The sequence below is a fragment of the Ciona robusta genome, chromosome 3, assembly GCF_009617815.1.
Source record: "Ciona robusta chromosome 3, ASM961781v2".
NCBI classification, from domain to species: Eukaryota; Metazoa; Chordata; class Ascidiacea; order Phlebobranchia; family Cionidae; genus Ciona; species Ciona robusta.
The window spans coordinates 4,902,217-5,174,987 of NC_143237.1; the positions used below are offsets into that span (position 1 = coordinate 4,902,217).

The window sequence follows — 272,771 nt, forward strand, 5'->3', positions numbered from 1 at the left end:
ATGCTAACAGTTTGATTCAGTCGTGAATCGTTGTTTGTAAACTTACACTGGTTAACGTTGTCGTCGCCTAAAAACGTTTGTTTTCATGAATTTTGACAAACCGTAATCATGCAGTAATTAGGTTATGTAAGAAGTTAATCTTAATCATATGGTGTTGAATTAGAAATAATGTTTCAATTACGATTAATGATAATACGGTCAAAGAGTAGTGATTACTTTTTTGGATTTTTTCTTTTATTTTATGTATGGCTGATAATTGTTCCAACCCATTAGTGACCACTGGGTTGGAACAATTGTCGTTAAAGACACATACGCCTACAATGGTAGCAGCGACGAGCATTGATCCCATTACCTAATGATTACAGGTAGGCGCGCTAACCGCTACGCCACGGCGCCGGTATGTATTACGATTGGATTTCAATCAAAAGAATGAAGAAAAATGCTAGAATTAAGAATTTAGATTTATAAGCGAAGACAAGATTAACTAATATAAGTTTATAAGTCAACACAGCGTACGGGAAAAATATAAAATGCATTCTACAAATTGCTCCACAGAGTCGGACTCTGCTGTTCCACAGTCACCAATGGCAACTAAAAATCGCTTTTTGGTTACTTTCGGTTTGTTTTTGATCGAGCGTATAGTCGACCGTTGCAGTAAAAGGGGTAATTAATATTATAATAATTAGTTTAATGCGTGCTCGCCCATTAGGTCTTTGATCTCTTGTTGCTTTATTGTTGAACCAACAGCTGGCTTAAGCTTTGTACTTAGAAATGGTTTGTAAAGTGTTTTAAATAGCCTAATCAAGGCTAAAAAAAGGCCGTGTACCGGTATTTTATGACTGTGGCCTCTGATCTAGCCATGGTGGAGTAAAAGGGGCATACCAACGCGCGCCTGCCTGTTACCCAGGGGTAATGGGTTTAAGGCTCGTCGCTGCTACCATTGTGGTCGTATGTGTCCTTGGGCAGGACACTTAACGGCAATTGCTCCAACCCAGTGGTCACTAATGGGTTGTCCAAATTATCAGCCATACATAAAACGAATAAAAAATCCAAAAAAATAATCACCTACAAAGTAACATAATATAGTACAATGGGGAAGATGGGACACTTAAGCACATATTGCCAAATATTTTCAAAATCAAAATAGATGACGGTTTTTGGTTAATACCACGAATTAGTACTATCATTCCTTTATTAATTGACACCAATTTAATAAAATAGAATAAAGCACACGAGGGGTTATTTAACTATCCGCACAACAAGTGAAATTTTACAAATTCGAAAACACACAGGATAAGATGGGACAGTTTGAAACCATTGTTAATTTTGATTATTAAGTGTATTTATAAATAGGAATATACGTAAATAACACAAAATAATGCTGTACGCTTTAAAAAAGTCTAAACAGTCTATTTCTTGCTCTACTGCTATAGTTTTTAACATGTTACCTACACATTATACTATTGCATCAATTGGTATGGTTTGAACAACAATGGGTAATGTTCGAACATCAATGGATAAATATTGTATCCTACAAATGTATATGAACTTGTATTAACAGAAAATTGACTATAACGCTTGATAAAGTTTTTATTTTTGCTACAAATTGGGTATTACTACTCTGTTTTTGGCACAAGCCCCATATATTTTCAAAATATTATATTTTTATTATATGAATATCTTATAGTTGAAAACCCTCTGAGGTATAAATTACTAAATTAAAAGTAAATCTTTTAAAGTTTGGCAATGAAAACATACAAAACTACGATGTGGGGGAAGATGGGACTCTAAATTGAAATATATTTACATTAGCAGTATTCTACAACTTGTAGTTAACCCACTGAGTTTAACAGGCTGTGCTAGTTTCTTTACAATATAAACTTTATATATACACTGTTAAACGGGTATTTTTTTGGTTGTTTTTATCTCAAATTAAAGTCATATTGACCCCTGCCTGTTTTCTTCATGCTTATATCTCAGTGTTTTTCTACAAAACTAAAACTAGTTTTATGAGACAAAATCAAACTGTACGAAATATTCAAGGTTGTTTTATGAAGCTATGAAACTAGTTTAATCGTTCGCACACGCAAACTAAAAAAAAATCATTGGCTTTACTATGATTTAGCGAATATTAAAAAATAGCACCTTACTTTTTCGCATGTTTTACCTGTTCAAAGTATACTGTTTCTATTTTACATATTTTATTAATATTTAAAAACAGTAATCAGCTTTGACGGGCGTTTTATAAGGTCGTGATAATACTGTCGTATTGAACACGGTATTGAACACGTTAGTGGTCATATGGATCCTTTTTCGTCGAACAGTTGTTCTTGGATTTGTTGTTGTTGTTGTTGTTGCTGATAGGGCGATTATTTTCCGCACTTAGCCTAATTCTTAATTCTAGTATTTTTCTTTAATCTCTTGATTGAATCAAATAGTAATATATATTGAATCAAATAGTAATATATATTTATAATTTTTAGACTAAATTTTCAGATTTAAAACTGCACGATGAGCGATTAATTAACGATTACTTTCCTCATGCACTTTACATAGCGGAAACACTGTTTGGAGTTTGGCGGGGAACGACGTGTTATATAAGATAAGAAATCCACACAACGATTCACGACTGAATCAAACTATTAGCATTTAAGTGGGGACGCATTAAATGCACTACTCTTATACCGTATTATCATTAATCGTAATTGAAACATTATTTTTAATTCAACATCATATGATTAATATTAACTTCTAACATTACCTAATTACTGCGTGATTACGGTTTGTCAAAATTCATGAAAACAAACGTTTTTAAGCGACGACAACGTTAACTAGTGTAAGTTTACAATAAACACATGGTACAGGAGTTGTACAAAGCGTATTTACACATATTCTTTACCAATCACTCAATCCTCATACGTCATAAGTTTCATTAGTTAATACATGTATAAATACATTCTGCCTACTGCTCCACAGTCACCAATGGCGAATAGAACCCGTGTTGTAGGTTACTTCAGATTTGTTTTTGATCGAGCCCAGTCGACCGTTGTAGTAAAAGGATTAACTAATATAGCAGGGTGGGGGTAGATGGGACACCTTTTCATTTTGTTTACTATTTTCATTTGGTAGTAAACAAAGAACATTTAATGAATTATAAAACCGTATCTTCACGACTTCCACAGACCGTTGTTAATTGTTTAAAGCACGATCAGGCTATTTGGATAATATGTGTTACAGGTGTCCCATCTTCCCCGACTCTACTATCTTATGCTAACTAGTTTAAAACGTGTTCATTCATTAGATCTGTGATCTCTTGTAATTCTATAACCTTATTTTCCTGGTTATCATTAAACGGGGGTCCGTAAAAGGAAAATTAAAAAATGTCTCGTCTGACAAAGTGTCCCATCCTCCCCCACCCTACTATACATGGTAACTCGTAAGCTGGCACGAGGTGTTAAACCCGTGTGATAACGACTGTCGTTTTTCGGCCACGCCAGGATAAAGTAAGTTACATTTATACATTCATTCCAACAAAAATGAAAATTTGTATATGCATAGATATGCTCAAATGTAACCTAAAGGTACCATCAAAGTTTGCCAAAACAATACGACTTTTAAAAAAAAAATTGTTACTTCAGCTGGCGAATTTGCTGCTTTGAAACCCATTTTTACCAGCTTTTTTGTTTAAAACTTGGATGGTAGCTTTAATACATATTTGAGCATATCTATTAATACACAAATTTTGATTTTTCGTTGGTATGCTCCTTAAAGTATACTCTGGCCATGGTCTCTGTCCGAAACGACGTTTAGACCAACAAGAGATCAAAGATCTAATGCGTGAGCACGGTATAAACTAACTGGAATAGTAATAATTATCCATTTTGAAACTTAAGACGTGTAAGGATTGAATGTTTGGTAAAGAATATGTGTAAATACGCTTTGTACTACTTCTGTATCATGTGTTCACTTGTAAACGTTTGTTTTTGTGAATTTAAATAAACCGTAATCACGCAGCATTATAGGTTATGTTAGAAGTTAATATTATTCATATTGTGGCGGCTGCATAATGATTTATTGCGAGCGGTAAACTAAAAGAGCGAAGAAAAACGTGAGACGCAGATTTTATACGGAAGATAACGATTGGAAAATGCACTCGTCTACGCTTTGGCGCACACACGCTAATTGTGCAGTTTTAAACCTGAAAATTGAGGTTAAAAAGTATAAATTTATTTTATGATTTGATTTCAATCAACAGATTAAAGAATAATGCTGGAATCAGGAATTGAGACAGTTGCGAAAAAAATGTTTTTCGAAAAGGATCTATACGACCAGAGCCATAGAAATACCGAGTAGTCCAACCCATTGTTACGTAAAACACAAATTGAACGGCAATTTGGGTCCAAAATAACACAGTAGGTATAGGGAAAATGCATGTTTTTCGGTAAATTAGAGATAAACTTGAGTCTAAAAACAAATTTAAAGGTTGAAAAGTGTAAAAAACAAGTGTTATTTGTTTTCTGTATCAAAAAAAGTCAAAAAATGGAATTAGAAGCGGTTGATTTGTGACATTTTAGTCATTTAATGGGGGTAAATTTATTTGTTTTTTCAAAAAAACGTTTGGTAATGTAAATAGAAGCTGTTTTACGCCTTTCCACTAAAGGAAATCGAAAATAAAACTCAACAAGTTTGTTTAAATTCATTGCGAAAGTTACCGCTTTTGCTCTATTTTGAACACACAAAGACGGCAGTTGGACTACTCGGTGTTTTTACGACTCTGTATACGACCACTACCGTGCTTAATGACGTGCCCAATAACATGACAAACTCACTCGTGATGACGGTAGGCACGTGACGTAATGTTTGTCTGGCGCTGTTTCGTATTTGTCTTATTTATTCGAAGAAATGTAAACGTCATTTTAAGAGGGGTATAAGATGTTGAAAACAATTTTTGAGGTGTGCGTGTGCGAAACCGATTAACGAATTATTTTAGAAAATCATATTTAATGTATAAGTCAAATTTAATATATATAAGTTGAAGAGTCTAAAAAACATGGGTAATTTTTTCTTTTCTGCATCGAAAAAAGTCATTTAGAAGCGCTGAGTTTGTGACGTCACTTAAAATGAATAATTTTGTATATTTTTTGCAAAGAATGTATGATAAGGTAAATATAAGTTTTTTTATGCCATCCCACAAAAATCTAATATCTTTCGTTTAATTCATCGACTTTTGCTTGCTTTTGGATGCACAGTGGCGGCAGTTGGACTATACTGAGAGTTTATATGACTCTGGTGTAGTAGAGGTGGAAATCCTCTTTTTTGTAGCCTCTAAGCAAAGTTTTCCTTCATCCCTTATGTTAAAACATTAACTCAGTGTTTTTTTCCTAAAGCAAACCAATAAGAAATGATCGAAATTACTTGTAACGATCGACTTGGTAAAAAAGTTCGAGTGAAGTGTAATTCTGATGATACAATTGGGGATCTTAAGAAACTTGTAGCAGCGCAAACCGGAACAAGAGCTGATAAAATTGTTCTTAAAAAGTGGTACACAATATTTAAAGATCATATCAGTCTGGGAGATTATGAAATTCATGATGGAATGAATTTAGAACTCTATTATCAGTAAATCTGTCAATTCTTTGACAGTCCTACTTTAAACTCTTGTAGACTTGAAACAGATATGGTTGTTGCTATTGATAATTTTTTTGGTTGCTATTTACTGTACAGTAGAAACTCAAAGTATAAAGGAAGGACCTATATTGGATTTACGGTGAACCCAGAACGAAGAATTTCTCAACATAATGCTGGTGCAAGTAAAGGTGGTGCTTACCGTACCAGTGGTAGAGGACCATGGGATATGACGATGATTGTGCACGGTTTCCCTTCTGATATTGCAGCATTAAGGTTTGAATGGGCTTGGCAAAATCCAAAAAGATCTCGCCGCCTGAAGCATATTACATGTAAAACTCGAAAGGAATCCATGTTTCAATATCGAATAAGAATCATGTCAAATATGTTAACACAAACACCTTGGAAGAAGCTGCCCCTCACTGTTCAATGGTTGAAACAGGAATATGCCGTTGATTTGACTCCACTCCCACCTAATCATATGCCCATCATGTATGGCCCAGTATCTGCCAAAGTAAAAAAACATAAGATAAATAAAATTAAAAACCAGCTGAAAACACCATGTCTTTCACAACAAAATGTCCCGACTACTAGCAATTGTGACTCAAATTTGATTAATACTGAAATCCTTAATAGCAGTTTAGATGAAGATTGTATGTCACTCATTGATCGTCTTTCTCATAAATCTATGGCCAAGCAATCAAAATCGTGTCTCACGAGTAGCACATGTTGCACATTGTGTAATGTTTCTTTACCTGTCAATGTGGAAAACGCACCATCTATTCTTAAGTGCCCAAATGAAAGTTGCAATATGGCATCACATTTGTTATGTCTTGCAAAGCATTTTTTATCGAATAAGTTTGACCAATTGTTGCCTGTTGATGGTTATTGTCCATCTTGCAATGATTCTTTACTGTGGGGAGCTTTAATTAGGCAATCCAATGGTTTTCATAGTTATTTAAAAATGCATTCTCAGATTTGTTAAACTAAGTTTTAAAACTGCATCATTCTTTGTTAATAATCCCCAAAACAAGATTAGTACAAATAAGATGTTTCAATTAATTTACCATAACTTGCAGAAATATTTTAAGTTTAAATTCTTTTTAGCTAATATAGCTACTTCATTGATCATTTACATTAAGCCAAGTGAATTTAAACATGGCCCACTGGTTCCACCGTAACCCATTCAAAGCAACAGCTGCTCAATCTTTTGATGTTAGAAAAATTTCAATGAAGTCCGATTTCAACAAAGTGATGGGGTGAGTGATGAACCTTTTGTTACATATCTTTTTTTATTTTAACAAACATTATTTAAAAATATTTTATATAACATTCCAAATTTTGATTTTAGAGACCTTAGAAATGCAAGGAATGCCTTATTGTCTTTGTTCAACGATCCATTAGCATCTCCTGATAAAATGGAGTCAGTCAGCAGTGATTACTTCTCCTTAATTCAAGGTTTATTTGAAGTTCCTGCTCCAACTACAGATGATGCCAGCACTTCTCAGACAGAGACCACAACTGAAATAGAGGATTCAAAAACTGAAAAAGAAAAAGACAATAAAAAAGGTTAGATCCGATTTAGTTTAGCTGTGTTATTGCAAATGTTTGGTTTGTTATTGTAATTCGATTTTGTAGTTGCAAGATTAAAATGGATTAAAGAATCCAGGCCAGCTCATACAAGTTGGTTTTAATAGAAAATATACACTTAAGTTAATAAATAGTAGTGGTCTTTTTTGTTACAATTTTGTTTGGCTAAAAGACGTTTTAAGTAAAATGTGCACCACAAATATGAGATGTACCAGCAACAGCAAGTATAAAAATATTGTTTGGAAAACAAAATTAACTAAGATATTAATTAAAAATTTGAAACTTGGAAAATCATTTCTTTACAATACAAAGCTTAATAGGCTATTTTGTGTGATTTGCCACTGATCTCTAAGAAGTAAGCTGTTATTAAAGTAATGTATTTGCATTAAATAGGGTTCTGACTAGTGATGTACCGAATCGTTAAAAAAACGATTCGGCCGAAACCGAATATTCGGCCATTTGTGCCGAATCAATTCGGCCGAATCAACCGAATCGTTTATGACGTCATCCGAATCCACGGCGACGGGCAGTCGGTAAAAACGACATAAAGGAAAATACTTTATCATGGCACCGTGTCACACACAAGTATCAACAATTTCAATATAAGTCTTTAATGTGGCAATAAAGCGTTGTGGGAAACATTAGTCTCCTAATAACGCGCGTATTTACAAACCAAAACTACAGGAAACGTAAATCGTTGGGAGAAAAGCACAACGGTGACGGACGAGCGTGGATTAGATAAATTTAATTAATTAATTTTATTGCAACACGGACGAGCAGTTAATTCGGGAACTTAAAAATTCTTTACTGTAACGGTGTAACCATTGACAAAACCTGTGTTACGCAAACAAAAAAAATTATTTACTTTTGTGACGAAAAAAACATTGTGTATGAGCGTCCCATTTTACGCTCTGCGTCGGCTTGGGAAATAAAGGAAGACGCATGCGATAGCATACTTTCAACACTTAGTAAGCGAAGCAATCGTTGTGAATTTGTTCTTGTAGAAACCGACGAAATGCTAATCTTAGTCTAATTTGCAAGCAGCCTGTTCCCTGTGGTATATAAATTGTCGGATTTATATGAAATGTTTTTTTGGATTTTGAATGTTACATAACGTAACATGTGTATATGAATTTTAAATTTAATATTTTAGGTGTAAAATTAATATCTTGCAACTGGGATTCACGAAACTCTGATTTTCGCGCGGTGCCTAAGAACGACGTTTTTGGCTTCTGTCCAAGCTCGGCCGGGACCATACTTAGCAATATTACATTACAATTTGTGTTGGTTCTAATTTCCTGATAGATTCGCTCCTCGCACTTGTATTTGCATCAATTAAAATTCACATAATCGCGATTTACCTGCATTTATACTACTCACGGTCACGGTTACTGGCTTAAAACTATACCGAGAGTAAAAAAATTATTCGAAAACTTTACTTTTACATTTTGTATTCTGCTTTGTGCTAAAAATGTGCAGGGGATCGTGCGCAGACGCGTGCCCTATTTAGAGAGAAAAAGCGAGTATTTCTTTATCGACGACCGGGAGCAGACGCGTGCACTATTTAGAGAGAAAAAGCGAGTGTTTCTTTATCGACGACCGAGAGCAGACCCGTGCACTATTTAGAGAGAAAAAGCGAGTGTTTCTTTATCGACGATCGGGAGCAGACGCGTGCACTATTAAGAGAGAAAAAGCGAGTGTTTCTTTATCGACGATCGGGAGCAGATTCGGTCGCGAATGTGACGAAGTTTATCAAAGTGCGCGTGTGCCATAGCCCATAGAACCGTATCCGAAATGATTAGCATTGCTATAAAGCATGACGATTAATTGAATTAAACTTATTTGTTGCAAATATTCTTTAATTTTTATCTCACAAATTGCGCAAGTTCTTGCTAATCGTATCTATATTGTCTGTGAAAAAGTTCGTTTTTTGCCGAATCTTTACGCACGATTCGGCCAAAACCGAATCTTTGTCAAAATCGCTGATGAGAATAAATTCGGCAAACCGAAACTTCGGTACATCACTAGTTCTGACCATCTTATTCATCAAAACAGCAACAATAAACGATAAACAACTGATGGTCCAGGTTTTTTCCATCAATGAAATATTGTATTGCAATGTCACAGTGTCCGTCGTCGCGATTGGTGTTTTTAGCAGTACAAAATTTAATTTTATAAACATTCATAACTTGTAAATTAATGCAATTTTTTAAAAACTAGCTGTTAACTTAGCATTTAAGTAGACATAAAATTTGTTTTTTATGAAAAAACTGCCGACTATAAAAACAGTGGAATGGTGTCGCGTGACTCTTGTCTTGTTCCAGATTTTTGGCACGCGATTCCCTCTGTTTGTTGCTTGGTACGAATTGCTTTGCACTGCCTATTTAAATAACATGCATTTAAAAAATATCGTTCACATTCAAAACCATTTCAATAAAAATAAACTAACTGCCATGTTTTCTGGCAGTGCGACACAACAACATACGATGTTATATCATAAGAAAGGCTAACAGTCAATTACAACATGTAAAAAAAACATCTTGTGACAGTAATAATGTATAATATTATATATGTATATTGTTTTAAATTAAGTCTGTAAAAAGTTAAAAACTACCAGATCTTTCAGTTTTTTATCTATAGATAAAAGTAAGACTGAAGATGAAAGACCTGTCGGCATGGCAATAACTCTAAAAACCTTCTTCAAGTTTAAGTGGACGCAGACATTATATGTTGGGAAACCTCCGTTGTAAGTATTTATTTACAAGTCTTATTTCAATTACGCTTTAAATAAATGCACCTTATTCTATATTGCTAATAGACACATAATTAAAAAATGGTTCTATTTTAAATTACTTTACAAATAATAAGCGGGAAACAGTAATCTCTTACAAAGATAAAACCTGGAAAATTTAAGATTGTATTAATGCTACTTTGTAGGGTTGAAGATGATGCAGAGTTTGATTTCGTCAACATGGGGATTAACGTTGCACTTTGGTACACCAAACATGCTGCTAAACTTGCTGCTCAACCAGAGTATGTTTGCAACAATATCGTGTTTTTATAGCTATGTTTAATCAAACATAATATTAATAACTTCTATAACTTATGATAGAAATAGTAATGTTTATATATATATAAGTATATTACAGTCTATATATACGTTATTTTATGGTCTAACATAGTTGTTGGCTTGTTTTATTTATATTTTACCGTGAAATTGCTAATACTTTTTTTGTCATTTTTAGATTAAAAATGGAAGATGCAAAAGAAATACACAGCTGCTTGAAGAAAGCTGCTGGTATGTTCAAAGAGTTCAAGGTGATTTATATCTTATTGTCTAAACCAGGGGTTCCCAAACCGCGGCCCGCGGGCCATCTGCGGCCCGCGGGAGCAAAATAAATGGCCCGCAGAGGACTTTAAAAAATTACCGATTTACATACGTAGATACGTTCACAAATGCACGTATTACTTTAAAAAATCTTCTAAAATCGTTTTATTAATTTATCTGATAATCTACATTGCCTTTGTTACGTCACAAGAATAGTTATGACCGTCACAGCATCAACCAACCTTTCACGCTCGTTACTCTGGTAGGAGTTTTACATGGGTTATACCGCGTTGTAAAAATGGCCGAAAAGAAGCGAAAACTAGTGAGTGAAAACAGACAGTTTTTAGAAAAGTGGCAACATTCGTACTTCTTTGTACAAAAAGACCAGGCATGCATATGCCTAGTATGCAAGCAGGCTATTCCTGTATTAAAAGAATACAACTTAAAACGACATTATGAAACAAAGCATTTGGAAAAATTTAAACATTTGGTTGGTGATGATAGGATTGCTAAATATAAATCACTCGAAACATCTTATAAAAGTCAAACAAACATGTTTAAGAAAATGTCAAGTGAAAGTGAAGCGACAGTAATGGCCAGTTATGTTGTTTCATATAATATTGCTCGAAGAAGTCGCCCTTTTATCGAGGGTGAGTTTGTACGGGACTGCATGCTTCAAGTTGTAGAGCTGCTTTGTCCGGAACAGAGAAGTAAATTTGCGAACATTAGTCTTTCCAACAACACAGTAACTCGGCGCATTGAAGATATTGGTAATGATATTGATTTACAAATGAATGAATTACTCGAAAATTTTACTCATTTTTCTATTGCATTGGATGAGAGCACCGACTTGAGCGATACGGCACAGCTACTTATATTCATTCGCGGAATTACAGACAAATTTGAAGTTCACGAAGAATTGTTGTCTTTGCAAAGCTTAAAAGGGCAAACTCGTGGTGTCGATATCTTTGATGCTATTTGCAGTGCCTTTTGTCATCATAACGTTGACTGGAATAAACTAGTGGGAGTCACTACTGATGGTGCTCCTTCTATGGTCGGGAAAAGATCAGGTTGCGTAGCACTTCTAAAATCCAAGTTTAATGAAATAACAAACAAAGAATTAATTACTTACCATTGCATCATTCACCAGGAGGCTCTAGTTTTGAAAGTTCTCCAAATGAAAAATATCATGGATGTCGTAATTAAATCAGTCAATTTTATTCGCAGTAGAGGACTTAATCATCGCCAGTTTAAATCGTTTTTGGAAAGCCTTAACTCAGAGCATGAAGATGTTGTTTATTTCACCGCGGTCCGATGGCTGAGTACAGGAGCAACACTAAGCAGATTTTTTCATTTGCGCCAAGAAATCTTTGAATTTTGCAAGGAAAAAAACTACGATATCCCCGAACTTCAAGAAAATGAATGGCTTTGCGACTTGGCGTTTTTGGTCGACATTACTGCCATAATGAATTCTTTAAACTTAAAACTCCAGGGCAAAGGCAAATTGGCTTCAAGCTTGATCGATGACGTCCAAGCAACAGAACGAAAGTTAGTTCTGGTTAGATCCCAGTTGCTTGACAAAAATATTTTGAATCTTTCAATGTGTACGAAATTTGCAGATGAGAATCCTGCCGCAAGACATTTATTTTTTAACACTAAGTATAGCGAAACAATCACGCGTCTACTGGATGAATTTTCGAGAAGATTTGATGACTTTCGAAGCCGTAGTACAGAGTTTCAATTATTTAGAAACCCATTTCAATGTGCGGTAGAAACAATGCCCACCAAATTCCAGTTTGAATTAATTGAGTTGCAGGAAAATACAACAGCAAAAGATAAATTCAAAAGCGAAGAGCTGTTGACGTTTTATCAAAACTTGAACAATGATACTTATCCCGTGCTATTGACACATGCCAAAGAAATGGCTTGTTTGTTTGGATCCACGTACCTCTGTGAGCAGACGTTTTCCGTGATGAATATCAACAAATCAAAACTTCGTACCAGATTAACAGATAGTCACCTGGGGGCTGTGCTTAGAATTAATTGTACAAAATTGAAACCTCGTTTTACAAAAATAATTTCACAGAAATCCCAACTGCACAAGTCAAAAGTAAAAAGCATGATTGATCTATAAATAGCCTACTTTTCGTTTTTCGTTCATTCATTCGTTCATTTCTTAACTATCGGTAACATGCTTTCACGACATGATTCAATAAAAAAAAAACTGTGAAACTTTGTCTTTTATTCTGCAAGTACGAAGTTTAATCTATTCCAGAATCGTTGTTTATTAACAGCATATTCGTCAAACTTCCTGACCTAACAGTATTCGTTATAACCGCATTTTCGCCAATACGCGTCGCGTCGCAAATATAGCGAGGAAAACCTTCTTCGCTTGGCGGCCCGTCGCATAATTATGATTTCACATATTGGCCCGCGATTTCATAAGTTTGGGAACCCCTGGTCTAAACTTATGCTAATTGTCTCTGTGTTTTATTTAACACTTCCCCTTGTATTGTATGTAACTTTTAACTTGCAATCAGTTTTTCCAATTGTAGCATACTGGATTATTACATCTAGTTGTTGTGTCTTACTTTACTTACTGTTCATGGCAGGCAATTCACTTCAGATAATTTGATTTAGTTTTATTATACGTGTGCTCCAGTAGTTTATAACAAATTTGTAAAATTGTGTATGCAGGATAATCAAGCTGGAAAACTAAAGAATCCACCTCAGAAATGTTCCGATTTAGATCCAAATGTGTTGGAATGTTATATCATGTGTTGTCAGGCAGAAGCTCAAGAAGGTACTATTTTAGTAAAAGGGTCGTAATTCCGGAAAGCTCAAAGCTAAACTAAGCTTTTTAAATTGCAATGACAGCTACTTTTTCACGCTGAAGAACTTTTTTAGTGATTTTATTAAGTGCTGTTGGATAAATTTGTAAAAGTTTTAGAGAGAGATCCTCTCCTTGCTCTTCCCGTAGCTTTCACAAGTGAAGTTTGTTTAGTATTTTAAGACCTACGCTGGGTTTAAAGTTTAAACACAAATCATAAGTAACAATAATAGGAAATATTTTATAGTGACAATTGCAAGAGCGGTGGAGAAGAAGCATAAAGATTCCCTGATTGCTGCACTTGCAAATGAAACTTCAAAATATTTCCAACAAGCTGACCATATGCTCAACTCAAAAGACCAAATCATTGTTGGAAAATGGAGAAAATATCTTCAACTGAAAGAAAAGTTTTATAAATCATATGTAAGTCAATTTGTATTTTTTCAAATTTTTTTTACATCTTGCCAATTGCCATTGCACACAAGGTAAAGGTAGTACTATGGGCCATGGCCTACTAAAAATACCGCCATATAAGTTGGTTTTGATAACTTTTGAATGGTCCAAGCTAACAAGCCTTGCATTGTTTTGCTATTGTTTCGTGTTTCCAACTTGCATTTTTTGTTTTGTTTGTTTGTACTGTCTGTCTGTAGTACAGAGAATGATAGGAAGATTCGAAGATTAAATCAAGTGCAAGAAAGTGTAATAAGTGTGGTCAAGTGCAAGAAAGTGTAATACAACTCAACCATGGTATGTTTGTGTTAGTTTAACCACAGAGGTCTAGAGCATGATAAATATTTTTTTAATAAAACTTTGGGAAATGTAGGAATAAATTAAATCCAGTCCCCACTGTACAGTCCGAGATAGCCCTTACATAGAAAGCATCTTGCTTAGCAACGGTAGAAACAACCAGAAAGCCTCCCCTTCATGCTGAAGATGATTGAATTCCTGTACAAGTCGTGACCAAAGTTGCTGAATTTGGTCAGTTAACTGCAAGTACTCATTGGCCAAACTGCCCGCCAAAGCATACTTTTTTTTAAAAAATGGTAATCATGTGTTGTACTACAAGCTTGAAATTTATTTTTGACCATACTTTTTGTGATAAAAGTTGAAGATCTGCATGTAAAGCTGCAGTACTGTTGCAACCAGGTACCATTGCCAACATGGTTTACTGCGGGGGTAAAAAAATTGCCAGTTTTACTCAATTGGATAATTTTCCGACATACCTTGGCAGTTTTCAGTCTGAGGAAATCATCGCTATTCCAGGAAATGGAAATGGAATAGGAACATTACAAAGCACAAGGATGTCCACCACATTTTGCAGCTATGATCAGATTCTGTCTTGCACTTGGATACACATCTGCACAGATCCTACCTTTATGGAAAAAATTCTCTTCCCCATTATTTTATTGACATCCACAAGGCGGCGGTTTTGCAGAAAAATGCTGGTGAAATATCTGAAGATGTAGTGCTCTTGGTAGATGAAATGTATCTAAAAATCTGCCCCAAGGAGAAAATCGTGGGAAAGTGGTTATCTAATAATTTATCACAATGTAGCGGTGAAGTGGCTAATGTTGGATTTAGAGTAAGAAATATTGTTGCAGTTTATCGTTCGTTTTGCTGCCTAATTTTTTGGTGAAACAGTTTCTATCCACAAACCAGTACTCAAGAATGTAACTATTACATTTTTCAGTATGATTCACTCTGTAAAAAATGAACAAAACAAAAATGAAAGTCAGTAAGTTTCTCTTGCAAGAACTTTCTCCATCAATTTCATTTCAAATTGGAGAAACAAATATTTACTGTGATGCTGATGCTGGTGTTATATCATGGGCTGACCTGCACAAAATTTATGATAAAGTTTGACTAGATTGCTCACTGCTGCTAACTTGAGGAAAACCAATAAACCAACATTCTCATCACTTTATCCACAAAACAAGAAGCAAATTGTTTTGCTCGCACTTGCATTATTCCATGAAAGCACAATTGCTTCATGCAAAAGTTACCTTACTTTAAGACAAGATGTGGCAGCTTTGTACCTGATTCATGTGTAATTTGTGAACTCTAAGACCAGATTTTATCCCAATCTGACAGAAATGCTCTTGTTCACATTCTGCTGTCCAAATCAAACTTCTGCTGCTTTAATTCAAACCATTCATTTAAAATTTTACTTAGTTCCAGATTTAATAGGTGAAAGTTATCACTATGTGATAACACTATGTGATAACCCATTAATTCTAAACTTGAAGAGATGTAGAATGATATTACCGTAGTTGTGTAATAATAATACAGAAGTAACACATGTGAAAGCGACTTATGCCGCCGTATCTTTAGTAGGCCATTGTAGTACTAACTCTATTTTTTTTTTTGTGATAAATAAATTTATTATTATTGTTTTTTTAAATGATCTTTTTGTCTACAGGCGTTATGTTATTATGGTAGTGGATTGCTAAGTGATGAGAAATGTGGAGATTCAGTTCGTTGTTTAATGGACAGTAATCAAGGTAAGATCTTTTTATAATAAAGATTCAATAATGTATTTGTAATCATTTTTTTGTCAATTTTTGTTTAAAATTGTTACACAGGAAATGCATTTTGTACAGTTCACTTATAAAATAAATCCTTGGAAGTTTGGGAATGTATTTCAAATGAAATTCCATGCATTGTGCCAATTGTTTTACTTCAGCGGTTCATTTTCACTTGTTGATACCGTTTCATCATATTTCAGCATCTCTATCGCTCCATGGTCTACTCTATACATAAACAAATTTTGATTTTTCATTGATACGCCATTGCATAAAAAATTTTTATACGCAAATGTACATATTTCAGCTTTTGAAGAAACAGACAAACTATGCAAGGAATACATCACAACCAAAGGAGCAGGATCAACCATAAGACCTCACGAACATGCGTTTTACAGAAATTTTCAAAAAGATTTACAAAGAAAGTTAAAGAAAAGTGAATCAGAGAATGGATTTATGTAAGCACAAATTAATCCTTGATGTTCACTTACCATTAGAATGGTGGATAAATTCAAATTTTATGGGTGGCGGAATTAAATAGCCCTGCTTAGTGCCCCAGATTTCCTCCCAGTTCGAAAAACAAAATTCAAAATTTTTGTTAGCATTATGATGTTGTAAGATGTAAGGGAACACAGTCACACATTCCAATTTTACAGATACCATCACAAAATCCCTCCTGTTGCCCCCAATATGTCCTTACAAGCCACCCATGGATTAGTTGAACCAACTCCATACACTGTACCATTTCTAAGTTCAAGTTGGACTAAAGCAGTTTATGCCGGTTTCAGCATCAGTAAGAACGTTGCTCAAAATAAAAAGGTAAATTCAAATTTTGCTATGAAAATCACGGTGCAGCGAGGTAGTTAGTTTTGCCTCCCAATTATATGAGCGTGTGTGTTCTGCCCTAACACAGTGTAGTGGTTAGTGTGATGTGTTGTCTAACAGTCACCCACAAAGTTGCGCTTGTGGTAACTCCAGAGATGAATAGAATGTTATAACTCCCGAAGTTTCTCTGCCTAGTGAGGATAGGTTAATTAAATTCATTCAATGTTATTTTTTTTTAATGTGTTTTTGTTTTGCAGTCCAAAGTAAAAACAGAAAAAGAAGGCGAAATCCAAAATATAAAAGAACCTGACATTAAAGTAACAAAGGACAATGGATGTATTGTTTCGTGATTATTTCTATTACATATAATTAATCACGATGTATGCAGTTCATTCAAATAACGAAGCAATATAATCGTGTATGGAATACGCGCGTGTAAAGTATTTTGCACTTGCTAGTCGTCACGTCAATACCCTCTGTTATTTACGTATTGTGAGTCGTGCGTACATTGCGTTATTACGTATACACACGTAACGTGTATCACGATAATTTATTCACAGTTGGGGATATTTTATTGATTAAAACAGTTATTATTTCTTTCCTTGTGTGATATGTATAAGCGTAAGTGATGTACCATTATTTTATTTACTTGTGTATATTTTGAACAGTTTTATCAATTGTTTATTATCCTTCTTACTGTAAATATGGTACCGTGGGCATTTGAATTACTGCAGTATAATATTAAATCAGCCCTAGCTTGCGTTGTGTTGTATTAAAATTTAATTAAACCCGCGAAAGAGAAGCGACCCAAAAGGAAATAATTGACTGAATTGTTGACAGTTCCTGGAAGTTAATACCGGGTGTTCTCACACGCAGTGGGGATAATGGCGCAATGTGCTTGTCTAGTACAATTTAACCCATGGAATGAATATTTTGAATGGGCAATCAAAAAGAGTTGACGGTATGTCAGAAACAGACGGTGATTACAAAAGCTTTAATCGATTGACTGCTGCTGAAAATCGGCCGAACTGTTTTAAGTATAGTGATATTGAGGATTATTATATGGTGTGTTTGATTAAATTGCTTTCCAGCTACTAATGGTTGCTCAAGAGAAAGCTTAATTTTCGTTACAGAATGTGAAAGTAAAATAGAAATTTGATACAAAACAAAGTTGCGCCACAATTCAGAGGTATAGGAGGGAGAAATGACGTAGGGCGTGGTGAGTTTGGAGAGTCGATACATATGGGTGTGAACTGTTTTTGTTTACATGTTGGTATCGTATCTACCCGTGTAGTTCTCTTCTATCCAGACACTGTAATGACCGCCGTATGTTTGTCAGCAATAAAATATGCTGAGTTTTCGCAATATCACTGTAAACAAAAGATGTTTATACGAAAAACGCTGAACTGGCTTATGCTAATGTTATATAAATATGTCCAGTCGCTGAATAATCCACAGTTGGGCCCAATAAAAGTTCGTTATCAAAGATGGTTTCGTTTCATGTATTGAACAAATATTGTAGGCCTATATGACTGATTAAACGATACGCTTTCGCTTTCATTAGATTGTGAGTATTAGTTCCTCCGTAGTAGAATAAAGTTAGCAACGTTGCCAAGCAAATGAATAAGATGATCGTGATACTTACACGTTGTTAATTGTAGTATGGCATAAGCAGTTACGAGCCAGCTTAAATATTTTAAATCGTTCAGTGGAGAAATTGATGAGCGCGTATAAGCAGAGATTTCAAAAAAAAATTAAATGTTCACAGCAAATTTAGCCGATGATTTCCGGGTTGTAATACAACGCTACGTCAGTACGTCAATGACGATGAGTCACGAGGTTGAAGTCTCATTGTTGTCTCAGTGCGCGTAAGTTTGATTTGTGAATAAGACCATATGCCAAATATGGTAAAGGGGGCTTGTGATACAAGGCAACCGAATCCTTGCGTTTCCGGATTAAAAACAACGGGATGGGGCGTAAGGTGTGTCTGTAAATTCAATGAGTTTCACAAATACCGTTATGCCTTTTAACTTAAGTTAAAATAGTTTTCATTTGTTATGAATGTCCTTGGGTTTCCCCACTTGTACGAATTGTTCCTTGTCGCTATACTTAACCATTCAGTTTTCTAAATTCGAATGAATCAAGGTATTTCTGTACAACCATAATAAACGCAAGTGACGTACGATTCGTGAAAATGTGATATCATCACAATATCCAATCACTCGAGGCAGGTGGTGGGTCCGCGGGCTATTCCCATGACGTCACAAGCTTACGCGTCATTGCGTAAACTTTTACAGTTTGTCGCAGTTTGTTGTTCGTCGTTTCACAGTTACGAGGGTTTCCTAGTTAGACGAAAGTACAGTGTTTATTCTTCCTTAATTTTTGTCGAAGTATTGCGATATGTGAATAAGTTTTATGTGAGTAATGTAAGTAACAAGTTGTCCTCAAAATGTATACTGTTGTTAGAATGAGTTTCGTAACGGTCAAATTTATTCTCGTAAATTTAAAATAGTGTTTCTTAAAATATTTCAGGTAGATCTTTCTCTTACAAAGGCTTTAACATTAGTTTCACTCTTGCCTAGCTCGAGCTTTTTTAGTGAGCACACACACACGAAATGTGGTGGCGTCATATTTCGGAAAAGAATTGGTTACTGGCTTCACATAGACATGTGCTGTATGTAAGCGTGGGGGGGCACGTGCCAGACGACTTCGTGTGAGAATTACATTCGTCTGGTAAACAAAGAGGAAAACGTAGTAGGTTCCACGTGGTATAGCACGAGATACGACGCGCTTTGTGCAATGAGGTCTAAAAGTGAGGCACGCTGTAGGCGTTCAAGTGGGAATTTTCGATTAGTTAGTTCAGTGTTTCTTATCTCGATATCAAGAAAACTGTCTTGTTTTGTAAGAAATGAATAATGCCGCAGGCGCGTAGATGTTTTGCTGCCAGATTTGGATTAACTACTAATGAGGATGTATATAAACAGCGCGTGTTATCGCGTGTATCGAATAAAGAAAACGACTTAACACGAGGTCACATTATTTTGCATGTTAACGATGAATCGTTAAGAACAGGCAGGTCATACAACAAATGACGTCACTAATATTAACATACGTAATTAATTAATTAATTTACTTTTTTAGATGAATTTATATCGGTAAACAATTGTATTTAGTTAGTTGTACGTACAAGCAACAATATACTACAACAATATACTACAAGTCGATATTAAAAACCAAAGAACCAAATTATCCAACGAAGAATAAAAGTAAGAATAATAATGGCTCGGTATAATGCAGTTCATCCTGGTTGGCCTTCAGTGAATCCGTGTGTGGTAATGTCTCCCGTTCTCTTTCCTTACGTACAGTCGCCTGTACGTTACCTTGAAACTGGAAAACTTATTAAAGTTACAACTGTGGTTCCTTCACCAAGAGTAAGGTATGTTCCTTGCTACCGCACAACTCAACCCCAACATTGTGTGTACTTGGACAACAGTTCTTTAAGATGCATGTTCAAGACATACGTAGAAACACCGATACGTACAAATCATGTTCGGGAAGAATCCTTACATTACGTATCAGCGCTGCAGCCACCGCAAACGCTAGTTCAGTCAAACTTAAATCCACTCAGTCGGCCTTACACCCCTAAAACAAGACCATGCGAATCGCCTGATACCTTTAACGACAATCATAAAGGTGTAAGATCAAGACGCGATTCTTGTAGCTCTGTGTCCGACCTGTGGAATGAAGGATCTTTAAGTGATGCGACAAGCAGAGCAAGTACACCGAGTGGGACTTGTGAGTTCTGTCATGGAAGTACAAGTGATTTTGATAGTGGTGTAGAGGGAGATTATGACTCGGAATCTGGTCATTCCACGCATGCAGTATCGGACAACACAACTGTTGCTGGGGAATACCCAGAGCTGAGAATACCACAGAGCGAGTATGCCAGTTTACCGAACACTCTCTCTATGTTGGTTGACTTTGTGTGTGAAAATTTACTATCTCATGAATGGCGAGCAGTCGCCCGTGAGCTTGGCGTCAGCGATGTTATAATTCAAAGTGTGGACTATGATGAATATGAGGATTGCCGAGCGCAGATGAGATTTGTGTTCACGTACTGGGCGTCTTCGGAGTTAGTGTCGAACAGAGAATGGGATGAAATTAAACATGCAATAGAAACTGCACTCACGGAAATTGGACGAACGGACTTAACGAGAAAATTAAATATCACCGCCAAGTAACGTTGGTTTTGATTTATTATAAACATCTACAATGCTGCCAAATTGCCACGAGTGTTGTTTTCATAAAAAGCATTTTGTTCAAGTTAGTGTACATATACTATTTATTTATTGTTTTGTAAATTCCTCCCGTTGTTTTGCATTTGACTGTTGTTTTCCGTAAGTTGTACATTCACTGTAAACATTTATCGCTGTGTATATAAATCACTTCTCATTTCATTCCATTGTGTCTAGCTTTGTGTGCGACACTTAGTTCCGCCTAATCAGTTTGTACTGTTTGGTTGTACATCTTTGTATTCTCGCAGCTTTATTAAACCAGTAACAGATTCTTATTGTAATGAAATTTGAATTGAACAAACCTATCATCTGAGCAGCTTTAAAACACCATGGTACAGTTTGGTTCGAGCGTTTGCTTCGTGACTGAAGGATCTGTGATTTATATATAGTAGTGTGGGGGAATATGGGACATCTTTCCATTCTATTTTTTTGACCAAGTTGGTGGTAAACAAAAACAGTCGAAGAAATATAAAGCCGTATCCTCACGACTCCCATATAGATCGTTGTTAATTGTTTAAAATGCGGTCAGTAAATTTGAATATTACGTGCTAAAGTGTCCCTTCTTACCCCACAGAACTACATCCAATGATCACCAATGAGGGCTGTCCAAATTTGCATTCCTGTATCCAACTGGCACGAGGTTTATAAAGGCACCAACTATATATTAAGGTACAGCATCAATATAATCGAAATTGACCGTGGCGCATGAATAAAAAAATGAAGATAAATTAAGAAAGTATACGAGGCCTGAGTTCATCAGAAGGGTGTAATACATTGTATTGGATAACCGTGAACTCAACAAATTCCCACACTCCAACAAAGTATGCGACAGTATTCGGGTGGTACCACGAATTAGTACTATACCTACCTTTACTAATTGGCAGCAATTCAGAAAATATATTAAAACACACGGGGAGTTATTTAACGATTCGCACAACAGGTGAAATTTTACAAATTCGAAAACATACAGGTTAAGACTTTTATTGAACACTCAATCGATTAAAGAGTAAAAAAAACAGAAAATATCAAGTTTACTATAGCCAAAAACATAAAAGAACATGTTTAAAATAAAAAATACAAACAAAAACGCACAGAATGAACTGGTGTATCTAGCTGCAGTTTTGCATGTAAATTGCCGTGATTTTACTTTTTGGCTCACAAACTTAACACGTATACCCGGCAACGAAACTTAAGCTATCTTTGTAAAATTTGTCTAATATCGAAGTGACATTGAGGAAAACAATACTGAGTTACTATTTTTGGTCCTCTGCTTGAATTAGTAAGCTACCTTTTCTGCGTTACGGGTCTTTATGAAATCGGAAAACGCGAACACCTTATCTGCTAGTACTTAAGCAGTTTGGAGCTGCATGTCCACCCATGTTGGATTATAAATGTAGTAAAGAACAAAGTTAGTATAGACTATACTAACTTTGGGTATTTCTATTGCTCTGGCTGCAAGTGACGTAATAAAACCTCCCAGACCGTGACGACTGACACACGTATGTGATAGGAAAAGTTTATTAGGTTATTTTGTTGTTAAAAAACTCAATATTTTCGAGGTTATTAAGAAGTATTTAATTAAACAACTACACATGTGTGTTGTGAAACTTATAGATATGATATGCCAGTAATATTTTCTTTTGTATTGGTGCTTTCTTAAATATAGAAATATATATAGAAATAGGTGCCAAGGTGCGTGCTGCTGCAAAAAAGAGGTAGTTTGTTCATTGCTGCATGATGGATACAACGTATATGTCAAGTATGTTTATTTATTTGATTAGAATTAAGCGTGTATCATAGTTATTTCATGTAAAAATAGCATTTGTCAAAAAGTTATGCAGTTTTTGAGTTCTGCGATTAAACTGTAAGGAAGTGTTTAAAATTTTCTCTTGCTAGGGTAAACAATCTGCGGTATTAGACCTATTTGATTGCCCTGTAACATTTCTATGGTGACGAAATAACTCATGTATATATACCGACTCTCTTCCTACAGATTCCCAGGCTCGGCAGCGTGGGCCATTGCAGGAGCCACAATTATTTGAAGATACCAGTCAACCTAACCCTTATGAGGTGTCTGGAGGTACAATGCAACCTGGGGCCTATAATTTACAACCAGGAATGTTTCCTGGTCAGCAAATACTGAATGATCCGATGGCAAATATGGCAATGCAGTATGGACAATCTTTAGCTGGACATGGAAAAGAAATGCTGGAAAAAAATGTGAATTAATGAATTGTATAATTTAATTTTCCATAGTAATGTTTTTAATGCAGTGATTTAAAGATTTATATATAGTACAATGGGAGAAGATGGGACACTTAAGCACATATTGCCAAATATTTCCAAAATCAAAATAGATGACGATATTTGGTTAATACCACGAATTAGCACTATCATTCCTTTATTAATTGACAATATTTTAATAAAATATAATAAAATAAAGAGGAGTTATTTAGCGATCCACACAACAAGTGAAATTTTTCGAAACGCAGAGGATAAGATGGGACAGTTTAAAATCATTGTTAATTTTGATTATTAAGTGTATTGGGAGTCCGTACAAAGAAAATAAAAAAGTCCTGTCTAACAAAGTGTCCCATATTTACTATACATCATAACTTTAATAATGGACAACAATTCAAAAATATATTAAAGTATGCTTTGAAAATAAAGTCTAAACATTCTTTTTCTTGCCCTACTGCTATAGCTTTTAACATGTTACCTATACATTATATTATTGCGTAACAATTGGTATTGTTTAAACGACAATAAGTAATGTTCGAACATCAATGGATAAATATTGTATCCTACAAATGTATTATGAACTTGTAATAACAGAAAATTGATTATAACTATTGTTAAAGTTTTTATTTTTGCTACAAATTGGTTATTACTATTACTACTCTGTTTTTGGCACAAGCCACTTCTCATAAATTATCACGAAGTGCAAATGACCAAATTTCGAATATATTTTTTAAATATTATCTTTTTATTATATAAGTATTTTATAGTTTAATAACTCCTGAGGTATGAATTTCCAAATTAAAAGCAAACCTTTCAAAGTTTGGCAATGAAAACATACAAAACTACAATATGGGGGAAGATGGGACTCTAAAGTAAAATATATTTACATTGGCAGTATTCTGCAACTTGTAGTTAACCTACCGAATTTAAAGAGCGTAAACACACCCCACGTTACTTTTTGTGGTAAATTCAAAAAGCGACCGTTTCATCGATTCCATAAATATTTTGCTTATTAAAATTTGGTCTAGTATAGGCGTAGATATTCATCCTCTCTAGCACTATCCTTTTTTACTACGACCTTCGTGGTTGTGACAGAGGAACGTACTAGTCACGTGACTGATTCATTTGTAAAACCGTAATCCGTGTTTTTTTCGTTCTATCGTTTTTCGCTGAAAACACTGCCTCTCGCTTTTCTGAATGAGAGCGGCCACGCTTCAACAATTATGTGACGTGTTTTGTCACATGGGTAATACACTTCTCATTTTTTTCGCCACGCAATTTTCAAATCAGTTTTATGAATTTTACGGTGTTTGAGCTGGAATATCTTTGGTTATACAGAACCGATTAAACAAGGTCAGGTGTCGTTTAAATTAGAAAAGCACACTCTATCGATTAAAGCGATGTACATTTGGTGTGTGTTTAGGCCCTTTAACAGGCTGTGCTAGTTTTTTTACCATGTAAACTCCATATATTTAACGTTAAACCAATATTTTTTTGTTGTTTTTATCTCAATTTAAAATCATATTGACCCCTGCCTATTTTCTTCATGCTTATATCTCAGTGTTTTTTTACAAAACTAAAACTAGTTTTATGAGACAAATCAAACTGTACGAAATATTCAAGGTTGTTTTATGAAGCTATGAAACTAGTTTAATCGTTCGCACACGCAAACTAAAAAAATTCATTGGCTTTACTATGATTTAGCGAGCATTAAAAGCACCTTACTATTTCGCATTTTTTTACCTGTTCAAAGTATACTGTTTCTATTTTACATATTTTTTAATATTTAAAAACAGTAATCAGCTTTGACGGGCGTTTTATAAAGTTGTGATAATACTGTGGAATAATTCTGTAACCTTATTTTCCTGATTATCATTAAATGGGGATCCGTAAAAAGAAATTAAAAAAAGTCTCGTCTCACAAAGTGTCCCATCTTCCCCCATCCTACTAAATGTATATTTATATTATTAGACTCTTAATCCTAATTAACTAATGTAAAGTTTTTTTTAAGGTGGACAAATACATTTCCATGTCAAAGTTAAAGTACTACTTTGCAGTTGACACAAGCTATGTTGCGAAGAAACTTGCTTTGCTTTCTTTTCCATTCACTCACCAGGTATATACATAGGACTATAATAAAAAAATATAAATCCTGCAAGTAAAAGGTTTTTGTTCATGTTAAAATCGGGAAAAAATGTTTAATTTATGTTAATATAGAATGATAGTCACAAATTCAAAGTAGCAGTGGTTACATTGTATAATATATTTTGTTTTATTTACATATATTGCAATTTGCAACTAGGGATGCACATTACAGAATAATTAGGTATTCTAGGATATCCTAGAATACTTCATTTCGAATCTAGAATTTCGAATCTTTTTATATTTATAGCAAAAAATAGTTTTACCCACATAAGTCAGTGTATTGACTCTTTCATAGTAGCTTTGTTGGATCATGAGCTGTAAAATGATTAAAAATTGTACTATTGGGTAGTTTTTGCGTCACGAAACGTATAGCAGGCTATGAAAAGACGTTGCGAAACGTTTACTCTCGGAAGGCCCACAAACACAACAATATTTTTTTTCAAAATTATTAAGTTTCAAAAATTGTTATTATGACGTCATTAAACAGAATACCGAATCCCGAAATTAGATTCGGATACAAAAGGATTCGAATCTCATGGATTCGAAATTCTGTAATGTGCATCCCTAATAACTCCTTCCCCTAAAGGGTGGCATATTAAATGACCTAATAAAATACATCAAACAGTCTTCAACTATTAAGTTGCGCAATATATACATTGTTTTTTCACAACTTATCTTGTTAATTTTACGAAACAAACCGGTATAATCTGTGCTGTAATGAAGTTAAAACAGTCATATGATATTTTTGTGTATGATTTCACTTTTCCACATGCTTAAACAAACTACAACTTGACTGACAATTCTGTCTGGGTAGATTCTGCTAACAAAATTATCCTTTATATAGGTATGCACTATTATGCATGTTAGTTGCAGTTAGTTATTATAGCTTAGTTGTTGTTTCTTTACTGAACTGTTTCGCAACAATGAGAAATAAAACAAAAACAATCACTCACACTTCACACACAAAGTTAAACAAGGTGTATCGGTATAAAATATAATAGATAAATATAATATCCCAAATACCTATTTATGTAGCTGTTTCACACAAAGATAATATAGTTCAATTTATTTTACCGTATACTTACAGTTACGGTAAAATACACATAATAAATGTATTTTCAGGATTGGAGTGTGAAATATCATCAAGATTCACCTGTTGCACCAAGATTCGACATCAATGCACCAGATTTGTACATACCAGGTAATAACTAAGCACCTGTGGAGTCAAAGAACCTTCAGTTTTTGTTTTCTGCATGTTTTGTTCTTATTTTGGGATTTTTAAAGAATTTTTTATGAACAATAAATTGAAAAATTCAAGCGTTTATGTATAATAACCTTTTGGGGACGAGGAGTTTAAAATTGCATTCTGAAACAGGAATCTACAAAATGTTAACAAGTTCACTTTTAGTTGGTGGAAAATGTTTTGATTTGATCTTATTATGTATTGACTATTTACCATACATTTTTTTACAGTGATGGCGTATGTCACATACATCCTAATTGCAGGAATTTCTATTGGAATGACTGGCAAGTAAGATAATAATCACTGATATTTCTCATACAACTTTAAATAAATTTAGTTTATATTTATATTATATAACATTGAAGAAAAATACTTTAAGAACAGAAAATTTTAAACCTGGTATGCTTTTTTTTAATACATGAAGCATAAAATCAGGTTAAGGGTAACTTGGCCTGCAATACTATGTTACAGATTTACTCCTGAAGTGTTGGGTATTCAGGCAAGTAGTGCCCTTGTATGGTTAGCCATTGAGGTCGGAATTGTTCTTCTTAGTCTGTACATTGTAAATGCTCGAACCGATTTATCAACATGGGATGTTATTGCATACTCTGGCTATAAATATGTTGGGTAGGTTATTTTCTTAAGTCACTAACACTTATCTGTATAATATAGCTTAAAAAGCCAAATACCTCTCTGCCAGAAACAAGTAAAAGTCCATACCAATTCATAATAAACATTCATTAAAACTTTACTGTGTGTAATATACATACAGTCATGTCCTATTTTGCATTTTCAGTTGTGCTTTGTGGCAACTCCTAACTTACATAGTATATGTGGTACTTGGTACATTTAAGTTTTTGCTTATATTTTCATACACCACTTTCAGCATGATCATAGTCATGATTTTTGGAATTATCTTTCACTCAATGGGTTACTGGTGCGCGCTTGGCTACACAAGCATTTCAATATCATTTTTTCTTGTAAGTATTTTCAGTTATAACCTAATTCATAAAACACAACTGTTACAAAAGTATTATTGTTACATATCCATTCATTAGATTATCCAAAATGAAAATTGAAAACATTAATTATACTATGCATTGTTATTAAGTTTACTGTTCAAGAGTCTATTCTACATACACTTCTTAAAGAAACCCCTGTATTAAATATATGTTTAAAACATTTGGTTTATATTTACCTAGTTTTAAGCTGTACTTACCTAATTTCCTAAAAAAATCAAATTCTATTTCAGTTGAAGACTTTAAGATTAAAGATTCTTCCCCATTCATCTTCTGATGGGTTTGGTGGTGGTGGGACACGTAGGATGTATCTTACTTTTATTATTGCTCTACTTCAACCATTATTTATGTTTTGGCTTACTCGGCATTTGGTTGGTCAATCTACTGTAACAGAAACAACAACAGCAAATTAAGTGTTTTTTCTCAATGAAGTTTACCTGTTTTAACTGCTTGCGTAGATTGCCACCTGGGATGCAGCCCTAAGCCATTACTTGAGTAACTTTTGCTGGTGGTTTCAATTATATCATTAAAGTGTGCTTCTTCAAAATCACTTGCCACATCTGCTATCAAAACTATGTTTGGGACTGAAGTAATATGATTTGGAAGATTCGTTAAATATATATAATGTATTGTAAATAATATTTGTGTTAGAAAATTGTTGATGTGAATCTGTAAAGAAATATAAGAGAACAGCAATATTGGTGTGGCGTATAGATAGCGGTTATGCGCTAAATAAAGTGAGCTGCGTTTAATCGTTTGGTTTGATGTTTAACCATAGATGATTTAACTTTTCCGAACGATGTAAGTTCGAAATTTTACTTTAAAACACAAACGTAGAAACACAAGTTTACGTTAATTTTAGGTACAAAATAAGTCGGAAAATATGCTTTTTCCCAGAGTCCGTATATAAACATGTTTATATACGGACTCTGCTTTTTCCTACAAAAATTTTACGTCCGCTGACCAAAGCAAAGCAACATCTCTTTGCGCTAACGAACAATTTAGTATGTCCTTTCTGAAATTATTGGCATGTGCTTTTTAAAATGCATCAGTGCATTCTTGAAGCTATTTACAAAATCAGTTTAAACGTAAAAGCCCAAAGCAATTAGTCCCCCACAAAATAGAAAAATAAATACGTCATCGCCATCTAACGGAAATGTTATCTTACTTCTTTCCATAGTGGCATCATAGTACACTAACAGTGTGTACTTATGGAGGCATCTTGTTTTGTTGGATTTTGTAATAAAGAACGCAGGTCCGATCAGGTTAAGAGAACAGTTTGAATGATCGTATACAAAGATAGTAATACTAATACATTTATTAAACTTCAAATTTATATTAAATGGAATAACTTGTCTTTAGGTGTGCTGTGTTACGTGTATTTGGTAACATTTATTACTCTACTTGAAGTCTGGAACTACCTATGCTAATATGCTATAGACGCTAAGACGCTGTGGCACATTCGATTAGGAGCACATGTCACATGAAAGACTTAAATGTTCTTACCGGCCTACCGGGTGTTGGGATTATGGGTTAAATCTGGCCCAAATCCCAGACACTTTGACAAGGAGTCAAGGACCTCACTCATAAAAATTGGGTTTACTAAATTATCAGTCGTGCATAACAAAAAAACCCAAACACAATCACTCACAAAGTTATATTCACTCGCAAAGAGATGTATGAAATGGAACAATCGCATTATAACGAATAACGATTGTCGTTTTTGGGCCAGTGATGATAAAGCAAGTTACATTCAATTCAATGTACAATTTTGTTTTTTTAGGAATTACATAGTTAATGTAGAAATAAGATTAAAACTGAATAATGAAATTCAACATTGCTGTGCTTTCCATCATTTTGTTTTTATGTCTTCAAGGTAAGATGTTTGTAAAAATAATAGCATTTATATGTTTTGCTTATATAATAATAAATATATAAATGTTTTTTTTTCAATTTTTAGTAACACTAATTGTATTAAATGCTACATAAATATATATTTATAATGTGCAACCTAAACATTAACTAGAATTTTTATCTCAGGTGAATTGGTCACATCAATGAGCAAACACGTTTCATATTTTGAACATTTAAAATATGATGTAAAAAACTTGGCTTATCAACATGAACGAACACGGCGTTCAGTGTCATCTTCAACAAAACCTGTCAAACTCAAGTTCCAAGCTCATGGCAGGTGTTTACTAGTTACAAAATAAATCGTGCATTTAAATAATAGCCTACTCATTGTCATTACAGTCCTGGAAACTGAAGTGCAAGTGGTCGCAACAGTTTTTATATAACGCTGACAGTTGTCAATAGTAGCCTTTTTAAATCACACACCTATTTATTATCTAGAAACGCACAATACAGAATTTTGAATCTGTGAGATTCAGTATTCTCTTTAATGACGTCAATTCTAGATTCAAACTAAAGTATTCTAGTTTTTTTTTAGAATACTCAATTATTTTTTAATGTCCATTCCCATTTCCTAATACAGTATAGGGTTGCACAGGGTTGAAAAAGTCGTTGCACCAAGGTGATTTAAATCTATCAAACCAGATTTTTTTCTTTTTAAGTGTTCGGTTTGCGTTGTAGTTTAGCCTTATATTTACCATGTTTTTCCTAGCCAGTTAGACTGTTTGTTACGAAATAGTAGGGATTCACACGTAAATTCATTGCATCGTAATAGTTATTGATTGACGTGGCAATTATTACGGCATAATAGCGATTCAAGATTATTTGATGTATATAGGTAATTGACACATAATCACTAGGCATGCGGGATATTTAAAACGGGCTTGAATGTAAAGAAGCACATGCGTTGAATTTTAGTCTTCACTTGCGTCGTATTTTAGCCATTATGTGCCAGTGCGTAGTATTATAATCTTCACTGGCGCCGTGTTTTATTTTTTTTCAAGACTTCATTGAAAGATTTACTCAAACAGTCGAAAAGATCGGTATCCAGAACGGATCCGCCAGTTTAACACCAATGATCTACTTCATACATTTCTAAAAAATAGTATGGAATTTATACATTAAATTAAAACTAGATTTTTTGGATGTTTCAGACTTGGGTACATGGGTCGTGAGTTCATAAAACTCTGATTTGGGTCGCGCTAAAAATACTGTGGGAACCACTGCCCAATGCTATCTATAAGTCAGTGCGATTATTGTGTACTTGTTACTTTGTGGGCATTTTTTTGAATGAATGATCAATGATAATTTGAGCAAATTATTAGTGTTTACTGGGTTGGAGCAATTAATTGACTATTAAGTATTTTGCGAATGACAATGTGGTGTTCTTTGCACTACAATGTCAAACAATAGGTTTTCAAAACAGTTGATCATGTAGCATTCTACCAACTAAATAAAAAGTATGTAATTTAAAATACATATATAGATATGTTTTATAAATTTAAAAATTTTAATACCATTTATAAATATAACTATCACATGGGACATGATCACACATATAAGCTTGTTATAAACTTTAAATCCTTAATGTAAGGTTTTAAATTAGTTTTATTTTAAATTCGGTGATTTGATTTATGTGACAGAACTTGAAAGATAGGTTAAAAATGAAGAATAAATACAATCATTTATCAACACTCAACAGTGTTGTTTACTCAGATTTGTCTAATTAACTTCAGCACAAAGTGTTGGCTATTATTAATCATCATGTGATAGATATTGTTGTGTACGTCACAGGATAGGAAGGAGAGTGGTGTATCGTGTATGTAGTAAGTTATGTCATCAGTTGTGATTACTCATTTTCTGTAAATGTTAATTTATACGGTTTGTTTGACATGCTTAATTACTATGACTCTATATCATGTGTATATATATTATATGAATTTATTAACTTATTAATTTAATCGCAGGAATTTTGACATTCATCTTCATCAAGACCGCACAATATTTCGACCAAACTTAATAATCGTTGATGAGAATAATGATAAAGTAGATGTGAATGTATCACATGTATACCACGGTGTCTTATACGGTACGTGTTACAAGTACAACATAATTATGAATGTATCTATTACCCTTTTTGCATAGTCAATTTTATGCGCGTAAGTACCCGCATTTTTACTCGCAAAAACAAAGTTAACACGCATAACGTCATAAGCGTGTCATCTGCTGTAGAAGGTTGGTTGTTACTCGCATTATGAGCATTAACTTTTTACCATGCAAAAAGGGTATATCTATATTTTAAATATATATATATAAATTTTAATTTTTTTATATGCTGATTGTTGTTAACCTTTAGGGCAGCGTGAGAGTTATGTGCATGGTAGTATAATAAGTGGCATATTCCGTGGGGTGATACATGAACCAAATGTTGGCAAGTTTTATGTTGAAGAAACTCATCAGTTCTTTGGTGGAAGTCAAGGACAATCTCCCGTGGCAGGATACAACGGTCACTCAGTTATCTACCATGAGAATGATGTGATCCATCCAAAAAAGTTTGTACCTTTAGCTTCATATCTAGTCAGTTAGATAGAGGCATATCCTGTGTGACTTTTATCTATCTACTGTTGCTGGAAGATTTATCATGATCTAAAAATACTGTTATGTTTCCGTCACATGGTAATATGTTGCTAAACTTGTTAACTATCAGCTACACTACTTAACTAACCATAGTGTTACGGGTGCATATGACATGTCAATAAGAGCAACTATTCAATAATATAATATATCTTAGCATTCTGTATAATATACCTCATATCATTGATTATAAAAATTTTTTTTTATGAAGACATTCCCACCACCATTGTGGTGCTTCACAACCAAAGGTGGCAGATTGGATGAAGAGTTATCAAAATTCATCTATTTCTGAGGTAAGAGATTGTTTCTTGTTGTTGGAAGTTTGAACTTCATGTAAACTTTATGCAATAAGTTTATATTCTGCCAAATAAAGGAAATGACGATGTCAGTATTGGTATTCCACACTAAGGTTGAACATCAGCACATGCACCCTGTGACAGGATTCCTGTCATAATATATTCTGTTGCAGCCTGTAGTCACACGTCATCGTAGACGAAGAGCAGTTGATCCAACGAAAACTACCTGTCTACTTTATATTCAAACTGATCATATCTTGTATGAAGAATATAATTCGCGTGATGTTATTGTGAGTAAAATAGCCGAACACGTAAAAGCTGTCAATCAGATTTATACTAGAACACTCTTCACCACGTCAACCAATGAAAGGATCCGAGATATTAATTTTATGGTTCAAAGAATTCGGGTAAGTTGGACTGATGTTTTGTCAATTGGTTTAAGTTGGTATTTTAACACTAATTAATATTTCTGAAAAATAGGTATTTTGTAACTTAATAATTACCAAGTACCAACACATAAGTGAAAACATCAGTATGATAAACATAAAACATTGTATTGCTTGTTTTATACAAACCACTTATCTTTATTGATAGATTAACAGAACATCAGCTGCTGATGATCCTTTCAAAAGTCGTAACATTGGAGTGGAAAAGTTTTTAGACATAGCGTCGCTTGCAAATCATAATGATTATTGCCTTGCTTACGTTTTCACCAACCGTGATTTTGATAATGGAGTGTTGGGATTAGCTTGGGTGGGATCTCCTACTGGTACGTATGTGGAAGCATTTATCACAAGTATTTATCACGATTTAGCTTACAGCATGCGGGTTTAAGGTTAGTTATATCCTTCAAACTGCTTTTATGGCATAGTTCTTGATTATTTTTTATGTATTTATTGAATACGACCAGCAGCTGAATTATTCAGGCTAAAGCCAAATTAAAGGCCTATCAATACTTCTACATTTAAATAATTTGTGCAATTTTGGGTTTCTTGTCAGTCATCACATGAAATAATTTTAGATTTGTCAGTCCTTGTTTAACTTCTGAAGCGAGTAATATTATTCGCTGGCCTGGAAAACAAAATCTGGTCGCAATGCTAAAAGATGAAAATTGGGAATATTTTTGTTTGAACTAACATTTATATATTGTAGGTACAAGTGGTGGAATATGTGAAAAGTATCGAACATACACGGATCGCTCAGCAAAATCACTTAACACAGGAATCGTTACTTTTAAAAACTATGGGACAGTTATGCCAGCTGTTGTTACCCACATTACATTTGCTCACGAACTTGGTCATAACTTTGGTTCACCTGTAAGTTGAATGTTTAAAAAAAATAAAAGAAATATTTTTAAAGAAATATATTTGTTATTTTTTGCAGCATGATGGAGGGGTTGAATGTACACCAGGTGAATCTCCCAGCATACAAATAAAGAAACAGGGAAACTTTATTATGTACGCTCGTGCAACATCAGGGAAGGAACCAAACAATGATGTTTTTTCTGGTTGTAGTATCAGGAATATGAGTAGAGTGCTTGAAGCAAAGATGAGCTGCTTTGTCAGTAAGTTAATATTTTATATTCATGGTTTAAGGAAAATGTTTTTTATTGGTTCAATCAATCTGTTTTATCACCAGTATTGTTTGAAATTGTGTTATATTTGTTGTTTTTTTTTGTTGTTGCTAATGTTCATTAATAATATTCTTCAGGTTCAGACACACCGAGATGTGGAAACAACTTGATAGATGAAGGGGAAGATTGTGATTGTGGGTATAGTGACACTTGTGCTGATATTGGTGATGTGTGTTGCACCCCTGCTGATGATGAAAATAATGTGGAACGAAGATGTAAACTTAAAGCTGGTAAAAGTTGCAGGTATTGTTTATTAAGCCCATTTATGCGTGCCTTTGTTTTTGGTAGCAAAGATTTAAAAACATTTCCACAATAAAAAGTTAGGATTGCAACAAAATTACAATTGTGAAAACAAGCTTGTGGGTAAATATACACACAAATAATTGGGTAACTTTTTAAAATGCAGGTCATAGTTAATCTTGGGAAACTATGAATAATTTACACTGTGTTGCATGTTATATGATTGAACAAGGTTGTTTAAATGTTCTTTTGAAGCTCTCAGTTTCTCTTTTCAAAAATGAATGGATAAATCCAAACATACATGATCAAATATTATTTTAAATAAATGTTTCCAGCATAACACAAGGACCCTGTTGTAATGGAACTACATGTGAAGCTAAGAATTCTAATTATAGATGTTCAGAAGAAACCCAATGTCAACTTGCTCAAGTTTGCAAATATCCTTTGTATAAATTCTGTTTAAATAAGAGACTAAAAATGCCAGATTTGGCAAAACTTCTCTTTGGTACACCATTAGTTGCACTTGGTTTTTGTTTGCTGGGGTTTCAGTGGCTGCTGATCTATATTTTTAATGTGCGATAACCACCACCCAATAATATTAGGTTAATGTGATGGTTCGGTTTGTTTCATTATTGCTTTCTTGAAGTAAAATCAACTTTTGTTTGATTTTCTTAACTACTTTCTGTTTACTTTGAGTAAAGCTGTTTGTCCGAATGCCACAGCAAAGAGAGAAGCTGAAATTTGCAATCATGGAACACAGATTTGTGTGCAAGGGGTTCGTTTCTAACATTACATTGATATATATAAGTCGGATAAAACTCTTTCATTTTATTATTTTTCCTCGTCCTATTAAGGTAACTTTCATCGGGGTAAAAACTTTCAGTGCAAGTACCTAACATATTGAACATAAAAATATACTTTGCAGCACCATCATATAAATTACAAGAATATCATTGGCCAATAATAAATTTGTTTGTTGCAGACATGTTCAGGTTCTATATGTGCAAAACATGGTCTGGAAAAGTGTGAATGCGAGATACCTCCAGGCTCGAAAAACCGAACCTTACTATGCCATACATGTTGCAAATTACCTGGTATGTCATCAACTAATCTTATTTCATTTATGAATTGTAGTTTTTTAATTTTAATACATGTCAGTTGCACAAAATTGCAGGGGGTTGGAAACCAAGTTTTTCATTACTTTACTGATTTGCAAAAAATTGGTAGATTTAAAAAACTATATATATTATACCTTATTTATAATCTTACAGTGTGTGATAAAATTATCAGTTTTGCCGTTTATAAGTTGCGTTAAAACTATATTTTTATTCATTACAAACCACAGGAAATAGTTCAACATGCAAGAGTACTGGTGAATATGCTCAATTCAACTACAGTGTAATTCATGTTTTACCGGGATCTGCCTGCGAAAATTACAATGGTATGGTTGATATTTGCTAGTTATTCAACTGGTGTGTTATGACACCAGTTTACTAGACCACATTAGCTTAGTGAGTGTATTCAGGTATATTGTAGAATCCAAAGTTTAATGTTTGTTATTTGTTGTAATATTTCTGTGATGAGATTTCTCAACAAACCTTATGCAGGTTACTGCGATGTGTTTTCTAAGTGTCGAAAAGTTGATGCGGATGGCCCACTCTCACGACTGAAGAAAGCTATTTTTAACCCAGCACTGTATAACACTATCAGGAACTGGATTGTGGTTTGTTAATTTCTTATCTGTATACTCTTATTATCATTATTATTACTGTTATTGTTGTATTGGTTAGTAAATAAAATATATTTACCAGGAATATTGGTGGGCAGTGATGTTGATGGGGTTGGCATTAGTATTACTGATGGCAGGATTTATTAAACTATGCAGTGTACATACCCCAAGTAACAACCCAAGGTTACCCAAGCATAAGCAACTACCAGGTATGATGTAACATTCCAATGTTGATTCATGCCACTCACACATATGCACGTAATAGGGGCTGGTACACTGCGTCGCCGACAGAACCAACGTCAGGTACAACAGAGGCGTCGCCGCCAGCAACAGCAAAGTTCTCGAGATAGTTACCCCATGACACACCATTAATCACCAACGACACATTTCTTTTATATTGTGCTGTACACATAATCTATCCAGTGTTCTCTAACATGCGAGAACACTGTGTTTTTTATTTATCCTTTACTCTTATTATCAACAGGGCTTTAATACTTTTATTCTTTGCGGTCATAATTGGGGTGAAGTTAATTTTGTTAAATAATATGTAAAAAATGAAAAGGAATTAAAATGCTTGGAAGGGTAGTTGCTAAGTTCGTTTTATTATTCATTGTGGGTCGTACAAACTGAACATTCAATGATTATTTCTTTATTTTCGCTTATTAAAATCATATTCTGTAGAAACTCCTTACGTAAGTGATCTTTTTACTGTGTACTGTTAAATTACGATACTTTTTAAAAGTGAAACCTTTATTAGCGTTTATGTAATGAAACGACAAAGAGTTATGGCCACCGACTTTAATGTTAGTTGTGGCTACAGTTTCCACGATGTTTAATACTTTAAAATCGATGTAATAAAACATTTGTAGTCGTTACATTGTTAAGCAGTGGTACAGCGTGAACAGCAGTGGTTCGGTATCGCGATACATTGATTTCAATAAAAGCACCAGGAGGACATTAATTCAAACGTATAAAACTGGTAATACCACCAATACAGATAAGAAGAACCACGTGATTATGGTAGGGCGTTTATAAGTGTAGCGCTTGCCGGCATGTTCCATTAAGAAGCGGAACCTTGCTAATAATATGATTTGGGACTGTTTTATACTGTTATATACCTTGAAACAGACGATGCGGACTGAGGACTTCTCATGTGCTAGCGTGGCTCGGCACCTCAGCCACCAACCCTCAATTGGCTTAGTTGTAGAACAGGGCTTCCATTCGGAGTCAATTTAACTCTTTTTTGCATATCACATATATTTGGTCATAACTCGGAAAATATTACGGTAAAATATTTTGAGGCACCGTTAGAATGGTATAAACCAGAGTCCGTATATAAACATGGTATTTCTATGGCTCTGGTATAAACGATACAAATTAAATAAATGCCAATATTTTTAATTTTAATCCATATTTTAGACAAATTAGCAACCACGCACAACGGGCACATTTTTTAAACTTAAAAAGGGACCCTCAAAGCATAAGCGTTGCTCAAAGTTTACCTCTTGTTTTCTAAATTGCGTTTTTATTGTGATTTGATTTTGTCAACACTTTTTCCTATAATTTGTCAAAATTACGGTTTAGTGTTGCTCTTAATTATAGTCAGATTTTGTTTCAATTCAAACATTTGAGATATGATATTGAAACATAGATAAATTAGGTGTTCTTTAAGTTAATCATCAACAATGGCGAATATGAATCTTATTGGTCAACCAAGTGGTGACTTAACCTCCACCTCAGGCATGACGAATGACGGCCCAGTGCGTGTTCCTGAGGGCGATCTAACCACATCGTCCACAAGCAGTACTCTAATTCTGGAAGAGAGAAACCGCGAGAATGCAAGTATTTCAAATCATGCTGGTCCAATTACTTCTTCAACTGATCTGCGTAATCGTAGAGCAGGACCACAAGGGACCATTGTAGAACGACCATCTATTGTTCCCGAGCGACCATTGCATGACATGCATATTAATATCGTGGCATCTCAGGCTACAAAAAGACTTATTCAGGGAATGTTACAGCATATAAATTTGGAAGAATTTGAAAAGAGGGAAGTACAGGAAATACGAGATCGAAGGCAATCTTGTATGGAGTTGTTAAAAATGTGGAAAAGAAAAGGAAGAAATCAAAGAAGTGTAAAAGATTTAATGGATTTGGTTATTTCCGCAGATGAAACAAGTGAGCAGTTTCAAACTCTTGCTCGACAAGTTTGTGAGTCACCTCCATAATAACTTGTATTAATTTTGATATTCTAATGTGCTTTTATTCAATTGATTTCGTTTGCAATTATGTCATGTTTGGTCAACTTAACAGTTTAGGCATCATATTACTTATATATGCTTCCTATCAGTCTTTTTTGTTAAACAGTTTTATTTGTTGTTTTTTTGTATTTACATTTTCTGTTAAAAATTCTAAACTATTGGTTGAATCTCCGCATTGATTTTACCTGAGCCTTAAAAATTAATCTTAGTGGCCAGAAACAACTAATTAATGTTTAAACTTTGATGTATGTTGTTGGACATTGATACATGGCATCTATATTATGCCCTTTTGAACTAATTTATCAGGGGTTTCAAAAACTCATTTATGCAAGTTCATAACTTCTTTAATTGCACAATACAATTTAAAAACATTTGTTCACTTAAAATACACTGAAAATGAAAGTTTAACTATTTCATGGTGTATTATACCGTAGGTGCCAATTAACAAATATATTCATTAACTGAAGTAACTGAAGTATAAATCTATGATGTGTTTCATAATCATTTTTTAATTCTGTAGTATTTCTCAAATATTATCCTAGAACAGTAGAACATATTGTATAAAGGATGTCTTCTAATGTAATAAGAAGTGTAAATCTAAGTAGTTTCATTTTCATTCTTCTGCCTTTCAATATTAAATATTAAAGGAATTCAATATTAATTATTACTGGTAAAATTTTTACAGAATTATGTTCAACTGAAACAATCTTTAAAATACATCCCTTCATAATTCATGTTGTATATGAAAGAAATAATAAAGACTGCTAAGCTCGCTCTCAAGTTTTAAATGCAAATTTATAAATTAAACTAAATCAATTCTTGTTTACACAAGACGTCTTTATTGTGACCAGTAGACAGTTAATTTACATTGTGTTCCATTAACAAAGTGTATTTTTTTGTTTTTTGCATAACCATAAGTTCAACATGTAGTTTATGTGATTTTTGAATAAAGGTACAGTGTTTTGAGTTTCTATAAGATCAGTTGAGGATGACCAAAGTTTAATCATGATGCGGAATAAATGTAAAGTTATATTTTTAAATCATCATCACAATATAAATTGTGTGCATACGCTTCAAACAAGATGTAAGTATACAATTCATTTACTGTTAATAAAGTCAGCAGGCAAACATTATATGTGAGATTCTTGTAGGTAAAAATACAAAATACCATCAAGCAGCTGTTGGTTCATTTACTCAAGAAGCACCAAGTGTGCTCAATCCATATCAATGTGATGGCTTGCTTAAATCATACCTACAAAGAAATATACCAAAAGAGGTAACTTAAATTCAAACATTTATTTTAAAGTCAATTAAAATATGAATCTACAAAAGCTAGTCTAGAAGGTTGTTTGTGGGAAACTCTAAACATAGCACCATTTGTTACAGATGGGTGTGATCTGACTTATTTTTCCTCATGCCGCATGGCTGTGTTAAACATAACACAGGTGCCCTATTTTACACACACCTGTAATTAAGTTTATCATGAACAGCATATTGTGAGACCATGTTGGTTATTGTTTTGTTCTTTTCCACACAAACCTAAACAAACTATTTGTGACCACTGAGTTAGTCTACTTTACACGTAGTATATTTTAATTAAACAGCATTTCCAACATATTTCTATGGACCTGCAAAATTTTGGTGAAACGATTAAAAACGAAATCACGGAGATGGGTCAAAAATGTGAAGCAAGTCCACCAACATTAAAGCAATATGATGCATGGGGAAACCGGATTAATCAGGTTGAAACCTGTAATGAATGGAACCAAATGAAAAATATCTCAGCCAGGGAAGGATTAATTGCTCATGGATACACACGACAATTTGGTAAATACAGGTAATGATGTCACATCATGTGTGGGTATTCCTATTTGCGTTAAGCACATGTGCAGTTATGGTACCAAAACCAACAACTTCAATATTTATTGTATATGTATATGTAGCATGACTAATCAGACTTCCTAAAATTTATATTTTGACAATGTTTTAACATATTTTTTGGGAATTTGTATTTTATCATGAATCAATGAAATTCAAACGCTTCATTATATCTATTCATATAACTTATATGATATAAGGTTTCTCCTTTCTGATGAAAGTGGAATTATTATGGATTTTGTATAATGTGATTTATTCTGTTTAGCCGGATTTACCAGTTTGCAAAGTTGTTTCTATTTTCTCCATGCTCTGGCATGTATGCTTGTCCTCTTGCAATGACAGATGGAGCTGCACTGGTTTTAGAAAGAGTTTTAAATTCATCTGAAGAAAAACACAGCATTTTGTTGAAAGCCTTTAAGTAAGAAACATTTTTTCAAAGTATTTCGATTTGTTTTTTATTAACAAAAAATAAATAAATAAAAAGCAAAACAAATTGTATTGGTTATGTACCTTAGTGATATTTCATGATAAAGTTTCCTGTGTTAAACATAATATACGGAATTATAGGCTATTCTTCCCAGTTATTATTGATGTTATGTTAATTGTCTTATCACAACTGCTATACTAGAACATGTGCGTTTGAGGTATATTATTACGAATTAATACTCTTAACGTTATTTTTAATTAGATGTTTAACAAGCCCAAACCCAGATACATTTTGGACATCTGGCCAATGGATGACAGAAAAAGCTGGTGGTTCAGATGTTGGTAAGCTTTGCTAGTGTAATGTGTAACTGAGTGTATGGATTTATACTTCGAATTTTGTTTGTACTGCTACCTATTAGATATCCTACTTCATGTTTTAGTGACATGCTTCAAAAAGGTAATTATGTTAAAATGAAAAATAAATAAATAAAGGTTATCATTACATTATAAACAATTTTATTTACAAATCCATTATCGGTAATATTTTTATTTTGTGTTTTCTACAGCCAACGCAACAGACACATTCGCTTATAAACAAGATGATGAAACATACAAGTTGTTTGGATATAAGTGGTTTACATCAGCTACAGATGCCGATATGGCGTTAACTCTTGCTAGAGTTGTAGATAGGGAGTAAGTACCTTGAATATTATTATTTTATGTTTTACAGCAAATGTGGCAAGACTTTTGCTATTTGCCACATTTTGTTCATTAAAATTACTATTTATCTTGGCAAATATTTTTTTGCTACATACTATTAGTAATTACTAACTAAAAGGTATGATGTATTACAATTTATCTCGTGAAATAAACTTTTGTTAAATAATATTTAAACTACCAAGGTGTAGTGTATATTCTCTCAGTGCTTTGCTTTTATTGCTCATATACTTTGCAGTGGTAACTCTCTTTCTGGTACAAAGGGTTTGTCGCTGTTTTACCTCGAAACACGGGACGAAGACAAAAAGCTTCCATCTGGCTTAAATGGATTCCAAGTTGAAAGACTGAAGGATAAACTTGGTACAAGACAACTTCCAACTGGGGAACTTTTATTGGATGGAACTGTTGCACATATGGTGAGTTGAATGAGCATTTGTTAAAATCTTTATCTATGTGTTACATTTGTTCTAATGAAGTGATTTGGATTTTTTTATGGTTTGTTCAAAATTCAAAGTTTTAATTTAACGTTATTCTGTTAAGGAAAAATGATATTATTTGATCTCTGTGTTGCTCTGGTGCCTCCCCGCCTAAGTTACCGGTTAAAAATGTTGTTTCACAACCTCAACTGTTTTTTTTGTTTGTTTTCTGAATTATTTAATTTCTTTTTGCTGCTACGTTGTTTATGCAGTTATATATGGGTATTATATTCCTAATCGTAAAAAATGGTGTTTGGCACAAGTGCACAACTTTTAACATATGACGTGTTGCTAGAGAGCAATATGTGACAGTCAGTCAAAAACAAAAACTTTGTTAAACTACATCTTGTTCCTGAAGGGTTAATTCTCTATAGTAAATAAACCTAAAGTAAGATTTACGTTATGTACAATATTTTTCCTTTTTTTTTCTATCACATCATGTCATCATCTGCATAACCCAAGGTTCCTTAAACTTTTTTTGACGCGACAATGTTATTTGTGAAGAAAATTAGTTTGTGCTTAAAACATGTCGCAGTAAGTGTTACATTAATAACTAAGATATATAGGCTAAAAAATACATTGGAATAAAAAATAGAAAGTCAAATTTCTTGTCATTAACACATGTTTATACCATATATTATCGATTTTTTATTTTCATTTAGGTTGGTGATCGCTCTAATGGCATTCGCTTGATTTCCGGTATGCTTACAGTTACAAGAATACACAACTCTGTGTGGTCAGCAGCCTCAATGAGACGCCTGCTTCTCCTATCGAAAGATTACGCAACAAAACGAAGTGCATTCGGTTCATTACTTAACGACCATCCACTTCACATGCAAACACTGGCAAGGTGACCGAATGAATAATAGATAAATGAAAAGTTTATGTATTATTTATTTACACTCGTATTGTGAGTAGCAGCATTTAGTTTTAAACTTAATATCTGCAGGTTATAAAACAAATGTTGTAACTTGTGCATGTTACATCCGCATACCTCATGCAAGATAGAACATAAGTTACCTACACACTGAATTCCCGCCAATAACTTGCCGCATGTCGTGATTTCTAACACAACAAACCCAACTAACCCCCAATCAATCCTTCTTTCCATATGTACAGAATGGAAATAGAAAGTAGAGCTGCCTTTCTTGTTACATTTGAAGTTGTTCGGTTGTTGGGTTTGATTGAAGTTAAAGAAGGAAGTGAAATAGATAATGATATGTTGAGACTATTAACACCGCTTGCAAAGCTCTATACCGCTAAACAGGTGTGATTTACATAAGTGTAGCGAGTTTTATTGCAAAGATTAGGTGTTCAAACATTTTAACCAAAGTGAAAAATATAACCTGTCAAAAATTGGGCCTTTAACAGAATTCCCTAAGTTTCTAGTTGTAGCTTTGTTCCATACTTTAATAGCTGGATTTTGTAATTATTTCACACTTTTTAATGCAAGAAGTGAGTAGACCTAGTATTTTTAAAATAGATACAGGTAATGCAAAATTATGTACATACTGCAGGCAATTGCTGTTGCATCAGAAGGATTAGAAAGTTTTGGTGGAGCAGGTTATCTTGAAGATACAGGTCTACCATCATTTCTACGTGACGCGCAAGTGCTAAGCATATGGGAGGGAACTACAAACGTACTTTCACTTGATACACTTCGAGCTATTGCTAAATCTAAAGGACAGGTTGTGAACAATTTCTGTTTGTTTGGAATGTGAAAAACATATGCAGATTAAACAAGAAAATAAGATTGTTAGCTCAGTTGTTGCAACTGATCTTCTGGCATAAAAGGTTTTGTTAAAACCAACATTGCATCTGCCATACGATCAGACTTTTAACTTAATTTTAATTTATTTTAAAATTCTAAGCTATGTAAAATTAAATCCCTTATTTTCATCTACACACTTTTTAGGTATTATTTATATAGGCTATGTATAGTTAGAGATGGATATGCAGTACTGTCATAATGAGCTTTAATACTAATACTGTCTTTGATACAGGTTCTCAATTCATTTTTTCAAAGCGTGAATATCAGGTTATCATCAGTTACAGATTCTGGAAATAAAAATTTGAAAAGCTCAGTTGCCAAAACCAGCATTGCCGCTGGTGATCTAAGGGCTTTTATAAATCAGGTAACTACAGTATCAGTTTAGTAACCTTTTAAATTATTGAGCACGTAAGTGGTTATATGGTTTTTTTTCATGAAACAGCTGTTCTTGTTGTTGTTGTTTTTTGCGATGATCGCTTCCACGTATCTTAATTTATAATTTTCATGTTTAATTTAATCTCTTGATTGAAATCAAATTATAAAATAAACTTTTAAATTTTAAAATAAACTTTCACTTTTAAAATCACATGTTATAAAGTAAACAACAATTACTTTCCCTTTTTAATGGAAAGCGCTAAATCCAAATTGTTTCTAAAACTTTAATTAAATGGTTGCAAATGAACAAATGTGCTTTATTGTACCGTCGTGCCTGCTTACAAGTTACCACATGTGTAACTGTGGACTTGTGGGTGATTGTTTTTTTTTGTCTTTATGTATGGCTGATGCGTTGGACAACCTGTTTGTGACCACCGAGTTAGAGCAAGTGCCTTTAACTGTCTTGCTCAAGGACACATATACCAACAGTGGTAGACTCTGTAAAAACTTTGGTTAGAGGCAGACAGCCTTACCATTAGGCAACCACATGAGTTTCACGTACATACGGTCACAAATAACGAAATAAACCAGTTTGTTGGTTACTTCTGATTTGTTTTTAAATGAGCTCAATTGACCGTAGTGGTAAAAGGCTTTTTTAAAATTATGCTGAAAATACTTGCTTATTCAATAGAACCGGCTTTCTTGTTCTCTTAAATTGATTTTTGTTTCAGACCTCATCTACTGGCCACGATTCTATGTTTTTAGCAGCGAGAGATTTCTCATACAGTTTATTTCGTATATATGCAGCTGTACTAATGTTGGAACATGCATCATGGTGTGATGCCTCAGCTGGTGATGTTCATGCAGCAAACATGTAAGATATATAAACTTCTTATGGAAGATTTTATAAAATTACAAAAATTTTATGATATAACTTTAAGTTCTTTTAAAGCATTTTTTTCTGGCTTAATGGATTGAGTTACAGGTGGTGTGGCCAAGATTTGTCTCCAGCAACAACTAATTTGCGGAGCGCAGCGTATACTGACAAAGCAAAAGAACTTAATAGAGAGCTAGTATATGATTCATATCCAACTTTATAGTGTTGGGTGTAACAAGAATCGAAAAAATACCATAAACACAGTGCTATAACCATTCCATAAATGGTTTTAATTAAAGGGATTATAATTAATTATAGTGAGGTGGGGGAAGATGGGACACCTTAGCACAAAAATATCCTGATCGTGTTTTAAACAATTAACAACGGTCTATGAAAGTCGCAAGGGCAAGGTTTTATAATTCTTTGAATGTTCTTTGTTTACTACCAAAATGTACGAGAAAATAGAATGAAAAGGTGTCCCATCTTCCCCAGTCCTAATATATATAAACTTTTGGATCTTCAAATTAATTTCTACATTTTTGTAGTTGTTTAAAATTTGCAACAAAATGAAATGTTTGGCCATTATAGTCTGCTTTATTGTGATTACGTTTTCTCAAGCCAAATATAAACCATAGTTTGATGAAAATAATTCATAAAAAAGATTTGCAAATATTTCATGTATTACTCTGGGATGGTGTGTTAAACTGTAAACTCACAAATGTGTTTAAGTTGCCTTTGCTTTAAAGGATTTTATAAATTTAACCAACGTTGTTTCTTTTGGAAAATTAATAATAATCATACGATGTTGGAAAAAAAATTAAAAAGCAAAATACCCAATTTTTACGGCTCCTCATTTAATTATACACAAGAACTTTGTCGACTGAGCATGTACGATAGTTAGTACAATTTAAATTAAATATCCCCTTTACTGCCACGGTCGCCCAATAACAGCAAACATGAGTGTAATTCATTCTATTACAAATAGAAGTTAAACATCACTACCAGGGAATACAACAGAATTGTCTGTTTATGCATTCGTCCATATAAGCATATTGTACAAGAACTAACTAGTAAGCACCCACAAGGTTTATGAAACTGAACACCTTTGTGAAAATGTTTTAACTTTTGGGCACGTAAGTGGCCATACAGACCATTATTACTCAACTTTTTGCCATGTTCCTTTTCGCGATTTTTTTTAGGTTTTAAAAAAATTTAAATAAAGCACGGTTAGGTGAGCTTAAAATGCGGTATCTTACATCACAGGTATATTTTCGACGCCGTGGCATAGTGGTAGTCGCGCCTGCCTCTTGAGGTTACGTGTTTATAAGGTCGTCGGTGGTACTGTAGTGGTTAACTGTGCTTCAGACACGGATTATCAATATTATAGTTAAAACGATTAATGCATTCAAGTTATATAGTAGAGTGGGGGAGATGGGAATTAAGCACATATTGACCAATATTTCAAAAATCATGATACATGGCGGTTTTTGGGTGATACCACGAATAAGTACAATAGTAGGGTGGGAGAAGATGGGACACTTTGTCAGACGAGACTTCTTTTTTTCTTCTTACGGACCCCCATTTATTGATAATCAGAAAAATAAGGTTACAGAATTATTCCACAGTATTATCACGACCTTATGAAACGCCCGTCAAAGCTAATTATTGTTTTTAAATGTTAAAAAATGTGTAAAATAAAAACAGTATACTTTGACCAGGTGAAAAAATGCGAAATAGTAAGGTGCTACTTTTTAATGCTCGCCAAATCATAGTAAAGCCGATGATTATTTTAGTTTGCGTGTGCGAACGATTAAACTAGTTTCATAGCTTCATAAAACAACCTTGAATTTTGCGTACAGTTTGATTTTCTCCCATAAAACTAGTTTTAGTTTTGTAAAAATACACTGAGACATAAGCATGAAAAAAATAGACAGGGGTCAATATGACTTTAATTTGAGATAAAAACAACAAAAAATATCGGTTTAACGTTATTTATATGAAGTTTACATGGCAAAGAAACTAGCACAGCCTGTTAAACTCGATAGGTTAACTACAAGTTGTAGAATACTGCTAATGTAAATATATTTCAATTTAGAGTCCCATCTTCCCCCACATTGTAGTTTTGTAAGTTTTCATTGCCAATTTTTGAAAGATTTCCTTTTAATTTAGTAATTTATACCTCAGGGGTTTTCAACTATAAGATACTGATATGATAAAATGATAATGTTTTAAATATATATATTTGAAATTTGGTTTAATAATACGGCATTAAACTATAATCCTACAAACGCATATGATTTTGTAATAACAGAAAATTGTTAATCACTATTAACTAAATTTACATTTTTGCAACAAATTTGCATCAAAATAAATTAAGCGCAATAAATGACTGAATTTCATTAAAAGCAAACCTTTCAAAGTTTGACAATAAGAATCTATACTAAATTACAATGTGGGGAAGATGGGACACCAAATTAAAATATTTTTATATTAACAGTATTGTGCAACTTGTAGTTAACCCATTAATGGCAAAGGCGAGTTTCCTTTATCTTAGTGTGTGGCCGTTGTAATACTAATATGTCCGTGTCTTACATTGTTTTCACATGTTCCTCCAATGCGCCTTATTTGCCCTAAACTGTTTGTGCTTCTTTCGCTCCGACCTTCTTGAACCTATCTAGTCTCCAGCATAAAGCAGCGAGGAGTATTTGGTTTGTAAGAGCTTAGTATGTTCTATTGTGTTTTAAAAAGTCGTTGGTTTAAAGCTGTTTTGATAACACAGGCAGCTTCACTTGACCACGGTGTTGCAAGAAATGATTTTAGGAAGGTAACACTTATATAGGATTACAGAAGTACAAACACTTATACACTTGAAACAATCTCGCCCTTCGGCGAAATTCTCACCTACGTTTTTATTTACGACAAGGTTCAATTGTTCGTTGGCTGCGATAAAGATGCTTTATGTATGTAGCTTTCTCGACATGCAATGTGTATAGATGTTTCTGCATTACCGAGGATAAATCAGCGAAACCACTTAGGGAGCTTACGATCACTTGATAAATATCTTTTATTGTGCAGTTGATTATTATCCTTAAAATGCTAGTCTTGTGTCTGTATATTGTGGTTATCTTCGTTGAACAAGTACCTACAGTTGTGTCGAACCAGCAGCATCACTGTTCAGGTTATACTGTAGTTCAAAATTTCGGCCCAGATGCGGTCCCAAATTTGACTCAAAATCACACAAGGGGAGCACCGGGTAAAGTTGGAAAAAAAGGACCGAAAGGAGATATTGGGGAAAAGGGAGCTAAGGTTATTGGGAAATAATATTTATTCAACTTTAAGACTTTAACTTTGTGTGTTATACAGGGTGAAGCCGGGATTACTCCACATTACAATGAAATCGGGATATTGAAGCGGCAAGTTGCGCAACTTATGAACCGAATAGGTCGTTTGGATAAATTAAGTTTTATGTTTTGCTGAGGTGGTGGGGTAAGATGAGACATGGTTATATTCTCTTTCTTGTCACTTTTGGTAATCTTCCCATAATACATACGTAATTACATATATAACCGTAGCCCCGCGGCTCTAAACAAAGCGTTGTTAATGGATAAAACACGATTAGGAAATATGAGACTGCGGGGTACTAACAGTATCCCATCTTACCCCACGGTACTACATTTAGATAAAGTCTAAGAATAAAGGTGGGATAAATTCGTAGTACATTGTTCTTCATGAATATATTCGGATTTGAGTAAGGCTTTGCCATCTATGTTGAACAATATATAAGGGTATATAAGCTACGACCATTTTTTCACATGTCATTTTTTTACAGATATGATGGGAATTCAACATAAATCCTGTGAACATGTGAATGGCACAGAGGTTGACTCTGGGTTATATCAGATTAAACCAGGGTCACGACCATTTGTAGCACATTGCAGCTTTAACGAAACGCATCGTAATTTTTGTTACTTACGATGACAAAAAAACAAAGATGTTAAAATATTGTTTCCAGGTTTCACTCGCATAGGGCATGACGCCGAAAGTGAAATTCAGGTGTCGTCATGCGAAGACCCACTCTGCTACAGTCGCAACATTGCTTATGAAGTTTCCATGGCACAGATTGTTGCTTTGATATCGGTCTCACGACACTGTAGACAATTTGTTAAGGTATTTTCAGAAAGCAAAACGTGGTAACACGTAAGCGGAACGAGGTGTGTAAAACAGAACACCTTTGTTATAATAAATACATAAATGAATGAATGAAACTTTCCTTATCCTCCCGTGGCTGGAAAATGACAGTATGTTTAAGACACCTCGTGCCAGCTTACGAGTTACCATGTATGTTACTTCGTAAGAGATTATTGTTTGTTCGATTTTATTCATTTTTTTATGTATGGCTGATAATCTAAAGCCATTAGTGGAGCATTTGAGCCTTATACTTATATAGAGCCTTATACTTATACCTTTAGATTAGAGACAGGCGATAATGGCTGTAAGTTTTATTCATTCTTATATAGTAAGGTGGGGAAAGATGGGACACTTTGTCAGACGAGACTCTTTTTTAATTTTCTTTTTACGGACCCCCATTTAATGATATTCAGGAAAATAAGGTTACAGAATTATTCGACAGTATTATCACGACCTTATTAAACGCCCGTTAAAGCTGATTACTGTTTTTAAATATTAAAAAATATGTAAAATAGAAACATTATACCTTGAACAGGTAAAAAATGCGAAATAGTAAGGTGCCCTTTTTTAATGCTCGCTAAATCATAGTAAAGCCAATGATTTTTTAGTTTGCGCGTGCAAACGATTAAACTAGTTTCATAGCTTCATAAAACAACCTTAAATATTTCATACAGTTTGATTTTGTCTCATAAAACTAATTTTAGTTTTGTAAAAAAACACTTAGATATAAGCATGAAGAAAAGAGGCAGGGGTCAATATGACTTTAATTTAAGATAAAAACAACAAAAAATATCAATTTAACGGTATATATATAAAGTGTACATGGCAAAGAAACTAGCACAACCTGTTAAACTCGGTAGGTTAACTACAAGTTGTAGAATACTGCTAATGTAAATATATTTCAATTTAGAGTTCCATCTTCCCCCACATTGTAGTTTTGCATGTTTTCATTGCCAAACTTTGAAAGATTTACCTTTAATTTAGATAATACTTTGAAAATATATTCGAAATTTGGTCATTTGCACTTGGTGTTAATTTATAAGAAGGGGCTTGTGCCAAAAACAGAGTAGTAATACCCAATTTGTAGCAAAAATAAAAACTTTATCAATAGTTATAATCAATTTTCTGTTAATACAAGTTCATATACATTTGTAGGATACAATATTTATCCATTGATGTTCGAACATTACCCATTGTTGTTGTAACAATACCAATTGTTATGCAATAATATAATGTATAGGTAACATGTTAAAAACTATAGCGGTAGGGCAAGAAAAAGAATGTTTAGACCTAATTTTCAAAGCGTACAGTGTTATTTTGTGTTATTTACGTATATTCCTATTTATAAATACACTTAATTATGGGGGCCCAACCTGGTCAAAATACAACACGAAAAAGGAATTTTATGCATTAAGTTGTATTATTTTTATATCACAAGTTGTATTACTTTTAGATCTTAATCTCAGAAAAAAATAATTTTACCCTACAACTTGAATTAATTTTATGTTAAGACTTGAATCATTTTTACGCTACGACGTGAATTATTTTTACGTTACGACTTGAATTATTTTTACGTTACGACTTAAATTAATTTTACGCTACGACTTGAATTATTTTTACGTTACGACTTGATTTATTTTTACGCTACGACTTGAATTAATTTTACGCTACGACTTGAATTATTTTTACGTTACGACTTGAATTAATTTTACGCTACGACTTGAATTATTTTTACGTTACGACTTGAGTTATTTTTACGCTACGACTTGAATTAATTTTACGTTACGACTTGAATTATTTTTACGTTACGACTTGAATTAATTTTACGTTACGACTTGAATTAATTTTATATCCGGTAAAATCGCTCATGCGTTTCAAAATTCCGGGCGTAAACTAAAAACACTACAATTGTTTTTAAATCAAGGAGAGAACAAAATATAGTGGCTAAGTATTATTTTTCTCAATTTTACTTCGATATTAGGTAAATTTTTACGAAGATATGGCCTACTCTTACCGTATAGGTTTCGTTGCCAGGTACTTGCTAAGTTAAAAAGAGTTAACAAGTAAAATCACGCAATTTGCAAGCAAAAATGCAGCTTATAGCTATATTATGTTATACCCTATATGTTTTAAGGTTATGCATTTTTGTTTATATTTTTGTAGTTTAAACATGTTCCTTTATGTTTTGGTTGGTATACTTGATAGTTTCTGTTTTTATTCTTTTATCGGTAGAATGTTTAATAAAAGTACATTATTTATGAAAGGTTTATTATTGTGCTAACATATAACGTAAGCAGAAAAACATTTATATGCGCAGAAGTGCTTAATTGGTTCCTGAAAAATTGCAATATTTTTAGACAAATAAACAGCACCCAGATACGATAAAATTGTATGCATTGTGATCCGTAATAGCGGCGACTATGACGTCATAGATACGAGACAATGGTGTTTTAAAACGCATGAATGATTTTACCGGATATAAAAATAATTCAAGTCGTAACGTAAAAATAATTCAAGTCGTAACGTAAAATTATATTTTTGTAAGACTAAGATCCAAAAATAATACAACTTGTGATATAAAAATAATACAACTTATTACATTAAATGCGATTTATTCGTGTTGTATTTTGACCAGGTTGGGCCCCCATACTTAATAATCAAAATTAACAATGATTTCAAACTGTCCCATCTTATCGTGTGTGTTTTCGAATTTGTAAAGTTTCACTTGTGCGGATAGTTAAATAACTCCTCGTATGTATAAATATATTTTATTAAATTGGTGTCAATTAATAAAGGAATAATGGTACTAATTCGTGATATTAACCAAAAACCGTCATCTATTTTGATTTTGGAAATATTTTCCAATTTGTGCTTAAGTGTCCTATCTTTCCCCATTGTACTATAGGCCTACTATCATCGCACCTAAAAACCACTTGTTTGTTATTTGAATCAGCAAATTTATTTATTTCCAGTATCGATGCAGAGGTTCAGTTCTCAACTCGGGAACTCCTTTTGGCGGTTGGAAGTCACGTGACGGATTAAATCAACACAACTGGGGAGGCACCTCAAGAACTGGATGGTGTGCCTGCGGTGAATCGGGTAGGTGTTTACGATTTCTTTTGTTGATGTACACATAGTAAGTTGGAGTAATATGGTACATATGTCCTATATTACCCCACACTATTATATAGTACTGTAGGAAAAGATGGGACACCTTGAGCACATAATATCTAAGTATCCTGATCGAGTTTTCAATAATTAACAACCGAAGCGTAGACGAGTGCCTTTTTCTTATCGTTATCTTTGGTATAAACATCGCGTCTACCGTTTCTTCGCTCTTTTAGTTTACCGCTCGCAATAAATCATTATGCAGCCGCCACAATATAAATAATATTCACTTCTAACATTACCTATAATACTGCGTGATTAGGGTTTATTCAAGTTCACAAAAACAAACGTCTTTAAGCGACGACAAGGTTAACTATAGTATAAGTTTACATGTCAACACATGGTACAGGAGTTGTACAAAGCGTATTCACACATATTCTTTACCAAACTTTCAATCCTTGCACGTCTTAAGTTATAATACACTTATATTATAATACACTTATAAATGCATTCTATCTACTGCTCCACAGTCACCAATGGCGACTGAAACCTGCTTTGTTGGTTACTTTTGATTTGTTTTTGGTCGATCTCAGTCGACCATTGTAGTGATAGGGTTAATTAATACTATGCTAATTAGTTTATACCGTGCTCATGCATTAGATCTGTGATCTCCTGTTTTGATTTAGACGCAATACTGGTTATTGTTTACAGGGACATGTCTAGATAGAACGAAGAAGTGTAATTGTGACGACAACTCGTCAAGCACAGCGGATGAGGGTTATTTGACAAACAAGGCATTATTGCCGGTTACTGCAGTCATGTTTGGGGATGCAACAGCTCCAAGCGAAGCAGGCTGGCATACTGTTGGTCCTTTGGAATGCTGGGGACGAAATTAAACATTTCATTTGCACATTGCTCACGTTTTTCATATCGAATTTAAACAGTACAGTTGTCCTGCTGCTGGTGCCTCATATCGTAGTAGTAGTAACGTTGACTCGTAAATTAATATAAGTTTTAAAGTACAACAATCATTTATTAGATGATACTTTAAACATAAGATGCAACTAACCAGCATCTGTATTCTTGTTGTGAACCAAATAATATAACTGTTTGCCACTTTTCACACATGTTTGAAATGTTTCGTTTAAGATGTTTTTGAAAGGAAACATTGGCATTTATAGCGATCCAACACAGTAGTAAACATTGCTTAATAAGATAAGCTGTTTTCAGATTTATTGTTTCCACATTGGTTTACTACAACAAGTCTTATACTGCTGGTAATAGGCGCTTGAATTAAACCTTTATCTTTCTGGCATTTCTTAGTTTATTTTGCATCAGATAAAAGTACAATACAACGTAACATAACTTAAGAATATATAGTTAGAATTTTATAACATAAAACTGTAAATAAATGCTACCAGACGCCTTTAAACAACTTACGCCAACTATTGCAATGCATTTGCTGTAAAATATACTTGCTTAGTGTAACAAACAACAAATACTTGCTTACACATTAGAGCTTTGCTGTCTTGTTGGTATAAAAATAATAGGATCACGTGGTAAAGCATTCATGCATAACCGCTTTCACGTTTTGCCGCCGTAGAATGTTTAATATTTTTGTTAAGAACGTTTGAGATACGTCGAAGGTTGTTTGTTCAATCTGCAAGGTAACAAAGTTAAAGCTACTGTATAATTTTTAAAATGGCACAGAAGAATCCGTTTCATGAAAAGTTATTGAATTTATTAAAAAATGCATGGAATATTGATTTAAATGATGATTTAATAAAAGATTTGCCTCGAAAATGGGAAAAACACGGGGATCTTGTTATGCTGCCCTCCAATTGCTTCCACTTAAAGGTTTGGGCTCAACTTCCCCAAGAGCAGCTATGGAAGTATGTTGCTGAAGCACTTAACGTAAATAGAGTGGCACAGCAGAAGAATATATTAAACAGTGACTACCGTTCACCACAAGTTGTTATGTTGCTTGGTGATGATACCTGGGTGACACATATTGACAATAGAATAATTTATAAATTTGATATTACCAAGTCGATGTTTTCATCTGGAAACATCACAGAGAAAATCAGAATGGCAAACTTAAATTGTGATGGGGAAATTGTTATAGATATGTTTGCAGGAATTGGATATTTCACTTTGCCACTTCTTGTTCATTCGAAGGCAAGATTTGTACATGCGTGTGAATGGAATCCTGATTCTGTAACAGCATTGAAAGCAAATTTACTGCTAAATAAAGTGGAATCCAAATGTAAAATATATGAAGGAGATAACAGAGTTGTGTGTCCCACTGAAGTGGGTGACCGGATAATTCTTGGCCTTATTCCCACTGCGGAACAAAGTTATATTGCTGCATGTAAAGCACTAAAAGTGAAAGGTGGGATTTTTCACATACACCATAATGTCACGTCAATAAAAAACAATGACACAGAGAAAATAAACAATTATTTTAATGGTGACATAAAATATGAAAATTTAACATGCAACCGTAAAATTAAAAAGGATTGGATGCAGTGGGCTCTAAACACATGTAAACAACTTTTAACCATTCTTAAACAGGTTAAATCATGCAACAGCATGCCGGGTTGGTGTATAACCTTGGTACACATTGAACGAGTGAAATCATATGCACCATGTATTGATCATCTAGTTTTAGACTTAGTTATTCATCACAAATCTTTAAGTACTTAATCTATGAATATTTATTTTTTTAATTTCATGCTCCCAAACATGTCTAGTTTAAGTGCACTTATTTAAGAAACTGTTGGTCCAAGTTGTAGCCTATTTCTTTTATTGTACAGGTTTTACTTAAACTGTATAGATGGTTTCTCATAAGATGCTTAGATTAGCAACTGCAGTTACTGGTGGTTGTGGTACACTGCTGTTGTACTTTAAGTTAAACTGTGACACAAGGAATACTGCTTCTGCAGCAAGTGTGGAGCCATCATGTAAATGGGATTCTGATTGGGATAAAAGGGCAAATGACAAAGCTAAAGCTACAAGAAATATAATTTTAATTCGACACGGTCAATATAACCTGGCTGGTTCTGGTGATAAGGAGCGCTATTTGACTGAACTTGGAAAAGAGCAAGCCATTCGTACTGGAATACGTTTAAAGGAGCTAGGTTTAGCTAAGCTTATAACACATTTTGTCAAGTCTACAATGACTCGTGCTCAGCAGACTGGTGATCTTATATACAAGCAGTTGGAAAATGATGAAATTCCAGTGGAAGATTCGGATTTGATTCGAGAAGGAGCTCCTGTTGAACCGGAACCACCCATTCAATCATGGAATCCAGATCCAAAAACATTTTTTCTAGACGGAGCACGTATAGAAACTGCATTTCGTCACTTTATTCACCGAGCAAATCCTGAGCAGGAATTTGATTCCACGGAAGTGATAGTTTGCCACGGGAATGTGATTCGGTATTTTGTTTGTCGGGCTTTGCAGTTGCCACCTGAAGCGTGGCTGCGTTTAAGTTTACGTCATGGAAGCATTACTTGGTTATCTGTACGTCCTAATGGAAGAGTTTCAATTAAATGTCTTGGTGATTCCGGTCATTTACCAGCAGATAAACTTACTTTTGAATAATATTGTGGTTCTCAATCTTATACCTTATTGTGATATTAAATTACACCTTTTTTAGTTCATAGGTTGTTTCTCAGTATAAATCACGTATCGAAAATCTAGGCTCAATCTACACTTGAGTTTGTACACATTTACTTCTCTAACTTAGTTTTGCCGTAAAGTTATTTTTTGTAAGACTTGGTTTTGTTTTCTATTAAGTATCAATGCAACTATAATCTGTATTGTGTATGTCTCATTTTATAATTAATACTTCTTGTGGTCATCCTGGTTAACTTAAAGCTACTTCAAACACCATTCTATATTGCATGATTCAATGTGGACTAAATTTTAAATATTTACTAAATTTAAATATAATTCCCTTTTTGCTTGTATAAAGGATTTGTAGGTTCTAGTTTCCACCAATCATGGATATTAAACCAACACATACAATATATGCCAACAATTTAAATGAAAAAATTAAGAAAGAAGGTAAATATGATACCAGGGTAGTGTTTTGTGTTCCATTGGGTTGTCATCTGGAAACAGAAATGTTAACTGTGCTAGTGCGATGTACTCTTTAAATATATTTTCGCTCTCAGGCCTTTAGTTCATGTATTCTTACTTAACTATACGTTTACATGTTAAATAAAGCATGAAGAGACAGTTGCCCTTAAATCGTTTAATCTGTTTTTTTTTATGTATACAGAACTAAAGAAGTCTCTGTATGCCATCTTTTCTCAGTTCGGTCAAATCCTTGACATCGTTGCGATGAAAACTTTGAAGATGAGAGGACAAGCTTTTGTTATCTTCAAGGAAATTAGCAGTGCAACAAATGCTTTGCGTTCCATGCAGGGATTCCCATTTTATGACAAACCGATGGTAGAAGATTCATTTATTTACTTTTAAGTCGTTTTTCCTTTTTCCTATTTTTTTACACTTTTTTTAAAAATTATTACGGTATTATGCAGAGATTAGCTTATTCGAAAAAAGATTCCGACGTTATTGCCAAAATGAAAGGCACATACCAAGAGAGAACAAAAGAAAAGAAAAAGAAGAAAAAGGAACCGAAAAAGGTACAAATTTTATATATTTGTGTATGTCTGTGATATTTTATGTAATATTTTATTTTTTATTACAGCCCAAAGCTGTTTCTGCTGCACCAAAAGGACAAGGTTAGTATTTAATATTTCTAATGACTACCAATTTGGCATAATATTTCTGCAATTGCACATACATCATAGATGATACAATCTATTGAAACTGTTTACATAAAAAAATGGGGATAACTGGTCACTGTTTTTGAATTTGCTTCATATCAAATTGGTATTACAGTTAGTTTGTCGCAGGTGCAGGTGGGCGTGCAGATGATGATGGAAGCAAAAATCCACCAAATCATATTTTGTTTCTCAATAACTTACCTCCAGAAACTCAAGAAGAAATGCTTAATATGCTGTTCAACAGGTGCTGTTTACATTATTGTAACTTTATAGTTCACAACTTACAAATATTGTGCTGTTGTATATGTTAGCTATTTTTTTTGTTAACTACTAAATAAAATTTCCGAACAATTCTGCTTGTCACAGATTCAATGGTTTCAAGGAAGTGAGACTGGTGCCTGGTCGACATGACATTGCATTTGTTGAGTTTGAAGGTGAGCAGCAAGCATCAGAGGCAAAAGGTGCTTTACAAGGATTTAAAATATCTCCAAGCAATGCAATGAAAGTTACTTTTGCCAAGAAATAAGTCGCCGGATGAATGTACAATTTAAAAATCATTTTATTAGTTTGCGATTGACAGTGAAGTGGAATTTATACATGATTATCATCATTATGTTTCTCTGGTATTTGTTTTTAAGCGACTGCACCCAAGGCATTTGCATTGCACACTTGGTGTCGCAATTTTGTTAAATAAAAGTGAAATAAATTCAATTGTAGACTTTTTTTATTTCTTTTTTGTCGGCGTGGTGGAAGGAGCACTATGCTGCAGTGCTTTCAGCCATGTCACAGAAATAATTGGGTTCACACGAAACAATATAAAATCCTGTCAACAAGGCCAACCAGTTAGTGGATAAGAACAAAGAAACATCTAAAACAAGAAATCATTATTTGGATAATTAAGAAAAAGATGTTCCGCTTACTTATATTGGGAATTGCAGAAAGAAAATCTTGTCGACATTTCGATTTGTTACGAATATATCGGTCTTCGCATATTCCGTTTAGTACGGCTAGCGGACGGTTGTTCGCAAGGGATGCAGTCGAGAGGTCAGCTCCCCTCGGATGGTGGCAGCTAATACACCAGGGATAGTGTTTAAAAGGACAACATGTCTTATGTTTTGAACAAGCAAGCTGTGTTAAGAAGCGAGATAATAGAAGAAGCAGATTTCAAAAAATAGAATAGCCGGGGTCGCAGCAATGAAAGGCAACAAAGTGTGTGTTACCAGGCAAGATGTTCTGAATCTGTTCGAAACGTTACCGTGAGTAAACTAAATTTACAGCATTCGACTGTACGAATCCGACACTGTTAACGAGTGTTTTACCGATATTTCTAGTGAAAAGCAAGATAAAGCATGAGGCAAAAGTAGCGCACGCTCCACTTTCATAAAGCGCGATGAAAGCATGACTAAAAGCGAACGTGCCTTTGGGGTGCCTTACCGCATTGGTGCGTATCGAACAATAAAACAAACAGCGCTCTATCTGGAAAGCGCTTTAAAAAATGACTAAAGGCGACTTTGCTTCATTGGTGGGAATTCGCCCTTAACATAGTAATATAGGATGGGTTCCAATACCCTTTCTACATAAAACGCTGCATAAATTGCAATGAAAAGAGAAGATCTGGAAGAAAACCCGATTTTTAAGGAAAAAAAAAAACAATAAAACACACGAGGAGTTATTTACTATCTGCACAGCAAGTAAAATTTTCCAAATTCGAAAACACACAGAATAAGATGGGACAGTTTGAAACCAGTGTTAATTTTGATTATTAAGTGTATTTATAAATAGGAATATACGTAAATAACACGAAACAGTACTGTACGCTTTGAAAATTAAGTCGAAACATTCTTTTTTTGTCCTACTGCTATAGTTTTTAAAGGGCCTAAACACACCCCACGTCACTTTTATTTTTTATGGTAAATTCATAAAGCGACCGTTTTATTGATTCCAAAAATACTTTGCTTATTAAAATTGGTCCAGTATAGGCGGAGATATTCGTCCTCAAACAGTGATCTCTAGCGCTATCTTTTTTTTACTACGAGCTCCGTGATTGTGACATAGGAACGTACTAGTCACGTGACTGATTCATTCGTAAAAGCGAAACCTGCGTTTTTTTTGTGCTTTTTTGCGTTTTTTTTGTTCTCTCGTTTTTCGCTGAAAACACTGCCTCTCGCCTTTCTGAATGAGAGCGGCCACGCTTCAACAATTTTGTCACGTGGGTAGTACACTTCTCAATTTTTTTCGCCACGCAACTTTCAAATCAGTTTTTTGAATTTCACGGTGTTTGAGCTGGAATATCTTTGGTTATACAGAACCGATTAAAACAAGTAAGGTGTCGTTGGAATTAGAAAAACACACTCTATCGATTAAAGCGAAGTACATTTGGGGTGTGTTTAGGCCCTTTAACATGTTACCTATACATTATATTATTGCATAACAATTGGTATTGTTTGAACGACAATGGGTAATGTTTGAACATCAATGGATAAATATTGTATCCTACAACTGTATATGAACTTGTATTAACAGAAAATTGATAACAACTATTGATAAAGTTTTTATCTTTGCTACAAATTGGGTATTACTACTTTGTTTTTGGCACAAGCCCCTTCTTATAAATTAACACCAAGTGCAAATGACCAAATTTCGAATATATTTTCAAAATATTATCTTTTTATTATATCAGTATCTTTATAGTTGAAAACCCCCTGAGGAATAAATTACTAAATTAAAAGCAAATCTTTCAAAGTTTGGCAATGAAAACATGCAAAACTACAATGTGGGGGAAGATTGGAGTCTAAATTGAAATATATTTACATTAGGAGTATTCTACAACTTGTAGTTAACCTACCGAGTTTAACAGGCTGTGTTAGTTTCTTTACCATGTAAACTTTTTATATATATACTGTTAAACGGATATTTTTTTGTTGTTTTTATCTCAAATTAAAGTCATATTGACCCCTGCCTGTTTTCTTTATGCTTATATCTCAGTGTTTTTTTACAAAACTAAAATTAGTTTTATGAGACAAAATCAAACTGTACGAAATATTCAAGGTTGTTTTATGAAGCTATGAAACTAGTTTAATCGTTCGCACACGGAAACTAAAAAAATTCATTCAAAGTATACTTTTCCTATTTTACATATTTTTTAATATTTAAAAACAGTAATCAGCTTTGACGGGCGTTTTATAAGGTCGTGATAATACTATCGAATAATTTCTGTAACCTTATTTTCCGGATTATCATTAAATGGGGGTCCGTAAAAAGAAAATTAAAAAAGAGTCTCGTCTGACAAAGTGTCCCATCTTCCCCCACCCTACTATACCACAATTAACAACCCTGAGCGTGAGTGGTAAAAATATAGAAGGCTTATAAGGAAAAAAATATGGAACGCGATATAGAAGGTTCACTATACAAAACAATCAGACAGCTATTTCTGCTGGAGCTGCAGCAACGAATTTTTAATATCCAAAGTTTGCTTTGCAACAACCTAATCTTGACAAGCTTCGAGAGTGAAACACCTGCATATTCACTATGCAAAGATACCATGTGACGCCGAGCTGAAGAATGGTACAGCCAGAGTGTGGAAGGTGGAGCGTACCAATGTGCGAACTGCCAAAGGTACTTCACACATTGTAAGTGCAGTCAATTAAATGTTTGTTTCTTTGGTAAACCTTTAAGTAAAGCTTGCAACAACGCTAAATAACGCATTGCTCCAGAGAGAAACAAAAACTTGTAAAGTGGCAATACTTTCTCAACACACGGCGGATCCTACCGGACGGTGGTTGATAACAACGATAAAGATTAAGATTAACAGCATGATGAATGAATGAATAAATGAATGAATAAATGAATAAATGAATAAATGAATAAATGAATGAATGAATGAATGAATGAATGAATGCATGAATGCATAAATGAATGAATGAATGCAGCTTACTTTATCCTCGCGTGGCCGGAACACGGCGGTCGTAATAACACCTTGTGCTAGCTTACGAGTTACCATGTATGTTACTTTGTGGGTGATTATTATTATTTTTTTTTTTATTTTTTTGTATGTATGGCTGATAACTTGGACAACCCATTAGTGACCACTGAGTTAAAGTTGAAGCAGTTGCGTTAAGTGTCTTGCCCAAGAACACATACGCCCACAATGGTAGCAGCGACGAGCCTTGAACCCATTACATCTGGGTTACAGGCAGGCGCGCTAACTATTAACCATGACATAGTCCGGCGCCGTGACGTAGTGGTTATAGCGCGCCTGCCTGTAACCATTAGGTAATGGGTTCAAGGCTCGTCGCTGCTACCATTGTGGGCGTAAGTGTCCTTGGCAAGACACTTAACGACAATTGCTCTAACCCAGTGGCCACTAATGGGTTGTCCAAATTATCAGCCATACATAAAAAAATAATCCAAAAAAATAATCACCCACAAAGTAACATACATGGTAACTCGTAAGCTGGCACGAGGTGTTAAACCAGTGTGATAACGACAGTCGTTTTCCGGCCACGCGAGGATAAAGTAAGTTACATTCACATTATCCATCACAAACAGGAACGTGCCTATTCATTAGATATCGGCTCTCTTGTTGTACAAATCAATACCAGAGTCTGTATATAAGCATGTTTATAATTGGATTGTTTTTAAAACCATTTCAGCGAAAGTTTATTAGAAAAATTACTGCACTTGCGTGACGTTAATGAAAAAAAACGATATTATTAAAATGGGGATGACACGGTGGTAAAACAGAAAGTGAAATCCCTTTTCTTATGACAAAACAGCTGATTTAAATACGTCAGTGATAACTCATGCGTAACGATGGCTACGCGATACCGGATACAAAATTTATAGTGACGAAGTCCAATATATCATGTGTAGTTCAACGTGGGCTTGTACAGCTGCTTAGCTTTGACTAGGTACCGATAGACATCATGAGATAATGTTAACGTACCTTATCATTTTTCGGTGCTGCTAGTAAAGATTGCTTCCTTAACATATTGGCTTATTTGTAATGATCAGATAATTAGAAAAATAATGTAATTGTTTGTGTTTAGTGAAAAAATCCTCTTTGATATATGTTCTGTTAATATAATGATATACAAGCATAGAAACTTGTTAGTTCTAAATTGATATATACTTTATATTCTGTTTAGGTACTATAATAGGTCTACTGTAAATATGTATTGAGTTGGTGGCATATGATTAGTGACTAAAATACAAAGAAGAAAAAATGAAGTATATGTGTTTCTTTTTGTTATTGGTTTGCATAAATGAGGTGACAGGATATGCCAAACTTGGTGAAACTGTCAATTGTGCAAACGAAGATTGCTCCGGTGAGTTGTGTTTAAAGATAATTTTCTGTTAATACAATAATAGCAAGCCAAAATTTCTGCAAGAATGGTCCAAGATCGAAAAATATCTTGACATGGTACCTTTTAAAATCTTGTTGTTAAACATGTTTTCGTTATTTACCTTAGCTGTGATTGTTCTAAACATATCATAATACGCAAACTCCTATTTTTTTTTTTTGCAGAAACAATATCTGAAGGAAAGGCAAAACTTGTCTATCGCCCGAAAGATGAAAAATTCTTGCAAATGAAGAAAGGAGATGTTGTTTTGGTTCAGGGGAAGAAAGCTGGTGATCAAACAGAACTCTGGGTTGGTCAGGTATGATAATATTGCTCTAAAATTTCAATGGAAGTGATTTGGTTTCTAATTTTTTGTGCATGATGCAAGTTCTAATTATTTGTTTTGCATGAGCTTTTATTTGGTATGGCCTATTTACTTTATTTAATTTACTGAAGTCTCTCATATGTAAAGTTTTTTAATTTTAAATAAATGCGGTAAGAAATTTTATAGCCTGTTTTAATTATAAAAAGAATCTGTCAAGTTAGGTTGTTGTTCCTAATTTTAGCATGATCTTAATTTTAGGTTATGGGGAGTGAAAGAATTGGCTTTTTTCCTCGTGCGTTTGTCAAAGAATTTTTGATTATCCATAAAAAACCTTCTGTTGTGGTTAAAATTCAGGTGACTGTGGAAATTTGTCATAGTAACCATGCACTAACAATCACTCACATTGATCTTAACTTTTGCATTTGCTGCATTCTTGTTGTTGGTACTTAACAGAAGATACTAATTTAACTTTTTTATGTTTTACAATCTATAATTTATTTTGTAATAATGGTAATATTCACTGGTGCAAATAGGGGGGGAAACGCTATAATGCATGAGATTTAGCATATGAAAAAGTGGCACTCAACTATGACCCTTACTATATATAAACTTTAATATGTTTAAACTAGAAACGGTCAAGGTTTAACTACTTACAGACGAGTAATGCAAATATGCATTTTGAAACAGGTGTTCACAAAAATGTTCATCATTTTTTTATAGTTGGTAAAAGTTCTTACAGTTGGTTTTATTTGAAAGAGGAAGGAATTATCTACCAATATAGCGTTTGAAAATAGCATCATAGCATTTAAAAGTTTGTACCAAACTTGATTTGAAAACCGTAAAGTATTTTTTAAGAAGATGGTTTATATTCTGGCCAAAAATCAAAGTTTCATGTCTAAGTTACCGGTTAAAAATGTGGTAAAAACGGCTATGTCAGCTGTTTTTGCAAGTTTTTTAGGTATTATGAAACAATTTTTACATAAAATATGTTTTTTGTGTGTATTATCTAATGTCATTTTGCTTCTACATGTTGTTTCTACCTTTACATTCCTAATAAAATGTTTTTGGCAAGTTTTGTTAGGATTTTAGCGAAAATGAACTTTCAAAAAATGACGTCATCAGGTTATAAGTGACGTAATTGATCCCTTTGACGTCACCAATTTAAACAATCATTTTAGTACGGTAGTAAACAAACCATGAATCAACTTTGCAATAGATACCTTATGTGTTTTTTTACCTAAAAACCCAAATTACACATAAAAACAAGATTTCTGATGACGTCATTTAAAATTTGATGACGTCATCAAAAAAATCAAAATATAATCTTGTAGCAATTTTTCCAAAGGACAAAAGTCTAATTGGTTATTTTTCGCCAGTACAAACACCTGTGTCGCTAGAGAGCAATATGTGACAGTCGGTCTAATATGGAAAATTTGTTAAAATATATCTCGTCCCCAAAGGGTTAAAGACTTTTATCTATGGGAAATCCAATGTATTGTCAGTTGGCCCATTTTTTTACTCTGCTGTTTTTTGTACAAGGCTTTAGATCACATTTGAGCATTTCTATTTGTTTACAAATTTTTAGTTTTTGTTTGTATTCCCTTCTAGGTTAATATGGGGCTATATGTTGCCGTTGCGCATTTATTAATATTGAAGTTTTAAGTACATTGTCAAAATTATTGATAGAGCAGGGAAGGTTTACAATATAAATATAACTTAGCACATTTTAATCATTACTTCTTTTTATTTGGAACCAGTTAACATATTGATTCCTAATTTTGATAAAGAATCATAATAATGATCCACCAGTTTGCATTGTCATGTGTTTGTACCTGAATTTGCTTATAAACTCTTTATGCACATTCAATAGAAACAAAAAAGTATATATATATGTAATAAAAAATGTATGTAGTATATATAATATATATACTACATTTTTACCTGTAGTTTAACCAGAACATTCATAGGTAAATTCAATTAGCTTGTTTATGAATAAAGTCTAGGAATGGAGGAATTCCTCACCTTAGTTATATTTACTAATATTACCTAAAAGTTGTTTATTGTATCCAGATTTTAGTGATAGGAATTGATACTTAAAATATTTTCAATACTAGTAACTAATACTTCTTCTTATAATCATTTAACCTAGGCTATTTTAACATCCTAGAAAATTGATGATATCACCAATAAATGAGATGTATGTTGTAAAATAACACCATACCGCATTCATTGCTGCATATTTATTCCTAATTATTTAGAACACTTTTACTTTAAGTTTAAGCTATTTTAATTATGTGTTTGCACTTACTATTTCCTGTATTTACAGAATTTATTCAAGAAGGCAAATAAACAATCAAGTGTGTTTCACCAAGACCAGGTAGTGAGTATAAACATATTGGAAAGCCTAATTGTTGAGCCAGCAGCAGACCATTCCAGTTATGTGTGTGGGGAAGGGTAGTCAAATCAAAAAATATATCAACCAGTTTTTTACATTTTGTCTTTGTAAAAAATATATCAACCAGTTTTTTTACCTTTACATTTTGTCTTGGTAAATTGATTGTTTTTGAAAGAAAATGTTTCAATGGAAAAGGAGAGTTCAATTTATTCGTTCCCCTGCATGTCGTCTACTGTTTTGCACTGTGGATATTTTGTAACAATTTATATTTGCAAATAAATCTAGTTTAAAGTCGTTTTATTTCACAGAATATTGTAATTGAGAAAAGTAATTCCGAAGTTACAAAAACCGAAAAAACAAATGTTGCTGAAGAATCTGTTGATAAGAATCCAGATATTTCTTCAAATAATGTTGATGCTGAAAAAGAGGAACATAAAAAAGATGAATCTATTTATAAAGAGAAGCTTGAAATACTGGGTGATCAAAAAGTCAATGCTGACACAGATTCAACTAAATTAAACAAGGATGGTAAGAGAGAATTGTTGCAAAAAAATATATATCTATATTTTAAAACATTTTAAAACATGATATTTGTTTTTACTAGATGCTAAAGAAATTAATAAAGAGCAAGAAAACAATATAAACGAAGATGTATCAATAAATTTTATGACTGATGAAGAAAAGAATATTGCTTTTAATTTTGATGAAAGAAAAGCAGTGCCCAGTAATAGCAATCCTGGTTCTTTAAATAATGATGGTAATGAATCTAACAGCGAAAACTTTAAAACTGAAAATAAAATAAATGAACTGTTAGAACAAGAAGAACATGAGACAAATGTTGGTGATGGTTTAACATCTGTCGCACTTGATAATGATGGTGAAGCAGTACAAGATGATTTTGTACCTGGTGTAGACGTAAAAAGTAATTTTAAGGAAGCAGAAACTGTTTTAAAATATGAAAAAGGAAAAACAATTTCTAACCTGATAAGTCCTGATAAAATAACAAACTTAGATAATAAAGAAATCAACCAGAAAAAAGAAGATTCTTCCAAAAATGAGTTGAAAAGTTTAAATGGGGATAGACCTGAAGAGGATTTTCAGAAGGAGTCTCTTGGCAAAGCATTAGAAGAATCATCTTCAAAAAGTGAAATGAGTGTTGAATTGCAATCCGTTAAAGAAAATGGCCATGATAATGATGAAATAGAAAAAGAAGAGAATGATCAAGGTAACAATAATTTGGGTGAACGTGTTGTTAATAATTTGCATGCCAGGAATGAATCGCACTTAATTTTTGGACTTGCTAAGCATGAGAATAATTTCAATGTGGTGAATAGTAAAGGCAAATCATATTGGTCTGACCATTACTTGTTAAGTTGGTACGTTCCCACAGAACACCAAACCCATGAAAACAATGATTTTGTTAATGCAAAAACACCACTTCTTCAAACTAAAGAAAGCATTGATGGGGATTATGCAGAAACTTTACGGGGTCAAACTAAAGATAACACCAACAATGATGTAGCAGAAGCACCAGAACACCAACCTGAAGATAGTGCTGGTAGTGATAATACAGAAACTCCAGAACACCAATCTGAAGATAGTGCTGGTGGTGATAATGGAGAAACACCAGAACACCAACCCGAAAATGGGGCTGGTGGTGATAATGCAGATACACCAGAACACCAACCTAAAGATGGTGCTGGTGGTGATAATGGAGAAACACCAGAACACCAACCTGAAAATAATGCTGGTGGTGATGAAGCAGAAATACCAGAACATGAACCTGAAGATAATGCTGGTGGTGATAATGCAGAAATACAAGAACACCAGCCTGAAGATGGTGCTGGTGGTGAAAATGCAGAAACACCAGAACACCAACCTGAAGATAACGCTGGTGGTGATGAAGCAGAAAAACCAGAACACCAACCTGAAAATAGTGCTCGTGGTGATAATGCAGAAACACCGGAACACCAACCTGAAGATAATACTGCTGGTGATGAAGCAGAAATACCAGAACACCAACCTGAAGATGGTGCTGGTGGCGATAATGCAGAAATACCAGAACACCAACCTGAAGATGGTGCTGGTGGCGATAATGCAGAAATACCACATCACCAACCTGAAGATGGTGCTGGTGAAGATAATGCAGAAACACCAGAACACCAACCTGAAGATAGTGCTGTTGGTGATAATGCAAATAAACCAGAACACCAACCTAAAAATGGTGCTGGTGGAGATAATGCAGAAACACCAGAACACCAACCTGAAGATAGTGCTGGTGGTGATAATGGAGAAATACAAGAACACCAACCTGAAGATGGTGCTGGTGGTGATGAAGCAGAAACACCAGAACACCAACCTGAAGATAGTGCTGGTGGTGATAATGCATATAAACCAGAACACCAACCTGAAAATGGTGCTGGTGGTGATGAAGCAGAAAAACTAGAACACCAACCTGAAGATAGTGCTGGTGTTGATAATACAGAAACACCAGAACACGAACCTGAAAATAGTGCTGGTGGTGATAATGCAGAAACACCAGAACACAAACCTGAAGATAGTGCTCGTGTTGATAATGCAGAAACACCAGAACACCAACCTGAAAATAATGCTGGTGGTGATAATGCAGAAACACCAGAACACCAACCTGAAGATAGTGCTGGTGTTGATAATACAGAAACACCAGAACACCAACCTGAAAATAATGCTGGTGGTGATGAAGCAGAAATACTAGAACACGAACCTGAAAATAGTGCTGGTAGTGATAATGCAGAAACACCAGAACACCAACCTGAAGATAGTGCTGGTGTTGATAATGCAGAAACACCAGAACACCAGCCTGAAAATAATGCTGCTGGTGATGAAGCAGAAATACTAGAACACCAACCTGAAGATAGTGCTGGTGGTGATAAAGCAGAAACACCAGAACACCAACCTGAAGATAGTGCTGGTAGTGATAATGCAGAAACACCAGAACACCAACCTGAAGATAGTGCTGGTGTTGATAATGCAGAAACACCAGAACACCAGCCTGAAAATAATGCTGCTGGTGATGAAGCAGAAATACTAGAACACCAACCTGAAGATAGTGCTGGTGGTGAAAATGCAGAAACACCAGAACACCAACCTAAAGATGGTGCTGGTGATGATAATGAAGAAACACCAGAACACCAACCTGAAGATAATGCTGGTGGTGATAAAGCAGAAACACCAGAACTCCAACCTGAAGATAGTGCTGGTGGTGATAATACAGAAACACGAGAACACCAACCTAAAGATAGTGCTGGTGGTGAAAATGCAGAAACACCAGAACACCAACCTAAAGATGGTGCTGGTGATGATAATGAAGAAACACCAGAACACCAACCTGAAGATAATGCTGGTGGTGATAAAGCAGAAACACCAGAACACCAACGTAAAGATGGTGCTAGTGGTGATAATGAAGAAACACCAGAACACCCACCTGAAGATGGTGCTGGTGGTGATAATGCAGAAACACCAGAACACCAACCTGAAGATAGTGCTGTTAGTGATGAAGCAGAAATACTAGAACACAAATCTGAAGATGGTGCTGGTGGTGATAATGCAGAAAAACCAGAACCCCAATCTGAAGATAGTGCTGGTGGCGATAATGCAGAAAAACCAGAAAACCAATCTGAAGATGATGCTGGTGGTGATAACGCAGAAAAAACAGAACACCAACCTGAAGATAGTGCTGTTAGTGATGAAGCAGAAATACTAGAACACAAATCTGAAGATGGTGCTGGTGGCGATAATGCAGAAAAACCAGAACACCAAACTGAAGATAGTGCTGGTGGTGATGAAGCAGGAACACCATTACATCAACCTGAAGATAGTGCTGTTAGTGATGAAGCAGAAATACCAGAACACCAACCTGAAGATAGTGCCGGTGACGATATTACAGAAACACCAGAACATCAACCTGAAGATATTGCTGGTGGTGATAATGCAGAAAAACCAGAACACCAATCTGAAGATGGTGCTGGTGGCGATAATGCAGAAAAACCAGAAAACCAACCTGAAGATAGTGCTGTTAGTGATGAAGCAGAAATACCAGAACACAAATCTGAAGATGGTGCTAGTGGCGATAATGCAGGAAAACCAGAACACCAATCTGAAGATGGTGCTGGTGGCGATAATGCAGAAAAAACAGAACACCAACCTGAATATAGTGCTGTTAGTGATGAAGCAGAAATACTAGAACACAAATCTGAAGATGGTGCTGGTGGCGATAATGCAGAAAAACCAGAACACCAAACTGAAGATAGTGCTGGTGGTGATGAAGCAGGAACACCAGAACATCAACCTGAGGATAGTGCTGTTGGTGATAATGCAGAAACACCAGATCACCAACCTGAAGATAGTGCCGGTGACGATATTACAGAAACACCAGAACATCAAACTGAAGATATTGCTGGTGGTGATAATGCAGAAAAACCAGAACACCAATCTGAAAATAGTGCTGGTGACAATAATACAGAAACACCAGAACACCAACCTAAACATAGTGCTGTTACTGATGAAGCAAAAATACCAGAACACCAACCTGAAGATAGTGCTGGTGGTGATATTACAGAAAAACCAGAACACCAATCTGAAGATAGTGCTGGCGGTGATATTACAGAAAAACCAGAACACCAATCTGAAGATAGTACTGGTGGTGATAATACAGAAACACCAGAACACCAACCTGAAAACAGTGGTGGTGGCTATAATACAGAAACACCAGAACACCAACCTGAAGATATTGCTGGTGGCGATAATGCAGAAATACCGGAACACCAACCTGAAGATAGTGCTGGTGGGGATATTACAGAAAAACCAGAACACCAATCTGAAGATAGTGCTGGTGACGATAATACAGAAACACCAGAACACCAACCTAAACATAGTGCTGTTACTGATGAAGCAGAAATACCAGAACACCAACCTGAAGATAGTGTTGGTGATGATAATGCAGAAATACCGGAACACCAACCTGAAGATGGTGCTGGTGGTGATATTACAGAAAAACCGGAACACCAACCTGAAGATAAGGCTGGTAGTGATAATACAGAAACACCAGAACACCAACCTGAAGATAGTGCTGGTGCTGAAAATAAAGATAGAACATTAGACCAATCAGCAGACAAGAACAATATAAATGTTAAAACATTATCGAATAATGGCGATGCTCCTGGGTTATATGAAAGTAGGAAGTTAAATTTAAATAATCTTCATGGTGAGTTTGTTGATCCGTCAGCTCCAGGATTATATTCAGATGATGCAGAAGACAGTGATGATCAAAATGATGAGGATAATTTGAATGATGCAGAAGACAGTGATGATCAAAATGATGCGGATAAAGGTATTCCAGATTCTGATATGAATAAAGACAAACTTTATTTTGGTAATGCAGAAGTGACATCAACCCACTACAGGAATAACATTGATGGAAATCCAGAATTGGGGTCGGAAAGTAAAGAAAACAAGATGATATTACGATCATTAGAACTGAAATTACAATCGAAAATGAAAGATGATGGTGTATTGGTTGATGAAGCTTATGGTAATGCAGTTGATCTGCGGGCTAGATTGCGCGATCTGGTTCTTCAAATTAAACACAAAGAGCTGGAAGAAAATATTTCAATTCTTGCTACTGATGAAGCTAAGGAGTTGAAGCAGCGCTTGTTTGAACTTGAGCAGTACCTTGAGGTTTGGAAAAAGAAAGAAGCTTTGTTTCTAACTAGTGTTGCATCTGAGGCTGAAATTGTTAATCGAATTCAAAAACTGGAACACAATCTTGTACAGCGTAAAAGTGAAGATAGGGATTTGTCACAAGCTCGGCAAGAAGCAGAAGATCTAAAATGGAGACTGGGAAAATTGGAGGATGTTTTAGAAAACAAGTCTATTTTACCCAGTTCTCATTTTAACAGATTGAAGGATTCATTGGAATCGGAAATCGAAGAACGGAAAAAAATGGACAGACGAGCTTTGCTTGCAACAGAACGTGAAATGCTGTTAATGAAAACCAAATTAACAGCTTTAGAACAGCAGTTACATGGTCACGGTGAAGGCAACAAAGAGTTTATTGATATGATAAAAAGTGATGCAGATATTCTGAAAAAACGACTTGGTCAGCTTGAGTCAAATGTTGTTACGAGAAAATCAAACAAGGAGTTATTACAAATTTCTGAGAATAAGCAAGAAGCTTTGCTTGGAAGAATATCTTTACTGGAAGTTGAACTTCAGAGAAGAAAGAAAGATGAGGTCGCACTGCAATCAGCTCAACAAGAGGCTGCTGAGTTAAAGGAGAAATTTGGTCACCTTGATGTAAGAATGAAAGAAATAATGGAAAAGCAAAATCCTTTGTTACAAGAAAAAATTTTGCATTTGGAGAATGAAGTAAAAACGAGAAAAGAAACAGAATCTGCTTCAATTTTTAAAGTACAGGAAGAAGCAGCAAATGTTATGAACAAAATTTTGGATTTGGAAAAATTACTGCATGAAAACAAGCAAGAGAATAATAGCAAACAGCATATGAATGAAGTTTCCGTTCTGAAAAACCAAATTAAACGACTGGAAGAAGAACTAAACAAAAGAACTCGATTAGATACCAATCGAAATGAAAGATCAACCAAGAGAGAAGAAGAATTACAAATGAGGGTTAATTCGCTTAAAAATGAGTTGCAAGCGATGGTGAAACATGAAGAAACAGCAGAAAAACATTTTAAACAGTCTCAAGAAATTATTAACCGTGTTATTGCCCTGGAGAAACAGTTAAATGTCAAGTTAAATGCTGATTCAAAATTGAACAATATAGAAGCAAAACAAGAGAAAAATGCTTTGAGAAAAATTAGTGATGGAATCTCATTGAATGATTTTTGGGATCTTATCCCAACTAAACAAAAATGTGATGCTGTATTAAAAGATAGTGGCACTGTTAACCTTAAAGAAGAATTGATTAAACAAAAAGATGATGCTTTTGTAAATGAAACCATTGCTGAAACAAATACTGTTGAGAGTAAGTTGCTTATTTTATATATTTATTCTTTATTGGTGACTATTTCTGTTTAAATATTGCAGTTCCTGCATGCGTTTTATGTAGTTGCTTTGGTTTATGCTTGGTATTCCTATCTTGAGTGAGATTAAAGATGTTATAACTTACTTGGTTGGGGATTTATGATTTTATTTAATATTGAAATCTATGTACTATAGTTTTAAATCAAATTTAATTTGTATAACTTTTTGGGATGCCTAAACAGAAATTATCAAACAGCTTTACAAAGTGGGGCAGCTAAAAAGGTTACTGCAGATTGATTTTGGAAAGCTTTCAGCTGTTTCAGCCACAAGCTTTCCTGAATTTAGAGATGCCTGCAAAGGAAAAACTCTGACCAAATAATATATAATGACAGAATGCACTTTCGAGATAGAAGAAAGGATCAGATGTGATATCGCACGGTCATCTTTACACTGCAAAGCTTTGAAGTGTTGTTGGGATCCACATCCAAACCCAGAGATACCTGATTGCTTTTTTTCACGTATGTTAGATCAAACGATAACCAGCACAAAAAGATAACATTATTAACTTTTATTGAGGAACTTGTACCTGCATTAATTTATGTGCTAAATTTAGTTGGCTACCCTAAGTCAGCAAGTTTATATTGCTGGCTAGGGTATTGTGCAATCAAATGAATCTGATTTTACAGTAATTTGAAAATTTGACATAATTGAAAAAATTAGGCCTACCACATAAAATTTAAGTGGTTTTATTTTACCACAAAATATTTTATGGATTTATTTGTACTGAACAATGTATTTTTTACCCATACGTAAGTTGACTGTTTGTAGACTTTTAAAATAAAATCTCTTATACTTGATTACAGGTGTTCAGCTTAGTAGAAAGTCTCAACAAATGAAAAAACTTGAAGATTCATATGAAAAGCTTCATGAAGGTAAAGAAGTTGATTGGGATGAATCAGTGAAGGAAAAAGAAGCGGATAAAACTAAAAAATCTACATGGGATGAAACTCTTGGAGTTGCTGATATAAAAACAGGTTTCAAAATTTAAGCTTCTTCTGTTACTTCTGCTACCAGGCATAGTATAAACAATATATCAATGGCTCATCTGGTATAAAAAAACGTATAGTCTTGTTACAATGTTTAACTATTCTATAAAGAAACAACAAGAAGCTTAAACAATATATCAATGGCTCATCTGGTATAAAAAAACGTATAGTGTATTTCCAACGTTTCGTCTGCCATACGGCGAGACTTCATCAGGGAATGATGAAAGTTAAACATTGTAACAAGAAATATTTTTTTAACAGAAATAATATTGAAGTCAAAAACTGAAGCAATAGAAAACGCAAATGGTGAAACAAATGGCACAATGTTAGGTGATAAAGATGGCAAACAGGAAACCAACGTAATCGAAGATAAAAAAACAGAAAATGACAAATCAGATACGACAGTTGATGATGTGAAAGATGAATTTCAATGGCAATCTGCACAGGCTTCCATCAAATTTGTACAACGAGAAACTGTTGTGCAGCAGGAAGGGGAAACTGAAACCAATGATCCATTAATTGATAATGGTAATAGAAAAAAAGAAAGTTTGAAACAAACTAATGAAATAGTGCCTAAAAAAGAACCACATCAAGAAAATTTTAAAAGCTCCCAAGGTATTAATCATTATTTTTATAAAGTTGTGGTTTCTGTGAGCGTTATAGTTTACAAGATTTTCTTAATCTTGCAGATGAGCAAACGAATAATGATAGTACAGGAAAAGATGGGATGTCCGATTACTCTGAAATACTTAAAACGGTTGGTAAAATATTATTCAAATTGACCAGTATATAAAATTTTAATATGCGTTTACATGTTTGTAGCTGTGGTTAAAAGTTGATATATCTGTATAGGAAAAAGTAAACAGAGATGGTGAACCATATGTTGAAAGTGTTGCTGTCAAAATCATGTTACTCGTATTTGAACTGCCGTTTGACGTTGTATATGTATTGACTCCTTTAGCACTGTGGGTAAGTATGCCTTAATTAAGAATCTATTCGGAAAACAATAATTTTTTTTCTAGGTAGGTATCTAACATATAATAATATATTTTTGTGTTTGTACTGTTTAAGATATTTACAGGTCATAATGTAACCATGATCAGTGGGTAGTAAACTGAAAATAGTTTCAGTTTTTAAGGTAAGGAAATACACTAACATATGACCACAGACAGCATATACTACAGATTAAAGAAGGTGAGTAGTAGAATCTGTTAGATGATCCGATTAAACAGTGAATTTCAATCAATATATTGTTACTTTCAGGTTATTAACTTCAGCAATATTTATAGTTATTTTGAAAGAGTAAATCTTCCTTTAGTAGAAGACCAAGTTAAATTATAGAATCTATACATATTGTTAGTGCTTAAAAAAATTAACAGCTGTAGTTAAATTGAAGTACTAAGCAGTAAACTAAATGGTACGTGGATGAAAGTAGAAATGTTGTGTTTCGCACAGATGCCTTTTTGGTAGTAAATTTCAAATAATTAATTATTGGACACATTAGTGGCATTAAAGATCCTTCATTTCATCATAGCCCAGTTTTCACAAAGTCTTGGATATATTTAATGTAATCAAATTATATATAGTCACAGAATACTCTCGTATAAATTAGCAAAATTACAATCGTTTAAGTAATGATGTTAGCAAAACTGACGTCTGAAGGCTGTGCATTTGGGTAGTGTTCTTGTTGGAAATTAGGTAATTACAAATTGCGTTTTTTTACACTTTTTAATTTACGTGGCTATCTGTTAAAGCTATGATATCTTTTACTAGTACGATGTTGTTTTATTTAAGAATTGAGTTTGCGTGTTGTGAATTTACTATGCTATGGCATAAAGAATACTCTTGTTATTATTTAGTTCAAGTTGAAATATTTCTACACGCAAAAGTCTAGTAGTTTAGAATGCTTGCAACCAATTTGAATAACAATTTTTTTTTAAATTGGTTGATTGTTGTCCACCTAAAACAAAAATGTCATGTTTAAATTTCCCCACTAATTTTATTGTACGAACATTTGCTTAAGTATTGAACACCCGACAAACGCATAGCAAGAAATAAAGTGTTTGCAGTCGGGTACCACGAATATTTATGTTAACCTTTGACCATTAGCCAAATATGCTGAGTCATAGTAGTGACGAAAAATGACGTTGTCTGAAGCGTCGTAAACTTCGTTGTCATTTTGTGAGTAACAGGAAAAACAGAACAATAAGAATGGCGTGTTTAATTTAATATATGGTATACTTTAACGCAGTCTCGACATTTTTTTAATAAACCGGATTGCCGACTTATGTCGTGACGATTCGTTATACGCTGTTTTCGCTTTTTGGTTTAATTTGTTACGCGAGAATTTTCTACAGTGCCAAGTCGTAGTGTTAATAGGTCTGTGTTTTAGTTATAAATATTGCTTGCTGCCTCATGTCATAAATCTCAGTGTTAAGAAGGATGGATTCAGTTCATCAACACACAGAAGGCTTAAGTATTGCACTTCAGGATACCTTAAAAAATGCTGAAGAAAAATTAGACAATGTAAGTGACAGCAGAGTTGTTTAAGTTTTTGTGTGATAGTTTGTCTGTTAAATGTAACCGAAGATAAAACAGTATAGTCAAGACAGTTAACATTGTTGCCTACTTACACAGAAACAGCTACTTACATTTAAATTTTTAAAACTACAAAACGTAAAACAACATATAGTCAAGTGGGGTAATATAAAACAATGGGGTACTTGGATTGAGAAATGACAACCCATGTAGCGTGCTAAATAGTTTTATTGCAAACAGCTTTTGTAAGTAAAAACTAAATTTAATTGGCTTAGAGTTTTTAGGCTTGTTTAATGTAAAAAAGGTTTGTGGGTATGCATATATATATTTAAAATTGTAATTATAAGAGAAAGGGAAAGCATTCTATTAAGGTTGTTAAAAAAGTATTAGGAGATTTTCTGCATACGATATATGATTATGGTTTGTATTATTACCTTGTACCTTCCTTGTTAATTTGTTTTTACTTAATTAAGTTAAGTCGACTAAGAAAACTTGTTTTTCTTGCACTAAAGTCTGAAAAATGTGCACAATTTTTATAATGAAATTCTACAAAAGCAAAAAATTCTAAAATTTTTCTTGACATTAATGTTTAATAACTATTTTTCACATAAATTTTTAGTTTATTAGTTGGAAATAAAACTGAATTTATGGGAATTTTGTATTTTTTACCCCACTTGACTATATATCATAATTATATATTTGCTTGTTGAAATTTTTGACTCTTTGTATTTTTGTTCACATGAAAATATGTCTTTTATTTGTAGTGGTTGTCGCTACTGCCACCAGAATATCAAGATGATGTTTTTGGAATCAGCTGGCCAACCATTCTACTTACTACTGCGGTTGGATTCCTATTTTTATGGATCATGCTATGGCGTACCCGAGTGTCCAGACGAAACCGAAAACAACAGCAGCTAACTTCAGCACTGGTTGAACTGAAGGCCCAACTGGAAACAATGGCAAGCGAAAATCTTGAAAAAGAAAAGGAGTTTAAGGAAACACAAACAGAGGTTTGTAATTAACCGAACCTAAGTTTATCCTAAATACTAATCGAATCATTTGTAGTTTCATCTCACACCCAAGATGGTTGTTGTATAAGTATTTTGTCTTTGCAGTTAGAAAAGAATCGAATAACGTTGAAAGAGGCATTGGAAGAAAAGTCTAAAGATAAAGATCTCCTGACAAACTTAAAGGTTGTATTGTATTATGAAATAGAAAAATGTTGCCTTATTATATTTCTTTTTAGCAAACTGTTAAGAAAATGCAACAAGAAATCAATTCAAAAGTATCCGAAATTTCTGAATTTAATTCAAATTTGGTGGCTTCGCAAAAAGAGAAAAACCAATTAGAAAAAGTGGTAAATTGTTTTCTTATCATTCACACATTGTAGTTGCTGTCAATTTAGATTCTGATACAATAAAATTACTTTTTTTAGGTAACACAAAATCAGAAATCATTGGAACAAAAGCAAAAGGAAACTCAAGATGCAGAGAAGAAAGCAGCTCAACTAAAAAGTGAAATGAAAGATTTAGTTAAGCAAAGAAAAATGGTTGAAGAGAATCTTAAAGATTCTCAAGTAAGAATGTTAAGCTCAGTTTTGTTGTTGTTTTTATTAAATTCTGGATTTTTTGAAAGGATCGTTTAAAACGGGAAGAAAAGAAAAAGCAAGAATTGGAACAAAACCTGCAAACATCTATGGACTCAGAGCAAAATTTATCAGAACAACTTAAATTACTTGAAAGCAAAGTTAAATCCACTATGGAGGAAAAACAAACCATGGAACAAGAAGTTGATGTTTTAAAAGATTGTCTTTTGCAATTTAAGGTAATGAAACAAGAAAAACAGTGCATATATACTGAATTGTTTTGTTGCTTTTGTTTTTTCATCAATATATATAATATATGTTTTATGTATAAAATATATATATTTGTTATTTTAATTTAGTAAAGCTACTTAATCCTGGGTTACATTTATTTTTAGTCCAGAAAAGCTATTTGACAAGTTATTGTTTTCTTTAGGTTTCTAAAGCTTTATTATGAATTTTGCTTAATAGTTTATTAACTCCTTAGGGACGAGTAATGCAAATGTGCATTTTGAAACACGTGTTCACAAAAATGTTCATAAGTTGACTTATAGATAGTAAAATATCTTACAGTTGGTTTTATTTGAAAGAAGAAGCAATTGTCTATCAATATAACGTTTGGAAAAAGGCATCATAGCATTTAAATTTTTTCACCAAACTTGATTTGAAAAGCATAAAGTATTTTTTTTTAAGAAGAGGGTGCGATTCTGCCCAAAAATTAAGGTTTATCGTCATTCTGGCAAATAAAAGCGATTTTGTTTGATCTCTATGTTTCTCTGGGGCCGCATAATTAACCGGTTAAAAAAGTGGTTTTGCAGAAAAATCGCTATGTCAGCTGTTTTACAAGTTTTTTTGGTATTATGAAGCAACTTTCACATAAATTATGTTTTTGTTTGTATTGTCTAACTTTGGCAATATATTTGTTGTAGGGTGTACAGGAAGGGTTAACTGAAGATGGTGATGATGAACTTGATGAGGACAACTTAACTGATAAACAGGTGGATTATTTATTTGATCTGCATATTTTATTATATTAAATATATATATTGATTATATTTCTGCAGAAAGAGAAACTAAAAGACCTGATTGATGTTTCTCGAATTCAACGACGTCTTAAACAAGCCGAGATGGAAAAAGGGAGACTTACTTTTGATCTTGAAGCAGAGAAGAAAGCAAGAGAAAAGAAAGAAGGTAAAATCACGATCTCTTACATTGGACTTTTACCATTGACTTGAATTTACCACAGAAATGGTAAGTGAATGGGAAGCAAAATGTGAGAATGAGCGTTTGATAAAAAGTAAGACAGAGAGGGAGTTACAAATGCTGCAAGCCAAGCTTAATGTCATGCAAGATTTCTATGCCAAAAGAGAAGTCGAAATGCAAGGGTAAGTTTGTTTATTGCACAATTTTTTTAAAAGATCTGTTAGTGTATATGGTTAGACTTATGCGAGTTAAAAAAGGTTCCTGTCAAATCACATATTAATGATATACAATAGGATATTTCATACCTTCCATGAATAATACATACAAATAATCAATGCGTAATATAATATATACAATGTTCAATACCTCATAACATGGTGTATGTGGCGAGCATTAATTGCCAATGATAGTTATTGATAACCTAACAATAAAACCAGTGGTTGGACTTAGACAACCCAGGTTGATCCTACAATATAGAAATTATAGTAGCCATCAACAATGCCTTTCAATGGAACCACTAACATAGAATACAGCTACTTTACTAACTAGGCCCAAGCGGTCCCGATTCTAAAATAAAATTTTTGTTAATAAAAATAGCATTACAGTAATTATAAATATTAACATTTGTCATAAAAAGAATAGGTACCGCCAGGGTCCAGTTAGTAAAGTGTCCAAATTTTATGTTTAAATAAAGTGTATCGAAAATGGCTGCTAAAATTTCAGTATTCTAGGACGACCTTGGTGTTGAACAACGCTCCTGTTTTAAAAAAAATTAAAATTTCTTGGTTTTAATTGCACAACTTGCCTCACCGGACATATGTATTTATTCTCACACCCTGCAAATTAAACTGAGAAATTGCTTAAATGCAAAGAACTCAGTGTATAGGTGGAAATGTGCAAACCACCAGAGCGTAAACAAAAGTTTTGTCAAATTTAATTGTTTAAACAACGATGTCTGCAACGTTGATAGAAAACTTGGTAAAGAGCAAAGTAATCGTGAGTCATCAGAATCTAAGTTGGCTGAGAAGGATGAACGAACGTTACTCCTTGAGCAGAAGTTGGATGATTACAAGCAGATGATTGAAGATTCAAGGAAAGAGTATGAAGAGGAGAAAAAACAAAGAAAATCTGAAATTAATCAGTATGAGAAGAAAGCTCATGCAAACTGGGTAAGTTGTTTATATGATTTTGCTTATTTTAAACACTCTGTATTAAGAATCTACAGATGAATCAGAACTTCCTGATATTAGTTCAGGAATTATCTGCTTAGTGCAGGGGTTCTTGAACTTTTTTTAACACACCCCCCAATGAAGATCCCAACAATACTCGCGCTCTCCTTTTTGTTAAATTATCACAGAGGTGTTCAATTAATTTTTAACATTACCACCACAGCCAAACCTGACAACATAGTGACTTACTACACACAGTGAAAAAGGCATTATCGCTGTCAAAATAAAATAGCGGCTCAAGTAACGTTTGTGTTGTAGTTTAGCCCTATATTGTGCATAAGAACAGGCTTAAACGTTTGCGTTTTTATTTAACTTTTAGTCTTTTACATGGGTCCTGTTTCAGCCTTCATGTGTGTCCTATATTAGCCTTTTAAAACCACTGTTATAACACGTGTAACACTTGTTTTATGGTTTTTCACCCCCCTATCTTTTTAGGCGTACACTTTTTAGGTGTACACACAGTTTAGGAACCACTTGCTTAGTGTATCTAGTTCAGAGTTTAACATCACCAGCTTTTCAGTTTTGCTTCCACACTTAATTCCACATCCAACCTACTGCTTTAACATGAAATGTATCATATGTGTAGTTTCTCTAATAAAAGTTTGGTTGTTTTTTTTGTGTTTTAGTTGGCAAGTCGGGAAGCTGAGAGGAAATTAGACGAAGCAACTCGGGAAATCAGTCAACTACGGATGGAGTAAGTTGTTATGTGATTAATTAAAACTTTAATTGTTGACATTGGTTGTAAACAGGTTATCTGAAAACCAACAATGTTTGCGCGACCTTGAAGAACGGGAACCTCCGTTTTTATTTCGACCAAGACCTCTACCCCCACCTAGTGGTAAATGTTATAATGTCTAACTTAATGTAGAAAAAATATTAAATGTCAAATTTTTTCACCAGGTCGACCTGCTGCTTTGCTTCGTAATGGACCAAACCAAAGTTATGATAGGTCGTCACCTCAACCCGTACGAGGTATGCGAAGAGATACAAGTCCTACCGGAAGTCTTCAAGAGGAGTTTCGACCACACAGACCACCAAGCAATCATAGCATGCAGGATCGAAGACCCCCATCCCGTGGATCAATGCACGATTTACATCGACCACCTTCGATGTTTGATGGAAGAATGCCACCTCCACATTTACATGAACAATTTGGTCCGCCACCGATGAGAGATGGTCCGCCACCGATGAGAGATGGTCCGCCCCCAATGAGGGATGGTCCGCCACCGATGAGAGATGGTCCGCCCCCGATGAGGGATGGTCCGCCCCCGATGAGGAATGGTCCGCCCCCGATGAGAGATGGTCCGCCCCCGATGAGAGATGGTCCGCCACCGATGAGAGATGGTCCGCCCCCGATGAGGGATGGTCCGCCACTAATGAGAGATGGTCCGCCCCCGATGAGGGATGGTCCGCCACCGATGAGGGATGGTCCGCCCCCAATGAGAGATGGTCCGCCACCGATAAGGGATGGTCCGCCCCCAATGAGAGATGGTCCGCCTCCGATGAGGGATGGTCCGCCCCCAATGAGAGATGGTCCGCCACCGATGAGGGATGGTCCTGGTTTTGGTCCTTCAAAAGGGATGGTATCTCAACTTCCATTACAAAGACGAGCAGGTAAAGATAGTGTTAAGGTTTATATACCTGTAATAAGGTTATTTACATTCATATAGGTTCAAGGAATGAAGGGCCAATCATGACCTCATCACCTTATGCCGATCATCACATGGTAAGCAGTAAATATCTTTAACTTCTCTTCTATGCAACTAATTATTCTGCACCCCTCTAGGTTCCTGCACGAGGCCCCCCTTCTGCCACCTTCCTCCATGCAAATGTACCTCCTAGCAACAGTGCACCATCTTTACCCCCACCTAGTGATAGTATAGCAACAAATGCAAATCCTTATCGTCGGTAAACCTTTAATATTATACCGCATACCTGTGTTGTTTAAACTGGACAAAATTTTGTACACTGACAGTTTGTAGCAGTAGATACCATATGCCCATGTATTACCCACATACATAGATAAGTCATGGAACTGCGGAAATATTCCTGAAGCAACTGGTGTGCTACTTGAATTGAAAAGTATTTTGTGCAATAAGAATCTAGATATAGTTTGGTGTTTTGTGCAGTAGGTTTTACGTATATATAGCCAATAGTGCTGGGTTAAGTTGGTGTCAATTGTATTTATCACCAGTCTTTGCGAACATTAGTTGAATAAACCAGTTTTTGAGTAACAGCAAATATACAATTTATTACAAATTTTATTTATCTAATATATGAAATAGTAAAAAGTTACTGCATCAAATGCAATTAGTAAAATAAGTGCAGTGTTACACAGTTTAAATTCAAATTGCTACAGTTGTTTCGTAATTGTTAGAACCAAGTGCAGATAGAGAGGTTTCGAAGTTAGTAAATTAAGTTTTTTCTTCCGGAAATCTGTTGGCTTCCTGTATCTAAAATACAGAAACTTGTAATGTTTTAAATCATTACATTGTTCAATACATACAGTTCAATGACACAAGGTCCAGGTTTTAATTCATCAAGTTCCATGAATGAGAAACACTTTGAACTTGTACTTCTCCTCTTATGTTTGTAATGAAAGAGTTCAAAAAATATGGCAGATCCTAAATAAGGTACATGTTTGTAATAAAATAGTTCAAAAAATATGGACAAAATTCGAATTATATGAGGTAGATAGAACATGGCATTTGATTTACCTTTTGACAGGATTTCTAATGGAACTTGTATATGAACATCGACACCAAACATCAAGTAGTTTTCAACTCGCTCTGATGCAACTGGTGTGTTTTGTTGCTTGCATAAATCAACAGCTGCAGCATCTGATTTTGAAATATATCCAACATATTTTAAAGAAATCCACTACAGTATTAGCAGTTTTTGTCAATTTCTTTATATAGTTACCTTTGCAAGATACTGTAAAATAGGGATCAATTAAAGTGGTTGCATCTTTTAATCCAATTTTTAGAATCCGAACCAATATTAGACTTTGACCAGAAGCAGCGTTTAGTTTCGGTAGTAATGAATTGTCTGTACATAAAAGTCATTTTGTTTTGACTTATTATTTCAAGTGGTTTTAAACCTGTTATGAAAAAAACAACACATTTTGTATTGAAGAAATCTGCCAGGCCATATCCACTTTCTGAAATTGTTTTGGCCGAGTCACTGAAATATTTAGATTGGGATATGAATTATAAATGTACAATAATTTAAAAATGTGGTTCTGTAGAAAGTCTATAACAATGTGGATGAGAAACACTGATTTAAAACTCACATGATTCCCTGTTTTGAAATATGTCGTCTTCATTATCTGATGGTGGTGTGTTTGAAGCACTTCTTGTTTGTCTGTTAAATAAATTGTAATGTTGATTTATAGATGGAAATTTTGTAAAACGATTGTTGAAGTGCTTATTATTTTGCATATTTGACAAGAACAAAAAGGTAAATGCTGTTTTAATTTCATATCCTGATTTTTAAATTAACATCTTACTTTTGTTTTTCCACTTTAGCTGTAACTGCCACTGGTACATCCTTAACTGAAACACTTGTTAAACTTTGGAGAACTGAAAACAAGATTAACACTAAGGTTGGTGGTGATGATGGTGGTTATGTAGTGGATATTTAATTAACAATTAAATGAGGAAGTATCATCAGAAAGCTTGTAACACCATTTGCATACTTAAATACTTTTTCCCCATACTAACAATAAACTGTTTGTTAAATACAACACTACAGACCTGGTATCAGCTTTTTTAAGTCTTCAAGTTTAATGTCTTCAGAAGAGTTGGCAGAATTCAAATTTATTGATCTTGTTTCAAGACAAGTGGCGATTTTTAACAAAACTCTCTGCAACAAAGTTTTATATAGAATAAAAGGATTGTTCAAAATTCAGTTATTTATTATCACTGGCTGTGCAACCTCATAGGGTATAGTGTGGGTGTACTAGATCAAACACTGTGTCTGCTTAAGAGTTACCACATTTTTTTCTGTATGGCTGACAACATTTGCGAACTGTGTTGATTGTTAACTAATAACTTCTTCAGGACCACAATGGCACCAACCTCGAAGCTCATCATATACCTTGCTTACTATTCCAACTATCTGTGTATGTGTCCTTGGGCAAGACAAATATTTCTCCAACCTAGTGCCAGTGGTCACAAAACGAGTTGCCCAAAATAACAGTCATACAGAGAAAAAACACCAAGTTGTAAATGTGGTACTTTGCTGCCCAGATGAGGATAAATTAGAATACTATGTGAAGTTGTGAACTACCTAATTACTGAGTCTATTGTAGGATGTTCAATCTTTGTTTACTTTAAATGATTTATGTAAACAAAGTCGTATGATATATTGGTAAATTACCTTTTTGTTGTCATCAGCACAATCAGTGGAAACAGCACTCATTCTGAGCAGTTTAGCCAGTCTATAAAAAATAAAATTTATACATTATTACTACTTGTTAGTTTGAATTTCTGTAAAATGTCAAAAAAATAAAGCTTGACCTCATGGGTAATACTAAAGCAGGTGATCCATAAAAATTTAGTCTCAAAATGTTCTTAAGGTCTCACTGATACCGCTGTGTAATCATTTTGAAAACAAATTTAAGCAAAACTAACTTTGAGAAAGTACTGCAACACCTTATTTTCCAAGCAGCAATCCTGAATTCAACATAGGTTAGATTATTACATCATAAGTCGCTATGAAGCGTATTACAATGCCGCCATATTTCCTTGAACCAACATTGGTTAACTAAGAACCACTGGGATATATTACCATTGTTGGATCTCAATAATTTGCATACAATTTGTTAAATCTTAATAGTTACTTTCATGAATTACCACTAGCATTGTCCCACTAAAACCATCTCTACAAAGCCAGGACGAAAACAGCTAAACCAGTTTAATGGCAATCTTTGGTACTTGTGAAGAGTTTAATGCTATCTTACAGATTGGAAATTTGATAGACGTTGGGATTCCTCACTAAACCAAGTGCAAAATACTAATAGTAACAAAGCATGTTTTCACACATTTTTGTCTGGCGCCTGCCACTTAACGACAATTGTTCCAACTTAGAGGGGGCATGCCTAAATTGTCAAACCATTTTACTGCTCACCAGCTGGTAATTAATTTAAAATAAAACAGCAAATAACCTGATATATTCTTTAGAAGCTTCAACCAGTTGACCCCATGAATCAAAATCTGTTGACTTCTTTAAAGCTGCACTCCATTTTTCCACAGATTTTTCAAACGAAGTCATTTTTGTAGTCTTGATCGAACGTATTATACGTTACCACGAAATCACGAACTAATAGACTAATAGTGTTACTTTGACCAGCTGATGTTGTGTGGTAACAAGGTTAATCCAATTTATAGTATGCTGAACCAGTTCAGCATACAAAAGATTTTGTTCTGGGAAGAAAAGTTGTTCCACGCACCAATTTTTGTTTCTAAAAAATGTTTGGAGATGTGAAATGTCCGTAACGAACATCAAGTTTCTCTATAAATTTGTCGGTGATTGATACAAATTTTATAGGGACATAAAATGTCGGCAACAATCTTCAAACGAGATAGTAGGGATCTAATAAAAGGGCCCAAAAAACATTTCAACACGGAAAGTTACTATAGTAGAATGGGGTAAGACGGGACCCGTAAGCATATTTTAAAAATCAAAATATCCAGTAGGGTGGGGGAATATGATACTCGGCGCATTCAATGATAGACGATAAAATGTTACAGCAACATTCGACAGTATTCTCACCGCTCACGGTCCAACAAAGTGCCCATTTGGCAAGGAAACTAGCACAGACGGTTAATTTTCATATGTTAACTACAAGTTGCAGAAAACTATATTCATATAAAAACATTTTAATTGTTTATCCCGTCTTTCCCCGCATTGTATTTTTGTAGGTATCCATTGCAAAACTCCGAAACGTTTGCTTTTAATTCAAGTATTTATAGCACAGCGGTAATTCAAATATAACATAGTAATATATATTTATTGTATCCTGTAACTTTTGTCTACCTACCAAATTAACCGACTGTTCTAGTTTCTTTGCCACATCAATTTAATATATGCAATTTTAAAATGGCGCCGTGGCGTAGTGGTTAGCGCGCCTGCCTGTAGCGCAGAGGTAATGGGTTCAAGGCTCGTCGCTGCTACCATTGTGAGCGTATGTGTCCTTGGGCAAGACGCTTAACGGCAATTGCTCCAACCCCGTGGTCACTAATGGGTTGTCCAAATTAACAGCAATATATAAAAAAAATAAAAAAATCCCAAAAAATTAATTACCCACAAAGTAACATACATGGTATAACTCGTAAGCTGGCACGCGGTGTTAAACCCGTGTTATAACGACTGTCGTTTTCCGGCCACGCGAGGATAAAGTAAGTAACATTCATTCATTCAAAATGATATATTTGTGCTGTTAAACCAAATTAAACCCTGGCCCTTTTCTCATGATTATGTCTCATTTTTTTCCATATATATTAAAACTAGCTTTATAAGACAAAATCAAATCAAGAAATATTTAATTTTATTTATAAATATGTAAAGCTAGTTTAATCGTTTACACTCGCAAACTACATAATTTCATCGGCGCTTTATTGATTAAGCGAGCATTCAAAATCACCTTACTATTTCGTATTTTTTACCTGCTGCAGTTTAAAAATACTATTTCTATTATACATATTTTTGAACAGAAGGTAAAAAATGCAAAAAAATAAAATAAAAAAGTGTCCCATCTTCCCCAACATACCATATCTCATATTTTACAAAACTAAAACTTATTTTTATGAGACAAAATCCAACTCTGCGGTATATTTCAGCCTGTTTTATTGAACTTCAACACGGGATTTATGATTCAAACTCGCATATACTACACAACTTCGTAAGCTTTAGTATAGTAGGGTAGGGGGTAGATGGGACACCTTTTTAATCTATTTTCTCCTCCAATGTGGTGGTAAACAAACATTCAACGATTTTTTATAAAACTGTATCTTCACGGCTCCCATCAGATCGTTGTTAATTGTTTAAAACACGATCAGGATATTTGGTTATTATTTTAAATAAAAATCTTAGTTTTGGGCCTCTTTGAATAATTTTTGTAGTCGTTTAACACTGAATTTTATTGAAAAAAAGAAGGCAGAATATCCTTTTGGTATCCCATTCTTTTAAAATGGAAACAAAGGAGCTGAAACCTGTGGTCTATTGAATTCATGTGGGACTGCGGTAAAGTTTTAGTGAAACCAGAACCTTTGAAACGTGGAACATCGTTGTGATGTTGTTTCACAAAAGACGCTGACACGACCGCATTATCCAAACACGCTACTGTGCGGTCACCGTGTGTAGCAATTCACGATATGCAACAAGAAATGGATAAAACAATCCTTACATTCATAAAAAAACACCATATGCGTTAACAACATAAAAGAAAATGTTTATATTTGTTTGCTGTTTACAACAATTTGTTTTAAAGTTTTATCCCATCTAACAGATTTATTCCAGGCAAACGAAATGTTGGTATATAGTGGAGTGGAAGAATATAAAACTGTACCCTAACGACATGGACTGTTGTCCTAATTGTTTAAAACACGCTTAGAGTTGGATATTATGTGCTAAAGGTGTCCCATCTTACCCCGCAGTTCTGCTTAATAGAATTTACATTTTTTAAAATTTCTTTACGTTAAATGTAACATATATATTGGCAAATGTTTAAATTATATCTTTAATTGATTAAATCAGGAATCGAACTGTATTTTCTAAAAGCATGACTGATGCGCATTTATAACACCATTTATTTTATTTTTAAACGTGTCGCAAGTAAGGCTTGCTTGTAAATCATGAAACGGCAAAGTGCAATTGCTTCTCGTAATTATAATCGATGATTGACAGAAGATATTAAATATGTGACCCCGCCCATATACCTTCGCCGGGTGTTAATGTGGTTTCTATGTCATATGGAATGTTTGAACAAGATCTAAGCAAGCAGACAAACAACGCGATATTGTACGAAGCATTATGACCATGTAGACCTACAGCAGTAATTGTTCGTTCGTAAATCATACTCCGGGTTATTTTAAAAGTGCGCGCTGGGTTCCGTTTCAAACAGAATCAATGACACCGTTGAGTTGGTCGTGTGGAGGGTTGGACGGGTCGGGCGCCAGCGGCGGACACGCGCGACTTTTCCCTGCATTGTTTACTAACTCCATCAATGGGCCCGGACACGAATAAACAATGTTAATTATTCCACAACAATAGGCAACGTATTTGCAAGGATGTTCGGCATCGGAGTCGTGTGCTCATTTTTACCACCAGTCAAACTTTTACATCAAAGCAATATCATATTCTGAAACGTGAGAACGCACAGTCCATTATGGGTAAATATCGATGTATTTCCTTTTGTCACATGACGTAACGTTTCAGTGTATATCCCCTTGATGTATTGTGTACTCAAGTAATCTTATACTTCCGTCCCAACAAGGTGGGCAAACCGATTAATCACTTGTTTTCACTTACAAAACACAAATACTCCGTCGTGTTATTTGTGACGTAATCACTTTTGTGTTTGGTGAACAAATTAAAATAAATGGAGGTATCCGCTTGGTAGCAGCAAAGCTGAATCAAACTTTTCCAAGTTTTCAAAGAAGATATGATGGTGAACGTTCATTGTAATGCTAAAATACAATTTCTTATGTAAATAATTTAAGGGAATTTGTTGCTCGTGGCGGCACGTATAATGTGGCTTGACACCGGAAACTTCATACATAAATAACTTGGTTTCTGTATGGGTAAGGTCCGTGAGGACCTGGGATTTAGGCCAGATTTGCGACATTACCCCAGTCCAACTTGGTTTAGGAAGCAGGAGTCTTGTACTTGCGACGTTCATTCCACTTCGGCGAACAAGCTTTATTGTAAAGCTGCCTTTTTCTTTCGCTACATGACGAGACTGCGCAGTAAAAACATAAGATCGTTCCATGTGTGAATCGAATAGAGAAGAGACCGACTGTGGAAAGCACTTTGTGTGAGGCGTAGGAAAGCTTCGTGTGGTTCCGTATACTTATGTGAGAGATAGAACACCAATACTAGTTATTGAGAGATATGATACGCAATTTGCCTTTGACTGCATCGCCATACCAATATTTTATCGATTTTATAATCTGTTAAAATTATGAATTAATTTAACAGTTATATAATTCTGTGTCCGTGTGTGGTCACTGAAATCCTTTCGCTGCTCTGCGTGGGGGTGTGATAATACTCGATATGTTTGCTTGATAATGTGTACGTACAGAGAAAATGTTTGCAGTCGCTTGGGTTCTTTCGGAAAAGAGAGGGGAGCAAAATGGAATGATTTGACGCAGGCAGTTTCAGTCTTAACCCGCAGTTATACAATTCAATGTGATTAATATGAGAGAAGGAATGGTATCATTGCTATGCGCCGATCAATGGTGCACATATACTTGTATTATGGACGAATGCATTTAAACTATAATCTTTACGAGTAACATCGATCTTAGGGTACAGGGTAGAGAGAGAGACGTAGAACATCTGAACAGATCGCCTTTGTAGCGATTTTGTTACAGCAGTGCACCGGCGAAGAGATTACGTCATAGGAGAGAGGTTTCTCAAGAGCGCAATACATTACCCTGGGTTAGTTTGTGTGATTGCTTTTATATTTTACACGAGAACGATCAAGTGGAGTCTCAACGCGATTGACAATAAATTAAGTGCGGAGACACTATTGTTTATGTGCACACTGTCAGAATATATCGTGTAACAAACGAACTCAGCCGTGAATCGGATTCTCATTTCCCGCAGAGCGATGTCACAACTACTCGATCTCATGTGGAGAAGAAAATGCGTAAGCAACAATGGAGTTTTAAAGACTAATTGCTTGATCGATGGAATTCTGATTGCTTCAATACTATTATGCGTACAGGTGAATTATACATTGGCATATATTCTAATTTTTGACATGTGAATTACAGCTGTGTGTTTTTAACACAACACGAATGTGGGGCATGGATAATATTAAGTCGTTTGAAATTGTTCCTCACACCTGTTAGAATAGTACGGAGATGGGGTTTGCTTTATAAACTGTTGTAAACGTCCGATTCACTTCGATCCACGCTAACGTAAATGTGTCCGCTACCCTGTCAATTATTGACCGGGAAACGCTGAGCTGGAAAAAGTAAACACGCGAGCTGGTCATATTTTCTGCCGTTGTAAATGACTGCTATTGTATTCATGGTTGTACAACATCGATTCCGAATGAACGACTACGAAATTACTACCTTTGAAACAGATATCTAACATCCCGTGGTCACACAATCGAGTATTGTGTATACGATCTTCACGTATCTATGCATTAAGTTAAATGAAAAACTTCAAGGTGGTTTATATGAAACCAGAAGCGTAGTATCTTGCCGGTGGCTGCTTCGGTTAGACCGCTTGTCTGATTTTACTCAAGCGTGCCATTATTACTCATGCATAACACACATGTAAGCAAGTTAGTTATTACAATCATCACATTACTTTTTAAAAGTGTTACCCATTTTTACCAGCACAATGGTGATACAAATTTACCTCGGTATTGAAACATTCAGTAGGTTGGCGTTAAACGATTTCCTTGATGCTAACATTTTAGAAAGTCAAACCTTGACGAAATATCTAAAACATAAAGTTTACATTCGACTAAAAGGGAATTCCCCGTGATCCTCGCTCTAGTTGATTCTTAAGCACACTTAAGTCACGTGATACACAATGCTAATCTTGTTTTACAAACAGCGTGTTCAAATTATAAACTCCAGTTGCCTTTATTTGGATTAGAAATCGGAATGTTATCAAATGTATTATACATTCGTAAGATTCCCACACCGCAATCGTGATGTAATCGATATTTTGGAATTCAAAGCCATAATAAATAAGTTGTTGTTCGTTTCGAAAACTGATATATTAATATACTCGTGCAACATTTAATATCAAGGCGGTGGCAATGTGTTTCACTTTGTATTTCGTTCATACTTCACCGCAGACACACTCATAGACAAGTTGCAAGTTGGTCGTATTCCCAGTCGGCATGTGGTTACCATCACCCGACGATAGTCAATCACGTTTCCTTTAATACGCCTCCACAATCGCTAAGTAATGTATCAAAGCCGCAAACCGGTAATAACTTAGTCCACAAAAACAGCCCATGGTGAAATTTTAACATGGCTGCTTTTTGGACATAGTTGTGTGATGTTTTCTAACTGCAATCTACATCAACAGGGGGCAGAAACAGCGAGAGAGATCTGGCCAGGTCATTACACCGACGCCCACCGTGAAGTACATAAAGTGCTAAGACAGACGACACACGCTTATTTGGAAGGTGAGCAGTTCCCTCTCATGAGGGTTATCTAAGTGTAAGACTCAATGTTTAAACTGCTTGTCCAACGCAGCTATAATCTAATGTTTTATTCACTAAGACGTGACGAAGTCTAGACTCCAGACATTACAGCGATCGTATGCACCAAGAATACTTGGCGACAAAAGCTATTTTTAGAATACATGACTGCGGTATTCCCAGCAAAAATTAAACACTGCGCCCTTTTTTCTTCGTTTTGTGGTAATATCCCTTAAAATAAATCTAAACCATAAATGCTTTTCTCCTTCGTTTTTTTTCCTATTTCAAATTACATTTAAAACAAGAATGTAAAGTCATGCTCTCGGGTGAAAAAAACATTAATGATCACTTCAGGTAACTGTCTTTAAAATTGAATTTATTGGTCTCATAATAATGTTATCGCATTCATTCATTATTTGGCACGGATGACTATACCAGCGCGGCCTATATCAGTCGACGCATTACTTTCCAAGAGCGCCTGGAGTTTAAATGCTCCAATTGCGTTGGTTTAGTCAAGTACTCGGGAATCGTATTGTTTGTTTGTTCGGTTCTACTATAAACTATGATCGTGCGATTTTGCATCGAAGGAGAACAGCAGCGGCTGCTCGAAATCCGTATGTACGTTAATTAATACACACGATACCTGTGTATTCCCGGACAACCATTCTTCTTCTATTATAACACCCAGGTATAGTAGTATAGTAGAATGGGGGAAGTTGGAACACATTTTAACTCTATTTTCTCGTTCCATGTGGTAGTAAACAAAGAACATTCAAAGAATAATAAAACTATATGCTCAAGACTCTAATAGACCGTTATTAATTGTTCAAAACACGATCAGGATATTCGGATATTATGCGCCAAAGGTGTCCCATCTTCCCCCATCCCACTATAATATATTTGGTATAATTTTAACAAGAGCGAATATGTGTCATGGTAGTCTTGTATACATAGGAATGCGCAATGTTGGGAGTTCTGTGTTTCGATAATAACTTAATTTTTGTTTTGGCGTTATTAGTTTTAACAAATTTTCTGACACCAGACACCAGCCATGTAAAGTTACTGGTATTATCGCACCAACATTTGTTTCTAAGACGCGTTCACGCAGGTGTTATATTGTGACGTCATGATTTCTAAGTGTGCTGTCACAATGTGACAGAGTGAAATACGATATTAAAATATGTTTGTATGGACTGTGACACACCTGTGCAAAGATTTTGTCCTCGATTTTTCCATCATGATTTAAATCGGCGTAAACTATTTTGTTTCCCATTTCATAACTTGTCTGCTGAAGTTAAATATATACGCTCAATGCATCATTACTAGCAGAATGCACACATATTCGTGTGTTTATCATGAATAATGTAATCGACGAAATGATTTAATCAAATGTCGTCGAGACTTAACTACGGAAGTGGGGAATCTAATTATTATTCTTAAAGTTCAATACGTTGTAGCTGTGCGTGTCAAACCTCAATAAGTTGTTCTGCTCTTTTTGTAAACTATACCCTTGGTTTATACATGTAATTAAATAATACACTTGGTGCGCCGATTTGACATGAAAGAATATTAAACTATATCTCCTTTCCACCAGATATTAATTTACACCTTGAGTGATGTTATTAAACTTACAAAAATACAAACGTAATAAGAATAATGAATAAACAACATGACAGACACCAGGTTTTAGTGAATGGAAATCCGACCGAATTTGTTTGCTTAACAAATCGCTCTTGTTCTTGAATAAGTTGTTTGCGGAAGTCACTTTGTGAGACAACAATACCGACAATGAGGCAACAGGAGCAGTTTGAATGATATCTTGATCTGAAAATAATTTTATTCAAACATTTTCGTTGTACCAATGGCTAAAGTAATTTCCTCTTTTAACTCTACGTTGTTTCTATTGTACCTTCCATACATAGTGCTGGTGGATATGTTTGTCCAGTGTATTTGTATAAGAACGTCTTAAGCTTGCGCATTGTGTGGGATATATTCCCGTAAATAATTGTATAATATCCGGATATATCTTGCCCACTCTCATGTGTGGAGTATGCGACGATCACCCAACGTATTTATATTTTCTTCATAGAAACGAATACCCTTCAATATTTTATATATCATTACAGATTTTCAAGTCGTCGTACCGTTCAGAACCGATTCCACGTATAACCATCTAACCAACCACCTTCCACATAAACGTATCCGACGAGATTCTGATGACGTCAGACGTGACGTTAGTAGTGCGGCAGGAGACGAATTGCATTACGTCATACCAGGGTACGGTGAACGCTTTGAGTTGCGTTTGTTACCGAACAATGCACTGCTCGCTCCTACCTTCTCCGTGAAGAGAATAAAGAGAGAAGCAGAGGAGACCGAGGAAAATATTGAACAATGGGGATGTCATTATCATGGTAGGATGACGTCACACGGGAAAAGACGGGTCGCAATGAGCACGTGTGAGGGATTGGTAAGTGGCGATCTCACGATAAAGTTAAATTGTTAACTTACGAATAAACACAATAAAGTTGTAGGCGGCACGCGTCATTCAATTCGGCATTGCGTGTGGCAGACCTACAATGACTGAACGAATCCAATTTAACCTAAGCGCTGTTTATTGTTGGCCACGTACAATTTTAAATGGTCTAATATTACAGTTCTTCAAATGATAATACCCTAATGCGCATTAGAGAATTTTTTAGTGACGTATAGAACAAAAGGCTTTCAAAAGATATGGCCAGTTATTACGACGTAGTGGTTTTGTAATTCCAGTTCATTCGATTGGTTTATCGATATTCGACATTTGGTCGATTTGTAAAGAGACGCTATGGTGCATACTATTTACATCGGCCACCATTCATTTGTGGTGTTTTTACCTTATTGTGACGCTATAGAGTGTATAGAGGATCATCGGTTTCCGAAGATCAAAGAGCGGCAGTGCTGGTCGGATTAACTTCACAATGCCCTGATTGTTGGGTTAAGTATTGAATAGCCAATAAGAAAGCAGGATTTAGCACGATTATTAAGCGAAGGTTCAGCGCAACCAGCTTTTATTATTACTCAGATCTATAGAACAAACTTATATTGAATGCTGTACCAAATATCGAACCGACGTAAATTATGAATGTATATATTATTAGGTAACAATTTATGCGTACGTATTGGATCACACCTGATGCAAAACTAACACACACTAGCTACATTCGAAGTGTCATAATTCGATGTTTCCTGTCAGATTTAACCCAATAATAGGTTGCGGTGTTATCGCTTCCGTTCGAATGTCTACTCTAGCGCAAATACTGCGTGTATCGTGTTCTGACAACCTGTCCGAAACAGCAATTTGCATAACTCTCTCTCGGATACTTGAAGGCAATTTTCCGATTTACAACACATTATATTTCAATCTACTGTGTGGCTAGTCTGAATGAAACACTGTCGGTCATAATATAACCACAAACGGTTTTCAACATTAAAATTTAAAAAATCAATTCCCAGAATTCTGTTTCACGGATCTTTACAATATGACGTAATGCCAGTCACGTCGATTACGTCATACCGGGTAGAGTTCGGTCGTTGAATGAAAGAATTGAACCGCTTGGTTGGTTGCGTTTGGTGGCCCTTTACGATGCGGAAACATTTAATTGCCGAGTTGTCAACGAGTCAAAATAGTAACAATAAAAGGTTTTGGTAGGAAGCAATGCCGAGTATTACACATTAAGTAGTGTGTGAAACGCAACAATTCACATACCATGACACATGTCGAGACTATTTCCAATTAAAGTGAACCACTGTATTAATAAAATGAAACTCTATATATCTTGTTTGTGTTGAGAAAAAATTACGGGCGTGTTTAATGACACTTTCCTCTCAAATTATGCCGAGTGTGCTTGTTCATAGATATTCCCCAAAGATGCCGAGATATTTCGCTTACATCATACATGCAGTTGTCGTACAATGTACACCTCATATAATATGCTAGTCATTTTTGTGATTCATAAATTATTCGAAAGAACTTTGAAGTAAATTGCTGCGGTGTTGGTTAGCTCGAATAAGAAGTAACGAGCATCGTCTCCTCTGCCTATTACTGAGCATATGATTGCGCTATTTGTTGATGTAAGCGTGTATGATCTTTCCGTGTGTTTTCCTTGTACGTAGTGTGGTAAGCATTCTGTGTTATATCGTCTTAAGCTGCATACTCATTATTAACCGGGGACATGTCCTAGCCGCTGGGGGTTAATCCGTGTATTTGATTTTGTTTGTGTTGATAACACGACGTATGAGACCACATACTCGGTCTGCTTTGTTTTGTATTGCGCTGTGGCTTTGGCACGGATAAAGATAAAGGGATCCCACCTACTGTGACGTCAATAACTAACTACTGTGAAGTTTCGGGTTATATTTCCTGTTATTTCAGCAACGAAAAACTGGTGTTAAATAAAAAAGAGTAACAGGAATGAAAACGGGCGTAGAATAAAAAAGTAAATGTTTTGCAGACAGGACTGCTTCGAACTTCCGAGGATGATTTTCTTGTTGAGCCTCTTCCGCATCACATCAACCACACGTTTCCTGATCGTCAACATCCGCACATCATCTATAAACGACGACATTTATACAAACACCGACTACATTACTGCGGAAAGAAAAAGCGATGTAAGTGTAGCATAATGTAGTACTGCGCGGTAAAATAGGCTGTCGTTAGCACCTAAATCTCATATTTCCTGATTGTGGTTTAAACAACTAACAATTTATTTTTAGAGGCGTGAGAATGCGGTCATTTAATTTTTGTAAATATTTTTTATCACCAAATGGAACGAGAAAAAAAAGAATAAAGAATGTCGTATCGTACCCACCCTGCTATACACATAAAACAGTATAAGAAGCGTTATATGTTTACTGGTATCGTAAGTATGGAGAATTAAAATGGATTGGGCACATTGAATAATTACGAGGAAGGATACGTCGATGGTTAATTGTAATTACGACTCTTGCTAGGTGAAATTACATCACATAAGGTGTGTCGGTATCGTTTTATTGCTGCACGTACAAGTAATACTCACGTATATAGGATTAATTAATAAGTATCTCTTTGTAATTAAAAGTATCTCTCTTAGCCGAATGACCACGATCCTATTCTCACGGCTTATCAATTAAAGCAACGTGACTGTCGTTTGAAATGGTTTCAACCCTGCGAATTACGTCACATGTACATTGTAAATTGCTAGCCACATATGACCATTATTGTGTCTGAAACGGTGTTTTTGTAAGTTATTAACTACCGCAAGTTGCATTTGGTGGCAGGTTAGCTTAAGCTTCAACAATCTGACCTAATATTGAACCAGTTTATCTCACGGTTATCTAATCACAGACACCATTGTGACGTTTCGTTTTAACATTGTTTGAGTTGCGCTTGCTGCCTACGGACATCACGATGTCTCTTCTCTTTTATCTGGATGACATTTGCAGAATTAGCGCAATAATTGTCGTGTTGATTGGCAGTAGGCCTACATATTGTATAGTTAACTGGTAAACATTAGTTGCATATTAGCTTCGTGTCTAGGTATTATGCATTATTATTTTTAAAAGCGTTTTGTTGACGGTAGGAAACAAAGCGATTTACCGTTAGGAATGAAGTGACGTTAATAAGAAAGTAAGTTTATTTTAAGAATCGTTTCATCTTTAGGCATACCAGACTATATACCGATAATGGATAAGACCTTATCCATTATGTTCTTGCAATTATTTCTAATGCTTAGACCACAGTGGATTACTATCAAAGACTGCTGTGACGTAATGTAGGAATAATTGAGGAGCGAGTCGCAGATAAACTAATATTTTGATTCATTCACGTATGGGTAACGACATATACCCCATATTTTGTAATCTACCTTACAACTGCAACATATGTATTCTACTGAATTGTTTTTGACAGTGATAGGTGCTTTGAAATGTTGTTCATAAATGTTACAACTTCCTTTCGCAAATGCCATGTAACCTGTCAGCTGGCAGACTTTTCGGTTGCGGCGCCAAGTTGTCACCGGATGTTTAAAATTCGAAGAAAACAAAGGAACCGTTTTAATTCAAGACCAACTAAGAGGTTATAAGATTTTAGAATGTGGTCTTCAATGAAAACCTCTATAGGTACTTAGCTTGGAAACTCAGTGAGCCAATTCTATAGGTTTCAAGTACACATGAGAGGCCACATTAAGGTTTTTGTAACTTTGACATCTTGATCGATTACGTCATGATTTAGTTCCTTTGAAAACGAGACAACATTTTGCGTCGCGTTCGTTTTTTGCTTTGATTATTTTGCACGTCACGTTTACAGCTATTCGAACCGAACATTATCGGTTATTGTCAATGAACATATTTTCACTCTTTCTTACTCCCGAACTAGACACATATAAGGACCAACGTGAAGTTTTATCGCAGATCGTCCTCCGAAACGTCACTAGAGTCCATTGTTACGCCGTGAAGGGTTATATAAACGTCTCCCTTGGCAACGAGCGCTGTGTGCTCTGTAAAAGAATATTGGATTATTTGAATGAGTCTGAATATTGCCCGAAATCATTATCGGCGCTATTTCGGTGCTATATAAACGTATCGGTCGGCACGATGAAGGTTCGTCCTGTATTAACGTGCTATGTCAACAGTGAACGTTGGAAGTCACCTGTCTTAGATAAACCGCGTCTTTTTCCGGTTATATTTAAACGGGTAAGTGAGAATACTATAAAGTTGGGAAGTCCACGTGATTATATTTCCCATCAACTCACCACGAACCTGGTTTACTTGAGCAAATATCGTGATAGAAAAGATTTCATTTTTTTGTGTTCAATTCTGTGTGTGTGTGTGAAAAGCCGACCAGCAAACAACTCGCATTAAATTTAATCGTGGACAATATCAGAACATTTAAATATTGCAATTGTCTTTACTAGGAAACCCGGACTAAACACAATCGTTTCAAACTCCGTTTTTATTGCAGATCCAGTGACAATACCCGATACCGAAAACCATCAAATCATCAAACTCTTATCTAATGGTGAGATTGAGCTTGAATCTGATGAGCAGACCCCCGTGACCGGTGGCCACCGCAGAAAAAGATCGTCGGGTGACTTTAATGACGTCAGTAATCGCGTTAATGCTACCCGACCAACGGCGAAGAACGTGGAAACATTGGTTGTGGCAGATGCGCAAATGATACGGAATCATGAGCGTGATCATCGGGATATCACAACTTATATACTCACGGTCATGAACATGGTGAGTAACAAATATATTGAATGTACGTTTAATATTGCATTAGGTCAAACAAGGAAACAGCGAAATTGTTTTCAACATGGTTGAAACGAGACCACCCTTGACGACATTGTTACGTTACAAATAGTCACGTCATATCTAATAATAGACTTTCACTGAAAAGATTCATTACGCTAAAGGGTGTGTTTCCGCCGTGACGATTCAAACCCACTATTCTTTGAATCAGTTTCTGAATTCAAAGACTCACTGTGTGGTTTATTACGTTACAAACCTTCTAGGTTAAAAATCTACCTTAAAATTATTGTTTATTCACAGCGATACATTTCTGTAATTACCGACACGATAAATAATATAATGTCTTACACGTACTAATCTGCTTCATGTAATCGGTGTCATTGCGTTTCATAAATAATAACATTACTAAGTGGCTACGTAAATGTATTTTTATATATATATCAGAGAAATATTGGAATATATAATATAATATTTTTCCTTGTTCGACACGTGCGGCGGATCTCGCTCGATTTGCTGCAACTCGACCATTGCCGACTTTCAACCCGCTTAACAATAGATCGCTGTCACCTCACAAAGGTCATTGTCAGTTTTGTCTCCCGTTACCAAAAGAAGTAACCGCGTTAAAAGCGTTCCGTTGTTGTGATTAGTTCTCAATAATACCTCTCCTTTCATAGCATCTGTGTTACAATAACCACATAAAATATAAAATAAAAACATAACAACACGGAGAGAGTTGATGTGTATTCAACACCGTAAACTTTAATATTGTTTTTTAGGTTTCTGGTTTATTTTCGGATAGATCAATGGATGGGACGATCAACGTAGTATTAGTCGGTATAATGTTGCTAGAAGATAACGGGGTAAGTTGCAATATTTGGTTCAGTTATGACGTTTGTGAATGACTGGCCATATAAGTATTCGAATAAAACTTGCATGTCCAAAGGCTTATCATGTATCGGATGGCGGCAAATCCCACAGGAATTCAATTCAAGTCAAAATATGTCTCCCCATTTTGTTAGTGATACTATACTTAAATGTGACATTAATTTGAACCTGCAACGTTCGCCATAATAGGTGTTCAACAATCAGCTAATAATAAATCAACATTACGTTAACCGACTCTTCTCATTACCGGTTACGCACGTTTAGATCTATATTTAATGATTGAGTGCAAATAATGTTGACAAACTATTTGAAAGCCGGCTGAGAGCACTTAACTTTGTGTTTGTTAATTATTTATGATGTTTATTCGAGGTGAATATGTATCAATACTTCACTTTATTGGCTCAAGCCAAATGCTTAATTGTGCACCAGAATTTCTTTAATCTGATATAATCGTCAGGAATTCATACAATTTCACCTTTATGCAACAGCGTTTCATTGATTTCACCTTTCGGTGCAAACAATCACTTTATTTCAGGCTCTACATCTCGATCATAAAGCAGACGAAGCATTATCGAGTTTCTGTCATTGGCAAGCAAATTTGAATAACACGAATGGAGGAAAGCCCGATCACTCAATTCTGTTAACTGGTATCGATATATGCGTGGATAAGAATAAACCATGTGAAACATTAGGTAAGTTGTGAGTACAATAAATTGTAAAAATGTTTAAATTTGCTTGATTTTATTTCTGTAGTCCTATAAGTGTTAGCATGACATGGAACAGCAGGGTGTCCCAACGAGTATGCATTCCAACATTCCATTAAGGAAATTCCAAAAACAAAGGAAACCAGTTTGGATGTATAACGATCGACCATGGCGCTTGGCAGGGGGCCTCTTGACTGTCTACTGACTCGTGGTAGAGTTATGAACATATTAAATAACATGACTCGATCAAACATTAAGACTCCTTCACTTTACTTGCTGCGTTGAGTGACTTGGTTGTGCAGTTCACAACACTGCATAGTTTAGTTATATCGGGTTGTTGTAAATCCGATGGGCAATTTTACGAAATTTCTTTTTGATAAATGTTGCATTTCGTTTGCTTAAGCTTTACTACGCTCGCAGGGTTGGCGCAAATAGGAGGAATGTGCAGTGAACGCAACAGTTGTACCATCAATGAAGATATGGGGCTTGGGTTAGCGTTCACTGTGGCACACGAATCTGGGCACAGGTAATTGTTAACTTATTTTAGTGTTCTAGGCGTAAAGAGAAATTGCCATCGCCGACTTTGTTTTTTCACGTTGCATCGTCGCTTGGGCTTAATTGCTTTAATCTATTGTCATCATATTCAGCGTAACCATAGGAAGGGGTGGGGCAAGTATGAAACCCCATTTCCCGTTCTTTCGGGATCGACCGTAACATACGGGAAGTGTAATGGGCTTGGTTTGGTACGACATCGATAGGTGAAACTGACAACTTGTTACGGGACATTAAACGGTTAGAGCCATTTCAGCGGTTCCAATGACTCGTTGATAACGTCCCAGTATTATATATTGGAATGTATGTTGTGACGCAGTTGATATACCTCTTATAAACAACAACCATATAACTGTATGAACTCCATAAAACTTGCCTTCTGTTCTTTCATTTATTTAGTATTTGTGTAACAGCTAAGTATAATTCTACAACCATTACGTCGTAGTTAGGCTCCATAAAACTGATATACTGTGATAATATTGTGTTGCTTTAACTTTTGTTCCATTCGATCGTGACCCGTGATTGGCTGACAAAGCTTTGAATTATCTGGGAATGTTAGTTTGTAACACAAATCATTGCTGAAAAGATACTGACGATTTTCATGTTTATAGTTTTGGAATGAAACATGACGGAGAGGGAAACTTGTGTAGCAAACGTGATGGTCACATAATGTCACCGACCCTGAATGGACTCAATGGCGTATTCACGTGGTCTACTTGTAGTCGAAATGCCATCGGAGACTTTCTGCAGTAAGCTTACACAGTTACTTCTACGTGTAGTTTATAATGGCTATAACTTAAAATGGCAAGAAGCAATCTTTAAACTTTCCAATAGTGTATTCATTGTGCTCGTCCAAGAGTCCAGACACACACGGAAACATCAAATGCGGATATTTCCGTTTAATGGTTTCTATTTTAAGCTTGAAAATATAAATATCTTCAATTGTTAATATTGTTCTATAATTATCTTCCAACCGGGTGCATGTTAATGTCAAGTTACTTTATACGTGTTGTAACGCACCACGCACTTGTGTATTCAACCTTTTTGGACGATTTTAAGAACAACATGTGTGGTCATCTGTAACATAAAGCTGTTTATGCGACAAGTGATAAGAACTGGATACGCTTGTCTTCTGTGTCAAATACTCCCAAATTAATTCTGTGAAAATATTTAGGAATGTCGAATCTCAATGCTTGGATGACCACCCATCTCCCATGGCCAACTTAAACTTTCCAGATCAACTTCCAGGTGAAATATACGACGCTGCATCACAGTGTAAATGGCAGTTTGGTGCAGATGCTATCACCTGTATATTCAGATATGAGCATAAGCAGGTACACACAGATTGATGGATTGTATTTTGGCAGATTTAATAAGATGGGATACGCAGTGCAATTATTTTAAGTGTCAGCTTTCAATCTAAGTTAAGTAGATCGTTATCTGGAAAGTGAATCGTAACCCTTTTGTTTTATTGTTTGTTTCGTAAACAAGTACCCCGTATTACCAACCCCGTTAAAATATTTAAAATGTTGGTATAGGTGTAATTTTTCACACCTCCCACTTTTCTTTCAGGCGAGCGTCTGTAAAGTGCTGTGGTGTCAACGCAGTGAATCAAGTCGATGTGAAACGAAATATATGCCAGCGGCAGAGGGGACGAACTGTGGGAACAACATGGTAATAAAGTTTGTTTTACATGTAGGGCGATTACTACACTCATAGTTTATCATGATACTGTTCTACATATTTATACTTGCATCAAATCGCATTTTTAAACATAAGTATCTAATTCTACGAAAAACGAATGTAAATAATACAGTCTGTAAAACAACATAGCAACGTTCGCGTGACTAGCTACATAATACAATATGTTGATAAAGTTTAAAGTTTAACTCTCCAAGCTCAGACATCGGTATGTGACTCCCAGATAACTTGTATATTGTCACCGCAAGCCAACATTCCAGCAATAACTTGTCCTAATTAATACTTTAGCGGAGCAGACCACCCGCAAGAAATAAGCAAGCAAAAATATGGTGTTCCACTCCTATCAAATTTTTATCGCAGACCTTAGCCATGTTTCTGCATCTCTCTAATAACGCATTTGGGAGGGCTTCGCGGAAGTTTTTTTTTATACTTCGGCTCCGCAGTAGAGCTGACATTGAAATTCTTGTTTGCCTTAAACAACTTTGTTGCCAAGAATGTCAATAGAAACTTGTACTATAACATTTATGATATGACGTTTATAGTGGTGCCGCAGAGGGGTCTGTGTTACGTATGGCGATCCTGGTCCTGATGCCATTGACGGTGGGTGGGGTGATTACGCGAGTTGGTCTCCATGCACACGCACTTGTGGTGGTGGAGTGCAACATCGAATGCGAGCATGTAATAACCCCACACCAAGGTACGGTGGTCGACATTGCGAAGGCGAAGAAAAGATTTACAAACTCTGCAATACCGAGGTATAGCTTAAATATGTGCATTTAGTGTATTTTTACGTTTACAATATTTAACTCGGTTTCATTTATAACAGCCATGTGCTCCGAACCAAGTGAGTTTTAGAGAACAACAGTGTGCGCAGTACAATCGACGAGCTTACCGTCGACAGTATTTTCATTGGACCCCCTTCACCAAATATTCAAGCTTCGGTAAATTTTTGAAATGTATAAATTTATGTGTAATTACGTATTCAAACGCCCTATTTAGGCAGAGATCAGTGTGAACTTCTGTGCAAAGCGGAGGGCTACGATTTTTTTGACATGTTGGCAGACAAAGTCATCGATGGCACTCCGTGTGACGCTTCGTCTACCGATGTTTGCATACAAGGAAAGTGTAAGGTATGTTGTGTTATGCTTTGTTGGCTACATTGCTACACATTTACCTCCTTTTACATTTTACAGCACGTTGGGTGTGATTTTGTTCTTGGCTCCAATGCAACATTCGATTCATGCGGCGTGTGCAATGGTGACAACTCAACATGTCAGTCGTTTAACGGATCATATGACGATAATGTTAGAGATAGCGGTGAGTGGTTACAAAAGACAGAGCCTTTTGCAGTGTCGGTAGTGTATTTATTCATTTTACGAACATCCAGGTTATTATGACGTTATTCGCATACCACGTGGTGCTCGTAGTGTTAAAATATGGGAAAATAAATGCTGCACACATAGCTATATTGCTGTACGAAGCGCCAGTAATTCGGACAGGTAAGAAAAATAATGCATGTTACTAAAAAAGTACATACTTTATACTTTAAATTTTAAATTAGGTATTATTTAAACGGGAATTGGGAAATTGACTTGTACGGAGAAACAACGTTTGCTGGAGCCAAATGGTTCTATAACAGGAAATCGTTCCAAAGTGAAACCCTTTTAACACCCGGGCCATTGGGTGAAGAATTACTGATACAGGTATAGATTACTGTTTATTTGTACAATGGGTCAAACTTTAATAAATTATAAAACGCTCCATTAGCGCAAAGAAATTGCCGCTGCTCCAGTTCTTGCCTTTTCTCTCTCTCTTGTTCTTTTTCGTTCTCTCTACCTCTCTCTCTCTCTTTCTCTTTTCCCTCTTTTTTGTTTCTCTCGCTTTCTTGCATAAGTACTAAATAGCTAACTCGACAGACCGTACGTGTCTCCCAGGTGGTCTAGTGGTTAGGATTCGTGGCTCTCACCCACGCGGCCCGGGTTCGATTCCCGGTCTGGGAACATGTTAGCATTGGTGGTTCAGTGGTAGAATCCTCGCCTGCCACGCGGGGGGCCCGGGTTCGATTCCCGGCCAATGCAAGCTTTTTAAACTTTTTTATTTTTGTAGGTTTTGGTTGTTGCCCAGAATCCAGGCATTTCCTATTCTTACACAACTCAAGTAATAGACAACCGGTTACCAGGTTTACGAACCAATTCAGCAATTCAAGTCCAACCTCCAAGCTATAACTGGAGTAGCACTTCTGAATCCTGTTCTGCAACATGCGCTGGCGGTAATTTTCATCATCTAAAATATTGCTTTGTTTTTCCTAAAAATGAAGCAATTTTAAATAGTGCATTAATTTTACGAACAATTAGGTACGCAGACCGTACATATATCGTGCGTTATGGACGGTACGACTGTGGTCGATGAAAGTCACTGTGACAGGCCAAGTCGACCTTCTCTTACGAAGGAATGCAACACCCAGGCTTGCCCGGCTAGGTTTGTATTTTATGATTGAGCAGTATTTCATGTATAAGCTAATATGTTCAACAATAGATGGCATACAACAGAGTGGGGGCAATGCAGTCGGACGTGTGGTGGTGGTCTCCAACTTCGGCAGGTGACGTGTAAGAGCAAAAGGATGAATGGGGACGTATACGTTGGAGAAAGTCACTGTAGTAACAAACGAAAACCTCCCCGAACCCAACAATGCATGCAAACCGAATGTCCCGCATACTGGCACACGGGAGAATGGTCCAAGGTAAGTTTTAAAATGCATCTTCATTTTGTAGGTGTGTCCGTGTGGGTTCGTATCTTATGATCATTTTTGCATTTTCATTTTCGCTCACATCACTGTCATTGTGTCCACGAATCATAGTGTTCTCGTGCATGCGGAAGGGGAGTAAGAAATCGACATGTGCGATGTCGTAGCGGCACCCGGTCACTCAGAAACGCTCGCTGCGATCGACGAGTGCGGCCTAAATCAAGAGAGCCATGTCTAGTAACTTACTGCCAAAGAAAATATCAATGGTTTATTACGGCTTGGGATCAGGTATTGTATGATTTGTCATGTCGTTTGCTCTTTATAAATTCAACTGATGGCTGTGCGTTGCGGTGCATTGGATCGCCTATAACGATTATTTATGATGTATGTTTCCTCAGTGTTCGGTTACATGTGGCGAGGGTATCCAACGACGTGAATTGAAATGCAGTTTCAAGGGTCGTAACGGTCGCTATCGTCCTGTGGTTGCAAGGAGATGCAGGCGAGCTCGACGACCTGAAGTATCATTGGAAAAAACATGCACTTTATCGACTTGTCCCTCCCCGCGTCGTATCAGCAGCTCGGTGGTTACACCGAGAAGCAATGCCTACAACAGCCACTTTTCTCAAACCGGCGCTGTTCCTTCATACCGACGGCGTTCAGCTCGCTGGATTGTTGGAACATGGCAGAAGGTTGGTAATAGTATAATATTGACCTTTCACATTCTTTCAATTATTAAAATAATTTAATTCGTAGTGTTCCGTAAGCTGTGGCGGCGGACTTCAGATGAGAGCAGTCAGATGCCTTCAATTCGGACGTCCATCACACAGTTGTTCCATCTCAAGTAAAGCACCAAATAAACGGGCTTGTAACACGTACAAGTGTAGAAAGAAAATCCAGAGTAAGGCATTACCCACATTAAAATTTAAAAAATATGAGACAATTTTTAAATTTAATTTTTGTTTACAGCTGCTTGCGAAGACACATTTAAATGGTGCTACCTTGTGCCACAACACGGTCAGTGTTCTCACAAATACTTCGGGGTTGCTTGTTGCAAAACATGTAAAGCGTCGTCTGGAAACCGTTAGAAACAAAGGCCATGTTCTGCTGCAGTTCTACAGCGAAAGTAAAGCGGTATACATGAATGGAAGAAGTCGATATTTATCCATCACGTGACCTAGTCTCTGCTTGTTGTTTGTTAGTCTTTGTGAGCGTGATATAGCTACACAATTCTTATACTGTGGATGTTAGTTGTGTCGTTGACGCTCAAACCAACTCTCATAACAATGTTAGCAGACGAACAAAGTGTACGCCACAATTTCAAGCCAATGAACTTGCCTTTACCGGCCCTCCACCTGCTAACGTTGTATTCATATTTATACACTGAAAATCTAGCACCCACAATTCATTACATAGTTTTAAACCTTTAATATTTACGATTTCATCATGCTACTTTTTATTTTTACCCAAAACAGCATATTTTGTATCGTTATTTTAATGTCGCTGTAAAGTGTAATCGGATTACTTTTCTTTTTGTACTGTCGCTTTCACGCTTATACCGATAATGTTGCTGCGCTTTGTTTTTTTGTATGTACTGTAGACTGTCACACACAGAATTAGAACCTAATTTAAAGGCGTCACTGTTGAAACTTGTAAAATTATTTTAATTTATTACAATAGCAAGCTATGCTGGCCACACACGCAATCCTTGTCAAGCAATTAGCATTTTTTGGAACACTTATTAAAAATGTGTCGATTCTTTATTGATAAAACGAGCAAAGCTCAACCACTAGCGTAACACGTGACCAGCATGTTTACATTGTCGTTGTTGATATTATCGATTAAATATTGTCATCGCCTTGTTTAAACTTTCACGAAGGGTGACAGTTTGATGAGAAAATAGTTATTGTTTAAACGTCTTGGGTACGATAGGTATGGATAACGTGGAGAATCTGGAATGACATGTCTTAAATATACGGTTAATTTATGGAAATCTTTCGTGTACGACTTCGAACCTCGCAATAACTAGTCAACCTATATCCACAAACAAAACGGTTAACTGATATTATATAATTTCTCTATGGTAAAATCCAAAGACATACAGTGGAGTGGAGAAAGAACAAAAAAAATAAAAAGTTGTTTCATTTTCTCCCACCTTACTATAAATCGTATCCTTACGACTCCCATAGACCGTTGTTAATATATAGATATAGTAGGGTGGGGAAAGATGATACACCTTTGGCACATAATATCCAAATATGTTGAAGCGTCGTTGGAACAGAGTCGTACTCTGGTTGGTACCATCGTGTATATAAATATATAGAGTAAAGAGAATACTAAGGTAACATAACAGAAAAAGTTGTTTGAGAATATAATTTTTTATTGATAAGGAATATGATCATGGCGCCCTCTATAACAGGCCTGGACACCGTCGGCGCCTCTCTCGAAACTGGAGGCGGATGGTTTTGCAGCGCTTGTACGAATTGTAGACAGTTTTGATGAGTTATTTGACGAATTATCGCATTAGATAGTGTTTGCTCGTGGGATTAGCAGTTAGTACAGTATGAATGTTTAATTTATTATTCAATTTACGCGTATTATTTGTATAAAGTAGACAGTTGGTTATTTATAGTTGTGTTTAAGTAACGAATGGCCGCCGGTGTAAGATTTTCCAATCGCACCCATGAGGTTAATCTCAATGCAATCATAAGGTTTTTTCATTAAGTAAGGTCTATCGCCAGGAGTTATATTATACATGCTCTGCTGCTGCACTGTGTTTCAAAACTACAAAATTAAAAAAAAAACTTAAAATGTACATACCACTCAAAAATGAACTCGAGTCATTTTATGGATGTTTTTTGCAGGTTCTTTACCTAAGTGAGGTGTAATTGACTTACACCTTCTATTTAAATAATGTTGCTGAGTATGTGACAGTGAGGATTATTTATTCTAAAACTGTAATGGTCACTTACACGTTAAAAAATATTGAAACCCGTGTGTTAACTTAGACACTGGAATCATCTTTATCAAAATCTGTGGCCCTCCAAATGTATTTCAACATTATGGCTAAAACTATTGGAGGTGTGGTAAAGAAGCAGCAAGAAATAGTCATAACAACGGTTTCGACCGTTCGTGCATTGGCGTACAGATTGCATAACTCGCACCTTGCTCAACAGAAATTGGACTCCAGCAGAAAAGTAATGACTCTATGACAAGTCCAGGTTACAACCCAGTTTATTCGACAAAACGACATCACGCTACAGATAACAGTGAGAACTGCAAAGGCATTACAAGGCCCAACTGCCAGCCCATACAGCACTGGAAGCGTGGAAGGGCTTATAAAAATGGTGGGAAATCAAAATGCAAGAAGAAGCATTACACACGAGAACAACATTATACAGCAAGGCAAAGTTTCTCCGCATTGTCACAGGAAAAAGTCTCTCAGCATTATTGATAAATGCAAGCATTGTTATACAGGGGTTACAGGAAACAATCAAGGTGCATATTGCATACACATTACGCCAGCCCGGCAGATCACATTTCTTTGCCTTGATTCCATTGTTTGCATATTTCACCTAAGAATGTCTTGTACTGGAAAGCTTTCATATGCTCTTGAAGATGAAAAATAATCCAATGAGTGAATGACCGACAAGTGCCCCACCAGAATACACAAGCTTACCAACTAAATAAGCAGTTGCATTTGAATTTCTGTAGTCTGTGAGAAGCATGTACGGCTTGCCACAACATTAACAGGATAATAAACTGTCTGTGCTATTCTTGGCCATCTGTCCAGCCAAAGAAAAAATTATAATTATAAAGGCAAAATAAAAACATTTATGATGAAAATCCTTTGAAATTTTGATGGCAAATAAAGGTACACTGGATATATCTTCCTGGACTGGATGATGACAAAATTATTAATGAAATTATGAGAGCAGGGAAGAAATATTTGTTTAAGCGGTTGGAAACAAACTTTTGTGGACACACAATATGTTGTTCCTGGGAATGGACTGCAGCCATCTTGATCTCTATTGGTCACATGTGGTAAACAGAAAATTGGTGTTTTATCACCTGCATCATACCCACTTGTACAACCTGTCGCACAACAAGCCATACACATGATTTCTCACTATAACTTGCATACAAGCATTTTGTTATACATGTAACCTGTTTTAAAACTGACATTACCTTTACCAGCATATAGAAACCACAAAAGGGATAGCATTTCTTTTTAATTTGACTTATCTTTTTATTGTACAAATGTAAATGTGTTTTTTTTAATTACAATGTAACCAAAAATAAACTCAAATGACAATTTCTAAATTTATGTGACTTGGTGCAACTCAATAGTTTAAGAAGGGAAAGTTATCTTTAACTTTGATTAGCCTTTTGCCTCGACTGTGTCAATCTGTCCTGCTATTCTACCTAATACATCATTTCTCAAGTTTTTTTTTATAGAGCAGGACAGAGGCCCCTCCTTGAGATCAATATTATAGGTCATTAGGATTATGTGACAAAAAAAACAAATGCCAAAAAGGGATTTCGAACAGCAAGCGGTCTACTTAAATTCAAAAATAAACTGAGAAGTGCTAGGTCTTGTAATTCAGAGAATATTTATAGTTAGGAAAGTTTTGCTAAAACGCTTGTGTGACTTAAACAAACATAGCTTCAGTTAAGACTTCACACTGGTGGCCAATCATACACATGCAAGCTAAATAAAAAAACAAAAACATTTATACTGTACTAACTGCTAAAACTCCGAGCAAACACTATCTAATGCGATAATTCGTCAAATAACTCATCAAAACTGTCTACAATTCGTACAAGCGCTGCAAAACCATCCGCCTCCAGTTTCGAGAGAGGCGCCGACGGTGTCCAGGCCTGTTATAGAGGGCGCCATGAATATGATACATGGTATTCTGCCCTGTGTAATGAAGTATTCGTAGTGGACAGACATAGAATGACGTCACTTATTACGAGCATCGTGACGTTGGATGGCGCAATCGTAAAATGGTTGGAGTCATCATGAGCCATCTTTTTTGTTATTGAATTCATAAAAACGATAGGAGCAGTTAAAAAAAATGTGCTAAATGTGCTAGTGTTTATTTTCGTTTTGTAATAGTAGCGCAACTTGTTTAAGAATAAAATAACGTCAAGATATTAAATACTGTCACTGGTCTGTCCAACCTGAATTGCATGAGGGATAGAGGATGCAACAGCTTCAACTTTCACGTTCATTGTTTGGTGCTAGTAAAGAATCTCCCCCCCATCTTATTTGCTAACCACTAACCCCTATAACCACTAACTACTAACCCCTATAACCACTAACCCCCTAACCATCAACACCAAACCCCAACCTAGGGGTTAGTGGTGGTAATCCTTTAGCTGGTGGCCACCTGAAATTTTGGTTTCAAAATGTTCCTTAGGTCTCACTGATACTCATTGTATAATTTTTTTTTGAAAAAACTCGGGCGTTCGTGTCGAAAATTAACTTTGAAAGTGCGCGAAATCGTGCTGCGTCACCGTATTTTCCACATCAGCCATTATGAATTAAACCAAGGTTGGATTATTACGTCATAGAATGCGTATTGTTACGTTTGATTCCTACGTTAAAACAGTGGGGAAAAACAAGGCTATACCGTCTTATAACGTATGTAATATACCACTATTGTGACGTAACAGACCGCGATTGTGACATAATAAATCGTTAACCTTACGCAAATCAGACGAATTACGGTGACACAGCATGTTTTTGCGCATTTTTAAAGTTAATTTTCGACACGAACGCCCGACTTTTTTGAAAAAAAAATTAGACAGCAGGTATCAGTGAGGGCTATAGAACATTTTGAAACCAAAATTTCAGGTGGCCACCAGCTAAAGGATTACCGTTAGTGGTTAGCAAATAAGGTGGGGGGGAGATTCTTCACTAGCACCCATTGTTTATACTTCTACGTACGATCGGCAAAGATAATATACATAAATAAACAAAACGTTCATTTTTTTAAAGAAAAAAGTATATTGTAAATTATGTCTACTATTTTACGATTACTGCGACCTTGCAACTTTCACCAATATGCTTATAAAGGTGTGCTCCAAATCCCGCAAGCTTGTACACACAGCTCACAAGTACGTTTTTGTTTCATGTATTACAGATTATGTAATATGTCTAACTTTCTACTTTTATTTATTAATGTGTATACTATATACGCCTATTGTATGTATGTAATTGTGTGTAAATGCTTTAAATATAAATGAGTGGGTTTATGTATTTAAATGGTGTAAATACAAGGTACTGTATCTGTGCATCTGTGGGACAATTGGTTACTAGGGTTGGGGTGGGTAGAAACCAGTAGTTTTACTTATGCATGTATATAGACTAAAACTCTTAAGTTGCCCTGCCCTAAATAGCTATACCATATAATGTAAATTTTGTCACCGAAAGATGAATAAGCAATCATTATCAATTAACTACAATTTTTGTTTTTGCACATACAGTGTTTGGCCAAAGGTTTTCAGATCAAAAATTTAAATTACAAGCAATTAGCTACATCGGCACACATTTATAATCAGAATGTCCCAAAAGGTAGTTTCTGTGTTAAATATTTTTGCAATTGAAGTAAATTTAATAACCTTGTTAATATTATCTTATCTTTAAATAGACTTATCGTTAAAGAAATAGAAATGAGTGGTAAAATGTTACCTTAATTTCCACTGCACTCTGTGTTCTTAAAAAAAGTTCATGGTTCTGAAAAAAAAATATATACAATTCAACCCTCAGCTTTTGATCATAAGTCAGAATTTTGGTTTGCACATGTAAATATTCCCGTATTTGATATTCGACACTGTGTTGGTGGATATCAGTTGTCAAACTGATTGAAAGTCTTATCTATAAGCTGAGCATATTATTCTTATGGTTTTATTTTCTAGTTAGATGTTTCAATTCCATTGGGTTATAGTTAAACACATTTGAGAGCCACTAGTTACCTAATATATTTTTGCCTATTTAACATAATTCTCATTCTTTTAGGTTTTGAAAAGTTCTTTAAACCAAAGAAAGCAAAAGAGAAAGATGAAAAGGGTAAATAGTTTAGTTTATTATCTCCTTATGCTTAAATAAACAACTTTAATATAGGTAAACAAAAGTCTGAACCACCAAAAATGGAGAACAAAGAAACTAAAAATACAAAGAGTCAGCCAAAACAGAAAAGTAGTGAACAAGATGACTATATGAAAGATGTTGAACAAACTCTTAAAAAGGTTTGAAGTGCTTGTGTATTACATTGATTATCAATGCCCTGTTTCTTTTTGTTGGGTACTAAAAATACAATATTTGTAGGCCCTACTGTTCGGTATCTAGACGATGCAGTTATCATGCTGTTTCTTTGTCTGTATGTTTTTTGCCTTGTGATTGTTGCGTATATAAGTGTGTTGTGATTCGTAGTAAGAGGGATTAGATAATAAATGAATGAATGGAGCTGGGAGAGAAGGAAATACAGTAGATGGAATAAATGAGATTCAAGAGTGAATAAACTGAAAAGGTTGAGTGCTGCCTAAGTTACGTGTTGTTGGAAATACAAGAAACAGGCACAACATTTTAGCTACGGTTATTTAATGGGACCAGCTTCGAAACACCTTCGATAGTTAATTCCAATTAAAAACCCATCCTTCACGAGTAAAAATCTGACAACCTTTTCAATCCATCCTTATTTTTTTCATTATTAAATTAATGTTGTTCTTTTTTTAACTAATCAATATTTCTTCCGTCTATAGTTGTTTTTGGAGGGTCACTTCATTATATTTTGTTTTTATTTTTTCTTCTTATTCAGTGAAACTGTCAAGAAAGTATTGTATATTGTTGGATAAGTTAACTGTTGTTTATCTTTATTTATATAAAAACTAAAATCTCCGTTGCTCTTTTCTCAGCTTTTCAAAGATAACCCTGCGTTCAAAGATCCTGATGCAAAAAATAATTTAATCACCATTGCGCTGCTGATAATAGGTGTTCTTGTTTTACACAATTACAATCAACGTAAAACAGAAATAACCTGGAAAGAATTCACAACGCGATTTCTTGCGAATAAAATGGTAAGAGTACATTGTGTAATTTGTAAACAGTTAGAAATATTGTTACTAAGTATATTTCTCTTATAAAAACAGGTAGAAAAAATTGTTGTAAAAGATTCCTCTAGAGCAGAAATAATCGTTTCTTCAATGCCTGGACAAACGGTATGTTATTGCGCTTAAATCTATGTAGTATTTGTTTTCTGACATTTTGTATAATAGTTGACATTTAATATTGGAAGCTTGGATTCGTTGGAGAGGAATTTGGAACATATTCAGAATGAAATGGGTGTTCCAATCTCTGAAAGAGTTTATGTTCAATATGAAAACTCTGTATCTTGGTAAGAATCCAACATTTATTCTAGTAGTAAGCAAGTATAGCCTATAATACTAATACCTCTACTCTTTTGATAGCCAGGCTTATGCCCTGTGTTACTGTCACTGTTTATAATGTTTACATTTTTAACACCATTATTATTAATAATAAACAGGGGCAGAATGTTTTCCACGTACGTCGTGCCAGCTATTAGCATTTTTATAATGTATCGATTTCTAAAACAAGGAATTAACCTTACCCCAAGGACCAAACCAGGAGCTTCAAAAAGTAAAAGTAAGTGACGGTTGTTTAACATGTAAAATGTATCTACTCTTTTGTACTGTAAACAAGATTTTATTAACAAGAGAGCAAAGCTCTAAAAAGTAAGCACATTTTAAAATACTTTCCTCTTGTTGCTGAAACTTTAAGTTTTAATTAGAGCCCGACCGATATTTTGTAAATTTCAGTTGCCGATAACCGATATTTTAATGCACCTAAAAATCTTGACTGATTAAAACAAAAAAATCTGATTTAGCTGATAAAAATCAACTAACAGGCTTAATTATTTTTAATTAGTTATTGGTGAACTTGTAATTGGTTAATTTGTAATTTTTTCAAATAAATTTTACCTTCCTTCCATTAAACAAACATTATATTTATTAGCTAATGCAGTTTATTTGTGTATCACGCTGACACGTAAAGACGCGTAAGTGACCTAAAGTAACCTCGACGTTACACGCGCCTGATAAACCTGACATGCGGTGGACGCGTGATCAGACGCTTTGACCTAGTTTAATACGTTAGATTTTTACGAACAAGTTGAATTAGGTATACGAGTGAGTTTACGTTTATGAACAAGCTATCGCTCTGCATTAATTCTTACGTAAACACGTCGTTGGCCGTCTGGTTACTTAGTGCTGATAATATCGGCCATTTTTTGCTCTTGCCGATAATCGGTGAATCACTAAAAATGCGGCCGATATATCGGCTAGCCGATAATCGGTCGTGCTCTAGTTTTAATATTTATATCTGAATTGTATAACTCTGTATTGCATTGATAGTGTTCAACCCATTCTCGGTTGGTGAAACAACAGCACAAGTGATTAAACAGGGAGATATTAAGGTTTCATTTAAAGACGTAGCAGGTTGTGAAGAAGCAAAAATTGAAATCTTGGAATTTGTAAATTTCCTAAAAAATCCAAAGAAGTATGAAGAGCTTGGTGCGAAAATACCAAAGGTAAGGTCGCTTTAAATATGTAAATTAATTAAGCAGAAACATGGTATAGTACCATAATGTTTTTATAGGGTGCAATTTTATCTGGTCCACCAGGTACGGGTAAGACTTTACTTGCAAAAGCAACCGCAGGTGAAGCAAGTGTTCCATTCATCAGTGTTAGTGGATCAGAGTTTCTCGAAATGTTTGTTGGTGTTGGTGCTTCAAGGGTAGGTTGATACATTCTGTCCAATCATAGGTTCTGTTTGATGTATGTGTATTGTTGATAGGTTCGAGACATGTTTACACTGGCAAGGGACAATGCACCTTGTATTTTGTTTATTGATGAAATTGATGCTATTGGTCGAAAACGCTCAGAGAAAGGATTTGGTGGAAATAGCGAAGCTGATCAAACCTTGAACCAGTTGCTTGTAGAAATGGATGGTATGACATTTGTAGTTGTAATAGGACATTCTTCTTGAATGCTTATGTGCCCCAATCAATGTTTTATTGATGAACAGTTGTACTTGGATTTTAAGTTGTATGTTACCACATGAGGAACGTATTTCACAATTGATAGTTGTTTAAACCTAATCATTCTAGTAAATGAATAGAGTTATATTTTATGTCAAGCACCTATCACTGTAGCTCTTGTTTAGGTTTTAACACTGTTGGCACAAATGTGGTTGTCTTGTCTGGTACAAACCGCAGTGATGTACTCGACCCTGCATTGCTACGACCCGGTAGATTTGATCGGCAGATTCATGTTGGGTTACCTGACATTAAAGGAAGATCCTCCATATTTAAAGTTCATCTTAAACCACTAAAAACCGATCTTGATAAAATTGCACTTTCAAGAAAAATGGCAGCAAGAACACCCGGATTTTCCGGTAATAATAACTGTGTGGTTTTAAGTGTTATGCCATTATTTTTGAACTCTTGTTATTGTAAAGTTTCATAATATGATTCGGCATATGGGAAAATATCTGGAGAAGTCTATGATTTAAAAAATAAGAGCCAACATTTCAGGATCCACGGCGAGCTACCCTGTTGCTGTTGCAGTGTTGCGTCTAACTTTTTACACAGAACGTTATTTGACTGAGTACTAGTAGTAATGGTGTTGTGTAATCTTTGGTTTTATGTACAGGTGCGGACATTGCAAACATTTGTAACGAAGCTGCTTTAATTGCTGCTCGTGAAGCTGCTACTTCAATTGAGGACAAACATTTTGCTTCAGCAATTGAAAGAGTTGTAGCAGGTGAATGATTAATTAGTATTAAGTAATTGTGCTTACTTATTGAAGGTAATAATGAAAAATCCTTTCTTTATTTGGAAATAGGTCTTGAGAAAAAGTCTCAGGTGTTACAACCAAATGAAAAGACGACTGTTGCTTATCATGAAGCTGGCCATGCAGTTGTAAGCTGGTTTCTTGAACATGGTGACCCGCTTCTTAAAGTTTCAATAGTTCCTCGTGGCAAAGGTCTTGGTTATGCTTTATATCAACCAAAAGAACTATACCTTTACACTGCTGAACAAGTAATACAGTAATTTGTATCATGTATGTTTGATCTAAATATTAATGTTGATCACTTTATTAGATTAGAGATCGTATGTGTACTGCTTTGGGGGGCAGGTGTGCAGAAAAGATATTTTTTGATCGTATAACAACTGGAGCGCAAGATGATCTTCAAAAAGTTACGCAGATGGCTTATGCGCAAGTAAGTTTTGCTTTTATATGATCTTGTTTTTTAAATGGTAACTCAGTAAATAATTAAGTTAAAAAATCTGACATCGCATTAAGTAAGTTTGCTTAATTATCTGAAACTGCCTCTTGTTGTGATTTTAAATAGTAGTGTGTGTGCAGGTAACCCAGTATGGAATGAGTGAAACTGTTGGCCAAGTTTCTTTCACAGACAAAGGTAACAGTTTACACAAACCATTCAGTGAAGCCACTGCTCAACTAATAGATGAAGAAGTAAGCTGTAATGTTGTAACCCTTGCAGTGGTATGAAATAATTTACCTAACTTGTTATTAACACAGGCACGTCGAATTATAAATGAGGCGTATGAAAAAACATTGGCCTTAATTTCAGAGAAAAAAGATTTAATTGAAAAGGTAAGTCTGATAGAATAAAAGCAATTATTATAAACCATTCCGGTAATCTTTGCAGTGGATTGATTAAGGAGCCTGCTTATTGAACACGTTAGTGGTCATATAGATCCTTTTTCGTCGAACAGTTGTTCTTGGCTTTGTTGTTGTTGTTGCTGATAGGGTGATTATTTTCCGCACTTATCCTAATTCTTAATTCTAGCATTTTTTTCTTTAATCTCTTGATTGAAATCAAATCGTAATATATATTTATAATTTTTTGGCTGAATTTTCAGATTTAAAACCGCACGATGAGCGATTAATTAACGATTACTTTCCTCATGCACTTTACATAGCGGAAACACTGTCTGGCAGTTTGGCGGGAAACGACGGCAAGCGTGTTGTATCTACACAACGATTCACGACTGAATCAAACTATTAGCATTTGTGGGGACGCATTAAATGCACTACTCTTATACCGTATTATCATTAATCGTAATTGAAACATTATTTTTAATTCAACATCATATGATTAATATTAACTTCTAACATTACCTATGTACTGCGTGATTACGGTTTGTCAAAATTCATGAAAACAAACGTTTTTAAGCGACGACAACGTTAACTAGTGTAAGTTTACAATAAACACATGGTACAGGAGTTGTACTAAGCGTATTTACACATATTCTTTACCAATCACTCAATCCTCACGTCATAAGTTTCATTAGTTATAATACATGTATAAATACATTCTGCCTACTGCTCTACAGTCACCAATGGCGACTAAAACCCGTTTTGTTGGTTACTTCAGATTTGTTTTTAATCGAGTCCAGTCGACAGTGTAGTAAAAGGGTTAACTAATATAGCAGGGTGGGGGTAGATGGGACACCTTTTCATATTGTTTTCTCTTTTCATTTGGTAGTAAACAAAGAACATTTAATGAATTATAAAACCGTATCTTCACGACTTCCACAGACCGTTTTTAATTGTTTAAAACACGATCAGGCTATTTGGATATTATGTGTTAAAGGTGTCCCATCTTCCCCGACTCTACTATCTTATGCTAATTAGTTTAAAACGTGTTCATCCATTAGATCTGTGATCTCTTGTTTGTATGTTTCAGCTTGCCCAGCGTTTGCTTGAACAAGAACATCTTGAGCGACAAGATTTAGTGGAAATACTTGGAGAACGACCATTTAAAGAAAAATCGACATATGAAGATTTTGTTGAAGGGACTGGAGGGGAGGAGGAGGATGTTGAACTTCCAGAAGGACTTAAAGGATGGAATGATCCTCCTCAAACTACTGAGAAGTCAACAACCTCTGCAGTATAAAACACTTTTGAATAAATCGTTTGTATTGTGCACAAAAATACAAATACATTCGTGTTAGAATGTGAGCAGGCAACTAGGTAAAAATATGCAACATGATTACAAAAACTTATAAAAATATAAAATGCATATATGTATGCTAAAATTTCATTTGATTGTTCGAATTATAGAAAACTAGCAATATCTCTTTAAATCCAAGTTTGTTGCCACCCTTCAACATCTCCAACTTCATCATATATCTCACCAGATGCCTTTCTCATTAACACTGGAGTTTCTGAAGCTGAAGAATGTAAGCAGACATCAGTGTTCTTGTCACATGCAACTAATACATGAGACTTTTTAATTTTTTGTGGCATATTATTTTCCCTTCTTTCCTTTTTCCTTGGTGGTCTTACAGGAGACACACGACCTGATTTCATACTTTTGCTTCTCGGTTTAGCTTTCGGTTTGTCTTTTAAATACTCTTCTGTAGGTTCTGCATACTCTCTTTGTGGTATTTCTGTTTGAACTGCATCAATTTCCTCACTGTGTATGATCACAGAAGTTTCATTATGTTCTTTTAAATGTGTCTCTTCTTCAACAATTACATCAACTTGGGGAACATGTGGTTTAGGTCGTGATAAATTTGATGCGGAGTTCAGTTTCATTAGGAAAGGTTGTGCTTGAGATGTTGAGACTTTCCTTAACTTTGATCGTGGAGCATAGAATATTTTACAACGATCATCTATGAAACATTCCACAGCACGGCCTTTATTCCGATCATTTCTCACAACCGTGTTATAAACCTAAAACACAATTATTAGGTTATTAGGATTTTTAAACTAATTGGTATGACACGTACTTCTTGAAATGACTTAAGTTGTTCTTTTGTAAGGAAAAATATTTCACTGGTTTCTGCTTGTTTGCATACTGTCCACTCTGGACGAACAGGAAGCCATTCTTCAACCATATCTTTATTGTCGTAACAGCAACAACACAGAATTTTAGAAGCAGCAGGGTAAGCATGTGCTGTGTATGTTCGCATTTTATGCACAGCCAGGTAGTAAGTACAACAAAAAATACAACCCATGATGTTTAAAATCAATTCCGTGGACAGCAGCACATAATACCTAATAAGTAAACATTTAAATCAAATTTACATTTTTTTTAAATTTCAACTTACTGATAAAAATTAAGGCTTTCATCCTTTTCTTGCAAATTTAACACAATTCCAGGAATTAGAAATAGAAAAACGTTCTCAGTAACATACACAAGATAGAACCTACATGTAAAAATTTTTTTTTAAAAGTGTCTGGTGCAGTGGGGAACAAATCAAATTTACCAAAACATAAAGCAGTACGGTTGGTCCAAGAATGCATGATAGTATGGCCTCACGTGTATAAATATACACATCAGACTTGCATGGAATACAGACATGAAATCATGGCTAAGAAAGATGTATGCTCGATATTTATAATCAGCTTGTTGTAATTGCCGAGATACCTGAATATAATGTGAAAGTTAACAGGCATAATGGATATGACTTTCATATAGATATGTATGTATCCCAACCTTGCTAAAATCCGGATACCATTGAAAGATATGGTAGCATAAGAAGACACACCAGTGGATGACAATTGGAATGAAAATGTACCATGAAAAGAAGATAGTAAAAAATACAAAGGCGAGGATCCTTGCTGCCAGGAAACTACCTTTATAAATCTAAATAAGACTTTCATTAAGGAAAGAAACTTTATAATTTCATTAACCATTACCGTAATGAACAAAAGTTGAGGCCATTCCAGTCTTGTATTAAAAGCTCTTGAATGTAAAAGTGTTCGATCAACCATCCATTGATCAGCTTCATTGTCTTTTCTTGTTTTGTCATAACGAACAACTCCACCACATAATGATATGTATGACAACACAGCAGATATGTATTGAATTACATGGGTTTCTTGGTAATAAGCGATCAAATACAGATTAATTAACAGCTGAAAAGGATATTTGTTAAAATTCATTATTATTATCTATAATAGTTTCTTTGTTTGGATACCTGTGGTAGAGATTCAAGCATACTCTCCGACAATTTGAGTTTGTTTAGATGGGCAAGCCACTGTTCTCGAGTAAGTCTCTTCCACCAGTTTGACTTCCCAGGTTTTTCCTGTTCAACGCTGACTGGCGCCAAAGAGCCCATACTTCTTGAAAGGTTTGTATTGGAAACTAAATGGCTTCCTTGTTCAGATATGTTCTGATGGTAACATATAAAATTGTTATTGTTAAACAAAACTACAACATACTACATAAACCTTTTATTAACTACTAATAGTATGAAGAACATACATAAACCTATCTATTTTAGTATTTTTGTATACACCTTGTCATCATTTCTGCAGTAATTATCTATATCATTCAAGCTTGATAAGGAAGCTCCTCTTGATCGCTCCAATGTCGTTGGTTCATACCATTCAGCTGCTGTTCTTCTATCATTCTTACCCACTCCTCTATAAAAAAAGTAGATAAATATTGCTTAATGTACATGGTTACTATTTTACCCAAGCAAGTATTGCAGGTTATGCTGATGTGTAAAGTGCTTGTTAAAAACATACCTGTAGCATACTGTATCATTGAGGCATTATAACTATGAATACTAAAAATGTTGTGCTTCGCTTAAAAAATGGAATAAATAATTTGTTTGCCACAAGCAGATTTAAATTTACAACATTGGTTAATGTATTAAGTAGGTCCCAATTAAAACCACAGAGTGTGAGGGACTAAAAGTAGCTTATCATTTTATTTAAACTTACATGTATGATATATACAACTAGTTTTACGCACCTGATATGATCCAACCAGTTTCGAAGGTAGTTGTACGACAGTTGACAGTGGTACCAGATAATGGTTAATTGGAATGGTATATTTAATGCAGTTCGAAGCACTATCATTTTCCATGGAACAGATTTGCCATATGCTTTCTTTAGAAAGTTGTATTCAAGTACAGCCATTAGTATTGATGGAAGGACAATAAAACAAATTGACAAACCAAACGCATAGTACCACTCTCGCATGTAATACATCCCTGCAATGGATTTTTGTTATTTCTAACTACCGATATACCGTAAACAAGTAACGCGTATAAACATATAAAGCAGATAAGCATACTTACTGAGAGTAATAATGTCGGTGACGATATCAGCGAAGTATATGACAGTTGTTCCAAACATAAAAGCAAATTCAATGAACAGAAGCCAGCGAGTTGGTATTTCCGGAAAATAGCAGCATTTCGGTTTTCTATTCGACATATTTACTTGTCGTTTCTTTGCTTTCAATACGCCCTGATACAAACATTCGTCTATTCGTCGTGTACAAGTTCGATTGTCCAGTCGTCCGGAGAAGTACGGCTGCGAACTTATTTTTTTTCGCGTTCTCTCACAATCGTAAAAAAATCGTCCGTGTGTCGTGATATATTTGTTCCGACCATCAGCGTGCGACCATCAGCATGCGGAACAAATATATCACGACACCGGCGTACTGTTCGCACTTCCTCATGGGTTGGTCCGTACAGTACATTCCATGGTTGAAAGTAAAAAAATCGTCCGTGTGTCGTGATATATTTGTTCCGACCATCAGCATGCGTGATATATTTGTTCCGACCATCAGCATACGGAACAAATATATCACGACACCATCAGCGTGCGGAACAAATATATCACGACACCGGCGTACTGTTCGCACTTCCTCATGGGTTGGTCCGTACAGTACATTCCATGGTTGAACTAAATAAGGTTAAATGTGGTTTTGGTTGGACGAAAAAAGTCAAAAAAGTCAGGGACAATACATTTCGGTGACTTGAATGTATGTAACTTAATATACACTTCTGGGTCTTGGCAACGACAGTTGTCAAATAGTTGGATGGGGAAGATGGGACACTTTTTAATTTTATTTTTTCGTTTCTTTCGTTAGTAAACTGAAAACAGTTAAAGAGTTATAAACTCGTATCGTCACGATTTTCATAAAAATGAATTATTTAAAATAAGATCGGGATATTTCGTAGTAAAGATGTCCCATCTTACCTCACACTACTATATACGGCCCTTTCTATTAGTTAGTTACTTTCTGATCGTATTTTAAACAATTAACAACGGTTTGTCGGAGTCGTGACGATATGATTATTTATTTCTTTAAATGTTCTTTGTTTACTCCCAAACAGGACGAGCAAAGATAATGAAAAGGTGTTCCATCTTTTCCACCCTACTATATATTCATAAATTGTAGACTAAATTTTCAGATTCAAAACCGCATAATTAGCGAGCAAGTAACCCACATCTTATTTTGTTTGTCAGGAACGTTTTGTTCAAATACCTTTTTCTGCAATTCAACAATGCGACACATATTTATTCAAGAGACAATTCAAATATCAGCATGGCAGTGGCAGTGGCAGTGTATTTTCCTATCACCTTTTAGGGTAAATAATTTAAAATTAGTTTTTCAACTCTAGATTTAACGGATTGTTATCTTGTTCCACACCATTCTTATCCTCAATGTCCGTTTCTTTTGCCTCTTCTTGAGCATTTTCTTTTTCCTCTAGAAAACCTTCTTTCTTCTTATCCTCCAATTCCCCTGCACGTGCCCGCCTTGTGTTCATGTTGGGCAATAGATGAGCGGGTACGGGCACACCAACCATATTGAGGAAGTGCATTCTTTCATGGTTGTTCATGTAAAGACGGGAAGAAAATGTTCCTTTCCATCCACAGAGCAGCAATTCACAGCCAACATCTGCATTTCTGTACAAAAGCAACAAGAAAGTTTATATTTCTGTGTTGTTTAAAATTTAGGTTTAAATGTGTCACAGTCACACACATTACATAGAGCGTTGTGCGGTATGCCACCTATGTCTTCATTATAGGTATGTGTGTTCTTTGTAAATGGTACTAAGCTGTAATTGTTAATACCCATTGTTTAAACAGCTGCATTGGTGATAATTCGTAAGCGGAAACAAGAGGAATGAAATAGGGTTGCCCAGCCAGGCGAATAATTGAGTAAAATATTTCTCAACTTACTCATTTTCAGGTTCATACTTGTAAATCATGCTTCCAGGGGCTGAAAGGTAAAACATTGGTTAAAAACGAAGTTTCATTTAAAAAAACATTAGCCACAACAGTATACACAGCTTTAAATATCCATCATAAATAAAGCTGCTGAGTTTTTGTGTTTAACACCCCGCATACCAAGATTTTTGAGATTGTCACGCAGTTCCTCAGATAATTCATCATACTTTGGTTGATCTTCCAAAAGAAATTTTGTGACGTCACAAATTTTAATTGGAATTACTCTTGCACTCATGAAAGGTTCAATGCATTCGCTTCCCTGTGAATAAAAAAAAATGTGAAAAATTAAATTATGTTTTACGTTTATTTTACTCATCCTGTTGCACAACTCGTTACTTATGCATATTTTGAATGCAATAATTAACAAACATAACTTTTTATAATATATATATTTGGTATTGTAGGACACTGGTCAGAGCATTTGCCTGGTAACCAGAGGGTAAAAGGTTTAAAGCTGGATACTGCCAATGTTGCAGCATGTGTGTCCTTGGTCAAGACCTATAACGGAAATTTGGTTTAACACTGTGGTCGCTGATGGGATGTCCAGACTCTCAGCCATAAAAAAGTAACAGTTTAAAATGTATTCTTACATCTTGCACCAATCTAAATTCACATTCAAGGTCATTTTGAGTATTTGCAGACCGACTAAAAACACGAACTCCTGTGTTGATCACCTGTGAAAATCAAACATTAGTGGACTTGATCAGAAGTAAGTGTTTTAATCTTGTACAGCCAGCTACACAAATTTACTAGTAGTTACATTATTTAAATACAGGATAAAGCATCATGTGTTATTTTAGATTTATAGGTAAACAAAATTTGAACAGTTTACTCACTTTTACATAATTAATGTTATTTTCAATGATGTTTTTAACAAGTTTTGACACAAAATAAAGTTGTTTTTTCTTTCCATTAGTGGTTCTGCTCAAGATTTGATTCACTGGAAAATCTTTTAAACCAAAGAACGACCTTGATAGAAGATAAATGCATAAAAAGAGCTGTAAAATTTCTGAGAAAGTGATTACTGTTTGTAATAGCCACCACCTGTCCACCAAAGCAAGACTATGTATTTACTATAGTTTAAAAGTACCTGCGTAACTCCAAATGTGTAAAACAATTCGATTCTTTACAGGGTTGAAAACCAATAAGAGAAATTTTACAGCCAACACGTTGCTAAAAAAAGCCTTGTAGCTAAAATTATTTCCTTTAACTAAAACCAACGCATTTTATAAGTACACAACAATTGAACTTACACAATCTGTGATGATGTTGCCTCATCTTCTGAAGTTAGGAAGACAAACGGATCTTCTTTGAAACCTGGCTCCCACTTCCTTTTCTTCCTCGGAGGAGCTTGTCTGTTTGAAGCAGAGGTGGTTAGAGGAGGTTGCTTATCCTTTAAACTTTAAAAAGGCAAATATACACCGCTGTTCTAGCACATAGAACACATTGTCTTGTTTTATTCGTTTGCTATGCTAAAACTACCGTGTATATTTGCAACCAATAATTCAGTATCTAGATTTACTACAGTAAATGGGAACTTAACATTATTGAGTAACTTTAAGGCTCTGGCACAATGAATTACTATATATGTAGATGAAACATTGGAGTTTAATAAAATGTAATTATCTACATAATTTTACTAAGCCAAAAGATCAGTTTCACCAGAATAAATACAAAATTTTTAAAAACACAATTAAACTAGATGAACATTTACGCTGTTGTTTCTGATCCATTCTTTTCCACAACCTCAGCTTGACATTTTAATTCATCTTTCTGCCATGGCAATGGTTTCTTCTTTCTCAGCACAGCAACAAAGAATCCACCAGTGTCTTGTTGGTGTGGAAGCAATCGCATGCTATGAGGTACAAATTGTTTAAACACAAACTATTCATAAAGAAAACAAAATGACAGTGTGTTCTATAGTGCAAGTTTAATGCATAAAAATTAACATAAATGTTATTTGGAATAAATTAAAAAAATTAATAAATCTAAATGCATATATTAATATAATGGGGATGGGTATCTACATTATATGCATGAGGTAATACACTTAGAAATGGGCAAACTCTGGTCAACATACTAGGTTCCCTGGGCGGTTGCGTCTATATGGAATGATGAAGTATAATAGCAACCCACTTACCATCTTTCTAAGTGCATTGCTTCCATCACATCTTGACCACCAGGTGGGAACATGGAGTAAGATATATTTTTCTTCTTCTCAGGAACTTGGTCATGTGTATCGTACCAGTTCATATCACTGTCCATCACTCTCCAGCTTGAAACACCAGGACTCCACTTCAAGCCTGATTTAAACAAAAGACAAATGCAACAAGAATGACAACCATATTTACTGAAAAACCAAATTTACTTTTCTTTTTAACAATGAATGTATGAAGAAATAAATAAGTAGTAAAAAATTCACCAAACTTATAACTTAAAGAGAAAAGACAAATTACAATTGGTGTACACAATATAGACATTACTAGGCTGAATCCACAACTCAAATTGAAATTGTAGATACAGCTCTGTATAGTCTATCTGTACACCATTATAAAACTTGAATTCAATTCCTTTTAAACAGTACGAGTTTAGGAAGTTATTCAAACTTAGTAACCTTACCTGGTAAACTAACTGAAACAAGATCTACGGCACCACCACAGTGATGAATGGCAGCAGCAACAACTGCTTCATCTTCAATTGGATTCAACGAACATGTTGAATATACAAGTTGACCACCACTGGCTAGAAGTTCCAACCCACGGAGAAGTATTCGATACTGGGTTCTAAATTATATTGTTTTTGCTATTACTATAGGTCACATCTGCTTATTGGTGTGCTCATAGGACTGTTAAAGTGATAGACTGCAAGATTAAATAATAATCTTGTCTCTCTGAAACAATTAAAATAACCATAAACATCTTATATACTGAATACCTAATTTGTTACTGTTTCTTGATACAATTGTTCACAAAATGACCTCCCGTCCTCCCAGTTCCAATATCCATTAAAACACAAGCTCATATAGTTCATAGTTATTACAGAGTACACCTTACCTATGTAAATAGATAGCATTAGCTTGATTCCACTTGACCCAAACATCTGTGTTTTTTCTCATTGTTCCATCACCTGAACATGGAACATCACACAGAATACGATCGTAACGAAGAAGTATATCTTTGCCATCATCCTAAAATTATTGTTCTACTTTCCAAATACTCGACACTAAAGCAGTGGTTATCCCACCTGCCTATAATCCATAAATTATAGGTTCAATGCTGTTACCATTGTAGGTGTATGTGTTTATGGGCAATAGAAGTAACAGCAATTGCTGAACGGGTACGAGATGTATGAAACATAGCATCTGTGTAATAACGACTGTTGTTTCCAGAGACATGTGGCAACACGTCACATTCCTCCATTCGTTAATATGTTTATTAAAATTAAAATTAGACATACTTTATGTAAGATTGGTATTTAATCATTTGTAAAGGTGAGTAAAATATTATAAACAAAAGTTTAACAGATTATCCTAGAAAAAAACAAGGACAATACAAAATCTTTCATTAGCATTTTAGTTACTTAACGTCCGGACCCGTTGCACATTTGGTTAGTGCTCGTCTCTAACCCACAGGCTATGGGTTCAAGGATTGTCATTGCTACAATTGTGGGTGTCCTTGGGCAAGACACTTTACAGCAATTGCTCTAACCCAGTGGTCACTAATGGGTTGTCTAAATTTTTAGCCATACATTATAAAAAAATAAATTACAAAAAACAATTACCCACAAAGTTACTTACGTGTAACTCATAGTACGAGGTGTATGAAACAGAACATTCGTATTATAAAGACTGTTGTTTTCCTGCCACGTGAGGGTAAAGCAAGTTACATTCATTCATTCATTCAACCAAAATGTGCTGATGTGCATATGACAATATTAACTGGTGATTTATTTGACATAAAAAAATAAAATACTCACATTTTTGATGAATATTTCAGGAAAATTTGAAGCATCATGATTCACAATGAGTGTGGATGGACTGTGCAGTCTTCCTATCTGATGTACAAGCATGTAACACCGCTTGTTGTCTTTGTCATTCGCCACACATATTCCCTCTGTTGGAATCAAAAATAATTCTTTTTAAAAAAATCATGAATACTGTTCGAAAGCAAATAACTTAATAATAAATAACCACCCCATAAGTAATGCAAAAATTACATACTACTTCCTCTACCAACTTTTTAACTCTAGAATGACTTATATAACCCATCGGTTACATTATGAACAAAATCTGACTGTTGAGTTAAATTGTTCTATCCTGGTCTTATTTCATAGTTGCAAGTAACCAAACTATTTTCATCTCTGCTTCAACAAACCTGGAATTGAATTATTTTCATCTCTGTGAAGTAACTCTACTATCTGAGCAGTTTTGGATCCAGGAGCAGCACACATGTCCAACACTTTATGATGTGAATGGACATCTAGCAACAACGGTGGAATCATACTCACAGCTTCTTGTCTTGTTATGTGGCCCTGCATCATAATTAGTTTTTATAAACTTTATAAACTTTGTAAACCAGTGAAGGAATAAGGACGTGAACAATTTTTCACCAAGACTAGATGCAATAATAAAATTATTACTTTTCTGTAACAATTACAATTAAAGAAATATTACAAGAAATCATATAAAAACAGAGATGACTACAGCCAGTAGCCAGCAATTAAAAAAGCTTTATGTAACTTACACTTTCAGATTCTGCGATTAGAAATGTGTGAAAATTCTGCAGTTGAGGAACTTTACGTATCTGCCCTCTGTTCAAATCAGTCTGCCATGCCAAGTCATCCGGATACCTTGTGTACAAGATTGCATCATTTACTGTCAGATTTACGTATGATGCATGTGCAAAACTTCAGTGTATACATATACAGACGCTGTATACAGGTCATACATAATGGGAACTGAAATATCACACAGCTGTGGATATATTCATTCATTATACTAAAGTATTCATTATTACCATGACAATGGAACTGGTGGTTTCACAGTGTCATCTCCTATTTTAAGCTCAGTAAGATCTTCGAAGTGATTTCGTTTCATGTTCTTGAGAAGTTGTTTTGCGTGCCTGTTATTCGATGACACAAAATAAAATAAACACACTTTTGTTTAATTAATTTATAATTAAAACATAAATAGGAAAATTTACAAACCGTTTGTATCCTGTAATTCGAAACACTGCAGGTAATGGTTGCTTCATTGCATTCAGGAATTCTTCAAATTGAGAAATGTCAAAGCACTTTTGTTCCTACAATTTAATAATAAATATTAAACAGTATTAAAAAAATAAAGAAAAAATAAGAGTGAGATAAGTAACCTGTAATAGCTACTGATATATGTATACTTAACTTACAAATGACCCATCCAACCTTAAATATTTCTTCGCAAATTGGTTTGCTTTTCATTGAACTGCAACCATAGCAAACTTAATGAATGAATGTAACCTACTTTATCCTCGCGTAGCCGGAAAACGACAGTCGTTATAACACAGGTTTAACACCTCGTGCCAGCTTACGAGTTACCGTGTATGGTATTTGTGGGTGATTTTTTTTATGTATGACTGATAATTTGGACAACCCATTAGTGACCACTGGGAGCAATTGCCGTTAAGTGTCTTGCCCAAGAACACATACGCCCACAATGATAGCAGCGACAATCCTTGAACCCATTATCTCTGGGTTACAGGCAGGCGCGCTAATCACTATGCCACGGCGCCGACTTAACTAACAATAAACAGACATTCTTACAAGATGGAATATAAACTAAAATTTGAAACAATCTCAAATAACATATATATATATATAGATATATATATATTAATATGCAGAAAGGTTCATCCATGCATCCAATTAGCTTGTACCAACACACCTTGTAATAATGTTCATATTTTTCATTTTCCTTTTTAATGTCTTTGTAATGACCCTGTAAAACAAAATAAACAAGTCTAATCTTGTCCAGACTTGCCCTATTGCAACAATTATGACCTCATTTCAATTTTTAACAAAGAAAGAAGCAGGTACAACTGTTTAATTTCCTGTCACAGTCAAGACAATCTAACCCTTTTTTTTCTGCAGTACAATTAATTAAACATAAGGCAAAAATTCCTTTAAAAGATTGTGCACCTAGCAATTACAAAATCTAAAGCTCTATTTCAGCAGTTTAACTAACCGCACTTAACTAAGGCACCAACAAAACAACTCGAATTTCACTTCTTAAATTGTAGATGTGCTTTTCAAAATTTATTTCTTACCCGTTCTTTTCGTTCTCCTTTCAATTGAAATTTTTTTCGACGGCGGCCCATCTTCAGTTCACTATTTCTTATTCAACTACAAGGTAATGTAAGGATCATTCAATGTAAGTAAAAGCACAGCAGTATTCTAAAACTTTAAAATGATGTTCAACTGCATAAAATTTTATTTCAATTATTTTTAATGACAAAATTTTAGAATCAAACAAAATAAAATGATGGCAGATTAATTGGAGAAAAAACAAATAGTGTAGTTGTTATAATCAATTGCTACCAAAATATATTCAAGGGTCCAAGGGACTGCTGTTATACTATTATAAGCACAAATTTTGAAAGCCCAAAATAGAAAAGATTAGTACATGCATAGTGGTGTGATAAATACAACAGTCTAAATCAAATGTTTCTGCCTAAAAATATAAATTGCTTTGGTTTAGTTCAACAATATTATAGCATAACTTAACACTAATGAAGGAAAATGCTTTAAAATACAACAAAAACTGTATGAGGAATGAGGGGATAATTCACAAGTAAACATTGATTCTGTGATCAACTAAGTAAATTATTTTCATATATAAAGTTGACTTGGTATGGTTAATAACATTTCGATGCAAAAGAAAGAATGACACTCAAATAGTAGTACTAAGTACTTAATCATATAAAATGGCATAAGGACAGATCTGCATAGTATAAAGGTATCGTATGAATTTAATGACCACATATTGTTTATTTTTTCATTTTCTCAAGATATTCTGACAATGTATCCCACATGTCCTTGGTCTGTTTCATGACAGTAATATCAGTGGATGTGTAGTTTAATTCATCAGCTGTCCACATTCCAATTCCCCTGAGGTTCAGTGCAAATGCTAGCTCATATTTTATTTTTAAGCTTTGCACGTTGTCGTACCAGAACTGATGGTAAACTCCATCAGTTAAAGTGGTAAAGAAAGGAGTAGAAGAACGTGTATCCCACTTTAGTCCACCTTGATTTTGGATAAATTTATGATTGATATCGGAAAATGCACGCTGAGAATTCGGGGCTCCAGCAATAAGACATAAGTTGTGTTCAGTGTGATTAAAAAATTTACTACACGTGTAGTCGTAACCATACCATGGAACCGCCATTACAAGTTGGTTCGGGTTAATGGAAAAATTGTGCAGGTACAAATTATAAGATTCTTTTAATAACCACAGTGGACTGTTGGCACTCGCAAATAAAATATCGATTGTTGCATCATAATCCATTACTATCATGTAGTCTGTTGATTTGGAAATTGCTACATAATCAAAACAATAACCAGAGAAACAACCAACGAGTATAGGAGAGTAGGGAACATCCCATGTGAGAAGATAACTTGGGTTTAAACTCTTTAGAGCTATGTTTGTTTCATTTGTCAGGGCAGATATGCCATCCACTATATCCGTAGTATAAGCTGCACCTTCTATATCAATGTTGAGACCATCCAATTTTAAACTTTGCATCTTGTTGATCCATCCAGTCAAAACTTGCTTTCTAAATAAAGGCTGCTGAAGTTTGGGAAAATCATTAACTGATAAACCGACCAGAATGGTCACACGAACACCCCTACTGTGTGCATAACAGTACATCTCCTTGTATAATTCATGAGTGCCAGTCAGAATTACATTTGTAATTTGTGTCCAGTTATATTGTGTCCAAGTGTTATCTTTTGCGGAGGAAAATACCACTAGTTCTTTTTCATATTTTTTTGTGACTGGTTTACACATATTGGGGTCTTTGCAGAAACAGTCACTATATGCATCAGCATACAGCACCAGCATAAGTAAGCCATACAAGCATGCAGCAAATCTTAACATATTAGATTCTTTTTACACTTTTTAACCTAAAAATATAAATGATTGATAAATATTAAACAAGTCAGTTTAGCTTTTTCAAATGGAGGAATTAATGTTTCATGCAATAGTAGCCTAGCTAGGCCCTAGGCGACACTAAACTTAATGTGTTCAAGTTTGAAGGAATGTTGCCTTTAATGTACAGAAATAAAGGAAACTTGTTTGGAAACAAAACACAATAGTCAAAAATCTCTACAACAGTTTTAATTCATAGCCTACTGTAGTTTACTGAATGTAACTGTATAAACATGCAATGCAAACTTAATGATTTCAAACCTTACTTAAAAATAAAAAAATCTATAAAAAGAAAATTATGTTGGCAATTAGAGAATAAATAAAAACACAAGTAAAATAAACAAACATGAATAAAAACCACTAAAACAGAAAAAGTTGATAATGGCCACACAGTGTGATATTTTTAAGTTTTTCAAAACAATTTTATAACAGATTAATAACATTGTAAAAATATTTTAAAAGGTTAGCTTTTAGAACCACTACAGCTTGGTCCATTTGTTTTATTATCATGCATTTGTGAAGTTCCTGGTTTGTCGGTCAGTTTGTGACCCAACAGTTTCTCCAGCTGTTCCAAGTCTGGTAGGTCTATGCCGCTACCACTGAACCCTTTGGCATGGTCCATAAAAACTTGCTTTAAAACTTTAAGTTCCTGGTTAAGAACTTCAACTTTATTTTCAAGCACACAGTTTTCCTCTTTCAGTTGGTCAATTCTTTCCGATGTGATTTGAGACTTCTCTCGTGATTTTTCACGACTTTTCTTCACAGCAATGTTGTTTCTTTGCCTCCTCTTTACATAATCATCTTGATCTCCTTCTAACTCTCCCTTGACAATTGCTTTGCTTGGAGGTGGAGCTTTCCCCCCAAAGTTTTGAACAACAGGCACAGTCTGTGGTCTTTGTGGGTACTTAAATTTAATTAAAGGTTCTGCAGTCTGTCCAGGATCACCAAAATTTACATTTGTGTCTTGGTTTCCAGAACCAGACGGTGTACCAGTACCGTTCTGATTATTCATCGAATTAATTAACAACACACTAAACAAAATGGACCTATGGGCTAATGCAGCTGTTGACAAAGTTTTGTTTCCATCTAGAGTAAATTTAATACATTTCAAACACGAGTTTGCCAATTGTACATTTAAATATTTACATATTCGTGTTACCAAAAACGGCTGTCTCTAAAATACGCTGAACAACGCAAAACCCAAGTTGGTTTAAATACGTATGCACATGTGTCAATCAATTAATCATATCGCGTTTTCTTTAAACAAGCATGTGACCGCGTTGCCTGTTGTCGTATTGTTGTTGCCATAACCCTAGAAGTAATAGGCATGCCTTTAAAGAAGTTCTATATTAGGAAACTAATCTAACACTCTCACATTAACCTAATTTACAGTTTGATTGCGTCACCCTGTTGAAAAGTAATTTTATGTCGAAAAGTTGTTCTTTTATCGGGAAGTCCCCTAAAACTTCAACCAGCAAGTATTGCGCAATCTGTCCATAATACCAGCACAACCTGAAGGAAACGAAATATTAAAAAAAAACGAAGTGGCGCAATAATATCACATGTTGAAAGATTCGGATATTAAAATGTTTTTCCTGTGCTATCGACATAAAAAAATACAATGTAATGGCGAGCATAGCGAGGTAATCACCGGCGGATGAATATATAATTCGTGACGTCAAGCATCGCGATGCCTTTTCTCTGTTAGAACAAACAACAAAGAGATTTTCGTTCTAGAAACAGTACGTGACGCATATGTTATATACGCTGAGCCCACGTATTTTAAGTTGACGTTATAGTCACGCGACGTTCAGCGAAGCATAGTTTTACAAATACCGTTGCAACGATACTCAGCACCTGAAATCGTGGCAAATACAGCACGTTTATAAGTTGATTAAGGTGGGTGAATTGGCCAGTATTCAGTGTGCTTGTGGAGTAAGGCAGGTATATATTATATATATATATATATATATATATATATACAATAGTCAGATAATTGTTAAATAACTATACGATCATAAATTACTTACTCCATTCTGATTCACATTTAAAGTTATTATAACATATACTTTATAGATTTCAGGGTTGTTTTATTATTAAACATGCCATCTTACAATGGCATCTAGATCCAACCCAAACTTGAACAGTGGTGCTGGTGCCCATAAAAATTATATGTCGGCTGACAACACTCTGGACTTCACTGATTTATATCAGAACGAAGAATCTTTTGATCTTTCATGTTATATGAGCACATCTCCAAACCTAGAGCTTTGTAACGACGATCTATTTGAAAATCTTTTCCCACCAACCTCACCCAGTCTGCCTGCTGATTTAAAGAAAGAAAAATTTGAGGACTTTGAAGAGGAATTAGACAACTGGTATTACACCACAACGAGTGAGCCACCGTCAAATTGCGCTTCCGCTTGTTCATCTGCTGCACCCTCACCAGTCCCGTACAACTTCTACAACACTCCGCCCGTCACCCCACAGAGACCTCAGTCACCCCATCACCTACAATTTGATGGGCTTACTACTCCTATGTCTTCTTCCAGATTTGCGGCAGTCATGGCTGAAGATCGTCAAGTACTGCAACAGCGACAAGTGCCACAACGCATAAATGAGTCTAACATGCCAATTTCTACTCCGATAATTGTAAAACCTGACCCTGAAGAGCAGATGTACTTAACTGAGCAAAGTTTTGCAAATATGAAAGATGAACCTGTGACTGCCAACCATGTTCCAACTTCCATTGCCTCCCAACCTGACATAGACACCAAAACAATGAAACGGCCAGCACCCATCGATTACAGCAGTTCAAAGAAGACCAAGATCCTCATAAAAGGATCAAAGGAATACGTCCAAAAGCGTGAGAGAAACAATGTTGCTGTGCGGCGCAGCAGAGACAAAGCTAAACGAAAAGCAGCAGAAACTCAGGTTAAAGTGGATCAACTGCAAAATGAAAACCTGAAACTGCATGAGAAAGTTGCAGAACTCACTCACGAACTTACTACTCTTAAAAACCTTTTAAAAGCATTGCCTCATGCACAAAGCTAAATTTCTAATGTAAATCTCCTTTTATCTCTTTCTTTAAGTTCCTATTTTTCCATCTTTGTTCCTTTTGAACTAAATGTAACTTTTACCAGACCAGTGATTTTATAAGGTAATTTATATGAAATGCCGAGAAGATGTAGGCAATTTACCACCGTGTTGTGTACTCCACTGAAATAAGTTAAGTTTGTAGGTATTTCTTTTCTTTTACTATGTTCCACTTCTCTATTGTATTTATTAGCCTATAAATAGTTTAACTTTTCGCTACTAATCATTGTTTAAAATATAATTTTAAAACAAATTATTTAATTTGCCATCAACTTGTAAATTTTTTTTTCGGATTTTCCTAATCTTAAAAATCGAAGTTTAGTCATGCGAGCAGATTGTATGCATGAAACAATGATCTCACCACCAGTTCTCATTTAAATATGATATAGTTCTACAGTCGACTTACTGTTCAAACTTACTGTTCAATGTTCATAAGATGCATGGCAACATTTCACCAGTTTCAAATTACAAATATTATCTGCAGTTTTCTGTTTCTTTTGCAGATCTAGTCATTAAGTAAAGAAAACACAGATATAGTCATTAAGTACTGATAAGTGTAGTGTGCAAGTATGATGCAACTACAAAAAAACACATTTTATAGGACAGGAAACCTTGACCCAGGAATTACCAGTTGGCCAGTTTACGAGCACGCAACCAGGTGAACCTTGATACCAGCAGCTAGTAAATATTGATTTCTTTTCCAATAATAAGACTAGTGGCAAACAAGGAGTTAATGATTAACATAAGGAGTATGACCCCTAAAAAATAGATTTGAAGAGAAACTTTATTACAAAATAATGAACACAGTGGAGATTATGCATTGAATAAATACTAAACCAACGGCTTCGGAAAAAACAACTTAAAAAACAAAAATGTCACAAAATTACAAACAAATATTGTAAAGAGTTTGACAAATGGGTCATTAAAGTATGGTACTATACTATCATGTCTTACTGGTTTATATCTTGCATTGAACTAGATTTGATACTTCTTCAGCATACAGAACTGTTTGCAAAGATACAGTGGTTTTGCTGTAAACAAAGCATGGGAGTGGCCCAATTCGTTTCCCATTCAAAGAGGAACTGTTGATGACCTGATAGTAAAGTGTGTATATGGCAATGGATGGTGCAATGTATGACTAATATGTTGCTGTTAAACCATGTTTGTTTTTACCTGTCCAACTGATAGTTCACAGATGTATTTGAATAATGTTTCGTTTTTAAGCTGAAAGATAAGTATAAATATATAAATGTAGCAGCAGATTTGCACATAGACAGCATTTGGCATGATACCTTGAGTCTAACTTTAAATGCAAATTGCACCATTACGTTAACCAAAGTATCATCAGGACCTGACATTTCTTGATTATCTTTCAGCTTCCTAGAAAACAATGGTCTATTTAAATGCCAATCAGAAATCTCGCTGTATCAGCTGGAAAGAGGAAGTAGATAAAAACTTACGATGTGTCACATGGTACATCACATGATGAGGTAGTTTTCCTAACGGTAGCTGATCCACATATGACTCCTTGTGACATGCAAAACAATGTGTTGCTGATGTGGCAGTATTTATACAGTTTCTTTTAGAATTTAGATAAAAGAATTGCTTTTATGTATTTATATTTTCGACGTTGGTTACTGTATACCATAGTTCAACTTACCATTAAGCAAAACAAAAGATGGAATTGGACAATTTAAACAAATGTCTGGTGAGTCCATGATATTTATAGAGGCAACACAAATAGCCTTTTCAACATTGTAATTAGCAAAGGTGCAACGATGTGAAAAATTTTCAGAGATACTCTTATTAGTATGCATGTCATTTAATGCAATCACTTGACTACATGCGTCCAATACCAACTCTACCTCTGTAAAAAGAAAAATAGAATTGTCCACCCTTTAACAGTGTGTGTTGCTTACCAGACACAAGTGCATCTTTTAAAATAACCACACTACCATCTTCAATCGCATGCGTTGCAGGCACAATATTTTTCAGACATGTGATTTGGGAAGGTTTCATTGAAGTGTCTGTGATGTAAACCAACTGACATGACGTGATGTCATTTGGATTGTTTTGTTCTTCATGCCTCGTATGCAACACTTTAACAATGAAACTAAATCTGCATATTTTGACAAAAAAAAACAAAGCTCATTAGAAATGCTTGACGAAAAGGTGTATTAAAAGCCTTTTTTTCTACAGGGTAGCCTATTTAAAAAACATAATATATTAAAAATACAAAAAAAAATCATTAAAAATGTTTAAAAGGGATAAAATACCCCCATTTTTTTTATCTCACCTTGTATTGTAGTAAACAGTCTGTTTATTTAAAATATCATTTAGACAACTCAGTTGTATTGGTCTGTACAGTACATCCGTTTTAAGAGAACCATTAGCAGCAGGTCGATTTAAATCACTACACTCTGTGGTATTAGATTCATTGCGGGGGTATACAGTTTCACTGTGGTTGAACTTGGCAACCAATTTGTAGCAAAAACTAGGTGGCAGCAACATCTTTGGAGTTCCATGTATATCCTTGAATTAATAACAAATAAACATCAAAGGTGGTGAATGGTGATGTTCATGAAGTTTACTTTTTAAACAAACTACAATTCCTACCATAGCGATGTACAATAACTAGATCATTTAAAAGGGGATTAAAGTTTAAGTTGTAAAGAAATACCACAATTCATTTCTACTCACTGCAGAGTTGGTTTGACTTTGACTGTCTTGTACTTGATACAAACCATACCCCGATTCATCCCACACAGAATCGATTAAACTCATTAACTGGGGACATCTGTAACAAAAATCAATGCATTTATCTTCTGGGGAAATGTGGGGAAGTGTCTTACATATTATTAAACCAAATAGTTGATGGGCAATAGATTTACATTCCACCTGTACCCTCATTAATCACTACTTTTAATGATATTTACAATTCATTATGTGGTTGAGGTCTAAAATTTTATGGCAAAAACATGGGTCACTACAACACTGTGTGTTTACTATAATACACAATATTTTATCATTACGTTTAAACATAGGAAACAAGGAAAACAACGTCTATATCTACTCACTGCAATCGAGTTACACGTCCAACTAGATCCAAGTTGTTGAAATAGACTCGTTGTCCTTCACCTTGTTTTACCAAACTTGACCAACTTTGTTCAAACAGGAGTCCTGCCCCAACTTCTAGCTCAAAAAACACACCAAATGCATCTTCACACAATAAGTGAAATCTGAATCACATGAAACAGCTTAACTAAATTAAACACTGTTCCACTGGGTTTGTCATAGCTGTAACTAAAAATAATATCACTTTACAAATGCTATTACATTATGCAAAGGTAACAAAAGATTATTGGCAAAGAAACTTTTGCCGAATTTAAAAATGTTTTAATGCTTTATTGCTTTATGCTGACACATTAAAAATTCAAACTAACTTTGATTTATTTGGTCTTTGATAAACTCGTTGAACAGTTGCAGCTAGTGAGATTCCACTTCTCTCCTCACTTGCTTCCAATGCTTCTAATAAGCTCTCACATGCTTGTTTATTTGAAGGTTGGATTGGAACTTGAGATCCCACTGAGTCCGCTTTCAGTGAATTCTGCTTTTATTGATATTTAAATTATGGATGTGAATATTAATTGGTATGTTATGTTATAAAATATAAATACTTTGAAATGTTTTAAGTATATGCAAAACTAACCTAACAGTAACATGTTACTACTTTTAATGTAATAACACCTCCCACATTCCCCCAACACAGCTGTATAGAATATAATGTCTTTACAGAAGTGCACAATTTTACCTGACTAACACTTGCACTTATACATGGAGACTGTGTAGAGGTGGCAGTAGGTAACTTTAGATGATAAATGCAAAGTAGAACAGGAAACTTCAGTTCTTCCACATGGATTGATTTCCTGGGAAATTATAATATTTAGGAATAATTGAAGGTACCATGCATAGAATGGTGAACTTGTACAACCGACAGTTAGTTTAGGTTTGACCTTACAGTTGGCCTACTTGTCTTATTTTAAGTGCAACATCAACCAAAAATATTAGAAACCTTTATTTATATGAAGAATCCTGCAATAGGACATGATCAAGTTAGTTTATTGATCAAGTATTAAAAAAAACTGACACGAATATTGAGCAAATGAGCAAGAATGCTCGCTGCTTACCAGGGGCTGCAGATAGTGAACACTGAGGACAAGGTAAGATTGTATTCCGTGACTACATGGTGCTGGAGTATCACCGTGTAAAAATCACTAAGGTCAGTCACATCTTTACCTTTATTTAACACCTAATGACAAATATAGATCATGTGATTATGCGATGGACAAACTAAAACGTTTAAAAAAATAAAGTATTCACCTAATATTAGAATAATAAACTAGAGGACATTCAATAAATGTTACAGCTGCTGTTTCTTACATAATTTACCCTAGTTACAATATAAAAATCAGGATATAGTTCAGCAGAGCATATATATTATATAACTCCCTTAGTCAATGTACATTAAGACATTTAATACATTATTGCTAAATTTCCAACAAACGGACCTTGCATTCCATTACATGAAGGAATCCTTCCTTATGGTCAGATAAAGCTTGTAGTTTAACACAACTGTTGTGCCTGAAACCTGGAAAACAGTGAATTTAAAAAGTTTAAAAATTTTATATTTTAAAACCTGTCTATGCATAAGTGCAGGGTTTCACTTTGTAGTAATCTACACTTCGAAAAAAAGTTTCAAATTGTAGTAATCTACACTGCAATAATAAACCTAGTGATTTGCAACCAAAATAATACTTGCTGGTATTAGATAAATAGGTGCAAGCCTAACCTGGTTCTTTAAGCTGGTGTTTGAACAAATTCAACTGACTTTTTTCATGACGCTGAATCCGTGATAGTTGCTCTGCCAATCCATTGCTAAAACATATTCATGTGAATTTTGATACTCTTTAGGTACATGAACTATCACAATTGCACGTATTTTTGTTGAGAATACAAATATTATTAATAAAAATTTGGAACCAATTATAGAAATGCTAAACTTATCAAACAAAATAACAGACTAAGAGTTTAAGTTTTATAATAAAGTTAATGAAACACTTAACTAACGGTTTAAATTTTTTCTTCTTTGCAGAGTCATAGTTGGTTAGTGTCATAAGGGAGGAGCATGGTTTTGCTGAGTCAACTTCTTCAATTTTATTGATGACTGATTCAATCCAGGATGAACCTTTCACACCAGATGTTGTTGTTTCTTTTTTTTGCATGGATGAAGAGCAGATGGGGCTTGATTTGCAGGAAATGGTAATTTGGTCTTCAGATAATATCTTTAAAAACAAAACAAAGTTTTGATGCAAAATACAACATGCAAAACAAATCTAATGCAAGTATTAAAATGCTCAAGGCTTTGTTTATTTAGGGCTGATAGTGATAACTGCAAAGTATTGAATAAAATATCAGACAAAAATAATTTGAAACATGGGTATATGACTTCTGCATTGCAAAGCATGTGAGCAGAAAATCTATACCAACAAGAAAATAACTCTTACTTACTGTGTCACTCTCAGTTTCTGTGGTTTGCGAAGTTAAGATTTCTATGCTATCTTCATCTTTGACAGGAAGACTAAACGTTTCGTTTAATTCTTCAATCATTCCATCATTTTCACTGTCATCCTTAAAATATAAAATTTTGTACTTGCATTGGTAAAAATATTTAATAAGGTTTAGAGTTGTAGTTACATATCTATTGCCAAACAAAGCTGTATTTGAAGTAGCTATTGGAGGTGTATGTTTTGGTTAAACAACTAAACATTTTGGAAAATATAAATAACTCACAAGTGGAACGGCAAGAGGAGTTTCATCCAGACCAGAATGACTTTTACTTTGTTGATGAACATGGACAGATAAGTGACTTAAATTCACAAGTGGAGAACCGCTATAACATGGATATCCTATACATAAAAAAATATATAAACAAATACTTATACAAGACAGTTTGGATAAAAACAAAAATGATAACAAACAATAACATTAACTAGTTTGAATTATCATAGGAATCATTATAAAGAACGTTTCGAATAGTATTCATGTCAAATAAAGTTAAAAGTTAATATATACTAACCAGGGGTGATTGGACTAAGTGGGAGCAATGAAGGTTGTTGCGCTCGCTTTTTCACAGTAGAAACACGATATTGTGATAATACTGGACTTCCTGTTAAAAAACATGAAAATAGTTCATAGGGCAACTTGAAGGTAAACCTCAGCTGACTTGGCATGCATTTGCGCAGGACTTTACTCATATAGAATAATAATATGTAAAACATAATAAGTTTTTGACCGTGTCCATTTATATTTATTCAATGGTCATCTTATATAACAACAATAGTATTGGAAAACTAACAAACAAACAAATATAAACTAATTTAAGATGTTACAAAGTATTTATATATTTATTAAAACACGATAAACCATTATCAACATTAAAGTTAATGAAAACACAATGCTAACCTGCACATATAAATTTTGAGAAATCTGTGTCATTGGTTGGGCTGTTGTCCATCCTTTTACATGACGGCGTACACATCACTGGACTTCCTGGATTACTCAAGGTGTTATAATTCAAATGATTATATACCTTATTTATTAGTTATTCACAAGCCTGGATTTGACCCAGAACCCACCAGAACACCAATTCGTTAAGTCAATAAACATTTAAAGTTAATCCAAGTTGTTATAGTTGCAAGAAATTTTAACTTAGTATTTATTAAGTTAATTTGTTTTCTTATCTGAATTAACTTATAAAGGCCCTACAGTAGAGGTTCTAGAAGCCCTGGTCTTAGAAATCCAGCCCTGATTCTGAATTAATAGAAATGGGCAACACATCGTACTTTCAAACACAAGCTATTCATTTTTAGATGGCGAAAATGTTAATGCCATGCAATTCATTACCTGGCATGCTGTTATTATTGATGATTTGTTGTTGTTTAGTATTCTGGTGTTCATCATCACTTGAACTCCAGTGTATACTGCCCTCTTGTGAGCGCTCGTTTGATCTTCTCTTCACACAAGACACTACAAAACGTCCACTATTATTTGTAAAGTTGACATATATTTTAATGGGAAGAACAATACAAATTACGTGAGGTGCTGGAAAGTCTTCCGGTTCTTCGTTTACGTTTGTTAGGAGTAACTGAATAGCTTGATTTCGTCATTAGATCGTAAAAATTCTCGTCCCATAATGTTGTAGGTAAGTCTGCGCTTTTTTCAGCAGCCACGCGCTTCATTTTAACTTAGACTAAAACTTTATTCCTTGAACTCCAGCGCAACAGGTTTGCTCTTATTTTCGTACCATTTTTAACTACTGTAAAAACGCCTACAATACGCCCCTCTCACACACGACGATACGCATGAACAAATATATAATATTTTTGTTTGCTATGTTTATAGCTAGTCGACCAAACACAACATTGAAAAGCAAAGTTCAAACTCATTTAATTATCAACGGCATTAGAGTTTCCACGCTTTTCGCATCATAACATCGAAATATATATCATTATCTATGGATGCACTGACGCCAACATAATAGTTATAAAACTCTTCGTATGTTACAACTCCATCAGGGTCACCAGGGGTATCAAAGCTCTCTAAAAACTTTAAAAACACTTGATCTTCTGTCCAGTCCCCGTTTTGATACTTCGGATGATGCCTTGCATCGTAAACTCCATGTAGATCTTCCACGGTTATTTGACCATCGCCTGAAGTATAGTATAAACAGTAGGGTGGGGGAAGATGGGACACCTTTTAACTCTATTTTCTCTTCCTATTTAGTAGTAAACAAAGAACATTCAAAAAATTATAAAACTATATCCCCACGACTCCCATAGACCGTTGTTAATTGTTTAAAACACAATCATGATATTTGAATATTATGTGCTAAAGGTGTCTCATCTTCCCCTACTCTACTATAGTAAGATGGGGTAATATTGTCTCGTGTGGTAACAAACAAAACAAAAGAATTATTAAACTATATTCTAACGACTGTTGTTAATTGATAAAAAAGATCGAGGTATTTGGATTTTATTTGCTAATACTGTTCCGGCCTTCCCTTCCCTATATAGTATATAATGTTTGACACACGTTTAAAAAAATAAACTTATAAAGTCTTCAAAGCCCTATACCTGTTCGATCAAGCTTCCTAAATGCCTTCTGTATTAAAGTCCGTCGAGATTTCGAAAGTGGTGGTCGCAGTTTCACCAGAAACTCATCGAAATCAATCGTTCCGCTCCCGTCACGATCGAATGTTTCAAACATCTTCCGTGCGTCATCGGGATCAAGGTCAAGACCATAGTCATAAATTCCTTTTTTAAATTCACTGTAATCGAGGCTCCTACTTTTATCGTCATCCATGATTCGAAAGCATCGTCCCAGACCTTTAATTCCGCTGCATAAATATTGCCACGTTTTTTTACGAAAAGTCTTACGAAATAAAACTTTAGAAAATACCTTGATCCACGAGACAAACATTGCAGTCGTAATTTTTCGACTGGATCTTGAGTCGTATCAAGTAACTTCCTGGCTTTCTCAGCCATTTGGTTATCGTGCCTTGCTGTTCCAGCCATTTTCACCAAATAAAAGTTACAAAGAGGAAATCAAAGCTAATTTGATCAAAAACGTATAACAATAAAATGTTACAACACAATTACATATTAGCCAAACTATTAGTAACAGTTTACAAGTTCCACACACACATAACATGACTATACCGTCTTTTCATTCCACAACACTTTCATCAAATAATGAACAAAGGCCATGAAACAAAACGATGTAACTTTAGACCAAGGTATGCTCCTATTAAATTAAAGCCTCGCAAGACGACAAGTGTTATAGATTTACTTCAATATGATCATTCTAGTTTTAAAAGCACAATACATATTGATATTTGAATTCTATGAGATCAGGAAGAACACGAATGGCGGCTTGGATATAACAAAGTAATGCCATACATACATAACACTGATGGGGTAAAACAAATTAAAATATATGTTACAGAATAACGTTGCTGGAGGCACTCATGGGTTCAAACACATTCTCCGTTAACGCATTTTTGCACAGATTCGCAACACGTATAATACTCGTTGTAATACGAACAACACGGTTGGTCTGGTGGGCAAGGGTTGTCTTGACAAGTAAGAGGGTTGGGACCTGGCACCGGGGGGTCAAAATTACAATACTCTCCGGTACATTTTACATCGACACCAATCCCAGAAACAAACAAATCCAGCACAGCTGTCTGTTGTATCGGAGCAGTGTAATTAAACGGACCACTGTATTCGATTCCGAAGACCTAAGGTTTAATTTTTAATGTCAGATGGAGATATGACTTTTTACCGTACATGTTTATATAATAAGAAAACCAGACATACACGTTAAATTTAAAGCAGCCCATTTAGCAAAACTATTTTTCGCACCGACGTTTGGAATTTTAAGTCTCGTCATCGGAGTATACGAATAATTAGAGTTTTAAATTATAATAAAATGTACAAAATGTTAGATTACCGGCCCAGATGTAGTATTATGTAGCGACACGCCATCTTTGTATAACACAGTGCAGTTATCTTTAATTGGCTCGCATCTATTGTAAGTCCACGCTGTGTCGCTGTTTAGCCGGATAAACTTGACATACGCCTCAACATTTTCTTTCCATATTTCAGGGTCGTTTTCTCTCGAGTAATCGATCAAATAGCGCAAATTGCGAAGAAAAATTCCTTTAAACATTTTGGCATCGTCATCGCAGTTAGGAAAACAATATTCAACCAAAATTCCGTCTCTGCAAAAAAGGCATATTTCTTTGAAAATACTAAACATTTACAATCAGCACCACCAGAAGTTCTACAATGTATACGTTTGCTGTTGTTAAATACTGAAATTCGGTGTTAAACGAAAACCACATTTTTAATGACTGAAAAAGAATCGAAAAAATAAATGAAAAGATGTTTTATCTCCCCTTCCCCCCCAAAAAAAATACCAAAAAAATACTATTCATTTAAAATATTTTAATTGATGTCCCACCTTACCCCACTTTGTACTGTTGCAGATTTTTAATGCCGAACTTTAAAAGGTTTGTTTCTAATTTAATAATTTAGACCTTAATTTAGGAGTAATTCAAATACAACACTGATATAATAACAAAGGTAATATAACAAAAAAGATTTTCAAAATTAAGTCACATGCATGGAAAGTGGTTTCGCTTTGCGGTGACCGTTAAAAAATAGTGTATCAGCTCTCACATTTACGGACATTGAAGAAGCGCGTTCTATTCTTTTTTCTCTCTGTGCATTCTTTATACAACAACATACTGTAGTTTACATGTAAAAATCTATAGCAGTGCGACCATGTACTATTATGGTGGGCAAGAAAAAAGAATATTCAGTGTTGGATTTCAAAACGTACAATGTAGTGATTTCGTGTTATTTACGTTTAGGAATTCCTAATAATAAATAATTTATTGAACAAAGTTAAGAAGGTTTTCGTTGTCCCGTCTTACACCGTTTAGATCGAGACGTTAAAATTACATCTTATGTGCGAACTGCTAAATAATTTAACCTGACTTGGACCCTCTGTGTGTTTTAATGTATTTTCTTAAAGTGTGGTATATTAATAAAAATATGATGGTAGGCTACTAATTTCGTGGTTTTACACATTTTAATATTAGAGATATTTGACAGTATGTACTTAAGTGCCCCGTCTTTCCGCACTTTCATATATATTACTGAAGCCTTACTTCGTGGAATGAGCAATCGTCGCTTGTGCCACTTTATGTGCGAGAGGTATAAGTTCGTTGGTGCGATTTAGTATGGGAGCGGCTTCCACCAACCCGCCTGTGGATAATAAATGAATGACGATGCCTTTTGTTCTAATTATTGCCGAAATTTCTGTTTTAAGAAGTGTCAAAATAAGGGTGGGGGAAGATGGGACACATTTAGCACATAATATTCAAATACATATCATGATTGTGTTTCAAACAATTAACAACGGTCTATGGGAGTCGTGAGGATATAGTTTTATAATTTTTTGAATGTTCTTTGTTTACTAATAAAGGGGACGAGAAGATAGAGTTAAAAGGTGTCCCATCTTCTCCCATCCTACTATATGTTATTAAACCATTGCCACTTAATTTCTATGTCATCTTAAATAAGTGTACATTTACCTATTATCAGACCCATGTTGTAAGTAGGTCCATACACCTCATTATTTGTGCAGTTATTTGTGACCCCGTCTGCTACCATGTAACTTGTTTCATTGATCAAACCGTTCACTTCAATAAACTACAAAAGAAGGTAAAGCAACTGAAATTTTTCTAAATTATTACTTACTTTCATAATTAGCTTGATTTTATCCAACAAAGTGGTGTCGTTTGTGTGTCTGAAAAGCTTCGAACTTAGCTGGAGCATTTGAGCGTTTTCAACATTTTGTTTGCTCGCCTGTGTCTGCAGGATGAATGGTAAGTTATAAATGAATAAATCAGAGAAGTATAACTTGCCTGATCAAACCAAATACCCCCGGCACATGAATGCGTTTTATCCCAACCATTTTCCCAAACCCAATCAAAAATCTTTCTAGCAGAATAAATAAATCCAGAAGTATTGTCATCACTAGAACCAAGAAGCTGGAATAAAGAATATGTAATTTGTATAATACGGCGAAGAAAGATAGGACACCTTACGTTATAGTCAAATATCCTGAACGTGTTTTAAACACAACGGTCTATGTGAGTCGTGAGAATACAGTTTAAAAATGCTTTGAATGTTCTTTGTTTACTACCAAATTAGACGAAAAAATGGGTTCCATCTTCTCCCAACCTAGGCTACTATATATTTACTTTTAAGTAATTTTAGGATAAAGCTAAAATGAAGGCATACTGCCCCGTGCAGTGCCTATATGGATGTGGTTGATGGCTTATCGCACTGAGATGCCGAAGGGGAAGAATTAAGTGGGGGCGAGTTACTCCTACTTTAATCTCTAATCCACGCGAGCATCCGAGGGGGTTCCATTCTGTTCTCAACCGAGCGCACAAGCATCGGGAGAACTGGTGTCACCTATCGAAGCAGATCAGCCTACAGCGATCGAATACCGGACAGATGAACTCACAGACGAAGCCATCGCGCACATCCGATAAGAGTTAGTATCGCGCCACGTTTAATAAGACAAAATATACTATAATCTACCGTTTGTGGGGCGCGCGCCATGACTTAAACTAAGGAAACAGTTCAATTGTAGCGTATTAATATCGATCACTTTATACAAAACTTTGTTGCACACTGGTGTACAGTACTACCTCATGTATTCTGATATAACTGAGCCCATACCAGGCCATATCATCGAAGGATGGTTGTGGATAGTACGCTTCAATCAAACTGTATACATCTCTGTTCGAACCCGTCACCACAGTTTTAAACCTGAAAGCACGTCACACTAATACTTTATGCAGAAACTATGTCGTTACTAAAACCTTTTAAATTTGATTTTTATAGGTGTATTCTGTGTGTAAACCAAGTGTGGCTTAAATATAAAGTAATGTCTTTCTTACATTGAATTGTTGGCGTAATGCATAAAGTTTGCCAAAGTTTCCAACACGGCACCATCCTGCCAGAAACCATCAAACCCGTTCCATGTTTGGTAGCTAAAGAGTCCAGCGATCGGCGACGGATACCAATTGTGTTGAAGTGCGTAGGCGGTCATGCATGACCTCACAGCGTTGACGTCACGACCGAACATTCTGGTTCCACATACGGTCGTGACATTAGCTTTAAATAAATTTCGAGCACTGAAACATTTTGACACAATCGGGGTTTAATTGCTTTGCACTCAAAACTATACGCCGTAAAAAAACAACTTATATACAACTATACGAATTGCCTACCGTTGTTGTCAATGTTTGTATTTCCAAATGTATTCAAGCAAAGAGCGGTCACAATATAGAACAGAGCAACTAAAGCCTTCATTTCAAAATAATGAACACCGCAACTGCCAGCTGAAACCATTAACTTAAACAACGAAGCCTCGTTTAATAATTAACTTGCAAAGCGAAGAAATATTAGCGACGTCATAGTGCACAGGCATTTTTCACATATTTAAAGGAGAAAAAAGTACAGCTTTATATTTCAGATATGTTATAGATTTCACACCAAATCCTTATATGCCAAAGTTGCGCTCTTATTCGTACTTTATCAATTAAACAGATAAAATATAAGCAATCAATTTTTAAACAAATATATGTTATATTAAGATATGGTCAAAACAAACAAAATAGAATAATAAATTGCAAAATAGTAAACCGTCACTCCCCCCGTAAAAAAAAGCATATTATATAAGGTTAATTTTTATCAACTTCAATTGCAGAAACAGCTTTCTATAGATTTACTAAACCTTACACCAAACGTTGTTACTGGATTCGGAATACAGTTATGGCTTGAACTTGAATATAAGGCAGTGAAAACAACCTTATTACATAAAATGAAAGGATACCGTCGTATCAATTACCCAGCAAATCTTTACCATTATAACACAGCTGGTAAACAAAACTGAGCGCTTTAAATGTAGTAGGAAGAAAACAAAGGAGCATCAAGAAATAAAGAATATAAAATCGTCATTAAAACTGAAACAGAAGTGAAAAAGCGGAAGAACTTGGAAGTTAGTGAAGAAACATTATGTCGACGTTGTGTCGTGCAGCGGCTCCTGAGACCCCGTAAGGAATTCGCCGCTTTTTTCATTTGTCGTTTTATTTTTTCGATTTACAGTTGCATAAACATCTTCGTGACTGTCTGCGCTTGGGGGCATTAACTCATCGTTGGAAAAGTTGGTATTCTGGTACACTGCCCTGTAATAATTTTGTTTGTAAATGATTAGTGAGATTTGTTTGTCGTTTTTCACATAAACCATATACACATATAACACCCAAAACAAACAAAATAAACATCAAACTTTATTAATGAATCATTTAGTCGTAAAGACAACACTCATGTTACAACCACATGCGTGATGGTTGTTCAAAATGGTTTGCATTTGTGGTCTGAGTTCAAAATGGTAAGTAAGACAATGAACTCATCATATTAATTGGTCGTATATGAATTTGTATATCTCACCCATTTTCTGCGGGCCCCAACGAGGATTTGGTTAGCACTGGATCGCTCGAACCATTCGCTAAATTTATCTGCATTACGTTATAAGCAAGTTATTTTCTGTGCAATCATATAGTATATTCGCTTGACTATTCTTTGTTTAATATCAAGTAAGATAAGACAAGGGAATAAAACCATTTCCCATCTTACCCCATCCTATCTATACGTTTAAAGACTTAAGTAAATGAACGATAATCACAACGATTTTAGACTATAGATGTATAATAAGTAGGCTACGCTGTTTGACAAGGAAGTATACTAAGAAGAGACAGCGAGCTAAAATTTAACAATAACATTCTTATGGGTATATATTTCACCAATAACTGGCACCATCAGCAGAAATGGGAGACTAGAAGACATCAGTATTCGATCTAACTTTTCTCATGTAACACGGATAGTCCAGCAATAAGAGTATCAAACCCGGGACAGATAAAAGCGAAAAATCTCGGTTATGTTGTTTGATATAAACAGTTATAATTCACTTCGTATAATTAGTTTACCTTTTCAGAACGACGTTTCATGATAAGATAGACAAAGTACATGATAACGATTGCAAGAAGGAACACGATGACACTTGCAAGAATAACCGTCAAAATAGTTATCACTGAAAATATGAGGTTTACAAATATGTAAAAACCTAATTGTAATTAAATGCAGATCACTTGAATATTTACAAAATTATGGGTATTTAAAGTTACGAAGCTAAAAGTCTAACCTACAAGTTCTGTCAACAGTTACACGGACTTTTAGAGTCACAAATTATTGTATATATGGTATAGGGCGGGGAAAGATAGTACACCTTTAGCGTCACATACACAAATATCCTTACACTGTTTTAAACAAATAAGAACGGTCTATGGAAGATACGGTTTTATAATACTTCAAATGTCCTTTGTTTACTACCAAATGAAATAAGAAAATAGAATGAACAGATGTATCATCTTCCCCCACTCTACTATATAACTTATTTATTCTCGTGTGGCTGGCCAACGATAGTCGTTACAACACGGGTGTTCTATGCTTTTTTCGTTCAGTTCGAGGCATGGCTGACACTTTGGACAACCGATACAGGATCACTGGGTCCGAGCAATCGTTAAGTTTCTTGCCCAAGGACATATACCGCTACAACGGTATAGCAGCGCCAGGCCGAGCCTCAAATCCGTGTCTTCGGGCTCTAAGCGGGTGATTTAATCACTGCTGTGTCACAATGGGTCGTCGTATTTGACTAAAGCTCTAAGATCAAGGAGCACCACATTTCCAGCTCACTGTAACGGTGTATTATAAACTATAAAAAACGAAGCTTATTACCGGGAGAGGTGTAATGTATGATTATTGGCGCTGCTGTAGTGGTGGCTGGAATCATAAATTCTCTGATAAATGGGCCTGCTGATAGAAGTTCTGCGGCTCTCGTGAATGTAGCTATTTCAGTGGGAGCAGATGCAAGACACTGAACAGAAATAAGATAGAAAAAATATAATTCAACTGTCTGATGCGACAAAAAAGTTTATTAGATTACTTCAATTTGACCCAATGAACGTTGCAAACTTACATCCGATTGAGGCCAGTGTCAGTCGATAACACAAAGTATCTAAGTTCATTCACGTTGTGCCTGTTTAAAAAGTCCCCGAGTATATATGTAACTGCTATGTGGGGGGGGGTTGTTTTTGTTTGTGCCTGTAGAACTTGACTGTCATTTTAAACCAGTTAGCGACCACTTACATGGCAGCAATAAACGTTAAATGTTTCATTGGTAATGACACATTATAACTTGTATTAAATTTAAAATATCTTACTTTATTTTCGAGACAGCGATTACATGCACCCACAGAACAATGTATGTAAAAGGATGTATCATTACGGAGTAGGAAGAACGGTGGAAATGAAATATTCACTTGGTTGCTGAAACTGTTGTCTGTAACTTGAATGGCGGTCTGGTATGGTGAAGCCGGGCACCTGGAATTATAGAAACATATGTTTTATTATAGTTAGAGCGATAAAAGATTGACTTTGCCACTTTATATTAATCTGAATCTCTGATATATAGTACAATGGGGGAAGATGGGACACTTAAGCACATATTGCCAAATATTACCAAAATCAAAATAGATGACGGTTTTGGGGTAATACCACGAATTAGTACCATCATTTCTTTATTAATTGACAACAATTTAATCAAATATAATAAAACACACGAGGTTTAGCGATCCGCACAACAAGTGAAATTTTACAAATTTTAAAACACACAGGATAAGATGGGACAGTTTAAAATCATTGTTAATTTTGATTATTAAGTGTATTTATAAATAGGAATATACGTAAATAACACGAAATAATACTGTACGCGCTTTGAAAATTAAGTCTAAACACTCTTTTTTTGCTCTACTGCTATAGTTTTTAACATGCTACCTATTGATAAAGTTTTTATTTTTGCTACAAATTGGGTATTACTACTCTGTTTTTGGCACAAACCACTTCTTATAAATTATCACCAAGTGCAAATGACCAAATTTCAAATATATTTTCAAAATATTATCTTTTTATTATATCAGTATCTTATAGTTGAAAACCCCCTGAGGTATAAATTACTAAATTAAATGCAAATCTTTCAAAGTTTGGCAATGAAAACATGCAAAACTACAATGTGGGGGAAGATGGCACTCTAAATTGAAATATATTTGCATTAGCAGTATTCTGCAACCTGTAGTTAACCTACCGAGTTTAACAGGCTGTGCTAGTTTCTTTGCCATGTAAACTTTATATATATAACGTTAAACCGATATTTTTTGTTTTTTTTTTATCTCAAATTAAAGTCATATTGACCCCTGCCTATTTTCTTCATGCTTAAATCTCAGTGTTTTTTTTAACTTTTATTAACTTTTATGAAGCTATGAAACTAGTTTAATCGTTCGCACACGCAAACTAAAATAATCATTGGCTTTACTATAATTTAGCGAGCATTAAAAAATAGCACCTTACTATTTCGCATTTTGTTACCTGTTCAAAGTATACTGTTTCTATTTTACATAAGTTTTTTAATATTTAAAAACAGTAAACAGCTTTGACGGGCGTTTTATAAAGTCGTGATAATACTGTCGAATAATTCTGTAACCTTATTTTCCTGATTATTATTAAATGGGGGTCCTGATTATTAAAAAAAAAACTAAAAAAAGTCTCGTCTGACGAAGTGTCCCATCTTCCCCCACCCTACTATATGTTACGCAATGTAGGGTTTAATAACGCGTAAATCATATTCGATCACGACCTTCTATAACAAACAAGGACACAATATTTTAAATGGATTACCAACGTTATCACAATTTAAAAGCACAAAACATGATATTTTATTTATGCATAGAAACCTACCCTGGGAAACTGAGAAAGTCGTCATCCGTGTGACCAACCACGTGATCGTTAGACCTGGTTGCCCAACATCGTTCCAGCATAAGTTTGTTAGAGGGTGCTGGCCTAGATGTAGATTGCAACGAAACCGCGATATTTAAAAAGCTTGATGTCTGAAGGCGAAGGGGAAACTGGGCAGGTATTTTGAAAAGTCGGTCCTGCAGGATGAACGTATATGTGGTTTAATTGGGGGGTAATTTAAACGCTGAATTTTGCATTATTTAACTTGATTTGGGCCATCATAATATTCAGGCGTTATACGCTTGGTATATTTCAAATTTTGTTTGTCAACTAAACGGTGGCCAACACTCGGCAACGTTTTACGCAAACACTTATAGCTGATTATGGCAGCAGGCAAACATTGTCAAATACAATTGACATCGATTAAGCAACACTGCTATTCGCTCTGTTACCATTATAGGTATTATACAAACAAATAATATTCTCATTAAGTTAAAAATCGTCGACAGTTCATGGTATTGTTGCGGTAGCTATTCCAGCAAATTGCATTAAGTGTTGCATCTGAAACATATATTTGCAATCTCATCCAGTGCCCTGAAATAGTTGATAAAGTAAATACTTGAAACGTACTTCGAACAGGGTCATTGTAGCTGTGATGTTATAATCACAAGGTCCGCTGGTAATGATAATATTCCCGTCAGCACATTCCGTCTTGCCGTAACGAAAAAAGAAAATAAAACATGGAACAACAGCTGCAAAACGACGAAAAGTGTTCAAATATTATAATTGGACAGTTTTACTTACTTTCTCACCTCTAATTATTACAGTGGTTACCTGACGACCGTTCATACCTTCTCCCTACAATTGGTTAAAGTACGTCAATAATTGTAAAAGTGAGATGACCTATTTTATTTCTGTAACAATAAAAAACATCGTTATATCACTAACAATAGACATCTTTCTTTATACGTTAGCGCTTCGTGAATATTCGTAACCTGTAAATATTGATGATACACTTTATAAATATATAGCAGTACCTCTTTTAACTAAAACGTTCTGCTAACGTTTAATATTGCCTCGATCAAAATATCTACGTTCGTCATTTGTTAAAAAGCTATTGCTTGATACTTTCCAATACAAGACTGATTTCCCCCCCTTATCCCATGAATTTATAGACGATATATTTCTGACTAAGCCCCACCCGTCACGCCACCATTCCCATGTTTTACGATACCATTCAGAGAAAACAGTACAACAAAAGGAATTTCCGCAAATTTAGAAATGTGTTCACCGTTGGCCATGTAGCGTGACCATCCTCAAATTTGAGCGCACGTGTAAATGAAGCGACAAAAGAATCAAGCGAATATTGTAGATGTTAAAAGCATATATATGTTCAGTTCTGTGTTAATTCCACACCGTATACAAAAACATTTGAAAATGTACACGGCGTAAGTGTTCTTACAGCAGTTGTTTGTCGTGGCTTAAAACCTATTGTAGCTCTGGTATTCGGGCATTCTCATAAATCATTATAACGCTTGTGGATTAGTAAAGAATACAGTATAGTCACTGCTTATTCAAAATTAAAGTCACCAGCATTGTTATGACCATATATTGAAAAAGAACGCTTAGAGTAGTCTATACAAAGAAATTGAACATTAAATCAACCGTATCGCCTATCCCGGTTTCGTCCAAATTAGCCTCATACGTCATATGGTAAGGTGGGTGGAGACGAGACAACTTTAGCACATATTATTCAAATACCCTGATCGTATTTTGAATGTTTACCAATGATATATGAAAGTCGTGAGACTGCGGTTTTATAATTTCTTGTTTGTTCTTTGTGTACTACTAACTAGAACGAATGAGAAGATGTCCCATATTCCCCCACCCCACCATATTACTAAGTTAATGCTGTTTAGAGAAAACACATTTCGTGGCGTAACATAGAGAAAAAAAAGTGTTTCAAATAAATCTCGTGTAAGACAAACAGTTCAAAGTCAAACCACAGTTGAATAAAGGTAAAAACTGAAGTACCAATTTTGTGGGTGATGTACTAATGTGTAGTATTATTCCCAGTATATGTGCGACAAAAATTAACACTAGTAGGGGCATGTACCAATATCCGATTTTGTTTTCACTACATTAAAGTATGTTTTCGTTTTTTATATTCATCATAGGGTAAAAAGAAGAAAATTTAAAAATAATTACGTTTTACTAACTGTCAATTAAAACAAACTGCAGCCATGTTGGAATACGTACGCCGCTTGAAGAAACGTGGTCGATCGAAGATATGCTTTTTGATAAGAGATTTTCTTGTGGCCGTTCAATGTGTGGTGCTATGGGTTGCTATAGGTTGTTTTAATAATCGAAAGCTGTCTTTTCTTTACCTTCGCGGAGGCGGAAGGCAGTCGTAACGATCAACGATTGGTTTTGTAGATGTTTCATTGTTGGCGCTACTTGTTTGTATTGTTTTTCTTTGTTCGGTCATAATTCGCGCGATGGATTATTAGAAGTGGTCTTTGTTTTGAAATGTTGACGTCTCGTAGCCATGACTTTGCCGGACGGGGTTTGGTTTGTGTCGTCATAATATTGAGAAATCGTAGCGCGCGGTCTTAGAAGTGGCCAAGCCCACGGATAAAGCTGAAGAGGTGGGCCATCATGGACAAATAGTGCGAGTAAGTGAAACCAATTGTCAAATTTCGACAAAAAGTCTGGTAACCGTGAAGGATATGTGTCAGTCAAGTTCGTATACACTCCGCTGTATTTACAGAGCAACGAGTTAGTTTTAATAAACCATGGAACAATCGAATTAAAAACGTTATAAAATTAGAATGCAGTTACCAAGCAACCGAAAAAATAGTGTTGATGTTAGTACAAATATATTGGCAGTAAAAATACATTCGTTTTACGACGTTTGTTCATAGTAGCTTCACGTTGCGCAAAGTTTCTATATGTTGAACCAATATTTACACAATGTTGAAATTTGTTCGTTTCTCAGCGTGGGGCAAACTTGTTAAGTTTACGGTTATACGCTGTGAGTTGCCTGTGGTTGGCCCTGCCCTGGAGCCGCCACTGTGGTTAGCAGTAGTCAAGGCAACCATAACGCAGGTGTGGATTGGCGGGAATAGGCATTCGACCACGGCAGTATAGCTTCGTTAGTTCAGCAGGCTTCAATTTCAAATGGATTTGAGTTTTTTTTTGTAGGATCCCTGTGCTTGTTGTGATGTTTGTAATTCTTCTATTTGTGTTACCCGCATAATAGAGATGTTGTTTTGGTGCGTCGACAATAAAATCGCTTCGGCGTAACTTAACGAAGCCATGTTGAAAGTAAAAGTTTGCTCGGTCCCTACCCGATAGTTATTCTACAGGAATACTATGCTTAAAGTACATCAAGCCAGAGGCATAGAGATTTGCAATATAGGTTTTAAAAGGCTTTGTATGTTTAGATAAGTTAGCGTTTGGATAATAATATTTTAACAGCATTTATTTTTGCGATGATGCTCTTAATTTACCCACTGCACTTTTGAATATGAAGCGTCAACCTACTCTTAATAGCACTCAGTATAAAAAGGCTATACGTTCGTTAAAAGACCTATACGTTAAATGCATTTGTCACGGCCGCCAAAAAGTCGTTGAGGAAAATACCGGATCGATTTTGCTTTGCCGTTATGCTTTAGAGGATAATCAGTTTTGGAATGACGAGGCCTAAACTGATTGGCTGCACCTACTTTAACAGGATCATGTTTCCCCAGCATGATGAGGCAGCAGGGCACACCTCAAACGGAGAACTAACTATGTCGCATGGGAGGGATAAAAGGTATAGCCGAATGGTTAGAGTAATAATTTTAAAAACAGGCTGGCAAAGTTTTAGAATTGTCATTTCACCTAAATATTTTATACTTTCCCTTTAGTGCAGGGTTTAAACCAATTTTGTAAAGCTGTTTCAATGCGTATACAACATTGCGTTGCAGGTTGCGGCTGTTAGTTTGTGTGCAAAATAAATTGCCTGGGAAGCGTTTCAGTTCTGAATTTTGCATGCTGTTTATGACCAGCGTAAACGACTTGCAACGGCGGCGGCTGAAGCGTAAACATAGAGTTGGCAAAGTGGTAGTGAATAAAATGCACCGATATATATTGTATTTAGGTCAATTCGTCGGTTTCAAAAGTAAGCGAGCATCCATTGTCGGCAATGTGTCTTGTTCTGAATCACCCTGCACTTAGGTGTTTTCTGGGTTTTGGCAAGACCTTCTAAGTTTTATCGTAAAGTTATAACCTCGCGTCGGAATCAATGTAAGGATCAATCGATCAAACGACAAAAGCACAGCAGCTGCGAAATTTGCCGGCACTCGTTAAATATGCATGACTCGTGGATCCATATAGCTGCCATAAACCAAACCCAAAGGCGGCCGCGTTTTTAGGCAATCTGTCGCCCCACGTTTAAAGTGGACATTTATGACTTTACGTTGGTCAGTTGGATTTTTTTTTCTAACGCCAGGTTTGTTGGTTGTCATTGATGTTCTTTGACGCAGGTACTTACCGTTTAAAATTTGGCGGAAGCTGTCGGTTTACGTATTGTATTTTATGCAAGTCTTTATGGTTTATTAAGTAGAGTGCATATTTATTATTTTTTAATTTTAGCCCAGTTTGTAATAGAGCGGTGGATTAGACGAGTGTGGAAAATGAGCGATATAGTAATTGAAGTGGTGCTTGAAACTTGTCCAAACAAATTTGAGAATCGCAAAATGAATGTGTTGAAGGCGAAGCTTTAGTGTGGATGAAATATTAGTATTTCGAGTGAGGGTTGATGGTATAGTAGAGATATGGTAGAGTGAGGGACGATGGGACTCATTTCTATTCTATTTTCTTGACCCGCATTTGGTAGTAAACGAAGAACATTAAAAAACTATAAAAACCGTTCCTCGTTGTTAATTGGTTAAAGCATGAGCAGGATACTTAGATATTATGTGCTATAGGTGTCTCGTCTCCCCCCAACCGACCATATGTATTATGCTAGGAATTAGTTTTTAAATAAATTTACCAAAGAAATGAAAGAGTAGATGGCGGGGCGTGGCTGTTTAAACAAAAAAGTAAATGTAACTGCATACCACAGAAAAAAATCGCAGTGCCTATACCTTTAACATGTATACACAGTTTTTAAAATAGGCGATTACGGCTTCAGAAATTCAGCGTTGCCATCGCAGTCGCCAACACAAATCAAAGCACGAGAATCGAAAACTAATGTGTTGTGATAAGCTGATTCATAAAACCGTGTGACGGTTGCGACTACAGATGGAAGGAACGATATTTTATCGCTTTGAAGTGACCAGGAGCATTTTGATTTTTAACAAAATGACCGAAAAAAATAGAACGACGCTACGAGGCTGCGGTTTAATTAAACTCAGCTTTATAAGAATTGAGTTTATTTTGCGAGATAACGGACGAAACGGTGGACTAATGGGGATACTTAAACCTTAGAGATGAACTATAAGTGCTTTCTGCACCTGAAAATACTTTAATAACAGATTTAAATTTCTTTGTTGCTTCCATTTCGCAGTTGTTTGATTAGTGTCATAAACCTGGTGCACGTTAAAAACTACTTTGTTACGTCATAATGGGCTGTTCCAACACAAAGCAAGTTGAAACAAAAGAGGCAACGAAGCATGAAGAGCCAGCTGCAGCCAAAACCGACCAGCAAACTGAGAATGACGTAACAGATGAGGTTCCGAACAACGGTGACGTGACAGAGGGCGGAGGCGAAGCTGCGGATGGTGATAATCAGACGGAAGACGGAGGAACACAGAAATCAGATGCCGATGTTGCGCCCGCTAAAGATGAACTTCGAGATTCCGGAGCCGACACCCAGTGATAAGTGACGTCATGCATTGGATTCACGCAAATAAGTTTCTTTCGTATTCAATTACAAAACATTTACATTTCCGATTAAAACGTCCCATCAGTATTACGTTTGTCAACTTTGTTTCGTTATGTACAAAACTATATAGAGTAATATGCTGTGTTTGTTTTATTACATTATTTTGGTCTTGCAAACAGTTTTCATTTAAAAATGGAAACTATTTTAGGAACAGATTACCGCACCAGCTCGCCTGGTGCATTCAAATCTCGACAAAGATAATTCGAAATCAATCTCGACAGATTTTTTCGCAGTTATGACGTAATAAAACGTAGAAGCCTTTTTATCTGTGTGATCACAAAAGTGGAAATTTCATTACGACGACTTTCTTTGCTCTTTTTTGCTCCCGGTCGTATTTCGTTCCAATTTATTATTCAAAAGCTAGTTTGCCCTTGCATAATGCATGCGAAAACTGGTGCGAGAAAATCTATACGAAATCTGGGTAAAACCGGATTTGACCGGTCACCAGGTGACGTAATAATCGATGGAGTGTGGAATTTCGCAATTCGGGAAAGTCCAAAAAGCGTTTATAAATAAAAGATGCTACAAATGACAAAGTTACATACAAAACTTTTAAAGCGTTAAGTACTTGTTGGGACTATTTTTCCTATTTAGTAGATTAGTTGTATAGTGCAATGCAAGCAAAAACGTGAATATAAAAAACTGGTGCAGAAATGTGGTTTGAAAACCTTCTTTTATTTTGTACCAAGTTGTTAAAAGAAACACAATAATTGCTATAACGACGTATAAATAATCTGTATAAACGAAGGCACAGGCACTTGAAATATATGAAACTATAAGCTGGCTAAATTAGGACAAGAGGAATTGCAAGTAAAACTAAAAGAAGTATTGCGCGGAACACTTATTGCAACAATTTAAAAACGACTATATCTCTTTTGTATACGAGATAGGCTTGTAGCTTAATAGTGACAGTGTGTTTGATCGGACCGAATGTAACAGGTAAAACACCACCTTTCGTAACGTAATTCTAATTATAGGTGAGCAATTTATCCAGGAATCGTACCCTGAGATCGTTGGGTGTGCCATTTTGGTAATTAGGAGATAAAATACTAAAAATCCGAGTTAAAAGCGTGTTCTATATACTTGTTATACCGACCGTTTTGTTTTGGGAGTTTTCCAAGTAATAGGTCGTGACAAATAAACAAGTGTACCAAGAAATGGCCCGATGACGTAAACAAACGTAAAAATGGCTGCTCTGGTGACGTCAACAATACAATGTCGTTGTATGGCGTATGCAAGGTACGGGTTCGCGAAAGAGCCGGTCACGTCCAAAACTAAACAAAAAGTGGGGTTAAACACAAACTGAAAAGTAGTTCGAACACTACGTTGTCAATATAATTGGTTGGTTAAAGTGCATGTACTTACAAAAATGCATGGAAAGAAGTGCCACTAAGTTCTTCAACACATTGCACATCAGGTCGGAACGTAACAGATTGCTATCGCCACCTCGCGGACCAAACATCTCGTCGATAAATCCAAACGCAACAAAGAAAATGTACGTGATACCAGTCTCAATAAGAAAAGCCTAGAAAATGTATATGTTTAAACAAAAGTAAAAAGACTGACATATACAAAAATTGTAAAGAGCAAGGAAGCCAGATAAACATCATTACCAAGAGTGTGAGTAACATAGAAAACAAAAACAATACAGGTTAAGAACACGGGCTGTACTGGCTCCTTTCCAACATTTAGCGGCAATCTCGTATTCAAGCACCCGTTTGATACAGAGTTGCAATCGTTATTATTCAAATCATGTCATCTTCAAGAGCACGTGACGTTTAACCAGCAGTGGATTATAAAAAGTATGGCACAGTTAAAGCTCAAGAAATGACAATTTGTCACAACACTACACACATACGTACTGCCTCACTAATTATTAACTTAAAGTAAAGCTTTGTACCAAACTAAAATGCTGTGTAAACGATGATGGAAATCATATAATGACAGGAGAAATAGAACGAGCTTCTTAAAACAAGGTTATAAAAGTCTTGTCTGTTAATATAATAAAACAACCGACATTTTATAAAACACATTAATTAAACTATCATGCTGCACTGCTTTACTTATATACAGAGAAAAATCGCAATTTTCATTACTTTTACTTACCAAAATAATCGCCGTGTTTTGGCAGTCACTGCATTCGTCGAGTGTTGCCAACTGATTGACGTGATGTGACGTCAACCAACCACCCCAGAAGTATTTTGACCATGAAATAGCGACAAAGAGCCCCACCGCCTATTAAAAGATTTAACATATTGAGAGAATAAATTAAGTCATAAAAAGATTGAGTCACCTGCCCGAGCAGCGAACGCCAACCGAGCTTAAAATACGTCACGGTGGATCTTATTGCTGACGTCACAAAGCCCCCGTATGACGTGGAAGGATGATGGTTGGTTCCATGGATACCTTCAAACGAAGATTCAATTAGATTTGTTTTATGAACAACACATCATGTAATAATCAATAAAGCGTTTTACTACTCAATTTAAAGTTACTGAAGTACCTAGTCGTATTGTTTGCCAGTACTTGACCAAAGGGTAGATCGGCGTGGGATCCGAGTTTGAAGAAGTGTAACAAAACACAACGCCAAGGATAAACGAGACGAGGAAGAAGCCACTTCTTAAGCCAACAGTGAGAAGCAGTCCTTTCTCAAACGTGCTGGCTACGTAGGTGAATGCGGAGATGGAAGAGTCAACAATTTCTGATAGATCCGCCAAAAAGGCTGGACTTCTAGGATCTGAAATAAAACAAGTAACTGGTAGTAAAAATTAAGACGGCAAATATGAGGCAGCGATCACCTTTACGCCATTTTTCGATTGAATAATTAACTATTACTCGTAGAATTTCGGCAATGAGGATACACACTGCGCATGCGCACGTCGAACTTACGACAATGTCCCAGATGTTAGACATTCACCCTACTGTGGCCTGTAAACACGAGATACAGATTGATTAATTAAGACAACGACGCGAAAAAAATAACTGAAATTTATACAAGGTAAACTGTACATCAACCTGAAGCAACGTTTATCAAATAAATAATTCAAATCAATATAAATGATCAGCAACAACTGTAGCGTTAAGTCAGGCACGGTTTTAAACATCAACCTAATTTAAACGAGCAGAAGGCTTTGCATATACGTAAATTTGATACTAATGGTATTTTTACAACAAGAACCATCTTGAACAAGAACATAGCTAGCATTCTCGATAGATTTAGGGACATTTGATTTACAGATTCACAACTAACAAGCACATCATGGTGGCAAAATAACATCAAGCTTTTAATAGTGGCGACAACTTCCCTAAAAAGAAACAGTTTGTTACACCCAATGAAAACGAACAATAATTTATAAACAATATTAAAGACACAATTAAAACACTTTTTTTACGAGTTCTAATTAACTGTGGCATTTGAGCTTGTATTTAACGCGGGGCAATGTTGTCTCCTCGTGTCCACCACCACTCCATTATAACAACATTGTTTGTGTGGCAGGTTGCGATGGAGCCGTCCAGCACAGCAGGATTTTCGTTCCGTGTCGTACACACGGCGACCGCAGCAAGCAATATCCCTTGCGTTTTCTGGCTTTTTCCTCACTCTTCCATCGCAGCATGTTTCGTAAGCAGAGTTGTAACCTTTGTCCACACAGCAGCGGTCTTGGTTTAACTCCATGGGACATGTGTACAGCTTGGATAATAAATGAACGTTGAAGCGTAGATCGCTTAGATCGGCGTTTTCAGTACAGTATTTATTTGTATTTAAATTGAACATTCCGCGATTATATGTTCTCCTTGCCGCTAAGAAACATTCCGATGCTATACGATCACACTCGCAAATTGCCTGTGTATACACAGTGTTTTCATTTTCGATGCATATCGGTCTGTTTTCCCTACACTCGTAGCTGTAGTCCGCAAAATAACTGCCTCCTGTACGCTCTGAAAACGTCTTCGTAATGGTCTCGGCTTCATCATAACACCTGTCGTGCAAGTAACAGCACTGATCCGTGTCGTCCAAAGGTCGCCCTTCACCCGAATAACCACAGTAGCACCCGTAGTCTCCGTAAGTCGACAGCACATTGTTTGCCCACGGTTGTGCGCATTGTATGACATTGTGAAAGTTCATCAGGCTTCTTTTTCGTCTTGAATGTACATCTTTAAACCACGGACGATTTAAACCGTGCATGGTTTCGACGTGCTGGTTCAGGGAACCGAATGAATGAATCCAATTTACGATTCCTTCGTCCAAACTAGCCGCGGCAGTAAAGATCGCGTCAAAAATAAAGAAGTTTAGCAACCAATTCATTTTTCTCACTAACAGCCAATAAACCAACCCTCAAAATCCTCACTGTAAAACACATGAATAATTAATAACCATAGGTGAACTGGAAGCAGCGATTTGACAAAAATATCTGAACATCATTTGCTACATATAACTCATAAGTCGAATACATTGAAGTATTACAGGTGACCTTTCATTTGAAAACTGTATGCGGCTATAAAACTGCCAAATGGTTTGTGTTGTGCGCGTAAAAATATCGATTGATATTGTCTGGGACGAAATGCACTGGACGACATTACTTTAATAGGATTCTAGCCTCCCAGGTTAAAAAACCTCGAAACCTCGTTGGGCCGATAAAACAACACTTAATTTTTGTTTCGTGGCAGTATGTCAACTAGAAACAAAGCACGGTTTATATTTGCTTAAGGCCTTCCACGTGACTACAATAACTGTACACTATCTACACAAGTGGTAAGATATGTAAGCTTGATAAAGTAAGATTATATTACCTAAGGTAAACGCTTATGCACTGGTACAACTAAAGATAGGACACTGGTCACTAAATGTATGCAAGAAAAAACTTGCTGCTGTTTCTATACACCGAAGTAACTTACATAAACACCGTAAAACTAGCAAGACGCAACAAGTAACAGCAACGTCATAAAACGATAACAAGTGACAAACGGATGTCTTTACATCTTGCCAAATTTAAATCGAAACTGCCTTGCATTGTAAAACAGTGCTCGTTAACAGCACCTTCCCTTGAGGCCTTCGCCAGACTACCGTCATATTAACGTGGTATTAAACCCTTCAACGCCTGACGCTTCTTACCAATCTTCTTAATGACAGATCGTACAAATAACGATTTGTTGGCGTAACCGACGGATGTACCAATAACAAAAATAAAACTGTTTACTACCCAGTAATAGAATACTGTAGAACTAAGAACGTCTAGTAATAATAAAAAGATAAAACAGCTAGTCGTATTTATTATCCCACTTCACACCTATACACTTTAACCTAATTCTACATCTTCAAAACAAGTGATACAATAACAGCTACATCCCGCAGTAAACTGGTAACACAGCTAACAAACTACTACGAATGACTGGCAAATAGTGAAACGTCACAATGCGCGTCGGCGTCTGGTAACCCGTTCGGTGAAGCGTGACCAGTACAAAAGCCGCATATAAAACGCGTGACTCTCGTTCATTGAACTTAGATTGTGTAAGCCGCTTACTTCATACACACGATGCGCTCAAACACATTTAATCAAGAGTTTGCTCTGGTACCAAACAGTTGTTTGATACAATCGAATAAATTTAAGATAAAACAGGATAGTTACTTACCTGAACCGTTCAAACATTTAAGATCGTTTATGCGCGGTTAACCTCAAATAAGGAGAAATGGAATATCACCTGATAATGGCAAATTCAGTCAAGCGTGTCTTGTATGAATCTTTTTTTTAATAAATGCAAACATTTACAAACTGTAAAAGCCTAGAACTCATACTATGGTAAAACTACGTACCTAAACATGTTTCGGTATCTCTGATAAATACGGTACTTCTATTTTGCGGTGACTGTTTATACAACCATAGTACTCTAAAACAGAGTACTATGATACAACGGTTTCCTTACCAAATCTGATCGTGAAAAACCAAATTAAACAAAAATTTTATTTTTAAACATTCCGACAAATGTGGACGGTGAGCAAATGCGGTCTGCTGCTTCCGTGATACGCCACACAAACACACACCATCTATAGAAGCGAATATACAAAGCTTAGGCGTCCCATTAGCTGTTTATTCAAAAAGACCTTCACACCAGCAGCAGTACGCAACAAACCCAGCCGCTGGGTACGGTGACTTTGTACAGGTGGCTACTTTCAGTCAAATCGAGGCGATTTCAAAACATAAAATGAATTTTAACAGTACATCCCTTTTCCCTTTAAAGAACAGCATGACCTTGAATTTTATACGAACCAAATACATAAGAACACAGAAATCTTGCAGCTTCTATATATAGTAGTAACCTCAAGCTAGAAACAATGATAAATGAAAAGTTTTGCTGAATTTGGGTGCTTTTTATGTCAATCGTTTGGCCTTTTGGTAAAGTGAGTCCACAACCAAGGACATGCTGCTGATCACTTCAAGAGCCGTTTCATAGGTTTTGTCAGCGGTGGATTCGTCAAATAAAATTAAAACCCCTTCACCCTGGGATAAGATACCTGCAGAACCATGAACATATAGTAAGTGTTTTTCATATAAATTTTTTTAATGAAAATGACTTTTGTTTTAGAATATTTCAAGTCTGGCAGCATGGAACAATGGTTGGCACACCCGCCTCCAACCTACAGGTGTTAGGTTCAAGGCTCCTTGCTATTACCAACGTGGGAGGTATGTGTCTTTGGGTAACACTTAACAACAATTGCTGACCCAGTGGGTACCAATGAGTTGTCCAATTTGTCATTTCTAATTTTCTACCTTACATAAAAAATCACCCAAACAGTTACATATGTGGTAACTGGTAGGCAGACATGAAACAGAACACCTATTAGGTTATAAGGAGTGCCTTGCCCGGTCGCATGTGGGTAAATAAGTGTCACACATTCACATATGCAAAAAGATATAAATTATGGATAAAATGAACAGCATTACATCAATATACAATAAATGGCTTAATAAACATATGAATTTATTATATACTGTGTCTGTGTGTTATGAAAAAACTAAACAATGAATAAACAGCAAATTCTTTAAAATCAAGTTTTATAACTTTAGTGCAGAACACTGTGGTCTATAACTCACCATGAAATTTCTTGTCAAGAATCATTTGGGACAACTTCTTTTCTACAGTTGCCTGCGTTAAAAGATGAATAAATATTCTGTTAAACAATGTCTTCAAATTTGATTAAATCACTTACCAAAGGAAGGTCTATCAATCGAGCAATATGAGATACCTGAAACATTTTGTCAGCATTATATAACATTTTAAACATAACACGTCAACAATCAACATGTAAACCTCTAAGACCCCACAGTTTATCTATTGATTTGTCGAGCATTGTTTACAACTTTGCAACAATAACAAGCCTCGTATGAACTGGCATAACCCTGTAATCACAAAACAAGTGAAGTGAAACCAAACTCACTTGAACTTTAGCAAAAGGTTCAATGACACGCAGAAGATTTTGTTCCAGGAGATTATCATAGAGTTTGTCAAAATGTGCTCCAATTATCACATCCGCTTTTAATTCTTCTTCGAATTTCATTAAAACCTGAACATAATAAATTAGCTCATGAAACTATTTAAGCTATTGATGAAATAACAACTTCCCATCTATACAAGCTGGTGCAATACAAAAACTGCTTGTGTTTATTAACTATATGTGTAGCACACATACTATAGTTAATTGTTGTAGAAACTATTTCCACAAACTTGTCATAGAATTACCTCTTTTAATTCCGAAATGGATCTATTGTGACTTGCTTTTGCCACACTTCGCATTGCATCAATCTATGAAAATCAGGTTTACCAAAAGAATAATAAAATATTATCTTGTGAAGTTGAGTAGAAACATCACATTAATTAACACTACTTAAGGTTAACTTACATCTCTCCCAGCGTATTTAAGCGCGAGTTTACCACTAAGTAAGGACTGCACATCATCTGATTGATTAAGCATGATCTTACACAACAGCATGTACTTCAATGATGAAACCGCTTTCTTGCTTTCAATGGAATCATATCCTGTGATAAGGCAATAATTGAGTAATCTGTTTATGTTGTGTCTTTGGGCAAAAAGCGATATTTTAATTATGTTGCAGTCTTGCAGATATGTGTCTTTGGGCAAAAAAAAAACAATTTTAATTATGTTGCAGATACCCTCAAGCCAAGAAAACGTTATAAACCGTGACAATTTAACCAAGCATATGGAATACATGCAAAAACACAACCGACAAAATGGCAAATGCACATAAAACAAACATGACTTTATATAGACTATGTAGCAGTTAGTATGTACACTGTACATTGTATAGTATACAATACGGCATATATTGTATACTTGGAGCACACAATCGCTTAAATAATTTGTTTTAATTTTCTTACAGCATTACCTTCAAACGCCTCATAGAAATATGAGTAAGCTGTCTTCCAATCCTTCTCCTCTGCAGCGTTAAGAATTCCTGATTGTCGATCGAGTGCAGCTTGCATCTTCGGAGGGCAATACATGGAGTTTGCTGTGGTCCGCGCAGAGGTAAGTGCTGCTTTTGCCTTCTGAAGGTTACCCAGTGCGTGGTAGGTACGGGACTCTAGAAATAAATCAATTGTATAAAATAGTCAGTTTACATGGCTAGCAGATCCATACATGCAGATGCAACACCTAGGCAACATTATAGGTTGTATCAAAGAATACATCAATGTTGATCAGTTAATTTCAACCTGTGACAATGTGTGTCACTAGAATGCCCTTAAATAAAGACAGCATAACACGAATACCTACCTGTTACTTGCACTTCTACCAACAGCTGCTTGTCATCTAACTTCTTCAGTTCTCGTAACAGAAGTGAACCGGACTTGAGGGCATCTTGGAAGCGACCAGTGTCAAAATATAAAGCAACAAGACGCGCTTCCAGTGCTTGCCTTAAGAAAGTACGTTTCTCCTCCTTTGCCCATTCAATACATTCAAGGCAAAGCTGAACCTAACGTTACACAAACTTATAAAACCAAACAGGCATTTTATCTTCAACAACATTAATTAGTGAACTAGTATACTAATATTTCATAATTTAAATTAAAACATTAATACATTTTACCACACTTAACATATTAGATTTGATCAAAAACGACTGTTATTGTATACACTTTTGTTGTATATAGATTGAATAAAACTTACTTCAAGCCCTGTACTGGCTTCCATATCAAGGAAAAGGTCAACCAAAGTTCGTACCAACTTTGCAGCTTTTGCTTTACTGATGGATTTAAGAAAAGGACGGACACCTTTAACGAGAGAACCAAGTTCTTCAGCATGACCCTGTAAAACATAAAAAATTAGGATCATCTTATATCCGCTTGCTTTTAGGAAAATTAGGATCATCTCATGTCTGCGAAATTAAAAGATTATATCATTAAAGGGAAAAATATTAAAATTAGATGCAACTGCGAGAAGTACGTATCTCCTTTTGTCACTTTGGAGGTAAATTTTTATATTTTAAATTTTTAGAAAGGGTAATAACAACACTGCAAAGTGCTAATAAATGTATATGAATTACTAAGAAATACTAAAAATAACTTTATAGAACTATAAATAACTTATACTAACATCTAGTATAAGCTTTCCTACTTAAGTCATATTATAAGTATACGGCGGACTAGTGGCGTCACAGTTAAAATAGTCATTTTAACCTTGTGCTTTGTCACCGCTCAATAGAAATCATTTGTAAGTAGTGTTTTTTATGTATAACAATTTTTTTGGTTTAGCAAAAAGAGAATTCAAAGAAAGTTTCAAATAAACTTATAATGTAATAAAATTAGTCCATATTAGATGTTCTTATATATATATATACTTGTTTTTACTGCTCCCTAAAATTTAAAACATGAAAAATATCTCTTCCTATCAGAAATAAACTTTCTTGGCTTATCGACATATATTAAAATTCATGTTGTTTAGGTTTTTGGTTTAATACAATATAGACTGACTTGTTGTTGTAGCAAAGTTCCAAGTTGTAAAATACTTTGTTCCTTTAATTTTAAACCTTCTTCATCTGTGCTTTTCACATCACGATTTACTAAAAAAATTAACAAATAATAATTGTAACAAGAAGTGAGTATTAATTGTGAGTATTAGTATTAATTACTCAAATATGGTTGATTGTGCTTGCGTTAAACTTAAAAACTCAGTTTACAACTTACGAATGTCTTTGTAAGCATTTATTGCTGATGCCTGATCGCTCAGGCTTAAAGATTGTGCTCGATCAAACTCCATAGCTGCAGCCATTGTCAGATCATCATAGAAAAAACTCAACGAAGAAAAATAATCGCTTTCGTCGTACTTTCAAGCAACTACAGCTTTTTCGGTAAAAAACTTTTCAAAAACTCAAATAAGAATTGAAATTTGCCGATTCACAATCGACATCTCAACACAAAAACCACACATGAAAGACAAACTAATAGAGATTTCATCGATAAAAAATTTAACGTCATTGTAAAATTACATCTTTACGCTCAAGTTTCCAAATTATACAATCACCGAAAAAAATGTCTTATTTTTTATTCATTTATATATAAGCTTGAACAAGCATGAAGTTCGCCAATTGATTCTATAACATGCGGTGCTTTCTTGGGAGATACTCGTTAAATAAACGTTAAACGAACTTACTTTGTGGTAGATTGTAAATTTCTGTTTAATTCGAATATTTCACAGCATGTTTACAATATTTCAATAAATTATTTCCTAATCACATCACTTATATACCCCCGTAGTTATACCATAGTTTAATAATACAGCATTAAACTTGTTTATTAAACTATGGTTATACGAGTATGAACACATTTGGGAGTGAATACGTAAAATTAAACGGTAACGCTCAATGAGCGGTTTGCTGTTGGGAGTATTCAAACACACTTCCCCGTTCAACAAAAGTTTGAACATCATCTTTTAATTTCCGACGTTTCCTTGGACTTTCGTCGTTGGAAGGTTCTGATCCAAATCCGCCACCTCCCGGTGTTTCCAAGCGGAAGACATCCTGTAGGAGAAACAAATCGTGTAAATAAATAAATTACGAAACCCGTTTTATTATGAATTAGATTTCAGCACGAACCCCAGCGTTCACTTCTACGGAGTTTTTCCCACCAAGACTTATTTTTGGTCCATTATGGCGATACAATAAGTTGCAACCAACCTTTCCGGGATCTCCACCTAGGTTTGATAAAGGGTTAAAAGTAATTACATCAAATAGAAAAAAATACGCCCAACGTGGGGCTCGAACCCACGACCGTTGGATTAAGAGTCCAACGCTCTACCGACTGAGCTAGCCGGGCGACATATTCCTAACGACGTAAACGCAGCGAGTTATCCACGGCGTGTTATGCCATGGGACACTATGAAAATTATTCGAAAAAAAGGCGCCCAACGTGGGGCTCGAACCCACGACCGTTGGATTAAGAGTCCAACGCTCTACCGACTGAGCTAGCCGGGCGACATGTTCCTAACGACGTAAACGCAGCGAGTTATCCACGGCGTGTTATGCCATGGGACACTATGAAAATTATTCGAAAAAAAGGCGCCCAACGTGGGGCTCGAACCCACGACCGTTGGATTAAGAGTCCAACGCTCTACCGACTGAGCTAGCCGGGCGACATACTCATGACGACGTAAACGCAGAGAATTATCCAAGGCGTGTTATCCCATGGGACATTATGGAAATCATTTGTCATATAATGTAGAATACCGTGAAATTGTTAATTGTACTACCATGAAACTTTTATTACCTGACAACACATTAAAAACATATTAAAGAATACGAGGTGCTCCTTACCCCACTTAAATTCCCTAAAAAAAAACAGAACTAATATTATTAGACAAAAACAAACTGTAAGAAGTATGTCAACCTATAAACTACGATACCTAGGCCTACTGGAATAATGATTCAAACTCTTTAAACTACAAAATTCCAGTGTTGTTTTTTTGTATGATTCAGCTTAGCATCTTATTATTGTGTTTTTCAGCCTTCAAAATTGTTGTGTCCGTAGAACACATATTTTTAATAACAACAGCGATCACCAATGGTGCGCGCTTTGTTGGGTCTTAAAAAAATACTGTCAAAACTAGTGAATATAGTAGGGTAGGGTAAGGTCGGACATTTTATTATGCCGTCCCATTTGATAGTAAACAAGTATTCTTTAACCGTAGAATTACAGAATTTTAAAACTGTAGTAAAAGAGCGTTGGTAACTTTTTAAAACAAGAACATGAAATATGGAATTTAGGTGCTAACGGTCTTCCATCTTATCCCACAGTACTATAACATTATACCAATATGGAAATGTGAAATCAAGTAAAATAGAAATTCATCTTGTCTCAGCAACATCTTTCCCAAACTTACCATACAACCATTTTGACAGCTTTGATTAATTAACTTGAATAAAATAGAAGAGTGGGGTAAGACGGGACCCTTAAGCACATGTTGCCCAATATTTCAAAACTCAAAACATATGACCGTTTTTAAATGATTCCATGAATTATACGTCCGGCGCCGTGGCGTAGTTGTTAGCGTGCCTGCCTGTAACCATTAGGTAATGGGTTCAAGGCTCGTCGCTGCTACCATTGTGGGCGTATGTGTCCTTTGGCAAGACACTTAACGACAATTGCTTCAACCCAGTGGCACTAATGGGTTGTCCAAATTATCAGCCATACAAAAAAAAATTAAAAAATCCAAAAAAATAATCACCCACAAAGTAACATACATGGCAACTCGTAAGCTGGTACGAGCTGGTAAAACCCGTGTGATAACGACGGTCGTTTTCCGGCCACGCGAGAATAAAGTAAGTTACATTCATTCATTCATATTACTATCATGCCTTTATTATTTGACAACAATTCTAAACTATATATTAGAACACGCGTGGAGTTATTTAGCAACTGTCACTTTCAAAATCCTTGTTAATTTTGATTAACAATCGAATTCATTGTTAGGAATACACATCAATACCCTGATATAAAATCGTACGCTTCGAAAAACAAATTTATACATTCCTTGTCTTGCCAAACCGCTTTAGTTTTTAACGTTACAGCTTGTTATTCTAAAAAAATTGGAATTGTTTGAACAATAATTGGTACTGTTAGGGCGTCAATTAATAAATATTGTATCCTACAATTAAATTTAAACTTGTAATGACAGAAAATTAATAATAACTGTTAGTCAAGTTCATATTTTTGCCCCAAATTGGGTACTGTACTGCTACACTATTTTTCACACAAGCTACTTCTCAAAAGCTATCACAGGTCTCTTATAAAAATTAAGCGCATGTGGCTAAATTTTAAATATCTTTACACATATGATCTTGTTATTACATTTGAATTCCCCAGGAGGTATACAATAATAAATTAAAAGGAAACCCTTCAAAGTCTGGCAAAAAAAACTACGAAGTGGGGTAGGACAGGACAAAAAATCGTAAAATTTTATAATAATAGTATTCTGCAACTTGAAGTTAACTTACAGGAATTACCAGGCTGTGCTAGTTTCTTTGTCGCGTAAACTTTTTTCCTAAAGTAATAAATAGCTCAGTTTTTTTTCCATAAAACAAAAACTAATTTTATGAATCATTAAACTGTAAGAAATATATCGGCCTTCTGGTTAAACTACGATATTGGATTGATGATTCAAACTTAAAAGCTAAAAAAATTTGGGAGTTATAAAATAATTTACCAAGCAATTAAAATGAACATCTTATTAGAATGCTGTTTACAGCCAATAAAATTATGTTATAGTCGTTGAACACCGAATTTTAAAACTTAACAACATTTTTATCTTTGCCAGGCTTTGTTGACCACACTTTTTGTGTTTGCAGATTGAGAACAATGTTGAATAATACTGTAACATTTCTTTCGTCTGTCATCCTGTTGACACTCATTAAAAAAGATTTAAAAAAAAAGTTCTGTCTTACCCTGAGTTTATACGAATATTATTAAGCAAAGCATTTCAGTACTGATTATGCGATCCATAAATGTAAACATGAAACAGTTCATTCTAAACTATCGTTGGAATTTCTTTTAAAGGGTTTTGTTTCGCCATAAAACTTCTTTAAAGCATTCCCCATTGTGTGGGTCATGTCATTACATACCCGTTTCTTACAATACCTTCTTATAGGTTTTAAACGCCACAATTTTTGACCAATACTGTTTAACTTAAATGATCCTTGTGCTGTTATTTCTTATCTCTTTGCAATGTTAGCTAAGTATCACCTTTGTTTTTTGTAATCAAAAGTAAAACTAAAAAATATGTCATGTTATGGATAATGCCATAAATAACCAGATAAAAGATTACACACGTCATTGTAAATAACCAAGATTAAGTATATTTTGGGTCAAATATAAATTACTTGTTAATAAACTTGCTTACCTTCCAAACCATAAGGTGGAAATACTCTACGCTCTGTTAATACAGAAAGGACAAGATTCTTTCGAAATAACATTTCCCTAACCACCCCATCCCCTCCCACATATTCACCCCTTCCACCCGTACCTGGGTTAAGTTTAAAATTTTGAAGAATCACAGGATATCTAAAAATGTTTATGTACAAAGTGTAAGTATATGTACTAAAATTCCATACATAATTCATAGTATTTACAGCATGATGAAACCACTTTTATAAAGTAATAAATAGGCGCTTATGGAAAGATCATGTCACTTTTTGGCGACATTGACATTGCAAATTGCCGCCAAAACATAGGGCATTGACAACATTTGTCCTTCAAGCTTGGTATCCTGCAGTTAAGAAGCTAACGCTGTAACAGTTGTGTTGTGTCACAGTGTCGTTTACAAACAATTTCTATTTAGAAAAGAACAGCAAATAGACTAATGCCACCATAATATTACTCCAAAAATAGTGTGTGCAATAAAAACTGTGAATGCGTCACGATTATCAGTTATACATGTTACCTTCTTTCTAGGATTTCAGGATCAGTTATCCTTGTGTTTGTCATGTGAGTATGAACTCCACTACGTCCATGCCAGGTGGGACCCTAATTATAAGAAAAGATGTTTTGAAACAGCATAACAACACTTAAAGCAAATGATATATTTTAACATATATAATTTTTACAAATTATAATTTCTTCGGCAGTTTAACTGGTTGAACTTAGAAAAACATATTGTGAAAGTCCAGTGTTGTGGCAAAATGGTTATCACGCCTGCTTCTAACTCGGATGTAATGAGTTCAAGACTTGTCATTGCCAAAGTTAGTATAGACCAAGTTAGGAAACGGCACTCGTGTCTGCCATTACGGAGCCCACAGAGCGTGAATCGCCTATACAAATGCATGGTCGGCATGTGTTCATTCAGTTCTTGTAAGCGATACAAAGCTAGAAAACATGTATAGCGGTTGTTTTAACATTTAAAATATATTTTCTAATATAAATCTTGTTATATAATAATAAATCTAGGAATTAATGTGGAGTAAATTAATATTTTGACTGGTTTTCGGCGTACAGTGTGGTTTAACAGGGTACTTCACGTTGGCGATTAAGAGTAGCAGCAATCAGCTTAGTTTACATAATAGTATATGATCATACCTAAGAATCTATAGAGCCATTCTTTACTACATTTATAATCCAACATGAGTGGACATGCAGCTCCAAACTGCTTAAGTACTAGTAGATAAGGTGTTCGCGTTTTCCGATTTCATAAAGACCCGGAACGCAGAAAAGGTAGCTTACTAATTCAAGCAGAGAACCAAAAATAGTAACTCAGTATTGTTTTCCTCAATGTCACTTCGATATTAGGCAAATTTTACAAAGATACCTTCAGTTTCGTTGCCGGGTATACGTGTTAAGTTTGTGAGCCAAAAAGTAAAATCACGGCAATTTACATGCAAAACTGCAGCTAGATACAACAGTTTATGGTAATGTTATGCGTTTTTGTTTGTATTTTTATATTTTAAACAAGTTCTTTTATGTTTTTGGTTAGTAAACTTGATATTTTCTGTTTATTTACTCTTTAATCGATTCAGTGTTCAATAAAAGTTGATTATTTTTGTGAGGTTTATTATTGTGATAAGATATAACATTAGTAGAGACCCATTTTTACGGGCAGAAATGCTTAGTTTTTAAAAAATCGCAATATTTAAACAAAAAACAGCACCCAGCAATGATAAAATGCTATGCCGTGGGCCCCGTAATGGTGGCGTCTATGACGTCATAGAAGCAAGACAATGGATAACAAGACTCGTTGTTTTACAATTCGTTTCCCAACTTGGTCTATACTAACTTTGGTCATTGCTACCATTGCGGTGTATGTGTCCTTGGACAAAATACTTTAATGACTACACCCCAGTGGTCACTAATAAATTGTCCAAGTTATCAACCATACACAAAAAAATCCAAAAATAATAACTAAGGTGGCACGACGTGTATGAACACCCCTGTTATAATGAATGTCGTTTTATAGCCATGCAAGGATCAAGCCACATTTATTCATTCATTCAGTTTGGATCAACATGATACTTACTGCCCCAGCACCACCAGCAACTGTTTCATAATATCCAACTTCATTATCACCGAATGTTATGTTGTTCATGCAACCCTGTGTTATAATAAGTAGTTATAGTGAAACAATTTAACAAATTCCCAACTTCTTGAATTAGTTAATGCAGTACAGTAATAGAACAGAGACAAAAACAAACACTAAACCTGAGATGCTGCACAAGTTTTAAAAGCTTTCATTATTACATCAACAATTCTCTGTGAGGTGAGAACATTTCCACCAACCACAGCTGCGTGCTCTTCTGGATCGAGGATGCTCCACTTTGGGATGCGGATGTCAACAGGAGCCAAACATCCCTGGTTGGAATTTTTTTACAATTAAAGAAAAAAGACAAATAAAAGTTTTGCACATACTGGTGTGTAAATATTAGTCAATACCTGATTTAATGGCACATCATAACCAACCATACAACGTAGACAATATATGATTGCAGATAATGTGATTGCTTTAGGTGCATTAAGATTGTTTAGAACCATCGGGAAAGTTCCTGAGAAGTCAAACACTGCCGATCCCTGAGGCAAAAAACATAATTAAGTTTGTGGTCCCATAGTATAAAGGAAATAGGCAAGTATCTCTCAATGGTCTCTTGTAAATTGAAATCCTTTGGCAGGATTGTATTATTATCCAACCAATATAACACCAGTTAAATTAAAATCTCAACTTTACCTTCTCTGAGTCAATATCAATTCTCAATTTGATTTTTGATCCATCATCCAAGAAATCTTCTGCTGACAAACTGACCATATCAGGTAATTCAAGGGGACTGACCTTAGTTGACCTTGCTACAACACGTAAAAGGTCACGTACTGCTACTTCAGCATTGGATTGTATATGACCCATGTATGCTTGCACAACAGGTAGTCCATATGCTTCTATCAGTTCATTAACTAGATGAATTCCCTAAAAATAATAAACTAAATTCAAATATTTATAGGTTAATACTACAAAATTAAAAAAAAAACTTTTTTTCTTTTTAATTTGAGAATACTCAGTATCTAAATAATACTTAAATACGAAAATACCATTGTACAAATTTCATGTTATAAGTTATAACCAACCCTTTGATTGGCTGCAACTTGTGCCCGTAAATCAGCAAGGTTGTCATGAAGATTACGAGTTCCACTACATCCTTCCTTCTTTCCTGGTTCCATCAGTGCTTCTGTTACTTCTGTCACAAAAAAAACAGTTTACAGCCATTTAATGGATTGGTATCTAATTTAATTTTTTTTTAATACGGTGAAACATACGATTAAGAAACTTCTCTTGTTTTTAAAAGTTTTAAAAAAGGAATTGAATAATTCAAGCAAAGCCAAAGGTACCAAGTTGATATAAACTCTTACAAATTCAAGCGTTATGTATATTCAAACAACTAATTAGTAATTACATTTTATTACAAAATATGACTGACCTTTTTCTTGAAACTTTCCATCTCGAACAAGTTTAAATGATTTAAACACCGCTCCTTCCTGTTTGATTGATGTTGAATGAGGAGGCATCGACCCAGGAGTTGTTCCTCCTATGTCTGCATGGTGTCCTCGATTTGCAAGAAAGAATATTGGATTTTTGTGGCCCGGAGCAAAAACCTATTCAAAATAACTTTTGAATAGGTAATAGGATCAATACAACGTAATTTCTTAACGCATATAAAACTTTTAAAATATTGGACAAAACTTGAACAAATTAAAGTGATTTAACTTAAACAGTTAGTTTCAATTAATTATTTGATTTAGTATTTGTTTTCCAATTTTACTGACCGGAGTAATAACTGTAAGATCTGGCAAGTGACTACCACCGGCTAAAGGATGATTAGAAAGAATACAATCTCCTTCTTTTATATTGTCACCCAAATGTTTCATCTGTGAAATACAACAAGGATTTATATTCATCAAAATTATAAAATATAGAAAAATTAGGAAAACACAATAACTAATTGACTTGGCTGTTTATTCCTGCTAGAAAAGTAAAGCACCTGGTATTGCACTGCTTCCTGCATCGCACCAAGATGAACTGGGATGTGAGGAGCATTTGACACCAGACCACCATCGGGCCCAAACAGTGCACACGAGAAATCCAATCTTTCCTGTAAGAACATAAGGAAAACAGTAAGATACATGCCTGAATCATAAGGTGCATGCTGGTGGGTTCATAAGGAATAGATTTCTATTCGTAAGGAATGGATTTCTAATTATTTGATTTAAATTTGGTTGACTACCTTTATATTGGTAGAAATTGCAGTTCTTTGTAATATGCGACCCATCTGCTCTGCAATACTCATGAACCTGCAGTAAATAAAAAGTTAATTGTTGTTTCCAAACATTAAATGTGTAGGTTACCTAATTTGTATAACACTCCTAATATAAAAAAATGTTAATAAATCTAAACCTGTGTGAAAATATAGAAAGTTGAATGGAGTCGAGTTCTGTCCCAACCTTATTTAATTTTCCACTTCCAACTTTGATAGTGATGTCTCCTGAAATGTACAAGGAGTTGTTTACCTTGCTAAACAAATGCACCCCATGCTCCATGAAGTTCCATAGTGTTCATAGTCACATGGTGTAGGTTTCTTAAATTTTGGACGATAAGGTAAGTCGACTCAAATGAATAACCTAACACTTTGTAAATATGCAAATAATGCAATCATATTAAATTATACACATGGAATTCAATGGGTTTATGGTATTAAACTATAAAAGAAAAAAAAAGAAAAACTTGAGTTTTTACGTTGTGGTCAATCTTTACATTTAAAGGTTTTATTATATTACCATTTTCAGTTATTTCTGCAGAGCAATCTTGTTCAACCAATATCGTGCTGTTCTTATCAATGATGATTGCTGGACCTTGAAAGTGGTGACCATGAGAGAGTTGTTCGAACAAATAAACCGAAGTTTCTTGATATCCATCTTCAAAGTAACACTGAACAACCTTAAATCAGGTAAACTACATAAAGATTGTGTTGCAACTAGTGAAGTAGCATACAAACGATCATATGATGCAATAATGGTCTGGTGCTACAAAAACACAACCAATTCCTATTTGAATAAGAGACTGACGATGCCATTAAGGTGGAACGTATTTCTCAATTACCACTAGTGGTTGGACTTGATTTTTGTTGGTTACGTTTTCGTAAAAGGTAAAAAGTTCCATTTAATGCAGACTGGGTTATCTGTACAAAGCTAATGTCAAACCTTTTAAAACATTTTAGTAGTTTTTTAAAAGATTAATAGTTAATACATTACAACCACTTTACTTACAGTTTCACATTTTGGTGCTTTCACTCTCAATTTTCTTCCATGATCCATGCCGACACTCTGTGTGACAGAGATTCCAGATTTACCGACACCTCGTACCCTGATGTCATCCACGAATATCGTGCGACCAGGAATGGTGAAACCAAACTCAGTGTGATAGCTGGAATTTAAAAAATATTTTTTCTTTTGCAGAACGAGATAACCAACCAAAAATGCAAAGGAAGGCAGTTGGTGCGCCTGTCTATAGTCCAAGGGTTATGTGTTCAAGGCCCTACCTTGCTACCATTGTCAACCGGCGTGCCCAACCTTTTTTGACCCAAGATCTACTTTTCAACTAACCAACTGCACGCGGTCTACCAGCTAGCGTCAACGTATGCCGAAATATCTCTTGTATGCGTTTATCACCTGTATAAGCAACTGCATCGGTTCAATGAACCATGCTCATGGACCATGGTTTTAACTTATCAGCAACAAAACTACTTTAATTACTACACAAATTTCAATGACTTCGTTACCAAAACTAACTGAAATGTTTTTAATATGCAACAAACGAAAAACGTCACACATCTTTAGACAGGCTTTGAATACGAATAAACAGAAAAAATAAACTACCGGTAGACCGCGGTCGACGGGTTGGGCACGCCTGATATACGTCATTGGGTAAAAAATTTAACAGCGTTGCTATCCAACCCAGTGTTCTCTTTAAGTTGTCTAAACTGTTGGTCATTGAGTAAAAAAAAAACAATCACTCACTAAGTTACATACATAGAAACTTGTAAGTAGGCACAAGGTGGTTGAAACAGAACACCTGTGTTATAATGACTATTGTCCCACCGCAGAGTATATAAAAGTAACTTCCAACTTAGACAATAAGAAAACCTATATGTGTCAAAGAACTTTATCTGTAAGGCAGTGTTTGTATTAATTGTGTGTTTAAAGTATTTTTGTGCATACACTATCTGTAAAGCAACTGTTATGGACACGGAAGGCGTGGCAACGTTATTACAAACCGACTAGTGAAAGTTTCCAAAAAGTCTCCATGTTTTGAAACATCCTTTCCAATCTTGGTTGAAGGTGAGCACATCAATGCACAGTCAGTGCGATCGTAACGCAGGTTCAAATACACCTCAGTGCAAATTTGTTGTGATGAAAATCCCTGAGATTTTAGTTGCTGGCAGCATTGATGGGAAAGACTATCAATCCGACCATCAATCCATGGAAGGTTTTCTAATAAAAGAAGATAAAAGTAATTAACAATTTTTTGTGTAAGTAAATATATGCTTCCGTGAAAAACATAACAACAACAGAAATACTTATTTCAAGACTTGGTTGCGACAATTTTAATAAAGAAAAGGAAAAGTACTTATCTTCTATTATTTCATTTGATATTAAAATAAGTTCAATTTATCATGGAATTAGATTAAATCTAACCTTTGTTAAATTGACATGCAGCAGATTCTTGTGTTTCATGTACCACATCAGCAAGTGCCATGCCATATGCTGATAATATACCAGAATATCTGTTAAAAATACATTAAGCAATGTGTTGTACAAACAAGAGCAAACTTACTTGTGGATGAAAACTTTTGACATTCCAAGTGATCTAGCAATGGCACATGCATGCTGACCACCTGCACCACCAAAACAAGACAACACGTGTCCTGAAGTATCATGGCCTTTCGCCTGGAAAATTAATGAAAGTAAATAAGAGGGTTTTTAACTTTTATCTCAAAATCAGCTAATTTGTGGTTTTGTAATTTGTCATACCTGAGTAAGGGCTCTGATTGGCCGACACATGGATTCATTAGCAACGCAGATGAAGCCCATAGCAACCTGTTCGACTGACAATGCTTCATGTAACTTGTTTGATGATGACATGAATTGATTCACCTCCTCTGAAACAAACACATTATGCTGATGTAACTGGAACATATTTTTTGTAAACACTGACTTTTTGTGCAATACCGTAATAAAAACACATTTTGTGCCTTCCTTTTTTAGTATTGTAAAAATTTGAACCCAGTCTTATCAGTTTTGGCACAAACAAACCTGTAAGTAATATAAAAGCTTCTTTCGTAGCTGAGATATCCAAGCCTAAGTTTTCAGATTTTCCAAATATTTTGGGAAAGTACCTAAATAGATATTAAAACCATTATTTATTAACCTCTTCGACCAGCAAAGATACTACTACCAACAGTTCATATTCCATTCAGTGAAACTTATGTAATGCATAACTTAATGTTTTTTTTAAATGTCGATTTTTTTAGCTGCATAAGCACTTATATATTATGTTTGATGGTAATCGCAGCAGCAAAACAAACAAACTTCACTTACTGAGGTTGTAATCTACCCAAACACAAGTTAGCGTCTGTCACGGTGAGAGGACCTCCTAAAATCAAGCGAAAACATTATATTATTTTATTTTTGTTTGTGTAAACTTTACTCACCCTTTCTATAGCAAGTGGGTCCAGGATGTGCCCCAGCTGACTGGGGACCCACAACAAAGAGACCAGATCTGAAAAACAGCATGGATCCTCCACCTGCTGCAACTGTGTTGATATCCAGCTGTTATGGGATCTCGTATTATTAGGAAGACAAAGATATTTATCAATAGTAAACACTTCTTAATATCAGTTTACAAAAATTACTAAATATAATTTACTATCTGGTTCTTAAAGTTGTGATCTGTAAATTTTTAATTTTTATTCTTATATTTAGTAAACTGTAACTGATGATAAAGTAAAAAAATTACTACCATCTGAACCTAATTTTTTACTGCTTTAAAATACATAAACGGAAGATCAAACACATGGTATAAGACTCTACCCGCAAAAGCATACCAACGAGAAATCAAACTTTGTATAAAATGATTCCTGTATATTTGTTTTAAAAAAGGTGGGTGTTTGTGCTAAAATTTATCTTTAAAAATGTGCGAAAAAGTGCTGCATAACTGTAAGCTTGTATTTGGTCAAAAAAATAATATAGAACTTTTATTGTGGCTATGTTTAGTTAAATTTATTTTTATTTATATTCATAACAACTGTTGCATGGCAGATTTCTAATATTCCAGCGGTTAATTATACGACATCGGTTGGCTGTTGGTGATACGACTGATGACATTAGATCACATTCAAGCATCTTTATAAATATACAAATTTTGATTTTTCGTCAGTATGCCACTTTAATTTATTTTAACCAACCTGTGGTGCTTGTATTGTAACACCTGCAGAAGTGCTTTCAAATATATGTTCATACTGACCATTGTATCTGCTAACATCTGTTGATGTTCCTATACACAGTGGAACACGTATAAATATTACATGATAAATAACAAGAATCAATCAACATTTAACACAACTTATAGTGTATAGATTTAAAAAAAGAGAAAAACTGTTTAAAGTACTGTATCATTGGTGTTGTTACCCATTATCTGCTGCTGGAAATCACTTATATTGACCCATACAAACTTGGAACTGCCTTTCTCACATTTGCATGTAAAATAAATGAAACTTGCCTATGAATGAATGAATGTAACTTACTTTATACCCAGGCAGGCGCGTTAACCACTATACCACGGCGCCTATTACAGTGCAGCAGGTAGTAATAAACAACCTAAATATGTTTCAGAAGTAGCACTAGGGATGCTGTATTTTTATGACGTTTTCCTCAGCTGCAAGCAGCATGTTTGTTACGTAGGGATTCACACGGATTAATTCCCCTTGAATGTTTAGCCTGCAGGTGTCTAAAATGCATTTTCACGTATGCGTAGAATTAAAGTATAGATAATTTGCAAAGAATACTGTGTACGCGCGTAAAGCAACGCCTCGCGATTGTTGGATGTGAACTTAAAGTAGCTTGCGTACCACCTGGGAGACCTTCGCATAACACAGTTTGGAAACCACTGCAGTAATGTAACCACGATCATTAATGGGATTAAACAAGAGTTTCTAAAATCTACATCCTCCATATACAAGCACCTTATTCGAATAAAATTTAGAAATTAATACAGTCAAAAGTAATCCATGCCAGCCAATAAACAAACTGCACAAATCAACATGAAAAACTAGAACATAATAAAATTAAATTTAACAGCTCCACTAAACATTGCAATTATGAGTCTCATGATCAACATTTCTGAACCTGAATATCACCAAACGATTTACAACAGCCAACTTTTGACTTACAACTATACAATAAAAAATAATTATTTAACTGGTAAACACTAAAATTTATTGAACAACCAGTAACGCAAACACTTTAAAATACGCGTCTGAGTGCGATGCGGTGTTGGGGCACTAGTCGCATAAAGGACTTAAATAGACTTTCTGAGTGTTGGGGTAATGGGCCGAATGTGGCCTAAATCCCAGTTCTTTAAAAAGGATCTCACCTATAAAGATTACAAAAAAACAAAAAACGAACATACTTTATAAAGTATTACACAATTACCAGGTGCCTAGAAATACAAAGCTATATCTACTATTTGTCAGTATATTTACCTCCCATATCAAACCCAATGACTGGTTGATCTTCATATGATGTCATTGAATACCCAACCACCCCACCTGCTGGCCCGGAAAGCAATGCTCTGCTGCCATTGAACCTAATTAGAACACCTCAATTATAAATATTCTAAGCAACTCAAGATATATAAATCTTGATGTTCCGTTGGTATGCCTTTTTGAGTTACAGTTTAGTAAAATTTAAGAAATGAAAACAATTATGAACGTTTAGATTTTTATGCTTACTCAATTTCATTCAAAACATCATTTATACTGGCTTGTTGAGGAAATAGCAAACATTATAACATAGGAGGTGTTCTAATGTATATGAGCTATCAGCTAACATTTATGTAACTTGGCAGGAGTGTCTTCACTTTCTGTATGGCCGAAAATTAGAGCATTTTTTTACCATAATAGAAACAGAATTAAAACACAATTAATGGTCTGATCATGTTCAACTGACATAAAAATATTAAATCAACATACTTATCAACAGGAGTCAAACCACCATCTGATTTCATGAACAAAAGTTGAACATTTTTCAAATTCTCATCAAAACCAGATTGAAATCCAGCCAGATATTTCTTAATGCTCGGTGTCAAGTAAGCATCAACACAAGCTGTGAACAAATAATTAAAGTTTTTAAAAGCATGTTGAATCAGAACAATGAAATAAAGTAAACTTTTAAAGATAAATTGTATAAAAAAAACAAAATTGTATGAAAAAAATAACTTAATTTTTCTATATTAGCCAAAAGGATAGTGTCAGAGCAACTAATTTATTGACTTTTTACCACTTTACACAATATATTAAACTTATTAAAAGGAAAGACCTGTAAAACCTCTTGGTACAAGCTTCACCATAGACATTACTTTAGAAGATAACGAAACTTGAGTGAAACCCAGTTCTGTTGCAATCTCACCAACCTTCAGCTCATGATCTGCACACCTTAATTGCAATGTTTATGATAACAATACAAGGCATAAGTGATCATACTAATCATAATGTGACAGCATAGATAGTTGCAAATGTAATGTAAATAAAGCAAAACTTTAGCATTGAAAGTGTCTAGAAAACATTATGATGAAAAACAAATTATGTCTTACGTATAGGAATGCATAAGAGCAACAGCAATGCTTTTTATTCCTTTGTTTAGAATAGCGGTGAGATCATTGCGAAGTTTCTCTTCGTTTAATTTCTTCCACTTGTAAAGCTAAATTTAATCCATGGTTAATATATTAAAATAAATGTAAATGAAGACCCCTTATTAATTAGATTTTCAACATATCATCTATTAATGTAGGTGTTAGTACAAGCCAATGTTTGATATAATGTGATCATGCGATTGCATTAGTTTCCTAGACAGATTATGTTTAATAGCAATAGCAGCAGAACATTAAAAGTAGTAAAACTATTTAATTAGAAATAAAACATAAAAACTGTTGTGGACACGCCTCCGGGCACACCCCCGACAAGGGCGCACTTGCATGCCGTAGCCACGTGATCTGCGCAATGTGCCGCAATCAGCGTGGTTCGCACTTGCATGCCTTAGTCACGTGATTTGCCCTGCGCAATGTGCCGCAGTCAGCGTGATTAATTATTAATTGTGTAGCTATGTAGTTATTTTGTGTAGCTATGTAGTTATTTGTGTCGCTATGTCGCAATTAAGTGCCCTATATATACTTGTGTGCTCGCCTTAGTTTTCATTCGCTATTCGAGCGTTTCATTTGCTATTCCAGCGTTTCACTCTACAATTTGGCGTCTCAATACAAACCCAGGAACACAACAAAAACAAACACAAACAGTTTATAGTAGCTGTACCCTTTCCTTAGTGCTGCCAATAACCACATCTGATGAAATATCCAAACAACATTTATCCTGATGCAAGATGATTCTTTCCTCCACCTCCACTATATCCTCATATAGAACATTTGGAACTTTTATTTGCTGCATTATATTCAAGTTTACTACAAATGTATAAAGGAATGTTATTAATATAGCCATCGTTAAAACTAAAATATGTGTGAACTGTAGTAACAACCTTTTACTTTTTATTGTTAAATCAACTGCCAGCGTAAGGATACAGTAGTTGACCACTGGTGCAATAGTTTGGCTTTGAGTAACAATGCACCAAGGTATTTATTGAATCTTATGTTTCACTTCATAATAAAAACACAAACCAAGTCAAATATCTTTGGTCTTGATTGATTTCCTATATGAAGCAAATCACGAAACCCCTGAGTTATCACAAGTGCCATGCGTTCTCCTTTTCTTTCCAACAACGCATTCGTTGCTACTGTTGTTCCCATTCTAATGTAATCAATATGAGATGTATCCACTGGCTGCGAAGAAGGCATTGGAGTTCCCAGTTCCTATAAGTCAATGTTACTAATTTTATTACATTTTAATAAACAAAGAGATATTTTTTGTTATCCTGAACCTGAACTAATTTTTACTGTATGGCTGACAATTCAAACCACACACACTGGGCATAATAAATTGCTTCAAGTGCCTTGTCTACACATGACACTTCCACACAATCCAACCTCTTCTAGTATTCTTCTAATGCCTTCTCTCGGTGCATCAGGATAGTTACCGGGATCCACGGAGAGCAGTTTCATGACTCTACTCTTGCCATCTACCAAGAGAAATAACTAAATTGACTAAAAGTTTAGAAAATTATCAAAATCCGTTTATATTAGATATGAAACTTTTTAGAGGTGAGTAAGACATATAAATGAATGAATGTAACTTGTTTTATATATTTTAACCCATTTGTGACACTTGGGACTATGCAAAGAAGTAGGTACATAATTTCCGCTAGGGGCAGTAATTATTAAGTTTAAAATTTTGAAAAATAATACATGAAAAGGGTTAGGGGTTTAAAACTTACGTGTGTAAACCGTAAAACTAACTGCTCTCCATAAAATAGAGAAACGAATTTGTCATCGCCTCCTAGCGGAAATTGTGTACCTACTTCTCCTTGTAGTGCCATGTATTTGTGACCGCTGGGTAGGAGCAATTGCGGTTAAGTGTCTTGCTAATGGACACACGCCCATAATGGTAGCAGCGACCAGCCTTGAACACATTCCCTCTGGGTTCCGGGCAGACGTGCTAACCACTTTGCTAAGTTTTACAGTTTACAGACATAAAACTTAACCCGCTAACCCCCTAATCCCTAACTCGTGCCAATCACACAAAAAACTTAAAAAAAATAAAACGTATTGCACTGTGCGGGATTCGAACCCGGTAAGAACAAAACAAAGAGAATAATCGACGGCAGGCAAACCGTTACACCACAGAGCCGACGATAGTTAACAGAACGAAAGAGCGTATATAACCTACCTAATTTGGGAAAGATGTTTTTACTAGTGTTTTATATATTTATAAAGGTATTTTCAGTATTTAAGTAATTTGTTTTACACTTATAGTACAATGGGGGAAGATGGGACTCTTAAGCACATATTGCCTAATATTTCCAAAATTAAAACAGATGACGGTTTTTGGGTAATACTGCGAATTAGTACTATCATTCCTTTATTAATTGACAACAATTTAATAAAATATAATAAAACACACAAGGAGTTATTTAGTGATCCGCACAACAAGTGAAATTTTACAAATTCAAAAACACACAGGATAAGATGGGACAGTTTAAAATCATTGTTAATTTTGATTATTAAGTGTATTTATAAATAGGAATATACGTAAATAACACGAAATAATACTGTACGCTTTAAAAAATTAAGTCTAAACATTCTTTTTCTTGCCCTACTACTATAGTTTTTAACATGTTACCTATACATTATATTATTGCATAACAATTGGTATTGTTTGAAGAACGACAATGGGTATTGTTCGAACATCAACGGTGTATCCTACAAATATATATGAACTTCTAATAACAGAAAATTGATAATAACTATTGATAAAGTTTTTATTTTTGCTACAAATTGGGTATTACTACTCTGTTTTTGGCACAAGCCACTTCTTATAAATTATCACCAAGTGCAAATGACCAAATTTGGAATAAATTTTCAAAATATTATCTTTTTATTATATCAGTATCTTATAGTTGAAAACCCCCGGAGGTGTAAATTACTAAATTAAAAGCAAATCTTTCAAAGTTTGGCTTTGAAAACATACAAAATTACAATGTGGGGGAAGATGGAACTCTAAATTGAAATATATTTACATTAGCAGTATTCTACAACTTGTAATTAACCTACCGAGTTTAACAGGCTGTGCTTGTTTCTTTGCCTAGGAAACTTTACATATATAACATTAAACCAATATTTTTTTGTTGTTTTTGTCTCAAATTAAAGTCATATTGACCCCTGCCTATTTTCTTCATGCTTATATCTCAGTGTTTTTGTACAAAACTAAAACTAGTTTTATGAGACAAAATCAAACTGTACGAAATATTCAAGGTTGTTTTATGAAGCTATGAAACTAGTTTAATTGATCGCACACGCAAACTAAAAAATTCATTGGCTTTTCTATGATTTAGCGATTATTAAAAAATGGCACCTTACTATTTCGCATTTTTTTAACTGTTCAAAGTATACTGTTTCTATTTTACATATGTTTTTAATATTTAAAAACAGTAACCAGCTTTGACGGGCGTTTTATAAAGTCGTGATAATACTGTCAAATAATTCTGTAATCTTATTTTCCTGATTATCATTAAATGGGGGTCTATAAAAAGAAAATTAAAAAAAAAAGTCTCGTTCGACAAAGTGTCCCATCTTCCCCCACCCTACTATATTACCAATTTAAAGTGTTTCTTTGTGTATTTTTTTCAAAATTTTAAATTTAATAAGAGCGCCCACTTGTGAAAAGAAGAGAGTGACATTCGAATAATAAGTCGTATGTTAAAACTATATCGTTACATATTAGACTGATGGAAAGTGTTTGGTACATTGGGATCATTAATTAGGGTCAAGGTTTTTGGGGGTTAGAGGTTAGTGATTGGTTGTTACATTTAGCGGCTAGCAGAAAACGTAGGAGGTAGGGGGAGAATTCTTCACTAGCACCAAAATTTAATAATGTACGTACTTGGACATTTAGCATAAATATCTGTGAAGGTTCCTCCTCTGTCAATGGCGAACTGAAATTTTCCATAAGCACCCATTTATGTGAATGAATGAATTTTAGTTAAGATGGACTTTACTTACATTACTTACACTACAGTAGCTTATAGAACCCTGTTTAAATGAATGATTTCAATAATTAGACATTAGCGTAATGAGCCAGTAAAAAAACAAGTATAACTCTCTGTTTTAGTATAATTGGTGGTACTAGTGAAGAATCTCCCCACCCCCACCTTATTTTCTAACCACTAAATCCTAACCCCTAACCCCCAACCCCTAAGTTAGGGGGTTAGGTGTTGATGGTTAGGGGGTTAGTGGTTATAGGGGTTAGTAGTTAGTGGTTATAGGGGTTGGGGGTTAGTGGTTAGCAAATAAGGTTGGGGGGGGGGAAGATTCTTCACTAGCACCCTATCGGCCCACATCATTGTTTACAAACAGAGTTCAATCATCCGTATCCATTAAATAAGCAAGTGTTCAAGAGAGCAAAGAAGTGTTTCTTTAATTAGTGCATGTCCGCTGTGTCCACAATGTCCGCTATGTTCCCAATATTCAGTATGTTCGCTATGTCCATGACGTTTACTATGTCCGCTATTTCCACAATATTCACTACATAGTGGACATAGCGAACATACTGGACACAGCAGACATAGTGGACATAGCGGACATATTTGACATAGCGGACATAGTAGACATAGCGGACATAGCGGACATAGTGAACTGCATTTTATGGATATAGTGGACATGGCGGACATGCACCAATTAAAGGGACCGAGCAAAGCCTAATAGAAGGCCACCAAGTCATGATATATTTGTACCGGGCGCTATTGCGGATGCGCAGTAGCTAAGAACAAATACATTACAAGCTCTAATAAATACGTACCGACTAAAAACAGTTCCGGGGAAAAATATTACAAAAACATATTTTATCATCTGTACTGTGTTGGCGTCGCTATGATTCATTATAGGTGATACGTAGCACTATAACATACCCAAAGCTGGATCGGTAAAGAAATTCATAAATATGTTTTTTTATGACGAATATTATTGCTCATAATTAATATTTTTTTCGAATTAGTAAAGTTTTATTTTAGAATCGGTACCACGGGGTCTATAGGTAGTACAGTGCCCAACGCAAGTAGCCGCTAAAACTTTTGTATTCTAGAATCACCTTGGCTCACCAGCACCTGTAAATTTTAGGTAAAATGTGCTAATTAAACTAGCATTAAGTAAGTTTGTTAGTGGTACTTTTTCTAGGCTACAAATAACATACCAACTCAGTTATGCTGACTTCAAATCAAAAACTAAAGTTTTAACGCGTAAACATTTTGTCTGGAACGTTATTAATGGAAGGTCGTAATAAATTTGAACCGGGTGGTCATTGTATCTGTTCCGAGCTATTGCGCATGCGCAGTAGCGTCTGGGTGCATGCGCAACCATCCCGTGTTATATTGACAATAGCTATGCAAAAAAGATACCAGAAAGGGAAATTGTAACCGACCACACGAAATGGTATCTGTCGCATCATTCTGTCATCAACCCGATGAAACCATCGTTTTAAGTTGTTTTCGAAAGTTTCAAGTTGTTTTCGACTGAGCCGCCAAGTACAGAGGTACTGTGCGTTGACACGTTTTCAAAAAGAATCGGTGGCGGTCGTGGCAGATATTGAAGCTATATGTATCAGCAAATCCGGTACGACCAGCCGATTGCGATGCCCTTCGATTCTTGCGGTGCCCGGAGGGTGATCTCTCTGGTGAAGCAAAGCCACGAAGAATGCTTGTCTACAGCTTTGAAATCATGTCGTCTCCAAGCTGTGCGCCTTGACTTTGCTAATTATTGCAAAGCAATTCGGAGAAAGTTTCAGTGAAAAACTACGATAAAAGACAGTTTTTACGACGAAGAATGGCTGATGTCGCTCGCTAGTGCTTCCAGGGCAAGAGCTACACCGATCTCGAAGAAACGGCACTTTCGGGGGGAATGCAAGAAGGTCACAATTACGACGATTGTGACGTTGCGAAAAATGTGACGTCATAAAAGTTGTGACGTCATAAAATTGCGCCGTCACCGAAAATTGTAACGTCACGAATCATGAAAAATGTGACGTCACGAAATATGTGACGTCATAAAAATGTGACATCACCAGTGACGTCACAATTTTTAGTGACGTCACAATTTTTAGTGACGTAACAATTTTTAGTGACGTCACAATTTTTATGACGTCACATTTTCGTGACGTCACAATTGTCGTGACGTCACACTTTCCCGACGTCACAACTTTCGTGACGTCACATTTTTCGTGACGTCACAATTTTCGTGACGTCGCATTTTTTCATGACGTCACATTTTTTATTATGGCACATTTTCGTGACGTCACGTGTTTTACAATTTTTATGACGTCACATTTTTATGACGTCACACTTTCCCGGTGACGTCACAACTTTCGTGACGTCACATTTCTCATTTTTCGTGACGTCACAATTTTCAGTGACGTCACAATTTTTATGACGTCACATTTCTCATTTTTCGTGACGTCACGATTTTTATGACGTCACAATTTTGATGACGTCACATTTTTCAGTGACGTCACAATTTCTATGACGTCACAATTTTTATGACGTCACGTTTTCGTGACGTCACAACTTTCGTTACGTCACAATTTTTATGACGTCACATTTTTGTTACGTCACATTTTTCGTGACGTCACGATTTTCAGTGACGTCACAATTTTCAGTGACGTCACAATTTCTATGACGTCACAATTTTTATGACGTCACATTTTCGTGACGTCACAATTTTTATGACGTCACATTTTTGTGACGTCACATTTTTCGTGACGTCACGATTTTCAGTGACGTCACAATTTTCAGTGACGTCAAAATTTCTATGACGTCAAAATTTTCTGTGACGTCACAATTTCTATGACGTCACAATTTCTATGACGTCACAATTTTCAGTGACGTCACAACTTTCGTTACGTCACATTTTTCGTTACGTCACAATTTTTATGACGTCACATTTTTGTGACGTTACATTTTTCGTGACGTCACAACTTTAGTGACGTCACTTTTTTCATTACGTCACGTTTTTCACATTTTTTATGATGTCACAATTTTTATACCGTTACATTTTCATGACGTCACATTTTCGTGGACTTTTTCGTGACGTCAAAATGAAAAATAAGAAATGTGACGTCACCGGGAAAGTGTGATGTCACGAAAAATGTGACGTCAAAAAAAAAGTGCGACGTCACTGAAAACGGAAATGTGATGTGACAAAAAGTTGTGACGAACTCAGAGTTAATATATGGGAAGTGGCTTGCGCGAAAAATACTGTAGAAATACCCAATTTGTATGGAAAAATGTAAACTTTATTAATAGTTATTATTAATTTTCTGTTATTACAAATTTATATATATTTGTAGAATACAATATTTATCAATTGATGTTCGAACAAAGGCCAATATCGTTCAAACACTACCAATTGCACCCAATATTATAATCTAGATGTAACATGATGCATATGCAGTGTAAGAGTCTGTGGCGAATCAAAGATGACAAAGGGGGCATTGTAGATATATGCCTTTATAATCAAGTTCTTGAACACCTTCTCCTAAAATAACTTAAATGCGACTTAAAAGTTTTAACCACGGTTGTGGCTCGTTTATACATAACACACGATTATGATGCTCCATGTAAATATTTCTATTTAAGATCACGAAAACAAGCATTCGCCTCCGCCGGGGGCAATTGGCAGCAAAAATCGCGTCACCAAGTCGGCACATATTAAAACAAATAAAGTCAGTTCGGTTGTTGTGATTATGGAAAATGTCCTGCGTGTTATGGTGAACAAAAGTTAAAGTGCAGCAGTTTGTTTGGAAATGTGTCGCATGTGAACTTTTATACGAATATGACGCAATAAATTTAAAACTCAGTATAACACTTCCATATATTTATGGAGGTTTCCACCACGTCAGGCCCTTCGTTTATTTGCTGGCTAAATGGTTTAGTAGAGTATGGTGAGGCATTTTTTCATTTTCTTTCTTTGTCAGTTTGGCAGTAAACAAAGAATATTTACAGAATTATATAATCGTCTTACCCAACATTACTATACCCGAGTAAAACAGTGTTTTGCCGATTCTAACAGTTGCCGCAAATAATTTTGTCTTTTCAATGTATATCTGGTACTAATAATACTATACATCATTTTAAAATTTTAGGACAGAAAGAAGCTTTTTCCACGATTACTTAACTAAATCTAGACCATGAGGTTTGGAAGTTTATTATTTGCCTTTATCCTGATTGGTTTACATCAGATGGCCGAAGGTACAAGTTACGGTCCTCCAGTTTCTGCTTGCTCCAGTATGCTTCCTTCTGGCCACCCAGTGAATGGCGAAACTAACCTTGGTTTTAATATTTCTGCTAACCAAACATCTTTCTCAGCAGGACAAGTGATTGAAAGTAAGGCTTGCAGTGGAATGTTTATTTTGTGTTTTGGTTACATTTTAAAAATAAGCTTTTGTTACCTTGCTACTTATAACGTCTAACATCGCGTTTAACAATCTTTATTTTCAGTCACTGTCTCTGGAGAGACTAGCTTTAAAGGACTCTTCATCCAAGTGAGAAGAGCATCACTTTCAAATAATGCTTACGGTTCTTTTATTAATCCGGTGCCATCCGGCTTTAAGTTAATGGTGTGTCCCAACCAACCGTCAAGTTCGGACAAAGGTGCCGTTGGTCATTCCAATCCTAATCCAAAGGGGAATTCAGCAACTTTCTTGTGGAGAGCACCCATGGGCTCGTGTGATGGCGACGGTGCCGATTATGAAATGCGGTGAGATAATGTCCTTAAAAACATAAATACGAAAAATGTATACAGTAAACAATTTTTAAAACCGTTTGAACATAAGTTAAATGAGTCGATAATTCGACAATTATGTTACTAAGTCTAATAGCAGTATTGCCTGAAGGGCGACGGTGGTGACTACCTACGCCACGTACGAAACTGGAATAACAAGAGGGATTGTTTGTGATCCTAATATGGGAGGAGAAGATGAAGGGAGTGACAACAACGATAATGATGATGTTTGCATCAATAGCAGCGATGTTACTGTTATATTTGAAAGTAAGTTGATTTACTTTTGTAATTATTACAATGGATGTAGTAAAATGTCACCACTGTGACGATCATTGGTAAAATATATTGAATCAAATAACTGTTTAGCAACTAGTTTTAATAGTTTCGATGGTGTTTTTGATCGCGTAATTAATACTGTTTTCAAACTTTGTACAGAATACAATACAAGCTTTGAAAGTGGGTTTGATGGATGGATAAGCAACGGCTTTACCCGCCACGCTGGGATAACTCCATCAACTATTACTGGACCATCATCTGCATATGACGGTATATACATCAATAATTACGAAATACTTTGATATTACGATCGAGTTTCTTTCATATAGGAAATTATTACGCCTACTTCGAGACTAGCCATCCCGCTCAACCAGGAGACGTAGCAAACTTAACAAGCACGAATGACCTGGCTGGCTGCTTCTGCCTAACCTTTTACCACCAACATGCTGTTAAAGAGAACACGGGTCATTTGTTCCGCATGCTTGTGAATGAAGAAATAGCATTAGAAATTGAGGGGACCGACAACATGTGGCATCCTTACCAAGTACAAGTTGACCAGCCCGGTCCAGTAGTGGTAATGCAGCTTTATTTATTAATTTTAATTTTTGGAATTTACAGAAAAATAAATACTGCCACATCAGATAACTATGGCGAAACGACCCCTGACGCTCTGCAAACTTATTCGAAAATGTCTCTGACTACATGAACAAAGTTTGATAATCACAAAATAAAAATTGCTTTTATTTGTCAGATACGTTTTATGGCCACCAGAGGAACCAACTGGCAGGGCGACACAGCACTCGACCTTATCAGTATTTATCAAGGCCTTTGCACGTAAGAAACACGACGACGGTAAACGGATTGTGTCAGCGTTTTATAAACCGCAAATTTCGGTGTACATATGTTTTTCATATAATCAAATAATACAGCATTATTACCATACGCTTCTTTCAAAAAGTTCGTAGGCTACACATAACTGATCAAAAGAAACAATTGCATAGTTAATGTTGCGAAATTAGCTTACGACAAAACTATTATCTTACTATAGCATAAGATAATATGTATTGTATAGCACTACGCACTATACACTTGCTTATAAACGTAACTCTATAATAAAACTGCTTACACGTTAGTGATAGCATGTTCATTCTAAGAATTTAGAAAGATTGCTGCCCGACAAAATACGATATAGATACAGTATTTAAATAGTCCATAAGTATTAACATTATAATAGTAGGGTGGGTGAGATGAGCCACTTTTTCATTCTATTTTCTTGTCACTTTTAATAGTAAACAAAGAACACTCAAAGAATATAAAACCGTGACCTCGCGACTCTCATATAGACCGTTGTTACTTGTTTAAAACACGATCAGGATAAAACCCATATTCGACAAACGTTTGTAAACAATGGGGTAGTCCTAACTTAATAAATTCATCTTTGTCGCTGATGTGATCTCTTATGACGTCACGACACATGTGTGTTAATGACGTCATAGCAGGGAGGGAAAGTATTTTTACTTCTTTCGTGATACTATATACATCTACAACTGCGTATAAAGGTTTTGTCATTGGTATTCGTGTTACAACTGCCCCCATATCTTCGCCGTTGATAACTAAATGTAAATCACAGTACTGTTTACGTCTTTGTGACGTCACAGGCCTAAGTACAATCCCAATTCTGCTTCCCCTTAAAACAGCTTGACCAAAATCCGCCATCCGTGTACCGTTCAGACTATACGTCAAAGCTCTTTTCCCGGCAAAGCAGAGATAATCCGAGTTTACCCTGGCGTTTCCGAAATTTAAGACTGATTCAGACTTAGAAAGATCACGATGTTCGTCACTAACACGGTTGTGGAATTTAGTGATCGCTAGCGCCCACGTACGGCCATCGTCAATCATCATCGGAACCACCATTTCAAGAATATGGTCGAGGTTAGGATTAATTTGAGTGATCCCAACTCGAAGATGACCTGACCAACTTTTATCGGTGTCTTTTATCTCAATGAGGAATAATTGTCCCAGGAGAAGAGGAGATTCACTGAAAATGTCGATACAGAATCTTGAGTATTTTTATAGTTAGATTTTATGGCTTATTTGAAAAAGAACGAAATATCAAGATTAAACAAGTAAATGGATTAGGTTTACAATTCAGTTGGTTTATCAATAAAACAAGTGTCTGATTGAAACATAACCTAGTACGCGTACAGCACAAAAGATACTCTTCTCTGTCATAAAAATTTGTGGTTTACAAAGTGGCGCACTGTTACATGCACTGCTTTCATTTACCCAGCAGCAGTAAAAATACGACCCCATACTGCATTTACTACTTTATTTTTTCAAAGCACCATGTTAACATACTCAGGTAACAACACGCATCAGTATCACCTGAAGCAAACAGCGTTAGAGAAACCTTCCACTCGCCGTGCAATCAGGTTATCTTTGCTTAAACGAATGTTGCTTCCACAGTTCGGATGAAAACGAAATTTACCAGATGTCCCCATATCATCCCACTCAGTATTCAAGTTGCTTCCAATGACATCAAATTCACTATTTCCTATTTGATTAAGTTTGTACATTATAGCTAATACTCTGTATTAAGCGACACTTAATTATTGTTTTGCAATTATTGATGGAACATATTTTCATTTTATTTAATTTCTCAATTTAATAATAAACAAATAGTATTCACATAATTATATAACAGAAGTCTCTCGAAAGAGCATTATTAATTGCTCACAAGAGTACAAGAAAATCTGGGAATTTAGGTATTAACGTTATCTTATCTTACCCCACATTACTATATTTAGTTTATCAAACATAGAGGTAATACAAGTGACAACTTCCATGTATGACCACGAATAGGTGTTTAATAAGCTACACTTTAATAGATATAATATAAGGGTGGGAGAAGACCGGCCTTTTTAAATCTCCCTGTACGGGTACTCATTTGGTGATAGAGATATAGACAAAAGCAAATGTTAGATATTCGACAGTATTCGCACGGTCCAACGAAGTGCGCGGCAAAGATGATAACTGTTGTTAAGTATTTCAATTCCGTGTTTAACGATTACAACATACTTTCAATGACTGAAAAAAGCATAATAGTAAGGTGCTCATTTTTAATGCTTGCTGAATCATATTAAAACTGCCGAAATTTTAAAGTTTGCGAGTTTGTGTTACCAATCCAGTATCGTAATTGAATAAAATAGGATAAAATATTTCGCAGAGTATTGATTTTGTAGGTTAGTCAATATATGTCTTAACTTAGAAATAAATAAAAAACATAAGTTTACTTGACAAAGAACCTAGCACACATTGTTAATTTCGGTAGGCTATACATGTATACAAGTTGCAGAATACTATTAATTTAAAAATATTCATTTTTTTGTCCTGTCTTCCCACTTTGTAGTTGTGTAGGTTTTTATTGCTAAGCTTTGAAAAATTCGTTTTAAATTCAATAACTAATATTTCAAGGGTTATTCAAATATAATATACTAATATAATAACAAGACAATATGACAAATTTAGTCACCTGCACTTAAAGATAATTTATGAAAAGTGGCTTATGCTAAATACAGAATAGTAATTGACAATTTGCCATATTATATTGTGTGTTATTTGCGTGTTTTCTTGATATTAAAATAAATCTTAATTAAGAGGTGTCGTTATCCCCCACTATGCTATAATCGTAACAAAAAAGTAATACACACAATGGAATGCTGTAACACTAAACATAGTATTGAAACAACAGAACTGCCCCTGCTACTTTTAAGTCCTACTGGCATTTCGCGTTGTTGGCTGTAAACAGAAATTAAAAAAGTCTAACTATCCATGACAATTCATAAAGTTTATGAATGGCAAATCAAGTCACCTCCTCCTTCTTACTAAAACAGCAGCACTAAACTGTTTAGAAGCTTATGTTAACAATAGCTGCAGGAGATAGAAACAGCAGCTCTCACATATCTGTTCGCTTGTGTTATCACTTCGGTTGCAGCAGTGTGTGTTAATGGGCTTAGCCGGTATATAAAGACAACTGCTATGTAAGTGTATCCGCAGATACAATAAACAGTTGTTAATTAAAACCAATAGCTGACTATGCAATTAATCGAGTTTTAACTGGTACTGGATGTTTCTTAAATGTTTAAATTACAGTGAAAAGGGTATAACGTGAAGACTTAATGAATGCTGTTTGTTACATTAAAGGCAAAAAATGTTGAAGAAACAAACTTTTACTTAACTCCCAAACAACAGGCAAAAAACATTGACCTTAACACGATGACGCTTTACGAGTAGCAAAATTTATTTTCTAGTCGTGTTATACTTTAGGCGTTGCCAAACAAAACATAATTTTATGAGCAAAGCATGTTGTGATGGTGTAACTGTAAGTGAAAGATGATATTGGCATTTAAACAAAAGCTAACCTGTCTGTAACCTTTAAAAACGTCGCGAAATCTAATTTATGGAATTTTTGAGCCCATCAACGTGATATACAGCATAGTACATTGTGGTGTTTGCATATCACGAGTTATGGACATATGAATGAGGGAATTACCGAGTACAGGTTTTAAATTAAGCGACCGGTGAAACGGTCATCCTGTCATGAAGGGGTATTGTTCTGATTTGGGAAAATAATTGAAAGGTCCTTAATCGCATAACAATACTTGGAACATCGATGATATAATCCGGATGCAACGTAACGATGATTTGATTGTTAGTAAAGGAAAATTAGTTTATAAATAGCGTCAGCAGTTGGTTAGGATTCACAGTTTGACGTTAAGTCAATTTCGACAGCAGGTATATAAAAAATATAAAGTTTGAGTTTAGAAAGAAAGGAAAATTGTTTATTTATTTAGGTAATTTATTTTGATTTGTACAACTTTTAGATCAATATGTGCTGCAGGCTGTTGAAACAATAAAACTTGACGACGTCATAAAATAATTAAGAAGTACGTCACAAAACAATATAATGCAGTACGCGATTATTACCTTCGCGTTACTTTGTTACGTCACGAGGTCCATCGGCCAGTTCTGCTCTACGAACAATATACCTGGTCTAGGTAAGTAAGCTCCTGCAACAAGTTTGGACTGATGGAAACTAATCGAAACACAAAATAAAATAACAAAATAGTGGACATTACTTTAGAAGTAAATGATAAATGAAAAGTAGTTAAAACTAATATTGGACAACTCAACTGGGTAATTTCGACCTAACTTTGTTTTTTTCTCCTCCAAGTTTATTTTATAATAATCCTGCGGTTTCCTGGATCATTTTTTCAGCAAATTAAATTACACAGGTGGAGAATGGGTGTGCGACGACGATTGGATGATTTACTCTGACGCTGTACCTGGTTTATATCAACGGCAAGCTGTCACATTGAAGTGCGGAATAATATTAACAATAAATGCAAAAGACTAAATTACCAATGATTTGCGCTTATGCAGTTTAAGTCACAACTAAATGATAATTTACTAAAAATAGTTTAAGGTGGAGTAAGTAAGATGGGTCTTATATTTAATTATAGTTTTCTCGTTCCATTTCGTATACTAAACATATATATTATCTTTACTGTGACCGCTGTAATAAAGGGCACAATTTTAAACTTGTTACAGACGCTTTGTCTTCCAACTACCACAGTTTTACGCTGTCAGCTCAATCAAGCTACGCAATAACAATGGTACGAGGGACATCATCGAAACGGAAGTACAATACTGGAACGACACGACATACGAGGAATTTTCTCCTTCATCTGGGGAAAATAACTGGATTGATATTGCGGTAGGCTATATGTCATTTTAACCAAAGCTTATGTATTGTGTTAAGTGATTATATTTACGAAAATAATATATTCGAGCTTTAACCTTTACGTTATTTGAAATCAGTCTTATTCGGTACGGCAAGAAAGTATGGAGTTCAGCGGATTTTCACGACTTGCTCCTTATTGGAGACTCACATTTACACTTAGAAGCGGAAGCAGTTTCCCTTTACCTTCAGATTTTGCCTTCTTCGTAAGAGCAGGTAAAGTGGTAGAAATGTTCAAACAAATGTAGTACAAAAAAGTAAAAGCAGAGACATAACCGGGACAGCACACACAGTGCAATAAAAACAACGTTTATGTATATTGCTGATTAGCAGAAGTTGATCAATTATTACGGTCATACTAAAAACAATTCCAAAACACTGACTTTTTATGTTAACACTTTCCTAACATAGGACTAGCTGCGGTTAATCATCAACTACGAGTAGAGATGCCCACATTAAACTTTAGGGCGGCGAAAAGTTTCCAAAATGCGCCTACTGGGAACAGATGCTCCAGAGTAAGGCTATCTTCGTATTATTACTATCATTCTATCAATAACTTGGATAACTCTAGTCTTATAGTTGTTTCATGGCATACTATAGAAAAATTATCATTATTACAGACATGAGTGTGTGTTGCATAACAGCAAAAAAACATTCAACGTTTATCAGTGCCTAACAACAGATCATTTTACAAAATGTCAGTATTTTGAAACTCGGGAAAAAAATTAAACATTTTATTTTTATTTAACTTTCCACGAACATAACCAAAACTATTGGATCCCCTTTTACAATAATTCACTATCATAAATATTCCAATAATCACATATAATCATATGTTATATAGCGATAAAATAAAAAAACTAATATTAGGTTGTGAGTCCAGTTCCCCGGGAAATAGTCCAAAAATACAGATTGGATCAAAATTTCTACCGGAAGTTCACCAGCGCGTACGGTATTCCTATCATGGGAGATAGAATATTGGACAACAGGTACTGTTTACTTTCTGCTGAGTGCGTGGATTTAAATAATGTACAGTAGGTTGGGGTAACATGGGACATGTTGGCATTCTCTTTTTTCGTCCCATTTGGTATAGTAACCCAAATGAATTTACAGAACTATAGTTGCTGTAGCCCCGCGACACTAATAGAGTAAAGTGTTCAAAATATGATTAGAAAATATCGGGTCCAGCAGAGGCTCACGGAACTAACCTTACCCCACTGTACTATAAGTTTATCATTTCAAATATGTTTACAGAGCCTTGCAGCGAGCTTGCTACGTGGTGAGGTTCATGCTCGCTGATAGACAAGACATTCGTAACCATATGTACAACAACAATGGCAGAGTGGCAATAATTGGAAGAAGACAAACTGTGCCCATGGTATGTATTATAGAGTGGGGAAAGACAGGATATTTAGCACATATCGCCCAATATTTTCCAAATATAAATGTTATTTGTTTACTACCAATTAAAACGAGAAAATAGAATAAAAAGGTGTCCCATCTTCCCCCACCCTACTATATATTAAAACACACAAGGAGTAATTTAACGATATGCACAGCAGGCCTGATTATACCAATTCGAAAACAGCAGACGAGGTAAGACGGGACAGTATAACATTCTTGCTAATTCTGATTACACGTAAATACACCGAAATAATATTAAACTGTTTAAAAATCAAGTTTAAACATTCCCTTGCTTGCTATAGTTTTAAACATGTTACCTACAGAATCATAATATACGAAATATTGGTATAGTTTGAATATAATCATCAAATGATGAATGTTATCCTATACAACTGCACATATCAACTTGTATTAACAGAAAATTGGTATTAACTATTGTTAAAGTTTACATTTTTATACAAACTGGATATTGCTACACTGTTTTTTTCGCGCGATTTTTCTCAAGCCACATATAGTAGGGTAGGGGAAGATGGAACACCCTTTCGTTTAGTTTTCTTTTTTCATTTGGTAGTAAACAAAAAACATTCAATGAATTATAAAACCGTATCTTCACGACTTCCACAGACCGTTGTTAATTGTTTAAAACACGATCAGGATATTTGGATATTATGTGTTAAAGGTGTCCTATCTTCCCCCACTCTACTATAAATAAAAATTGACCCCACTATATAAAAATTGAATGCAAATGACTGAATTTCGAATAAATTTTTCATATATTCTTGTAATTATATTAGTATGTTATGTTTGAATAACCCCCGAAGCATAAATTATTGCATTAAAAGCAAACCTTTCAAAGTTTGACAATAATAAAACTACAAAACCACAATGTGGGGTAAACCGGGACCAAAAAGAAACATCCTGTTGGTGTTTTTGTCACGTAAACTTTAAGTATACAACTTTGAAACAGTTTTAATTTTAAACTTTCTATTGTATAGGTACCGGAGATGAGGCAGTTTTATTGGTTCACACGAAGAGCGGCTGGAGGGACGTATCAAATTCCAGTAAACGTGGGAGCGGAAGAAAATATGTTATGTGAAGCACAAGACGGGTAAAATATAAGTTTGGTATATAGTTACAACACATGTAGCCAACGGACTAGAATAGAAATATTTCTAGTAGGCTTGATGCAGCAAGCACATAAACCGGATTTTTACATTTCTGTGTTAATTACGCTATAGTCAAAACAAGTAAATTTCCATAACACAAATTATTTAATATTCATGTTATTCCTTTGTAAAACTTTTTTAACCCAGAAAAACTATAATCGCAATTCCCAAAATAAAACCGGTAAAAGTCACAGAAACTATTCTTTAACATCATATACACACAGGTACGCACAAAATCAAGATATTTTCATGCATGAGTTCGCCCACGGTATTCACCTTATCGCAGCTTACACGGCAATTCCGAACTTTAACTCAAGATTACAGGGTGCCTTCAACTCGGCCAGAAGAGCCGGTTTATGGTCGAATACATATGCCAATACCGATAACCGTGAATATTTCGCAGAAGGTGGGGTTTTTTATGATTCTTAGCGTATAAGCTGCACACATATAGCACATAACAATGAAAGTATCCTTAATAAACGTGTACTGCAGTTAAATAATACTGTATATGTGGACTCGCAACTGTGAGGTTGACACTTAATAAACACTTTACGACAATACCATAGCGTTTTAACCAAATGAAACTACCAACTATGCAGGTGTCCAAGCATTTTTCAATCAGCAGCGCGAAGGTAGGCCGGGCGGGGACGGAATCCAGAATCATGTTAATACAAGACAAGAATTACGAGCTCACGACATAAATCTCTTTAGATTGGTTCAAGAGATTTTCCCTTGTAATAGCGCTTCTTACATTCCGAGGTAAATATACGATTGTTTATAGGCTTATATTTTCCACTTCATAAAGTAGGTTGGGGTAAGACAAGACCTTTTTATTTGAATCGCCTTTTTTCGAGTATACCCATTTGATAATAGACGAAAAACCGTTACAGTAGTATTTGATGGCATTCTCATTGTCCAACAAAATGCGCGGCAAAGGCAGTTACTGTTTTTATATTAAAACATAACCATTGTTAATGTCTATAATATAACAAAACCATTGTCAATGTCTATAAACATAATAATAGATGGTCAATTTGAATGTTCGCTGAGTTTTTATATTACGGCCCAAATTTTGTAGTTTAGTTTGAATGATTTTGTCTCGTATAATTGATTTTATATGTCTTATAATATGTCTTATAATTGGGGGAAAAATCTCTATATAACATCACGTGTATTTTAATGTATTTCGTTCGATATCAGATAATAAAGGTACGATAGTACTAATTCGTGGTATCACCCCGTCATGTATTCCGTTTATTAAGCAATTGGGCAATATGTACTTAACAACACGTTGTTTTCGCGTAGTTTGTCTTTAGAGGTAAAAGCTCATCTATAGTTTTATATAATTTGCTGATTTTCCTTTGTACAAACAATAGGTGTAATGATAGAAACCAACAACGAGGTTTGGCACAGACGCTCCAACTTAACTGTGACGAAGAAGGTGGGAAATATTATCTATTCTTGTCGTGCGTGTTTTGTATATGACATACACATATGTTTTAAGGTGGTGGGAGTGGAGGAGGAGGAGGAGGAGGAGGTGGAGGAGGAGGTGGAGGAGGTGGAGGTGGAGGAGGAGGAGGAGGTGGAGGAGGTGGTGGAGGAGGAGGTGGAGGAGGAGGGGGAGGTGGAGGAGGAGGCACAGGTATTTACACATGATTACAATTTGTAAGCTTCTATATAGTAGTAGTGAGATCAGTTTTATTGATCTTTAATGAATGCAGGTTCAACCTGTATTGATGATAACAACAACTGTGAGTATTGGAAAAACCAAGGTGAGTGCCAACGAAACCCGGGGTGGATGCATGTCAACTGCAAGAAGAGTTGCGGAACATGTTCAGGTACTTCCTCACTGGCATGTAAACGTGGAATCTAAATAATGCGTTTCCCTAAAGGTACAACTGGAGGTAGTGGCGGTACATGCACTGATAGGAATACCTATTGTCCGAGTTGGGCAAATGACGGAGAATGCAGTGCTAACCCAAGCTACATGTTGACTTACTGCAGGAAAAGTTGTAAACAGTGTAACGGTGGCACAACAAGTAGGTCTTACCTTCGATAACCAATAAATTTACGTTAACACAAGAACTAGCAGCATGTAACAAATAATGTTTTAAAGTTTATAAAAAAAAGTCTAACAAACATTTCATTGAAAATTTAAATCTGCAGACGGAAATTGCAGAAACAAGGATAGTAGATGCAGAGGATGGCGAAGCTATTGTGGCAACAATCGATATGTTGACAGAAATTGCAAACAAACCTGCGAAACTTGTTAACATTATTCGTGAACTCTATAACCATGTATATATGTATATACGTAATATAATATTCGTTGTATATTTTCGTGGTTTCGCCGGCAATGCCCAAAGGGGTGAAACGTTGGTATGGAACTAACGGATAGTTGCAAAGCCATTAGTTAAACATTTCTGCAAATTGTACTTTTGTGATAAAAGCTCGGTCTTGGGTGGCGCAGCATGTGCGTATCTTGGCCGACCGATGTGAAACCATCGGAGCATGCAGTCACGTGATAGTATTGTCATCAGCAGACAAAGTACCGTTCCGAAAACCGCCCCGCGGCAGCGAAGTGAGAAGAATCGCAAAAGTATAACAATACAGTGCTTATCCACTTGTCTGCTATGTCTTAAGTTGTGTGTAGTACTGATGGCGCGTCTAATTCCATTAGCTAGAGTCACTGATACTGTTTTAAGTTGGAGCTTTACTTTATGATAACGGAGTGAGAATGCCAAACAGTTATGTGTACTGTGTTGACACTGGTACGAAACAAAAAGTGATATCGGCAGCCAGACCTTTTCGAGAGGTAAGAAACAGACAACAGGAAACGGCTAAGTTTTAATGATCAGGTTTTACATATTTGTGACTCGGACAACGACTGGGATATGTATGTTTGACTTTGGTTATTGGACATCATGTTGCGTGTAAGATAGAAACTAGGTCAAACATTGAACAATGGGTTGTATAATCAGTGTTTGCGCATTCGCCGCAAGTCTTTGTGTGTGCTTATTTCAACACAGAATAAAGATGAAACCCATTTGCCAGGGACGGATTGCATTTAGGTCTAGAATTCTTTACAATTACAGGAACTAAACAAAAAGTTTTGGATAAAAAGAAAAAAAACTACAGAATGAATGAGAGATACAAAAATCAAAAAGTCAAAGAGAACAGTGCGTCGGCAGTCAGAGCTTTAACAAGCTTAAAATTCGCGACTTCATTTAAACATATGTAGTATAGGGCGGGGTAAAATAGGAGATGCTTTCACTTTTTTGTGTCCCATTTTGTAGTAAGCAAAGAATATTTACAAAGTTATATATAAAACTTCGCCTCTCTAAAATGGCGTTGTTAATTTTTCAAAATACGTTCAGAAGATAGGATTTAGGTGCTTAAGGTATACCATTTTACCCCACAGTACTAAAACCTAAACCTATAAGTAGTAATGCTATATTTTAAATTACTTGACAGAAGCATGGTAGTTTTAAAGATTCTTATTTTGTGTTTGCCTGTGGTATACTCTGCGCACACAAATGCGGTTTCGCCTTGCGATGGAATCACGAATTGTTTATGTTCGTCATCAGCAGTAAACTGCACTGGTGCTGGTCTAACATCACTCCCCCCAACAATTAATGCGGGAAAACTATATTATTATTTTGAAGAAAATCAACTCAAAACTTTGAACAAAAACACATTTCGTCACTTCATCAAAGCCAAACATATAAATGCGGGGAAAAATCGTATCAGCCATTTAGGACCGAAGACCTTCAACCACAACAAATTATTGTCCCAACTATATCTTGATAATAACAGGATTACAAGCCTACCAGCAACATTGTTTACCAACAACCACAATCTCACGTTGTTTTCTGCAAACTTTAACAACATTACGTCAATTAGCTCCGGCTTGTTTAAGAACTGTCCACTGTTATCTTATATCAGCATTACTAATAACCAGCTAGCTGCAATTGCCCCAGATGCCTTCACTACTAACCTGGTGCTCAGCAGATTGTTATTGGAAGTTAATCATCTCACGACTCCAATGTGGTAATTAACTTCTTTTCACTTCATGCTATCTGTATCTAAACAGTTTCGAAATATATAATCGTAGCCCTGGGCTCTAAAACAGCATGTTTAATTGTATGAGTTTTATTTGCTGAAATATGGGTGCTAGTATCCCATTTTACCCCGTATTACCATATATTAGCGTTTTCCCCACCAAAAAAGTTCGAAAAAATTTTACGACACTGCAGCCTTGGTAGGACAGTACACTTTTCATTACAGTTTATTATAGTAGGGTGGGGGAAGGTGGGACACCTTTAGCACATAATATTTAAATATCCTGATCGTGTTTTAAACAATTAACACCGGTCTATGAGAGTCGTGAGGATACAATTTTATAATTCTTTAAATGTTCATTGTTTACTACCAAATGGGACGTGAAAATAGAATGAAAAGGTGTCCCATCTTCCCCCACCCTACTATAACACATTTAGTTAACGATATTAACATAACGTTCTTTCAGGCAATGGATCGACCATCTGAAACATTCGGAAACATTTGAAATTTATTTGGATAGAAACCCTTGGATATGTGACTGCAGGATGAAACAGTTTAAGATTGAAGTGGAGACACACAGTTGGTATCAACGGTGAGCAACACTGGATTATTTATATACAGCTTATTGTTCATGTCTCAACCACAACAGAACATACCCAGTTAATTAAGACTGACGTATGAATGAATGTAAATTACTTTATTCTCGCGTGGCCAGAAAACGACTGTTTCATACATTTCATACATGTCGTGTCAGCTCACGAGTTACCAAGTAGGTTACTTTGTAGATGATTATTTTTGGGGGGACTCTTATATATTTTTTATGTGTAGCTGATAATTTGGACAACCCATTAGTGACCACCGAGTTGGAGCAATTACCGTAAAGTGTCTTGCTCAAGCCCGTATATAACCAGAATGGTAGCAGCATCGAAGGGCCTTGAAACCATTACCTCTGGGTTAGTGGCAGGCGCGATAACCAACTGTGCAACGGAGGCGGTATATATATTTTCACCATAGAATCTTAACTTACAGAGTTAGTGTAAGTTAGTATTCTATGCATTCACTACTGAGTACACAGATATTTATCGAATATATTTTAATAAAGTATTCCTTCCAAATATCCTGATTCTTGCACAACTAACTACGTATTTTCTATATTTCCAATCGATTATATTTTTAGAGCAGAAACACCAAAGAGCGGTAAGAAGGGAATTGCGTCACATGTACGGTGTTCAGCACCCCCAAACCATGCCAGCATGAACATTGAAGCTGTAGATTCGTTAAGTTTAACTTGCGAATCACCGACTATTTTAACCAACACCAGCGTTCTGCTTGCTGAGGGCAAACCGGGAGTAGTTACGTGTTCAGCAACTGGAATTCCCGTCCCGCAAGTCTGGTTTGCTGATGAGACTGGGCGAAATGTAACAGATCCGCATCCAGGTACGAGGCCATGTTGACCATTTCAAACTTTTTTATATTTTTAAACAATAATATCACGTTAATCTATATTAGTGTACCCAATTGGACCCGGGAAATATAATCTTACAATGTACAAGACAGCAAAGCTCCGAGTAAGCACGTATTATACTAATTAGAATAATATTTATTATACGGTACCCCTTTACTACAACGGTCGACTAAGCTAGATTAAAGACAAAGTAACCAACAAAGCGGTTTTCAGTTGCTATTGGTGACTGTGGAGCAGTAGGTAGAATACATTTATACAGTACTGTGGGGAAAGATGGGTCACCTTTAGCATATAATATCCACGTATCCTAATGGTGTTTCAAACAATTAACAACGGTCAATGGGGGAGTCGTGAGGATGCGGTTTTATAATTTTTTAATGTTTGTTTTTAGTGGGAGCGAAAATAGAATAAATAGGTGTCCCATATTACCCCACCCTACTATACAAGTATTCATGAAGACTTATGATGTATAGCCTATGAGGACTGAGTGATTGGTAAAGAATATGTATAAATATGCTGTGTATACACCTTATGTATGTGTTGACTTGTAAACTTACACTGGTTAACCTTGTCATCGCTTAAACACGTTTGTTCTCGTGAATTTGGATAATCTTAATCACGCGGTAATTAGGTAATGTTAGAAGTTAATATTAATCATATAATGTTTAATTAAAAATAATGTTTCAATCACGATAAATAATAATAAGGTAAAGGAGTAGTACTTTTAATGCGTCCCAACTTGAATGATAATAGTTTGATACTGGCGTCAATCGTTGTGTGGATTTCTATTACCCGAACACCACACCACGTATTCCCAAATTCCAAGACAGTGTAACCCATAACCACATACTTTACTGGTTACGGAAGCGTTTTACTTACTGATTACTCACTAATTGGACAATTTTATACACCATGGTTTAAATGACTAAGCTTAGTTAGAAATATTTCACCGAGTGGAATCAATTAATTAAAGTTTAAGGTACATTTTGAATTAAACACTCTTAAAAAAACAGTAAGTTAATTGTTAATTACTCGCCAATTATGCGCGGTTTTAAATCTGAGAACCAAATTAACTTTTATGAATTTATGAATATATATTTGATTTTAATCAAGAGAATAAATGTAAGAATTAAGCTTCGAGAAATGTGGAAAAATCATGACAAAGAACAAAAATAAGACCAACTGCTCGACGTAACGAGACTATATTATATAATACCACCATGTGCTCTCAAAAAGCCTGGCACTGATGCATGCCAATTCTGTATGATACAGTGTTTTATATCATAATAACAACTACTATTTTGTTTTGCTTAAAGGATTGGGGAACATGACTTTCAATTCGGTTTTAACTGACGAAGCTGGGCTATATTCTTGTTTCGCTTCAGGTTGGAACAGTTCAGGAACATGGACTCTAAAATCGACTCCTGTGACTGTGATTGTAAAATCCAAGCCAGCAGCTGGATTGAGTAAGCTTTATTTGTGATATTCTGAAAGTTATAAACATGTTTGTTATTCCTCAACTTTATATTTAACATAGTATATCAATTTACGATAGCTATCACTGTCGAAATGCAGCTACAGCCTTTAAATCTATTCAATTCGCAGAAATAAAACAGAACAACTAAACTATCTTCTTTGCAGTTATAACACTTGCTTTCATATTGCCGGCTCTTGTCATCGTTGGGATTGTTGTATTTATTCGGCAAAGGCATAAGCGTCGAGATGGATACGGTTCGCTCACAAATGAGAACGGCGCTTCTGCACGTTACGATCACTTAAACGACGCAGATGTGACTTCAGCCACAGTATTACGCGATAGCTCCGACGACGAAATGGACGAACTGGTGAGCTACGCCAAAGATACCACAGACGAAAGAGAAGTACTGGTATAGCGATACCCAATGACAATATAAATATCTACGGGAAAGATTTGCGCCTATTTCAATATGGCATGTGCAGTATAGTAATATGACTAAGTTGGAGCTATATATATTATTTTGCTTATATTTTTGTAAAAACAAAACGCTTTTGCTTTTGATACTCTGCTGTTGCTTTGATTATTATTAAAATATACCGGCTGGACTTTTAAATTAATGATAGCAAAAGATAAGCCATACTAGCTATACTTGTATGCTGGAGATTCAGAGCTCAACTTGGTCTCCGTTTCTCAAGAGCTTTTCCTTGGTGTTCCTTTATCAAGAAAACAGTAAATACTTTTTATTGTAAAGTGAACGTCAGCTAACTAACTTGTTGAAATGTTGACGAAATGTAATTTTTGCCTTTCCCTTTCTTCTGCCCGAATCCAAACAATCCACACCCGACCTTGAATATTTCTTTGTCATTTCCGGGATAAAAACCTGTGATGAAGAGAAAACGAAGTTCGCTTATTCTGTTGTAAAAATTACTGGGTTTAATTCCAAGCAAATAGTAACAGTAGGTTGCACGTAAGTGATGGAAACAGGAGGCACGTTAGTTATGTTCGAACACCAACGTATAGACAAATGAGCTGTTTACTATTATATCTACAAACCCCAAAAATGTTGTAAATTATACTTAAATCTCACGTTTTGAAATAAATTAAAATTTCTTTTGTTTTCTACTTCTTTCTCGTGGTGAAATTTCCCTCTCTCTTTAAATCCTTTATGAACCACAAATGAATTCGCCATCACCACAAATGTGAACCCACACAAGCGCAACTCGCAGTTCTGCAGGATTTAATTATGTTTTTAATCAAATTAAAAATGGCTGTGTTTTACAAGACTATATAATGTATGTGTACTTGAATTTCAGATAAAGCACAAACGATCAGCAGTGTGGTACTGTATAAGGCGGGATGAGATAGGACATGTTTCATTCTCTTTTATCGTCCCATTTTGTACTAAACAAAGAATATTTCAAAAATATATAACCGTAGCTCCGCAACTCTAAAATAGAGTTATTCTTTGTTTAAAACACGAACAGGAAGATGTGATTCAGGTGATAGCGGTATCCCATCTTGCCCCACAGTACACATCTGAATTATGTGAAAGGTTATTTGGTATAAGTATAAAGAAATATTACCTGACTGATTCTATCGTAGCCATATTGCTTGAAACGTTCGTCGTAATCTGGTGTGTGGGAGGTGTGGGCTATATAAAAAGGTTCCCACGATGGTTGCCACTCCGCCTCATACGCGATGCCCAAATTTAAATTCGTTGAGATCGCTTTCCATTCATCATACCTGCAAATTTTAAAATACTTATTTGCAAACTTTGGGGAAACTATACGTTGTTAACTTGTATTTGACCCAGCGCTTACGCGTTGTATTTCACGTGTAAACGAGACGGAAACTTTTTATAAAATCTTTAAAGGGACATCATGTTTTAATTTTAATGTAAACTTTATTATGTTTTGATTAATACCAGATTATGCTGACCCCGCAGTTTTTCAAACCTTAAGTTCCACACAAACAACTGACAAATGTCCCATTTTACCTTGCAGGTTTGTGGCATGATGGACAGGTTTCATAATGGAAAGGTCGAATTTGATTTGATTTCCAAGCGGTAAGTAGTAGCGCTTTATTTTCGGGCATCTGTTCGTTTATTTTCAGTTCAAACGCAGGTGGAATATAAGCTATTTTGGTCTCTGCCGTTTTGTTGCTACCACGATTTCGTAAAACCTTTTCCAAAAAGTTCTCTCGCAAACCGTAGCTCGGCATTACATCGATATCAAGCACGATGAGGTATTCGGTTTGAACAGCCAGTTTCGCAACGTTCCTGAGAGTGTTCTGTGGGTAGGGAATTCCCCATGTTGCATAGTTTTCCCCTTCAATACTGCTCAATGTTTCAAACAGGTCTTTGCACCTCAATCGGTCGTTTGCGAATAAAAGCCCCACCCATATTTCTAAATTGTTCCCGTCAAACGTCGGAGTATGATGCTCTGGATAAACAAGGTGGAACTGAACTTTCCTTAAAGGAAAACATTGTTTGATGAATTTGATCGCTAGTTCTGCGTGTATGATGCTGCTACCGGGTACGAAAAGTGCGACCGAGATGGGACCTTTCCATAACTGCAATGTTTCGATTAAATGGTACAAATTGTTAACCGAACATTGCGTCACTAACGTGACGTCATTCTGCAATAGCTTCTCGCTTGTATTCAAGTGCGACTTGAAATTATAAACTACCCTGTATTCTCCTCTTATCAGTGAACTAGCTTGAATATGTTGCTGTAAAGTATCCCGTATTTTGTTCGTCTTAACTTCGTAGTAGTTATAATATGATAATATTACAGTCTGTACTCCAAGAGCAACCAACACCAATACACTGTACTTGTACCCTGACTTGATATCGAAACAAGTTATAATCATTGAAACGGCCCACTGCTCTTACAATGAAACGCACCGCGACTGTTTCACGAAACGCACGTTTCTGTAATGACAGCCCCGAGCAGTATATAGCTGTTGTAGCAGATAAGGTCCACTGGTTTTATAAGGCCTATTCGACAAGCTTTGGCATAAATAGGCGACGAGTGGTAATTACCCCAGAAATATTAGCTTCATTAGTAAGCAAGAGTTAACGATATATCCTTGTTGTTGCATAATAGAATGGGGAAAGACGGGACACCTTTAGCACATAAATATCCAAATATCCTGACCGTGTATTAAACAATTAACAACGGCCTGTGGAAGTCGTGAGAATACGGTTTTATAATTCTTTAAATGTACTTTATTTACTACCAAATGGAACGAGAAAATAGAAGAACAAGTTGTCCTATCTTTCCCCATAACACTACATTAAAAACAGAAAAGAACAAATTTTACGACACACCGAGACCGGCTAAAAGCTGACACAAGCACTGACGAAATAAAACTGCAATATTAACAAATCATGTAAAGTACAGTCGTTTTATTTTTACTACAAAATATCCATGTAATTAGTAGTTATTTAACAAAAGATAACCTTAACAATGTCTTCTGAATTTTACAGGAATGTATATGAATATGCTCCTTAGTTCAAGGTACAATGGACTGCCACATTATAGCATCGCACAATACGTAGATTTAAAACATGTAATATAACACGACATGGTTGATCCGTATACACTTATTTTCTTTATGCTTTTCTTTTGTTGTTTACTCGGGACAAGTTTGCCCGATGCTCAAAACGTGTTAGGTCGCAAGATACATGATGTTATATCAACCCACCGACCGCCCGGCCTACGTTACCATATAATAAGGATGCTGCATTTTATTCTAGTATTTCGTGGTAAGCATATAGGGATTGTTAAACGTAACATCTTGCAAACTTGACCCAGCGACCTTTGGCAACACTGGCGTTACCACCGAGCGTTTAATTTTTAAAATTGAAGCGCTGTTGTATCCCACTTTTTGATTAGCTTGAGTGATGGCGGTCACACTATTTGATGGTTTCTTTGGGAAAAATCGCTTCTTGCTGTTACCGAAGTTCAACTTAATATGCTGATTAAGTATAGGGGGAAGCAAGGGGGCAAATTTCCAATCGTAACCGTCGCCCGTTTCACTCATGCTCGGAATTGTCAAAGTCCCGCGGGTAGATTGCACGTTTGCTGTAGGACGGAGTTGGCTAGAAGAGTCTCTACATTGAACATGAACCCACTGATCTTTTCCCTCTTTTCCGTTTGCTTCTGAATGCTGTGCAGGGTAAAGCACATGGTGAGATAGTTCCTTCAACCTTTTCTGAACGTGGTCGACTTTCTTTTTAATGTGTTTATGGGAGTTAGAGAGTCGCGAACGCCTTTTCTTCCCATGCGGAGCCACAGTAGCCTCACTGGGTGACTTTACTGTTGGTAATTTAGGTGTGTTTAAATTTCCTCTTAGCTCAGGCCCAGATAGGCCATAGTGCAAAGCGATTTGTGTCGCACCGTACCGTTTTGAACTGGAAGAGATGGTTCGTAATCTTTTTAAAATCCTCTTGTCTTCAAGTAACTCTCGATCTAGGTTTGGTATCTGGTTCATGAAAGTAGGTAGAAACCTTCTTTCTGCCTCTACGGGACTTAGACTTCTTTTATTCGGTTTTTCATGCACGGTCGGCTGTATAGTTTCCCCATTCGTCGCTTCTTTATTGAGTGACGAGTCTTGAACACTATAGTGCGTTGTCATTGATATCAACTTTTCCAGCTTTTTCTTATTTAATGCAGTTGATTTTTTTCGCTGCAGCTTTTCGCCATTTTTCCTTTCAGATTTCGGTATAACAGGTTTCACGGCTTCGGTAGCAAAATTAGCGATATTTTTCCACTGCAGAGGAAGTGGAGGTAGCTGGCTCTTTTTATTTAATTGACTATCTTCTTTTTTAGATTTTGTTTTTCCAAAGTTGGTTCTTCGAGTGGTATAAGGCTTGGTACAACGCCAACCAATCATCGCTTCATCCTCTCGAGTGAATAATATTTGGTCGACGACATCTTCAGCTGCGTCGCTTATTGCTGCCAACTTTGCAACTAACTTTCGGTTATGAATATGCACCATCTTAGATCAGTAGCTGTATATCTTTTTTAGCATAAGGAATCCTAAAAGAAATTACGTTTGTACTTATGTATATATAACTATATGTGTATAGAATATATATATTGGTTATACATACATATCATATACGCGGGGGTAACGAGAGAACACGAGTAGCCTATACTCTTACCTGAGTTCAAGACGAATTGTAAAAAAACACGCAATACGGAGAACGACCCACAAATGGAAAGAATATTAGTACAACACCTGGACAACACAACGCTGCTTAACGTTCCTGAATAGAATCACAACACAAATACAAACAATGCTACGTATTGTGACGTCTTAAATATGCGATTGGTTATAGAAATCTGATACATCATCAAAGTTAAATTAATATATCGTGATTAATCTATGTACATGACAAAAAAAGACAATAAATGCTGCAACAATATGCACTTTTAACCCAGATAGTTAAATTTATTACATAACAGAGGGATACGACTGTTTCGAGTCAGGGTAATCACCTAAAAGTCATGGTTTAGTTTTAACTTTTGTTACATTACTACGGAAATGTGATATAGTTCTGAACGCAATTCGTAATAAAAAGGAATAACTGCAGTAGAATCCATGTCGGATATCGAAATCGAAAGTTTAACAGCAAAGGAAGCGCTGTTACAGAAACACCGGAAGGAAAAGAAAAGTTTACAAGGTATATTATATACTCTATAACCTCCTATTAACCTATAACGTACAAAATGACATAGCCTAACTATATTAACGCACAACATCAGATGCATCAGTTAACACATTTTCACATGTATGTTAAGTTCAAAATCCCATGAAGCCGAGACAAAATATCATGAGTGAATAAACTGTCCCATTTATAGCTGAAATTCAAACGATCAAGAAAGCTGTGCCAAAGGGGGACAAGAAAAGAGATAAGTTGGCAAAACAGAAAATATCAGAATTGGAAAATGAGTTGACCACCAAGCATAAACATGAGCTGGAAGCTCTTGATCAACAGCAGGAGGTATAACTTATACATTAAAATATTTGTAAGTTAAGCACCATGGTTGAATGAATTATCATATTTATTGTTTACATATTTTTTTGGAAAGTAACCTATGAAGTTGCATAGCATTGTATTTAATATTGACCGTGTGTCCCTGTAAGGGAAAAAAAAAAATAATCGGCCGAATTGTTTATAGAAAGAAGGTGGTGACAGTCCAGCAGTTGGTGCTGGTAACGTGGTAGAAGTTGAGTTAGTCCAAAAGTCAAAAGGAAAGGCAAAAAGAAAACAGGTACTTTACTTAGGAATATAGTTTAAACATAAATGTATAAATACTTTTTTACAGGTGAAGAAAGCATTAAAAGCCAAGGAAATCTCCGAACGTTTGGCACAAGCTGAGTTGGATTATAAAAACTCTTCAAGACATAAGGAAGAGGAAGAAATAAAGAAGATCCTTAAGGAGCAAGGGTTGATGGTAAAACCTGTAAGTTTGTGAACATCTTAGGTCAAAAACTTATTACTGATACTAGATGCTATTTTTTAAACTATTTTTTAAAAATAATTTAAAATTTGATAGCGTTTTATGTCAAAACTGTGTTTCAGGTAACACCAGATGGTAACTGCATGTACCATGCCATATGTGATCAACTTACCAATAACATCGTCAACATGGCTGACTTGCGAAAGCGAACAGCATCATATATGAGGGATCATGTGGGTGACTTCATGCCTTTCCTTTCCACAGATGCTGGAGATGCATATACCTCGGGTAATGGGCAATTTTTAAAATCATTGTAAAAAAATCTAATTCAGTTTCAATTTTTAGATGATTTTGAAACTTACTGCAGTGATATAGAGAAGAGTGGAATATGGGGCGGACAACTTGAACTGCAAGCTATCTCTCATGTATTTAAGATTCCCATACATGTGATACAAGCTGGATCAGCTACAGTTAAACTTGGGGAAGAATATGAAGGAAGTCCTGTGTTGCTAACGTAAGTTGTGAGGTTTGATTTCTATAATTATGTATGGGTTGAGATCCTGAAAGGCTTGCGAGGTAACTTTAATTTTAAACCAGGTCTATTAACCCAGTGTGCTCTTTCTTAGTACAAAATGTGAACAAGGCAATGTACTACATGTGTGGTGGTGAATTTGTGATATATGGATATTTTAAAACACTTGGTAACCACCAAGATGGACACAATCAGATTTAGAAAAAAATGTGTCTATTATTACAGCTACCACAGACATGAACTTGGTTTAGGAGAACACTACAACTCAGTAACAACTTTTTTGGAGGATAAGGAAGATTTATGATATGCTGTATGTACAGTCAGATTTACCAACAACTGTATCTTCTAATAACGAAGGCTGCTAGTGATTGCAGTGTGTACAGAGGAGCTTCGTGAAGCCATGTGCTATTCTTATCGATTCTGCAGCGAAATAAACTTAACAATTTTTCCTACCTTGTATTTTCTTGCTAAAACAAAACATACATTTATTTTGGCAGATTTTTATTTACCCAAGGACATGTCTTTATCCTTAATAGAAAGCAAGTACAACCATAAAAACAACCAAGTCTAGAATTTTGTATTAGGAACATTACACTATGTCAGAATAATTTCTTTTGAATGTACCTACTACCTATGCATGTGCTGGAAAGAGCAACAAACGTGGACAGCAGGTTGTTTACAACAGAATGTGCTATAAATTTTTACATGCTATATTTAATCCTAACTGATAAGTCAAAGAGTTGTACAGACTTGTTTACCACCATAAACAACCTTATGAACTTTGCAATACAGAAATTGGACTAACTTTTCAAGCAATTACACAAAACCATTTAACTAAGCCAAATCTATAGTTAGTCAAGAAGCCATATTCAAGTGGAAGGAGGATCCTCTGCTTTTTTAGGAACTTGGTCATCAGGTTTCATGGCAGGAAAGAGAAGAACCTCCTGCAATATTTAAATTAAAATGTTTCTCACGTAAAAACAGCTAAACAAGCTAAAAGCATAATAAGTGATTTGCTCCAGTTTTGCAAACAAAAACCAAACTCGCCACCAATACAAAACGTGTCCCACCTTGATATTATTAGAGTCAGTTAGAAACATCGTCAATCTATCAATGCCCATACCCCAACCACCAGTTGGTGGCAAACCATATTCAAGAGCTGTGCAGAAATTCTCATCTACCATTTGAGCTTCATCATCACCAGCTGCTTTGTCCTGTCACAACAACACAACCAGGTTATTTCATAACTGAGTGTTTACTTTTAAACTAATGATATGAGATGTTTATTTTACACCAGCGGTGGGATTTATGGTTTGACAGTTATTATTTTCAGGAACTGCTTTGGTTTTTAAAACCTAGGTGGTACCATTGGATCACATTTAAAGATCTCACACAACAGTTATTTTATATACAACCACTCCTCAGTATTCGGATACATATGTTAAAGTAAAACATTAACATTGTTATCACCAGAGCTTGTTGTTCAAATCTTTGTCGTTGTATCATTGGATCGTTCAATTCAGTATAAGCATTACATATTTCCTTCTTGTTTACAAATAACTCGAACCTCTCAGTTAAACCTTTGATGGATCGATGCCTTGAAGAAACATAACAAAAACACTAAAAACTTTATTCTTTCAGCTTAAACTATCACTTAATTCCTACAAAGCAATATTTAAAATTTTAAATTCTTCAGATTGAGATAACAATACTAACCACTTAGCAAGAGGACTCATGATCTCTGGATGTTCGGTGATGAAAGTTGGGTTGATGCAAGTTACCTCAAGATAATCACCAACCAACTAAAAATATATTCATTTTACTTATTGTTGGAAAACATGAACAACAAGACGGTCAATGCCTCTTACAAGTCACTATGGTTGGATTTTTTACCAAACATATTCAAATCACAACTTACCTTATCCAGCAAGCGTGCAGTAGTACGTGGAGGGGGACATTCCACTCCAAGTTTGACACAAATCTCATCGAGTCGTGCCTGAGCTCCTATTATTAAATAAAACATTAACCACAAAAGCACTAGATTAAAAACAACCCATTTTCATGATGTTTTTACCTGCTGTGTGAAGTTCGGTTGGTTTTGGAAACTCCATCCCGGTTAATCTCTCTAGATCCGGCAACATCCGAAGTCTGCGAAAGGGAGGAGTATAATCCACCTCGTATCCCTCGCTATCCGGACCATCAGGATGATAAGTGAGTTTATACGATCCACAGATCTGTTTCACCATTCCTGGATGTACAGACTTTTGACTAACACAAAGCTCTTCTGGTGCATTTGTTGTATTTATTATATGCTGACAAAAACAGTTTATGCAGAATTTTTATTTTTCAACAAGGTACTCACACGTTTAATAGCTGGTGCAGATTTTTTGAGGTTTATTACAATAAAAAATTAGTACAATAAATTCTATCAAACAAAAACCTTTAATAACAGTGAGTACGTCATCCCACACCATCTGGATAATTGTAAACAAGCATAAGTTTAACTCACCAGAAATAAGAGTTTCAGATATCTTCATTAAATCCTCATAATCAGCATAGGCCATGTAAAACTCGCACGATGTGAACTCCGGGTTATGCGTCATGTCGATACCTTCGTTACGAAACAAGCGACCGATCTCATACACACGATCCAACCCACCAACAACCAACATCTATGGATAGTCATGATAGAACAACTTATCTTAGAAATTTATCTTTTAATTAAAATTATAGTGAAATCCAAATTACCAAATAAATACCTCCTTGTTGATAGCTGTTTTTGGTGCATTCTATTCTATAAAACTTATGCAATGGTATACAACTGAGTCTGACAACAGGGGACATGGTACGTAAACCAGATTGATTATCTCTTTATAGGTGCATTACAATTAGAAACATTTTAAGTTTTTTAAAACAGTCATTAAGGTAAAACTTCATTTCAACTCAGATCTAAGTACATTACGGCAAGTGCACCGCTTTTTTTTTATTTAAACTATCAACCAATCACCTTCAGGTAAAGTTCTGGTGCTACCCTCATGTAAAGGTCCATATCTAAATCATTATGGTGAGTGATGAATGGTTTGGCAGTAGCTCCTCCTGCTACCATGTTCATCATGGGTGTTTCAACCTGTACAAAAATCACTAATCATGAAAAACTATTAAAATGATCTGTGAGCTTTATACTGTTTAATGTTTTCTACATATCTTTTAATATCTGTATTTTTATTATTTAGTTATGCACCACAATTACAACATTTAGAAAAAAAGATTATTGTAACTTAACCTCTAAAAATCCCATTTGATCAAAGAAAGAACGTATATAAGAAATGATTTTTGCTCGTGTTATAAACTTCTGCCGTGTCTGATCATTCATGATGAGATCCAAGTACCTCTGTCTGTACCGAGTCTCCTGATGGTTAGAAAAGCAAAAATTGTCAATTTTCTCACATTAGGCTGATCTACAACGAGCCACACAATTTACTTATCATCCTGAAGGCAGAAATACAACGAAGGCTTTTTGAGACGTATTAACACAAACTTAATGTTCACTATGTGGAGGAAATAATAAAGGAAGAAAATCCAAAATAAAACGAGAAAGCGCGAATAACAACAGCTTGTTTTTTACAAGTAATAGTAGTTTAGTAGATAATACTTCCATTACCAAAATCCTTACCTTGTCTTTCAAACCAAAATGAAGATGAGGAAGCATGTGAAGACATGGAGATAAGATTTCTATTGTGTTCGGAACAATGCTGAGTTCCCCTTTCTTTGTTTTGGCAGGATGTCCGATAACACCGATGATGTCACCTCTTCGTGTCCTCTCGTTGATTTCTTGGTAAGCTTCCTCCGATGAATACATTCTGTCGAGAAAGTAAGTATAAAGTAAAGCCCATGGCTTGAATGTACCAAACGTTATAAAACTGTGACAGGCAACCAAAAGGCAGAATTTGAAACACAAAATTTAACTATTTGGAAAAAATAAAACATAAAATTTAATCTTTAGGATGCAAAAACAACAACATTATGAAGTGTTATGACTGTTATGGTTTATGGTTTACAGATTTAACATTACAGTTGTAAGCTGGAAAATTCTAAAAAAAATTAAACATTTTTATATGAATAAAAATGTATAATGTGACACCTATCAAAAAAAAGAGATTATTTCAGGTATAGAACACAAAATATATCTCTTTAATTCCGCTTTTTAAATTTGGGTTAAACTACACAATTAATGGATGTTCAGTTAAAGCTCTAAAATAGAAATATTTTGTAATGTTTGCTATCACTATATAAAACAGCTGAACAGCCTAATGGTAAACAAGGCAAATATATCTTTGGATGATGAAATCTTACAACAGTCTTAGCATTAGAGTAAATATCAGCTAAAACAAACAATATTAACTTTGAGTTGGCCATCACTTGTAGTTTGACACCATCACCACGAACATCATAGAAGATTAATTTTGGACCTGCTTCCCTTTTCGCATGAATCCTACCTGTTATAAATATACAATATAATTCATTAACACTACTATGACCAATAAACAAGCTTATTTTAGAAATATGCATCATGTATCTCCCAGTCTAGTTGGTACCCTCAGCAATGGTAGTGCTAAAAATCTTATAATAGTCCAGTGCATACTATTCCCTTATTCTCCACTAGATTTTATAAGAAGTTCTAACCATTTGTAATATTCAAAAAATTATTTATATATATATAATATCCATAAAAAGAAAATATATGTATATCTATATGCATTAGTTATTAGTTACACCAGTTTACTAAAAATAGAAACAAGGACCTTATGGCCTCACCCACAAAAAATAGAATAACAGAAAATACTTATTGAAAAATTCCTCACCTGCAATGCTGACTTGTTGGTCGTTTAAGTGGGAACCTACTTCAATGTTGTTGTATTTCTCCACATAGTCACTTAGTGATGTAGAAACATGAAATTTGTGGGGGTATGGTTCAATGTTGTTTTGACGCAAAGTTGTGATTGTGTTCTTACGGATTTGAAGGTATTGCTGGAGAGTGGAAAGAAAAGAGACAATAGAAGTAAGAATATTTTGTTTCTATATAAATATAAGAACATATACACACTAACACACGTCTCAACAAGATAACAAAAATAAAACAAAATTTTGTGCCTGCAAAGCGATTATTTACGAGTGCGCGAATGCTATCATTAATTGGTGTACGTGGAACAAATTATGGAGCATAACCAAAATGTTTTATACAAAATTGCCTGTACATCTGCCATACTCTGCAGACTGGTAAAGCAACATAAAGGTATAGTAGGATGGGGAAGATGGGACATCTTTTCATTCTATTTTCTCCTACATTTTGGTAGTAAACAAAGAACATTTAAAGAATTATAAAACCTTGTTCTCGCGACTTTCATAGACCGTTGTTAATTGTTTAGAACACGATCAGGATATTTATATATTTTGTGCTAAAGGTGTCCCATCTTCCCCCACCCCACTACATAGGTTATCTATTTTAATACAAAATCAAACACTTTTTACATTTGGATCCAACGTTTCTTCTTCTTTGGAAGCCGTTTTTTCAGGTTTAACCTCCTTTGGGGCATTTTCCAATGCTTTTGCTGCTTTCTCTGCTTTTTCCTTTGCTTTTTGTTGAGCTTTAAGCTGACGTTTCATTTCACTAAATATAGAAAAAAGCGATTAAATTTATAATTACAATTATATATATACTCTTTTGAAAAACTTTTATATGGTTACAGCCTAGACATTATTTCTAGAATAAATTTAAACAAAATGCTTTCAGATACCAATAAGTTTTTTGTGTAGAAGAAAATGGTTTTGATTTCACCATTTCCTGTGAAATTTGACATTGTGTTGGTTTACTTCTTGAACCATAGAGCAGTAAAGGTCGGGAAATTAAACCATCTTTCAAGAGCTTTCGTACGAAATAGAAGCACGACATTTTCAACCCTTTTTTTATACATTCAGATTTCACATTAATTGCCAGTTGTTTTCTAATAATCATACATTTACTTTTAAAAGAATAGTATTAACAAATTAATACAGGCTTTAGAAATTGATCAATTTTACATATAGTAATCATAAAATTCTAACTTTTTGCTGATTTTTTTTTCTCCACAATCTCCGTTATCCGCCATGTTTTCAAATTAAACGTAACAAACAGTTGTTCTACAACACGTTAGTGTTCACCTAACTCTGTAAAAACAAACAGCTTACGAATTTGCCATGAATCCAATTAATAATAAATAGTTTACGACGTAACATTCGCTTCAGCCTTCAGCTGGATGTTTCGTAATTTAAGAACATAACTGCAAATAACAAGTCGCAAATGTGGTATGAACTGACTACATCATGTGGTTATATGGAAATATGTCATCCCTACACCGAGAATAGTTAACTGCAAACACGGAATGTTTGACCAGAATTACCAACACCTGACAGTTGTCTGTCTATTACATCAGCCGTCACACTACAACTAACACGTGTGTTGTCCAATGCTCGGTTTGAAAACACAAGATATCTGTAAGAGTTGTAACATTCAATCGCAATAGAACTTCACATGTCACCTTTGTTTTTAAACACTTTACGAAAACAGAAAAGGAGCAAGTATTAATGTGTTTATAACATTCTATCCACCGATTGATTAATTTATCACTAACTAAACAAAAAAAAATAAAAATAAAATCCGAGCCGAATTTTGTAAAAATATTTAGCAATTAACAAGAGATCAACGATATAATGTGTGAGCACAGTATAAAATAATAGCATAGCATTAATCATGTTGATATACAGACTCTGGTATTAATTAACCCTCATAAAATTTAGAACGTAAAATGATTGAAGGTTTGGTAAAAAATGTGTGTAAATACGCTTTGTAGAACTCCAGTACCATGTGTTGGCTTGTAAACGTTTGTTTTTGTGAATTTGGATAAACCGTAATCACGCAGTATTATAGGTAATGTTAGAAGTTAATATTATTCATCTTTGTGGCGGCTGCATAATGATTTATTGCAAGCGGTAAACTAAAAGAGCGAAGAAAAACGACAGAGGCAGATTTTATACGGAAGATAACGATAGGAAAAAGACACTCGTCAACGCTCCGACGCACACGGACGCTATTTGTGCAGTTTTAAATCTGAAAATTTAGTCTAAAACATAAATACATTTTATGATTTGATTTCGATTCAGAGATTAAAGAATAAATGATTACTGTTTTAAAATAATAAAGAATATGTAAAATAGAAACATATATTTTGAACAGGTAAGGAATGCGAAATATATTAGGCTATAAGGTGCTAACAATATATCAGTGGCTCATCTGGTATAAAAACGTATAGTGTATTTCCAACGTTTCGTCTTCCATACTGCGAGACTTCATCAGGGAATGAAACGCAACAGTTACTACAAGCGAAAAGCAGAAAAGGTGAGAAAAGGGCGATATTAACGTGATAAGGGCACTGTAAGGAAGAGACGGTGAGAGGGCAAAAACGCACAACGGCAGTCCGTGAAAAATTGGAAACAGAAAAAAAAAGATTAAACTATTTTCATGGCTTCATAAATAAACCTAAATATTTCGTACAGCTTGACTTTGTCTTACAAAACTAGTTTTTGTTTTGTGAAAAAACTGACGCATAAACATGAGGAAAATAGGCAGAGTTCAATATTACTTTAATTTGAGATAAAAAACGACGAAAAATATCGTTCTGAAGTTGTGCATATAATGTTTACAAGGCAAAGAAACTAGCACAGTTGGTTAAATTCAGAATACTGTCAATTTAAATATATTTCAACGTAATATCCCATCTTCTTCCAGTGTTGTTTTGTAGGTTGCTATTGTCTCTGTTAATATCCCATATGTTGTTTTCATTATCCCGGCGCCGTGGTATCGTGGTTAGCGCGCCTGCCTGTAACCCAGAGGTAATGGGTTCAAGGCTCGACGCTGCTACCATTGTTGGCGTATATGTGTCCTTGGGCAAGACACTTAACGGCAATTGCTCCAACCCTGTGGTCACTAATGGGTTGTCTAAATTATCAGCCATACATAAAAAAAATCCCAAAAAAATAATCACCCACCAAGCAACATACATGGTAACTCGTAAGCTGGCACGAGGTGTTAAACCCGTGTGATAACGACTGTCGTTTTCCGGCCACGCGAGGATAAAGTAAGTTACATTCAATTCAATTCAAATTGTCCGCTGGCGCGACAACAACTTTCTTTGGGATTTAATAATGTACAAGATTACGCCGGTATTTTTCTATTGTTTACTCCAATCTGTCTAGCACTTACACTAGGAAGTCTGGAAAGTCTATCGTTCAATTTACATAACTACAAACGCTTTTGTATGTGAATACAATGTACACTTAATGGTCATATTTGCGCAGTCATCGGTCCGCTGTCACATTTCCTAGCGAGAACAGAGCTTGGCGACGCACGTGCAGAGCAAACACCACTGGTAATAATCGTGTAATAACGAACAACGAAACAGCCAAAAACCATATTATATAGAACAATTTAATGAAACGCTAAAGGTAGATGTTTTAACGTTGTGCCAAAAATTAATTATATAACAATATATTACGCCGCGCAGCACAAAATATATCGCTGAGAATGGAAAGAAATGAACATGTATAAATATGTATACTGTTGTTGGTGGTTAGGTGTGGGAAAATAATTAAAAAACGTGGATACTTCCAATGTTTAAACTCGTACTACCGACGCAGTGTAGGAATGTAGCAGCAGTTATGTGTCCATTGAGCGAATGCGCGCTCAGTTAAGGAACTCAAGGTTGCTTTTCGCAATAAAAAATTGTGGTACACATTTCAGCTACATGACGGTATGCTGCGTACAGAGAAAAATCCAAACGACCAGTTTGCACTCTGTGCTGAAAATGGAGACATCTTGTGGGCAAAACAAAAAGTTGGTAACAGTAACAAAACACCCACACCCAAGCACATTAACACACATTACCACCGAATTAAAAGCATAAGTAACTTTTAAGGGTGCTGTGTTGTGTTTATGGCACTTAATAGTGCAAATGGGGCTGAATAGTTTACATAAAAGTACACTGTTGTTGAAAAAAAAGCTTTAAATCCTTTATTAAAAAGCCACAAAACAACAGAATGCTCCTGCAACGTATAAATGGAAACTAATAAAAAAGTGTTTTAACTTGCAGATTAGAAGTTGCAAGATCTGTTCTGTTGAGATGATTCGTCTATGTCTGAAAACAAGTAAAAAAAAACAGTTTAAAATCATGACTTTTCTATTTAAATGACAGTGTGAGTAGTTAAATACAACCAAAGCAATAAAAATCCAGGCATATTGTTGGATCATCTTACCTTTTTATTCTGGACCGGTAAATAAAGTTTGAACTCTGCTGGAAGTTCATCTTCTGAGTACAACCGATCTGAGAAGTAAACTCTTCGAATGCGACAATTTGCATGAATCTGTGCAACAAGAAGTTTTGTTAAGCTTGTTTAAACTTTGGGGTATATAAATTCGGTGTAATTTTAAAAATAAAGAGGAGAATAGTATACAGATAAAGAAACATATGAAAAAGCACTAAGTTTATTACTATCAGGTTCAGTTAAGTTAAGATAGACTGTTGCCAAACTGCCAAGAAACAAATTTAAATGTTTTATATTCACACCTGAACTCGTAGAGTTTCAATGTAGTTTGTGCCGTAAGCTCTCCTGGTGAAATCGGAAAGGTTAAACTGAATCTGGTTCCAACCATCGTCGAGCCTCATGGGCATTGTGCAAATAAATGGCTTCACTCGAGTCGTGCTTTGGTAGTTTGATGCACGAAATCGCCTTCGGACATTCTTGTCGTCTAATACCTTGTGGAAAAATAACATATATAATTTTCATACTATAGCAAATCTAAAAGCTCTGAACAGTCTAATTTTAGAAAAATACTAGATGTTTAGTATAAAATTGTAAACTAATGAAAATCAACATATATATTCAATGGGCTGCATATTTTTACAATCTCAAGTTCATTTTACCTGAACCTCAAATGTGAAATATTTCTTCAAGTTCTTAATTATCATCACTAAGAAAGGAAGTTTGATTCCTAAGGTTTTGTTTGGGTCAGCAGGGCAGGTGATGAAGGTTGTGCTAACATTCGTGCCTTCAATTTCAAGAACCAGTGACTGAATGTCATTATCTGTGATTCGTTTGATGTGGCCGTTACGAACCTGAAATAAAAGTTAACTTCTCAGTTAAACCGATAAATCACTTTTATTACGCTAGTTAATATCCATTGAGTTAATACATAGAGAAGTTATTTATAAAGCCATAAACCATAAGTGTTTGCTGTATCCAATCCACATAATACGGCAACCTCGTAAAACTGTAATTCGGAGAATACCAAATTTTATCATACAAAATACAATAGATTCTATTAAATAGAATGAAACTTAGTACAATTGATACTTTAAAATACCAACAGTTTTAATATAATGTATCGAAGACAATTAAAAGAAATAGTTTCATATTTAATTTATAGCATAATGTTCTACTTTAAAGTATTTATTATAGTACAGCAGTAACATTATCTTTTGTGTAAAACAAAGTTTGTTACTTTTTCAGTCACTAACCTTTTTATCCCATATCTGTAAAGGTTTACTTCCGATGCTATATAAAATTGATAAAAACCCGCTTTGAAATGTGTTTTTAAACATCTTGACGCTTGTGAAAACTAAATGGAGCTCTATTAATTAATGCAGAAGCTCCTGTTGGGCTGCTGTTATTAATTTCGCTGCGAACACAACAAAACCTGCGGTAGCAATAAGCAAGGACCAAGAAAGATGCTCTCTTAACGGACTGAACTAACACATTGCCGGGGACGTCACGGTAGTAACGGTTTACGTTTCCATGAAAAAGAATCGTTGTCAAGCCAGCTTGCGGCTGAAATTGACAGTAACTATGCTGCCTAACGACCAGATATTCATCCGCGAGAAAGTAACTTGTAATCTACCGCCTTTCCGCATAAATAAAGTTGTATCTTTTTATTCTAAATCCATTAATACGTATAATTAAACGTAAATATAATATAAAAAATATTATTTAATACTAAATATAAAGAATATCGTTTCTTAGGATCTATGCTCATTTTAATAATGGTTGCCATGGACGGCGCACGAGGATTGGGCGATTGAAATGAGATACGCTACGTCATAAGTTGCTAAGGAACCGCAAGATGTGAAGTGGAGCGTGACAGAGCGTAAACAATAACAGCGCGGCATAGAAGTAGTATATTGGAGCATTTCAACAACTTTTCCGACTTAAATAAGTTATTGTATAGTAAACTTATAATACTTATGTGAAGTATTATATTTATGTGTTTCAAAAATATAATTTTCCAAAAAAAAGTTGCAAAAATTCTACAGAAATTACAATTGTGGTTGCAGTAATTTACAGAACTACATCATTGGGTGTAATAAACTGAAACACCCTGTCTTGAAATAAAAAAGTTAAACAACTAAATAACCTTTTTGCGCAGATGGCGTCTATGGATACATGTAACTATATACATATCGCACGCTCCAATGCACTGCGGTTTTGTAAGTACGGTACGAAGCTGCTTTAAAAAGGCGGCGGTTTGTTAGCTCTGGAAACAAGAGCCAAGCGAAGCTGTGAGCGCTGTAGATAAATGAGCACTTAATGGAATAAAGTTCTTTGCAGCTTATGTAACGTATAGTACAGTGGAAATAGACTTATGTCTGTTAACGTTCAGATGGAATCGTTGCTTCACAAACAACACAAGGAATTGTAAGTTTATCTGAGGTCAATACTGACAACAGAAAATGGCCGGTTGATTTTACCTTTTGAATGTAAACTACCCCAAATTTATTGTTCCAGAGTCAAACGTCATACTGTCTTAGAAGAGGAAATGTCACGAATTTGTGAAAACGACAGAAGTTTGGAAAAAGTTCCAGATTCATCAACAGCACATGAACGTAACATCGAAATATGGAGGAGATGCACAAATGCTTACTCTCAAATTAATAAGAATAAAGCTTTCATCGAGTTAAGTAACCACAAAAGCTTAAAAGAAAAATATGAAAAGATGGTGCGCTCACAACAAACAAAGAAACCTGTTTGATGAATGATCATCATGTTGCAAGGGCTTACTGAGATTACCCATACTGCAATATGTTTCGTTTTACTTTACCAATCAAAGTAAAAATGGTCAATTTAAGTTGGCAATACATGTCACTGCATTTGTACTACTTCATAGTTTCATACACTGGGTTGTTTTGTCTGATTTTAATGTGTGGAACATTTATGCTAGCCATAAAGAATACTCCAAAAATACACAATTATTGAGTTGGCATGAGTTAAAACATACAAAGAAAACATTAAGGAGGTGTTTGGGAGAAACATCAAGAGAATGGGCTGAAGATGTGACTGTAATAGATCCCCAAAAATCATATTTTTTACATTTGTGATGAAAATGGCAAAGCAGTATACATTCAAAACATAAGACACAACATACAAAAGCTTAAATGGTCATGAAATTTATTTCGTCGATCGAAATTCAATGGAAATGTTTTTTCTGCACACTGAAGGCAACTAAATGCCAGAAAAAGCACGGCAAACATGCCATCTTGACAATAAGCAACACCAATTTTTATAGACGGTTATATGTTGAAATGCTTCCAAGGCTTAATTCATTGATTGAGCTGTGTTGGATTGTCGGATGGAACCGCCTGGGGAATCCTTTAGGACTCCAGTTGTGCTAGTTATTCCACCAAGGCACATTCCTTAAAATAAAAGTTGAAAAGGAATTTAGTATTTTTTAACTATATAAAACTCTTATTTAATATGTACAGTATGAATGTAACAGTCGTCAGTTGTGTTATAATTTTCAACCATGGTATGTCAAGATACAATACCATGTGGTTTGTGTTGATTGAATACAAAAATAATGATTTTATATATTGACCAGCCAAACAAGTTCAAATATCTTTTAAAATAAACATTTAAAAAAATCCAATATTTAACAGCAGAAAAATAAACTGTCTATAACAGAAATGAGGTGCCAATTTTCACATAATCGATGTGCTTAAGATTTGTAGAAAGCCCAGTTTCACCTGCATGCTGCACTGGTTATACAAATGTTTTAAAAGGAAATTTGGTATGCATGATAAATGTAATTTATCCCAGAATCAAGAAGCAGGTAAGTGAAACAAAAGCAAATCTCTTCGCTTTTGTTGTTTTAAAAACAAAAAACAACTAATTTAATGTTCACTACACAGCCAAAATTACCAACAAAAGTTCCAGGCACAAAAATACATCAAGCAGAAGTAAAGCAATGGGATGCAGGTTATTTTTAGCTTCTAAATCAGCGCTGCAACAAAAGCATGCTCCAGGTACAGACAATTCCCAAGCAGAATCACCAATTAGTCAGCTCAGCATTACATGCAATTAGTTTGTGCTATTTTTTCATTTTTAGCAGCGACAGCAAGTCAATACGAGTTAACATTCTGTGATTAAAAACCACGCTGCATAACCTCGGCCTACCTATGTACAAGTGATGTGAGTGTGATGTTATAGTCGCATGCCTGCATAAAAATATTACAACATTAACAGTGGTAGTCTTGCGGCAATTAGATTTATACCGCATACTGTACTTAGACACCGCACACAGTTGTATCCGACAGGAATACATATGACCACTTAGCAACCGTTTGATTCAGTCTATTATACATTTGCTCCATGTATAGTTAAGTTGGCTGGACCACCTGTGTTTTCCAAAATACAACAGCTATAGCTGTCTTGACAACAGGTAAACAGAGTGGCTTGTACTCAAAACTGGTAGAGAGAAACGAACCAACAAAACGTGACTCGTGTTACGGTTTTGCGTTTGACAAGAAGTTTTTATTGATCATTGCATTAATATTTAACATGATGCTCATCGCACACAGATCGAACCCAAACCAAAATCCACTGCAAACTCGACAAACACAATCTTGTTTTCAACATGGGTAGTATTGGGAGTTGGGACAAAATCATATCAAAGGTTCAACTAATTATATAAGTGTTGAGACTTATACTAACAAATGTTGGTTAAACACATGTGCAGGTTTGTTTATGGTAAGACAGGGTGTATTTTCTAACTACCTGATCCCATTTGAACTTGGCCGAGTTGGGTAGAAGAAGAAGGCAAAGTTGCATTTGATGAAAGACCTCCTTGATCCTTAACAACTGGGTCTGAAGCAGAAAATAATAGTTAGATATTGTATTGTCTCTTCTTAACATACATTATACATGTTCAATGCAAGATTGTTAGAAATGTTTCACACCATGCAAGGTTAATTTTAAGTAATTTATTATGTTTTTGGTTTACTAAAACCAAACAAATTAACAGTAAATGAAATGAAAGGCTCCAGTTTCTGCCCTACATTCTTACGTGTTTTTTATAAATGGTAGGAGAGAAGTGTGCATGAAATAAAAAATGGTATGCGAAAATTTAATGAAAACAATATATAAATGTTTGTAAACTTACAAAAGTAGGGGTGTTCCATGGATTCACGAGCAGTGAGTCGTGCTTGGTGATCATACTTGATCAATTTATCGAGGAAGTCAATCGCCTCTGGACTTACAAGATGCTGATTGTCGCTGTGAACAAATCTCTCCCATCTCTTCCGGGAGTGTCTGAAGGGCAAAAGGATGATTACTGGATACCATTGCACAACTAGCAAAGGAACAGACAACTAACCTTTTCCAAATAGTTCATTAGACCAAATAGTTCATTAGAATAAATATGATAAAAATCAACAATATGCAAAAACTACCTTCCAAGTATATCATTGAATCTTGGATCTAACTCAATGTTGTATTTGTCAAGATATTCATACAAGTCTTCAGTTCCAAGAACCTTGGCTATGCGAACCAGCTAGAATATCAAATAAACTTTTAATAGCTATTGTTGTATAAGTAAATTTAATTATTTTACAAAGCGAATTAAAACTTAACAGTACAAAATACAAGAAAACAGCTGTATGTAACATCCTGGGTATCGAAAGATTTTTCATTATGTGATGTACATATAAACAACATGTATATAACTTTGAATTGTGCATTTACCTGGTCATAATTGTCATGGCCATGAAAGAAAGGTTCCTTTCTAAATATCATTGAAGCAAGCATGCAGCCCAGACTCCACATGTCAAGTGAGTAATCGTAAAACTGATAAAATCAGAACATAGCATTAGTTTGAGTAACCCGAGGCTATGAGAATTAAACAATTTAATATTAAAAGATCACGATTTCTTAAAATTAGCGACTCTTTCTGTGAATATCCTAGCAAGTTTTCAGTGCTTTACGTAAAGTACCTAATGGTTTTTCCAGTTGTGTAACTACTATAACTCATTTTAAATGTGGGAACAAAATTTATGACATTTTTGTATAAACATGACTTATCAGTGTTTGCCACATTATGTTATTATATTATGTTTAATTGGATGTCATATGTTTCCAACAATAGTTATCCAAGTTACTTGGTAGTCCACAAGAAGTTCAGGTCCTTTAAAGTATCTAGATGCCACTCGAACATTATATTCTTGACCAGGGTGGTAGAACTCAGCTAATCCCCAGTCTATTAAACGAAGCTGTAAAACATAAAGTTGTTAATGTAATGCAAAGACCATGTCTAACCTAGCTTTTCAATATGGAATTAGGAATAACATAAACTGCTTGTCATAATGTTGAAGCTAATTTTCCACACAATGTTACGTGCATGCATTATTTCTCAATAACTACAATTATGAGATACCCAGTCTTCTACTATTTTCCATGATTCCGCATAAGTGTATTCATAACAACAGGCTATAAATCTTAATATCTATTACTGAGTCACAATCAATTATTATTATATCAACATTATTTTTATTATGTATACACTAACAGTATAAATGCTAAATGTCACAAACATATTTCTTGAGGTCCTTGGTACTGGGATTTAGGCCAGATTTGGCCCATTCCCCCAACACCGCGTAATACCATTTAGGTCTTTTAAGCTAACCATATTTTTAGCACCATTTTTTATCCTTGTGTGCCTATGAGTTACCACACTTCTCAACTTTGTGTATGAGTTTTGCTTTGATATGGCCTATGGCTTATAATTTGGACAACCCATAGTGACCGCTGGGTTGGAGCAATGTCCGTTAAGTGTCTTGCCCAAGAACACATACGCCAATTAGTGTTAGTAATGCCGTCAAGCATCAAACCGGGGACATTTTGGTTACGATGCAGGCTCCCAAACCACTGAGCCACGGCACCGAACCAAACATTTATACTTACACTAAAGCTTAAACCATAAAAATTGACAACAAAATATTACCTTTCTATTCTCATGGTCGATCATAACATTGTGTGGTTTTACATCTCTGTGCATTATACCCATACTGTGGCAGAAGTCAAGTGCCTGGAAAAACAAATATTATGCTGTTTATTCATTTGAACTACAGTACAGATATAACAAGCAATTCAAAGGTGCTGATTATAAAGTCAGGCCTAGGAAGTCGGGTATAATTTCATTAAATACCAGGCATGTATATAAACCAGCAAATTACACAGACATAATTATCTGTGTTTGAAGTTAGCTAGTTTTTCTGCTTTGTAAGCTAGTTTTTCTGCTTTGTAATCCAATTTAAGTATTAAGTCCAATGAAGCATGGAAATTTTCACCATTAAGTATTTGTATGGTAACTTTCACGTTATTCTTACATTAATGCTGTGATACACATATAAACAGAAGTGTAGATTGGGCTATAAAGCTTTGTCAACGAAATTTAAATATTGGATAGAATGTAAACAAGGACCATGAAAACTAGGGGTGCGCTTCAAATTCAAAGTAATGAAGCTTTACCTTTAGTATTTCGAACATATAGTATCGGATGTCATAGTCTGTTAATGTCTGGTACAATTGCTGGAAGAAAAAATAATTTAGTATAAAATTTAGGTGGTATATGGCAAGTAAGGAAGTAGTTCACCACATTACCTTGAAGTCAATATTATTGACATGTTCGAACACCAACGCTGGAGTTCTGGACTGCAATGAAAACAAAACACATTAACGATAATAACCACTAACTCACATGAACAATTTTTGCCATGTACAAGTTATAAATTATTGACGTGTAGACACCAGCCATACTATACACAATACCCGTGTGACATATGAAATTACTGATATGCCTTTTGACAAACATTGTTGTTTATTTATTATAATTGAGAAATTATACTGAATACACATAGCTCGTTGTTGAGCAATTCGGAAAAAAAACAAAAATTCTTAGCTATGTGTATAATAAACCACAATGAAAATGTTTGACAATTTAATCTAAAGAAAAATCCAAGTTCTCAAACTGCACAATATACTTTTCAGGAACAAGAAACTACAACCGATGTGTGAGCACATGCATGGTTTTCGCAGCTTGTTATACCGTCACACATCGTAAATACTTGTGTAATACACATAATTCTACTGTGAACAAGGGAACAATCCAAGATTGAAACTTGGCAACGATAACAAATTGAGAGATTTTAATGCCAGGCAACATGCTCATTAAGTGTTTAAAAAGATATTTAACAGTACAACTAAATGTGTAATAAAGTTGTTAAATTAGGCATATCATATATAGATAAAATATATTAGAGTATTTTTTTCTGTGAAGTACAGATATTAAAATGTCTTACAAAACCTGGCATATTGTTTTGGTTGTATATATTGCTTTTAGTGATTTAACACTAGCCACAACAACAACACCACACCATTTTTTATTTAATTAAATACTTGAAAATGAACCTTTATATTATATTTTATTTTTAAAGTCTAGCCTTTTAACTTTTAAATAGCTGCATCAAACAATAAACATATAATTTACAGATACAATACAAACATTAAATCTTGTGTATGCCTGTAGGCAAAAGGCAGGGGCTTTCTTTTAAACCTCATTGTGTTATCAGATTATGGTGATGACAGGCATCTGTACCTTGACACAAGCCTGCATCTGTAAGCTTATTACTCATGCTTAGAAACTCAGACTCTGGTAGTAGGTACATTGGGAGCAACATTCCCAATTTGATATGTGTGGCGCTATTCGCCTCACATCAGATAACAAAGATTAGGATGTTTTCTAGATTTATAAAACACTAGAAAAGTTACATATCAAAAGCAAGCCACCCTTTGCCATGTTCAATCATTACATTAAGTTCTAACTTCACCTGCCTAGATATAAAATACTTTGAATCTAAATAAGTTAACTGTTGATACACATTTTACACTCGCTTATTTGTGTGAAAGTAAATTTAGAATTTAATTTGGATCCCTGAATGTATAAGTTATATTCAATGACTTGTTAATAAATGATCAGCTTTGAATTTTGCAGGGGACAAACAATTTTAAAATTGATGATTTATATTGAAAATTAGCAAGGCAAGTAGCAGTGTACCACACATACCTCTTTCATTTACATGTATATTCCTAACTTGCATACACTGGCTAAAAATCACCCTAAATCATTATACCATACTGATTGACTATAAAAAATATTTTAGTTAATAAATCTTATGTTTGCCTGATGAAACAAGCATCACAAAAAATGCAGAAACACTCTTTACTACATTAAATCGTGATCAGAACATTTAAGTCTACAAGATGCTTCATTTACCAACAGACAGCTGTTTCTTATAAAAGAATTCACCAGAGTAAATTGGCCCATGACCTATAATTGGATGATTAAGCACGACAAAAACGTTCTATAACAGCTATGCAGGTTACGAAACATGGCGCACAATTTTATTTCCAAACACCACTCACCACTGGATCTTTCACAATGTCAAGGAGTGTGATAATGTTGGGGCCACCTCCTCGTAAGTTTTGCAAGATTTTAATTTCACGTTTGATTTTCTTCGTCTTTACAGGCTAAAATTGACAACAAAAAAAACATTTACACAGTTTCTCAAAATGAATTTTACAAATTGTTTAAAACAGCCGTTAGATCTGTTAAAGCTAATCAAAGATTCTATCAAATTTAAGCCTATTGTACACAAAAGCAATATTATACAAAATTGTTAACCTTGTAGTAGGCCTATATAAAATACAGTTCGGATCCCAATGTACCAATACAGAATATTAGGTTCTAAAATATTTTAACTATAAAACAAAATAGTAATGTAGCGTTATTTTTTCAAAACATGCAAAGCAATGACTTTAACCTAAAAAACCTTGTCTGTAGAATCACATGAACGACATGGTTACTAGTAACAAAAACTTTAACAGGTTCCCATACATTTTTTTTCAAATGATTCAACTTATGTTTAAAAACAAAACAGAGGAATTGTAGGTAACTAAAGCAAAACTGACAAAGTATGAATTTAAAACTAATTAATTATTACCTTTAAAATTTTTATAACAACTTTTTTGTTGTCTGTAACGTTAAATGCTTCAAATACTTCACTGTATTTACCCCTTCCCAGTTTTCGAACAAGTTGGTAGTCATCCTGGTTTCTGAAAGAAATGTATGAATTTTAAATTAATGGTTAAAAAAAATTACTAAAATACCAAAAATACAGTTATGAATAAATAAAATACTAGTAAGAACACCGTTCCAAGTCTTCCAACATTAGTAACGCTAGGGATTAGGATTTCAAATCTAATCTGAAACAAAGAGCTACCCACAAATTAAAAAAACAGAATTTATCACCACCACGTACTGAAAATTGTGTACCTACTTCTCCCCATACTCCCTTGTAAAAAATACAATTAAGTAAAACAACGAAGAAAAAGCATTTTTTGAGTAAATTACCACCAATGATTATCATTGTTGGTAAATTTGCCCTTAGGCACATCACTTAACAACAATTTCTCCAACCCAGCGGTCATTAATAAGTTGTCCAAATTATCAGCCACAAATAAAACAATTAAAAATTTCCGAAAAATAACCACCCACAAAGTAACATGGTAACTGTATGCTGGCATGAGGTGTATGAACACCTGTGTTATAACCACTGTCGTTTCCCGACCACATAAGAATAAAGTTACATTCATTACACAAGTCAATCATAATGGGATATCAAAATATAATCAAATCGAAGTAAATATTCACCCCCAGTCAACGACATGTGATTCATAATCCCAATATTCTCTGGGTCGGTGGGTATTGACGTCGTGATAAACACGGGCACGACTTGGAATTGCCATTCTTTTGGCTTTGTGAGGAGCAATTTTTATTCAAATTAGCGACATTCACGTGGGAATTAGTATGAATTTCAACCAAGATCCCGTTGTCACTACTTTATCTCTAAGATGTAGAAACGAAAGAGAAATTGTGTGGGTTTGCAAAATATAATATATAAGGTAGGATTGAATGAAAAAACTTATATAGGCTATCAATATTAAGCACTATTCAAGAAATAAAAAAAATACTAACAGTAAAAAGCTGCTACTACAATTTAAAATTGGCTTAATATACATAACTGACACTGCCTGCATAAGTATGATGAACAACATTTACTATAGGCCTACAGTAGTATTCAAAATCGGATGTGTTTTTTTTAACTCAGTCTCCCATGACATTAGCGATATTTACTTGTCAAATTAATACGCCTACTATTACTACTATATTCTGTATTTTACTTCAACAAACCACATAAACCGCGTTGATGGTCGATGTAAAACGCGCTCGCCTCTGTCGCGAACGCCATCTCCATTGCTGACGTCATTTCATTGTGCGAAATGAACTTCGGGCACGGCTTCTGCTTGCCATTAGTTCAGATGGTTCGTAGGTCGCTTTGTATTTTTACCAGTACAATAGAAAATACCCAACGCGTAATATAAATACGCCGAGTACAGTTGCCAATTAAAAAAATATAAATATGACTTTAGCAGCATACTTATAGGTCCGGTGAAACGAGTTGAATGAAAATTGATAAAACTGGCGTATAACTTTATAGGAACAGTTTTGTCCACTATAACCAAAGCTATGTTTTGCTAATAACTTGGGAAAGGTTCACTAACCTACTGTGCATGCGCAGTAGCGTCTCGGCACATGCGCTATAGCGCCGATACAAATATATCAAACCGAGCGAATATATCACGACAGCTGATTAGGCAAATGTGTGTTTGGGATATCCCGCACCATCCAAAACTAAGCGATTGTTCCAACACATATTATACCGAAGCGGTTTAACTTAGGAGGGACATAGAAGAGATTTAATCAAATCACACGTGGTTCTTCTTGGATTCTTGTTAGAAAGGTAAACAACTGCGATTTTATTGCAAAATTTTGTTTCAAACAGAGAGAGACAGAACTTTCGGTTAACGTAATACCTGTAATATTTATCTGCTGCAAACGGGACACAATCGGTTAAGAAATGGAATGTGTATGGGATTTACTATCTATAATAAGTTGAATTGTATACTAGAAGTGTTTTAAAAAAATGAATTTATAGTACGTCCTGTTAAAAAAAAACTAAAGCAACAAGACGAACGACGTTAAACATGCTATAGGCACTGGCACGCAATAAAAGGCAGTGTATAAAGACAACGTGTTCAACAATCAATTCACAGAAGCGCTGACGGGACGAGCGGAAGTCCAGCCATCGAAAACATCTCTGCAAATTAAAAAAAAATTAAGAGTTTATTTTGTGTTATCAGTACGATATATACGGTAACCACGAAACGATCTTAAAACTTACCGGCAGTGTTTGATGACACATTCGCTCGAGCAGAATTCTTCGTCCCATTGCGGATCTGGTATGGCAAGATTACCACAGCCGGTGCGTAAACACATACGAACAGTTTGCTGAGTAGTTCCTTGACTTTCATGTAAAGATTCTTTGCTTTCAGAGATAAGAATCTTGAAAAATTGAAACAAAACGTTTTAAAGATTGTTGGGACTTTAAAAGCAGATCTAGTTTAATATAAAAAAATGTGGTGTTCCAATATATACATAGTCCAACTAGGCTTTGTTTTCTGGTACCACAGGGGATAACATTTGTACGGTTAAGTTATAAACCTACCGGTTCCCTATCAGAAGCGTCAGTTAAGTCGATTATATCAGTATTGCCCAACATATCGTTTATGGTGCCCACCTAAACACAGAAAAGTAAACGTTAAAGAACGGAAATCATTTAAGAGTTTGTTTCATAAAAGGTACATTTACCTCCTGTTGTTCGGATTGACCAATTGAGGCATTTTGTTCTTGAGTAAGAGTTTGTAGAATCGGTTGAACACTGCTCTGCTGCGACGTCATTTGCGACTGTGTTAGATGACACTTTAATTTAATAAACTGTCCACTCCGTTTGACTATTTACGACATAAATGCGCCAAAACAAGCAGTATTAAAAAGCCTATAAGTTGTCAACTTACACTTGTCGTGCTGACAGAAACGGACACGAAAGGCCGAATGACGTCGGTCATCTTTAGGATTCGGTTTCTGTTTTCCTCAAGACTGACGATGGTAGCGGCCTATGTGGAAACAAACGCGGTAAATACAAAACCAACTATTTAATGACCTTACAGCGCAGAAATAAGATTATTTTTTTATATCGCGTCATAAAGCACAAGCTCCAATAAAGTTATTGGAAATCTTAATAATTTAGTGCTGAATAAATTGCTCCTTAGGATCAAATGTTTAAGAACACATTATTAAAACAAACAGTTAAACTTTATAAAGTCTGGAGATTTCTACCTGGTTCGGTGGTAATACTTTGATAATTTGTCCTTTCGTTGGTAGAAACGCAATTGGAGAGTTCGCTTTTGGTACAATGTTACGTAGCTGTATAGGAGGAGGGGTGGTAGTTTCCCTTACTGAATTCTCCCTTGTTTGTGGCACTGCATGAACTACAACATGACATTGACCGTCACTTGAGGGCGGGTTAACCTTTATACCATTTGATGCCACGGAGGATGTTATAGTTTGTGGTGGACCAAGTGTGCATATTGGAACTGATGAAGCACTGCTGGATAGCCCTACATAACAAGTATTGCTGTGTTATTATTGAACTTAAGTGTACGTTTTACTTTCTTACAAAACTTTACTGACTTTTAAAATAAGGCTTTCGAATTATTTTGGTTTTATATGCACAGAAAATCAATCTTGATTGCTTTAATAAAGGTGATATACAAATCATCTTTTGGGTAATTAAATATCCACAGATTGAGAAAACTAACCTCGTAACGCAACATTCGGAGCGACTTGTAGCTGCGGTGGAGGAGGTAAACCGCTACCGCTAGACGTCGCTTTGTCCATCTTAATTTTAAGTATGGAGAGCGGCTGGCTGTCGTCGTCATCAGCGTCAAGACCTCCCTAATAAAATAAATGTAGATAAAGAAAAAATGTGATTCTAAAGCGGAGGTGTTATAACAAAGGAGACTTTAAAAGTTTGGGGTAAGTGGCAAAAATAAGGATTTAATTTATGAATAACAGGAACTTTGGTTTTTAAACCACTTATAATATTTACATAGGGTTACTTGGTAAGGTCAACGCCGATTATAAAAAGCTAGGAAGAGATTTACGATGCAACGCCCTTCATAAATCTTACCCTGGACACCAGATTAGCGCGGTAAGCTGCCAGCTGTTTAAGGTAGTCTCTTTTTGCAGTTTCCGTCTTCATTTTATAGATCTGTTGACGAAAACCTAAATATTTAATTCCGTTGATAAAAAAGCAACGAAAGTGGTTTTGGTGAGAACGTTTAAGAGGAAACGGCGCCACTGAGAGTCTGAGGCTATCACGTGATTAGATCAACATATGTCAAGTATAAAGTCATATGATACTCGGGTTCAAGATAAATAATTTATGTGACAAGGTTATGATAGCGAACATTATTCTTTTCTCCGGAGGCGAAAATGGCCGCGCCGGTTCCTAAAAACCGGCTACGACCGGTTAGTACCTGCTTCGCTTCCTCGCTCAAGCTGTCCCACATGGAAGCGACAATCTTTGAGATCTCGCCGAAAGTTGCACTCGGGTTGTCGGCTTTTATCGCAGCCTGGGTGTCCCTGGAGAATCGGCGAATCAATTTAACGAACAAAAACACATCAAAATTGCATGCACCCGTCAAGGGAAGCGACCGTGATGTTAACAAAGAGGCAAATTAGGGGTGGAACAATTGAAAATATCGTAAGAAAATAAATCACAACTTCGCTTATGAACATGTAAACAAAAAAGTCACGAAGAACAAACTAAATCGTGCCTAACCTGAAGAATAGAGCATACGCCGATACTGGCTTTTGTGGTTCATTGGCGCCCTTCTTTTTGCGCTTTTTACTCCCTTTCTTTTTAATGTCCGGAGAGTCGCCCTACAAAATAAAGACATGCGAAAATTGTTACACGCACGTTTCCCTTGAATTTAAAATTAAACTTACGTCGAGAAAATCGGCGTCCGGACTCGAACCTGAGTCGCCGTTCTGCAAAAGACAAAATACTAAGATGCACATGTTACCATAAAACTAAAAAAAGCGAAAAAAAGCTGTATACGACTTGTCTATGTTTATTGTAGAAACATGTATGTGGTAAAAATGGTAGAAAGTTTAGACACAGTAATAAGTTAAGACAGAAAAGTGTTTCCTTACCATGTTGCGTAGCTGTGGAGATACGTACGTCAGATGATGCACGGGTCCAGTGCGTGCGTTAACTGCTAAAAATAAAAAGGTGACATAAAGTTTAAGAAACAACATAGAAACAAAAAGTTTATTTTTTTGTTTGTAACCTGTATATGGCTGGTTGGCGTAAGATGGCTGTGTTGCAGTGCAGGTTTGGAATGACCGGAAATCGCCGGGAAAGTTTTGATTGACCTGTAAAATGCCTTATTAGCTGCATTGCTTGAAAACGCAAAACTACAATGTGAAAGCAGCGCATACAATAGTTCATTTGTTACAATCGGTGCGGGCAACTAAACACACAAACCGAGCCCGCGTATACCACAGAAAAAACGTAACGGCTCGTAAATGTTGGTACATACTACATATATGCTGCATTAGTTTCGTTTTATGTATAGACAGCTAATTCACCGTACCGGGATCGAAGGAATTAAGTTTTTTTTTTTGTTTCTACCTGTTGTCCTTGGTCCTGTATATATGTGGTAGAAGGCGTGGCGCCGTAAACCTCCCTATTACTGCTATTGTTGCAATTTAAATCGTAGTTTGGAACGTTGCTCTGCCACTGATTGCAATTTGACTGGTAATTATCTGACACCGTCGGGTAGGAAGAGTACGAGGTACACGGATACGAAGAAATCGGTAAAATCTGGTTTTGTGGATACGATGGCTGTTGTGGTTGCTGCTGGTTGGTGTTGGTGGTCGGGTAGTGCTGGTGGACTGGTGGTTTCTGCTGGTACGGGTGGTAGCGCTGGTTCGTTATGTTCACATACCCTCCCTGGTTCTGGTTGCAGGTGTAGGTCGGCATGTTTTGAGATTGCTGGTTCTGTATGGGATGGTTGTTGATGTCGTTGCTGTTGAAGCGCAAGTAATCATCTGGAAACGAGTTGAATTGTTGTTGTTGATTGGGTTGTTTCATTGAATCAGCCATCAGCGAATCATGAATAAACTGCTGTGTGACGTCATCGTCCATCATAAGTTGTAGCATCTTGAAATAACAAATCCTGAGCTTCTAACAAAATAACCCCTTATCTTTGCTAACGTAAACTATGCTGGTTGACTAGAAAAACAGGCACTTTGCTCGAACTAAAGGCACTTTGTTGTACGGTCCTTGAGTCAGTGGAACAGTTTATACGAAACTCTATTCACCGCGTTAAGTGCGGCACGCGTATTATGAGGAGAAACTACAGAAGAGCGGCATATGGCGGCGCAGATAAAGCCCTTATACTCTCCTTTCATCTATAAGTAAGGAAAAAAGGGGGAACTCTCGCTTACTCTCTCTCCACAACTCCGACCATGCGGCAATAACTTGCTTTTCAGTGGTATTTGATATGTTTCTGATTGGATTAGCATTACGACCGCAAAACTGGCGGCGCAAGTCAAACTTAAAACAAACTCGCATTCAAATTACATTGAAAAATAGAGCAGAAGTTCGGGGTAAAAATAAATTTGTAGACCAATACTATATGATAACACAGAAATTATTAAATAATTTATCAATGTAACGACCCATTTCGGTATATTTATTTAACACTGCAATGGCCGCAATAAAATTGTACCGCTAACTTAAAAATATGCAGCAATTTCAGGAAAATCGCTGTCACGTTTTTTATGTCACAGGTTACTTTCCATTTCTAGAACTCGTAAAAGACGATTAATAATTGAATATTGTACGCAGCCATGCGTGACGCAACACCTGCCGCTTCGAGGGCAGGTGCAGGAATCGCAATTGTTATGTCATAGTGGCGCCAGACTGGCGCGTGCTCGTCCTCAGGTCGCGGCCGAGAGTAAACAAAGATAAGGCGTAAACGTGTTCCGACCGGCGAATAACTGCATTTCATGCTTGTAAATTCTCTCCTCGAGACTTCGGGCGACGGAAACGGTGCAGAATTGGCTGGTTGGACCAGCGTTTGTCGCTGTCAATACGTGTTGATGAACAACGGCAGTTTGTGTCGCGTCGGCAACGTGTATTTACATTTCGCCTTCTGTTCGAGAATTAGCAAGACAAACACATTACGGAAAAGCAAACACGAAGCGATGACAAAAATCTCGACGTGGGATAGAAAACACAAAGCGTAGAAAAGAGAGAAAACCAATTTCGCGCCTTGGGAAAGCAAAGAAACCTACGGCGTGGCGAAAATATCAGGCATAATTCATCTCCGCCATTGTTTAGAGAATGGAACATCTGCCGCAAGTCGAAAAATCTCCAACTCGAAGCACATCAAAGCAGTTCAGCCATAAATCAAACAAGAGTGTGGTGGTCCGTAAGACGCGTGGCGCTCCGACATGCCATCAAACAACCATAATTAGAGGAGTTTAGATCGTTTAAAACCTAACTGCGCGAGTTATACGACGTTAAAAAAAATGGCGCTGTGTCACCCGCTCGTCTGGTAAATGCGATAGCATCAACCGATATATTCTCAATAACGTGTTGTGAACATTACGGTTAATTTAAGGAAATAGAGAAAAAGTATAAAGCTGGTCTAACTACTCATACCATTGTAATACCAACAAACCAGATATTAATGGATTGAGTTACGTAATTAGTCACATATATTAGAACAGTGCTCTTCAACCAGTGTGCACAGTGTACCCTAGGGTGGGTGCACCAAAATACGCCAGGGGTGCACCAGTGAAAAAGGGTATACAAAGGTGTATCACAACCAAAATTTTGAGCATTTTTTTGTCAAAATTTTGAACAATTTTAACAAATTTAGCCACTTTTCTACAGTTTTTTCCTTAGTTTTTGGCGCTATCTCTGCGAAACTGGTCTTCTCTTTAACCGCAAACAACCTGTTTCTAATAATTTTGACTAGCGCATATCTCCTTGATGAAGTCATTAGTTTTACTGTAAAGCAATCAGGGGTGCATAAGTTCGTCGCAAAAACTTTAGGGGTTAACCAACCCCAAAAAAGGTTGAAAAAAAGCACTGTATTAGAAAGTACTGTTATTTGTTATCTAAAGAAAAAAAACAAGAAAGACTTTTTAGGACAAACAAAGACTATTATTCAACAACAAACAGAGATTATGAACATGTAGTTGAAACAAATGAATGAATTGAATATTACATATACGTTAAGTACATTTGATTGTAAAGAGCCTTTAATTCTATATGGAGGAACCCTACACGCTACAGTACAACACGACATAATACATCCAAACCAAAGCAACACGTAATGCCAAACTCTAAATAGAAAAGTTTAAACATTTGTATATTTTGTTATTTGCTACGCCGAATCACATAGATGTACACATAATTTCTGATTTTGACAAACGTGTTAAATAAGTTTATGGTTCTCACTCACATTTAAAGTGTATTTTATTTTGTGTCCAATAAATTAAAAAGTTGCTCCTGACCTACTATTGAACTGTTGACCTGAACTATACCGCATCATTTATTTATACTGAAGCACAAAGCTTTATTAAAAAACAAAGTTTTAAGATTTAAAGATTCATGACACTGTGACAATCATTTGTGTAAGATCTATAGTTTTACCGGGTTGTCATTAAACTACAAGAAAGTAAAATTTGCATATGTAAATTATCAAGATCCAACTAATTGTATCTAAATCCCTGTGGTTTATAGTTAATGCATAAGCTGCTTTAGGAGTATATGGCTGCGCAAACACTAGCTCTTGCCACTTTTATATCTATTTTATTCTCTATTCTTTTCTGTATGGGTAAGGTATTTGGAAATTCTTTACTCTTGTTTGGGGTCCAGCACCCCAACCAAATCCACTTTTCTGTCCCGACTTGTGTTCGTTGTCCCACATTACCCCATCTACGAAGTCAATCTCAAGCCATTTGACAACTTCATTGGAAAATTCTAGTGCTCACAGCATGGCAGCCGGAAGTAGTCCGGCAGAATGTTTGTACTGCTTGCTTTCTTTTTCTAGGTAATTGTTTCTCTGCATGACTGTTAATTTGAACAACCCATTTTTGACCACTGGGTTGGACCAATGTCGGTTAGGTGTCTTGGCCTAGGACACATATGCCAACAACGATAACAACATTGAGCATCGAATACCATACCTTCGGTTATGATAAAATCACCCAAACCACGCCACCACAGCATTCTATTTGTCTTAGAAATTATTCCACTATTGCACAACCATGTTGGCATCTATTATCCTTATTTTCTTGTATGACATTTTTCTTTTACTCATAGTTTCATGACGTTGTTATAAATTGAGAATGAACTTTGAAATTTTTTCCACTATTAAAGAACCACTAGTATATAAAACAAATTGTTGAATCTGAATAAGTTACACATCCAAGTTTTACTTTTCACTATTAAAAGTCTTTCTTGCGGGATAAGTTGCTGTCCATCTTCACCTATTTAAGCAAGGAAGGAAACATCGAAAAAGAAAAGGATGAAAACAGTTAAGACGAGTTTAATAACAACTCAGTAAAACTACAGATTTGTTTAGTGTTTATTATACAAACAATACACACAGTACAGGAACCCTTGCTTTTAGACAGAAATGTGGTTCTATAATACATAAAAAGCATTTCTCATACAGTTATACCACCGGTACGTTAATGAAAATAAAGAAACTCCAAATCGTCGGAAATCGACACGAAGTGTTTTACTTACCCGAATCGTTTTATGATTTAGATGCAAGAGTAGGTTCTCGTGTCTCGATTTAATAAATTCCAAGAACTTTAACTTGAAGCAAAGATTGCAAATCAACGATTGTTTATCACAAACACGTTGCACCAAATTTTAACATAGCGATAACTGACAGATTTTCATAATAATGCATTTATTGACATTTTTAGGATTTCTATTTAAAAACGAAACACACATGAAAGTGCAAAAACAGATACGAGCAGATAAATATCACCAGAAAGGCATAAAAAACAGCACAGATATAATAGATGGAAAACACGCGTTGTAATAATGGAAAATAGATGTAAAGTTTAGATCAGAATCGGTGTTGTGATATATTTGTTCCGACTGTTGGATTTGTACCGGGCGCTATTGGGCATGCGCCGCAACGGTACTGCGCATGCGCGGTGAGTCAAAACGTATGCAATGACCACCCACTGAAGTCCAAATTTAATACAACTATTCGTTGAAAACGTTTTAGACACACACTTTCACATTCTGTAAAAGAGGGAATGTAAAACGTTATAAGCATATTTGACTTGATATATACAGTAGGGTGGGGGAAGATGGGACACTTTGTCATACGAGACTTTTTTTAATTTCTTTTTACGGACCCCCATTTAAAGATAATCAGGAAAATAAGGTTACAGAACTATTCGACAGTATTATCACGACTTTATAAAACGCCCGTCAAAGCTGATTACTGTTTTTAAATAATAAAAAAATATGTAAAATAGAAACAGTAAAATTTGAACAGGTAAAAAAATGCGAAATAGTAAGGTGCTATTTTTTAATGCTCGCTAAATCAAAAAGTAAAGCCAATGATTTTTTTTAGTTTGCGTGTGCGAACGAATAACCTATAGTTTGATAGCTTTATAAAACAACCTTGAATATTTTGTACAGTTTGATTTTGTCTCATAAAACTAGTTTTAGTTTTGTAAAAAAACACTGAGATATAAGCATGAAGAAAATGGGCAGGGGTCAATATGACTTTAATTTGAGATAAAAACAACAAAAAAATATTGGTTTAACGTTATATATATGAAGCTTACATGGCAAAGAAACTAGCACAGCCTGTTAAATTCGGTAGGTTAACAACAAGTTGCAGAATATTGCTAATGTAAATATATTTCAATTGAGAGTCCCGTCTTCCCCCACATTATACTGCTGTGCGGATCGCTAAATAACTCCTCGTGTGTTTTATTATATTTTATTAAATTGGTGTCAATTAATAAAGGAATGATAGTACTAATTCGTGGTATTACCCCAAAACCGTCATCTATTTTGATTTTGGAAATATTTGGCAATATTTGCTTAAGTGTCCCATTTTCCCCCATTGTACTATAAATGAAGAGAATTATAAAACTATATCCTCACAACTCCCATAGACCACCGTTAATTGTTTAAAACGTGATCAGGATACTTAGATATTATGTGCTAAAGGTGTCCCATCTTCCCCCACCCCACTATATAACACTTTTCTCAAACAGAATGCCTTATACACACCATACTTTTTCTTATTTATTGTAAAATTACTTGGAAAGGCATGCTGTTTAAAATGCAAACTGAATAGTTGCCTCAGTTGACCAGTGTCGAAATATATTTGTTCCGATTGATATATGTGTAAAGGGCGCTATTCCGCATGTGCCAAAACGCTACTACGCATGCGCAGTAGGTCGGAACAAATACCATGACGACCCGGTCCAAATTTATTACGACCCTCCGTTGAAAAGGTCCTACACGAGGTAGTGGATCAAGGTGATCTTTGGAATTCAAAAATTATAGCGGCTACTTTGGATATCTTCTACTGGTGCTACTCACATAAAAGTTGTGCACTGTAGCCAAAGAACATCTGTTTACTTTGCTATAGCCTACTTATAGACCCCAGCGGCACCGAATCTAAAATAAAAACTTTCGAAAATATTAACTATAAATATTATTAATTGTCATAGAAAAACATATTTATAGAATTTTCTATAGCGCTACGTATAATACCTAAAAAATAGTCATTATTTTCCTTAAAATTGTGCGGAGGTGGGTGTTAAATATTTAAAAAATAGGGTCATAACTTCTTGTGAACATTAAATTTCATATGAATATTAAATTTTCAAATATTTTCGCGAAAATATAGAACTTACGCATAGTACATCTATGATGGTCACTTTATTCATATCGCTAAATAAGAAAAAAATAAATAAAGTAATATTTTTCTATGTAATTTTCAGTCGGATACGTATTTATTAGAGCTCGTATTGTATTTGTTCCGACCGACTGCGCATGCGATAAATATTATCATTATTAATAGTATTCTGCAACTTTATGTTAACTTACCAAAATTAACCGGCTGTGCTAGTATATTTGTCATGCAAACAAAAAATTAAAGCATTCATCCCTAATTAATCCTGCCTAAACCAACATTGTAACATGCGTAGTCAAAAGTTGCAGATTGATGGTAAGTTCATAATCTTTTTCATTTCGCCCTGTGACGTTACCGCATCTAAAAAGCACAGATTAAAGAGGTAACAGTTGTGCACTGTTTTTCGTTTCTATTGTGTAAAAGTTTATTCGGCCTGCGAACCTTATTAAATATAGTAGGGTGGGGGAAGATGGGACACCTTTTTGTTTAGTTTTCTCTTTCCATTTGGTAGTAAGCAAAGAACATTCGATGAATTATAAAACCGTATCCTCACGACTTCCACAGACCGTTGTTAATTGTTTAAAACACGATCAGGCTATTTGGATATTATGTATTAAAAGTGTCCCATCTTCCTCCACCCTACTATATTTACCCTTTAAGTTTAGGTGATTTTATACTCTACGGTTTATATAGAGGATCTTGTAAGGTTTTATTTCTTAGAAGATCCATAGTTATTCGTTCTCTATGATTGATAACAACAGAAACTCCGGATGTACCACGTAACCTCTCTGATGTCTTTTGAATGAGGATTAAACAGGATGTGCATTTGCCCCGTTGCGTATGTGTATTTGCACCAAGCACTCAAAATGAATATACCAAATATCAAATTCTCTGGTGTCGGAATGACCAGCATTATTTGGAACACACAGCACAAATATAACACAAGTATGGTTGTAAACTTAAATGTCTGCTTAACAATACGTGACAAGATAGAAACAATATAAAACGAAAGATGTACACGCGCACGAGTGATAAATAGGAATGTAGATTGATAATGTTTTATGTTTATTTGGATGTGTACTTTATATTCCTTGTTTAGCACGTTGTGAATAAATATCAGAAAATACAACAAAAATAAAACTCAAATTAGGATGCGTTGCTACTGTATATGTTCTGTCGTGCCACTTCGCGACTGTTTTTTACCACCCCGGAGAGAAGCACGTGACACTCGCAACAAACCTCAATTTTTCGTGAGCGATTCCAAATTTGTGACGTCAGAGACTCTCCGGAATCACGCTGGTATTGCTGACGTAACAAAGTAATGGGGGAGTTTGGTAATCCCACACTGTCTCCTCTAAACACAGAAACGGAAACTTAGTTTATTACAATAATGTTAAGCAGCAATAGAAGGTAAACATCGAAATAAAACCGAAATGTCATTTACACACAGCATATGTGGGTTGTTTGGGTAGAATAACAGGTACAATGACGTAAATAGAATATAATATAATGCTAAGTAACATACAGCAAGTTATTTTTTTATTCCATCCTTTTTATGCATAGCAAGCAGCGTCCATTTCCAACGGGATTGTCATTAGAGTTCAATGACACGAATGAATGTTATTTGAAAATTAAAACACCAAAGTTATTTTTACCTCGTAAAGGAATAAGCGGATCGGGTGCTTGGCAACTTATGTAAGGAGGGACTTAAGGTAAACACGGGAGTTTCAATGTATTTGTCAGTGGGTGCACGGATCTGTGGATTGTATAATAGGTTTAAATCAACTGTTTTATAATGGGTTACACATTTTTTTTATATGTAGTTGGGTGGAGTAAGATGAGTCATTTTTTGTTTTCTTTGGAGTTGGGACATATTATAACCATATCGAGTGTTGGTAATTGTTAAAAACGCGTTTATGAAATATGAAATACGTGTTCTGATAGCCTGATAGTGTTCTATCTCACCCCACAGCCATAGTAGTATATATAATATAATTAGAAAGTAGCACTTGCCTTTTTAGTGCACTTGGAACAAACTTTCATCTTGCAAATTCCGCAAGTGTAAGGCCACGAGAAGACGCTGAACTTCTTCGTGCGGCAATTGAAACATATCTTTAATAAAATGAGAATACTATTACATTGAAACCGCTAAATCGATCCAGTTGCAGTTACGGTTAATGTATTTAAATTAGTGACCAAACGATTCGTACGAAACGATCAATTATGACCGGTCGGTATAGACTTATACAATTAGTGTCGATTCATTGATTAATGACAGCGTTTTACTATTCATGATCAGTTCTGATTGTAATTTAGAAGCAATAGTTGTAGATCTTTTAGTAGTAAAATAATGATGGACCGGAGTCATTTCTAACATCATATCCCATGCATTTAAACATGCTGTCAGTATGACATAAAAAGTTGGAATACCTTCTCATGTTTCAGAGCATGATAAAGCTCCTTGTCGGGTTGGTATCTCTCTAACTCAGCTCGTGTAAGAACCTGCCTTATATGCATCACCTCTTCAACTGTTAGGGATAAACTGGCCACTGGTTGACGCCATTCGTCCTTTAAAAAGATTTAAATTGTAGGAATTATTTAGGAATGGTTTTTAAAAAATCTTTCGCTTGATTTTGTGCGCTATAGAGATATTTTTTTTTATTTAAGTGACAGTTTACATCATGATTACCTTGTTTTAACATTATTATACAGAAGTAGCATTTTATTCAGTATATATAAGCTATACCTCCAAAGTAGAATTTTTTCTACGTTCCGATTTTGTGCGTCTGAAATATTGCCTTTTCTCCTCTGCCGTCACTGGAGGGCGCATGGTGGGCGGTAGTTTGACGTCACCCTTCGTGACGTCATCGGTTGACGAAGTTTCCAGCCACGTAATTTTGCGACCCATTAAACTGGGACGCTGGGTTAGGTTTGACCGTAGCGCGACGCTCTGCGACCGGCGGAGACCGTGTGAGGGCAGTTTGCTTAGAAACGATGGGACAAAAGACGAAAAATTAACCGGCGAATCGGTGGGGGTTTTAGCAGGGCTCGGCGGTAACTCCAATGGCAGTACTGAAATAAAAACAGTCGCTTAAAATTAGGAATTTACAAAGCATAAAAAAATTAAATTCCTAATTTATCTTCAGATTTTTAACATTCCACTATATAACCTACATCGTTTGCGACGGATAGAATCCGAAAATCGAATCGACAGCGGACGGTGAGTGTTGGCTTCTGTTCCGTCACTGACGTCACCGCTCGATGACGACACACCTGACGTACCTGGAACACATTTGTATAATAATAACGAAATCTTTATCATATTAAGTTTATCACATACCCGATGATCTTGGAGACGGAGAAGTTCGATTGAAACGTTTTAATGGCGAGTACGAATCATCAAGATTTTCAGACGTATTGACGTCACTTAAGTCGCCTGTGACGTCATACTCGATGTCGGACTAAAGAATGTGAAAATATCAAGTTAAAAATGGAAACTAATCTAAATTCCGTGAGATAAGAGAGTCGAGTCAGTGGTTTTACAATTGGTTTCCACGCTCAATCCTATAGTTGCCTTGGGCAAGAATACGGGAGTAAAGTCGAGTTAGAAATCAATATTTCTGCCCGGAGAAGTACGCCAGAGCACTTGGAGCTATGATTTGTGACAATTGTTTGATAAACCGACGTTCAAGTGAACGGGTTTTCATTTGTCCCCTTGAACTCTTTTCAAATCAGAACAGAAATCAAAAGCCGTTCCTTTGGTGTTCAATGTTCTTGCTATTTGTCCCCAACCACTTTAATACACATTCACAGTAAATAGGTTGCATAGAATTTATAACAGACTGCGTTATGTGTTGTTTGTACAATCATTTCGTGCAAGGTAAACACACACGCGCCATTGTTGAATAATAACGTTGTTTTTACGAAATATTCCTTTAATACGAAACTGTGTGTTATGCTGGCTAAATCCACTTAGCGAAAAGTGCCGGATTACGATTACACAAAGACGTTTAGTGTCTTGCCACAAGCAGAAAATGTCAGCGTGGAGAAACTCCCAATTAGTAAGTAAACGAACGACATATACCTCTGTTAGTGAACCGTCATCGTCGTCATCACAATCCGAGAAATTTTCCAACTTCAAGATTCTACGACACGAAACAGATGACGTCACACCTCCGACTGGATCTGCAATTACAAGAATCGGTTTAAGTTTGCTTCGTAATGAGCGGCGGCTTTATGGCTGACTGAGAAAGAGGCTGGTGGCGATAATTAGATGTTTTAAAATGTAAAACGCGGTCTACAGTAGCATTAAGCAGACGTAACGGCAGTTATCGTTTTCCGCTGACACTGATCCGATTGCCTATAGCTCGTTAGAGGTTCTATTAAAGAAAATGACGTTAGAAGAATTTTCCGAGGAAGAAACATGCAGACGTAACGGCAGTTATCGTTTTCCGCTGACACTGATCCGATTGCCTATAGCTCGTTAGAGGTTCTATTAAAGAAAATGACGTTAGAAGAATTTTCCGAGGAAGAAACATAAAATATTCAACTTCGCATGTAATAATTATGCGTGTTTGCCATTCTCAATATACATCATGTAGGTAAAAGCATAAGTAGCAAAACTTATACTCAAGTGAACATGACATTAACCCACTTAATACATTAGACGATTACAGGTTGGATTAAGTCAGGACACCAACCTAACCACGACTTCAAAAGTACAAAGCAATAAGATCAGGCAATTTAAGAAAAGGTGAAATATATGACTAATATAATCAAACTTACCCTTCACAGGCGGACCTGCATCGAAGGTTCTGGAAGACTTCATTGAGTTAAATGGGACCGGCTTGAGGGGAACAGAATGTTCATGTATTTGTTCAATAAGTTGTTCATGTAATGACTTTGACCTTGGAGGAGTTGGGGCCAAAATTCGCTTATGTGCCTGTCGGAATTTCGGCGGTTTTGTTAGATGGCAAGTTTTAATAGGGGGAGGTTGACTGGTTTAGATGTATTAAATAATGCGTAAGCGTCTGTGGATGGCGATATTTCGTTTTTGAATTAGTATATAAATCACAGTGTAAAAAATATGCTTATAGTATACACCGTGTAGTTGTGTAGTAACAGATAGTGACAATGTAATTTGATTGAAGAATATTACGAACGTTAAACAGAAACTTAAAAAATATGTAACCAAATGCTCTATATTAAAGAGGAAGCCGGTCTGAGACGTCGGAAGGTAGTTTTCGCGATAAAGCCCCTGAACAAGCATAGACGAATGCACATCAATGCCACATTGTGACCCTGGAATGTCGATTAATACGGAACAAAGAACTCACCGGTGATAAATTTGGACGCGAACGTATAAATTCCAGTATGACGTCATGAGCGCTTTTTTTCACAAGGGGTGCAAGAATATCGTCAGTGGTTACCTAGCAACGATGACATCGTTAAAATATGTGATGACGTCATCCAAATACAAAGCATCGGAATTTAGGATAGTATATAGTACTGTGGGGAAAGATGGGATACCATTTGCACCTAAAACCCATATTTACTAATCGTGACTTAACAATTAACAACGCTTTTTAGAGTCGGGAGCATACGATAATATATACTATGCGAACAATTAAATTCATTCAACAACGGCCAGATATTAGTGATAAACCATGCTCGTTGACCCGGAAGTGCGGAGATCGTATATTCAACTTGACTTTATATATCAATATACATGTGGGTACATTCGTCGAAATACAACACCTTTCTCAAAGTGTATTTCTTTTGTCGTATGTCTTCCATGAGTATTTCGTAAGGTGTAAGTTCAAATTCAACCGAGCTTCTCGTCTGTTGATCGACTTTCTTTAACCGGGTAACCCCCCTTCGTAACTGGTCCAACACTTGCATCCAAAGATGGGCCTATGACGTCATGTTGTTATGTTAACATGTTATTATGAGAGTTTCAATGGAAACAGAGATATTTGTTTATGTTTCATTTGATAACGTACAGGAAATAACATGTTTATTATCTCAGAAATGACCTGTGTTTAAATTAAACCTAAACAATAGATTTTAAATCAAATTGATCGCACGCACTACAGGTTATACCACGATTTTTAAACCATCATGTATCATCATTAAGCACAAACGTTTAAATTATGACATTATGTTGTTTGCTTTACATATGCGTTAATCATGTAACTAAGGCGAAGATAATGGTCGAAATCAAAGGTCGTATATACTCTGGCAGAGAATAAACAGATACAAGAATGTAATATGTTCAACATATGACATGGGGGATTTATTCCGCTTATTACGTCTACGAATTTCATCATTGCTTCTTCGACAAAGTGGCAAATTATGGTTCGCACGCTACCTACCCATTCAGCAAAACCAAGGTTTGGAATGTCGTCCGTATCTATCTCACCATGAATTTGGTCACGTGAGGATGACGTAGCTTGCTGTGTGAGTTTACGCAAACTCTGGAAATAAAGAGAATTGGTGAAATTAAATATTGCTTTCAAAACATTAAGAAAGAACAAGCAAAGAGTTCAATGTTGGTTGATTACCAATAAATATCGACCACTAATCAGCCGTATATGCTTGGTCTGCGGAAAAGCTACGTATAAAGTTTATTTATAGTTGATATGTCATGTGTTCGTCGCAGGACGACAAATACACACAGTAAGTATTGGTATGCAGAAGGGTTTGAACTTTGTATTGTTACGTTTGAAGGATTAAACACTTAAAATGCCACCGGGTGTTTCCTGGATACCTTTCTAATTGCTTTTATCAGAGGATCTCTATATGAAACGTGTAGTTGATTACCAAGAGTCCATAACCGGTTATCACCTGTTTAAACCGGTAAGTGCAAGGTAATTGGGGGATGCGAAATTAACATTGTGCGGTGACTGTGTTGGTATGTGAGCCGCAGGGTTGTTCTGATAGTTAGTCGTTAGGGAAATACTAGCTCTTCCGCCTCACGATAAAAATGATACATTTGTGTAATAGTGGTGACAAGCATTCTATAAAACACCTAATGAGATGGCTATGTGTCCTTACAACGGTTTATGCAACGATTACAGGGAAATAGAGTATATTACTGTTTTGGCCACACGCAACCTTATATTAACGTTTAATGTCGCAATAAAATATTGTAACATTAATTCATCACATTCCAGTTTTACAAGCACCTTATGATTTATTCAAGGTGTGCCCGATTACGTCACTCATGTATTGAGTTTCTAACTTGAGTGTGGCACCCGAAATCACTATTTGCCACACCAATATAGGAAATGTGTAGCGAAAAACCGCATTGACGCGTTAAAAGGTTTCAGACAGGAGAAATAGAAGAATCGGTGACTTTTTATACTTGGTGAAGTTTGTAATCAAAGAGCCAGGTATATACAATGATTCACGCAGGCGCAACTGTCTCTTAATGTATCGCTATATCTAAACACGGAGAAACTTGTAACCGAAATTAAACAACTAAAAAGCATCGATCACCCGAAATACGACGTTAAGGCAATTTACGTTTAATTAGAATTCGTTTTGTTTTTATTCGCAATCGATCGTGAATGACGTGTTCACTTTTAACAATCTTCTATTTTAAGAAGGCGAGTAAAACGATCGTTTATAGACTGAACGTAGGCGTTATTGAGTAAGGGGGTGCGGGATTGACGAGTTCGCCTTTTAACGTTACCACCGTGAAGCCAACAAAGGTTTCCATCATTTAAAGTTAAAGTTAATTGGGGAGACGGAAAGTTGGAAGGCATTACATCAATTATTCATTTCTATTTAGCTAAATTAGAATTCCATTGGACACAGAAATCAAACAATTGGCTAACTTTTTAAACGGTCATCTTCATTTAAAACTCAAACTGTATAGTTATACTACTTTAATTTAAAGAAATGAGTTTCCAGTACAGGAAAAATCATGATTGATCATATAACCTCAGCAATAATTACATACATAATTGTGTGTACCTGGTTGGCGGATTGTACTTTGCTAAGAAAAACTTTAAGTTCTTGCGCCTCTCGCAGCATAGCAGTACACACAGCTGTGTAATGACTCTCCGCTTCCCATCTCCCCGAAAGTCGGTTTTCACAACACTGAAAATTAGAAATGATCACTTTATGTCTGATTTGTTCGAACAAAACGATCGATATTACAGTTGATATAAAGAATAAAACAGTAGGTCGTGAAGTTTTTAATGATTCAGGCAAAATTTTAATACAGGTTAATTAATTTATATAAAGTAATGGTTGACATTTTCACGAGATTATTGAAAATAAATAATCAATGAGACGTGTACAGTACTCGCAATGCTGCTATATTAACAACGATAAAAGCTAGTAGCTACCCTTTATATGTGTTTAAAAATGTTGACAATCGAGCGACTATTCCCTTATTAATGCAAAACTTTCTGTCTTTTTAAAGTCCTAAAACTAAATCGGACTTGGCATTGCGTAATTGAATATATAAAAAAAAAATTAAGTCAACTTACGACGATAATTGGCATGATAACGCAAATCAGGAAAAAGAAGATTCGGCCTATGACGTCACATAAAAACACCAACAAAACCAAGACAGCGAAAAATCGAGCGATACTTTTTGATAAAATATTTCTATTAGCGACTGCACGTGATCTGTAAACTACTCTCCAAGCTGTACATGGGTGCAAGTCACGTGGTACTTCCTTGTTCATCTGCAACTAGGTTCCGTATTCATTACGAAGACCAGGCCCTACTTTGCATCTAAACAGCATGCGACGAGCGAGCCTCTGGTCATCAATAATGAATGAAACGCATCCACTTGCTACCACAAGGTCTCTGCACTGCTGACTGTATAATCAGACAGCAAGCATTTTAGTTTCCCTTCGTACACTTCCTTAAGATTCCACTGCAGCATAAACCTTACCAAGCAAAGAAGCGCACCAAGATATCTATATCGACCCATGTATACGTATTCAATCGATAGCAAACTTAAACTGCCGTCTTAGTGGACCGCACGATGCGCAATGTACCAGAGGAATGCTACCAAGCCAATGAACAAAACATTGACAACAAAAATAGCATTTTAACTGCACGGAAACAAACAGCTAACGAATTTTAGAACAATAGGACACAGATTCCTATTGCTTTTAAAACAAAGTTGACCAATAAAAAACGCAGAAAGTTATTTTACGATGAGAAACATGCTTGGTAGTATCGAACATGCTGTGTCTGAAAATGTGAAACATGGAATTCATATCTGTATCAATATTTCCAATTCAGGCCAACTTGGAGTTGAAGTTAATTTAAATTAACACATGAGGTCTATATACTTAATAATGCGCATAACAGGCAGCAGTCCACTTAATATATAGTAGCATGAGGGAACATGGGACACCTTTAACACATAATATCTCATTATCCTGATCCTGTTTTAAACAACTAACAACAGTCTATGGGAGTCGTGTGGATGCCGTTTTAAAATTCTTTGAAGATGTTTTGTTTACTACCAAATGAGATGTGCAGATGTGCAAATTGAATGAAAAGGTGTCCCATCTTCCCCCACCCGAATATAAATTTAAAGAAAAACACAAGAGTCTTGATGGGCAATTAACTATACATTGTGTGACGCACTGAGGCGCAAGGCAAAACATTATAAACTGGAATGACCGAAAAATCCAATTCCATCGGGTTGTGATTTATGGTTTGACCAGACGCAACATTATAAGCTAATGCGGGCCTTGATGAGGGTTAATGAGGCTTGCAAATCGTGGCTTGGCAGATAATTATTGATGGGAAGCCGGATTGGATTAACGATTCGTATCAAAAAACGCGCTCATCACAAGAGCAAGGGTCAGCAGAATTATGGGATATAAGCATATCTTGCATATACAGACTATGTACAATCTCTCTCTGGGGTAAGAGATTAAATGTAATTTGTGAACATAAAACATAGGCAACCTTCGCAATTAAAATGTGTTTTTTTATAATTTGTTTTGGGTAATCTCCGGATAAAAATGGCCCCATTGACTCGTACTTTTGTACAAATATTAAATATTTAGCAATTGATTTGTGTTATAAAACACCACGCACAATTCAAGGAAATGTTCGTTCAGTATTGGTTGGCTTAATTGCAAAACTTAATTAATTTTCCGATCGGTAACGAATCAATAACTGACCTACTCAACACGCGGAAATCATGAAATATCTGAACCATGTTGCTGTAGAGTAATTAAAACCGAACAGTTGAAAACATAATATTAGATTTGCACAATGTAAGATCTGGCGACATGGGCATTTTGGTGTTAAGGGAAGCCCATCTTACACCATAAAGCGCTATTTTAAAGATCTAAAAGGATTGTTGTGTGGCATACACTTACCGATATCAGGTCATCAACGGAGCATGGAAGTTCCTCCGTGTTGGCTTTCTCATCATCATAACCTTCATCGTGATTATCATCATCAACTTCATTATGAATCACTGACGTCATTCGTGATATGAGGTCCTCCAATGAAAGCGAGATCTCCTGCTCTTGTTGCTCATCCAGGCCAAAATCGAGAGCAGAGAAGACGGAGACGCCAACGCGGGCAAGAGCAATCTGCAAGAAATATAATACTGTAATGTATAATACTGTTCACTTCAACTTCATAATCGGATGCTTTGTAATTGTAATCACAGTGTTTATCTGGACCTTCCAATCACTTTAGAGACATTCTCAATTGATTTTCAGTCACCGGTTTCGTAAATTAAACACTCATGCGTACGTGTTGTTCGATTTTACACTAAATATATTTTTTTAGAAATTCATGGAAAATTTTGCAAAGTGTACTCATTGGTCGTAGAATCGATGTGACTTTAGTTATTAAAGTTACATTTTATTAGGCAGTAATAGGTAAGCAAAACTACAAACATTTATATTCTTTTATTTGTATTTTTACTTTAGACCTCACTGTGTTCGTGTGTTAAACACATTATAGCATTTTAAGTACTGTTGCGCGAACAAAAACCATACATATTTAACATTCAGCTTTGCCTGCCGAGGACCCTTTAGTTCATAAATAGTTGTAAAGTAAAACTAGTATGTTTGATAGAACAAATAGTAATCAAGTCCGAGTGTGCTTGTGAAATGACGAGTGTGAACGGTCGAAGATTCGTGTGTTTGATTAGGGAGACGAAACTACGGAATCGTCGACATCATGACATGTCTACTACTCTACTTACATTTGAATATAAGTTAATAGGACTTCCAAAGTTGGGTCTACTATTATTATTAGTTGTGCAGGATCAGAGGTCGACCGTGGTAATAAATAATCGATGGAGATGAAAACAAGAAAAGCTGCATTTTAACCCAACCGCATATCGATCGCAACCGTTGGGTTTATTATCACAAACTTATACCTATATTACTGTGGGGAAGATTGAGATATAGTTAGCATCTAAATGTCCCATTTTACCCCACCCTATAGTACTATATAGTTATTGTTTTACTTTCCGCAAAAGCAACCTACTATAATCGATAAATGTATATCTAGTGTGTAGTGCCCTCTGAGAGAGGGAAATTTTGTAACTTCTAAATTACTTGCGTGGAATTGACATGGCTTTGTATATTACATCATCGATCAGTTTGCCATAGTAATAAAGGAACGGCAACATAGCTTTGTTTATTGATCGAAAACCCAGTAAAGATTTGTTGAGAGAAAAGTAGTGAAAATGTTTACTTTGTGGTTGATTGATTATTGCTTTAACTGGTTATCTTACTATCTTATATAGCGTTTTATAATTAGAGCAGTAAGTACGGTTAAAGATGTTACGTTTAAACTGCAACAAGAATTTACAACGATTAGAGCGCTCTTTCTTTAAATTATCGTTAATACTGAGACCATGTACAATAAAACGACGGCCATACGAATCTTGAGCACGCAGAAACGTGTTTTGCGAGATCGCGTGTGAAGACGCTCAAAGGGAAACGATTATCGAGTTCTATTCGCTTTGCCGCGAGGCGGATTCTCGCACAAGCACTCCGAAATCTATACAGACTTTAAACAAGCATATACAGGCGTTGGCTTGAAACCAACAATTTGAGACACTTGTCCATGTTGATTTAATGTAAATATCAAGAGTCAAGATGGCTTTATGACCAATTAGTTCTAAATTCATGTTATTGCCAAAGCCCTTTAACACCGACAGTGTTGTAACTCAATTTTAGGATAATTTTTTGGAAATTATAATAATTGTTAGCGAGCTAAAGGTTAATGGGGTTAAACATAATGTTGTTCCCACAAAAAAACAGTAAGTTTAAAGTATAGTAACCAATATATTGGTGAGCCCTTATGTTTGAAATACCAAAGATTTCTTTGTTGTATGTTGCTATGTTGACTATTGTGGGCTTGTTTAAATAGAAGGATCCGCCCTTGGATTTAACTTAAAGACGTTAGGCCATAAAAGTCAAACATATGATAGCTCATATTACACAGGCATTTATTGCGAAATATTAACTGAAAGAAAATTATTATAAGTTACAAAATTCAACCAAAACACAAATAAATAACAAACTATTTAGAGAAATCAATAAAATCAATTAATAAGAATCCTATAATCAGTTTGCTATTAAAAACCTGGGGTTCGGTAAATGAGAACAGTATCATACAATAGACTTTGTTAACGTGGGTGGTGCATGTTGTTAAATGGTTTTTAAAAGACAACCAACCAAAACATTAAAAAGGTTAGTTTTACAAATTTAGGTAAAGTTTAGTAACAGTAAGTACCATATGAGTGAATTCAAGTGATTGAATGGCAAAAATATGAATAAGTGGCTGTACATGAAACAAGCAAACTCATGCTAAGTAAAGTTTGTACCTGTTCCTGAAATTCATTTGGTGGTCCTAGCAAGTCCACATGTCCATTTTCATTAAAATAAATATTCTTGGGTCCTTCTGGGGCAGTAAACACCGGTTTTGTTGTGTCTAAGTGTTCTATTTCCTGCTTCTTTAAAAACTTGCCACACTGATGGCAAACTGCCCAGGCTTGTTCTTCTTTTATCGGAGCATTAAAACACTCGACTATCTCTTTTAAATCCATTATATTGACCTAAGTTTGTATATCAGCAGCTCACTCAATCAAACGTTCAATAAAGTACACCATGCTAAAGTTCTGTCGGACCACACTGCAACGTGGCCGTGAGAGAATGTTTCTAAACCACTGACTCACTTGCGTCTGTGTTGCTACCCGATCAGCTGTTCAATTCTTTCGAAATAATGCGCCTTTTTCGTAACAATACTATGAATTGAACAACTCATGCGTAAAACGTTTTAAGGGAATAGTGAATTTGTTCGGGGAGTATTCTGAATGCGCGTTTGAATTCCTTAATGAAACTGCAATACTTAAACTTATTTAGAAAATAAAAATACGTAGTATTCATAAAGTAGCTTAGTGCTACCCTCCAAAAAAAAATTTTTTAGAATAAATGAAAAATTAACCAATTCTCCGAAAATAGAAATTCAGTTTAACTTTAAAGAGATAAATTTGTATCATGTTGTTGAAGTGTATGAATTTTAGTAAGAATCTATTATGAAAATGTTTTACTGAAATACTGCAACTTTCTGTTTATAGTTACGTAAACAGTTTAACAGAGGTGTATTTAGTAACGCGATGACATGTGATACTGAGTTGACATGACATGTGATATACCTAGTTGAGGACCTCAGTGTTAGCAAATAAACAACAAACAGAAAAATATCACTGGTCACATATTAACTGCTGGGACGACCCATGATTGCGAGATCCGTAACAAAGTCTAATTGATTTTGACAAGTCCTTAAAGTATTATGAGAGCACAGAACTTAGTGATTTTAAGTACGAACAACAGTGTGCGGGGATGTAGCTCAGTGGTAGAGCGCATGCTTTGCATGTATGAGGCCCCGGGTTCGATCCCCGGCATCTCCACATGTTTATTTAAAAGTGGTTTCGTTACACACTTGTATTTTTCATCCTTTTGTTTTTACTTTATTCGTTCCGACTAATATATTTGTACCGGCTCTATTGCGCATGTGCAGTATGTCAGAAAAAATAAAACAAAACCATGCCCTCTACCACTGAGCTACATCCCCGCATAATCTATGACTCTATGTGGTACTTAAAAATACTTTTCTGTGTTCTCATAATACATCAAAGACTTGCTATTGCGCATGCGCGGTAAGTCGGAACAATTACAATACGAGGTCTGTTAAATACGAACCAACTGAAAAAATGTTCTGGGGCAAAATGTTACTAAACACATTTTGCACCGTTTCAAGGTACATTTTGTACCATCTCGATGTACTGTTGGCATCGCTATTTCTGATTACGTCAGGCATCTTGCTGTGTCGAATACCAGTAATAAAATAAACACTAAAATCACTTCGTTGTTGCACTTGACTCTGTCAGTATTGTTCCATTTTGTAAAGCAAAGGCAAAGAATATAGTTTGCATTTAGCATTGTTCATTTTTAATCAACTGAAGCAAATGTTTATAGTATTAGACACAGCATTTAAGTAATTTTACAATGAATGAAAAAAGCATGGTATGTAATCCTGTTTGATAAAAATGTGAGTATATTAAATAAAGTGTGCTAATTAAACTAATCCAAAAAAATGTGAACCGGGTGGTCACTACATTTGTTCCGACCTACTGCGCATGCGTAGCTATTCACATCCTAATAATAATAACTTTTACTGGTTGTTAGATTGATGCTGTTATACAATATAGTATAGAGTGCGGTGGGATAGGACATTTTTTTATTTTTTCGGTCTCATTTGCTAATAAAAAAAGAATATTTACAGAATTATTTAATCGTCCCAGGAAATATGAGATATTATTGTGTTAACGGTATCCCACCTTACCCCACAAAATACAGATAAACCTGTATCAGCTCACAGTTGCTAATGCGAAGCCATTTGTGTTTTTGCTGTGTATATTTTATGTAATCTATTAGTCACTCTGGGTCGGTTTATTTTGCTATTTGTTTGACTTGCAATGTCTGCACATTTAAACTATCAGACGTGTTTACTGTCTGTCGCACATTCGTTGATTAAATCTCCTAATTGGTCAAAGCAATTACTTGCTGATGAAAGGCGTTTTGTTTATCGCTGTTCGAAGGTCACAAAAGACGCACTTTTGTCGCACGACACAATATTTATCAGCAAAGTCGATTGATTTAATATTTAACTTCGTCAGGTTATATATTCCAATCAACCACTGCGCCACAAGACCAGTGTAAATAAGTGCTTGCATGTCACAGCACTGGTACAGGCTAGCTCCAAATCTCTTTATTTTTTATTTTTTTTTTGACGAGACCTGCTCGGCAAACTAAAGAATTTAAGACTTAGTGGCTTTTATATAAACTTTATAGTGTATTATAGACTGAACACAAAAAGGGTAAACATGTAAAAAATGTATATTTCAGAAAAGAATAAAACGCAGGCAGAAAATAGGAAATAAATAACAATATGAAAACTTGGCTCGTTATTTCAGCTTTTGTTGTTATTATAACAGGTAAAATGTTGTATAAGACGTGCACTATACTTACAACAGCGTATATTATATTACTGTGGGGGAATATGGGACAGCACATTAGCACATTAAATCCAAATAACCTTATCGTGTTTTAAATTAACAACGGTCTGTGAGAGTCGTGAAAATAGGGTTTTATATTTCTTTGAATATGCTTTGTTTTCTTCTAAATGGAACGAGATAATATAACGAAAAGGTGTCCCGTCTTGCCCTATCATATTCTGTAACATTACGGTTGTAATCAATTTTAATTGTTTCAGTGTCTGCATGCGATGCGGGGCCCATGCGAGTGAAAAATCCGCAGCAACTAGCTGAAGAGGTTCGGGTGAAATATAGATGCAGTAGAGGTATATAGTAATTAATATTAAAATTCATTACGACTTGGATGTATTTGTATTTGTATTTGTTAACTACTTTATTATGGTGTTAATTCCTGCCTCTGTTATATACATGTTTATTTCATGTTTGCAGCAAACGAACCGACTACAAATGCTTACATGAGGACCATGTACGCTTGTGATGGCGGTAAGTTTATTGGTTCAAGTTTATACACCATCGGATTATCCCCTTGAAAAGTTATGATATATATATATATTGCTATTTTAATGATATAGTTGCCAGTGGGGGGGTCACACATATTGCCCAATATTCTTCAATTTTCTGTGGTATTAAAAAGTCATTAAACAACCTTTGTTTTTAGTCATTACTGCTGCAGCGAACATAGCTCCGTTGCTCGACAGATCATACGCCTTTGTTGACGTTAATGGAGACAACCTGGTCACCCAACGAGAGATTACCAAACGGTTCAATCAGATTGGGATAAAAGAGAGTAAGATAAAAGTTTACCCAATATTTTATACTTAGGCTATCAGGATTAAAGTGCAAAAATACACGTTCAATATGAATGGGATGTATTTGCCCATTAAGGCGCCTATATAAAAAATAAATAAATATCCAACATTGAGGCCCGAGATGCTTTGTATCAGTTTAGCCCTGTAATTATACAGCTTTTGCAATTCTCTCATTGTTTCGTGTTTTAAACGAAGTATATATAGTAAGGCGGAAGAAGATGGGACACCCTTTCTTGCTTTTTGTCAAAGTACATTCAAAAATTAATAAACCGTTTACTTCTCCAATACATCGTTGTTATTTGTGTAAAACAGGATCAGGACATTAAAATATTATGTGATAAAGGTATCCCATGTTACCCCATAGTACTTTTCTTGATATTTTTGGTGAACTATAACTGCGCATATACAAGGTGATGAAGATCGAGATCGGTTTGGAGTTTGTGATGTAAACAACAACGGCGAGCTTGACAGGATGGAGTACAACAAATGTTCAGTGATAAGTTACAACATAATGATTGGTGTAAGTGTCCTTAGATATTCTAGTTGCGATATATCAATTAATTGAAATCTTGCGTTTGGTTTTTGAGACAGTCATATACAACCCAGTAAAATGTATTATAGTCTGGTCCAAAATTTTTAGATTAAAATAAAATTTAGAAGTCTACGTGATAAGTTATATAAGTATAATTAGTTAGGAGTTAACCGAACCCCCATTGAAGAAAGTTTTCGTAACACTATTGTATATAACCTACCTAAACTTCGAAGTATTGTTTCAACATTACTTTGTATAACAGAAAGTGGATTTTGATAACGATCACCAGTTATCTCGAGCAGAGATCATTATGTTAGTGAAAATACTTTCACAACATGTCTACATCAACATGACGCCTGCTGTGCAGCTTCAAGTGATTGACAGTATTGGTAAAAGACCAGGAGAGTCTTTTAGCTTGCACGACCTTGTAGCAGTCGATACCACCCTCTTTGAACGATTCCTTGATGGACGAAATTTGTAAAGCATTCTATAAAGTACAACTTTAACTGACTAATTAACTTTAAATCACAACTGACTAATTAACTTTAAACCGTACACGTTTATTAATACAATCGCAACTTAAACATATGAACTGTGTTTTTGTGTTCTGGTAAAATTAACCCTATACATCTTGTTTATAATTATCTGACAGTTTAACAAATACAATATAATCCTCCAAAACTTTATGACTCTAAACATTAATATTTTACTATTCAGTTTTAGTCAGATGGAAATACGGGTGAGACGCTTTTATTTCCTCTTCCATCGATTAGTCTAACAGTTTTAGCGAGTGCCATAAACGGCAAGGTGCATCCATAATCAAAGAAACGATAATCAGAGCTCGTTTAAGGCAGCTCTGTAGCATAATTTTCTCATTTGCCTAACAGCTCGCTAATTACATTCGGGGTTTTGCGCGCGAAAGAAAGAGGTTCTTGTATGTGAGAAAGCTGATGTTGTTATTGCAAGCTCATGAAACATGCATAACCGCTTGAGGTAATTATTGTGTCTTAATTGATACAAACGGCTGTCTATCTCAGACTATATATAACACTGTGGTTGTCGTTTTACGACCATTCTGGAAAACAGTTCAATCTATATACCCAGTCAGCAGCATGATCGAGAACGAGTTACTACCATTGGATTTATCCAATAAGAAACACTCCAACCAGCAGAATGACGATTCTAAACAACATGCTTGCGAAAATCAACAAACGAACAAAGATATTCCAGAAAATTTCAGCGCATCACTTTCGTTCAGAAATCGTTACGAAGCAATGCACAGAGAAGATGCAATACGGCGTCATAGAACAGCCTTCTCTCGATCGCAGTGTGTTCGCTTGGAGCAGGAATTCTTAAATGACAATTACTTATCAAGATCAAAGCGTTGCAACCTTGCCAAGGATCTGGGATTATTGGAAGGTACAATAAAGGTGAGCTTTAAAACTATAGAGTATAGAATAGACCTAACCCCTTTGCAAATCCACTGCGACACAGCATGTTTTATTATCACACACCCACCATGGCAAAGTGTAAACGCCAGTGGTCACTAATGAATTGTACGAACTAACAGCATTCAGACACATACATTAACGAGGTGTATATTTGAACCCCCGTATTATAACGACTGTGGTTTCACGGTCACGCGAAGATAAAGCAAGTTAAAATCAATTGAAATAGATGAATTTGCGTCAAGCATTTTATTAAAATCGGTATATAGTGGATTGGGGTAAGATGGGACACCTTTTCATTCTATTTTTTTCTCGTGTCGTTAGGTAGCAAACAAAGAACAATCAAGGAATTATATTATCATATCTTCACGACTCCCATATAGACCGTTGTTAATTGTTTAAAACGCGATATTTAGATATTTTGTGCCAAAGGTGTCTCGTCTTTCTCACCCTATTATATAAAATAAATTTATGTTACAGGTTTGGTTTCAGAACCGAAGAATGAAAGAGAAACGGAAGCGGATAGCAATGTCTGCTTTTCATAACTATAACCAGCAGTGTATGATCAGAAGCCCATTTATAAGTAACTCACGAACTGTGTTTCCACCTCAGGTTTTGCCTTACTTTCCATACTTTCCAGCAAACTCTCCAAATGGTTATTACGGTGAGATACAATTTGAAATAGATAACTGGTGTATTTTAACGAATTTGGGAATTCAAAATTTATTTTATTTTAGGATCACATCGCGATCATATAAATGCAGAAATGCACATGCCAGAGACAAGCTGTGAGTCATTATCTTCCTCATACGCAGGAGGGACGTTTCAATCCTTCCGAACATCATCATCAATTCCTCATTAGAACTCTACATCTCTGTCGCACCTATTTGTTGGGTATCGTTCCACGTTCTTTGCTTTTTATTCATCACAACCTTTGTTGCAAATCGCTTATTAATAAAATTGTATTATGTTTGTACCAGTTTGTACTACATAGCAGAGTTCGTATACATGTTTATACATGGACTCTGATACGCAGTGGTAGGTAGTTGCATTATTCTTTGTAGAAAGCGTAGTAAGCACATACAGGTAGCAGCGCATCACCAAAGTTTATAAAATCACTGGACATTGCGCAACACTATTTTTTACCTTAATATAAGATTTCTACAAGATAAGATATTGGGGAATACCCGTAATTTATTGTTTTTGCTTTTTCCTGCCAAGTCGTTTTACTTATGAAGTTGAGCTATACATAAAACACAAACAAATGCGTCGGTCATTAGTGTACACAAATAAGCCTTTGTATAGGTATTTAATGATTTATTGAACCTTCAGTCAACATATGTGGTGAACCGCAATTCTCCCAAATGAGACCGGTATATCGTATAGTATATCAATAACATATATTCAGCTTTTTAGACATTAGGCCTAATAAATAGTGAATGCATATAATTTCCAGACTCCCGATATAGAACTGCAGCGAAAACCGTGAGCATATTGTTACGTATATTTGATTTCGTTTTTTTGGCCGTGCAAATGACATTGGGATATAATTAGTAAAATCAGTAAGTTTGTAGTGATCAACGTGTGAAAGAGGTCAGTCTAATTGTTTTTTTTTTGTTCCGTTTACCGAGATTGCATGACAATATCGCTGGTGGTGTGTACCGCCATTAAACAAGTAACTGCCACAATTTCCTATCGGTTTCCTAATCCTGATGTTCGTGGACTAGGCTCAATGCCAAGACATTGTATCTGTATTTTGGTTGTGTGTAACTGGTTGAAAGCTTTTCTTCTCGCTGTTCACCTCTGTATAAAATGCGATTGCGACATAGATTCTCCAGCTTTGTTGAGTCCCAAAGGGAGATTATCGTAACCGTTACCTCGCTGTCAAGTTACTAATAAAGGAGTCGCTAAGTGTTGATCTGGTTCTAATCTAATTCATCCGTAAATAGACGAGGTACAGCATATAGTACATACGAAGAGGAATACGACTCGACCAAACCCAACAATGTCATCTTATTTACCTGGCTTTATTAATTACAGTTGTTTATTATCATTGATAAACTAAAATTGACAAATAAGTTTGTAACTAAAGACACCCCACTGGGTTTAAACATACCAAATAATGATGGAGCAGACCCAAAGAAGAAAACAAGAAATTGAAAATCGGTTATCTGAAGTAAGTGATAACTTTGCTTTAGCACAGATTTTAAAATTTTAAGATTGTTTAATGTGACGTCACTTTGGGCGTTAAGTTGCACTACTATTTATTGCGCCACATCATGAATTTTTTTTTTCAGGAGAAAAAAAGATCTGAAATGATTAAAGCAAGTTTGGAAAAAGCCGACCAGTTGACCAACAGCATGGTGTCTTAAATATGCTTTAATTATTTAAAATTCATGCTTTTGTTTTGCTAATACCCTTTTTGCATGGTCACTTTTATGCGCGTAAGTTCTCGCATATTTACGCGCAAAAACAAAGTTAACACGCATAACGTCATAAGCGTGTCATCTTCTGTAGAAGGTTGGTTGTTACTCGCGTTATGGGACTAAAGAAAAGTATTGGGAGGTACAGTTTCACTTTTAAGAGATTAACCTTTTTCGGGTATTATTTTTACAGTTTTTAGTTCGTAATAGCACCATAAAGTATCAGAACTTATTTTATAAACTACATTTAACAATATTTTGTTAAAATAGGCTAACTCAATGTTGATATGCGCATAAACCAATGACCATGCAAAATAGCGCGGTAAGCGAGTTATCATATGACGAGTTAGTGCGGATCGTTATTTGCATTAACTTTTTACCATGCAAAAAGGGTATAAGATGTTTGAACTTTAAACCCCTGCCAACATTAACTACTGTATGTCTGTATAGTTCAAAAAATGGAAATAGGTTATGTAAGATATCTGCACTGGTAAGATGAAGTTTTAAAAAATGAAGTTTTTTTAGGTGACAATACTCAACCAGTTTGATGAAAGGTTGCATAAGTTGGAGGATACAATCTTGCCTGTTCACCGAAAAACTAAAGACCTACAAAGACTTCAAGACAGTACGTAATTCATATCAAATATATTGAATAACAATAAGTACTTGTAGTATGAATTTTAGGGTGATAAATAATTTATGATTTAAAAAAAAATAATATTAAAAATTTCCTCCAGACATTGAGAAGACTCTGAGTTCATTAGATCATGTGATTAGTTATCATCATGTTGCTCATGATGTGGAACCTATCGTGAGACAAGGGTGGGTGGATAATATATTCATAATTTTTTCTGATAATATATTCATAATTTTGTTATGTATCTTAGTAACTTAATTTTTTAACAGTCCATCTCGTCAAGTTGACAAGTACTTATCATGCATGGAGCGACTTGTTCAAGCAGTTAATTTCTTCTCAGAAAACAATCCAGACAGTCCGGAATTAAACACAGTTGTAAGATTTTTAATTTTTGTGTGGTTGTTATAATTTAAATATTTTGAATTACACATAAACTTTAACAAGATTCTTATTGTGCAGCATACACTTAACTTTTTTGCATACAGAACACATTATTTACAAATGGAAAAGATGGTTTAGAGAAAGAATTCCAAGCTCATTTAAGTCGGCACACTAAACCAATGCCACCTCAGAAAGTCGTTGAGATGATTAAAGCTGAAAACATGGAAGGTGAGATATGCTTACATGTTTAAGGTTTATATGATGCACATTAGTCATCTACATTTTAATAACGTGTTTTATTGTGATTTGAATCATTTGTTAATTCAGTAATGTTTGATAAAAACTTTAACAATTTGACTTTGTTAAGCATGTAGGATGTAGGCATGTAGCAGTCTAATAGTATGTAGAAATGTAATAATTTGTAAGGTTCTGTTGTTCAAACGGTGATTCTTATTTTTTCGGGTTCTTAACAGCTGAATCTTACACCAATTTGCCAGAGAAGACAATGTCTGATCTATCTCAGATGGCAGAATGGTTGTCTGGAGCTGGCAAGTCCCAAAGTAAGTATTGATTATTAACATAATATCCTGTGATGCTGCCTTTATTTATTATAATTTTATTTATTTAAAGTTGATTCCAAAATGTTTTGGCAGGTTTCGTGAATGTTTATTCTGACATTCGCTCCAACAATTTGATCAAGACATTGAATGGGTTCGTTGCACTCAACTTTGATTTTATAACAGCAGCACAATATATTTGTTAATATATGCACGATCACAACAAACAACAGCATTATATAAATTATATGATATATAATTCAAGAGAATTAAAAATTAGCCCTTCTGTAAAAGTGACTTTAATTAAATATTAAAACTTTAAATTCAACAAAAATATACACTAAAATGTGTTTTAAGTTTATTCAAATTAAGTTTTACGTTTATTCAAATTTTCTTTTAACTAGGTTGAGTGATCATATAAAAGGGAATAATTTAAACACGGTGAGTGTATACTGTCTCGTGTTTACCATGTGAATAGAATGTTAAAAATATCATCAACAGGGAAGAAAAATTAGTGTAGCTGTTACTACACCCAAGAAACCTGGTAACCGTCGAGCAAGGTAAGGATAAATTAAATTTTTCTTATTGGTTGTTGCTGCAATACTTTATGCTGGAAGTTTTTGGATGGTTATCTTGAGTTTGTCGTCAGCTGTCAACACTACTACTGTATAATGGGTAATGTGACGATTCGCGCCTAAATCCCAGGTGCTTACGGTGTACCTGCCATAGGACCTACTCGTTTGTGACAGAATAAGCATCACTCTGCTGAAATGTCTGTGGTTTTGGTTAAACAGTTTTCCTTGCAGTAACTTCCGCAAGCCGAGCACTTTGTTGAGAAAAGAGTCGCTACAGAGTCTTAGTAGTATGGGAGGTATAACAGTACGCTGACGAGCGTCAACCCGTTTTTAGTTGGTGATATTGCTTGTCGCACATTCATGTAGTGAACCAGTGATTATGTAGTTGCAATCACTAACAATTAGGACCAACACAGTGTAGAGAAAGTGGTGTGTCACATATGATGATTAAAATTCCAATGTGGTGGCAAGTTTTTGTTGAAAAATTTATTGTAATTTCATTTAGTTCCTAACAAAACTAATAATCATGCAGATTATGTAAAAAATAACCCCCAACAATTATTTCAAAAATCATCCATTCAATTTCTATTTTGTACTTTTTATTATAAATTGAGATGATTACAAGTTTAATAATCTGTGATAAAGTTAACAGGCACATTAAAAATGTTGACTGAAGTATGAAAAAAAATTATACTGGTTAAAGTTGCCCTGATTAAGGGTAGGGGTTGTGGATGGCTGTTTTATAAATTGTGATGAAATCCAGCCATTCCAGCCAAATTATATGTGTAACTAACTTTTAATGTGGTAAAGTTAATATGAAATTAACCATATTTGGACATGGCTTTGTGTTTGAAATTACAGGCAACATGATAGAAGAAAAGATGCAGGTTTTCCCTGATAAAATCACTTTTATTTTACTCAGCATGCCACAAGGCCCAAGCATTCACATATTGCTATGGAAAATGCAGCTTAGCTTCACTTTTCACACCCTGAAAATATTGTTGCTTTGTATTTATTTTTTTCTGGATTGACTTTCAAACACATTTAAGCTGAGATAGACTTTTCACGCTCTCTATCATCTGCTTTAAAAATAAACCACAATAAACGCTAAGGCAGCCATGTTTCAAATCCTTATTACTAACCCTTACTTTGCAATGCAGCTTTATGTTACATATAGTTACTTGCATGCATGCTTATTTTTATACCTTTGCATGTGTTATTCATTTCATTCTTGCATGCGCGTTTTTTACTCGGCTCACTTTGTCTTAAAACGGTCTAAATTTTCCAAAAAATCAACCAGGCCTGGGCAAGTCTTCCCACGCACCCATTGCTGAAGAGGAGATAATAGAAATTGAAATTGAGCCATTCGTTGCCATGGTATCTGCATGCGCAAAACTATTTGTGGTAAGTACATATATAGTTGTTACAGTATTGCAATAACAATTTCCTATTCCATGTTTTTGTGCAGTGAGTTTCCCAACAACAGGTTGTGTCATTTATTTGAAATTCTTGAAGGGAAGAAACCGTTCTCAAACATCTCTTCCACCTGATTTCTAATGAACATACAAATTATTAATTATGATTTTTGTTTTACAACTTTTAGGTAGAGCAGAGTATGATTCAGTCAGTTATTCCAGAAAAGAACAGACGTCAGGTATTTGACAGCATCATTACTGAATCACTGAAATCTGTGGAACAAGCTGGCAATGTAAGTCTAAATTGCATTAAATAAAGAATTAAGTTATAAAATTACTGTGTAAGTATTACAAACAAAGATTGTAAGTATCTTATATTGTATAATCATGAATCCAAATAATATTCACTTTATGCAAATTTGAATGCAGAAAATTGTTGAATACGCAAAGCAGTGCATTACCAGACATGACCATCCTTCAATTGTGAATGTGTTTCCTGCTATTAAACATCTCAAAACAACCCTGCCCTCCTACCAAGCTGTGTTAAAGGTACTTTTTGGCTTATTAAGTAAATATTTATTTACGGTCCAACTTTGGTACTGAAAAAATGCAACTGAAAGTAAAGGATAATTACTTTAGCTTATTTATTTTGGTATAGAAAATAACTTATTATTTTACATCAAAACATCACATTCTCATGCGTTTATTTTCTTATCAAGTTAGTTACTCGTTTTAATATTATGTCTTAGGGAGTTTCTGAGATGAATCGACTTCGAATGCCGAGGTTGATTGGTGAACTTGAAACTGTTGGAGTGAAAGTTCTTGAAGATTTCTCTGATTGTGTGAAGGTAAGTAATGAGTATAAAAACAATCTATAGGTATTTTACATACAGCATTTTAATGCATGACTTCAATAACAAATTGTTCTTTTATAAAAAAGTAGATATATTATCTCTTTTATGTTTCCACTCCTTCTTTATATATAAACTAAACATAATAATGATAAACCTTTGAAACAGAGTGACCCAGAAAAAGAATCCAATATGCCAAAGGATGGAACGGTTCATGAGTTAACTAGTAATGTAAGTATCATGTGAATGATGTTGGATTATTCATGAAACAGAACAACTCAAAACCATAGCATATTTAAACTAATTTAAAAATTTCAAAACAGTTTATAACAGGTTTGAATGTAAAAAAGGTTGCAAGATTGTAACCAAAATAATTGTTGAGAGTCACACCAGTTATCAAATTTTTATCTTCGCAGACAATGTTGTTCATGCAACAACTTGCAGACAATGTTGAGATTGTTGGTGGAATGCTTGCCTCAAAGTTCGAGTCTCAGCAATCTATGGAAAAAATACGCAGCTGTCTCGCAGATTATATAAGTAAGAATTTTTGTGGTGATCTGTCCATCACTGTAATAAAGTCACACCTTATATTAAATGGCTTAATGTTTTGACCAGTTCGGAAATGTGATTTTAATTATGTTGCTAATAAAAGGATATATTAAATTAATTGTACAACTCTACATTCTCTTGCTTTAAATGGCAGTAGGTGATGCAGTTATTTCTCTTTTTTTGTAATCTCTTTATTACTAATTTCATTTTAAATATAGCAGCTTCTATCACTTACCACACTACAACCATACAGGTCAAGTTCTTGGTGCTCTAAAACTAAATCTGGAAAACAAGTCTCGTGTTTATGAGAATTTATCACTGGCTGCTGTTTTTCTTCTCAACAATTATCACTTCATTATTACAGCACTTAACAGGTACCTTATCTCTCATTACTGGGCTTACTGACAAGTTAAGTAGGTAGACTAGCACTGTGTTTGACAATAACCATAAAGTTTCAAAGTAAAAATAATTTTTTATGCTAGTCATGCTGCACATACCCCAGGATTTCTCTTTTAAATTTAACATAATATTTGAATCTTTATTACTGAAAATTATATTTAAACTTTTCAGGCATAACTTGCTAGGCTTGGCAGAGATAGCCACACCAGGTATAGAGAATTTGTACAGAGGTTTCATTGACCATCAGAAACAAGCTTACCTGCAGTGTTGGAACAAATTTGATAATTATCTTAAAAATAAAAACAAAGGTGTGGAGATACAGGCTCAGCCTGGTGGAAAGGTAAGACACACCAAGTTAAATATAAACTGACATTTAAAGATTGTTACTGTATTTTCCATTGTAATAGAGGAGTGTGCACTTAACTAAGACATTTATAAGCATATCTGACCCTTTAACTACACAATGTAAACACGAATGTACTCTCTTTCACAGTTAAAGGACAAAGACAAATTAATTGTGAAGGACAAGTTCAAGACGTTTAACAACGACTTTGACGACTTGGTCAAAACTCACCAGCAGTGGGCGATGCCAA

At 35.2% G+C, this 272,771-nt stretch overlaps 44 protein-coding genes, 3 long non-coding RNA genes and 6 other non-coding genes across 83 annotated transcripts in view; 27 read left to right on the plus strand and 26 right to left on the minus strand.

The window, feature by feature from the left end:
* The first annotated feature begins 5,401 nt into the window (after positions 1 to 5,401).
* On the plus strand, positions 5,402 to 5,766 carry LOC149738385 (ubiquitin-like protein 5). The gene has a single exon (XM_089875150.1). The coding sequence runs from the start codon at positions 5,402 to 5,404 to the stop codon at positions 5,621 to 5,623; it is 222 nt and encodes a 73-aa protein (XP_089731276.1). The 3' UTR covers positions 5,624 to 5,766.
* On the plus strand, positions 5,678 to 6,707 carry LOC149738386 (structure-specific endonuclease subunit slx1-like). The gene has a single exon (XM_089875142.1). The coding sequence runs from the start codon at positions 5,678 to 5,680 to the stop codon at positions 6,608 to 6,610; it is 933 nt and encodes a 310-aa protein (XP_089731268.1). The 3' UTR covers positions 6,611 to 6,707.
* A 7-nt stretch (positions 6,708 to 6,714) lies between these two features.
* On the plus strand, positions 6,715 to 17,480 carry LOC149738387 (BRO1 domain-containing protein BROX-like). The gene is made up of 11 exons (XM_089875139.1): positions 6,715 to 6,884; positions 6,977 to 7,194; positions 9,856 to 9,961; positions 10,153 to 10,248; positions 10,461 to 10,533; positions 13,241 to 13,346; positions 13,621 to 13,796; positions 15,793 to 15,874; positions 16,203 to 16,353; positions 16,552 to 16,714; positions 16,978 to 17,480. Exons 1-11 carry the CDS (start codon positions 6,784 to 6,786, stop codon positions 17,068 to 17,070), a joined length of 1,365 nt encoding a protein of 454 aa, XP_089731265.1. The 5' UTR covers positions 6,715 to 6,783; the 3' UTR covers positions 17,071 to 17,480.
* A 1,583-nt stretch (positions 17,481 to 19,063) lies between these two features.
* On the plus strand, positions 19,064 to 21,290 carry LOC149738388 (uncharacterized). Its single transcript, XM_089875141.1, has one exon. The coding sequence runs from the start codon at positions 19,999 to 20,001 to the stop codon at positions 20,959 to 20,961; it is 963 nt and encodes a 320-aa protein (XP_089731267.1). The 5' UTR covers positions 19,064 to 19,998; the 3' UTR covers positions 20,962 to 21,290.
* A 1,252-nt stretch (positions 21,291 to 22,542) lies between these two features.
* LOC149738389 (protein YIF1B-like) lies at positions 22,543 to 28,361 on the plus strand. Of its 2 annotated transcripts, XM_089875143.1 has the most exons (8): positions 22,543 to 22,774; positions 23,009 to 23,235; positions 25,268 to 25,372; positions 26,524 to 26,602; positions 26,875 to 26,932; positions 27,116 to 27,271; positions 27,531 to 27,624; positions 27,897 to 28,361. In XM_089875143.1, exons 1-8 carry the CDS (start codon positions 22,750 to 22,752, stop codon positions 28,074 to 28,076), a joined length of 924 nt encoding a protein of 307 aa, XP_089731269.1. In that variant the 5' UTR covers positions 22,543 to 22,749; the 3' UTR covers positions 28,077 to 28,361. The 2 variants fall into 2 exon arrangements, with proteins under 2 accessions (XP_089731269.1, XP_089731270.1); XM_089875144.1 differs by lacking the exon at positions 27,116 to 27,271.
* A 1,041-nt stretch (positions 28,362 to 29,402) lies between these two features.
* LOC149738390 (disintegrin and metalloproteinase domain-containing protein 10-like) lies at positions 29,403 to 36,981 on the plus strand. Its single transcript, XM_089875137.1, has 17 exons — positions 29,403 to 29,539; positions 29,704 to 29,854; positions 31,542 to 31,663; positions 31,931 to 32,126; positions 32,420 to 32,501; positions 32,678 to 32,911; positions 33,099 to 33,273; positions 33,657 to 33,820; positions 33,888 to 34,068; positions 34,215 to 34,380; positions 34,713 to 34,814; positions 35,068 to 35,152; positions 35,360 to 35,471; positions 35,723 to 35,818; positions 35,985 to 36,100; positions 36,189 to 36,315; positions 36,372 to 36,981. The coding sequence occupies exons 1-17, from the start codon at positions 29,488 to 29,490 to the stop codon at positions 36,476 to 36,478; spliced, it is 2,268 nt and encodes a 755-aa protein (XP_089731263.1). The 5' UTR covers positions 29,403 to 29,487; the 3' UTR covers positions 36,479 to 36,981.
* A 694-nt stretch (positions 36,982 to 37,675) lies between these two features.
* On the plus strand, positions 37,676 to 38,775 carry LOC149738391 (uncharacterized). Its single transcript, XM_089875149.1, has one exon. The coding sequence runs from the start codon at positions 37,792 to 37,794 to the stop codon at positions 38,332 to 38,334; it is 543 nt and encodes a 180-aa protein (XP_089731275.1). The 5' UTR covers positions 37,676 to 37,791; the 3' UTR covers positions 38,335 to 38,775.
* Positions 38,776 to 39,316: 541 nt separating this feature from the next.
* On the plus strand, positions 39,317 to 45,724 carry LOC149738392 (acyl-CoA dehydrogenase family member 11-like). The gene is made up of 13 exons (XM_089875138.1): positions 39,317 to 39,451; positions 39,519 to 39,643; positions 39,972 to 40,204; positions 40,511 to 40,663; positions 40,934 to 41,013; positions 41,238 to 41,364; positions 41,627 to 41,804; positions 42,527 to 42,714; positions 42,984 to 43,131; positions 43,382 to 43,552; positions 43,868 to 43,999; positions 44,742 to 44,884; positions 44,996 to 45,724. The coding sequence occupies exons 1-13, from the start codon at positions 39,373 to 39,375 to the stop codon at positions 45,108 to 45,110; spliced, it is 1,872 nt and encodes a 623-aa protein (XP_089731264.1). The 5' UTR covers positions 39,317 to 39,372; the 3' UTR covers positions 45,111 to 45,724.
* A 2,203-nt stretch (positions 45,725 to 47,927) lies between these two features.
* Positions 47,928 to 53,498, plus strand: LOC149738393 (EGF and laminin G domain-containing protein-like). Its single transcript, XM_089875146.1, has 6 exons — positions 47,928 to 48,193; positions 48,251 to 48,329; positions 48,717 to 48,842; positions 48,900 to 49,054; positions 52,048 to 52,174; positions 52,895 to 53,498. Exons 1-6 carry the CDS (start codon positions 47,981 to 47,983, stop codon positions 53,077 to 53,079), a joined length of 885 nt encoding a protein of 294 aa, XP_089731272.1. The 5' UTR covers positions 47,928 to 47,980; the 3' UTR covers positions 53,080 to 53,498.
* Positions 53,499 to 53,736: 238 nt separating this feature from the next.
* Positions 53,737 to 54,999, plus strand: LOC149738394 (tRNA wybutosine-synthesizing protein 2 homolog). The gene has a single exon (XM_089875140.1). The coding sequence runs from the start codon at positions 53,885 to 53,887 to the stop codon at positions 54,887 to 54,889; it is 1,005 nt and encodes a 334-aa protein (XP_089731266.1). The 5' UTR covers positions 53,737 to 53,884; the 3' UTR covers positions 54,890 to 54,999.
* A 20-nt stretch (positions 55,000 to 55,019) lies between these two features.
* On the plus strand, positions 55,020 to 56,163 carry LOC149738395 (serine/threonine-protein phosphatase PGAM5, mitochondrial-like). Its single transcript, XM_089875147.1, has one exon. The coding sequence runs from the start codon at positions 55,020 to 55,022 to the stop codon at positions 55,788 to 55,790; it is 771 nt and encodes a 256-aa protein (XP_089731273.1). The 3' UTR covers positions 55,791 to 56,163.
* LOC149738396 (U2 small nuclear ribonucleoprotein B''-like) lies at positions 56,114 to 57,694 on the plus strand. The gene is made up of 6 exons (XM_089875148.1): positions 56,114 to 56,255; positions 56,473 to 56,645; positions 56,735 to 56,839; positions 56,905 to 56,938; positions 57,113 to 57,227; positions 57,350 to 57,694. The coding sequence occupies exons 1-6, from the start codon at positions 56,192 to 56,194 to the stop codon at positions 57,507 to 57,509; spliced, it is 651 nt and encodes a 216-aa protein (XP_089731274.1). The 5' UTR covers positions 56,114 to 56,191; the 3' UTR covers positions 57,510 to 57,694.
* On the minus strand, positions 57,525 to 60,315 carry LOC149738397 (uncharacterized). Its single transcript, XR_016384655.1, has 2 exons — positions 57,904 to 60,315; positions 57,525 to 57,851 (listed from the first exon to the last, which is right to left on the minus strand). It is a non-coding gene; the product is annotated as an uncharacterized LOC149738397 (long non-coding RNA).
* Positions 60,316 to 62,102: 1,787 nt separating this feature from the next.
* LOC149738398 (uncharacterized) lies at positions 62,103 to 81,914 on the plus strand. 5 transcript variants are annotated; one of them, XM_089875408.1, is made up of 26 exons: positions 62,103 to 62,310; positions 62,511 to 62,644; positions 62,909 to 63,004; positions 64,977 to 65,030; positions 65,354 to 65,573; positions 65,650 to 66,270; positions 66,436 to 72,069; positions 72,461 to 72,586; positions 72,932 to 73,102; positions 73,376 to 73,729; positions 73,804 to 73,871; positions 73,967 to 74,083; positions 76,417 to 76,662; positions 76,768 to 76,845; positions 76,899 to 77,009; positions 77,088 to 77,228; positions 77,288 to 77,476; positions 78,164 to 78,232; positions 78,299 to 78,425; positions 78,481 to 78,619; positions 79,408 to 79,606; positions 80,293 to 80,360; positions 80,416 to 80,504; positions 80,567 to 81,280; positions 81,337 to 81,392; positions 81,453 to 81,914. In XM_089875408.1, the coding sequence occupies exons 1-26, from the start codon at positions 62,208 to 62,210 to the stop codon at positions 81,576 to 81,578; spliced, it is 10,050 nt and encodes a 3,349-aa protein (XP_089731534.1). In that variant the 5' UTR covers positions 62,103 to 62,207; the 3' UTR covers positions 81,579 to 81,914. The 5 variants fall into 5 exon arrangements, with proteins under 5 accessions (XP_089731534.1, XP_089731535.1, XP_089731536.1 ...); XM_089875409.1 differs by having other exon boundaries at positions 64,977 to 65,027; XM_089875410.1 differs by lacking the exon at positions 62,909 to 63,004.
* Positions 81,910 to 85,058, minus strand: LOC149738399 (axin interactor, dorsalization-associated protein-like). Of its 4 annotated transcripts, none has more exons than XM_089875414.1 (9): positions 84,834 to 85,054; positions 84,047 to 84,107; positions 83,422 to 83,530; positions 83,175 to 83,247; positions 82,959 to 83,029; positions 82,589 to 82,714; positions 82,384 to 82,506; positions 82,173 to 82,290; positions 81,910 to 82,119 (listed from the first exon to the last, which is right to left on the minus strand). In XM_089875414.1, exons 1-9 carry the CDS (start codon positions 84,938 to 84,940, stop codon positions 82,020 to 82,022), a joined length of 888 nt encoding a protein of 295 aa, XP_089731540.1. In that variant the 5' UTR covers positions 84,941 to 85,054; the 3' UTR covers positions 81,910 to 82,019. The 4 variants fall into 4 exon arrangements, with proteins under 4 accessions (XP_089731540.1, XP_089731541.1, XP_089731542.1 ...); XM_089875415.1 differs by lacking the exon at positions 84,834 to 85,054 and adding an exon at positions 84,187 to 84,791; XM_089875416.1 differs by lacking the exon at positions 82,589 to 82,714 and having other exon boundaries at positions 84,834 to 85,058.
* Positions 85,059 to 88,672: 3,614 nt separating this feature from the next.
* LOC149738400 (A disintegrin and metalloproteinase with thrombospondin motifs 18-like) lies at positions 88,673 to 109,235 on the plus strand. Of its 2 annotated transcripts, XM_089873713.1 has the most exons (25): positions 88,674 to 89,329; positions 89,498 to 89,618; positions 90,950 to 91,049; positions 93,191 to 93,531; positions 95,555 to 95,711; positions 98,041 to 98,318; positions 99,107 to 99,190; positions 99,751 to 99,907; positions 100,340 to 100,445; positions 101,083 to 101,220; positions 101,646 to 101,805; positions 102,044 to 102,145; positions 102,715 to 102,927; positions 102,999 to 103,113; positions 103,172 to 103,302; positions 103,366 to 103,489; positions 103,560 to 103,671; positions 103,734 to 103,875; positions 104,279 to 104,441; positions 104,527 to 104,650; positions 104,708 to 104,912; positions 105,030 to 105,203; positions 105,314 to 105,604; positions 105,669 to 105,813; positions 105,882 to 109,235. In XM_089873713.1, the coding sequence occupies exons 2-25, from the start codon at positions 89,502 to 89,504 to the stop codon at positions 105,998 to 106,000; spliced, it is 3,798 nt and encodes a 1,265-aa protein (XP_089729839.1). In that variant the 5' UTR covers positions 88,674 to 89,329; positions 89,498 to 89,501; the 3' UTR covers positions 106,001 to 109,235. The 2 variants fall into 2 exon arrangements, with proteins under 2 accessions (XP_089729840.1, XP_089729839.1); XM_089873714.1 differs by lacking the exon at positions 105,030 to 105,203 and having other exon boundaries at positions 88,673 to 89,329.
* On the plus strand, positions 104,101 to 104,172 carry Trnae-cuc (transfer RNA glutamic acid (anticodon CUC)). The gene has a single exon. It is a non-coding gene; the product is annotated as a tRNA-Glu (tRNA).
* Trnag-gcc (transfer RNA glycine (anticodon GCC)) lies at positions 104,180 to 104,250 on the plus strand. Its single transcript has one exon. It is a non-coding gene; the product is annotated as a tRNA-Gly (tRNA).
* On the minus strand, positions 108,129 to 109,883 carry LOC149738403 (uncharacterized). Its single transcript, XR_016384544.1, has 2 exons — positions 108,592 to 109,883; positions 108,129 to 108,523 (listed from the first exon to the last, which is right to left on the minus strand). It is a non-coding gene; the product is annotated as an uncharacterized LOC149738403 (long non-coding RNA).
* A 994-nt stretch (positions 109,884 to 110,877) lies between these two features.
* LOC149738404 (mitochondrial inner membrane m-AAA protease component AFG3L2-like) lies at positions 110,878 to 117,984 on the plus strand. Its single transcript, XM_089873721.1, has 18 exons — positions 110,878 to 111,038; positions 111,408 to 111,495; positions 111,940 to 111,990; positions 112,045 to 112,169; positions 112,836 to 112,997; positions 113,070 to 113,138; positions 113,196 to 113,314; positions 113,465 to 113,583; positions 114,351 to 114,526; positions 114,595 to 114,732; positions 114,793 to 114,946; positions 115,162 to 115,392; positions 115,650 to 115,760; positions 115,842 to 116,038; positions 116,101 to 116,220; positions 116,367 to 116,477; positions 116,544 to 116,618; positions 117,715 to 117,984. The coding sequence occupies exons 1-18, from the start codon at positions 110,940 to 110,942 to the stop codon at positions 117,922 to 117,924; spliced, it is 2,355 nt and encodes a 784-aa protein (XP_089729847.1). The 5' UTR covers positions 110,878 to 110,939; the 3' UTR covers positions 117,925 to 117,984.
* LOC149738405 (uncharacterized) lies at positions 117,930 to 121,310 on the minus strand. The gene is made up of 10 exons (XM_089873725.1): positions 121,067 to 121,310; positions 120,739 to 120,979; positions 120,278 to 120,404; positions 119,957 to 120,151; positions 119,676 to 119,894; positions 119,473 to 119,622; positions 119,243 to 119,403; positions 119,084 to 119,182; positions 118,763 to 119,030; positions 117,930 to 118,706 (listed from the first exon to the last, which is right to left on the minus strand). Exons 1-10 carry the CDS (start codon positions 121,200 to 121,202, stop codon positions 118,110 to 118,112), a joined length of 2,193 nt encoding a protein of 730 aa, XP_089729851.1. The 5' UTR covers positions 121,203 to 121,310; the 3' UTR covers positions 117,930 to 118,109.
* A 953-nt stretch (positions 121,311 to 122,263) lies between these two features.
* On the minus strand, positions 122,264 to 129,451 carry LOC149738406 (RNA cytosine C(5)-methyltransferase NSUN2-like). The gene is made up of 17 exons (XM_089873726.1): positions 129,311 to 129,451; positions 128,929 to 128,982; positions 128,214 to 128,308; positions 128,024 to 128,128; positions 127,751 to 127,856; positions 127,382 to 127,538; positions 126,984 to 127,120; positions 126,062 to 126,195; positions 125,628 to 125,791; positions 125,149 to 125,311; positions 124,723 to 124,863; positions 124,262 to 124,363; positions 123,845 to 123,977; positions 123,599 to 123,682; positions 123,129 to 123,267; positions 122,961 to 123,000; positions 122,264 to 122,684 (listed from the first exon to the last, which is right to left on the minus strand). Exons 1-17 carry the CDS (start codon positions 129,359 to 129,361, stop codon positions 122,381 to 122,383), a joined length of 2,109 nt encoding a protein of 702 aa, XP_089729852.1. The 5' UTR covers positions 129,362 to 129,451; the 3' UTR covers positions 122,264 to 122,380.
* Positions 129,452 to 129,461: 10 nt separating this feature from the next.
* LOC149738407 (di-N-acetylchitobiase-like) lies at positions 129,462 to 131,140 on the minus strand. The gene has a single exon (XM_089873748.1). It carries the CDS (start codon positions 131,138 to 131,140, stop codon positions 130,031 to 130,033), a length of 1,110 nt encoding a protein of 369 aa, XP_089729874.1. The 3' UTR covers positions 129,462 to 130,030.
* Positions 131,141 to 131,166: 26 nt separating this feature from the next.
* LOC149738408 (CCAAT/enhancer-binding protein gamma-like) lies at positions 131,167 to 132,343 on the minus strand. The gene has a single exon (XM_089873768.1). The coding sequence runs from the start codon at positions 132,201 to 132,203 to the stop codon at positions 131,655 to 131,657; it is 549 nt and encodes a 182-aa protein (XP_089729894.1). The 5' UTR covers positions 132,204 to 132,343; the 3' UTR covers positions 131,167 to 131,654.
* Positions 132,344 to 132,947: 604 nt separating this feature from the next.
* On the plus strand, positions 132,948 to 134,770 carry LOC149738409 (uncharacterized). Its single transcript, XM_089873754.1, has one exon. It carries the CDS (start codon positions 133,307 to 133,309, stop codon positions 134,243 to 134,245), a length of 939 nt encoding a protein of 312 aa, XP_089729880.1. The 5' UTR covers positions 132,948 to 133,306; the 3' UTR covers positions 134,246 to 134,770.
* LOC149738410 (uncharacterized) lies at positions 134,299 to 141,585 on the minus strand. Of its 6 annotated transcripts, none has more exons than XM_089873717.1 (22): positions 141,441 to 141,585; positions 141,246 to 141,373; positions 140,810 to 140,900; positions 140,424 to 140,513; positions 140,138 to 140,253; positions 139,856 to 139,975; positions 139,415 to 139,629; positions 139,137 to 139,222; positions 138,856 to 138,935; positions 138,475 to 138,596; positions 138,099 to 138,213; positions 137,731 to 137,897; positions 137,365 to 137,526; positions 136,988 to 137,084; positions 136,584 to 136,819; positions 136,207 to 136,406; positions 135,948 to 136,154; positions 135,748 to 135,814; positions 135,580 to 135,667; positions 135,461 to 135,511; positions 135,242 to 135,380; positions 134,299 to 134,792 (listed from the first exon to the last, which is right to left on the minus strand). In XM_089873717.1, the coding sequence occupies exons 1-21, from the start codon at positions 141,583 to 141,585 to the stop codon at positions 135,246 to 135,248; spliced, it is 2,718 nt and encodes a 905-aa protein (XP_089729843.1). In that variant the 3' UTR covers positions 134,299 to 134,792; positions 135,242 to 135,245. The 6 variants fall into 6 exon arrangements, with proteins under 6 accessions (XP_089729843.1, XP_089729842.1, XP_089729845.1 ...); XM_089873716.1 differs by lacking the exon at positions 134,299 to 134,792 and adding an exon at positions 134,799 to 135,045; XM_089873719.1 differs by lacking the exon at positions 134,299 to 134,792 and having other exon boundaries at positions 135,054 to 135,380; positions 140,810 to 140,896; positions 141,251 to 141,373.
* Positions 141,586 to 141,776: 191 nt separating this feature from the next.
* LOC149738411 (calcyphosin-like protein) lies at positions 141,777 to 142,940 on the minus strand. The gene is made up of 3 exons (XM_089873765.1): positions 142,805 to 142,940; positions 142,480 to 142,742; positions 141,777 to 142,056 (listed from the first exon to the last, which is right to left on the minus strand). The coding sequence occupies exons 1-3, from the start codon at positions 142,918 to 142,920 to the stop codon at positions 141,809 to 141,811; spliced, it is 627 nt and encodes a 208-aa protein (XP_089729891.1). The 5' UTR covers positions 142,921 to 142,940; the 3' UTR covers positions 141,777 to 141,808.
* Positions 142,941 to 143,377: 437 nt separating this feature from the next.
* LOC149738412 (uncharacterized) lies at positions 143,378 to 147,342 on the minus strand. Of its 2 annotated transcripts, none has more exons than XM_089873739.1 (9): positions 147,222 to 147,342; positions 146,889 to 147,105; positions 146,637 to 146,757; positions 145,842 to 145,967; positions 145,675 to 145,788; positions 145,509 to 145,626; positions 145,083 to 145,179; positions 143,858 to 144,128; positions 143,378 to 143,645 (listed from the first exon to the last, which is right to left on the minus strand). In XM_089873739.1, the coding sequence occupies exons 1-9, from the start codon at positions 147,340 to 147,342 to the stop codon at positions 143,379 to 143,381; spliced, it is 1,452 nt and encodes a 483-aa protein (XP_089729865.1). In that variant the 3' UTR covers position 143,378. The 2 variants fall into 2 exon arrangements, with proteins under 2 accessions (XP_089729865.1, XP_089729864.1); XM_089873738.1 differs by having other exon boundaries at positions 146,889 to 147,125; positions 147,222 to 147,340.
* Positions 147,343 to 147,346: 4 nt separating this feature from the next.
* Positions 147,347 to 153,012, minus strand: LOC149738413 (uncharacterized). 2 transcript variants are annotated; one of them, XM_089873750.1, is made up of 9 exons: positions 152,877 to 153,011; positions 152,652 to 152,753; positions 152,470 to 152,591; positions 151,843 to 152,036; positions 150,273 to 150,432; positions 149,788 to 149,926; positions 148,980 to 149,083; positions 148,444 to 148,511; positions 147,347 to 148,178 (listed from the first exon to the last, which is right to left on the minus strand). In XM_089873750.1, the coding sequence occupies exons 2-9, from the start codon at positions 152,686 to 152,688 to the stop codon at positions 148,007 to 148,009; spliced, it is 996 nt and encodes a 331-aa protein (XP_089729876.1). In that variant the 5' UTR covers positions 152,689 to 152,753; positions 152,877 to 153,011; the 3' UTR covers positions 147,347 to 148,006. The 2 variants fall into 2 exon arrangements, with proteins under 2 accessions (XP_089729876.1, XP_089729877.1); XM_089873751.1 differs by lacking the exons at positions 147,347 to 148,178; positions 148,444 to 148,511 and having other exon boundaries at positions 148,971 to 149,083; positions 152,877 to 153,012.
* A 5,413-nt stretch (positions 153,013 to 158,425) lies between these two features.
* On the minus strand, positions 158,426 to 160,708 carry LOC149738414 (uncharacterized). Its single transcript, XM_089873753.1, has 6 exons — positions 160,570 to 160,708; positions 160,275 to 160,508; positions 160,065 to 160,177; positions 159,878 to 160,006; positions 159,137 to 159,296; positions 158,426 to 159,045 (listed from the first exon to the last, which is right to left on the minus strand). The coding sequence occupies exons 1-6, from the start codon at positions 160,682 to 160,684 to the stop codon at positions 158,858 to 158,860; spliced, it is 939 nt and encodes a 312-aa protein (XP_089729879.1). The 5' UTR covers positions 160,685 to 160,708; the 3' UTR covers positions 158,426 to 158,857.
* Positions 160,700 to 163,079, minus strand: LOC149738415 (uncharacterized). Its single transcript, XM_089873755.1, has one exon. It carries the CDS (start codon positions 162,072 to 162,074, stop codon positions 161,169 to 161,171), a length of 906 nt encoding a protein of 301 aa, XP_089729881.1. The 5' UTR covers positions 162,075 to 163,079; the 3' UTR covers positions 160,700 to 161,168.
* Positions 163,080 to 163,714: 635 nt separating this feature from the next.
* LOC149738416 (26S proteasome non-ATPase regulatory subunit 11-like) lies at positions 163,715 to 168,206 on the minus strand. Its single transcript, XM_089873740.1, has 11 exons — positions 167,966 to 168,206; positions 167,753 to 167,841; positions 166,950 to 167,087; positions 166,557 to 166,755; positions 166,171 to 166,365; positions 165,666 to 165,802; positions 165,506 to 165,568; positions 165,204 to 165,329; positions 164,976 to 165,011; positions 164,860 to 164,911; positions 163,715 to 164,279 (listed from the first exon to the last, which is right to left on the minus strand). Exons 1-11 carry the CDS (start codon positions 168,048 to 168,050, stop codon positions 164,137 to 164,139), a joined length of 1,263 nt encoding a protein of 420 aa, XP_089729866.1. The 5' UTR covers positions 168,051 to 168,206; the 3' UTR covers positions 163,715 to 164,136.
* A 232-nt stretch (positions 168,207 to 168,438) lies between these two features.
* On the minus strand, positions 168,439 to 187,294 carry LOC149738417 (5-oxoprolinase-like). Of its 3 annotated transcripts, XM_089873711.1 has the most exons (33): positions 187,120 to 187,263; positions 184,955 to 185,069; positions 184,608 to 184,699; positions 184,242 to 184,433; positions 183,883 to 184,008; positions 183,168 to 183,274; positions 182,894 to 183,009; positions 182,548 to 182,680; positions 182,059 to 182,162; positions 180,763 to 180,851; positions 180,010 to 180,127; positions 179,897 to 179,951; positions 179,612 to 179,694; positions 179,330 to 179,457; positions 179,133 to 179,245; positions 178,994 to 179,082; positions 178,573 to 178,789; positions 177,566 to 177,722; positions 177,077 to 177,236; positions 176,697 to 176,784; positions 176,527 to 176,593; positions 176,284 to 176,394; positions 176,069 to 176,170; positions 175,723 to 175,897; positions 175,373 to 175,482; positions 174,981 to 175,214; positions 174,692 to 174,826; positions 174,461 to 174,610; positions 174,279 to 174,353; positions 172,713 to 172,795; positions 172,173 to 172,333; positions 168,874 to 168,971; positions 168,439 to 168,798 (listed from the first exon to the last, which is right to left on the minus strand). In XM_089873711.1, exons 3-33 carry the CDS (start codon positions 184,680 to 184,682, stop codon positions 168,640 to 168,642), a joined length of 3,810 nt encoding a protein of 1,269 aa, XP_089729837.1. In that variant the 5' UTR covers positions 184,683 to 184,699; positions 184,955 to 185,069; positions 187,120 to 187,263; the 3' UTR covers positions 168,439 to 168,639. The 3 variants fall into 3 exon arrangements, with proteins under 3 accessions (XP_089729837.1, XP_089729836.1, XP_089729838.1); XM_089873710.1 differs by lacking the exon at positions 184,955 to 185,069 and having other exon boundaries at positions 187,120 to 187,293; XM_089873712.1 differs by lacking the exons at positions 168,874 to 168,971; positions 184,955 to 185,069 and having other exon boundaries at positions 187,120 to 187,294.
* Positions 169,021 to 169,093, minus strand: Trnak-cuu (transfer RNA lysine (anticodon CUU)). The gene has a single exon. It is a non-coding gene; the product is annotated as a tRNA-Lys (tRNA).
* Trnak-cuu (transfer RNA lysine (anticodon CUU)) lies at positions 169,179 to 169,251 on the minus strand. The gene has a single exon. It is a non-coding gene; the product is annotated as a tRNA-Lys (tRNA).
* On the minus strand, positions 169,337 to 169,409 carry Trnak-cuu (transfer RNA lysine (anticodon CUU)). Its single transcript has one exon. It is a non-coding gene; the product is annotated as a tRNA-Lys (tRNA).
* Positions 187,295 to 191,335: 4,041 nt separating the features above from the next.
* Positions 191,336 to 193,223, plus strand: LOC149738421 (uncharacterized). The gene is made up of 6 exons (XM_089873749.1): positions 191,336 to 191,608; positions 191,723 to 191,981; positions 192,118 to 192,272; positions 192,441 to 192,551; positions 192,611 to 192,855; positions 193,033 to 193,223. The coding sequence occupies exons 1-6, from the start codon at positions 191,413 to 191,415 to the stop codon at positions 193,117 to 193,119; spliced, it is 1,053 nt and encodes a 350-aa protein (XP_089729875.1). The 5' UTR covers positions 191,336 to 191,412; the 3' UTR covers positions 193,120 to 193,223.
* LOC149738422 (neuralized-like protein 2) lies at positions 193,002 to 196,143 on the minus strand. Its single transcript, XM_089873757.1, has 2 exons — positions 194,667 to 196,143; positions 193,002 to 194,319 (listed from the first exon to the last, which is right to left on the minus strand). The coding sequence occupies exons 1-2, from the start codon at positions 194,855 to 194,857 to the stop codon at positions 193,632 to 193,634; spliced, it is 879 nt and encodes a 292-aa protein (XP_089729883.1). The 5' UTR covers positions 194,858 to 196,143; the 3' UTR covers positions 193,002 to 193,631.
* Positions 196,144 to 196,356: 213 nt separating this feature from the next.
* Positions 196,357 to 203,278, plus strand: LOC149738423 (uncharacterized). Its single transcript, XM_089873734.1, has 15 exons — positions 196,357 to 197,338; positions 197,576 to 197,660; positions 197,892 to 198,057; positions 198,162 to 198,297; positions 198,493 to 198,596; positions 198,952 to 199,070; positions 199,336 to 199,459; positions 200,481 to 200,593; positions 200,876 to 201,057; positions 201,251 to 201,410; positions 202,028 to 202,092; positions 202,156 to 202,293; positions 202,373 to 202,489; positions 202,544 to 202,690; positions 202,818 to 203,278. The coding sequence occupies exons 1-15, from the start codon at positions 197,248 to 197,250 to the stop codon at positions 202,922 to 202,924; spliced, it is 1,854 nt and encodes a 617-aa protein (XP_089729860.1). The 5' UTR covers positions 196,357 to 197,247; the 3' UTR covers positions 202,925 to 203,278.
* Positions 203,279 to 204,074: 796 nt separating this feature from the next.
* Positions 204,075 to 208,260, plus strand: LOC149738424 (uncharacterized). The gene is made up of 5 exons (XM_089873735.1): positions 204,075 to 204,701; positions 205,180 to 205,305; positions 205,891 to 206,150; positions 207,495 to 207,644; positions 207,820 to 208,260. Exons 1-5 carry the CDS (start codon positions 204,100 to 204,102, stop codon positions 208,068 to 208,070), a joined length of 1,389 nt encoding a protein of 462 aa, XP_089729861.1. The 5' UTR covers positions 204,075 to 204,099; the 3' UTR covers positions 208,071 to 208,260.
* LOC149738425 (beta-1,4-glucuronyltransferase 1-like) lies at positions 207,718 to 210,616 on the minus strand. Of its 2 annotated transcripts, XM_089873736.1 has the most exons (5): positions 209,652 to 210,614; positions 209,239 to 209,398; positions 208,743 to 208,883; positions 208,426 to 208,535; positions 207,718 to 208,368 (listed from the first exon to the last, which is right to left on the minus strand). In XM_089873736.1, exons 1-5 carry the CDS (start codon positions 210,524 to 210,526, stop codon positions 208,320 to 208,322), a joined length of 1,335 nt encoding a protein of 444 aa, XP_089729862.1. In that variant the 5' UTR covers positions 210,527 to 210,614; the 3' UTR covers positions 207,718 to 208,319. The 2 variants fall into 2 exon arrangements, with proteins under 2 accessions (XP_089729862.1, XP_089729863.1); XM_089873737.1 differs by lacking the exon at positions 208,743 to 208,883 and having other exon boundaries at positions 209,652 to 210,616.
* Positions 210,617 to 210,747: 131 nt separating this feature from the next.
* Positions 210,748 to 212,966, minus strand: LOC149738426 (uncharacterized). Its single transcript, XM_089873741.1, has 2 exons — positions 212,826 to 212,966; positions 210,748 to 212,700 (listed from the first exon to the last, which is right to left on the minus strand). Exon 2 carries the CDS (start codon positions 212,657 to 212,659, stop codon positions 211,412 to 211,414), a length of 1,248 nt encoding a protein of 415 aa, XP_089729867.1. The 5' UTR covers positions 212,660 to 212,700; positions 212,826 to 212,966; the 3' UTR covers positions 210,748 to 211,411.
* A 93-nt stretch (positions 212,967 to 213,059) lies between these two features.
* Positions 213,060 to 215,108, plus strand: LOC149738427 (deubiquitinase OTUD6B-like). 2 transcript variants are annotated; one of them, XM_089873758.1, is made up of 7 exons: positions 213,078 to 213,347; positions 213,526 to 213,668; positions 213,847 to 213,939; positions 213,994 to 214,131; positions 214,251 to 214,416; positions 214,474 to 214,642; positions 214,886 to 215,108. In XM_089873758.1, the coding sequence occupies exons 1-7, from the start codon at positions 213,266 to 213,268 to the stop codon at positions 214,962 to 214,964; spliced, it is 870 nt and encodes a 289-aa protein (XP_089729884.1). In that variant the 5' UTR covers positions 213,078 to 213,265; the 3' UTR covers positions 214,965 to 215,108. The 2 variants fall into 2 exon arrangements, with proteins under 2 accessions (XP_089729885.1, XP_089729884.1); XM_089873759.1 differs by lacking the exon at positions 213,847 to 213,939 and having other exon boundaries at positions 213,060 to 213,347.
* A 36-nt stretch (positions 215,109 to 215,144) lies between these two features.
* On the minus strand, positions 215,145 to 220,903 carry LOC149738428 (lysine--tRNA ligase-like). Of its 2 annotated transcripts, none has more exons than XM_089873733.1 (14): positions 220,763 to 220,903; positions 220,190 to 220,328; positions 219,523 to 219,688; positions 219,063 to 219,156; positions 218,334 to 218,520; positions 217,944 to 218,069; positions 217,668 to 217,787; positions 217,170 to 217,332; positions 216,735 to 216,908; positions 216,579 to 216,664; positions 216,377 to 216,462; positions 216,131 to 216,257; positions 215,731 to 215,874; positions 215,145 to 215,604 (listed from the first exon to the last, which is right to left on the minus strand). In XM_089873733.1, the coding sequence occupies exons 1-14, from the start codon at positions 220,804 to 220,806 to the stop codon at positions 215,530 to 215,532; spliced, it is 1,731 nt and encodes a 576-aa protein (XP_089729859.1). In that variant the 5' UTR covers positions 220,807 to 220,903; the 3' UTR covers positions 215,145 to 215,529. The 2 variants fall into 2 exon arrangements, with proteins under 2 accessions (XP_089729859.1, XP_089729858.1); XM_089873732.1 differs by lacking the exon at positions 220,763 to 220,903 and adding an exon at positions 220,456 to 220,683.
* Positions 220,904 to 223,117: 2,214 nt separating this feature from the next.
* Positions 223,118 to 225,788, minus strand: LOC149738429 (cilia- and flagella-associated protein 20). 2 transcript variants are annotated; one of them, XM_089873767.1, is made up of 5 exons: positions 225,268 to 225,788; positions 224,674 to 224,865; positions 224,317 to 224,505; positions 224,006 to 224,113; positions 223,118 to 223,887 (listed from the first exon to the last, which is right to left on the minus strand). In XM_089873767.1, exons 1-5 carry the CDS (start codon positions 225,349 to 225,351, stop codon positions 223,882 to 223,884), a joined length of 579 nt encoding a protein of 192 aa, XP_089729893.1. In that variant the 5' UTR covers positions 225,352 to 225,788; the 3' UTR covers positions 223,118 to 223,881. The 2 variants fall into 2 exon arrangements, with proteins under 2 accessions (XP_089729893.1, XP_089729892.1); XM_089873766.1 differs by lacking the exon at positions 223,118 to 223,887 and having other exon boundaries at positions 223,997 to 224,113.
* A 410-nt stretch (positions 225,789 to 226,198) lies between these two features.
* LOC149738430 (uncharacterized) lies at positions 226,199 to 227,437 on the plus strand. The gene is made up of 2 exons (XR_016384543.1): positions 226,199 to 226,441; positions 226,532 to 227,437. It is a non-coding gene; the product is annotated as an uncharacterized LOC149738430 (long non-coding RNA).
* LOC149738431 (casein kinase II subunit alpha) lies at positions 227,175 to 235,332 on the minus strand. Of its 5 annotated transcripts, XM_089873746.1 has the most exons (14): positions 234,786 to 235,325; positions 234,076 to 234,187; positions 233,498 to 233,602; positions 233,349 to 233,402; positions 231,677 to 231,727; positions 231,545 to 231,604; positions 231,018 to 231,101; positions 230,176 to 230,286; positions 229,763 to 229,864; positions 229,471 to 229,571; positions 229,182 to 229,330; positions 228,797 to 228,886; positions 228,197 to 228,237; positions 227,175 to 227,436 (listed from the first exon to the last, which is right to left on the minus strand). In XM_089873746.1, exons 1-13 carry the CDS (start codon positions 234,878 to 234,880, stop codon positions 228,224 to 228,226), a joined length of 1,128 nt encoding a protein of 375 aa, XP_089729872.1. In that variant the 5' UTR covers positions 234,881 to 235,325; the 3' UTR covers positions 227,175 to 227,436; positions 228,197 to 228,223. The 5 variants fall into 5 exon arrangements, with proteins under 5 accessions (XP_089729872.1, XP_089729868.1, XP_089729871.1 ...); XM_089873742.1 differs by lacking the exon at positions 228,197 to 228,237 and having other exon boundaries at positions 234,786 to 235,326; XM_089873745.1 differs by lacking the exons at positions 228,197 to 228,237; positions 231,545 to 231,604 and having other exon boundaries at positions 234,786 to 235,332.
* Positions 235,333 to 235,910: 578 nt separating this feature from the next.
* LOC149738432 (TOX high mobility group box family member 4-like) lies at positions 235,911 to 244,070 on the minus strand. Of its 3 annotated transcripts, none has more exons than XM_089873731.1 (14): positions 243,874 to 244,070; positions 239,390 to 239,474; positions 239,253 to 239,317; positions 239,046 to 239,087; positions 238,879 to 238,979; positions 238,574 to 238,679; positions 238,225 to 238,305; positions 237,854 to 237,989; positions 237,372 to 237,652; positions 237,050 to 237,148; positions 236,844 to 236,939; positions 236,701 to 236,772; positions 236,377 to 236,537; positions 235,911 to 236,292 (listed from the first exon to the last, which is right to left on the minus strand). In XM_089873731.1, the coding sequence occupies exons 3-14, from the start codon at positions 239,253 to 239,255 to the stop codon at positions 236,238 to 236,240; spliced, it is 1,233 nt and encodes a 410-aa protein (XP_089729857.1). In that variant the 5' UTR covers positions 239,256 to 239,317; positions 239,390 to 239,474; positions 243,874 to 244,070; the 3' UTR covers positions 235,911 to 236,237. The 3 variants fall into 3 exon arrangements, with proteins under 3 accessions (XP_089729857.1, XP_089729856.1, XP_089729855.1); XM_089873730.1 differs by lacking the exon at positions 243,874 to 244,070 and adding an exon at positions 239,734 to 243,566 and having other exon boundaries at positions 239,253 to 239,314; XM_089873729.1 differs by lacking the exon at positions 243,874 to 244,070 and adding an exon at positions 239,734 to 243,566.
* Positions 244,071 to 246,850: 2,780 nt separating this feature from the next.
* Positions 246,851 to 259,263, minus strand: LOC149738433 (protein spire homolog 1-like). Of its 2 annotated transcripts, XM_089873722.1 has the most exons (15): positions 258,870 to 259,263; positions 256,393 to 256,611; positions 254,006 to 254,131; positions 252,400 to 252,501; positions 251,783 to 251,938; positions 251,362 to 251,454; positions 250,811 to 250,967; positions 250,110 to 250,210; positions 249,366 to 249,486; positions 249,200 to 249,307; positions 248,772 to 249,097; positions 248,456 to 248,593; positions 248,039 to 248,137; positions 247,681 to 247,781; positions 246,851 to 247,379 (listed from the first exon to the last, which is right to left on the minus strand). In XM_089873722.1, the coding sequence occupies exons 1-15, from the start codon at positions 259,089 to 259,091 to the stop codon at positions 247,172 to 247,174; spliced, it is 2,277 nt and encodes a 758-aa protein (XP_089729848.1). In that variant the 5' UTR covers positions 259,092 to 259,263; the 3' UTR covers positions 246,851 to 247,171. The 2 variants fall into 2 exon arrangements, with proteins under 2 accessions (XP_089729848.1, XP_089729850.1); XM_089873724.1 differs by lacking the exons at positions 256,393 to 256,611; positions 258,870 to 259,263 and adding an exon at positions 254,527 to 255,100.
* A 620-nt stretch (positions 259,264 to 259,883) lies between these two features.
* Trnaa-ugc (transfer RNA alanine (anticodon UGC)) lies at positions 259,884 to 259,955 on the plus strand. The gene has a single exon. It is a non-coding gene; the product is annotated as a tRNA-Ala (tRNA).
* Positions 259,956 to 261,311: 1,356 nt separating this feature from the next.
* Positions 261,312 to 263,624, plus strand: LOC149738435 (uncharacterized). The gene is made up of 6 exons (XM_089873763.1): positions 261,312 to 261,542; positions 261,821 to 261,907; positions 262,032 to 262,085; positions 262,261 to 262,389; positions 262,822 to 262,931; positions 263,206 to 263,624. The coding sequence occupies exons 1-6, from the start codon at positions 261,497 to 261,499 to the stop codon at positions 263,422 to 263,424; spliced, it is 645 nt and encodes a 214-aa protein (XP_089729889.1). The 5' UTR covers positions 261,312 to 261,496; the 3' UTR covers positions 263,425 to 263,624.
* Positions 263,625 to 263,878: 254 nt separating this feature from the next.
* On the plus strand, positions 263,879 to 266,568 carry LOC149738436 (homeobox protein Hox-D3-like). The gene is made up of 3 exons (XM_089873764.1): positions 263,879 to 264,373; positions 264,872 to 265,055; positions 265,129 to 266,568. The coding sequence occupies exons 1-3, from the start codon at positions 264,056 to 264,058 to the stop codon at positions 265,251 to 265,253; spliced, it is 627 nt and encodes a 208-aa protein (XP_089729890.1). The 5' UTR covers positions 263,879 to 264,055; the 3' UTR covers positions 265,254 to 266,568.
* Positions 266,409 to 272,771, plus strand: part of LOC149738437 (exocyst complex component 7-like) — a 6,971-nt gene continuing 608 nt past the window's right edge. The window contains exons 1-20 of one of the 2 annotated variants that reach the window (XM_089873727.1): positions 266,409 to 266,567; positions 266,689 to 266,754; positions 267,340 to 267,439; positions 267,552 to 267,636; positions 267,721 to 267,826; positions 267,937 to 268,060; positions 268,306 to 268,392; positions 268,486 to 268,543; positions 268,794 to 268,830; positions 268,891 to 268,949; positions 269,196 to 269,260; positions 270,265 to 270,368; positions 270,568 to 270,672; positions 270,809 to 270,928; positions 271,129 to 271,227; positions 271,399 to 271,461; positions 271,647 to 271,767; positions 272,033 to 272,153; positions 272,350 to 272,518; positions 272,672 to 272,771. The exon at positions 272,672 to 272,771 is cut by the window's right edge and continues 76 nt beyond it. In XM_089873727.1, the coding sequence (XP_089729853.1) occupies positions 266,514 to 266,567; positions 266,689 to 266,754; positions 267,340 to 267,439; positions 267,552 to 267,636; positions 267,721 to 267,826; positions 267,937 to 268,060; positions 268,306 to 268,392; positions 268,486 to 268,543; positions 268,794 to 268,830; positions 268,891 to 268,949; positions 269,196 to 269,260; positions 270,265 to 270,368; positions 270,568 to 270,672; positions 270,809 to 270,928; positions 271,129 to 271,227; positions 271,399 to 271,461; positions 271,647 to 271,767; positions 272,033 to 272,153; positions 272,350 to 272,518; positions 272,672 to 272,771 (1,843 nt within the window). In that variant the 5' untranslated portion in view covers positions 266,409 to 266,513. Of the gene's footprint in view, positions 266,568 to 266,688; positions 266,755 to 267,339; positions 267,440 to 267,551; positions 267,637 to 267,720; positions 267,827 to 267,936; positions 268,061 to 268,305; positions 268,393 to 268,485; positions 268,544 to 268,793; positions 268,831 to 268,890; positions 268,950 to 269,195; positions 269,261 to 269,825; positions 269,852 to 270,264; positions 270,369 to 270,567; positions 270,673 to 270,808; positions 270,929 to 271,128; positions 271,228 to 271,398; positions 271,462 to 271,646; positions 271,768 to 272,032; positions 272,154 to 272,349; positions 272,519 to 272,671 lie in introns of both variants that reach the window. The other variant, XM_089873728.1, reaches the window with a different exon arrangement.

Excerpts from the sequence above, each read along its gene's own strand:
- LOC149738428 (XM_089873732.1), bottom strand. The coding sequence starts at position 220,673 with ATGATTATTAGAAAACAACTGGCAATTAATGTGAAATCTGAATGTATA. Across the intron at positions 217,333-217,667 it reads CACCAGAACTTTACCTGAAG|ATGTTGGTTGTTGGTGGGTT; the intron begins GTGATTGGTTGA and ends GACTATCCATAG. Across the intron at positions 216,258-216,376 it reads ATGAGTCCTCTTGCTAAGTG|GCATCGATCCATCAAAGGTT; the intron begins GTTAGTATTGTT and ends TGTTTCTTCAAG.
- LOC149738410 (XM_089873717.1), bottom strand. The coding sequence starts at position 141,585 with ATGAAGCGCGTGGCTGCTGAAAAAAGCGCAGACTTACCTACAACATTA. Across the intron at positions 135,815-135,947 it reads ATCTTTTGTTTTGCTTAATG|GAGTCATATGTGGATCAGCT; the intron begins GTAAGTTGAACT and ends GCATGTCACAAG. Across the intron at positions 135,668-135,747 it reads GATGTACCATGTGACACATC|GAAGCTGAAAGATAATCAAG; the intron begins GTAAGTTTTTAT and ends ATTGTTTTCTAG.
- LOC149738408 (XM_089873768.1), bottom strand. The coding sequence starts at position 132,203 with ATGAATAATCAGAACGGTACTGGTACACCGTCTGGTTCTGGAAACCAA.
- LOC149738388 (XM_089875141.1), top strand. The coding sequence starts at position 19,999 with ATGGCTCGGTATAATGCAGTTCATCCTGGTTGGCCTTCAGTGAATCCG.
- LOC149738395 (XM_089875147.1), top strand. The coding sequence starts at position 55,020 with ATGGTTTCTCATAAGATGCTTAGATTAGCAACTGCAGTTACTGGTGGT.
- LOC149738406 (XM_089873726.1), bottom strand. The coding sequence starts at position 129,361 with ATGGGCCGCCGTCGAAAAAAATTTCAATTGAAAGGAGAACGAAAAGAA. Across the intron at positions 127,539-127,750 it reads TAATCGCAGAATCTGAAAGT|GGCCACATAACAAGACAAGA; the intron begins GTAAGTTACATA and ends ATTATGATGCAG. Across the intron at positions 123,268-123,598 it reads AATTTAGATTGGTGCAAGAT|GGAAGCGAATGCATTGAACC; the intron begins GTAAGAATACAT and ends TTTTATTCACAG.
- LOC149738400 (XM_089873713.1), top strand. The coding sequence starts at position 89,502 with ATGTCACAACTACTCGATCTCATGTGGAGAAGAAAATGCGTAAGCAAC. Across the intron at positions 100,446-101,082 it reads GCACACGAATCTGGGCACAG|TTTTGGAATGAAACATGACG; the intron begins GTAATTGTTAAC and ends TCATGTTTATAG. Across the intron at positions 101,806-102,043 it reads TCAGATATGAGCATAAGCAG|GCGAGCGTCTGTAAAGTGCT; the intron begins GTACACACAGAT and ends CTTTTCTTTCAG.
- LOC149738422 (XM_089873757.1), bottom strand. The coding sequence starts at position 194,857 with ATGTACAAACTTAATCAAATAGGAAATAGTGAATTTGATGTCATTGGA. Across the intron at positions 194,320-194,666 it reads TCTAACGCTGTTTGCTTCAG|TGAATCTCCTCTTCTCCTGG; the intron begins GTGATACTGATG and ends CGACATTTTCAG.
- LOC149738399 (XM_089875414.1), bottom strand. The coding sequence starts at position 84,940 with ATGACTTCGTTTGAAAAATCTGTGGAAAAATGGAGTGCAGCTTTAAAG. Across the intron at positions 83,531-84,046 it reads GTGCTGATGACAACAAAAAG|AGAGTTTTGTTAAAAATCGC; the intron begins GTAATTTACCAA and ends ACTTTGTTGCAG. Across the intron at positions 82,715-82,958 it reads ATTTCAAAACAGGGAATCAT|ACAATTCATTACTACCGAAA; the intron begins GTGAGTTTTAAA and ends TTTTATGTACAG.
- LOC149738389 (XM_089875143.1), top strand. The coding sequence starts at position 22,750 with ATGATGGATACAACGTATATGTCAA. Across the intron at positions 23,236-25,267 it reads AAGAAATGCTGGAAAAAAAT|GTGGACAAATACATTTCCAT; the intron begins GTGAATTAATGA and ends GTTTTTTTTAAG. Across the intron at positions 25,373-26,523 it reads CTTTTCCATTCACTCACCAG|GATTGGAGTGTGAAATATCA; the intron begins GTATATACATAG and ends ATGTATTTTCAG.
- LOC149738385 (XM_089875150.1), top strand. The coding sequence starts at position 5,402 with ATGATCGAAATTACTTGTAACGATCGACTTGGTAAAAAAGTTCGAGTG.
- LOC149738393 (XM_089875146.1), top strand. The coding sequence starts at position 47,981 with ATGCTAGTCTTGTGTCTGTATATTGTGGTTATCTTCGTTGAACAAGTA. Across the intron at positions 48,194-48,250 it reads TTGGGGAAAAGGGAGCTAAG|GGTGAAGCCGGGATTACTCC; the intron begins GTTATTGGGAAA and ends TGTGTTATACAG. Across the intron at positions 49,055-52,047 it reads ACTGTAGACAATTTGTTAAG|TATCGATGCAGAGGTTCAGT; the intron begins GTATTTTCAGAA and ends ATTTATTTCCAG.
- LOC149738392 (XM_089875138.1), top strand. The coding sequence starts at position 39,373 with ATGATGCGGAATAAATGTAAAGTTATATTTTTAAATCATCATCACAAT. Across the intron at positions 40,664-40,933 it reads ATTTTGTTGAAAGCCTTTAA|ATGTTTAACAAGCCCAAACC; the intron begins GTAAGAAACATT and ends ATTTTTAATTAG. Across the intron at positions 43,553-43,867 it reads TTGCTAAATCTAAAGGACAG|GTTCTCAATTCATTTTTTCA; the intron begins GTTGTGAACAAT and ends TCTTTGATACAG.
- LOC149738405 (XM_089873725.1), bottom strand. The coding sequence starts at position 121,202 with ATGTCGAATAGAAAACCGAAATGCTGCTATTTTCCGGAAATACCAACT. Across the intron at positions 119,895-119,956 it reads TGCTTGAATCTCTACCACAG|CTGTTAATTAATCTGTATTT; the intron begins GTATCCAAACAA and ends TATCCTTTTCAG. Across the intron at positions 119,404-119,472 it reads GGTATCCGGATTTTAGCAAG|GTATCTCGGCAATTACAACA; the intron begins GTTGGGATACAT and ends CATTATATTCAG.
- LOC149738394 (XM_089875140.1), top strand. The coding sequence starts at position 53,885 with ATGGCACAGAAGAATCCGTTTCATGAAAAGTTATTGAATTTATTAAAA.
- LOC149738431 (XM_089873742.1), bottom strand. The coding sequence starts at position 234,880 with ATGGCAATTCCAAGTCGTGCCCGTGTTTATCACGACGTCAATACCCAC. Across the intron at positions 233,603-234,075 it reads TTGTTATAAAAATTTTAAAG|CCTGTAAAGACGAAGAAAAT; the intron begins GTAATAATTAAT and ends TGTCAATTTTAG. Across the intron at positions 228,887-229,181 it reads CATGGAACACCCCTACTTTT|ACCCAGTTGTTAAGGATCAA; the intron begins GTAAGTTTACAA and ends TTTCTGCTTCAG.
- LOC149738407 (XM_089873748.1), bottom strand. The coding sequence starts at position 131,140 with ATGTTAAGATTTGCTGCATGCTTGTATGGCTTACTTATGCTGGTGCTG.
- LOC149738390 (XM_089875137.1), top strand. The coding sequence starts at position 29,488 with ATGAAATTCAACATTGCTGTGCTTTCCATCATTTTGTTTTTATGTCTT. Across the intron at positions 32,127-32,419 it reads GATGTGATCCATCCAAAAAA|ACATTCCCACCACCATTGTG; the intron begins GTTTGTACCTTT and ends TTTTTTATGAAG. Across the intron at positions 33,821-33,887 it reads GTCATAACTTTGGTTCACCT|CATGATGGAGGGGTTGAATG; the intron begins GTAAGTTGAATG and ends TATTTTTTGCAG.
- LOC149738433 (XM_089873722.1), bottom strand. The coding sequence starts at position 259,091 with ATGGATTTAAAAGAGATAGTCGAGTGTTTTAATGCTCCGATAAAAGAA. Across the intron at positions 252,502-254,005 it reads AAGTACAATCCGCCAACCAG|AGTTTGCGTAAACTCACACA; the intron begins GTACACACAATT and ends CTTTATTTCCAG. Across the intron at positions 247,380-247,680 it reads TCCGCTTATTCCTTTACGAG|AGGAGACAGTGTGGGATTAC; the intron begins GTAAAAATAACT and ends TTCTGTGTTTAG.
- LOC149738415 (XM_089873755.1), bottom strand. The coding sequence starts at position 162,074 with ATGAATTGGTTGCTAAACTTCTTTATTTTTGACGCGATCTTTACTGCC.
- LOC149738412 (XM_089873739.1), bottom strand. The coding sequence starts at position 147,342 with ATGGTTTCAGCTGGCAGTTGCGGTGTTCATTATTTTGAAATGAAGGCT. Across the intron at positions 145,789-145,841 it reads GGGGTATTTGGTTTGATCAG|ACACAGGCGAGCAAACAAAA; the intron begins GCAAGTTATACT and ends TTCATCCTGCAG. Across the intron at positions 144,129-145,082 it reads ACGATTGCTCATTCCACGAA|AGACGGAATTTTGGTTGAAT; the intron begins GTAAGGCTTCAG and ends CCTTTTTTGCAG.
- LOC149738436 (XM_089873764.1), top strand. The coding sequence starts at position 264,056 with ATGATCGAGAACGAGTTACTACCATTGGATTTATCCAATAAGAAACAC. Across the intron at positions 264,374-264,871 it reads TATTGGAAGGTACAATAAAG|GTTTGGTTTCAGAACCGAAG; the intron begins GTGAGCTTTAAA and ends TTTATGTTACAG. Across the intron at positions 265,056-265,128 it reads CTCTCCAAATGGTTATTACG|GATCACATCGCGATCATATA; the intron begins GTGAGATACAAT and ends ATTTTATTTTAG.
- LOC149738425 (XM_089873736.1), bottom strand. The coding sequence starts at position 210,526 with ATGATTATAACTTGTTTCGATATCAAGTCAGGGTACAAGTACAGTGTA. Across the intron at positions 208,884-209,238 it reads GCTACGATAGAATCAGTCAG|AACTGCGAGTTGCGCTTGTG; the intron begins GTAATATTTCTT and ends TAAATCCTGCAG. Across the intron at positions 208,536-208,742 it reads ATTTTAATTTATTTCAAAAC|GTTTTTATCCCGGAAATGAC; the intron begins GTGAGATTTAAG and ends TCTTCATCACAG.
- LOC149738409 (XM_089873754.1), top strand. The coding sequence starts at position 133,307 with ATGGCATCTAGATCCAACCCAAACTTGAACAGTGGTGCTGGTGCCCAT.
- LOC149738423 (XM_089873734.1), top strand. The coding sequence starts at position 197,248 with ATGCAGTACGCGATTATTACCTTCGCGTTACTTTGTTACGTCACGAGG. Across the intron at positions 198,298-198,492 it reads TGCCTTCTTCGTAAGAGCAG|GACTAGCTGCGGTTAATCAT; the intron begins GTAAAGTGGTAG and ends TTCCTAACATAG. Across the intron at positions 201,058-201,250 it reads CCGTGAATATTTCGCAGAAG|GTGTCCAAGCATTTTTCAAT; the intron begins GTGGGGTTTTTT and ends CCAACTATGCAG.
- LOC149738387 (XM_089875139.1), top strand. The coding sequence starts at position 6,784 with ATGGCCCACTGGTTCCACCGTAACCCATTCAAAGCAACAGCTGCTCAA. Across the intron at positions 10,249-10,460 it reads AAACTTGCTGCTCAACCAGA|ATTAAAAATGGAAGATGCAA; the intron begins GTATGTTTGCAA and ends TGTCATTTTTAG. Across the intron at positions 16,354-16,551 it reads GAATCAGAGAATGGATTTAT|ATACCATCACAAAATCCCTC; the intron begins GTAAGCACAAAT and ends CCAATTTTACAG.
- LOC149738426 (XM_089873741.1), bottom strand. The coding sequence starts at position 212,659 with ATGGTGCATATTCATAACCGAAAGTTAGTTGCAAAGTTGGCAGCAATA.
- LOC149738413 (XM_089873750.1), bottom strand. The coding sequence starts at position 152,688 with ATGAACGGTCGTCAGGTAACCACTGTAATAATTAGAG. Across the intron at positions 152,037-152,469 it reads CTACAATGACCCTGTTCGAA|GACCGACTTTTCAAAATACC; the intron begins GTACGTTTCAAG and ends TTCATCCTGCAG. Across the intron at positions 149,084-149,787 it reads CATACATTACACCTCTCCCG|TGATAACTATTTTGACGGTT; the intron begins GTAATAAGCTTC and ends TCATATTTTCAG.
- LOC149738414 (XM_089873753.1), bottom strand. The coding sequence starts at position 160,684 with ATGTCTAACATCTGGGACATTGTCGTAAGTTCGACGTGCGCATGCGCA. Across the intron at positions 159,297-159,877 it reads AAAACACGGCGATTATTTTG|GCTTTTCTTATTGAGACTGG; the intron begins GTAAGTAAAAGT and ends TACATTTTCTAG. Across the intron at positions 159,046-159,136 it reads ACTTCTTTCCATGCATTTTT|TTTTGGACGTGACCGGCTCT; the intron begins GTAAGTACATGC and ends CTTTTTGTTTAG.
- LOC149738427 (XM_089873758.1), top strand. The coding sequence starts at position 213,266 with ATGTCGGATATCGAAATCGAAAGTTTAACAGCAAAGGAAGCGCTGTTA. Across the intron at positions 213,940-213,993 it reads GAAAGGCAAAAAGAAAACAG|GTGAAGAAAGCATTAAAAGC; the intron begins GTACTTTACTTA and ends ACTTTTTTACAG. Across the intron at positions 214,417-214,473 it reads TGGAGATGCATATACCTCGG|ATGATTTTGAAACTTACTGC; the intron begins GTAATGGGCAAT and ends TTCAATTTTTAG.
- LOC149738435 (XM_089873763.1), top strand. The coding sequence starts at position 261,497 with ATGAAAACTTGGCTCGTTATTTCAGCTTTTGTTGTTATTATAACAG. Across the intron at positions 262,390-262,821 it reads TCAGATTGGGATAAAAGAGA|GTGATGAAGATCGAGATCGG; the intron begins GTAAGATAAAAG and ends CGCATATACAAG. Across the intron at positions 262,932-263,205 it reads GTTACAACATAATGATTGGT|AAAGTGGATTTTGATAACGA; the intron begins GTAAGTGTCCTT and ends TTTGTATAACAG.
- LOC149738396 (XM_089875148.1), top strand. The coding sequence starts at position 56,192 with ATGGATATTAAACCAACACATACAATATATGCCAACAATTTAAATGAA. Across the intron at positions 56,256-56,472 it reads TGAAAAAATTAAGAAAGAAG|AACTAAAGAAGTCTCTGTAT; the intron begins GTAAATATGATA and ends TTATGTATACAG. Across the intron at positions 56,840-56,904 it reads AGAAAAAGGAACCGAAAAAG|CCCAAAGCTGTTTCTGCTGC; the intron begins GTACAAATTTTA and ends TTTTTATTACAG.
- LOC149738404 (XM_089873721.1), top strand. The coding sequence starts at position 110,940 with ATGTCTACTATTTTACGATTACTGCGACCTTGCAACTTTCACCAATAT. Across the intron at positions 111,991-112,044 it reads AAAAGAGAAAGATGAAAAGG|GTAAACAAAAGTCTGAACCA; the intron begins GTAAATAGTTTA and ends ACTTTAATATAG. Across the intron at positions 116,478-116,543 it reads CTCAACTAATAGATGAAGAA|GCACGTCGAATTATAAATGA; the intron begins GTAAGCTGTAAT and ends TTATTAACACAG.
- LOC149738424 (XM_089873735.1), top strand. The coding sequence starts at position 204,100 with ATGCTATATTTTAAATTACTTGACAGAAGCATGGTAGTTTTAAAGATT. Across the intron at positions 205,306-205,890 it reads ACACACAGTTGGTATCAACG|AGCAGAAACACCAAAGAGCG; the intron begins GTGAGCAACACT and ends TTATATTTTTAG. Across the intron at positions 207,645-207,819 it reads CAAGCCAGCAGCTGGATTGA|TTATAACACTTGCTTTCATA; the intron begins GTAAGCTTTATT and ends TCTTCTTTGCAG.
- LOC149738432 (XM_089873729.1), bottom strand. The coding sequence starts at position 240,264 with ATGCTACAACTTATGATGGACGATGACGTCACACAGCAGTTTATTCAT. Across the intron at positions 239,088-239,252 it reads CTCCACAGCTACGCAACATG|AACGGCGACTCAGGTTCGAG; the intron begins GTAAGGAAACAC and ends TGTCTTTTGCAG. Across the intron at positions 236,940-237,049 it reads TTTCTGTCAGCACGACAAGT|TCGCAAATGACGTCGCAGCA; the intron begins GTAAGTTGACAA and ends CATCTAACACAG.
- LOC149738391 (XM_089875149.1), top strand. The coding sequence starts at position 37,792 with ATGGCGAATATGAATCTTATTGGTCAACCAAGTGGTGACTTAACCTCC.
- LOC149738386 (XM_089875142.1), top strand. The coding sequence starts at position 5,678 with ATGGTTGTTGCTATTGATAATTTTTTTGGTTGCTATTTACTGTACAGT.
- LOC149738417 (XM_089873710.1), bottom strand. The coding sequence starts at position 187,195 with ATGGGTGCTTATGGAAAATTTCAGTTCGCCATTGACAGAGGAGGAACC. Across the intron at positions 179,695-179,896 it reads TTGGGTAGATTACAACCTCA|GTACTTTCCCAAAATATTTG; the intron begins GTAAGTGAAGTT and ends ATATCTATTTAG. Across the intron at positions 168,972-172,172 it reads TCCACCTTATGGTTTGGAAG|GTGGAGATCCCGGAAAGGTT; the intron begins GTAAGCAAGTTT and ends TATCAAACCTAG.
- LOC149738411 (XM_089873765.1), bottom strand. The coding sequence starts at position 142,920 with ATGGCTGGAACAGCAAGGCACGATAACCAAATGGCTGAGAAAGCCAGG. Across the intron at positions 142,743-142,804 it reads TGTTTGTCTCGTGGATCAAG|CGGAATTAAAGGTCTGGGAC; the intron begins GTATTTTCTAAA and ends ATATTTATGCAG. Across the intron at positions 142,057-142,479 it reads TAGGAAGCTTGATCGAACAG|GCGATGGTCAAATAACCGTG; the intron begins GTATAGGGCTTT and ends ACTATACTTCAG.
- LOC149738416 (XM_089873740.1), bottom strand. The coding sequence starts at position 168,050 with ATGGCTGCAGCTATGGAGTTTGATCGAGCACAATCTTTAAGCCTGAGC. Across the intron at positions 165,330-165,505 it reads CCATTTCGGAATTAAAAGAG|GTTTTAATGAAATTCGAAGA; the intron begins GTAATTCTATGA and ends TATTATGTTCAG. Across the intron at positions 164,280-164,859 it reads TCTTGACAAGAAATTTCATG|GTATCTTATCCCAGGGTGAA; the intron begins GTGAGTTATAGA and ends ATGGTTCTGCAG.
- LOC149738398 (XM_089875408.1), top strand. The coding sequence starts at position 62,208 with ATGAAGTATATGTGTTTCTTTTTGTTATTGGTTTGCATAAATGAGGTG. Across the intron at positions 72,587-72,931 it reads ACCTGATTGCTTTTTTTCAC|GTGTTCAGCTTAGTAGAAAG; the intron begins GTATGTTAGATC and ends ACTTGATTACAG. Across the intron at positions 80,361-80,415 it reads ATCAGTCAACTACGGATGGA|GTTATCTGAAAACCAACAAT; the intron begins GTAAGTTGTTAT and ends GGTTGTAAACAG.
- LOC149738429 (XM_089873766.1), bottom strand. The coding sequence starts at position 225,351 with ATGTTTAAAAACACATTTCAAAGCGGGTTTTTATCAATTTTATATAGC. Across the intron at positions 224,866-225,267 it reads TACAGATATGGGATAAAAAG|GTTCGTAACGGCCACATCAA; the intron begins GTTAGTGACTGA and ends CTTTTATTTCAG. Across the intron at positions 224,506-224,673 it reads ATTTCACATTTGAGGTTCAG|GTATTAGACGACAAGAATGT; the intron begins GTAAAATGAACT and ends TTTTTCCACAAG.
- LOC149738421 (XM_089873749.1), top strand. The coding sequence starts at position 191,413 with ATGAGGTTTGGAAGTTTATTATTTGCCTTTATCCTGATTGGTTTACAT. Across the intron at positions 192,273-192,440 it reads TGTTACTGTTATATTTGAAA|AATACAATACAAGCTTTGAA; the intron begins GTAAGTTGATTT and ends AACTTTGTACAG. Across the intron at positions 192,552-192,610 it reads ACCATCATCTGCATATGACG|GAAATTATTACGCCTACTTC; the intron begins GTATATACATCA and ends TCTTTCATATAG.